Source organism: Oncorhynchus mykiss, chromosome 21, assembly GCF_057628025.1.
Source record: "Oncorhynchus mykiss isolate SJ-2025 chromosome 21, ASM5762802v1, whole genome shotgun sequence".
NCBI lineage: Eukaryota > Metazoa > Chordata > Actinopteri > Salmoniformes > Salmonidae > Oncorhynchus > Oncorhynchus mykiss.
This window is the reverse complement of record NC_143042.1, coordinates 39,767,759-40,051,952: the sequence shown is the minus strand read 5'-3', so window position 1 is coordinate 40,051,952 and position 284,194 is coordinate 39,767,759. Positions and strand designations below refer to the sequence as shown.

The following is a 284,194-nucleotide window of genomic DNA, read 5'->3' as shown; positions in this document are numbered from 1 at the left end:
AAAACAACAGAGGCCACTTGTTATTCCTATAAGTAAACATTTCAATGGGCCTGCCTCTGATATAGGCACGTACAGTAGGCCTATAATGCAGTGCAACACAGGCAGGGTGCATATAGCATAGCGACATCCTGAGGAAGTAGTTTCCCATAACAGTTTCCCATAACTTACACTAACGACCCGTCAAAGGCGGCCATCTTGGACGCAGTGTTGTGTTGTTGAGTTTATGGGGGTGCATTTGAATGTCTCCGATCAACTTTGACCAATTGGCCTAAAGTAAAAATATCACAATAAGCAGTGGTGGAAAAAGTACCCAATTGTCATACTTGAGTAAAAGTTAAGATACCCCAATAGAAAATGACAAAAGAAAAAGTGAAAGTCACCCAGTAAAATACTACTTGAGTAAAAGTCTAGTACTTAAGTATCAAAAGTAAAAGTATAAATCATTTCAAATTCCTTACATAAAAAAACACCACTTTTAAAATGTTTTATTATGGATAGCCAGGGGCACACTCCAACACAAACTAAGCATGTGTGTTTAGTGAGTCTGCCAGATCAGCGGCAGTAGGGGTGACCATGGGTGTTCTCTAGATAAGTGCGTAAATTGGACAATTTCCCTGTCCTGCTAAGCATTCAAAATATACCAAGTACTTTTGGGTGTCAGGGAAAATATATGGTTTCAAAATTACATTATTTTCTTTAGAAATGTAGCGAAGTAAAAGTAAAATATGTGGTGAAGTAAAAATATAAATAGTGAAGTAAGGATGCCACAAAAAAACTACTTAAGTTGTACTTTAAAGTATTTTTACTTAAGTACTTTACACCACTGACAATAAGTGATGTGAAACAACGATTTAAATATACGCTTTTACGCTCATTCCTCAGAATGCAAAAACAACATTTCCTTTTGGGAAGGGACAAGGATGTTTAGGGATTGGCTAGCGGCCAAGCGCAGGCCTGTTGTGCTTAGTATTCTACTGAATGGAGTGTTTGGTGGGGCGAGCGGGAACCTTAGGTTTAATTTTTTGAAGACATCACAGGGGTATACTACAAAGCAGCATCAATGGAGTTAGCCAGCTAACTTTGACAAACAGCCAGAAATAACTATTGATTTTCGGATTCATTAAGAAAGCTTAGATATGTGTTTTTGGTTGTCAAGTCAATTAGACCATACCCATTTCAAGCTTATCCTTCTAAAAAATAAAAAGTTATTTCAGAATATTTAGATATTTGGCTAACTCATTGATTCTGATTTGAAGTACACTCTCTGGACTGGGACTGGGCATTGTTATCACTAAATTCAATAGAAACCGATTGAGGGTTTGAGGGGCGGGGGGAGATTAAGTGGTCACACACACTCAAGCGCATGCACAAGCACACATACACACACACTCTCTCAATACTGGCAAAGTGTTCTAATTACTAGGTTATCCTGCATGGCTAACTGGTAACCTGGCATACATGGTTGTCCTCAACAGACCTTGGTGGTCAGATTCAGTGGAAGCCTGGGTCTAACTAGCTCTCACAGTCTCATGTCAGAATTAGACATTCATCCGTGTTTTTCAAATGTAAAATTTCTAAGTTGTTCCAACGTCAAATTCCTATGTGTTTAAGGTTACTTAACTACACATTTTTAAGGTTAGGGTTAAGTTTAGGCATTAACTCCGAGATTTTAAGGTTGGGTATTAACTCCGAATGGTTAAGGTAAGGGTTAAAGTTTGAGATAGGCTGAGAACAAAACTCTCAAAAACAAGTTTATATTGCTGGATTCGAACATGCAACCTTTGGAACCAGAGGTTCAAGGTCTACTTGAAGGTAACAGCGCTCAATGTTGCCCCTAGTGGCCGGTTTCCACGTCATGTCCAGACGTCCTCAGACATGGAGAGACATCGAATACTGACTTGTATCAAGGGTGACCTGGCTGCACTCAATACCAATATCCTGTATTACTATATTTTAAACAACAGGTGGGTCTAATCATGGATGCTGATTGGTTAAAACCGCATTCCAGTCGGTGTCTTTTCCACAAGTTATCACCGCCTAAAATCTATGACGTTGAAATGCCTATTTACTCTGTTTCATCTGATTGCGAAATCCGCTATCTCATCAGCTCAGCAATTTATATGCTAGAACTACACTGTAAAAAGCATCTAGACATGATCTCCCATTTATTTTAGACTAGCATTTGGTTTGCAACAGCAAAGATTTGTTGGCTGATCAATATGAGCTTGTGACAACTGTACAACTCTAACCCTCAAAGTGTTCTCTAACCTCTCTCCAAAAAAGTAGTGTTTGTTAGTCTTAACAGGCTGTTGATGGGTAGGGAAGTACAATTAATCATTTGAGATCATTTGAATGTCATTGATTATCTCATGAGTGTGTGTATCTTCACACTTCACACATTAATCTAAGTCATTCTTAATCACCTGAACTAGTGCCATTATGCTCTGGTCAAATGTACATTCCGTTTTGTTCTGCAAAGTTGCAATATATTGAGGTTTTTCCTATTATTTCCCAAAAGCCAAGATGTCAGATCAAACTTCTACTTGTTGAGAACTGTAAGTAGAATTAATAAAAGCGTGGCGGATGCTCTGATTGGATAGAAAAATGGAAAATGGATTGGGATAAAATCTCCCATTCACAATGTTTTTTTTTACAGCTCATTTGTTCCCTTCTGTCAACAATCTCAGCGTGTTCTTTTAGCACTGATGTCCAAAAATGTATTGATGGAAACATGAGATAACAGAATACTGGATTGTTGTTGCTACCGTGGGTGTCAACTCAACTCATTTTATCTACACAACGTCTTGTTAACATATTGTTCCACTAAAAAGAGCCCCTGTGTGGTTCTCAAAAAAGCTTCAATCTCATTATCTTTTGCTTCAGAGATGCAGGAAGTGGCTGCTTGGAGCTGGAAACAAAAACAGAGGTTACTGACCTCCTTGATATGACTGTAGACACGGTGTCATGACGGATTTAGCCACCCGTCGCAACCCGTTTCAACCAGCAAATACTCTGGTGTGAGTTTCCTGAAAGCTTCGTACCACTAAGTTCATCTTTCGCCCATTGCCTTAACCCCTGTTTTTGGATTGTCAATTCACAGCCTTCCTCTTCTTCTTCTTTGGGATTGGGTTGGCGGATCGCATGAAACATTTGTGATACAAAAATAAAAAGGAAATGGTGAAAAGGAAAAAAAATTGCACCACCAACTAACGCTACACCTGTATACCACTATTTCATAGAAATAAAATCACCACCCCATTCCACTACTTTGACCGTAACTGATCCTACACCAAGCCAACGGCCTGGGAGGATGGGACAACACCCCTCAACACACCGTGTAACTCTTCTGAAGTCAAATCTCGTATACCCAAATACTTCTCTGCAGCTGCCACCACAATATCTATCTTCTGTGATTCACGTTCCATTTCCGCGGTACAGTTGATAACCATTGCTATAAAACACTAAAAAGCCGACCTTACTGAAGCATAAAGGAATTGTTGCCCTATTCCTCTGTGCTGGCACAAATCTACTACTCCCTGGGATCCTTTCAGGCTCCCTCACCCTTGACCCATCCTCCTCTACTTTCTCCACTGCCTCAGCATATGATACCTTCTGCACTACTCTGACTCTGGCAACCTCAACCTGCCTCTCTCACGCCTGACACTTCCGATCCCCAGCAACATGAGCACCCCTACTGTTGACACACACAACTTTATACACGGAAACTGCACAATCCTCTGTCCCATGTCCTCCTGCACACTTCCCACATCTTGGAATCTCCCTCCTACATACTGCTGTGACATGACCATAAAAGTAGCACCTGAAACACTGCAGTAGATTCGGCACAAAAGCTCTAACATGATAACTGATATCCCAGCATGGCTTTGTTTGGCTAGAGACTCTGACTCAAAACACAAAAGGACTGACAGTGACTCCTCTGTTCCACCATGCTCCCCACCAGGCCTGCATCGCGCCAAATGGCAGGCGTCACAAACACCATGAATTTTCAACTTCAATTCCTCCACCTCCACACTTAACGCTACCCCAGAAATCACTACTTTCAATGGTGCCCTGTTCCTAAGAGCAAATCAAGAAACAGATCTTGACCCAAGTTGCGTGACAATTCACATCCTAGCCAGTTCTGCTCTGTTTCATTGGTAGAGCTGAAATCATGTTAGTTTAGTGGGTGGGTGGGTATGGTAGATGGTTCATAGCGTCATCGGTGCCTAATAATAGTTCCACTGTGTACTGTAAGGTACTTTGGTGGGTGTGACTTCCAAAACTTAACAGTTCCTGCTGGGCCAAACCCAGAATAAACAGGGGCGCACTGTTCCTCTCTGAAACACACACGCACATACACACGGAACCATATAGCGTTTTCCATCACCTCAGCTCGAATGCCCCCCAACATAAAAAGATGAAAAAGAACATAGAAACTAGGGTAAATAACCCTGATTAGCAAGAGGCTATAGATGATGCAATGTACTGATGGGCAGTAGTGGTTTTCAGATGTTGCTATGGCTATTGACCTAGGCTACTGCAGTTTGTTGTCTGAGTCACTGTATTGTAAAAAAAAAAACAATTGTGTATTTGTTTTAATTGAAAGAGCTAGGCTAATGGCCTAATTGGGGAGGCAGGGTATCCTAGTGGTTAGAGCGTTGGACGCAAGTTCAAACCCCCGAGCTGACAAGGTACAAATCTGTCGTTCTGCCCCTGAACAGGCAGTTAACCCACTGTTCCTAGGCCGTCATTGAAAATAAGAATTTGTTCTTAACTGACTTGCCTAGTTAAATAAAGGTCAAATATAATGTTACAGTGAATGTGTCCATAATTATGTTATCAGTCATTTACTTTCTATTTGTTTATGACACACAGTGACTGAGGTGTTATCCGTCCTTGTCCTCTTTATCAAGTCAATGCATCTTTGGTTATGTGTGCATTTATGTATATAGTCTATACCAGCATTCCCCTATAGTAAGCCCTAACATTGCCTCCAGGTACTATTTGTCTTGGCTTTGTATTTTCTCCTCTTTCTCTGCTCAAAGCCCTATAGTTTTCCCCTTATCCCCTTGTGCGCCTTTCACTCAGTCACAAACACACACACACATTTCTCCCACCTTTCACTCACACACTCAAAACCCCCTCAAAGACGCAAATGCTCGTCCACTTGCATAGTAGGCCGGAGGCGCGCCCACGCTGTTCATAAGCGCAGCTCGAAGGCGTCACCACATTAAAGTTGAGCGGATGAGTATCACACACGCCGACGAGGAAAGCACGAGTTTTTAGTTCCGAACAGTCATAAATATCCTAAATTGTGCCACGTTCTTTTTTTGTTTTAGTCCATAAAATACATTACTGGAATGTATCGTAAATCTTGAGCAGGCAATGTCAAACGAAGCTTTGGGTCAGAATTGTTATGTTTTTAAACGAGACGCGCATTTTGGTTGATCTTATATATAAGTATTCCAATAATTGAGAAAACAACCGTGCTGAAGCAGAGACCGTTAATTTGCATCCAGTCAGTTGTGAAGACGGGCACTCTTCTTTGAAGCGCCACAGGACATCATTTGCATGAAACTGAAGCCAGGTAAAATGCGTAATTGTTTTTCACTCTATTGAACTCAAGGGATTTTTCAGCCCGTTTTGGGATTTCAGTTGATGGTACGGACCACAGCTGGCTCCATGTGATCTACAATCCCGACACCCTGTTTAAACGTTTAGAAAGGTAAATAGTCGTGTATATCTTGCTCATATGAAAGCCAAAGTCAAATTTTTCCAAAACCATATAGCGAGGCATATTTGCGTTTAGACTCACTCAAGGCAAAATGATGGGACGTGGTCTCTGTTTGAGTATGATATGTTGGATAAAATAATAAAGACAAGACACCAATGTCAATTTCAATAGCCTTGTTTAAGCATTGTACAAATCCCTACACACGGAGCTGGGGAACAGCCCAGCTCGTCGATTACCTATCAACCAGATTCAGTAACAGTCTCCACTGTCATGTAATGTAATTGGAGTCATGAGAAGGGAAACTGACAAACCAATTTCATGTGACTATTACTATTTTTCAGAATGAAAATTATTCGACGACGATGGCAATTTTTGTGGCATTTCCAAAGTACATGCATTTACCAATAAATCAAGTTGCCTTATCCTTTGGCGCATATTGAATGTGTTAGAATTTGTGGAGTCATTGGAACGTCAATGTGCTGCTGACTTTTCCATGGTTCATAATCGGGGCCATCTAGTAAAGACGCTCTTACTGAAGGGAAAACCGCGTATGTCCTCGGTGCATAATGGCATTTCAACAACTGTCCATATTTCCCAGTCTGCACAGACACACAGACCTTACTGTCTGCCACTAGGGCAGTACAGTACATTAGATAATATCCTCTGGGATTTGTCACATTGCTCTATTTACTCATGGGCATTCTCGATCCTATTAAAAAGCACTGTGCAGAAAAATGCAGCCTGACCACATTCTGAACATAGTTACCATCGGCGTTACTGTATGTGTACATGTTCACCTGTATCTGCTATCTACCAGTTTGTAGACATGCCAAAAGAACTGAACATATTTACTGTGGAAAATTACTCAACTTGTAGCCTGGGGTGGGGTGAGAAGAGGTCTGTTTTTGTGTGTGATAACACTTTCTGATGTCTAGGTCTCTTGACATCTCACCAAAGCATGCAATTTTTTTTTTAGGAGGATAAATATTATGTGTGGCGGGGTAGAAAGCGAAGCTGTTTCCTGAGAAGTGGGCTTGCCTAACAATGGCCATCATCTTGGCACAGTCGGCGGTTCGCAGTCAAAGCAACATCTGAGGGAGGCTGTAGGATATGGAGAGAATGGCAGAGAGAAGGGGGGGGGGGGGGGGGAAGAAAGTGCCTAACAATGGCTGGGGCCGTACAGCTCACAATGTGCCAAGAGGAGAGTGGTGTTTTTGGGACATTCTTAAGACAATGTGAGAGCTATGTCCAGCTGGTGACGCTTAACCTCCGTTAGACAGTCCATTGTTTGGGTCTCATTGGCTCTTATGTAGTGTCTAGTTGTAACACAAGTCTGGTCAAGTCAATGCTATCAATTCTAGAACTTGCAGTAAGTACACATCAAATCACTTAAGATATGTATTGTAAAAAAAAAAACTTTTTGTCTTCTAAGCCTACAGATCATGTGCTCGGGGTGGGGGGGGGGGGATACACCTCCACTGGATTGTCATTTGATTTACTGTTTTTCCAGCTCAGCAGCTCGGTTGAGCTGGGTTTATTAAGATGAGGCACAGTAACTGTTAAATATTTGATGGTTCTGTACTGAATCTAGTGAGTGAATATTGATTGACTGTTTTATTGCTGCACCTGATCCTGGGCTGGCTCTTAGTTCATTGTGTCCTAACAGTCCCCTTTAACTACTGACACGTGTCCACTCTGCATAATACGCTTAAAAGTATAGTTCGCCTCTCAACAACAACAACAAAAAATATATATTTATTTTTAGTAAAATCTCTCGAGCCGTGTGTCCATATTCCACATTATAACTTATGTTATTGTGTTGGCAATTCATGTGTCTGATTTGTGGTAATGTATTTAACTAGGCTGCAATTTGTCTTTCTCTGTATTCCAGATCAAAACGTTGACTCCAACTGTACTCGATTCAAAGAGAAAGTGGGAAATACAACTAGGAAAAGGACTGAAGACCACGACACCTGTGCCACATCTACCACTAACCCCCCCTTGACCCCTTCAAAACCCACCCTCCTATCCACTATGTCTCTCAATACCTTCCACCTGATGGAGACCCTCAAGAAATCCCCGGCTGCTTTACACCGCCGTTTCCGCCGCGACCGCACAGAGTCCCTCTCCCACGGCGATCCGCTATTCAAGGTCCACTACCTGGGCACTGAGAAAATCTTCTCCCTGGATCGAGAGCAGGCCCAGGATGCCATAGCCCGTCTGCTCGATGGGGCCGCAAATGGAAAGAAGCTGAGCAAAGACCACGCGTTAGTTGTTCGTCCACGCTATATCGAAGTCAAAGAGCTCAGCACAGGACGCCAGCTCACTAAGACGTACCTCCAGGACATCGCCTACTGCGCGGCCGACGCCACCAGACCCAACGTGTTTCTGTACATCTGTAAGCAGCGTGGGCAACAGCTGCAGTGCCGGGTGTTCTGGTGCAGCCGGGCAGAGCGGGCACGGGACATGACGGCCTGTCTGGCACACTCCTTCCAGAGGGCACTGAGTGACTGGCAGGGGGATGGCGGAAGTACCGGCACACTGACCCCAGAAAAGGTTGGGGCGAAGGAGGGAGAGGATATGCCCACCACCCCTAATAGCTCCAAAAACTCCATGCTAACAGCTAGCTTAAGACGAGGTGAACATGGCCTGAGCACCTGACACACTGAAATATTCAACTGAAATCAATAGAAACAAACATTTTTAGGCAGGCAATCCCCTTACCGCCTATCAGTAGGGGAAACTTTCAAAGGGATCAATTGATAGTCTTCAGTTAACGCATGAATATGTATGTACCTGTATTTGCACATTTCACTGTCTTTTTCTTGAGAGTTGTATGTGATTAAAATCAAGCCCAGTCAGCACATTTAACACCCTCTCTCACTCCTGTGTCGGTTTGCAGTCCGTTGGAAGAAGAGGAGGTCCCTGTCTCGCAGTCCACTGAGTGCCATGATCAGGAAGAGATCCACCTCAGACATCTGGCACTGAGACAACCGATCCCCAGCGTGACACTAAACTGATGACACCCACAGAGACTAGTTACAGCACGTAGGGAGGGAGGGAAGAGACGAGGGATTGAAAGAACCCACCACTACTGGACTCAACAGGACTGAAGGGTGAGAGAAGGAGATTAGTGCTGGACTTTCTTTTAAATGGGACATTGCCTTAGTAAGTCTACAGTACAGTTCATGACTGAAATGAACATTTAGCCTACAAACCGGGACAGTTAATGACTAGCTGCCTTGGAAGACCTGGGAACAAGGCATTGGGTTGATGGTGTGGTACTGTAAGCTGTTTCCAGCATTCACCTCCGTTGCCTTGTGACTTGTTTTCACTGTTGGAAAGCTTCAATGCTAAACTGCTAATATCCATTGCCATTCCAAGGCACTTGTTTTCTAGTGGCCTTGCTACTCTAAACTGCCAGTTATGCTTTCGAAGAAAGGAGCACATGGTCTTGTGTGCCTTTTTTAACTAGGTAAGGATATGACCAAATATATCCCCCAAACCACAGTCTTCTCTCAATGCAATGCTGGGTATGGGCTGGAATGGTTGAAACTGGTTACAGTCATAGCAATGATGGTTGTTTTTTTTATAGTTTTAAAAAAATGTATTTCAATTAAGTTTTTGTTAGCTTATGGATCATCAGCCTGTACTTTTTTTTTTTTTTTAAGGGGTGAGGAACTTTGTTTGAGCTGACCCTGCAATGTGAGCTCCGTGTTGGTCTTGGGAGAGGTGTTACAAAGTGTGTGTGAGGATTCATGGGGCATAAAGGGTTCATTTGAGCCGACCATAGAAGAACATCTGCTGAGTTGTCGTAGGTACACAGTAGGCTGTGTTTATAGGCAGAACTGTAATTAAGGCTATAATACATGAGAACCCAGGGTTTATCGTGTGAATAACTCACGACTAAGACCCAACTTGGAGGATCAGGGAAACGGCCGTTAGGAGGATGTTATTCACGATAATTCCTGGGGCCTGATTGCTTTTATAAAACGGTTACCAATTTTTTTTTTTTTTTAAAGATGTGTTTTCATTCAATGCTATTTTAATGAGTACATTTGTTTTATTTCATCCTTCCACCATGACGATCTAGCCTGAGCAAAAGCCAGTTGTTAGTTCTGAAATAATTAAGTAGCTAGCCAAATGAGCTGGTCATCCAAAAAAGGTTGCCATGCAGGCTAGCTACTTTTCCTTTGCTAGTTAGCTAACTAAAGCTGACACTATCACATCAAGCAGCTGAAATGATGGCAAACTGTGCCTTTTAGTTTGTTTTACCTTTGTTTCTATTGCCATTTCTTTTGACATATCCATTGTTATGACCCTTTATAAATAAATTTTCCTGACTAAGAAAAGCTGTCAGTCTTGTCACTCGCAAGTATAACCTGCAACATCGTTGCACAGGTCGGGGGCAAGCAGCAAGATTTAGACAAACCCAAACTGTTGCAAACCAAATGCTAGCCTAGAAGTGTGGGGGAAATAATGTTTTAACACTATTTTACAGGAGAGACTAAGTTTATATATTGCCTGGCTGGGCTGTGGAATTCAAATGGAACTGTTAAATGGAAAATCAAATGATGATGATGTGGCCAGTCATTGACAGTGCATTTTAGTCCAAGACTATGCTAACTCTGTCTTCACAAATCTTCTGAATTTGAATGAGCCTCACGGCTTATATATATACTATAGATGCGATATCAACCTACTTATTCACACTAAATCCTCCCTTACAGGCGTTAGTGTTTGCTAGAAGTTTTTTTTCTTCTCATAATGATGAACCAGTTAGATGTATATTATTAGCAGTTTATCTGGAAAAATCACTAATCTGTGATCCTCCTCATTCCTCACTATTCCGGTGTGTGCAAAGTAGTAGTAATGTTTTTGTCACATATACCGGATATGTGTAGTGAAATGTGTTCCCCGGGTCAGATATAGTAGTTCAGCAGCCCTGGAGAAAATTAGGTGTAAGTGTCTAGTTCAAGGGCACATTGACAGATTTTTCACCTTGGCGGCTCAGGTATTCAAACCAGCGACCTTTCACTTACCTGCCCAACGCTCTAACCGCTAGGCTACCTCTGTTCCTCTGTGGGGCAGGAACGTTGGTTTGAACTGTTCGGGAACTTCTGTCGTGCTCCTGCATTCCGATGGGGACATTAGAGTTCACAAATCCTCATTGGCCCCGCCCCCAAACTCTCCTCTCTGTCTGGCCTAACCTACTGTAACCTCATGACTTTGCATGTTTCATAGCATTAGTGTTAGTGTGGCCCCAAGCTCATACCTGTTTCTCTTACACACGCTCTCTTGCGCCTCACACACTTCCCCATGCCACATCTACTCATTCCATACATTAAAGACATCTATACTCAGGCAACCATTATGAAAAGGTCACATTACATCCCAGCTTAATTTCTCGACGTGATACTACAGTATGCAGTATTGTATAATTTAGTTTCATGACAGCTGACTGGTGTTTTGTATAGATTTTACACAGGAGACTGCTTGTCTACGAATGGGGTGGTAATGGGGGCTATTCTACATTTTGAGTCCCTACCTATCCTCGGGCCAACCCCCCCACACATTACACCTTACCATTTAAGTGACAAATAAACAAGAAAAGGTTAGCGATGGCTATCTGCATGTTTTACAGTAAAAGGTGCCTCTGTTTTACATTTTTATTTGACTTGACAAGTTATGCCATTGATGTCAATGGATGTTTGTTTAACCATTTATTTTAAATGACTGTATTCTGATGTATCTCAAACTACACTCCAAAGATGAGGTTGTGCCATTTGTAAGTGCATGCTTTAAGGTCTGGTTTTATGTTGCATATTTAAATATGTACTCTATGGAATAATAAACATTTATACAATGATAGTATGTGCTTGTATATTTGAACAATTATTTTCTACCTTAACTGAAGACACAGAGCATCAAAACAGCCAACCTCAGGCCAAAACAAGAGTCCTGTCCCACACTACAGTGTGTACTGTGTCTTTAGTCCTGGAGCCAAGCGTTTGATGAATGAGACAAAACAATCTGAGGCGTATCTATTTAAAAAGGCGATTTGCCCTTTTTTTTTTCTTAAAAAAAAAAAGGGGGGCGTTATATCTCTGACTCGAAAGAACACATTCCATCAAGGAGCTGGAAAGCAGAAGTTCACCATGGGTCATGGGATAAGCTGAAAGTCATGAGGCTTATTTCTTAGGATACTTTACTTTATTCTGACCCATTTCATAATTGCTTAAACTGACATTTACCTCTACATCACTGTGACAGAGGTGAAATTACAGTACATTAACACATTGAAATGGAGTACCATACATTCAAATGTGCCCTATTTATGGGCCTAGCACATTTGAATGAGAGCATTTTTCAGGGGGGACAAATAATAGTTCCCTTTTGTATTGTCTTATTGGCACATTGATCACACCTCTGTTGGGGAAATAATCATTCAATATGGCTATATGTTTACCTATATTAAAAATGCACAAACATAGGGATATGCTAGTACCCCCTTCCATCTTACAATGTCGACTCTGACCACCACATCAGGGTTGTGTTCAGGGGCACCAAAAGGAAGAAAACATCCTGAAGTTGATACATTACCAATCGGAGCAAACGTACCTCAAAGTCTTGTTTAAGAACGTTGAACGTTTTGGGGAAACGTGTCGTTCAGTACAAACCATTACGCAACATAGCAAATGTTATATTGAACTGAAAGCACCCCTGGACTTGCCCTATAAGAAACTGTAGTTTTTTAAAGTTTTTCGTTGCAAAGCGTTTTGTTTCGGTGTGCTGTGCACTAAAGAATATGACCTTTGTCACTCTTCCTCTGAGGACTCTCCTGAAACGGGAGAGGCTGGCCTGGTGCTTCTGCCCGGTCTTCTTTGGACCTCAGACAGAGTCTGGACATGGAGACGCCTCAGAGACTTCATCTCTTCTACGACTGAGAGAGAGAAAGAAAGAGTGAGGAGATTAAGAAAGGAACGCCATTTGCCATACATATACAGCCCAACAGTGCCACCTAGCAACTATGGACTAGAGCAACACTCATCATAATAATTATGTTCATGAATATTATTGGTTGGATAATAAATACAAATGTAGCCCAGGCATCTTAAGCCATTTATAAACACTTGGCATTGCAGGTCAACACATTCATAATTGGATGTTTTGATTCTGTGTTGAAAATGTTCACTAAACCCCAGCACCATAGGCCTATTCTAGTCTTGACGATTTGATACTGGGTACAGAAATAGATACGTTTCCAGGAAGTTTTATTTAATTATGACTTACCTTTGTCGTAGTGCAGCTCATCCCGGTTGCCATAGACAGCGTAGGTTTCCAGAAAGTTAAGCAGAGCCCCAGAGACCAGGAAGCGCTCTGGGAGAGGAAGGCTTTTCAGGTAGCGCATGTCCAGGGCAAAGGGGTTGGAGGGAGATGGAACGGTGCACAGACACACCAGCTCACTCACTACATCCCATACCCGTATTCCTATAGGAAGAGCAACAGGGAAAAGGAGGATAGCTGATCAGCCAAGTATGTGATGCAGTGTTTCAGATGCATTATTGTTATGGTGGGGTGCAAACTAGAAAAACATAAATATAAACGTTCTAAACCTTGTGATCCCCAGTCCGTGATGGCCTTGAGTTTCATGGGCGTGTCCTTGACCATCGAATCAGTGCCTCCAATGTTGACCAGGCGCTCGTGATTGGACCTTATCCAGGCGTACGGGCGACCATACTTGGCGTAGCCAGCCAATAGGAAAAGAGTGCAATTCACTTCCTGAAAAGATGAGCGAGGGTCAGAATAAAACTGATTTATTTACAACTCAACGTGAATGGAACGCAATGATGACTATACTCACAGGCACTGCTATCTCCCTCTCACTGGGGGAGGCTGGTAGGAGATGGGCCTCACTGCTGCCCCTGTGGAAAAAGATAGATAAATGATTCTGTGTGTGTGCATGTGGGCATGAATCTATGCATGTTGTGTGTGTTTCATAATTGCATGTGTGTATTTGTGTGTGTACTTTAATACTCGCAAAACATAACCCCTCACTTGTGGGCATGGTGGTTGGGCCCATGTGATGAGTGCTGCTGCTTCCTTGGCATGCTTTGTGGCCCCTGATGGCCTTGATGAGGCCCCTGGTGGTCCCCGGGCAGGGGGGAGCTGGCGTCACTAGCCAGGCTGTAAGTGCTACTGGTGCTGCTGGATGAGGAACTGCTACTGAAGGAGGACGCTGCCGACACCATGAACCCAGGGGAACGCCAACCCTGAGGGGCAGACCAGGGTCTTGTTCAGTAGAGCACACAGTAGCAAAAGTTTTTGGAACAGGGAATGGAAATCAGTGTTCTAATTGGTCAAGTTAAAGTAGAATTTCACTCTCTTTTAAAACGTTTTCTCCCTACTGTCCTAGAATAAAATATTAACAGTAATTATAGACCAGGTATTCCCAAACTGGGGGTACGCCAAATAAAAATTTGATTCACATAAAAAAATAAAAATATTGTTAATAATAATAATTCTTCATAGTACATTTATATTTTCCAACTCAGCTATACATTTGGGTGCGTTTTTTTTTCTCGCCTGAGTAGCCTCATTTCACTGCCAAAAATAAATAAATTAAACCATCTAGTGTTCAGTCGAAATAACAACACAATGTCAAATAATTAACATCCAATCACATTAACCATTACTCTCTTGCAGAAAACCTTCACTCTTGCGCAGACATTTAGAAACGAAACATGACCATTTGAAAAATAAGCCACAGGAGTTTTTTGAGCAAGAATTAAGACAACTTTCGAGTAGTAAGACATGTATAAAAGCAACAGATACCATTAATAAGAAGGGGCTAGAAGCATCTTATATGGTGAGCTACTGAGTGGCGAGGACAGGCAATCCCCATACTATTGTGGAGGACTTAATTATTCGTGCTGCCGGGGATGTGGCTGAGACAATGCTGGGGGAAAAGGCCCAAAAAACGATACAGACAATGCCTCCATCAAACAACACTGTTCACAATGCATCAGTGACATGGCAGGAGATGTTTTGAAACAATTACTGCTTCGCATACAAGTCAATTAATTATATGCGTTACAGCTGGATGAGTCAACAGACGTGGTGGGCCTGGAACAGCCCCTGCTATATGTCCGTTACGTTTATGGGGGGGGGGGGCTGGGGGGTCAATTAAGGAAGACATCCTCTTCTGCAAACCACTGGAAATCAGGACAACATGATAGGATATTTTTAAAGCAATGGACAGCTTTGTGACATCAAATGGACTGCAGCATCCACCGAGAGGCTCTTGCTGCCAAGGGAATGCCTGACAGCTTGAAAGACATTTTGGACACTACAGTGAAAATGGTTAACTTTGTTAAAGCAAGGCCCCTGAACTCTCGTGTATTTTCTGAGCGACCATGTAACGCGTTTACAACATACAGAAATGCGCTGGGGCAAAGTATTGATACGTTTTTTAAAATTGAGAGATGAGCTTAACATTTTCTTTACTGACCATAATTTTCACATGTCTGATCGCTTACATGATGACACGACTGGCCTATCTGGGTGATGTTTTTTCTTCACCTGAATGATTTGAATCTAGGATTACAGGGACTCTTTGCAATTATATTCAATGTGCGGGACAAAATTGAGGCTATGATTAAGAAGTTGGAGCTCTTTTCTGTCTGTATTAGGACAACACACAGGACAACACACAGGCCTTTCCATCATTGTATGATCTTTTGTGTGCAAATGAACTCAAGCTTACGGACAATGTAATGTGATATAGCGAAGCACCTGAGTGAACTGGGTGCGCAATTACGCTGGTACTTTCCTGAAACGGACGACACAATCAACTGGATTCGTTATCCTTTTCATACCCTGCCTCTAGTCTACTTACCAATATGTGAACATGAGAGGCTCATCGAAATTGCAAGAAAGCGGTTTTGTGAACATTTGATTTAATCAGAATTCACAACCATTTCTGGATAGGGCTGCGCTCAGAGTTTCCTGCCTTGGCAAATCGCGCTGTTAAGACACTGATGCCCTTTGCAACCACGTACGTATGTGAGAGTGGTGGACACTCGGCCCTCACTAGCATGAAAACTAAATACAGGCAAAGACTGTGTGTGGAAAATAATTTAAGACTCTCCAATAAAGAATTATGTGCATCCTTTCAAGCACACCCTTCTTATTAACCTGTTGTGAGTTATTCACATTTTTTGATGAACAAATAAGGTTCTATATGTAAGATGGCTAAATAAAAAGCAAATGTATTGATTATTATTATATTATTATTTGTGCCCTGGTCCTATAAGAGCTCTTTGTCACTTGCCACGAGCCGGTTTGTGATAAAAACTCACACTCATTCTTATGTTTAATAAATGCATCGTATAGTGTGTGTGTGTGGCAGGCTTACAATGATGGCAAAAAAAACAACATTTGAGAGTGCGCTGACCCTGGTGCAAGAGGGGGTACGCAGCTGGAGGTTGAATGTCTGAAGGGGTACGGGGCTATATAAAGTTTGGGAACCACTCATATAGACTTAAAGGAATGGCTCATCATCGATTTCTGAATGTTTGAGAAAACAAGATAGGTGCAGTTAATTAGTGGAGTTAATTCAACACTAACCAGGTCTTCATTGACTACTGTCAGGAGTAGCTCCTCTCTCCCCCTCAGCCAAGGTTGAAAGTACCGGAAACCCTACATGGAGAGACACAAGATTATCCTGATGATAATATATATTTTCTGACCTTTAAAATGATTATTATTTAGGTGTTCTGTAACTATCATGTATCTGGTTCTAGAACTATAAGAACTAACCTGCAATGATCCCAATAAGGCCAGGTCTGTCAGAAAGTGCTGCAGTTTTTTCCTCTGTTCTCTCTCTCGCTTCTGCCACACACACACACTTTGTGAATTTCATATTTTAGCAAATGTGGTTTATCTGAAAGCAAGGACCTCAGTATGGTGCATGGGAAATAAGATACCCCTTATCTCCTAGCAACACCTCAGCATCCTTGACAAGTATCCCACTATATGGTGCACAAACAATACATCCACTGCCATTTAGAGGCATGGTTATGAATGCAAAGGAAATATAAATCAAATAATATCAACAACTGCATTTTAAAACTACATCATTGATTATATTTCATCTATGGGTGATTGAATACATAGGCTACAATAAACATTTAATTGTCAAATGATTCATTTCCGAAACAGAAATAGATTCCTTAGGCTGGTTACTTACACTGCCGCTGCTCATCTTGTTGTCTGTAAAAATCTAAACCCAGAACTGTGTATTTTAGCACGTTTGCACTGCGTTAATGTGCGCTGTCACACCTATACATAAAACGATTAAACTGCAAACGCATCATTCCTTCCCTCTTTTTCATTAATCTTAATTTAATGTATTCTGCATCAGAATCTTATGCGTCTTTCTGTGATACAATTATCTGCCAAATGCATTTTCTTTTAAAACAGAAATCTACATTATAGATATTATTTCGGAAGATCCCTTGTTCTTCGATCTCATCTCTCGGGTGTTGTCTCACACGCAAGGGATCATCTGTATCTTCCCGTGTTACAGAGAAACGTAGGATAAATGCGTGATTAGGCATAATATGTGGTGGACCTGTTGGGTAGGCGTACATACATTTAAGCCTAAAGTGATTTCAGAAAAATGAGGGCCAATTAATGCATGGGGTTTGAATATTTCCTTGTAAATCCGTGTAAATTCTTCAATGTGCCTTGTTAATTGGTAGATCCTATGACAGCAAACAGCTTTCTACCAATTAGGTGCGAACAGGTGTCAACAAAATAGTCAAAATGGCGCCAGTTATGAACAGCAAAACAATTGTAAGTTTGACTAATTGCACAAGAAAATAGAAAAAGATAAAGAAATAGAAATTAAATTATTTTTCACTTCATCTTCACACTATACCAGACATGACCATACATTGTTAAGTAAAAGTTTGGTCTCCCAAATACATGCTGGGGTGAGTTTTAAGAGTGGATGGTAGTGACTGTGAAGCTACTAGTATTTGGTCACAGTAATAGAATAGTTATACCATATAAATATATACATTTTAATTCCTCACTTTTTCCCAGCATACTATTACTCTGTGCTACACTCAACAGTACACATACTCATGTACCAGTTGCTAAATTTGATTACATTTACAGTGCTGCTCTCACCCACCGGATTTAACGAGCTTATTCATGAACGACCGGACTGCTTCTCTTACTGAAAATGTCATATGATAGTGTCGACCCCTGTTGGCCATCTACAGCATAACCTTTCTTAGTATCAGTAGAGGAGAATTCAGTCAAGTGCTTTGTCTCTAGATTTGTCGGAGAGATGGAGACCTGCACACTGTCGAAAGTGTGGACAAATCCAAAACTGACGCTCTAATGCCAAAACAAATATATTTTATTAGGACAACATCCAATAGAAGATTCACAATAAAAGTGAATCTTAGATGCACTTAAATTATGCATGTATAGTACCAGTCAAAAGTTTGGACACCTACTCATTCAAGGGTTTTTCTTTATTTTTATTTTCTTACTATTCTACATTGTAGAATAATAGTGAAGATATCAAAACTATGAAATAACATGGAATCATGTAGTAACCAATAAAGTGTTCTACAAATCTAAATATATTTTTGATTCTTCAAAGAAGCCACCCTTGACTTGATGACATCTTTGCACACTCTTGGCATTCTCTCAACCAGCTTCACCTGGAATGCTTTTCCAACAGCCTTGAAGGAGTTCCCACATATGATGAGCACTTGTTGGCTGCTTTTCCTTCCCTCTTCGGTCCAACTCATCCCAAACCTTCTCAATTGGGTTGAGGTCGGGTGATTGTGGAGGCCAGATCATCTGATGCATCTGATGCAGCACTCCATCACTCTCCTATGTCAAATAGCACTTACACAGTCTGGAGGTGTGTTTTGGGTCATTGTCCTGTTGAAAAACAAATGATAGTCCCACTAACCGCAAACCAGATGTGATGCCGTATCGCTGCAGAATGCTGTGGTAGCCATGCTGGTTAAGTGTGGTTTGAATTCTAAATAGTTCATAGACGGTGTCACGAACAAAGCACCCACACACATCACACCTTCTCTTCCATGTTTCACGGTGGGAACCACACATGCGGAGATCATCCGTTCAGCTACTCTGCGTCTCACAAAGACTCATCAGACCAAAGGACAGATTTCCACCGGTCTAATGTCCATTGCTCGTGTTTCTTGGGTCAAGAAAGTCTCTTATTATTATTTGTGTCCTTTAGTTGTGGTTTTGCAGCAATTTGACTATGAGGGCCTGATACACACAGCCTCCTCTGAACAGTTGATGTTGAGATGTGTCTGTTACTTGAACTCTGTGAAGCATTTATTTGGGCTGCAATTTCTGAGTCTGGTAACTCTAATGAACGTATCCTCTGCAACAGAGGTAGCTCTGGGTCTTCCTTTCCTGTGGCGGTCCTCATGAGAGCCAGTTTCATCATAGCGCTCGATGGTTTTTCCGACTACACTTGAAAAAACGTTCAAAGTTCTTGACATTTTCCGCATTGACTGACCTTCATGTCTTAAAGTAATGATGGAATGTCTTCTCTTTGCTTATTTGAGCTGTTCTTGCCATAATATGGTCTTTTACCAAATAGGGCTATCTTCTTTATACCAACCCTACCTTGTCACAACATAGCTGATTGGTTCAAATGCATTAAGAAGGAAAGAAATTCCACAAATTAACTTTTAACAAGGCACACCTGTTAATTGAAATATATTCCAGGTGACTACCTCATGAAGCTGGTTGAGAGAATGCCAAGAGTGTGCAAAGCTGTCATCAAGGCAAAGGGTGGCTACTTTGAAGAATCTAAAATATATTTTGATTTGTTTAACGCTTTTTTGGTTAGTACATGATTCCATATATGTTATTTCATAGTTTTGATGACTTCACCATTATTCTTCAATGTAGAAAATAGTGCAAATAAATAGAACCCTTTGAATGAGTAGCTGTGTCCAAACATTTGACTGGTACTGTATATCTGACAGGATTGGGAAATAACCCTGTCAGACAGGAAACACATGATGAAACTGTACAGAATCTCATATTGTTATTCATTCACCATGTTGTTCTTATTGTGGTTGCATATGGTTAGACGGATGGAAACACCATAAACAAACAATCTGTGAAACACATGCCACTGTTGATCAGCCTCCTTGCTTTTATTACTGACTCATACCAAATACAACATGTTCTGTGTCAATGAGTTTATGGTAATGATTCCATCTGTCCTGTGTTAAAGGAACATTCCTTTAACACAATAATGTGTCTGTGTCTGGCTCCCTCTGCCTAATGATCAGATTTGACGTTGAAGGTGAAAGTGTAATGTTATTGGTTGAAAATAGTGATGGGTTCAGACATCATTCAATTAAATAACACGATTTTGTGTCCCCCTTAAAGTAAGCTAGGTGCACTGTGAATATTGACGTTCACTTCCTGTAAACCTCTGATGTCATCACACCACCATGGAGTCCACTTCCTGTCTGGTCAGCCTGCCACGTCGGCGACTAGGTTGACTTGATTGACCCATATTGGAATTTCCTTATTTTTTATTTTTTATTTATTTATTTTTGAATTTTTAGCCCTTTTTCTACCCAATTTCGTGGTGTCCAATTGTTGTAGTAGCTACTATCTTGTCTCATCGCTACAACTCCCGTACGGGCTCGGGAGAGACGAAGCTTGAAAGTCATGCGTCCTCCGATACACAACCCAACCAAGCCGCACTGCTTCTTAACACACACGCGCATCCAACCCGGAAGCCAGCCGCACCAATGTGTTGGAGGAAACACCGGGCACCTGGCAACCTTGGTTAGCGCGCACTGCGCCTTGCCCGCCACAGGAGTCGCTGGTGTGCGACGAGACAAGGACATCCCTACCGACCAAGCCCTCCCTAACCCGGACGACGCTAGGCCAATTGTGCGTCGCCCCATGGACCTCCCGGTCGCGGCCGGTTACGACAGAGCCTGGGCGCGAACCCAGAGTCTCTGATGGCACAGCTGGCGCTGCAGTACAGCGCCCTTAACCACTGCGCCACCCGGGAGGCCGGAATTTCCTTATTTGTGGTAATAAAATCGCGTTGGATTGATAAAGTCCTTTTCCAATTGTTTTACACTAGGTTGGGGTGGAAAACTCACCTCATCCACTGATGTTGCACTCAACAATGAATCCCACTAAATGTATTTATTTTGATACTTTTTTGTGTGTGTAATCGACTGTATTCGGCAGTCAATTACAGAAATTCGGCTTGGCCCTAAGACCCTCACAAGCTTCTACAGATGCACCATGCACCAATTGCCTGGTACGGCAATTGCAACTTCCGCAATTGCAGGGCTCTCCAGAGGGTGGTTTAGTCAGCGTAACGCATCACCAGGGGCACACTGCCTACCCTCCAAGACATCTACAGCACCCGATGTCACAGGAAGATCATCAAGGACCTCACCATCCGAGCCATGGCCTGTTCCCCCTGCAACCATCTAGAAGGCAGAGACAGTACACTTGCATCAAAGCTGGGATCAAGAGACTGAAAAACAGCTATCTCCAGGCTATTAGACTGTTAAATAGTCACTACTAGCCCGGCCTCCGCCCAGTACCCTGCCCTGAAACTTAGTCGCTGTTACTAGCCGGCTACCACCCGATACTCAACCATGCACCTTAGAGACTGCTGCCTTATGTACATATTCATTGAACACTGGTCGCTTGAATAATGTTTACATACTGATTTATCCACTTCATATGTATATACTGTATTCTAGTCAAGGCTCATCCTGTATAACTACTGCTGTACACACCTTTTCTATTCATATACATCATGTCTATACATACCATCATATACATATATATTTATATTCCGAACTCTGACATTGCTCGTTCTGATATTTCTTAATTTCTTTCTTTTTATTCTTTGGGTTTGAGTTTTTTGTATTGTTAGGTATTACTGCACTGTTGGAGCGCGGAACAAAAGCATTTCGCTGCACCTGCGATAACGTCTGCCAAATATATATATTTGACCAATTTTTTATTTTATTTTTATTTCACCTTTATTTAACCAGGTAGGCAAGTTGAGAACAAGTTCTCATTTACAATCGCGACCTGGCCAAGATAAAGCAAAGCAGTTCGACACATACAACAACACAGAGTTACACATGGAGTAAAACAAACATACAGTCAATAATACAGTAGAAAAATAAGTCTATATACAATGTGAGCAAATGAGGTGAGATAAGGGAGGTAAAGGCAAAATAGGCCATGGTGGCGAAGTAAATACAATATAGCAAGTAAAACACTGGAATGGTAGATTTGCAGTGGAAGACCTTAGAAAGACAGGGTAGGATAGATATAGGTCTTTGAAGAGGGGGATGGCCGCAGCTGCTTTCCAATCTATGGGTTAGGGGTCCAGATTTTGCAGCTCTTTCAGAACATCAGCTGACTGGATTTGGGAGAATGAGAAATGGGGAAGGCTTGGGCGAATTGCTGTGGGGGGTGCAGTGCTGTAGACCGGGGTAGGGGTAGCCAGGTGGAAAGCATGGCCAGCCGTAGAAAAATGCTTATTGAAATTCTCAATTATAGTGGATTTATCAGTGGTGACAGAGTTTCCTATCCTCAGTGCAGTGGGCAGCTGAGGATAGGTGTGTTGTGTTGCAGGAAGCAAATTTCTGCTTGAAAAAGCTAGCCTCGGCTTTTCTAACTGCCTGTGTATATTGGTTTCTAACTTCCCTGAAAAGTAGATTGCAACACCACCCCCTTTGGTCGTTCTATCTTGTCTGAAAATGTTGTAGTTAGGGATGGAGATTTCAGAGTTTTTGGTGGTCTTCCTAAGCCAGGATTCAGACACGACTAGGACATCTGGGTTGGCAGAGTGTGCTAAAGCAGTGAATAGAACAAACTTAGGGAGGAGGCTTCTAATGTTAACATGCATGAAACCAAGGCTATTACGGTTACAGAAGTTATCAAAAGAAAGCGCCTGGGGAATAGGAGTGGAGCTAGGCACTGCAGGGCCTGGATTCACCTCTACATCACCAGAGGAACAGAGGAGGAGTAGGATAAGGGTACAGCTAAAAGCTATGAGAATTGGTCGTCTAGGACGTCTGGAACAGAGAGTAAAAAGAGCAGGTTTCTGGGGCCGATAAAATAGCTTCAAGGTATAATGTACAGACAAAGGTTTGGTAGGATGTGAATACAGTGGGGGTAAACCTAGGTATTGAGTGATGATGAGAGAGATATTGTCTCCACAAACATTGAAACCAGGTGATGTCATCGCATGTGTGGGTGGTGGAACTGAAAGGTTGGATAAGGTATAATGAGCAGGGCTAGAGGCTCTACAGTGAAATAAGCCAATAAACACTAACCAGAACAGCAATGGACAGGGCATATTGACATTAAGGAGAGGCATGCTTAGCCGAGTGATCATAAGGGTCCAGTGAGTAGTGAGGTTGGTTGGGGTCACGGCGATTCAGACAGCTAGCTGGGCCATGGGTAGCAAGCTGGCAGAGGATGGAGGTCTATTTTTAGCCACCTCGTGCGTTTCCGTCGGTAGATTAGTGGGGTTCCGTGTGGTAGAGGGGACCATTCCAATTGGAAAATAGATGTAGTTATAGTGACCCAAGAAAATTGTCCGATAGATAGCAGCCAACAATAAGCGGGCCGCAGATGGGCGTTCAGGTTACGGCACAACGTTGGATAACTCCCTCGGGCAGATAACGTCGGTAGTCCAGTCGTGAAGAAATCAATAACACCTGATTTATTTAATAATATCTCTTTGTGTGTCTGGGGGACTCAGATTTCAGTCCAAGGTGGTGGCTGATGACCCGGCAGGTAGATGGGAGGGACGTAGCGGTACCCCAATGTTCTCCCCAGTGTCCCTAGGGTAGCCAGGAGCTCATCTGTGAGGATAACTACACCGAGGTGATTTACAGGACCATCAGACCACAATATCATATTTACCTTTATCTAACTAGGCAAGTCAGTTAAGAACATATTCTTATTTTCAATGACAGCCTAGGAACAGTGTGTTAACTGCCTTGTTCATGGGCAGACAACATATACCTTATCAGATCGGGGATTTGATCTCCGCTCTAACCACTAACTCCGCTCTAACCCAACTCCTCATCCCTCTCCTACACCATCAAGGTCAGAGGTTACTTCTATGTAGGCAGGGGGTTTATGGTGCTCAGTTTGTGTGTGCTTTAATGTATATGGTTAGAGTAACTCTGTTTTTTGCCTCTTGGCAGGATCAATGCACAAACAGGACAAATGGGTGGAGCTGGAAGTGGTTTTAATGCCACATTCCTGTACCCACATCAAGGGAAGGTCCTTGCCATTGATGCCACAACGGTCTGCTCTATTAGCCAGTCCATGTTTTCTGTCTAAGTGCTAGTTTTGACTGGGGTCCTATCTGCCATGCCTTCTTTTGAAAATCTCCTTTATCCCTACCTCTCTTTCCTCCTCTCCTCCATCTATCCCGCCCTCTCTCAACTCCACCAGATGAGGCGATAGTGGTTGGGCCACACCTGCTCTGGCCTGTCCCCCATGTCCTCTACCCCCTGGGCGGTTCAGGGACATGGGCATGAGGATAGGGGTGGAGACGCTTGCCCTGAGTGAGTGTGTGATCAATGAGAGGGGGCATGATGATGGAGGTCAGCGTTCCCTTTGGAGCCGAGGCAACACACGTTAAGGTGCACGCGTGCGGGCGCGCACACACACACACTTTGTGAGTTTCATATTTTGTCAAATGTTGTTAATATGAAAGCAAGGAAAATGGTGATGTGGCGCCACCTATTGACTGTAGCTATGAAACTCACCTACAATACCCTCACTACACGTTTGAGGGGGCATCCAACTGTTGGATTGCATGTGATATGTAGGCTTTGGAAACTTGTCTTAACCAGCCGTAATGTGGATCTTTTAATCTGTAATTAATTCAAGTGATTCCTAATCTCAATCTCATTAAAGCCCCACAGATCTTGGTACACCCTTTGTTGGATTAATTAAGAATTAATTTGTGAATAAGAGAGTATATAAGCATTTGCATTTGAGTATTTTGAGAGCTTAAACATACCATTAGGGAAAAGTTATTTGATAAATATATTTAAAACGTAAATAATATTTCTTTACATCTAAGTCAATGCAGGGGATGCTTTCATTATGAAAACCTCCCCTTTCTCGCTCGCTGCATCCCCTTGTAGGAACTGAGTATGCAGGGTGAAGGTGAGTGTGGTGAACATACACACAGAGTGGAGGACAGCCTTATCCAGCTCTGCACCTTTCCTGTCAAGGGGCTGCTGCGTAACACACACACACGTGTGGTATACTATTGAAAATTATGATCGAAGTGACTTCATTCAAACACTGTTGAAACCGATCCTTGAACTCTTGACTTCCAGTGTGCTTACCAGGATGATGATAATGACTGACAGGTACGATCCTGCCCACCCAACCAAACTGCACCACCATATTTGACTACAGCTGTGTCCCTAAAGAGATGAACAGCCCTATTCAACTTCTCCCTGGATTACTGTGTTACCACAGCAACCTGAGTGTGTGCTAGAAGGTTATTATAGTTGTGTGTTTTTATATTCGTTCTTATTTCTAGTCGTTTTAAGATTTTTTAAAAAAAAATATTTCGTTCAGTTAGTTTTCAGATCCGCTTTACTCGTTTTTATTTAGTTTAAGTATTTTAAAAACATATTTCGTTTTAAGATTTTTATTTGAAATTCAGTTTAGTTCAGTTAGTTTTCAAATCCACTTTGCTAGTTTTTATGTAGTTCACGTTTTATAAAACATTTATCATTCGTTTTTATATTATTCAGTTTCAATTTAAGTGTTAGTGTTAGATAAATCAAATCAAATGTATTTATATAGCCCTTCTTACATCAGCTGATATCTCAAAGTGCTGTACAGAAACCCAGCCTAAAACCCCAAACAGCAAGCAATGCAGGTGTAGAAGCACGGTGGCTAGGAAAAACTCCCTAGAAAGGACTAAACCTAGGACAAAACCTTGAGAGGAACCAGGCTATGAGGGGTGGTCAGTCCTCTTATGGCTGTGCCGAGTGGAGATTATAACAGAACATGGCCAAGATGTTCAAATGTTCATAAATGACCAGCATGGTCAAATAATAATAATCACAGTAGTTGTCGAGGGTGCAGCAAGTCAGCACCTCAGGAGTAAATGTCAGTTGGCTTTTCATAGGAGATCATTAAGAGTATCTCTACCGCTCCTGCTGTCTCTAGAGAGCTGAAAACAGCAGGTCTGGGACAGGTAGCACGTCTGGTGAACAGGTCAGGGTTCCAAAGCCGCAGGCAGAACAGTTGAAACTGGAGCAGCAGCACGGCCAGGTGGATTGGGGACAGCAAGGAGTCATCATGCCAGGTAGTCCTGAGGCATGGTCCTATGGCTCAGGTCCTCCAAGAGAGAGAAAGAAATAGAAAGAGAGAATTAGAGAGAGCATACTTAAATTCACACAGGACACCAGATAAGACAGGAGAAGTACTCCAGATATAACAAACTGACCCTAGCCCCCCGACACATAAACTACTGCAGCATAAATACTGGAGGCTGAGACAGGAGGGGTCAGGAGACACTGTGGCCCCATCCGATGATACCCCCGGACAGGGCCAAACAGGAAGGATATAACCCTACCCACTTTGCCAAAGCACAGCCCCCACACCACTAGAGGGATATCTTCAACCACCAACTTACCATCCTGAGACAAGGCCAAGTATAGCCCCACAAAGATCGCCACGGCACAACCCAAGGGGGGGGGCGCCAACCCAGACAGGAAGATCACGTCAGTGACTCAACCCACTCAAGTGACGCACCCCTCCTAGGGACGGCATGAAAGAGCACCAGTAAGCCAGTGACTCAGCCCCTGTAATAGGGTTAGAGGCAGAGAATCCCAGTGGAGAGAGGGGAACCGGCCAGGCAGAGACTGCAAGGGCGGTTCGTTGCTCCAGAGTCTTTCCATTCACCTTCACACTCCTGGGCCAGACTACACTCAATTATATGACCCACTAAAGAAATTAGTCTTCAGTAAAGACTTAAAGGTTGAGACCGAGTCTGCGTCTCTCACATGGGTAGGCAGACCATTCCATAAAAATGGAGCTCTGTAGGAGAAAAACCTGCCTCCAGCTGTTTGCTTAGAAATTCTAAGGACAATTAGGAGGCCTGCGTCTTGTGACCGTAGCGTACGTGTAGGAATGTACGGCAGGACCAAATTGGAAAGATAGGTAGGAGCAAGCCCATGTACAGAAAGAAGCCTATGTGTAGGAGGCTAGGAGACAGGTTGTGTTTTTTGGGATGTCACTTCTTTCCACTGTGGGGCGCCAATGCATAAGGTGATGGGACAGGTCAAAGGTTAGGTTTAAAGGTAGACTCAGTGAGATGAGTCAATTATAGATGGGTCAATTTCAGCAACAACCAGGAGCATTGAAGTGCGAGGTTAAACATGATACTCAAATTTTCCCTATACGCATCACGAGGTTGCTACAACCTAGCCTATGAATTAATGTTTACAACGTAAGTGCACGCAGGTTGAGAGACAAATTTGAGGCGACAGACAGTGACACTTGGACAGACAGTGACATTCAATACCAGCTGTCACGGTTTTCTGTATGTGAAGGAGAGTCGGACCAAAATGCGGCGTGTAGATTACGATCCATGTTTATTGACTATAGCAACATGAATCTAAATACAAACAGTGCAAAATAATAAACGTAATGAAAACCGAAACAGCCTACACTGGTGCAAACTAACACTAAGGACAGGAACAATCACCCACAAACACACAGTGAAACCCAGGCTACCTAAATATGGTTCCCAATCAGAGACAATGACGAACACCTGCCTCTGACTGAGAACCATATCAGGCTGAACATAGAAATAGACAAACAAGACATGAAACATAGAATACCCACTCAGATCACACCCTGACCAATCAAAACATAGAAAATACAAAGTAAACTATGGTCAGGGCGTGACAGTACCCCCCCCCCAAGGTGCGGACTCCGGCCGCAAAACCTGAACCTATAGGGGAGGGTCTGGGTGGGCATCTGTCCGCGGTGGCGGCTCTGGCACTGGACGTGGACCACACTCCATGACAGTTTTAATCCCCCTCCTAAACATCCCTAAATAGGTTACCCACCACAATGATAACATGGGACAGAGGGACAGCTCGGGACAGAGGTAACTCGGGACAGATGGGTAGCTCAGCACTGAGAAGAAGCCCAGCACTGAGAAGAAGCCCAGGCAGGTAGTAGAAACTACCAGAACCTGGCTGGCTGGCGGTTTCAGCAGATCCTGGTCGACTAGCAGATCTGGAAGAATCTGGTCGACTGGCGGATCTGGGAGAATCTGGTCGACTGGCGGATCTGGGAGAATCTGGTCGACTGGCGGATCTGGGAGAATCTGGTCGACTGGCGGATCTGGGAGAATCTGGTCGACTGGCGGATCTGGGAGAATCTGGTCGACTGGCGGATCTGGGAGAATCTGGTCGACTGGCGGATCTGGAAGAGTCTGGACGACTGGCAGATCTGGAAGAGTCTGGACGACTGGCAGATCTGGAAGAGTCTGGTCGACTGGCAGATCTGGAAGAGTCTGGTCGACTGGCAGATCTGGAAGAGTCTGGTCGACTGGCAGATCTGGAAGAGTCTGGTCGACTGGCAGATCTGGAAGAGTCTGGTCGACTGGCAGATCTGGAAGAGTCTGGACGACTGGCAGATCTGGAAGAGTCTGGACGACGGGCAGATCTGGAAGAGTCTGGTCGACTGGCAGATCTGGAAGAGTCTGGACGACTGGCAGATCTGGAAGAGTCTGGACGACTGGCAGATCTGGAAGAGTCTGGACGACGGGCAGATCTGGAAGAGTCTGGTCGAATGGCAGATCTGGAAGAGTCTGGTCGACCGGCAGCTCTGGGAGAGTCTGGTCGACCGGCAGATCTGGGAGAGTCTGGTCGACCGGCAGATCTGGGAGAGTCTGGTCGACCGGCAGATCTGGGAGAGTCTGGTCGACCGGCAGATCTGGGAGAGTCTGGTCGACCGGCAGATCTGGGAGAGTCTGGTCGACCGGCAGATCTGGGAGAGTCTGGTCGACCGGCAGATCTGGGAGAGTCTGGTCGACCGGCAGATCTGGGAGAGTCTGGTCGACCGGCAGATCTGGCTGCTCCATGCCGACTGGCAGCTCCATGCCGACTGGCAGCTCCATGCCGACTGGCAGCTCCATGCCGACTGGCAGCTCCATGCCGACTGGCAGCTCCATGCCGACTGGCAGCTCTGGCTGCTCCATGCTGACTGGCTGCTCCATGCTGACTGGCGGCTCTGGCTGCTCCATGCTGACTGGCTGCTCCATGCCGACTGGCAGCTCCAGCTGCTCCATGCTGACTGGCTGCTCAATGCTGACTGGCGGCCCTGGCTGCTCCATGCTAACTGGCAGCTCTGGCGGCTCCTTGCAGACTGGCAGCTCTGCCGGCTCCTTGCAGACTGGCAGCTTTTGCGGCATCCTGCAGACAGGCAGCTCTGGCGGCTCCTTGCAGGCTGGCAGCTCCTTGCAGACTGGCAGCTCCTTGCAGACTGGCAGCTCCTTGCAGACTGGCAGCTCCTTGCAGACTGGCAGCTCTGGCTGCTTCATGTAGACTGACAGCTCTGGCTGCTCCTTGCAAACTGACAGCTCGGGCTGCTTCATGCAGACGGACAGCTCAGGCTGCTCCATGCAGACTGACAGCTCAGGCTGCTCCATGCAGACTGACAGCTCCTTGCAGGCTGGCAGCTCCTTGCAGACTGGCAGCTCCTTGCAGACTGGCAGCTCCTTGCAGGCTGGCAGCTCCTTGCAGGCTGGCAGCTCCTTGCAGGCTGGCAGCTCCTTGCAGGCTGGCAGCTTTAGCGGCATCCTGCAGACAGGCAGCTCTGGCAGCTCCTTGCAGGCTGGCAGCTCCTTGCAGACTGGCAGCTCCTTGCAGACTGGCAGCTCCTTGCAGACTGGCAGCTCCTTGCAGACTGGCAGCTCCTTGCAGACTGGCAGCTCCTTGCAGACTGGCAGCTCCTTGCAGACTGGCAGCTCGGGCTGCTTCATGCAGACTGGCAGTTCTGGCTGCGCTGAACAGGCGGGAGACTCCGACAGCGCAGGAGAGGAGAGAGGCTCCGGCTGCGCTGAACAGGCGGGAGATTCCGGCAGCGCAGGAGAGCAGAAAGGCTCTGGCTGCGCTGAACAGGCGGGAGACTCCGGCAGCGCATGAGATGAGAGAGGCTCTGGCTGCGCTGAACAGGCGAGGCGCACTGTAGGCCTGATGCATAGTGCTGGCACAGGACGTGCAAGGCTAGGGATGGGCACAGGAGGCCTGATGCGTGAGACTGGAACCAACTTCACCAGCCGACTAAAACGGACCTCAGGACGAGTATGGAGCGCTAACCCAGGTGCCATCAAATCCCTGACACGTTCCGTCAGGCGAATTCTATGCAAAATGCACCAACACAGCAACTCCCTCATTTCTCTCTCCTCCAATTTCCCCATTAACTCCTTCACAGTCTCTGTTTCACTCACCTCCAACACCGGCTCTGGTTCTGCTCTCCTCCTTGGCTCCTCACGATAAACAGGGAGAGTTGGCTCAGGTCTGGCTCCTGACTCTGCCACACTCTCCCTGAGCCCCCCCCCCCAAGAAATTTTTGGGGCTGACTATGGGGCCTCCGTCCGCGCCGCCTTGCTTGCTTCGCAAACTCCATTCTCCTATATCCTTCCGCGCACTGCTCCATCGAATCCCAGGCGGGCTCCGGCACTCTCCCTGGGTCGGCCGCCCACCTGTCGATCTCCTCCCAAGTCGTATACTCCATACTGCACTCCTCTTTGGGCTGCTCCTGTTGTTTCTTCTCCCGCTGCACCTTTGGGCGGCTACACTCCCCTGGTTTAGCCCAGGGTCCTCTCCCGTCGAGGATTTCCTCCCATGTCCAGAAATCCTTATTGCGCATCTCCTCGCGCTGCTCCTGCCTGTTGACACGCTGCTTGGTCCTTTTGTGGTGGGTGATTCTGTCACGGTTTTCTGTATGTGAAGGAGAGTCGGACCAAAATGCGGCGTGTAGATTACGATCCATGTTTATTGACTATAGCAACATGAATCTAAATACAAACAGTGCAAAATAATAAACGTAATGAAAACCGAAACAGCCTACACTGGTGCAAACTAACACTAAGGACAGGAACAATCACCCACAAACACACAGTGAAACCCAGGCTACCTAAATATGGTTCCCAATCAGAGACAATGACGAACACCTGCCTCTGACTGAGAACCATATCAGGCTGAACATAGAAATAGACAAACAAGACATGAAACATAGAATACCCACTCAGATCACACCCTGACCAATCAAAACATAGAAAATACAAAGTAAACTATGGTCAGGGCGTGACACCAGCTTGCACACTCTTGTCTGCATCTAGCTGATCTAGGGTGTAATCATTAGTCCAACAGTTGCAAACAAGAGTTTCTATTGGACAAATTTAGGTATGTTTATCCCTGTTTTGTTCCGTTTGCTTCCGGCTTTCGTTTAAGAAACGTTTTCAACAGAATCAGTGGAATGAATACACACCTGATCATATGTAAACACATTTCACTTTCATAGCAACCACGTTGAATTCCTTCTATTCGCTCTCCTTTCAATTTGTCCTTTCCCTTGTGGACTTCAATGCACAACACATCAGCTGTATGTGACCAGGCAAAAAAGCCTTTCCAAACCAAACCGCTACACACAGCCTACATCATTGTCATCATATTAGCTAAAGTAACGTCATAGTCAGCATAGCTAATAGAACTAATGAGTTAGTAAACCCGCTACAATCATGGAGTAACGTTAATGTACAGTCAGTAAGCAGTTACACCGGTGGGGCCTGATGGCAATAAATTAGTAATACCAAAAGCTTACCTTGACTTGGAAAAGTTCCAGTGTTGTGTTGGATAGTCATAGGCAGCTAGCTAACATAGCATCCCTCTGTTTGAGCAGGGTGTTTCAGTAGGATAAACTAGCTAGCTGCATTTTCTAGCTAAGTAAGTGAAACTGAAAGTGAAAAAAATGAAAAAGCCTTCTCTATTTCTCTCTCTTGCTTCTCCTTAATTTAGGAAGAAATGTATTTGTTCAAAACTGTTCAACTATTGTCTTTCTCTCTCTTTGAGTCAACTACTCACCACATTGTATACACTGCAATGCTCGCTAGCTGTAGCTTATGCTTTTAGTACTAGATTCATTCTCTGATTCTTTGATTGGGTGGACAACATGTCAGTTCATGCTGCAAGAGCTCTGATAGGCTGGGGGATATCCTCTGGAAGTTGTCATAGTTACTCTGTAAGTCTATGGAAGGGGGTGAGAACAATGAGCCTCCTAGGTTTTGTAATGAAGTCAATGTACCCAGAGGAGGACGGAAGCTAGCTGTCCTCCTGCTACTCCATGGCGGTACCCTACAGAGTGCTGTTGAGGCTACTGTAGACATTCTTTTCAAAATAGTGTGTTGTAGTCAATTGTTTGGTGATGTGATTATATTTAGTATAGTTTTATCTAAAAGTGATAACTTTTTTCATTTTTATGAAATTCACAGAGGAGGATGGTCCTCCCCTTTCTCCTTTGAGGAGCCTTCACTGCTGCCTAGCTAGTTTTATAGTTTGGTCATTTATTCCAATAAATGTCAGAATTCCAAATAATATGTTTTAAGAATCTAGCTATGTTTTATAGGTTCCTCACAACGAGACAGACAATTTTCCAACGTTAAAATCAATGTCTATTTTTTAGCAAGCTAGCTTCACACTTTTTTCTGACGTGCCGAAATTGCAGTTTTGTTCATTAAATTCGACACTTCGTGGCCACCAGAGTTTGATGTGGCTACAGTTCGCATTGAATTGTGGGTCATATCAACCCCGCAAGTGACCAAAGTTGTTCACTCGCTAAATCGAAGGCCGAGGCAGGCAACGTAAGTGAATTGGACCTCCACTTAAGATGACAATCAAACTGCATCCGGTTTCGACAGAGATTCCCCCGAGGGAAAGTGGCTAGCGCAAGAGCTGAGGGGGTAAAAATGATGTGTTTGTACTGGAGCCTCTGTGTGACTGTGAGAGCAAAGTCTTGCGCATGTCAATGGGTGCGTTCGAGAGGATCCCTTTTGTCAAGTCTGTGACCATCGTTGGTCACTGCCTTTCAAAGTGTGTTGCATTCTGGAAATAACAATGGTGTGATCAAAGGTCATGAAGTTTTGACTGCAGTTGACTACAAGTTCCTGTAGTTGCTCTTCACCAACTTCATTCTGCAGCCATCGCCTGCATTGTTGGAGGCTTTATTGTCAACCAATCATTACGGTGTTTTTGATGGACCCACGTGAACGTGACCAAAGACATGACTGAAACAGGAACCAATTTGTTGTGATTTATGTGTACAGTAGATATATACAAATACATGTGATATTTGAGGCTCTCTCACTAATTGATTGTAAAATGTGTACACAATTTTATATTATGATTTCAGTTTGTGAGTGTGTGATATGGGGGTTGGATACATGTTTGTTTCAAACTTTCTAAAGAAAACATTTTATAAACCGTGGCAACACTGCCATGTTGATCTGAGCCTTGCTGTTGGAAAACCACATTAGTGTCTAACTGTTGTCAGTCGCAAATGCACCTCCCCCGAATTCACTCCTTGACTTTCGTCTACAGTTGGTTGCTTTACCACTCGAACGCACCCAATATCTGTGGTGCTGCTCATGGCAACTTCATCTCACTTAGTCTACCTTTCCATTATAAAGTAAATCTTCATTTGGAGCTTGAAAACCCCATTGAAAAAGCTGTTCGACTTTACCCCCCCCCCCCAGTCATTTTTTCACAGGTCAACAAAGTGATTCCTATAAATAAATGGCATATATAAATGGCAGACTATGGAGATGGAAAACATGTCCTAAGAAGGGGGGAATGAGAGGAGATGAGGAGAGGAATCCACATTAGACTATTGAGATGCACCCTTAGGCTCTGGTAAACTGCCCAACCATGTGACCCAATTATCAAATGAATTACCTGCACATTAACTCCAGAAAGCTTGTAATTGGTCAAGCAAAGCACCACTCCTATATACAAGTGCCAGGTAGAGAATGTGCCACTCATCAACTGCCAGGATACTGTCAGCACATGGTTTATGTTAGTGTGCAGGTGTAGTTTACTAGCTTTTCCTGGCTAGGGTTAGACACTTCTACTGATTACTGGCAATGGCTTTTGGAATTTGGTTGGGGTAAGTTTGGTGGTGGGCATAAATGTTTTGATATTAGTGTTTTGACACTGGCACACTTTGTTGACCTGTGCAAATGTTTTTCTTACAGAGTATTTGTACTCCTGTCTGTATGGCCTAGTGTAAGATGTTCTGACCTTCCAAGAGGTAAGGAACTTAAGTTGGGTCAATGAGCCTTTTTTATACAAGCTATATGACACTTGTAATTGTTGGTCAGAATCATTTAGCTTCCACCCTTCAGATTCTCACCGTGTGTGTGTATATAGGGGCCATTGAGACTGTGTGTCGGGATCGATACCTGTTGGTAACAACCCAACTCTCATTCGCTGGGAACGAACCTCGCTTTGAAGCGGTTGGTAAGTAGGCTTTTAACCTTAATCGTGATGTAAAATGGGCCTGAAATCAGGTTTGGTCCGCTCATGAACCTGGCATCTTAACATGTCTTGGCCAGGGTTTGGTAGCTGGTGCTGACCGCACGACTGCAGTATATTGCAGTCTCTCACTGTGCTGTTGGCCCACTTAGGAAGAAATACAATTTCAACTTAATGACATTCAAATTATTTGGCCCGATCCTTTTCCCCATCTAGATGCTGACGGTGTTCACCCCATCACTAAGCAGTATGGGTCAGAGTGTGGCTACATGTTCAGTATCCTCCCTCTGCCTGGCCATGCTGAACTCAGAGCCTCCTACTTCTCCTGCCACACTGACAACCAGGTTCATATCACCGCACATGATGATCTTTTCAAAGCTAGAAGGGTTTTTAAACACTTTTTTGCAAATCTTAAAGTTGAAGGTCTTGTTTTTGTATCTTAGGACGATGAGGTGTTCACTTTTAGCTTTAACTTGATCACAATTGATGCGAATGGAGGAGACGCCACTTACTCTGTGAATGCAACCTGCTCCCTCCCTCTACCCTGGTCCCCCAGAGAAGTCAGCTGTGAGGAGAACTATATGGAGGTACTAATATGTGGCTCTAGACTGTGCATCCAGGGTTATATTTGTGCTGATGCTGGCTTAGACTATCCTTAACCTTTTTATAGGAGTATGGTCTGTTATATTCCCTTGTAGGTGTCGGTGAGGGGTGAAGTGTCTGGTCTACCTGGTACAACAGCAGATGACTGGACTGCTGCCCTTGCTGAAGTAAGCTAAAGGCTATTTGGCAAATTCTCAATTTAGATGAACTCCACCAGTTTGTCCCCAATACCACCATGCATGCCTTGTCTCTTGTTCCCCATCAGGCCCACAGCTCTGCCACGTCTACCTGGCAGGTGATGTTCCAGCAGGAAGGGCAGCAGCTGACTCCCATGTCCCCTTCAGAGGCTCGGGAGCTGGGCTACGTGTTCTACCTCACCCAGGGGAGGCTAGTGTTCCGTTCACCCTACACGCCAGGTTCTGTCATGGGGTCTGTCACCATGGTGAGATTTAAATGGATGCAGTTATCTTGGGTATGTGTCAACGCTGGCACGAGGCTTTCCCATCTCAAATTACATTAAATGCCTTGATGGGTAGGGTCTTGCTTTCCTGTAGGATCTCTTAAAATATAACTTGTTTAGGCTGGATTTATTTACATAGCTCTTTCAGTTGTCTTCATACTGTATTGTTGGCAGGTACCAAATCATTATCTAATTCCAGGTGAATGGTACGTTGGTTGAGGTGGTCTATCCGATACTGATCTCCAGGCAAAGATGGGTGGTCATCATGGTGAACTTGGTGGTTGCTTGCAGCACTGGTAAGTTTCAGTGACTTATCAGCCCTGACCATTCAAGGTTCAAAGGGCTGGATGGGCCAAGCATTAGTGATGGTGTAATCTAGTGACTATTTTCACCTGCACCTGATCACTAAACCAGGAAGTGTTCATCAGTCTTAACCTTTCTATGTATAACCTCTTTCCAGATGAAGGAATGTATGATGGGGCGGGGCTGGTCTGGCAGACCCCCACTCTGCTCTCCCCGCTGGTCTCTGGGTTAGAGAGCAGCAATATCTCAATGGGGGTGGATGGTCAGCTTCTGGATGAGGCCAACACAGCAGCACGAGGCTATAGCTTGGACATCAGTGACACCACTGTCCAGATCAGCATCCCCTTCAACGCTGCCGGAGGATACAGAAAAGTCAGTAGCTTACTAGGCCGGCATCTTTTCACATGCAGATGTTTACCTTGTATTCTGATGCAGAGAATCTGCAAATGGCTTCAGTCACTCATGTCCTCTGTACACCTTGAATATTCTATTCTACTTTGTACCATATAACCTAATGGCAGATGCTTCATAACGGTTTCAACTCTTCCAGAGCTTTGCGATGGCCAACATGTACCATGAGTTCTATGTGGTCCGTCTCTACTATGAACAAATCTTCATGGATGACAGTGGTGTGGAGACCAGACTCCGCCTCCACAGGCCCATGAACACACCCCTTCTGATCCAGCACCTCTCCATCATTAACCGTAAGGAGTTCTACTTGCCAATCCGAAGTGCATCTTCAGCTCCATGGTCATGATTGATAATGACCCTGTTGTCCTTCTCCCACCACAGAAACAGTCCTTGAGGATCGTGTGTTTACTGTTTACCTGGGGAACCTCTCCTACGATGTTGACCTGGTGGCTGTGAAGCTCAATGGTCACAACTTCACCATACTAGAGGCGACTAAAAGTGGCCTTGTCATAACCATGGTCCCCCAGCCCAATAGTACCCTACATGCCTACATTCTCAGGGTGCCATTTGATGCCGTTATTCACAAGCTGGTAATGATGCAATGATATTAGCTACTGTGGTCTCGGCATTTCCTCAACATTGGAGAAGAGGGGGTTCCTGACCTCAACTTTCTCCAATGGTTTTAAGAGGTGACTTGAAGGCTTTTGTACTGTTTCTTAATTGGTGTTGTGTTCCTGTCCATAGTACCCTACAGAGGGGCTTCTCGAATACTTTTTGGACATCAACTACACGTTGGTCATCCTGCCTCAGGCGGAGCCGTACTTCTACCTGGCCTCAGTCGTGGCTCAGTTCAATGATGTCTGTAAGTTGACTTCAACCTTCAACTATAAGACCTGGGCTGCACGATGGTATGATGACGCAGCCCAGTAACCAACTACTCTACACTTCCCCATGTTTACCCCTAACGTCATGTCACTACTGACTAAACTATTTGTTTCTTCTCAGTTCCTCCAGTCTTCAAAGGCGTCTGCAAAGAGAAAAGCATCCGTTTCCAGATGGACCATAAGCCGTTTGACTACCTGTGGGAGGTGGGTGTTGGCCCCTACATTCTGACCACAAATCTGGCAGCCAAGCGGGGCTACATTATGCGGAATGACAGCAAGAGTCTGACCCTGGAAGTGCCCCTCTTCTCTGTTGGCTACACTTATAAGGTGAGATGCTCATTGGTCAAGTGCTTAAACTGACTCGTCGTTGGATCAAGTAGGAGTTATAATTATTTAAAATGTACCTGCTCTTTTCTTCCTAGGACATCAATTTGAAGCAGTTCCGTGGCACTTTTGAAATTCTCTCAAGAGCTCCGAAGACCTTGGAGGTCAAGAGCTCCTTGGCCAAAGCGTGTCTCTTCCAGACTACTGAGATCATAGGTAACTACTAGTTGGTCAGATATTAACCTGCAGCGTTGCTTGCTTTTGCCTGGTGACTCTTTTTATAGGGTTGATCAGCACTAACAGGCCTTCCTCTCTCCAGTGTGTTCCACTGAAGGTGTGATGACAGTGGTGTCTGTGATTTTGGCCATCCCTGGATCTGAACCCAGCGGATCCTCCCTCCTGGACTCCACCTGCAGGCCTCAAGAGATGGATGACACCAGGGTTCTCTTTAGCTTTAGACTTGACACCTGTGGAACCAGGGTCCAGGTATAGCACTGTCCAACCCATAGAATTAGAGTCATAAATGCAACCAGGCTCTACGAGTGATCGTTATTTGAAATGGAAGTTCCAGCATTCTTCCATCTTAACTAACAACTCAAATCTAGCTCAATTTTGGTCAGCTGTGGGTTTTAGTTCTGGGTCCAGTTCTGGGGTTTCGGTTTGAGTCCTTACCAAAGGACTTGGCTGAAACCCCTTAATTTAACCTGTTAACTTAAATTATTTAAGCACCACCTTTGCCCCATATCCTAATCTGGCAAAATAATTTGAACACCAGAATATCCTGAATGTACAGAGATGGTCCAAGTGATTAGTGTGCCTTAACTCGGTGTTCACAACTTTATTCTAGGGCCCCTGGTACTTAAAAAAAATATTTTTTAAAACTCAAGTGCTACACAGTTGATTCAAAGCTTGCGTAGTTGGTATTTGAATCTGTAATGCCAGGGCAAAGTATGTGCCCCAGGACTGAGTTTTGGGGAAACCCTGGTTTAACTTAGGAACTTTCACCATACAGGCCAACTACTTAGTTTAAGTATTAATTTGTCTTGATTTCTCATGAGGGCTAACAAAAGAACTAAGTGTTTAGACATGGCTTTCAACAGGTTAATGGTTGAATTCATAAATTCAGGTTTGTTTTTACCTCTTGTGTTGCAGTTTGATTACCAGCACCTTACCTATGAAAATGAGATCACCGTTGAGCATACAAGCCGATCAGTGGAAGCACCAGTCTCAACCAGGTATACTACCTTTGTGTACATGACTTCACTAATAATATACTGTCTCATTGGTTGAAACAACAAAGTACAATAAATATTCATCAGTCATTAACTCTCACTAAAGGCACTCGTAGCTTTAATGTATACTTATGTTCAATTGTTCTCTCGTTAGGGTGACTGTGCGGTGTGTCTATCCACTGAGTGGCCTTTACAAGCTGTTTGCGTATCGGCGGTTTGAAGCAGACTCGCCAGGATTTGGCACCATCTTGGCTAGAGTCCCTGTAAAGTAAGTGTTCAATACTTGGTGTCGTGCATCTGAAAAGTGGTGAAATTTACTCCTTACTGTCCACACATTATTTCAGCCTACCCATTATACCGTCAACCTCAAACAGGAGTGACCCCTGGGAGAAATGCCTGCCAGCTTAAGGCTAAACTGGCAAATTAACCTTTAGGCCCACACCAGTCACGCAACACCATTTTATGACGACTAGTATGGTGTTACATTTCAAACTGAGCTAACTTTTTCTTCCTCTCTCTGTAGGAACTAATGAAGTGACAATGCTGCTAAGAGTATTGAGTGTAAATGTCTTAATAAATATATCTTGCAAATCTCTGTAGCTTGTCCTGATGTGGCTTCATTCAGTTTGGGGGTTATACCCCAAGTGAATTCTAATTGGGTAACACTTTAAAGCCCTGTTAACATTGGCAATTCTGAAGTCAACCCAGGGTGGGATTAACTCAAATGTTATTTCCATTGCCTCCAGAAATTAGATTGCCATGATGCTACTGTAGGTAGACAATGTGATGAGCTGGAGTCACTAATGTAGCTAGCAAGATGTTGACTTGAGTAATTTACCATGTTCTCACTTTACCCCAAATTCCTGCTATGCGGCATGACTGATCCATCTATTTAGCTTGCTAATGTTCACTAACTAAATAGTTAGTGTTGCTAGCTTAATTCCTTGCTTGCCATGGCATTCGCCACCTAGCAAACCAGACAGATTTGATATGCTCTGGCTAGTTTTCAATATGACCTAGCAGGAATTCACTTGCCATCTTCTAACTGACTTGCTAGCATTCAAGGGCTGAAGGGTCTGTTTTGTATAGTGAAAACATTTGTATGAAGGATGGATTTGTGGTGGTAATTCCCCATGTATGACTACTGCTTGTCCATGCACTAGCTAAACTTTGTCAGTGTCTAGCAGTGATCAGCTTGGTTGTTGTGAAGTCACAGCCCTAAGTCTAATCAAGCTGGCACCAGTTAACCTGGGCCAGTGCAGCCCAGTTTTCTTTAACCTTTAACCTAGGCAAGTCAGTTAAGAACATCATTTTCAAAGAACGGCAGAGTTGTATCTTGTCAGCTCGGGGATTTGAACTTGCAACCTTTCGTTACTAGTCCAACACTCTAACCATTAGGCTACCCTGCCGCCCCTTGACCCAGCGTGAAGTTGAGCATTTTTTGAGCCAGCTATTTGGCCCTTTAAGTGCCAGTGCAAACTGGGCTTAAGTGGACTGGTAAAATGCCTTGTCATTTAATGAATTGGAAGACTACGACTGATGTAGGATCTTTGAGACACTTTACATTACAGAAATGGTAATGAAATTAATTGATCACTGCCCCTGTAAAAAAAACAGTTCCTTTTTAAAAGGGGCAATTAAACAGGTGGGTACCCCACCATTCAACTTCTAACAGGACTCTTATGGTACCACAGCACCCAACCTGGATTGGGGTAGATGTAAATCTGATTAGGGGGGGGAGGCACCCCAAGTTATCACCAGGCTTTTCCTTTTATCTCTAGTCCCAACAGTTCTGTTTCTTTAGGGTGTTGTGGGCTACAGCCATACAGTAGCCTGAACACCAAGGTTATTATATTGGTGTCAAGTAAACTGAAATTACGATAGTGGCTGGCAATGTGGGTAAGCCTAGCAGTGGAAAGGGCCAATACTTTAAGGTGGCCTGAGTGTAGGATCACTGGAATGCTTGTGGATGGACATCGGATCTGGCTGAGGCAAGGGCATCAGGTCATAAGTCTGCTGGGTGGATGAAGTGGGCATGGTTGTGGATTCCAGTGGGCAGACAGACGGCGTTGTCTGATTCTTGGTGTTTCTCACCTCCCTCCCACAGAGCAATCTGGAACATCAACATTTTATTTTTTTACGTTGGTTAAGAACACATTCTTATTTTCAATGACTGCCTAGGAACAGTGGGTTAACTGCCTTGTTCAGGGGCGGAACGACTTAAATGTTTGACCTTGTCAGCTCGGATTCAATCTTGCAACCTTTCGGTTACTGGTCCAACGCTCTAACGACTAGGCTACCTGCAGCAGAACAAAGACGTTCTCTCCTGCGGTGCTTCGCAGACCCAGCTGGATCATCCCGAGTCATTACGCATAAGGTCCTTCCTTCAGCAAATCTAAACGTGATTCTGTTTTACAAACAAAAGCTCAAACAGGAAGTACCAGTGATGCGCTCAATACGGAAGTGGTAGGACGACACAAACGCGAGGCTACAAGACTTTCGCTAGCACAGCTTGGGATATATTTCGGTTCATCCAATATAAAATAATTATTAAACCAAATATGAGCAACACAATCATGACCTTAGGACAGTATCCATGACTCACAGGAGGTTTGTTTTACCTTTTTATTTGGAGAGGACTGGCTTGTTAATGGCTGGAGCAGAATGGTATCAAATACATGGTTTCCAGCTGTTTCATTTGCTCTATTCCAGACATTAAGTCTTCTTGCACTCAGCAGCCTCCTGTGATGACAATACGCAGACATTGAGTTTACCACCAACAGTCGCAGGCTTTAAGTGCATAGACCGTCATCCCTACAGTGACTACGAATGTATCCAAAATGAACCATGAATTACAGACAATATCAGTGTTGGGTTAAAGGCTAACAAGGATTTTTTATTTAACTTAACCAGGAAGGGCTCATTGAGATTTAATCTATTTTTCCTGGCCAAGATAGGTAGCACCAAGTCATGACAAAAATTAGACAAACATGAAAAACTACAAGTAATCTAGTAAAAACCATAGAATTCACAAGAGTAAATTAACATTGACAGGTCAGGGAATCAGTCTCAAGATCATTCATCAGTAATTTAAAAATACCAACCAGGACAAGTTCTTCCAGTTTAAAAGTATTTTGTAAGGCGTTCCAAGACGATGGCGCAGAGTACATAAGCCCTTTTACCAAATTCAGTTTGGACATTTGGAACAGTTCGCAGGATAAAGTCCAGCGAATGAAGAGTACCCACCACATTTCTGAACAATAAAAATGTACAAATAAAATGGTAGTAAACCCAAAATGGCTTTATAAATAAAAGTATACCAGCGACTGAGCCTACGAGTGACTAGAGAAGGCCAGCCAACCCTGGTATACAAAGTGCAGTGGTGCGTAAGGGTTTTGCAGTTTAAAATAAATCTCAAAATGCCATGGTAAAGGGTGTCATTTGTTCTCAAACACTGAGCAGAAGCATTCATATATAAAGTATCCCCAATAGTCTAGTAAAGGCATAAATGTAGCTGATACTAGCCGCCTCCTGGCTTCAAAAGAAAAACAGGCCTTATTCCTCAAATAAAATCACAATTTGTTTAAATTTTTTTGTAAGTTGTTGAATATGCAATTTAAAAGAGGCCGTCAACAATTAAAATTCCAAGATATATGAGGTTACAACCTCAATCTCCTTGCCCTGACAGGTAGTAATAGGTGAAAGGTTCAGAGGTCTATTTCTTGCTTTAAATAACACCATTAGGTTAGTTTTGTCAGTATTGACAGTATACTGTTGAACAATATAAAAAGCAGTTTGCATGTTCTGGAAAGGTTTTGTAAGAGACTAGGTAGAACAGTAAATAACAGTATCATCAGCATAAAAATGCATTTTGGACATTTTTGTCAAAATAATTTAAATAGTGAATAAGAGGACCAAGTACAGTGCCTTGGGGCACACCATTAAAGACAGACAATTTAACAGACATAAGACCATCAAATTGAGTGCAGTTCTGAGTTCTATCAGACGGCTAGTTAGCAAACCATGCAACTGCATGTTCTGAAAGACCTACACTTGACAATCTCTGCCTTAGTATAGCATGAACAACTGTATCAAAAGCCTTAGAGAGATCAATAAAAAGTGAGACACAGTGCTGTTTTTTTTGTCAAGGGCTTCAGTGATATAATTTAAAACCTTCATGGCTGCTGTAATTGTGCTATGCTTCTTCCTGAAGCCCGATTGGTACATTGATAAAATAGTTAGTAAATAAAAACTATTTTAGCTGTTCACTCACAAGGGTTTCAAGTATTTTCACCAGGGGTGACAGCTTTGAGATTGACCTATAATTATTTAAAATAGTTGGATCTCCCCCTTTTAAAAGTGGTAGGACAAATGCTGATTTCCAGATTTTTGGAATTTCATTACATTCCAGGGTTAGATTGAACAGATATGTAAGTGGTTCAGCTATGAAATCAGCTGCCAGATTTAAAAAGCAGGGATCCAAAAGATCAGGACCTGCAGGCTTTCTCTGATCTAAGTATTTCAGGGCTTTATGTACCACCTGCACTGAGAATGGCTAAAAGTTTGACCAGCTCTCACTGGTTCATCCACACAGGGTTGTACAGAGACAGAGGACACTGGTTCATCCACACAGGGTTGTACAGAGACAGAGGACACTGAATCAAACAGCCTACCAGATGATACAAAGTGTTCTTTGAAACAATTCAGCATTTCAGTTTTGTCATATACATTCATTAACATTACTGTTACCAGACATAGACTTAATAGCCTTCCAAAACTTTCTAGGGTCATTCAGGTTATCAGTGGTAAAAGACATAAAACATTCAGACTTGGCCTTCCTGAGAAGAAAATAACACTTGTTTCGTAACTGCCTAAAAATAAGCCAGTCAGCATCAGAACATGATTTCCTTGCTTTAGCCCAGGCTAGATTACAGTTGTGAATAATACAAGACAGCTCAGAAGAAAACCATGGATTATCCCGCCCTTTAACCCTGAACCTGCGGAATGGGGCATGTTTCTTTAATATTTGGAAAAAACATAATGAAAGAATATCCAGGTAGTTTCCACATCAAGGATAAGCTCAATCTTGCTCCAGTCAAAATAAAACAAATCATGAAAGAAAGCCTGCTCATTAAAACACTTCAAATTTCTCTTACATATAAAACGTGGGTTTGTTTTAGGAACCTTCATATTTCTAACAGCAACAACAACACAATGGTCACTTAAATCATTACAAAAATCACCAACCGCAGAATATTTATGTGGAACATTTGTTAATATCAAATCAATCAGGGTAGATTTATCTGGGCATTTAAGATTTGGGCGAGTGGGTGAGTTAATCAACTGGGTAAGATTCATAGAATTACAAAACATTTTTAAACCATCAGACACCGGCTTTAACCAACCAGTTGATATCACCAATCAAGATCATTTCACTGTAAAGAAGTTTAGACATAAGGTGCGTCAAAGAAGAAAATGCATCACCGAGAGCAGAGGGAATAGGACATGGATGCATACAAGAGAGCCCGCTAAAAGGGCCTCCTGCATCACAGTGCTGGAGGAGCTACTACAGACCCGGGTTCGATCATGATCGGGGGTCCCATAGGGTCGCACACAATTGGCCCAGCATTGTCCAGGGGAGGGTTTGGCCGGGCGGGCTTGATTTGGCTCATCGCGCTCTAGCGACTCCTTGTGGCAGGCCGGGCGCCTGCAGGCTGACCTCGGTCATCAGGTGTTGGACCTAACGTGTGCCAGGAAAACATCCACCACAGCATTACACCACTGTTGTCAACAGACAGGATGGGGACATTGACTCATGCTGCTTAAACCAAATCGGGACTCTGCCATCATGATGGAACCGGGATTTGTCGGACCAGGCAATGTTTTTCCACTCCTCAATTGTTCAGTGTTGGTGGTTGCGTGCCCACAGTTCTTCTTGATGTTAGCTGATATGAGTGGAACCCGGTGTGGTTGTCTGCTGCATTAGCCCGTCTGTGACAAGCACCGATGAGTTGTGCGTTCCGAGATGCCGTTTTGCACACCACTTTTGTGCTGCACAGTTATTTGCTTGTTTGTGGCCCGTATATTAGCTTGCACTAATCTTTTTTTGTAATTATTTTTCTTTATGTTGTACTATTCAATAAAAAAGTATATCTACTTGCAGTGAAGCTGCACAACATCTACATCACATTAGCCATCTTCCAGAGTGACCCAGAGAAGCAACCAGGGTCACCGCCCTAATCAAGGGCACGTTGACAGATCTCCCACAAGGCCAAAAAACAGATCGCTGGTTCGGGTCTCCATCAGCCATCGGCCCAAGCGCCCAACTGCCAGGCGACCAGCCCCCCAGGATCCCCCTCCCATAGTTCCCCGAGAGCTGCCCCTCAACCAACTGAGAGACCCCCCTGAAAATGTTTTAATTCCATTCCCCATTTGTTGGGGGGTCGCACCATTCTCGGTAAACCCAAGACGCTGTCGTGTTTGATTCATTACAGAAAGCCTTGGAGATTGTGTGGACTGGAGCTTCCGTGGGGGCATGCCGATACAGTACACCCACTGTGTGGGCTGTGGTGCAGTGCAGCCCAGAGCCGGAAAAACCTGCGTGAAAATAACTAAACTCAATCGTTCTATTGCACTACAGACAGCATGCAGCACACGCTCTGGCCACTTGGTCTGCTGGGGGTGTGGCCAGCCAGGCCATCTGCGCAGGGATTACCCAAAGTCCCACAGAGCTCAGGAGCAGACTGCTGCATGAGAATGGAGCCTGTTGTTGTGGTGGGCCGGAACGGTGTTGGGGACTTTTGTCTCTTCGCTGTCACTGTGGAGGGGGTGCCCTGCCCTGGTGGACACTGAGCCAACAGTAACCCTGGCGAGGCAGGACATTGTACTAGGTTGGACTCGGTTCAAGCCCACAACTGTGGGTTGGACTCGGTTCAAGCCCACAACCCCCATCTGTGTGTTACTTTCCCCAGCTACCTCCATGAAACGTCCATCTGTGAGCCTGGGCCAGCCCAGCCACCCCAAATGGTAGAGAAGAGGACACTGTCCGCAGTGAGATAGATATGGGAGAGGAGCTGTGATGGTCTTGACCCCGAGCAGCAGGAACGGCTGTTGCTGTTAGAATTCAGAGACAGCTTTGCTCTGAGTGAAGAGGAGGTGGGTCAGATTCTGGTGCAGCACGAGGGGACGCTCGGCCCATCAAGATGCATTCCAGCAATATCCCACTGGCACACCAGGAGGCAGCAGACAAGGCCGTTGGAGATGCAGTGGGCAGACTTCATTGAGCCCTCAGGCAGCCCCTGGGCAGCACCAATAGTCATGATTCCTAAGAAGGGGGATAAGCTGAGGTTATGTGCGGACTACAGAATGCGGTAACCAGGAAGGAGTCATACCCTATATCATGTATCGAAGAGTCACTGAACCTGGTTAGGACGTCCTCCTAGCTCCCTCACTGGACCTCCGCAGTGGTCACTGGCAGGTTCTCCTCTCCCCAGAGCCAAGACTGCTTTCGCCCACCAACAGAGGGCACTGGCAGTTCAAGGTCCTGTGCTTCGGGCTTGCGCAACGCTCCAGCTACTTTTGGGCGGTTGATTGATAGGGTGCTGGCTGGCATTCGTCGACAGGAGTGTCTGGTCTACCTCAACAACATCCTGGCCCATGGCAGCTCCTTCCAGTCTGTCCTGGGGGCGCTATGGAGTGCTGGAAAGGGTGGCTGCCGCAGGCCTGAAGCTCCACCCTGAGCAATCCCACTTCATGAGGAGAGTGGTGTCCTTGGGGCACCAAGTGGGGGAAGAGGAAATCAGCACTATGGAGGACAAAGTGTGGGCTGTCCAAGACTGGCCCATTCCCACTAACCAGCAGCAGCTGAAGAGCTTCCTGGTCTCGTACTACAGGAGGTTTGTACGGGGCTTATCCAGTGTCGCCATTCCCTTGAACCGCCTGCTGCCGAAGGACAGCAGAGTGTCAGGAGGTCTCCAACACCCTCTAGCGTACACTGATCGAGGCCCATGTGCTCACCTCCCCCACCTTGCCCTTTTTCCTGAACACAGATGCGAGCAATGTGGGCATGGGTGGGGTGCTGGCCCAGGTGGGGCCAGAAGGGGAGAGAGTAGTGGCGTACTTCAGCAAGACATTCAACAAACACACACTGCTACTGTGTCATATGGCAAGAGCTCCTCGCTGTAGTGGAGTCCATCAAACACTTCAAGTACTACCTGTGTGGCTTGCCCTTCACTGTAAGGAGTTATCACTCCACTCTCCAGTGGCTCATGTTTTTTAAAGAGCCAGAGGAGCAGGTCGCATGCTGGTTGGAGGAGCTCCAGCTGTACGACTTCACAGTTGTACATCGGGCCACTCTAACGCCAGCCCTGTACTGCACACGGGAGCTGAGAGAGGCCCATGAGAGAGAGCTGTGTGCGGAGGAGGGGGTTGGTGCCCCAGTATGCCAGGTGAGTGTGCCTGTCTGCTGTGAGCTGCAGGCTGTCAAATTGGCTAAATGGAGGCAGCAGCAGGACACAGACTGCAGCCAGTGCTAGAGTGGGTGGAGGTGCGGCTGGCTGATGGCATGCTACAGTGAGCATGGAAGGAGCCAGCTACAGGAGAGGATAGGTGGCAGGTGGTGGTCCCCAAAGCACTGTGGGAGGCTGTGCTCCAGGGCATGCATGGAGGAGTAGGGATTGGACAGTTTGGGAGTGGATGTAGTCGGGCCGTACCCCACCACAGACCGTGGAAACCGCTGGGTGTTTCTCGACTATGAACTATTTCACAAAATGTCCTGAAACCTACACTCCAGGAAGCAGAGACAATCGTCGACGCCCTCACAGCCATATGTTCAGCAGGTTTGTCGCTGAGTCCATTCACAGCGACAGTCCCGTGTGTTCGTCACCATGTGTGAGTGGCTGGATAGGCACAAAAGCCGCACCACTCCGCCTCACCCATAGAGCGATGGCCTCGTGGAGCACTTCAACAAAACGCTAGCACAGCAGCTGGCCATCATCTCTGATGAGAAAGAAAGAAAGAAACGTAGTTGCCCCAAGCTGGAGAGTCACTGGATGGGACGGTGCATGGTCCTGGATAGGATGGGAGAAGATGGTGTACTGGGTCCAGCTGCCTCCCAGAGGGACAAATGTGGCAGGTAATCCTCATACAGAGGGGCCTCTTCGCCCCAAACCCCTCCCTCTGGAAATTACATTCTGCCCACAGTTAGAGCTCCAGAAGTCGCGCTCCTCCTATACCCCCTATGTCACTGAGTGGTTCCCCAGAGCCACAGGCTGTGTCCCCGGTGCCCCAGAGGGATAGCCCCCTACCACAGACTGAACCCCCTATGCCTGTGAGCCCCATCACGCCCGCGCAGGAAAAAAAGGAGACCTCCGGGACGCTTCCGGGACTTTTTGTTCCCTCTGGAACAAGGGACTTTGTGGTGAGGGGCTGTGTAGCGACCCTCCTGGTCAGTTATGTGGGGGGCAGGGGATCTGGGCAGGGGGTCGGGGCACCGCAGGTTGTAATCTGGCTTTTTCTTTCTGCATGGTACTTTTGCACTAGCCTGTGAGTTTTCATTGAAGGACTCAAGAACTGTTGTGTACATTCGCTCATTTATGATTTATGGAGGCCATTACAATATCATACTAATTAGTGTCCCAGATGTACTATGTTACATCTAGTCTGAGTCAGGCTGTATCTACCGTGAGAGTGTGTGTGTGTGTGTTGAGCCACAGTTGGAAATCAGACTTCTCTTACTTCTCGTTAGAATACAGTTGTTGGTTCGAGTTTATTCAATTGTTACCAACATAATGGTCAATACAAACATCTGTGGGCATATCACCAGTTCCAGTTGGAGTTATGAAATAAACATACGTGTTGAGTAAACAGTATATTATAACTCATCTAGGTTGAGGGGAATTTGCTAGTGTACTGTATGAGAATCAGAGCCCGATACTACGAATCAGATTTCAGGAGTTCTAGATAACTTTGGTCAACTCTGAGTTCTACTCGGGATAACCAGTACCATGAAATTGGCTCACCGTTTTAGAGTGTTGCTAAATGACTAAAATATAAAAAACATGTATTATACTTGTCACATGCGCTGAATACTTGTGAGTGTGCGTAGAGTCAGTGCAAGATCGGGTCAATGCATATAGTCTGTGTAACCATTTCATTAAGTATGCAGCAGTCTTATGGCTTGGTGGTAGAAGCGGTCTCTGAGCCTGTCGGTCTAAGAGCAGATGCTCCGGTATCGATTGCCGGACGGTAGCAGAGTGAACGGTCTATGGCTTGGGTGGCTGAAGTCTTTGGACATTTTTAGTCCTTCCTCTGACACCGCCAGATACAGAGGTCCTGGATGGCAGGGGGCTTGGCCCCAGTGTTGTAATGGGCTGTCCACCCAGTTATTTCTCCTGTTGTCCAGGTTGGAGAGGGCATTGTGAAGTGCATTTGAGATTGCATAATCTGTGGAACTGTTGGGGCGATATGAAAATTGAAATGGGCTCAGGGTGTCTAGGATGATGGTGTTGATGTGTTATGACCAGCCTTTTCAATGAACTTCATAATTACAGTTGAGTGCTACAGGGCGATTATTCATTTAGGCTGGTTACCTTGGAGTTCTTGGGAACAGGAACAATGGTGGTAACTTGAAACGTGTTGGGAATAACGGCTGGGACAAAGAGAGAGTGGAAATGTCAGTGAAGACACTTGCTGGTCTCTGCACATTCTCCAAGAACGCTCACTGGTATTCCGTCTGGCCCGGTGGCCTTGTGAGTTGAAACTTTTTAAAAGCTTTACTTTCATCAGCCACGGAGATTGAGATCCGGTCTAATAGGATTCCACCTTCCTCCCATATTTTCCTTTTGAATGTTTGATGTCTCATCGGAGATGGTAGCGGGCTTTCTTGTAAGCAGTAGCTTTAGCCTATAGCAGAGCACCGATATTGCCTGTAATCCATGGTTTTGGTTTGGGTTTGGGTTTGCTCACCCTCCAAAGGGAGGGTGAGGGAGGGCCTCATCCGCAAGACTCTCCCTACAGGTAACAACACACATGGATGCACGCACACACACTATTTACACACTAACATTCAAATGTTCAGTTCTCTTAACAATTGTGTTTTGTTTCAGGCTGACCGTTCAGTGTCCCTACCCTGCCAATGACACCGTCACTGTCTCTATTGAACACCCTGTCAACTCAACCTTTGCCCTCTAACCTCTGCTGCCTATTTAATACACTAGTCTCCAACAGAGGTCAGGGCAGTGGGCAGTATGTGGGTGTGGCGATAGTTGGGATGGGAGCTTTGATTGCTGTTACAGGGAAGATGCTCGGTTGAATGCCCAATAAAACATGAAAACATGTTTGCAAATTTGTGAAGTTGGTTAAAATCACAGCTAAATGTATTTCATATAATGAGCCCATTGCCAAGTGAAAATATAACTCTTGACTTGGGTCACTAAACTCACCAAAAAGGCTGCATTTACACAGGAAGCCCAATTTTTTTTAAATTTCTTTTTACAAATCAGATCAGCTCTGAGAAATATCTGATGTGAAAAGATCTAATGTGATCGGTCAAAAGACCAATTAGTAGAAAAAAAGATCAGAATTGGGCTGCCTGTGTAAACTCAGACATAGTGAAGGATTATTCTGTACCATGAATATGAAATTACATGTATAAATATCAATCATAGACTATGTATACTGAACAAAAATATAAATGCAACAAAGATTTTACTTTTTCAGTCAATTAAAATAAATAAATTAGGACCTAATCTATGGGTTTCACATGACTGGGAATACAGATATGGATCAGTTGGTCACAGATACCTTAGGGGGGTGGATCAGAAAACCAGTCAGTATCTTGTGTGAGCACTATTTGCCTCATGCAGCGCAACACATTTCCTTCACATAGAGTTGATCAGGCTGTTGTCCCACCCCTCTTCAATGGCTGTGCGAAGCTATTGGATATTGGCGAGAACTGGAACACACTGTCATACACATCGATTCAGATCATCCCACACATGCTCAATGGGTGACATGTCTGGTGAGTATGCAGGCCATGGAAGAACTGGGACATTTTCAGCTTCCAGGAATTGTGCACAGATCCTTGCAACATGGGGCTGTGCATTATTATGCTAAAACAGGAGGTGATGGCGGTGGATAAATGGCACTACAACGGGCCTCAGGATCTCATCACGGTATCTCTATGCATTCAAATTGCCATCGATAAAATGCAATTGTGTTCGTTGTCCGTAGCTTATGCCGCCAATACCATAACCCCACCGCCGCCATGGGCACTCTGTTCACAACGTTAACATCAGCAAACCACTTGCCCACAAGACGCCGTACACAAGGTCTGTGGTTGTGAGGCCGGGTGGATGCGGCTTATGGTAGAGAAATGAACATTCAATTCTCTGGCAACAGCTCTGGTGGACATTCTTGCAGTCAGCATGCCAATTGCACTCTCCTTCAAAACTTGAGATATCTGTGGCATTGTGTTGTGTGACAAATTTTAGAGTGGCCTTTTATTGTCCCCAGCACAAGGTGTACCTGTGTAATGATCATGCTGTTTAATCAGCTTCTTGATATGCCACAGCTGTCAAGTGGATGGATTATCTTGGCAAAGGAGAAATGCTCACTAACAGGGATGTAAACAAATTTGTGCACAAAGTTTGATAGAAATAAGCTTTTCGTTCGTATGGAAAATGTCTGTGATATTTTATTACTGCTCATGAAACATGGAACCAACACTTTACATGATCCGTTTATATTGTTATTCAGTGGAGATGGAAACACATCCTAAGAAAGGGGGAAGGAGAAGAGATGAGGAGACGAATCCACTTCAGACTATTTAGCTGCGCCCCTAGGCTCTGGCAAGATGACCAACCATGTGACCCAATTAGCTAATTAATTACCTCAATCACAGCACCACCCCCATATAAAAGTGCCAGAGAACATGCTACTCATCAACTGTTGTTTTGACTAGGATACTGTCAGTACGTGATAGTTGATGTTGTGTTAACTAGCAGGTGTAGTTTACTAGCTGTTCCTGGCTAGGGTTAGACACTTCTACGGAGCAATGGATTTCGGGTGTTGGGTGGGGTAAGTTTGGTGGTGGGCTTAAATGTTTTGAATAAGTGATTTGAATAAGTGTTTTGACGCTGGCAACCTTTATTGACATGTGCTATTGTTTTTCTTACAGAGTAGTTGTACTCCTGTCTGTATGGCCTAGTGTAAGATGTTCTGACCTTCCAAGAGGTAAGAAACTTAAATTGGGTCAGATTAGCCTTTATACAAGCTATAGAACACTGGTATGACTTGTTGGTCAGAATCATATAGCTTCCACCCTTCAGATTCTCACCTTGTGTCTTTTTTATAGGGGCCGTTGAGACTGCATGCCGGGATCGATACCTGTTGGTAACAACCCAACTCTCATTTGCTGGGAACAAACCTCGCTTTGAAGCGGTTGGTAAGTAGGCTTTTAACCTTAATTCTGATGTAAAATGGGCCTGAAACCAGGCTTGGTCAGCTTATGAACCTGGCATCTTAACATGTCTTGGCCAGGGTTTGGTAGCTGGTGCTGACAGGAAGTCTCTCCCTGCAGTATATTTCAGTCTCTCACTGTGCCTGTTGGAACACTTAAGAATAAACTGATTTTTATTTAGTATTGGACTTGAGCATATTGTAATCATTTGATTTGACCCAGTGCTTTACCCTTATCTAGATGCTGACGGCGTTCACCCCATCACTAAGCAGTATGGGTCAGAGTGTGGCTACATGTTCAGTATCCTCCCTCTGCCTGGCCATGCTGAACTCAGAGCCTCCTACTTCTCCTGCCACACTGACAACCAGGTTCATATATTTTCTGTGCATTGTGGTCTTTTCAAAGCCACAACCCATGGGCACACTGGTTAAATCAACATTTCAATTACATTGAACCAATGTGGAGTAGCCATTGAGTTGATATCTGTGCCCATGGGAAGGGCTTTTAAGCTATATTTTCTAGTTAAATTACTACCAGGTATCTCAGTTGAAGGTCTTTTTGTATCTTAGGACGATGAGGTGTTCACTTTTAGCTTTAACTTGATCACAATTGATGCGAATGGCGTGGAAGCCACCTACTCTGTGACTGCAACCTGCTCCCTCCCTCTACCCTGGTCCCCCAGAGAAGTCAGCTGCGAGGAGAACTATATGGAGGTACTGATGCATGGATCTAGACTGTGTATCAGGGCTCGTGGAGGTGGGCTTGTGTTTATATAGGAGAGTGTTATGTTACCCTGTAGGTGTCAATGAGGAGTGACGTTTCGTGTCTGTCTGGTACAACGGATGCCTGGACTGCTGCCCTTGCTAAAGTAAGCTAAAGGCTATTTGGCAAATTCTCAATTAGATGAGCTCCACCAGTTTGTCCCCAATACCACCATGCATGCCCTGTCTCTTGTTCCCCATCAGGCCCACAGCTCTGCCACATCTACCTGGCAGGTGATGTTCCAGCAGGAGGGGCAGCAGCTGATTCCCATGTCATTCTCAGAGGCTCGTGAGCTGGGCTACGTGTTCCACCTCACCAAGGGGAGACTGGTGTTCCGCTCACCCTACACACCACGGTCTGTCATGGGGTCTGTCTCCATGGTGAGGATTTAAATGTCCTGTTCAATGGCTTCCTTTATCTTGGTTGTCTTCAGGCTTACTTAATTTGACATTAACGACCTAGACTGGTGGCTGTATTCCAAGAGGGTTTTACATTGAGTAATGTTTAAAACCAGGGTTATGCAGGGTGGGAAGGAAGCCACTTATTTAGACTACTGAAATGCCCCTTTTGTACTGTTGGCAAGTACACTAAATCCATTCACTTCCAGATCAATGGTTCAGTTGTGGAGGTGGTCCATCCCATACTGTTCTCCAGGCAGAGATGGGTGGTTATGATGGTGGACTGGATTGTTGCGTGCAGCACTAGTAAGTTCCAGTGCAATATCGGGTTCCACATAATCAAGGATCAGACCTGATTGTCCTAAGCAATAGTGATGGCTCAGTTAAGCAAATAATACTTTCACCTATGAAGTCATTTCAGATCTGTGACATGTTTTGATCACTCAGTTGCAGAGGAAGAATTGCTCACAGGGTCTTAACACTTGTAATCTCTTTCCAGATGAAGGGATGTATGATGGGGTGGGGCTAGTCTGGCAGACCCCCACTCTGCTGTCCCCGCTGGTCTCTGGCCTCTCTGGGTTGGAGAGCATCAAGATCTCAATGGGGGTGGATGGGCAGCTCCTGGATGAGCCCATCCCATCAGAGCGAGGCTACAGCCTGGACATCAGTGACACCACTGTCCAGATCAGCATCCCCTTCAATGCTACCGGAGGATACAGAAAAGTCAGTAGCTTACTAGGCCGGCATCTGACCTTTCACATGCAGACGCTTACCTTGTATTCTGATGCAGAGAAGCTGCAAATGGCTTCAGTCACTCATGTCCTCTGTACACCTTGAATATTCTACTTTGTACCATATAACCTAATGGCAGATGCTTCATAACGGTTTCAACTCTTCCAGAGCTTTGTGATGGGCAACATGTACCGTGAGTTCTATGTGGTCCATCTCTACTATGAACAAATCTTTCTTGATGACTGTGGTGTGGAGACCAGACTCCGCCTCCACAGGCCCATGAACACACCCCTTCTGATCCAGCACCTCTCCATCATTAACCGTAAGTTCTGCTAGCCTATCCGAAGTGGCTCTTCAGCTCCATGGTCATAATTGCTAATGACACTTGTCACCCCCCCAACCACAGAAACGGTCCTTGAGGATCGTGTGTTTACCGTTTACCTGGGGAACCTCTCCTACGATGTTGACCTGGTGGCTGTGACGCTCAATGGTCACAACTTCACCATACTAGAGGCGAATAAAAGTGGCCTCGTCATAACCATGGTCCCCCAGCCCAATAGTACCCTACATGCCTACATTCTCAGGGTGCCATTTGAGGATGCCGTTGTTCACAAGCTGGTAAAGAAATACTTATTTTTATTCTCTAATGAACTACTGTGGTTTTTCTCAGTATTTCCTCATGACTTCTTGATAAGGGAATTTACGTTTAAAGTAGTAAGAGAATCTGAATGACATTAAGAGTTATGACTAAGTATTTCACCCTAATAAATACAGAAGCTTAGACGATGTGTTTAGACACAATACTAGAATATTGTGAGACAGTGGGAACATTGTGTTTTGTGTGATAAAGAGGAACTGAAAACGCATGTGTTAGTACTGTGAGACCAAGGACAGGAGAAAGTTCCCTCCCATGGAGGAACAGATGCACTTGTAGGAGTTATATAGAAGGCTGTGCGCATTATAGGTTTCTTAGCACCTTCTCGTGAATAAAGGAGTACCTTTTGCATAAGCTGAGTCTTTTCCTATTTATTAAACCCAGGGTCTTACAAACCTCGGGAATTGGTCAAAGCATGCTTGTAGTTATAATCATTGGGATAGAAAATTCTCATGACACTTCTCATTGGAGGAGATCCAAGGTTCCTCAACATTTTCCAATGGGTTTTGGGGACCTCAGATTCACCCCTAATATGTGGCTGTAAGATTTTGTTTCTCAATGAGTGTTCATATCCATAGTACTCTCCAGAGGGGCTTCTTCAGTTCTCGTTGGACATCAACTACACGTTGGTAATCCTGCCTCAAGAGGAGCCCTTCTACTACCTGGCCTCAGTCGTGGCTCAGTTCAATGATGTCTGTAAGTTGACTTGAACTTTAGTAAGAGACCTGGGCTGGAAGTGATATTTCTCAGTCTTCCGAGCCTTCTGGTTCTGACCACTGCCTAACGTGGACGCAGCCCAGCGATCTACCACTGTTTACCCCTGATGTCATTTTGGCACTATTGACTAAACTATTGGGCCGATCTTCTCTTCGTCAGTTCCTCCGGTATTCAAAGGCGTCTGCAATGAGAAAAGCATCAGTTTCCAGATGGACCATAAGCCATTTGACTACCTGTGGGAGGTGGGTGTTGGCCCTTACATTCTGACCACAAATCTGGCAGCCAAGCGGGGCTACATCATGCAGAATGACAGCAAGAGTCTGAACCTGGAAGTGCCCCTCTTCTCTGTTGGCTACACTTATAAGGTGAGATGGTCAAGCGCTTAAATTGACTTGTCGTTGGCTCAAGTAGGAGTTATAATTATTTAAAATGTACCTTCTCTTTTTTTTTTCCCAGGACATCAATTTGAAGCATTTCTACGGCACATTTGAAATTCACTCACGACTTCCTAAGACCTTGGAGGTCAAGAGTTCCTTGGCCAAAGCTTGTCTCTTCCAGACTACTGAGATCATAGGTAACTACTAGTGCCTCATCTTTGCCTGCAACTTAATTTATTGCCTGACTGTTTAGTGTTGATCATTCACTTTGTTCTAGCCCAGCTCTAACACAACTTTCTCTAGTGTGTTCCACTGAAGGGGTGGTGACAGTGGTTACTGATGTGACTCTGGCCATCCCTGGAGCTGAACCCAACGGAACCTTTCTCCTGGACTCCACCTGCAGGCCTCAAGAGACGGATGACACCAGGGTGCTCTTTAGCTTTGGACTCCACACCTGTGGTACCAGGGTCCAGGTATAACTGTCCAACCCATACAATTTGAATCATTCAAGTGACTGGCCCTACCAGTGACTACTTCAAATAAGGTTGTCAGCATCTAATCTGGTAACCCAGAACTCAGCTTGCTTAGTTTGTTCAGCTGCATGACTTAGTTCTGGTTACATATGTCTTAGAAATTGCCCAATCCTGATGCGTCCAAATAACCTGCAAAATAAACGCCGGAACTACTGCTGTTATCAAGGCATCCCGTCATTGGTTCAGGCGCAGAATCGGTCCACGAGATCAGCAATCCATCTCAAACCGTCAGCATACAGGCTGAATATTTAAAATAATATTCAGACTTTGACTGACAGGTGTCTATATTTCTCATGAGGCCTGACAAGGGAACAACCATTTCGTTTTTAGACATGGCTTGCAACAGTTTGATATTCAATGAATCATGTTCAGGCTTGTGATGTCGCTTGTCATCTAGGTTGACCATCAGCATGTTACCTACGAAAATGATATCGACGTTGAGTACAAGAGCCAATCTGTGAACGCTCCAGTCAAAACCAGGGATACTGCCTCTGTGTACGTGACTTCACTGATAATCTACTACCTCATTGGTTGAATTAAAAATATTTACGTCAGTCATTAACTCCCTCTACAGGCACTTGTGGCTTTAATGTTCAGTTCTCTTTTTAGGGTGACAGTTCGGTGTGTCTATCCACTGAGTGACCTATACAAGCTGTTTGCATATTGGCGGTTTGAGGCAGACTCTCCAGGTGTTGGCACCATCTTGACTAGAGTTCCTGTAAAAAGTAAGTGTGCGGTAGTTGTGCAGCTAAAGAGGGTGGTAAAACTGCTACAGCTTTTACACCTGACTCTCTGTCCAATCATAGCATTTCAGCCCACCTTACCACCCACTACCAGAAGACCGTTGACCTCCACAACTACTTCCAACACAGGCCTTAGTCCTGGGAGGCAAATGCCTGGCATCAACCCTAGGGCTAAATACGTCAAAGTCTTCAGCTGGCAAATGAACCAACCTAAAGGAACCACTTAGGCCCAGACCCCAGTCACTCTCCATACAATGGTATGAGATGGAGAAATCTGTTCTACACGTCATATTCCTAGATGAGATCTAACTTAATTTTATTCTCTCCACAGGAACTAATGCAACCACTGACTGAATCGGGAGTGATTGCGGTGTTTGTGAATATAATTCAGTCTGGTTCTTAATAAATATTTTCTTACAATCTGTACCTTGTCCTGATTGTTATGAGATGTGGCTGCATCCAGTTTGGGGATTATATCACAAGTGAGGACTTTATTTGGTAACTAAGTTGGCTAGGTAAATGCTTTGTGCGACGTATTTGAATATCTTTCATTCCAGTCACTTACGACGCATGTTGGCCTTTAAGGGGTGATCAGCAATTCTAACTGTGACCACCCTGCCACTTTTGCTCAACTGCTGCAGGATGGGGCCTGAATAATCTAAACACACGGCTCCATAAACTGCATTTTGGCAGCAAGGTGTGACCATGTTGAGGCTAGTGTTACTAGAAATGGAGTAAAGCAAGCTCGTGGCATTAAGCTATATTAGTCCAAATCAATGGGTAACTACAGATGACTCCTACTCATCCTATAACTTAAAGCCTCTGTAGACAGAACAATATAAGGCTATTGCTGCTGTTTATTTACCATGCTGTTTCAATGTCTGAATTCAAAGGGTGTTTGAGTGTCTGACCACTTGGTTATGCCTAGAATTTAAGGCTCATACACTGTCAAGTTACACATTTTAACCTGGATGCTTTAAGGCTTAAGGTACCCCAATTCTGACCTTACACAGCACACTGCATCAGCCAGTGTCAAGTTGTGACTGAAATGCTAAATTGTAATTGGTCCCATCAGAACGTGGCATAGGTCTAGATTGTACTACGACAGTTGGCACAAGTCCTATCCTGGTAGAAGTGATTCAGCCAATTAGAATCTTTAAAGTTGGTTACTTGAGTGTCGGCGTAGGTGATTTGATAATCAAACACATTTGACTGGTCAAATTGCTCCAGACAACTAGCCTTCAGCTAGACACCAATGCTCATCCAACAATGGTAGGCCTGTAGTTTGGTTGGAAGCATTTGATTATGCAATGGCATAGGCCTATTTTTGGATTTGTTTACACAACTGTTCTGAGACAAATGTGACTGTAGGCATTTTCAGAGATTTTCTAATTCAAAAACTTAGTTACAAAACAATGTAATGAAAGGTGTTTTGTAGCATGATCGGTGAAAACGCCAAGCATTCAACTCATAACTTATGGGCAGCTCATGAGCTAGGGTGTCGTCGTTTTGATTGAACTCGTATATTTAATGTAGGCTACCTGTTTTGCATGTGTTTGTGTAAAATTACCTCTGAGAGGGTAGGCAGTTTACCCACTTTTTTTAGACAAATACATTGTGGGTATATGGACTGAAAATGAACAGAAATATAAATAACGGAAAGTGTTGGTTTCATGAGCTGAAATAAAAGATCCCTGAAATGTTCCATACACACAAAGCTTATTTCATGTTATGTGCACAAATTATTTACATACCAGTGAGCATTTCAACTTTGCAGAGATAATCCCTCCACCTGACAGGTGTGGCATGTCGAGAAGCTGATTAAACCACTGGGGATAAAAGGCTACTAAATGGTGATTGTTGTCACAACACAATGCCACATGTCTCAAGTTATGAGGGAGTGTGCAATTTGCATGATTGCAGGAACGTCCACCAGAGCTGTTGCCAGAACATTACATTTTCATTTCTCTGCCATAAGCCGCGTTCAATGTCGTTTTACAGAATTTGGCAGTTTGTTCAACCCGCTTCACCCTGCCGACCACGTGTAACCACGCCAGCCCATGACCTCCGGCTTCTTCATCTGCGGGATCATCTGAGACCAGATACCCGGACAGCTGATGACACTGTCGGTTTAGACAATTGATGAATTTCTGCACAAACTGTCAGATACAATCTCAGGGAAGATCATCTGTATGCTTGTAGTCCTCACCAGGGTCTTGACCTGGCTGCAGTTTGGCATTGTAACCAACTTCAGTGGGCAAATGCTCACATTCAATGGCCACTGGCATGCTGGAGATGTGTGCTTTACAAGGATTAATCCAGGTTTCAAATGAACCGGGCAGATGGTAGACATCTTGTGGGTGAGCGGTTTGCTGATGTCAACAGAGTGGCCGTGGGGTTATGGTATGGGCAGGCATAAGCTACGGACAATGAAAACAATTGTATCATATCAATGGTAATTTGAATGTGCAGAGATACTGTGACGAGCTCCTGAGGCCCATTGTCGTGCCATTCATCAGCCGCCATCACCCCATGTTTCAGCATGGTCATGCACGGCCCAATGTCGCAAGGATCTGTAGACAATTCATGGAAGCTGAAAATGTCCTATTTCTTCATTGGCCTGCATACTCACCAGACGTCACCCATTGAGCATGTTTGGGATGCTCTGGATCGACGTGTACGACAGCGTGTTTCAGTTCCCTCCGATATCCAACAACTTCGCACAGCCATTGTAGAGGAGTGGGACAACATTCCACAGGCCACAATCAACAGCCAGATCAACTCTATGAGATGTGTCGCACGAGGCATATGGTGGTCACAGCAGAAACTGATGGGTTTGCTGATTCACGCTCCTACTTTTTTTAAAAAGCATCTCTGAACAACAGATGCATATCTGAATTCATGTGAAATCCATAGATTAGGGCCTAATTTATTTATTTCAATGGACTGGATTCGGCAGGGTAGCCTAGTGGTTCCAGCGTTGGACTAGTAACTGAAAGGTTGCAAATTCAAATCCCCGAGCTGACAAGGTACAAATCTGTCCTTCTGCCCCTGAACAGGCAGTTATAACCCACTGTTCCCTGGTAGGCCGTCATTGAAAATAAGAATTTGTCTTAACTGACTTGCCTAGTTAAAGAAAGGTTAAAATAAAATGTTTAAAAAAACACTAACACAGTACAATCTTTGAAATCGTTGCATGTTGCGTTTATATTTTGGTTCAGTATAGAACCATAGATCAGTACCTCTGTGATGTGCTCACAGCTAACTTCTCTGGAGACTAGGACAGAGGAGACCAGGTGTCAGATATGGTGTAGCTTGTCTCCACTGTTGTTAGTCATGAACAAGTTGAAGTTAAAGGTGAACACCGTGTCCTCCTAAGAGGGTAGAAAAGCATTGAGCAACTTGCACCAAAGAAAATAAACAACAATGAAGATTAAAATATAAATAAAAAAATAAAAAATAAAACATTTAAATGGTGTGGTTGGAAGCCCATGGGCTTAGAGAAAACCACACCACAAAAAAACTATACACAATATATACACTACCGTTCAAAGATTTGGGGTCACATAGAAATGTCCTTGTTTTTGAAAGAAAAGCACATTTTTTGTCCATTAAAATAACATAAAATTTATCAGAAATACAGTGTAGACGTTGTAAATGACTACTGTGTCTGGAAACAGCTGATTTTTAAAGGAATATCTACATAGGCGTACAGAGGCCCATTATCAGCAACCATCACTCCTGTGTTCCAATGGCACGTTGTGTTAGCTAATCCAAGTTTATTATTTTAAAATGCTAATTGATCATTTGAAAACCCTTTTGCAATTATGTTAGCACAGCTGAAAACTGTTTAAAAAATGCTGATTAAAGAAGCAATAAAACTGCTCTTCTTTGGACTAGTTGAGTATCTGGAGCATCAGCATTTGTGGGTTCGACTACAGGCTCAAAATGGCCAGAAACAAAGAACTTTCTTCTGAAACTCATCAGTCTTTTCTTGTTCTGAGACATGAAGGCTATGCCATGTGAGAAATTGCCAAGAAACTGAAGATCTGGTGCAACGCTGTGCACTACTCCCTTCACAATACAGCGCAAACTGGCTCTAACCAGAATAGAAACAGGAGTGGGAGGCCCCGGTGCACAACTGAGCAAAAGGACAAGTACAGTACATTAGTGTATAGTGTGAGAAACAGACACCTCACAAGTCCTCAACTGGCAGCTTCATTAAATAGTACCCGCAAAACACCAGTCTCAACAGTGAAGAGGCGACTCCAGGATGCTGGCCTTCTAGGCAGAGTTCTAATGTCCAGTGTCTGTGTTCTTTTGCCCATGTTAATCTTTTCTTTTTATTGGCCAGTATGAGATATGGCTTTTCCTTTGAAACTCTGCCTAGAAGGTCAGCATCCCAGAGTGGGGTCAAATTGCCATAGATAAAATGCAATTGTGTTCATTGTCCGTAGCTTATGCCGCCCCTACCATAACCCCACCGCCACCATGGGCACTCGGTTCACAACGTTGACATCAGTAAACCACTCGCCCACTACAACGCCTTACTCATGATCTGTGGTTGTAATGCCGGATGGATACGGCTTATGGTAGAGAAATGAACATTCAATTCTCTGGCAACAGCTCTGGTGGACATTCTTGCAGTCAGCATGCCAATTGCACTCTCCTCCAAAACTTGAGATATCTGTGGCATTGTGTTGTGTGACAAATTTCAGAGTGGCCTTTTATTGTCCCCAGCACAAGGTGTACCTGTGTAATGATCATGCTGTTTAATCAGCTTTGTGATATGCCACAGCTGTCAAGTGGATGGATTATCTTGGCAAAGGAGAAATGGTCACTAACAGGGATGTAAACAAATTTGTGCACAAAGTTTGATAGAAATAAGCTTTTTGTTTGTATGGAAAATGTCTGTGATATTTTATTTCTGTTCATGAAACATGGAACCAACACTTTACATGATCCGTTTATATTGTTGTTCAGTGGAGATGGAAAACACATCCTAAGAAAGGGGGAAGGAGAGAAGATGAGTAGAGGAATCCACTTCAGACTATTTAGCTGCGCCCCTAGGCTCTGGCAAGCTGGCCAACCATGTGACCCAATTAGCTAATTAATTACCTCAATCACAGCATCACCCGCATATAAAAGTGACAGAAAGAGAACATGCTACTCATCAACTGTTGTTTTGTCTAGTATATTGTCAGTACGTGATAGTTGATGTTGTGTTAACTAGCAGGTGTAGTTTACTAGCTGTTCCTGGTTAGACACTTCTACTGCTCAGTGGCAATGGCTTTTGGGTGTTGGTTGGGGTAAGTTTGGTGGTGGGCTTAAATGTTTTGAATAAGTGTTTTGATGCTGGCAACCTTTATTGACATGTGCTATTGTTTTTCTTACAGAGTAGTTGTACTCCTGTCTGTATGGCCTAGTGTAAGATGTTCTGACCTTCCAAGAGGTAAGAAACTTAAATTGGGTCAGATTAGCCTTTATACAAGCTATAGAACACTGGTATGACTTGTTGGTGAGAATCATATAGCTTCCACCCTTCAGATTCTCACCTTGTGTCTATATAGGGGCCATTGAGACTGCGTGTCGGGATCGATACATGTTGGTAACAACCCAACTCCAATTTGCTGGGAACGAACCTCGCTTTGAAGCGGTTGGTAAGTAGGTTTTAACCTTAATTCTGATGTAAAATGGGCCTGAAACCAGGCTTGGTCAGCTTATGAACCTGGCATCTTAACATGTCTTGGCCAGGGTTTGGTAGCTGGTGCTGACAGGAAGTCTCTCCCTGCAGTATATTTCAGTCTCTCTCACTGTGCCTGTTGGAACACTTAAGAATAAACAGATTTTTATTTAGTATTGGCCTTGAGCATATTGAAATTTGATTTGACCCAGTTCTTTACCCCTATCTAGATGCTGACGGCGTTCACCCCATCACTAAGCAGTATGGGTCAGAGTGTGGCTACATGTTCAGTATCCTCCCTCTGCCTGGCCATGCTGTACTCAGAGCCTCTTACTTCTCCTGCCACACTGACAACCAGGTTCATATATTTTCTGTGCATTGTGGTCTTTTCAAAGCCACAACCCATGGGCACACTGGTTAAATCAACATTTCAATTACATTGAACCAATGTGAAGTTGACATTGAATTGACATTTGTGCCCATTAGAGGGTTTTTCAAAGATATTTTATAGTGAAATTGCTACCAGGTATCTCAGTTGAAGGTGTTTTTGTATCTTAGGACGATGAGGTGTTCACTTTTAGCTTTAACTTGATCACCACTGCTGCAAGTGGAGCGGAAACCACCTACACTGTGAATGCAACCTGCTTCCTCCCTCTACCCTGGTCCCCCAGAGAAGTCAGCTGCGAGGAGAACTATATGGAGGTACTGATGCATGGATCAGGGCTCGTGGAGGTGGGCTTGTGTTTATATAGGAGAGTGTTATGTTACCCTGTAGGTGTCAATGAGGAGTGACGTTTCCTGTCTGTCTGGTACAACGGATGCCTGGACTGCTGCCCTTGCTAAAGTAAGCTAAAGGCTATTTGGCAAATTCTCAATTAGATGAGCTCCACCAGTTTGTCCCCAATACCACCATGCTTGCCTTGTCTCTTGTTCCCCATCAGGCCCACAGCTCTGCCACGTCTACCTGGCAGGTGATGTTCCAGCAGGAGGGGCAGCAGCTGATTCCCATGTCATTCTCAGAGGCTCGTGAGCTGGGCTACGTTTTCCACCTCACCAAGGGGAGACTGGTGTTCCGCTCACCCTACACACCACGGTCTGTCATGGGGTCTGTCTCCATGGTGAGGATTTAAATGTCCTGTTCAATGGCTTCCTTTATCTTGGTTGTCTTCAGGCTTACTTAATTTGACATTAACGACGTAGACTGGTGGCTGTATTCCAACAGGGTTTTACATTGCGTAATGTTTAAAACCAGGGTTATGCAGGGTGGGAAGGAAGCCACTTATTTAGACTACTGAAATGCCCCTTTTGTACTGTTGGCAAGTACACTAAATCATTCTTCAATTCCAGATCAATGGTTCAGTGGTGGAGGTGGTCCATCCCATACTGTTCTCCAGGCAGAGATGGGTGGTTATGATGGTGGACTGGATTGTTGCGTGCAGCACTAGTAAGTTCCAGTGCAATATCAGGTTTCACATAATCAAGGATCCGACCTGAAGGGACTGGATTGTCTTAAGCAATAGTGATGGCTCAGTTAAGCAAATAATACTTTCACCTATGAAGTCATTTCAGATCTGTGACATGTTTTGATCACTCGGTTGCAGAGGAAGAATTGCTCACTGGTTCTTAACACTTGTAATCTCTTTCCAGATGAAGGGATGTATGATGGGGTGGGGCTGGTCTGGCAGACCCCCACTCTGCTGTCCCCACTGGTCTCTGGCCTCTCTGGGTTGGAGAGCATCAAGATCTCAATGGGGGTGGATGGTCAGCTCCTGGATGAGCCCATCACAGCAGAGCGAGGCTACAGCCTGGACATCAGTGACACCACTGTCCAGATCAGCATCCCTTTCAACGCTGCCGGAGGATACAGAAAAGTCAGTAGCATACTAGGCTGGCATCTGACAATTGCCATGGAGACGCTTACCTTGTATTCTGATGTAGAGAAGCTGCAAATGGCTTCAGTCATGTCCTCTGTACACCTTGCATATTCTACTTTGTACCATATAACCCAATGGCAGATGCTTCATAATGGTTTCAACTCTTCCAGAGCTTTGTGATGGGCAACATGTACCATGAGGTCTATGTGGTCCATCTCTACTATGAACAAATCTTTCTTGACGACTGTGGTGTGGAGACCAGACTCCGCCTCCACAGGCCCATGAACACACCTCTTCTGATCCAGCACCTCTCCATCATTAACCGTAAGGAGTTCTACTAGCCAATCCGAAGTGGATCTTCAGCTCCATGGTCATGATTGCTAATGACCCTGTTGTCTTTCTCCCATCACAGAAACAGTCCTTGAGGATCGTGTGTTTACTGTTTACCTGGGGAACCTCTACTACGATGTTGACCTGGTGGCTGTGACACTCAATGGTCACAACTTCACCATACTAGAGGCAACTAAAAGTGGCCTCGTCATAACCATGGTCCCCCAGCCCAATAGTAACCTTCATGCCTACATTCTCAGGCTGCCATTTGAGGATGCTGCTGTTCACAAGCTGGTAAAGAGAATATTTGTGTTTACTCTCTAATGAACTACTGGTCTTTCTCAGTATTTCCTTGTGACTTCTCATTGGAGGAGATCCAAGGTTCCTCAACATTTTCCAATGGGTTTTGGGGACTTCAGATTCACCCCTAATATGTGGCTGTAAGATTTTGTTTCTCAATGAGTGTTCATATCCATAGTACTCTCCAGAGGGGCTTCTTCAGTTCTCGATGGACATCAACTACACATTGGTCATCCTGCCTCAAGAGGAGCCCTTCTACTACCTGGCCTCAGTTGTGGCTCAGTTCAATGATGTCTGTAAGTTGACTTGAACTTTAGTAAGAGACCTGGGATGGAATGCTATTTCTCAAGATGGTCTTCCCGAGCCTTCTGGTTCTGACCACTGCCTAACGTGGACGCAGTCCAGCGATCTACCACTGTTTACCCCTGATGTCATTTTGGCACTATTGACTAAACTATTGGGCCGACCTTCTCTTCGTCAGTTCCTCCGGTCTTCAAAGGCGTCTGCAATGAGAAAAGCATCAGTTTCCAGATGGACCATAAGCCATTTGACTACCTGTGGGAGGTGGGTGTTGGCCCCTACATTCTGACCACAAATCTGGCAGCCAAGCGGGGCTACATCATGCAGAATGACAGCAATAGTCTGACCCTGGAAGTGCCACTCTTCTCTGTTGGCTACACTTATAAGGTGAGATGCTCATTGGTCAAGCGCTCAAATTGACTTGTCGTTGGCTCAAGTAGGAGTTATAATTATTTAAAATGTACCTGCTCTTTTTTTTTTTTTTTCCCAGGACATCAATTTGAAGCATTTCTACGGCTCATTTGAAATTCACTCACGACTTCCTAAGACCTTGGAGGTCAAGAGTTCCTTGGCCAAAGCTTGTCTCTTCCAGACTACTGAGGTCATAGGTAACTACTAGTGCCTCATCTTTGCCTGCAACTTAATTTATTGCCTGACTGTTTAGTGTTGATCATTCACTTTGTTCTAGCCCAGCTCTAACACAACTTTCTCTAGTGTGTTCCACTGAAGGGGTGGTGACAGTGGTTACTGATGTGACTCTGGCCATCCCTGGAGCTGAACCCAACGGAACCTTTCTCCTGGACTCCACCTGCAGGCCTCAAGAGACGGATGACGCCAGGGCTCTCTTTAGCTTTGGACTCCACACCTGTGGTACCAGGGTCCAGGTATAACTGTCCAACCCATACAATTTGAATCATTCAAATGACTGGCCCTACCAGTGACTACTTCAAATAAGGTTGTCAGCGTCTAATCTGGTAACCCAGAACTCAGCTTGCTTAGTTTGTTCAGCTGCATGACTTAGTTCTGGTTACATATGTCTTAGAAATTGCCCAATCCTGATGCTTCCAAATAACCTGCGAACTAATGCTGTTATCAATGCATCCCGTCATTGGTTCAGGCGCAGAATCGGTCCACGAGATCAGCAAGCCTCCATCTCAAACTGTCAGCATACAGGCTGAATATTTAAATATTCACTGACTGTCAGGCGTCTATATTTCTCATGAGGCCTGACAAGGGAACCACCTGTTTTTAGACATGGCTTGCAACAGTTTGATATTCATTGAATTATGTTCAGGCTTGTGATGTCCTCTTGTCATCTAGGTTGACCATCAGCATGTTACCTATGAAAATGAGATCAACGTTGAGCACAAGAGCCAATCTGTGAACGCACCAGTCAAAACCAGGGATACTGCCTCTGTGTACGTGACTTCACTGATAATCTACTGCCTCATTGGTTAAAATAAATATTCACGTCAGTCATTAATTCTCACTACAGGCACTTGTGGCTTTAATGTTCAGTTCTCTTTTTAGGATTATAGTTCGTTGTGTCTATCCATTGAGTGACCTATACAAGCTGTTTGCTTATTGGCGGTTTGATGCAGACTCTCCAGGAGTTGGCACCATCTTGACTAGAGTTCCTGTAAAAAGTAAGTGTGGGGTAGTTGTGCAGCTAAAGAGGGTGGTAAAACTGCTACAGCTTTTTACACTTGACTCTCTGTCCAATCATAGCATTTCAGCCCACCTTTCCACCCACTACCCCCACTACCAGAAGACCGTTGACCTCCACAACTACTTCCAACACAGGCCTTAGTCCTGGGAGGGAAATGCCTGGCATCAACCCTAGGGCTAAATACGTCAAAGTCTTCAGCTGGCAAATGAACCAACCTAAAGGAACCACTTAGGCCCAGACCCCAGTCACTCTCCATACAATGGTATGAGATGGAGAAATCTGTTCTACACGTCATATTCCTAGATGAGATCTAACTTAATTGTATTCTCTCCACAGGAACTAATGCAACCACTGACTGAATCGGGAGTGATTGTGGTGTTTGTGAATATATAATTAAGTCTGGTTCTTAATAAATATTTTCTTACAATCTGTACCTTGTCCTGATTGTTATGGGATGTGGCTGCATCCAGTTTGGGGATTACATCACAAGTGAGGACTTTATTTGGTAATTAAGTTGGCTAGGTAAATGCTTTGTGACGCTTTCATGTTACTTAAGACTCATGTTGGCCTTTTTAAGGGGTGCTCAGCAGTTCTAACCGTGGCCACTTTCAGTTAACTGCTGCTTGACTAATTTAAGCACTCGGCTTCATAGACTGCTTTTTGGTAGCAAGGCATGACCATGAGATCAAAAATAATTAACCATGTTGAGGCTAGTGTTACTAGATATTGAGTCATGCAAGCTCGAGGCAAGTTGTATTCCCAAATTAATGGCTTAATTACAGCTTTCCCCTTTATCATTCTATAACTTATAAAGCCTCTGTAGACATGCTTTTATAGTACTTCACTTGAAATGGCACACGCCGGCATAGCTGAGCATATATGCTATAGAGAACAATGACATGCTATAGAAACAATGTCTTCTGTGACTGCAAAGGGTGTTAGATTTTAAGTTGACTTGTCATGAGTATGTCTGACCACTTAGTTATGCCTAGAATTTAAGGCTCATACACTGTCGAGTTATACACATTTTACCTAGATGCTTTTAAGGCTGTTAACGGGTACCCCAATTCTGACCTTACACAACACACTGCCAGTGTCAAGTTGCATGTTACTGAAATGCTGAATTGTAACTGGTCCCATCAGAACGTGGCATAGGTCTAGATTGCACTACGACAGTTGGCACAAGTCATCCTGGTAGAAGTGATTGAGCCAATTAAAATCTTTAAAGTTGGCGGTGGTCCAGCTTGTTCATTGCTGGAAGTGTCATTAACAGGCTACTTGAGTGTCGGCGTAGGTGATTTGCTAATCAGAATCACATTTGACTGGTCAAATTGCCCCAGACAACAAGCCTTCAGCTAGACACCAATGCTCATCAACAACGGTAGGCCTATAGTTGGCTTCTGGTTAGAAGCATTTGATTATATAATGGCATAGGCTTCTTTCTTGATTTCTCTGCACAACTATTCTCAACGCGAGACCAATGTGAACGTAGGCATTTAGGTGCATTTTCAGAGTTCCAGGAATCGTAAGTTTTATATTTTCTAATTCAAACGCTTTAATACAAATGTAAGTAAAGTGTTCTGTCGCATGATTGAAGTCCAAGCATTCAACTTATGGACAGCTCATGAACTAGGGTGTCAATGTTTTAATTGAACGATCATATTTAATGTAGGCGACCTGTTTTGCATGTGTTTGTGTGGAATTGCCTCTGCTGAGAGGGTAGGCAGTTTACCCACTTTTTCAAATACATTGTGGGTTATAGAAACTGAACTAAAATATAACATGTAAAGTGTTGGTCCCAAGTTTCATGAGCTGAAATAAAAGATCCCTGAAATGTTCCATACACAACTTTATTTCTCACATTTTGTGCACAAATGTATTATACCTGTTAGTGAGCATTTTAACTTACTGAGATAATCCATCCACCTGACAGGTGTGGCATGTCGAGAAGCTGATTAAACCGCTGGGGATAAAAGGCCACTAAATGGTGATGTTTTGTCACAACACAATGCCACAGATGTCTCAAGTTCTGAGGGAGTGTGCAATTTGCATGATTGCAGGAACGTCCACCAGAGCTGTTGCCAGAACATTACATTTTCATTTCTCTACCATAAGCCGCGTTCAATGTCGTTTTACAGAATTTGGCAGTTTGTTCAACCGGCTTCACAACTGCAGACCACGTGTAACCACGCCAGCCCATGACCTCCGGCTTCTTCATCTGCGGGATCATCTGAGACCAGCTACCCGGACAGCTGATGAAACTGTGGGTTTAGACAATTGAATTTCTGCACAAACTGTCAGATACAATCTCAGGGAAGATCATCTGTATGCTTGTAGTCCTCACCAGGGTCTTGACCTGGCTGCAGTTTGGCATTGTAACCAACTTCAGTGGGCAAATGCTCACCTTCAATGGCCACTGGCATGCTGGAGATGTGTGCTTTACAAGGATTAATCCAGGTTTCAAATGAACCGGGCAGATGGTAGACATCTTGTGGGTGAGCGGTTTGCTGATGTCAACGTTGTGAACAGAGTGGCCGTGGGGTTATGGTATGGGCAGGCATAAACTACGGACAATGAACACAATTGTATTATATCAATGGTAATTTGAATGTGCAGAGATACTGTGACGAGCTCCTGAGGCCCATTGTCGTGCAATTCATCAGCCGCCATCTCCCCATGCTTCAGCATGGTAATGCACAGCCCAATGTCGCAAGGATCTGTAGACAATTCATGGAAGCTGAAAATGTCCCATTTCTTCCTTGGCCTGCATACTCACTAGACATGTCACCCATTGAGCATGTTTGGGATGCTCTGGATCGACGTGTACGACAGCGTGTTTCAGTTCCCTCCAATATCCAGCAACTTCGCACAGCCATTGTAGAGGAGTGGGACAACATTCCACAGGCCACAATCAACATCCTGATCAACTCTATGAGATATGTCGCACCGCATGAGGCATATGGTGGTCACAGCAGAAACTGATGGGTTTGCTGATTCACGCTCCTACTGTAAAAAAAAAAGGTATCTGTGAACAACAGATGCGTATCTGCATTCCCATTCATGTGAAATCCATAGATTAGGGCCTAATGAATTTATTTCAATGGACTGATTTCCTTATATGAACTGTAACTCAGTAAAGTCTTTAAAATCGTTGCATGTTGCGTTTATATTTTGGTTCAGTATAGAACCATAGATCAGTACCTCTGTGATGTGCTCACAGTTAACTTCTCTGGAGACTAGGGCAGAGGAGACCAGGTGTTAGATATGGTGTAGCTTGTCTCCACTGTCGTTTAGTTTTATTTATTTATCCATTATTTTACCAGGTAAGTTGACCGAGACCACGTTCTCATTTGCAGCAACGACCTGGGGAATAGTTACAGGGGAGAGGAGGGGGATTAATGAGCCAATTGTAAACTGGGGATTATTAGGTGACCGTGATGGTTTGAGGGCCTGATTGGGAATTTAGCCAGGACACCGGGGTTAACACCCCTACTCTTACGATAAGTGCCATTGGATCGTTAATGACCTCAGAGAGTCAGGACACCCGTTTAATGTCCCATCCGAAAGACGGCACCCGACACAGGGCAGTGTCCCCAATCACTGCCCTGGGGCATTGGGATATTTTTTTAGACCAGAGGAAAGAGTGCCTCCTACTGGCCCTCCAACACCCCTTCCAGCAGCATCTGGTCTCCCATCCAGGAACTGACCAGGACCAGTCATGAACAAGTTGAAGTTAAAGGTGAACACCTTGTCCTCCTAAGAGGGTAGAAAAGCAGTGAGCAACTTGCACCAAAGAAAATAAACAGCAATGAAGATTAAAATATATATATATATATTTAAAAGGTATGCCACACCACACCACAAAAAAACTATACACAATATATAGACTAACGTTCAAAAATGTGTGGTCACATAGAAATGTCCTTGTTTTTGAAAGAAAAGCAAATTTTTTGTCCATTAAATTAACATTGAATTGATCAGAAATACAGTGTAGACATTGTAAATGACTACTGTGTCTGGAAACGGCTGATTTTTAAAGGAATATGTACATAGGTGTACAGAGGCCCATTATCAGCAACCATCACTCCTGTGTTCCAATGGCACATTGTGTTAGCTAATCCAAGTTTATAATTTTAAAAGACTAATTGATCATTTGAAAACCATTTTGCAATTATGTTAGCACAGCTGAAAACTGTTGTTTTTTTCCATATCTGTGGTGAAGTTTTTATGAAAACCATATTGGTGCTCATATAGAATAAAATGTTGATTTAAATGTGTCAACATTCTCTTATACACCGATTTTTCTAAGATTTTTTGAAAAACATGGTAGTATAGATATTGGGTGATAATTTGGAAAAGATCTTGGATCCCCAGATTTATAGAGGGGGATAACTGACCATTTTCCTCATCTTTAGGAACAATACCAGTTTGCATAGATTTGGTGAAGACATATGTCAGCAGCTCAGTGATCGAGGAAGACCAATCTCATCATGACCTGCTGCTGATATCTTTAAATGACCAATACCGCATCACCTACATTACTTCAGGGGGGTCAAACTAAAGCAGAGAAGGGAAATGTCCCTTAAATGTAATCCAAGGGATTTCCATCAGTTTTCTTTGACATAGAAGAACCCACATTCACCCAAAAAATATTAAATTCACATGAAATAACATCAGGGTCACTATAAGTCTTATTTCCAACAATACATTGAAATGGGTTTGTTGTCGATGCCTTTTTAGAACTCAACAGTTGATAAACGATTTTCCAAGTTGACTTAATACTTAAGGATTCTTGGAATTTGTTAGTCAAATATATTTGGGGGGATATCCAAAGTAGGTGAGTAAATTTGCAGAGTTTAGGGGAGAGGGATTTGTGAGAATTGTTTTATTGTTTTAAACTGGATTATTTGAGATCGGTTGTAAACCAAGGTTAAAGTCTGGTAAGCAGACTCCACATCGGCCTGATTATAATTATTTTTTCCAATAAATATCATCAATCAACATCTTAAAGCGCTCACAATTACTGTAGTTAAATATTCTACATTTAATGCTACTAAATATTCCCACCTGTTCATTTCCAGCTGCCAAAGAGAAGTGGAAAATTGGAAAGTAATCAGAAATGTTAATGTAAAATATACCTGTATTAACCACATCATTCAAAATATTATCAATAAGGGCGGCAGGTGAACTAACTGGTCACTCGCGTGAGTTTATAGATGAGGGAATACAGATCGCTAGAGTATAAATTATTCAAAAAGTCTGATGTCAGTGAGTGGTTATCACTTTTAAATAAATGTATGTTGTAATCACCCATTAGAAAACACATTGTATCTTAATTATTAATCAAATCCAAGGTTGATGCAAGGATATCAATGAAACTACGAATGTCAGAATCAGGGTGGCCGATAGATGCATTCAATTAGCACTTCTTTACCACCAAAAAATGAACAGGTCATTTTTATGAAAAGAGATTCAACATCAATGTTATCAGATGTTGAGGTTCTACATTGGTGAACAAACGGCATTATAATGAGCCATGTCATAAACGTGGTTGTCTCTTCAGTCAACCATGTTTCTGAAAGGGCAACAATGGAACATTCATGACTAAGAAAAGACAGGTAAATGACCAAGGTGATCATGTTTTTTTAGGAAGCCTGCGAACGTTCAAACGAAAGGTCGAAAATAAACTTGTCTTGGGATTAGGTACACTGCTATACAGGTTGTTAAATTACTTAACATTGCAGTAATCACAAGTGACACTTATTTCTGGTAAATCTCAGGAAATTTGAATCTGGATCAACACAATCGTTATATCTATTGTTGGCTTCATTAATATCGAAATGGGTTAAAGATCATGTTATCAGGGTTGATATCCTGCCCAACAAGGAAGAGATACAGTCGGAATCCTCCAGAGAGTGGAACGGAAACATAGCAGTGCTTGGGTCATACTCTGGAGTCAATGTAACTAGACGGGTAGTATAGCATGTCCCTTTTCCTTTATACTGCTTGCAGTGTTTGTGGGTTTACAGTGGTTAGGACTTCTTCTAGCCTATGATACGTTTTATAATAACGTTTTTAAAACAATGGAAGCCTGATTGGTATTACCTTTAATTCGTCTTTCAGGAACTGTTCAGGTTGAATGTCGGGATAGATGTCTTGTGGTGTCTGCGCTCTTGGCATTTTCTGATATTGAACCTCGATTCGAAGCTATTGGTAAGGTAATGATGCATTTATTGACATGGTTTTGTTTCAATACATTTTAAGTGTAAACCTTTGACCTAAAATTTTTTAAAATCAGACTTGACCGTACGTGTTCATCCCATCACTAAGCAGTATGGGTAAATGTGGCTACATGTTCAGTATCCTCCCTCTGCCTGGCCATGTTGAGCTCAGAGCCTCCAACTTCTCCTGTCACACTGACAGAAGGAAACTCAAGAGGGGTGAGAATGAATCAATTGGTAACCAATCACTGCCCTGCAATATAATTTAAGACAAATTGAATCACTATTATAGCAGTTAGCAATATTTTATAAAACTATTTAAATGAATGAGCTTTATTTGAAGTAAAATCCAGTTGCCATTTATTTAATAAAGCTGCATATCTTTGATCAACGTCTTCACAGTGTTCTTCCCATTATTGAAAGTCAGACAGCATGGGTCCCTTGTTTTTTTATACTCGCCTATCCTAAAAACATAATTGACCACGGATTTAAAACAGTTGCAATATGCAATTTCACTGATCAACAATGCATCTCGATAGTCGTATACGTCATTGAACGTAGGTTTAATGGATTCAGATGTAGCCAATACATATATTATTCAATCAGAGACGAATCATTACTCCCTGATATGGCCAGCAGGTAGCGCCATGCTCATTTACCAAATGTCAATGCGCATCAATTGTCTACGACGCCTGTGGTTCAATCAACAACAAAACTTGTGCTAACATGTTTTCGTACCTTAAGAGCTTGTTGCTAATTCATTAGAAATAGTTGAAGCTTCCAAAACAGTTTTAGTAGCTTATTTTCTTTGTGCATTGATCGTTGCTGGTCTTTTCAGATTATATTTGTTGTAGTGAAATAGAAAAGTTGTTGCAGCGATATGAGCGACAGACATGGAAGTTCTGCAAAATTCAATGTGAGTTTTCCAGAATTATAGCCTACTGATACAGAAGTAACAATTTAGTAGATTTGGAACAACACACTACAATTTAATTGCGAGGTAGTAGCCTACAATAATAAGCATGAACTGAGTAAATGGAGACGACACAAAAACATGACCATCTTCTAGACTGGTGTTTGACAACTGTTTGACAATTATACTTGAAATTAGATCATCAGCAGCCAATACCTTTGCCTTATTCCAATATCTGTGTTGTCTTTCCTCTAACAACAGAGCCCAAGGCAGGTGGTCCTTCCTCCATTCTCCAACAGGACCCTTCACCATCCCTCCTTCTTGCCCCTGTACATGGCAGCCATGGGGTCGGCCCAGTACCCCTGGAGACCCCACCAACAGCCAGGTGAGGACAGGACAGGTGGACCACCACCCCTCTCGGGTGCCTATGTAGCTCTTGGACCCTCTGCTACCTTTTGAGATTTGGTACATATTAGCCAGGTTTCAAATTACACATTTACTTTTGGGGTTGACTTGGTAATAGTAGGGCTGTATGTTTTTTAAACTCTCATCATTTGTTTAATGTTCATAAACACTTTTGACCCCCGAATCCTGATTTTTAAGACCCGCCTCCCAAATGAATCAAGGCCAATATTTGTTTATTGGACAATTCCCCCCCCATCAGTACCAGTTATGACTCCCTCGGAGTTCTTCTACACGGACCCCACCATGCGCCGGGGACAACGGGTACCGAACATCGTGACCGAGTTGCAGGTGAGAGCATCATTGGTCATAATCCATCTCATCAATTATGCAGTCATCAGCCCTTTTGCAATGCCTTAATTGCAGATAACTGTAATGTGCTAGATGCCAACAGAAAGAGAGGGAAAGAGAGAGTACACCCCCAAAACCATCCCCCGTGTATTGATTAAAATCATAAAGCACAACCTATTAAATGCCCCCTTTCAGTGGGGTTATCCAGCTTACTAGAGATTAGTGGAGAATACTAGGGGTCATGATGGGGTGGGAGTGGGCTGTCTCTATGGCCTTGGGAGGCGACTGGGATCCTGTTGGGGGGTTGTTCAGAGATTAAAGGGGGATCAGACAGACTGGGGGAGTGGAATTAGATTGCCTCCCTCTAGTCAGACAGGGCGAGTGGGGGTGGAAAGAAATTGTGACGGAACAACACAGTGGGACGGTAGAACACAGTGTAGAGAGGTCATTTAGTTTGTTTTGGTGTGGAAGTGAGATGGGGTTAGAGCCGTAGGAAGATCCTGTTTTCACTGCTGCTGGTGGTGTAGAAACGCTTACATTTGTTGAGCAGAATGATGTTATGAGTTATGAGCAGAACTTTTCACTAATGAAACTTGAAATGAAGCAGTTTCCCATTTTACATTTGAGTAATTTAGCATACGCTCTTATCCAGACATACAGTAGTGAGTACATACATTTAGACTTTTTTTGTACTGGTCCCCAGTGGGAATCGAACCCACAACCCTGGCGCTACCAACTGAGCTACATAGGACTCCACTATTTACATTATGCACTGGATATACAACAGACCGCTTGTGTATTTTGCACACAAAAGCAGTAACTGCAAATGAACCATAATCCTCCCTTCTTACCCTCCACGGCAGGTTTTTGAGTGCTTCCAACTCAACACCCCTCGCCCCATCATGTCCTTTTGCCCCGCACCCCCCGTCAGACCTGACCCCTTCAGAACACAAGCTCACCCTACCAGAGACCTGGGTGGCCACACCTGGAGGAGGGAACCTCCCCATCTGCCCATCACCCCCAGGCTGAGGCCCCTTGCACCCAGGCCCAGAGAGAGGGGACGGAGTCAGGCTGTGATCCAGCTAAGCCTGGAGGAGGATCAGGCTATAACCAACCTACTGAAGCTCCATCACCAAAAGCCTGCCCATCCAGAGGTCACCACTGCCGTCATCTCCACCCAGGTAAATAAGGAAGTAGGTTGAAATGTACCTCTAGTAGCTGATCTAAGGTCAGTGTTAGGTTTCCCTCCTGAAGGACTGGGGTAGTAATCAGATCCTAGATCTGTGTTTATGGGCAACTTTTTGTGAGTCTGTAAAGATACAAAATAAATTCCTAATAATATATAATCTTACTAACAGGTGGCTTGTCCTGAAGGGACATCGCCAATTGATCACACCTCAACCCTTAGCCAGCCATCAGTGGGTCAGTCCACCAAACCATCTCCAGCTGAAGAGATGGGGCTCTGTCATAGAGAGGACCAGCTCTTTGTGTTGGACATCTTGGAGCCCCAACATCAGAACCAGCCCAGACTGAGGTCTGTTGTGGAGCTGGAGGCAGCGAACGCATTGCTCACTATGGACGAGGAGTCGGTCAGTCTGATGGATGATGAAGGGCCCTGGAACCAGACTCAGACCCTGGACAGGCCCTCTAACAGAAGCCCTGAGAATCTACATCTCCAGTACTTCTCACCCAAAGAGTGTGATGGTGATACATTGCCATTAGAAGACGATGAAAGCTGCCTATCCCCAGAAGCTTTGCCTCCAATGACCAGTATTTGTGATGCGGTGGCTCTGAGAAATGGGACTGTCACAGAGTCTGAGGGGATGGCTGTGGATGCCCTGTTAATACTGGGTGACCTCGTAACCCCATGTTGTCCTCATTTCAGTTAATCGCCTACAAATGTGCACAACATATGACTGTTAATCTCAGGTTCAATTCGAGAAAACAAAACTGTAATTGAAGACTTTTTTACAAGTGTGCACCACACAGTTTAATTAACCACTTCATTTTCCTTTGTGCCTTTTTGTATTTTGTTACTTGCCAAATAGTTCAAATATTATAGTCATATTTCAGACTAAAGTCAATCTTAGTTGATCTGTTGAAAAAAACACTCCCATTGAAAAACATGATCGAGTTTTAATAAGAACACTGGTCTTGAACCAGAGTAAACCCACTCACTCAAACAAACGGAATGGAATATGGTTTTAACCAATCGGCATTCAGTATTAGACCCGCCCGTTGTATAAAGAAGTAATAGAGACCTGTTGATATCATAACAGTATGGCTTCACTAGAGCTCCATGTTACCAATATTACTACTGTACATCACAAACAACCAGGTTTTGTGGTCTTGACATTATGTTTGCGACTTGGCTATGACTTTTTTGTGTCCAGAAATGGCAGTCAAATATATTCAACCCTGTAGTGACGACGATACAACAGCTGTAGGACTTGTGCTTCGAGTACAATCCATTGGAAGGCACTTCAGAGTTTGATCTATACTTGATATACCACCTGATACGTGCAAACTGGTATGGTATAGCTGACTGACATTGATGCAGGGGAACTTTTCAACTGGAGCTTTCCTATGGCAGTGTGTGGGGTTAGGTGCAGGTTCGCACGCACACTCTCACTCATACTATACACTCTCACTCAAATACATACTCAACATTAAAGAGAGGAGTCCATTTTTGTTTGCCTGTAATAAATTAGTACATCATCCTCCTCCCATATTTTTCATTTCCTGGTTCTTTAAAGTTCCCTAAAAAAAAAACATTCCCCCACAACTTCCAACAAATGAGTAATTTGTACAAAATGAAAACATGCTAATTGCATGATATGATAGCGTAGGGTTTTCACAAACAATGAATTCCGCAAGTTCTGCCCCATTCATTTTCAACGAGGGCACGCAGAGAAATGTGTGGGGAACTGTGGGAAGGTGAACGGCGAGAACCCGGCTAGCGGGCAGGTAGAGAAAAAAAACAATCTCTGCTCTACTTTATGCAAATGTCAAGCCGCCTCTAGTCAAAACCCACAGTGAGATAGCGCTTCTCAGAAATCTCAAATCTACAGCTAAGAGTTATTCAGGGGAGCATGCAGAGCAGGCACTGGTTCACTCTCCCCTATCCAGTTAAATGTTCTGTAACATTTTGTCAACGTTCGAATGACGTTCTCCTGATGTTCTGTCACCATTAAGGTGACCTCAAGGCATGGTCTTTACTATTCTGGAATGTTCCCTTGACGTTCCGTCAACATTATGGAAGGGTCTTGACCTTGTTGGTGACGATGCTGGCGGCCTGAATGACCCGGTAGCGCTCCCGAAGGTTCCGTCGCCGCACATGCTCGTTGGTGATCTCTAAAACGTTCTCCACGGGGAACCAACCCTTCTGTCCGTCGGAGAGACGGATCCCCTCGTACAAACCTGGAGAGATGGAGGGAACGAGGGAGGGAAAGGAGGTGGAGAATGAAGGCGAAGAAGAGGGATGGGTGAATGCAGGGGGGGTTAGGATGTTTACATATAAATCATGCAAAATAACATTCACAAATCAAACTGCTACAGTATAGAGGATAAGGCAGGTTAAAGGGTTGAATTAGAATTTTCGAGATAACAGAGAGTTCGGGAAAAGAAGTGGGTTAATTGGATTGGTTATTACTGTGTTATTAGTAATGACCGGATCATTTCTGGATTTGTAAAATAAAGTGCTACCCAGTTTCCTAACTAACCACATGACAGGTCATTAGTGTCCTGCCAGGTCTTACCCTCGTTGGTCTTGCGCACCACGTTGATGATCTCCGTGGGTTCCAGGGTGAGCTCATCAGCCTGCTGAGCAATGTACTGCTCCACACACTGCACCTGAGGACAGTCTGAGGACACAACAGTAAATATCAAGAAACCACACAAATACAAACCACAAAGTGTGTCCATGTACTTACAATAAGGCAAACAGAGACTAAATGGGTGTGTGGATGGTTGAATTTGGCAACTAGCTGAGTCACTAATGGCTTCCTAACTGCGGCTAGCTAACCCAGTCACTCACCCCAGTCATCATAGATGACTTCCTCCTGATCTCCATCATGGTTACCAGGGTTAGGGAACACTGCTATCCACCTGTGCAGGTCAGACCTGTGCAGGTCAGGTAGAAAGAAAAGCAAAAAGGAGAAGGAGAGAATGGACTTGTGAAACAGACCATAGAGTGTGAATAAACTTGTGTATTTGTAAAGGATGTCACGCTGCTCGTTTAGCGAGTACCACTTCCTCCTGTTTCGGCTCACACAGAGGCTCAAACCTAGTACTTCTGCTTTGTTAGCACACGTGACCACCCTCCCGAAGCGTTTTACCAGTAGGCGTCACCGAAAAGTGAACTATTCGGTGGTGCAAGTGGGGACACTTCAGGCTGAGGAGTAAGTTTCACACATCCCCATGTGCTCCATATCACACATCCCCATGTGCTCCATATCACACATCCCCATGGGCTCCATATCACACATCCCCATGTGCTCCATATCACACATCCCCATGTGCTCCATATCACACAGTGTTCTACTCACTGTGAGGAGGCCTTCATCAGCCTCTCTATCATGCGTCCCTGGTGGTTCTCCAGTAGAGTCAGACAGAAACAGTGTTCATAGCTAGGGCTCAGGGCCTGGTCCTCTCTTATTGGCTGAACCTGGACCAGGGAACGGTGGGCGTGGTCCATCACCACGAAACGCTCCGAACTAATGGAGATAAGAGGAGGAACCAATCACATTGATGGGCTGGGACAGTAAGATGAGTCATAGACTGTATGAGTGTAGAACATGTGAATGTAGAGCCACCCTCTATATTCTAGCATGACGTGTTATACATTACTTGTGAAGCATTAATAAAGGCCTTATGAAGGTTGTGTGAAGGCTTCATAAAGCCTTATGAACACCATAAGGGGGACTCACCCCTTCTTGGTGGCGATGATGAGCAGGTCGTTGAAGAGGAAGAGGTAGACAGGGGTGAACTTGGGACGCAGGTTGAAGAGGTTGCCCCCTTTAGCCATCTCCTGTACCTCCCCACGCTTCTCCAGGAAACGGGTTTGGGAGATGATGGGGATGGCCTGATAGAGAGGCGGGGAAGGTTAGAGGGAGAGGAACATAGGGAGAGGAAGAGAGAGAGAGGAGAGATGTATAAGAATCAATTAGAAAGGGCTAGGCTCATTTTGTATTTGGGTGGTGTAATAACTGAATGACTGACTGACTGATTAATTAATTGATTACCTTGAGCTTGTCAAACTCCAGCGTCTTGGAGAGGTGGATCAGCTCCTCCACCTGTTTCATCTTCCCCACTTGGGTGTTGCACTCCTCTATGATCTGAGGAAAAGTAAAAGAAAAAGAGAAATTGTATGAGACAAAGAACAAGAGACTGAATGAAAACAGTAGATCAGAGACACCTTGGCTGCCCCTTCACTTTTCCTCTCAGACAGACAAGAGAAATAATCCTCATAGCCCTTCTCTAATTTCACGAAAATCCCCATTCCTCGCTATCACAAGTATATCAAGTTCTTCTCTTTTTCAAGATGATCACTTCCCTTCTTGAATAACACTAGCTAGCACAGCAGCAACCGGCAGCCCAGGTAACACATACTGTAATGTCCCCTTGAACCATATGTTTCTTGGAGCTTGGTAAGAGCATGGTTATTTTGCAAACAACATTCACACCATGTTCTGGGAATGGTGCAGGATACCCAGCTAGCACATAACGTTCTGAGAACCATTTGTTTCATAGGTGGGAATTTCAGTACTTCAGCATAACATTTTCCACAAGTCTCATGGTTCTAAATAAAGTAATGTCCTCAGAACATTCCCGAGAACGTTAAAAAACAAAGTTATTCTGTGGGAATTTCAGTACTTCAGCATAACGTTTTTCTCATGGTTCTATTTAACGACATGTTCTCAGAACATTAAGAACATTTTCCATAAAAACTATAAGAAAATATTAGCATCGTTCAAAGAACATGTACATTCTGTTCTCAGCATCAACAAAACTCTCTCTATCCTTGATCTTGTTAACTGTGTTAATGAGTGCTTGTTCCCTTTTAAATGGGGTTTGTTTGAATAGACTTAAATGAACAGCTTTGTATGAATTTAAAAAAAGGCATGCTTCCTCCATCCTGGTGGCACAGCGTACCAATTCCATGGATTGTGGACAGGAGATCATAGGTTTGAATCTCACTGACGCCGTGCCAGAGTAAAGCAAAAAATAAACATGTTAGCATGATTAATTCCAAAGCAAATTCATTTCCATGTGTCCTATCTGTGCTTGGATTTCAAAACAGTTAACCCAAACTAAGCAAGCAATGTAATTAAAAGTCTTATTCTCAGAACAGTATTAAAACCTTCCAGGAAAACTTTCAGGGAACCGTAAAATGTTCTCAGAACCTCCCTGCAAACAAAAAATGCACATTCCCAGAACAGTCTAAATTTTCACTTCCGTTCTCAGAACGTTTAAAAAACATTCTGTTTTACCAGTCAGGAAATGTATGACTTTGTTCCCAGAACCAATGGGAAAGCAAAAATGTATGTTCACACAGCTTCCAAGGAACCAAATATGCTAGCTGGGAGTCCTCATCTCTTATCTCTATACTTTGTCAGATTGTCATTGTCTTCAGTGAGTCACTCTCTCTGTCCTCTCGCAATAGGATATCCTCTATCCCACACAATAGACCAGGGGACTGACGCCGTTGTTCCATATTCCAGAACGGTGTGGAACAGTGCTTTAGAATGGAACAATCGGTATGTCTGTGGGCAGGCAGACGGCTGGATGGAAACAGGAGAGGTGTGTTACCTTGGAAACAGAGTCCAGGGCCTTGGAGGCGGTCTGTTCCTCTGTAGTCCCCTCCTTTGTTCTTTTCAGGATGTTCTGATGAACAAAGCAACAATAAGCCATGTTACACAATACAAACAAATGATGATCTGGATTCAAGGCAAAAAAATCTAATAGTCATAAGGTTTCATGCTTTTCATTGTGATAAAAAACACTTTGTAGTCCACTTCACAGTGACCCAAAAAAAACAGTTCCCATGATACCGCTAACCTCGATGAGCATCTTAATGCGTGTGATTCGTTGGAAGGGCAGCAGCAGGAAGGACATGAATGGCAGCCGCTGGCACTGAGGAGACTCCTGCAGACGGGTGATGACCGTGGCAAACGCCACATTGGTTTTCCTGTGGGGACACACATTATTCAGTGTCCCATCTTTTTCTAGTTTGCTGGGTAAATGATCAGACCAAGATGCCTCCGTCAACATTCTCAAAATCAGGAAATCTGGGAATTTTCCGATCTGGATTTCTGGAAAATCTGGGAATTTGGGGGAAATGACCAGGATTTTGCAACCCTACCTCTGAGATCTAGTAATAGACCCATACTTACATGAGGGATGTGTAGGTCTTCTCCTGGTAGATCTGGTTGCGGACGTAGTCGATGTAGGCCGGGAAGTTGTGCTGTGCGTGGTAGTGGATGATGTCACAGATGTCGGAGAACACCAGACCTTCGTCCATTCGGTCCTCCAGGTCCTTCAGAAACCTAATGGGGGGGGGGGGGGGGCAAAGGTCAAAGGTTATGGTTTATTCTATTGATGAGGGGTTTATTAAAGAGGTCCAATGCAGCTGTTTCTTTTCATATCAATATTACATCATTCCTGGGTAACAACTATGTACCTTACTGTATTGGATTTCCATTAAAATTGGCAAAATTAGCTTTTTAGCCAAAAACTATTTATCAACAAAGAATTTTGCTAGGGAGTTGTCTTAGTGGTGAGGGGAAAACTAAAAACTAGCTGTTATTGGCAGAGAGGTTTGGAACTATGTTGTTATTGGTCTATTAACCAATTTACCATGTGGTGATATCACTATGGAAAGCCAAAACTCACGGCCATTCAAACTTGCCGATTAGAAGGTCTTGTGTAGATTGCATTTTTAACCAGCAACTATCAGGAAATAACTCGAGCACGGTTTCCATCCAATTGGCGACATATTTCCATGTGAATATTCTGAAATCCGCATAAAAACTATATGCCACCAGAGATGCATTTCCATCAAATTCACTTGTTGCGTGATGACTTACTGCACATAAAAATTACTTTTGCGGTTAGATTCCCATGTACCGGATTAAAAAAAATTAAAAAGTTAATTGGGCCTTCATTGCATATTCAACTCTAATGATGGTTCTGTCACAAAAAAAATTGCGTTATATAGCTAATGTGCCCACGCTGGTATTGGCACGTGGGTCTTAGCCAAAAGCTTGCAGATGCAGTGCTGGTATAGCCTAGATGATGAGGTTATTATGGATAAAAGAGAGAGATTATTTGTATTTGTCAAACGGCAGCCAAGCATCGATCATCATGTCACCAGAATACGCACGTGTTGTAGACATAGCAGCCATTTATTTGTAGGCTGGTTTTCTAAAATGTATATTTGCCAAAAGGATGTAAAAATGTATTCTAAAGATAAGGGCCACCTGTTAGTGAGTGGCTGCAATTGCCAAATGTAGTTTTCAATCAATAAAATTGACGCAGTGAAAGTCAGGATAAAAGAGGTTGAGTAATATATTCACAAAATGTCTCCATAGACAAAATGTTTTAATGTGATTAGAATGGCAATTTGTCTTTCAAGGTCATGCAAGATCACACAACAAAATGGAACACACAAACATTTTATTCCCCCCCCTTCCTTCTCTTTGACACCAACTAAGCTACATAGGAATAGATTTCTACAAAAGCAACGCCCAGGGCTGGCAACGCCCATGGTTCCTACTGAACACCAAACTGCTTGTATTCAGTATGAACATTGTGCATGGACTGCATAGGAACCACTTTGCTACTATGCAAAAGACCAAAAAGGGGGCGTTACACTCTCTACAGGTGTAAACGTGGGGCAAAACACAGCCTCCTTGTTTCATGTCACGTCAAGGATAAAGCAGTGGCCTGTGGCTGTGGTGGTCACTGTTGTGCTGGGTCTCCACTCTGCACACATTATAGCTTTCCTACAACCAGGATTGTTCTGATCTAACATGATACATTTTCCTGATCTAATGGGATCAACTCGATCATTGGATTCATTCTGACATGATTGATTTCTTGTTTCTGATTATTTGTGTACTTGTTTGACATTCTACTGCACTGTTAGGAGCTTAGTGCGGCACCGGCTATAACATCTGCTAAACTGTGTATGATAAACCTTTTATTTGATTTGTCATGATCTAACGGTATAAATTGTCCTGATCGAACGGTGTAAATCTAACAATCTGCGTCAGATGCTATTCCTTATTTCCTTCCTTCCTCTAACTCCCAACTGTTAGCTGAGAATCCCTTTACTCCTCTCTCTCCCTCTTACCTCTCGCTGACCTCCCGGACTCGCAGGACATTGGAGAAGAGGGTCTTCCTGTCCCGGATGATCAGCGCTTCGTCCAGATCCCGGGAATCCAGGAAGTGTTCTGTGAGAACTCTTAGGGAACGCAGGTACGACGCTTCCGATGTCAACACCTCAAACATACTCTGAGGGAAGAGAGAATGGTACGGTGAATTCATACATTTCAAATCAAATCAAATTTTATTTGTCACATACACATGGTTAGCAGATGTTAATGCGAGTGTAGCGAAATGCTTGTGCTAGTTCCGACAATGCAGTAATAACCAACGAGTAATCTAACCTAACAATTCCACAACTACTACCTTATACACACAGGTGTAAGGGGATAAAGAATATGTACATAAATATATATGAATGAGTGATGGTACAGAACGGCATAGGCAAGATGCAGTAGATGGTATCGAGTACAGTATATACATATGAGATTCAAACCGTAATTGAATATCACCATCAAATTTGAGTTTTTCCTACTGACGATTCTATAAAAAAACGGAATCTTCGAAAACCTGGACACTTGCTCTTCACTCACTGGGGGATTCCATCTTAATACATGACAACGTCCATTCAACTCTTCCTTTCTCTTTTATTGCTGAATTGCCTCTCCCTACCCCCTTCTCCTCTTTCCCCTTCTTCCTCACCTCCTGGTACTTGCACTGTTCAGGGCTGAGAGTCTCCAGCACCCCACTGTCCCGTACTCCTGGTATGTCCTGCCACAGGGTGCTCTGGCCCGGGGTGGGCAATGGAATAGTACCACTGCCCACCGCCCCCACGCCACCCGACCCCATGCCCACACCACCACGGCGGGCAGTCCAGTCCATGTGGTAGTCGGCACTAGTCTTGCTGATGTTGCGGCACACCGTCTGGCGCCGGATCTCCTTGGTGATGACAGTGGCGCGGTACGTCTGGTACAGAGGCTCTAAGGAGGTCACAGAGGGGTCAAAGGGCAAACAATCTCTTAATACAAATAGATTAGGTATTAATATGTGGGGTATTAATCTTTGGGTGACCCTCAAACAATGATGACATACCAAACATTTTCTGTTTCTTTTACACCTACATTTGCATGTCATTTGTCACCTGATTCAGCAGTGTCTGATATTTTGGGTGTGTTATGCTTGTGTCAGGTAACCTTACCATCCTGCAGCCTGGACTCCCAGTCAATATAGGATCCTCTCCTGGTAACCTTACCGTCCTGCAGTCTGGACTCCCAGTCAATATAGGATCCTCTCCTGGTAACCTTACCGTCCTACAGTCTGGACTCCCAGTCAATATAGGGCCCTCTCCTGGTAACCTTACCATCCTACAGTCTGGACTCCCAGTCAATATAGGACCCTCTCCTGGTAACCTTACCATCCTACAGTCTGGACTCCCAGTCAATATAGGACCCTCTCCTGGTAACCTTACCATCCTGCAGTCTGGACTCCCAGTCAATATAGGATCCTCTCCTGGGTGGGGCTACAGGCGTACTGGGACAAGAAAGAAGGGCAGGGTGTTAGATAACTGACTAAGCTGGGAAAGTGTTAATTAGTGAAACATAGGCCCGGTTCTAACCCTTTGGAGGCGAAAGAAACGCACACCTTTTTAGGCGAGGTGCTGGCTATCGGAGTAGAGCACGTGAAAAAGAATAGGAGAGCCGCACACTCTAGGAGGTCAGATGCAATAATTTAATAACAACATTTCTCATCAGCGTATAATGACAAATACTGCGGGTCACCCGTTTATATCGTTTGAAAAGACACACAGGTGTCTGTAATCATGGCCGGCTGTGGCTTGATTTAATTGGTTGATTTACAGATATCAATAGAACATCTAAAAAAGCATGAATGGAGAATATATGATCATAGATACAACTTGGCTAAATGCATCCTTCTTCCTTTCCTTCCATGAGGTAATCACTGGTATGTGATTGGATAAGTGATACACTATCACCTTCATTGATCCAACCCACACTGATCTGTGGTAACTTACAGGAAGGGAGGAAGTAAGATTTTAACAGGGCCAAAACAAAGACATATGAGATGAGAGTAGAAGAGGAAAAATTGACGTCAACAGAAGAGAGACAAGAACTTACCAGTCTTCCTCTGTGTCCTCCTTCTCTCCTTTAGTGCGTCCATCCTCCTCTTGTTCTAGAGGGAAACACAAAAGAATGAACAATATACCCTTCCTTTTATATTGTATATATCTGACCATCTGACGAGAAAAGATGCTAGAAAACAGGTTTATTGCATGTTTACTTTTATACCAACCTTTTATAGCTTGGTTGATGGAATGGCCGGAGATGTTACTGAGTCTCCTGTCGTCCCTGCCCGTTTTGGGGGGCTGAGGTGGGGGGACTCGGTGGGGCAGCAGGGGGCTGGTGGGGGGTGGGGGGGCCACCCGGTGGGGTACTATGGGACTAGAGGAATGGTTGGGGGATGAGGGGTGCAGGGAGCGCCACTCCTCCGCGGTGGGCTGAGGTAAGGCGATACCCCCCCTGTGAACGGGCGTTAGGTTGTGGCCAGGTGTTTTGGACTTGTCCTGGGCAAGGGGTACCCGAGGTGGGATGGCCGGAGGGGCGTCCTCGGTAGTCTGGGTTTGGGATGGGTCCGAATCGGACTGGATTGAAGTGTTTTCCTCCGAGTTGCTGGAGGACAGTTTTGACCAACGGACCGGTTTCTTAATGTCCAGTTCTTGACAGATCTTTCTGGGTGTTGGCTCCACCATTAGTAGAGTAGCTTCATATATAGAGTCCTCCTCCTCTATGAAGGCATTCAAATGGCTTGGGGGAGATTGGGTTCTTTTAGGGGGGATTGGGGGTGACTGGGAGCGTTTTAAGGCCAAGGAGGCCAGAATGACCTGGGATCCTGGGTCTGACCTTCTCCGGTTCCCTTTAGCTATCATCACATCCAGAACCTGGTTAAACTTTGCCTTCTTGAGTCTCTGCCCTGCCCGTTCCTCACTCAACAAACTGCTCCCTCCCTCCTCCTCCTCCTCATCCCCTGCCTCGCTCTCCCCCTCCATTCCTCTCTCCTCCTCCTCTGTTTCCTCTTCCAGAACAATCTCCTCCTCCTCCTCCTCCTCTTCTTCCTTGTTGATGGGAACCCATATCAGCTTCATGCCGGGCCGGTGGAGGTGGCACACACAACTGCAGTCCTGGTCGCAGCATGGGCTAAGGGGCGTGCCTGAACCGTGCTCTGGCTCAACTTCCACTCCTCCAATCAGCTGAAGCTCTACCTCTTTTCCGTCGGGTGCTGGGGGAGAGGGAGGGACACAGAGTTAGATGGTTTGGGAGGCCATAACATGTCACTAACATAACCCATCCCTTTTAACATCCACTGCCCCATTTTTGCAGTAACAGGAAATTAATAAAGCATCAGAAAGACAAGTTTTTTGTTCTGTTTTGTTTGGCTTTTATGTTACCAAGAACTCCAAGACTTTGGGATTACTTACTCCAGGCCTGTATTGACCCTTGAACCTTGGCAGATGGAGTTCACTGATCATTGTGGTTGCTTCCTGTCTAGTCTGGTCCTGTGGTAACAGGACATATCACTTTCACTGTGTGTGTGTGTGTGTGTGTGTGTGTGTGTGTTTCTGTGTCCTGATTGACCTCAGTTTTAGGAAAGGTCAACATTAAGCCTTAGGCATTAAACACAAACTGGACTGGCCAGTCAGCACAAGTGCAATGCAAATAGAGGAAGTCTCCAGTGCCTTGACAGTAAAGACTTGACAAGGTAAAAGCTGTCTGATGAGCATGCCATAAAATATTTATGGAAATGGAATGCACATCCGTCAAATCGTGTGTGTGTGTGTATGAGAGAGAGAGAGAGAGAGAAACTTCACTGTTTTAGCCAAATTAACATGCAACCTTCCTATTTTTATAATACTTTCAATTGTTGCTCCTACTTTCATGATTTGTTTTTTGCTTTGTCACATAAACTTGGGGAAGAATTATTAAGTTGTTTAGCCTGATGAGTGTTTAATACTATTTTGATATTTGTTTGTTCTTTTCTGCAGTCAGAAATGCTACTAGTTCCTGTTCCTTATTTTTCTTGCAGTTTTGGACAGGAACCCTCTCGCTTTCTCTCAGTCAGCTCTCCCCCTCTTTCTTTCTCTACCACTCTTCTAGATTTCTACTCAGCCTCTTCCTCTCTTTGCCATTCACTCACACACATACATGCACGCACAACCACACGAACGGACGGACAGACGCCCGCGTGGGATATGTTTATTTTTTTTTTTCCTTTACTTAACCAGGTTTGTATCATTGATGAGGTAGAAGCTGTCTGATGAGCATGCCATAAAATGCTCCTCAATCGTGATCTGGCAGAGTTACTCCACCTCAAGAATTCCATTTGGTAAATCACTCGGCACATGCATACTCAGGCTGACTGGCTCTCGTTCAGGCAAGTAGTATTGATGTCTCTGAGGGGTCTTTGGCCTGGTTTACTAACTACCTCCCTCAAAGAGTGCAGGGTATAACGTCAGAACATCTGCTATCTCAGCCACTGCCTGTCACCAAGGGAGTACCCCAAGGCTCGATCGTAGGTCCCACATTCTTTTCAATTTACATCAACAACATAGCTCAAGCAGTAGGAAGTTCTCTCATTCATTTATATTTGTTGTTGTTTTTTTGTTTAAAAAAAAACTTTTTACCCATTTTTCCTCCCCAATTTCGTGGTATCCAATCGGTAGTTACAGTCTTGTCTCATCGTTGCAACTCCCAAACGGACTTGGGAGAGGCGAAGGTCGAGAGCCATGTATCCTCCAAAATAGGACCCAACCAAGCCGAACTGCTTCTTGACACAATGCCCGCTTAACCCGGAAGCCATCCACACCAATGTGTTGGAAGAAACACCGTACACCTGGCGACCGTGTCAGCATGTATGTGCCTGGCACTCCACAGGAGTCACTAGAGCGCGATGGGACAACGACATATGTGCCGGCCAAACCCTCCCTTAACCTGGACGACGGTAGGCCAATTGGGAGCCACCCCATGAGTCTCCCAGTTGCGGCCAGCTACGACAGAGCCTGGACTCAAACCAGGATCTCTAATGGTACAGCTGGACCAATGCGCCACTCGGGAGGCCCCTATCATCCATTCATATGCAGATGATACAGTCTTATACTCAGCTGGCCCCTCCCCGGATTTAATGTTAAACGCTCTACAACAAAGCTTTCTTAGTGTCCAACAAACTTTCTCTGCCTTTAACGTTGTTCTGAACGCCTCCAAAACAAAAGTCATGTGGCTTGGTAAGAAGAATGTGTGATTACTACCTCTGAGGGTTTACAGCATGAGGTAGTCACCTCATACAAGTACTTGGGAGTATGGCTAGATGGTGCACTGTCCTTCTCTCAGCACATATCAAAGCTGCGGGCTAAGGTTAAATCTAGACTTGGTTTCATCTATCGTAATCGCTCCTCTTTCACCCCAACTGCCAAACTAACCCTGATTCAGATGACTATCCTACCCATGCTAGACTACGGAGACATAGTTTATAGATCGGCAGGCAAGGGTGCTCTCGAGCGGCTAGATGTTCTTTACCATTCGGCCATCAGATTTGCCACCAATGAGGCTTCCCGGGTGGCGCAGTGGGCTGTGCCACCAGAGACTCTGGGTTCGCGCCCAGGCTCTTTCGCAGCTGGCCGCGACCAGGAGGTCCATGGGGCGATGCACAATTGGCCTTGCATCGTCCGGGTTAGGGAGGGTTTGGCCGGTAGGGATATCCTTGTCTCATCACACACTAGCAACTCCTGTGGCGGGCCGGGCGCAGTGCACACTAACCAGGTCGCCAGGTGCACGGTGTTTCCTCCGACACATTGGTGCGGCTGGCTTCTGAGTTGGATGCGCACTGTGTTAAGAAGCAGTGCGGCTTGGTTGGGTTGTGTTTCGGAGGACACATGGCTTTCGACCTTCGTCTCTCCCGAGCCTGTACGGGAGTTGTAGCGGTGAGACAAGATAATAACTACCACGAAATTGGGGAGATAAGGGGGTGAAAACATTTTTTTAAACAACAACAAAAAAAAGATTTTCCAACAATGCTTCTTATAGGGCACAACTGCACTCTATACTACTGTACAAAACTGGTCATCTCTGTACACTACACCCGTCGCAATTTTGAAAATGGCGCAGACAGAGAAGATTGCCGTACTTCTAGCTCTCAGGCTTCGGCATACTCAGAGAAGACCAGATGGCTGGAGTGTTTACGGACATATTCAATCCCTCCCTATCCCAGTCTACTGTCCCCACATGCTTCAAGATATCCACCATTGTTCCTGGACCCAAGAAAGCAAAGGTAACTGAACTAAATGACTATCACCCCGTAGCACTCACTTCTGTCATCATGAAGTGCTTTGAGAGACTAGTCAAGGATCATATCACCTCTACCTTATCTGACACCCTAGACCCACTTCAATTTGCTTTCCGCCTCAATATATCCACAGACAATGCAATCGCCATCGCACTGCCCCATAGCATCTGGACAAGAGGAATACCTATGTAAGAATGCTGTTCATTGACAATAGCTCAGCATTCAACACCATAGTACCCTCCAAGCTCATCATTAAGCTTGTGTTCTTGGGTCTAAACCCTGCCCTGTGCAACTTGGTCCTGGACATCCTGACGGGCCGCCCCCCAGGTGGTGTAGGTAGGAAAAATCACCTACACTCCGTTGATACTCAACACTGGGGCCCCACAAGGATGTGTGCTCAACCCCCTCCTGTACTTGCAGATGACAACAGTAGTAGGCCTGATTACCAAAAATGACAAGACAGCCTACAGGGAGGAGGTGAGAGCCCTGGAAGTGTGGTGCCAGGAAAATAACCTCTCACCCAATGTCAACAATACAAAGGAGTTGATCATGGACTTCAGGAAATAGCAGAGGGAGCACCACCCTATCCACATCGACGGGACCGCAGTGGAGAAGGTAGAAAGCTTCAAGTTCCTCGACGTACACATCACTGACAAACTGAAATGGTCCACACACACATACAGTGTGGTGAAGAAGGAGCAACAGCACCTCTTTAACCTCAGGAGGCTGAAGAAATTTGGCTTGGCACCTAAAACCCTCCAACTTTTACAGATGCAAAATTGAGAGCATCCTGTCTCGCTGTATCACCGTCTGGTACGGCAACTCCAGAGGGTGGTGCAGTCTGATGCAGTCTGCCCAACGCATTGCCGGGGGCAAAGTACCTGCCCTCCAGGACACCTACAGAACCCAATGTCACAGGAAGGCCAAAAAGATAATTGAGGACAACAACCACCCAAGCCACCGCCTGTTCACCCCGATATCATCCAGAAAGCGAGGTCAGTACAGGTGCATCAAAGCTGGGACAGAGAGACTGATATGCATCTACTGTATTCTATCCTATTCAACTGTAACTAAGTCTATGTCGCTCTGACATTGCTCACCCAATATTTATATATTCTTCTTATATATTAAAGTTGTGTGTATTGTTGTGAAATTGTTAGATATCACTGCACTGTTGGAGCAAGAAACACAAGCATTTCGCTGCACCCACAATAACATCTGCTAAACACGTGTATGTGACAAATCAAATTTGATTTGAAGACCCACTGGATGATGCTTATTTATAAAACCTTCTTAGGCCTCACTCCCCCCTATCTGAGATACCTACTGCAGCCCTCATTCTGCCAATCACATTCTGTTAAAGGTCCCCAAAGCACACACACATCCCTGGGTCGCGGCTCTTTTTAGTTTGCTGTAGCTAGCGACTGGAACGAGCTGCAAAAAACACTTAAACTGGACCGTTTTATCTCCATCTCTTCATTCAAAGACTCAATCATGGACACTCTTACGGACAGTGGTGGCTGCTTCAAATTATGTATTGTTGTCTCTACCTTCTTGCCCTTTGTGCTGTTGTCTGTGCCCATTAATGTCTGTACCATGTTTTGTGCTGCTACCATGTTGTGTTGCTGCCATGCTATGTTGTCATCTTAGGTCTCTCTTTATGTAGTGTAGTGTTGTGGTGTCTCTCTTGTCGTGATGTGTGTTTTGTCCTATATTTTTATTTTATTTTTAATCCCAGCCCCCGACCCCGCAGGAGGCCTTATGCCTCTTGGTAGGCCGTCATTGTAAATAATAATGTGTTCTTAACTGACTTTCCTAGTTCAATAAATATAAAAAATAAAATAAATTGAGATAAAACACCATTCAAGAGAAACCGGTTTATCTATACAGGTGCACTGACAGAACCGGTTTCCGGCTGTTTAGGGTAGTCGTTTTGTCTCTGGGTAAAGGGAAAACAGGAATGAGGCAACACACCTGAGCACAGATTCCGCTCTCAAAGGAACATACCGCACATACTGCACTCGCATGTGGCATGCTTCATATGGTATCAAACTGGCAAAGAAACGTGTCAATGTTTGTAACACTCAAATACCGGACCGATTTTTTTCTTAACTTGCCACCCTAGGGCTAGCTTGTTGGGTTGGGTTGGGACTACTGTTAGCGCTTCCTGATGATTAGGTCATGTGTTACCGTTGGCAACACTTGATTTACGGGCATCCGTGGGAAAGCTAACCTGTAGAAATACAATTCATTTTGTTGCTCTGTCTGCATTGCTTGCCTTATAGATAGTTAGTCTACATTGCTAATCATAACAAATGATCAGTCCCTATCGTAACATAGTTTTTCGAGAGGATATTAATACTGATTCATGAATTGATCAATCGATATACTGACTGGCTGGGTCCAAAATCTGTCTTGCCTACTACTTACTAAAACTACATACTGTGTACTAATCGTACTACATACTATTTAGAATGTACTGTTTAGTAAAAACTAATACAGTAAGCAACAAATATCAGCCTGCTAGTCTCATCCTACTGAGAATGTGTCATCTAATACACAGTTGTGTTGATTCCCTCCATTGCTTCATTTGGTACAGAGCATCCCCTCAGCTGATTATCAGCTGTTGTCATGACGACTTCCTCAATATTGTGCAGTGAATTATACTAGATAAAAAGCAGAAATTAGTATGACATCCTGGCATTTAAAGTATACTACATTTTTTAAATGTCATATACTATAAAACATATTTTTTGCACACCTAAAATGCCTACTATTTAGAACGCAAGTACAGATATTTCAGACACGGCCACTATCTGATCGCATTAAAAACAAACTACCTGATCGACTGGCTGGGATGCCCTCCTCTCCTCCAGGGGTGTCCCTCTTGGCCTGGTCGCTCTGCTGCCGCAGGATCCGGCTCCTCTTCATGGGCAGTGGAGGGGCCTGGTCTGGACTCGCAGACTGCTGGATGGAGGCACGGGACGGTTTGGGCTTGACCGTGGGGGCCCTCCTGGGCCCTCGGGTCCGGAGAGGAGGATTGACGGTGGTGCCATTGGCAGTTGGTGTAGCATATCCTCTGGTGGTAGGTGTAGTCTCTGGGTGACTGAACTTGCTCACTATGCTCTTGACTTTACCTCTGGAATTGCTGCCTGTGCTGCCCCTCTCCCCGAGTTGGGAGGGGGTGGAGGGGGATCCGTTGGAAGGAGGGGGTTTCCTGGAGATGGGGGGCCGGGGTTTGGCCTCCGGTCTGGAGGGTAAGGGGGACGTGGGGCGTATGGAAGGTTCCGGGAGGGACATATTGGAGGGTGGTCTGTATTTCCGGGAGTATTCCAATCTGAGCTCTGACCTGTCAGGAGGTCAGGCTTTCAGGTCAAAGGTCAGTTTGGATGTGTCATTTTCACCTGGAGAGGACAAAGGGAGAGAGAGAGAGACTGAATACAGCAAGTCTGAATGAGGACAGTCTGACAGAGACTAGTTTCACACTACTAGTGTCATTATACTGTTTTATGTTCTCAGCTCTAATATGCGGTAATACAACCATTATAAGTATTTAATATGACAGTAATCAAACTTCACACACATCATAAAACACAGAGCATCCATTAGCAATCAAATCCAAATAATTGAATAGAGTTCTCTTAGCTATGTCGCTGCATTAAAGATCCCTAAGACAGGAATGGTAACTTTGTCCTGGTGAGAGAGAGGACTGGAACTTTGGACTGGAAGGAGGAGACACACCTTCGAAGACATACAGCTAACCACAGATGAGGAACCATGAATCCAGTCAATTCAGTGAGTGCCATGTCCCCCAGGCATGGCGTAATTTTGAACGTATTGCAAGCATGCCACCTAGAATAATAAATATACGGTTTCCATCTAGGGAAAACAGGTTACGTAATGCGTTTCCCAACAGGAAGCTCAACAACAACAGAGCAAATCTCCTTAATGCTTCATGCCAGAGTCCATTCAGACATTTCAAGTTTGTTAATGAACGACAGCAAAGTAACGGAGAGAGAGAGAGAGACAGAGAGAGAGGCAGAAAGAGAATTATATTTGGAGGGGAATGGGGAGGGAGATGAGGAAAACGATTGGAAACAGGGAAATTACTGTACCGTTTTGGAATGGCTCATGTGGTCAAATCAAAATGCATTCATCACATGCTTTGTAAACAACAGGTGTAGACTAACAATGAAATGTTGACTTACTTACGGTCCCTTCCCAACAATACAGAGAGAAAGAAAATAGAGAAATAATAGAAAAGTAAAACACGTAATAATAAATACACAACGAATAACGATACATTTGCTATATAAACGAGGTACCCGTACTGAGTCGATGTGCAGGGGTACAAGGCAATGGAGGTAGATATGTACATACTGTATAACTAGGAATAAAGTCACATATCGTAAACAACAAACAAAAAAACAGCATATGTGATAAGTCAAAAAAGTTTGTGCAAAAAGGGTTGATGCAGATAGTTAAATAGTCCAGGTAGCAATTTGGTTAACTATTTCGTAGTCTTATGCCTTGGGAGTAGAAACTGTTCAGGGTCTTGTTGGTTCCAGACTTGGTGCATCGGTACCGCTTGCTGTGCGGTAGCAGGGAGAACAGTCTATGACTTAGGTGGCTGGAGTCTATGATTCCGCCTAGTATAGAGGTCCTGGGTGGCAGGTTTTCAGCCTCCTGAGGGAGAAAAGGCGTTGTCGTGCCCTCTTCATGACTGTGTTGGTGTGTTTGGACCATGATAGATCCTTAATGATGTGGACACCGAGGAACTTGAAACTCTCGACCCGCTCCACTACAGCCCTGTGAATGGGGGCGTGCTCGGCCCAAAATTTCCTGTAGTCCACGATAAGCTCATTTGTCTTGCTGACAGGGAGAGGTTGTTGTCCTGGCGCCACACTGCCAGGTCTCTTGCCCATAGACTGTTTCATTGTCGTCGTGATCAGGCCTACCACCGTTGTGTCGTTGGCAAACTTGTTGATGTTGGAGTTGTGAGCGCCCACGCAGTACTGGGTGAACAGGGAGTACATGAGGGAACGAAGTACGCACCCCTGAGGGGCCACCCGTGTTGAGGGTCAGCGTGGCAGATGTGTTGTTGACTACCCTCGCCCCCTGGGGGCGTCCCATCAGTAAGTACAGGATCTGCAGCGGGAGGTGTTCATTCCCAGGGTCCTTGGCTAAGTGATGAGCTTGGAGGGCACTGTGGTGTTGAACGCTGAGCTGTCGCCAATGAAAAGCATTCTCACATAGGTGTTCCTTTTGAACAAGTGGGAAAGGGCGGGTGTGGAGTGCAATAGAGATTGTATCACCTGTGGATCTGCTGGAGCGGTATGTGAATTGGGAGTCATGCGCTTTGGCCAATAAGAAGCTAACACACTGAAGACATTACAGTTCCATGCAGTCAATGCACTCTGAAGCGATCTTTACCAGCACGTGGTAAGTTACAGTAAGAGCCCTTTTATCTCGGCGAGACATGATCAAATGTAACGCTGTAAGAATGTAAGTCACATGTGCACAATGTGAATGCTTGCTAAGGGTGTGTGCAGCGCAGACATTCTGAACAGATGATCTGGCATCCCATCTGATACTCTGTACGAGCTCGGAACATGACATTCAATACCCTTCATTCGTTGCATTCACTCCATTCATTCAAAACAGCCGAGGGAAGTGTACCTCCTTTTCTAGTTCCCTTCCTCCTATAAAAAAGGGGAAAGAGTTGATGTCATGAACAAACTATTCATTTCATTGCGAGGTCATTCAAAAATAGACACTAAAACGGCAGGTCGATAGCCACAGCTCTTGCTGTATTAAACCAAAAGAGAGATTGGGTTAGTCACCGTACCAATACTCATCCCCCTATACAGCAAGGCTTCTCTATAGGGAGGTTATTGCATCGCTCTCTGTAACTGCAGAAGTGAGATCATACATCTGTACAGATTCCAATGGCACACCTGTATCCATATTTCTGCATGAACGATTGACTATGGCACACTTTCCCACTTGACTCAAAAAACCCAGAGACTCCTTCACCACATAACACCAACTTAGACTTGTTAACGACTTTCAGCTTGATGTGTCAGTGTGGGTCAATTCTGGTTCCAGTTTTAGCCTCATGTTTTGATTAACAATGTAAGTAGGGGTGGCTGCTTGTTGGTTGTGAACATACACAAAGAACTCATAGACAATGCAGTATGCATTATGTCTCCTTAAGTGTACAACCCCCTCTGCCTGTCTATGACCAACCATCAGTATGGATAACTATTGTCCACCCTTGCTTTCTGACCTGTTTCAGTCAATAGCAGCGTTCTTCTGTGTTTCAGGCAGGCAGGCAGACAGGCTACATGCTATCATGTCTAGGTCACTAGGCCAGTCTTTCACTCTGTCAAAACGTTCTGCCATTGTATCTCTCAATCAACCCTGGAGAGCCCCAGTGTGCACCGACCCACTCAGTTTTTTAAGATTGATTTTCATTGTGTTATCCATCCAGTTTGGCAGTCCAGCTGACGATCCTAAGTGCTTTAGTGGACCTTCATCCATTAACTACAGGCATGTGTGTGTGTGTGTGTGTGTGTGTCTATTTGGCCATCTGCTCTTAAGTGTCACAGGACGGGGGCTTTAGGAAGAGAAATCTAGAGCACTGGACACAGCGTCTAGGGAAGAACGGACAATAGCCATTATAAACAATATCGTCTCTCTACGTCTGTTTGTCGAGAAGAGCGGAAAAAGGTGTGTTTTGACAGGAAACACACACAAACACTGCCTCGTAGTTGCATTTTTACACCCCCCAAAAATATTCATATTCATGTTTCAAACCTTTAAGTTTATGAAAATTGTTAATTAATGACAAACTGTCAAATAAAAACATATCTATACTGTGTTGGACCATGTATACAATAAAATCTTGCAATCTGAACTGAAGTTCCACAAATGTAACTAAAACATTTGATATGTCAATTGATTTTGTGAAACTACTGTCAAAATCGTAGGCAGCCAGACAGTGAATCAAGTGCATGCTACTCACCAGTAGATTCGCATCCACGTCCGTAAACAATCATCCAACGACAATCCAGTTCATGTAAAATTGTTGCCTTGACAAAACCCCTGTCAACGATTATAAATCGTCCTCCTCCGATTAAAAAAACAAGTATATTTAATCAGTCGCGGCTACACTAGTCAGGTTATGCATCAACTTCACTAGTTCAACAAAAATGGGAAATCCATAAAATACAATGTAGTCTAAACATAGACGATAATAATAACACAACGAACGATAGTGTTCTCTGAGTATTCTTTATTGTTTCGCTGTAGATCCTAGTATGCAGTTCGGGAGCGATTTCATCATTGCCAGTTCTTTGTTTCCTGCTTGCGTTCGCGTGCGTGGGCCTGCCGGTGTGGGGTTGTGCCCCCCCGAGATTTCTCCACCCTCTCTTTCCTCTGTCTCCCTCTCATCTCACACAACACAAACTGAACACAACTCGCTGTTTCAATAGAGTAAACGTCCTTTCAAAACCACACACTGACACACTGGTGGAGAGATATTATAATATAAGTGCTTGAGAAGCATTTTCAGGAATTACTAAATAGCCTAACTCCTTTTAAATAGCCCTACTTTTTATAATATTGATCTTCTCTTTCTTTTTGTATGACTATAGGTCTCTTTTTGCCATAATTCAGAATTGCATAGACGCAGATGATTTACTGTGTAATGCTTATTCATTTCCTCCCATACAGGTGCACAAATTGACAGGTGCTCAAGAGGGAGTTCCTAGTGACAGTGTCTGTCTCTTGTCCCGCCCCTCGACATTGCCTTTAGCCACGATTCATTTTTTGTTTTGTTTACTACTCTCTTCTAGCGACAATTTTTTGAAACAATTCAATAATCTGGAGTCTGTAGAAACGTTTACACTGTACACTGTTTACACCTTTGACTGTCAAATCATACTCATAATAATCTATTGGGTTATAGTCCAGTCTTGGTTATTCTATGATTTTTTTTAATTGAATAGCCATTACATTTGTTATTGTCACCATTTAAACATTGAAACCATGTTTTCCAAATATTACAGTGCTATTCATTAATGCATTTTGTGTTTAAAATAAAAGACCGTTTGCCATGAATAAGAAGTAGATCCAGTCACTTACAAAGCAATCTGAAAAATGGCCTAATTTTCAGAATGTGGAGGCAAAGCATCTCTTCATAAAGTGGTGTGGGATTTGTGCCTTTTCCTAATCATAAATAATTTGATCACATACATTGTATATCCAATGGATAATTTATGAATGGAGAGTGAAAATGCAATGCGTAGCCTAGTAAGTATGTAATGCATTTTTTCCATTGCATAGAATAAAATACGTAGTTAGGCAGAGAAGGGTCTATTTAACTAGCGTAGCTACTCCTGCCGCGAGAAGATACTGCGGCTTTTCAGTGGTGAGGGAGTGGTGTTTACTTTGGATTGACGTTGTGTGCGTGAAAGGAAAAGTCTAAAAGGCATTCTTGGGACGTCCCAACTCTGACGTCACTCCTCTGAAGTTGACGTTTAAAACGGTTACGTTAGGGTTATGGTTCAAGGTGTTATTTAAGCAATAAAGCCCAAGGAGGTGTGGTATATGGCCAATATACCACGGCTAAAAGCTGTTCTTATGCACGATGCAATACAGAGCGCATGGATACAGACCTTAGACGTGGAATATTGGCCATATACCACCTTATTGCTGTTATGAACTGGTTACCAACGTAATTAGAGCAGTACAAATAAAAGCTGTGTCATACCCGTGGTATACGGTCTAATATACCACGTCTGTCAGCCAATCGGCATTCTGGGCTCGAACCACCCTGCTTATAATGTTAGGATAAGGTTTAGGGCAAGGGTCACGATAAGGGTTAGGGCAAGGGTACGGTTAGGGTTAGGGTTAGGGTAAGGACGTCCCAATGATTCCATATAGCACTAACCGTACGTGGAAACCCCTCCGCCGCTAGGGAAACGCTTTCAGACCAATCAGTGGTTGAATGTGTGAGGGAGCGTGTGTTTACATCACCCGTCAAATTGAAGAGCATTTAAATTTCGTCTTACAAGGTACGATTACTTACACGTTAGAATATGTGTGTTGTTATACAATATGTAATTTCAATGTAAGATATTGCAAGTACTGTGTAGAACATGATCACAACAGTACAGTACAGTACAGTAGCTATAAAATGTGTAACAACACCAGCTATAGTTAGCTAGCCAGCTAAAGTAACAGTACAGCTAGCGATGCAAAATACTGTTACCGTTATCTGTCTGGCTAGCTAGCTAGCTAATGGTAGCTAGCTAATCCATATACATTATAGCAGGCTTGTTAGCCGATTATCAGTCAACGTTAGCCAGTCAGCCTGACTGTTAGTTCGCTGAATGCCTAACGTTAGTTACTGTAGCTAGCTTATGTTCATTATGTGGCTAGCTATCATGGATGAAACAAATGCTTAGTTATGCGCATTTTTCAGCAATGTACTAGTTCACTATCCACTGGCGCGCGCGCGCGCGCGTGTGTGTGTGTGTGTGTGTGTGTGTGTGTGTGTGTGTGTTACACGTACTGAACAATGTGTTTTGTGTTGTTGGTTGGGTTTATCATGACCCCAATCCTGTTTGTTAACTCTGTTTGCATGTCAACAATTCTGTGGATCAGGTTTAAGTTTAAAGCTCAGAGCTGTGTGTGTGTGTGTGTGTGTGTGTGTGTGTGTGTGTGTGTGTGTGCGTGTGCGTGTGTGTGTGTGTGCACTGTGAGTCTCATCCCAGCGGAAGGTAGTTGGTGCTCCTTTCTGCTCCCAGGCAGAGGGGCCAATTAGGCTGTCAGGTCTTCAGGGCACACACACACACACACACACACACACACACACACACACACACACACACACACACACACACGTCCAGGGAAGGAACCAGAACAGGGGGAGAAGAGAGCAGGAGTCTATCCATAGTACCATCTATTTACTGCTGCTCCTGCCGGCCCCTGGACATGAACCACCACAGCAGGGGCCTGGTTCCTACTCTTGAGGGTTAACAAAGTCACTGGGGTTGCGGGGTGAGGGAGCTTGTTGTTTTGGTGTGTGTGTGTGTGAGAGAGAGAGAGAGAGAGAGAGAGAGAGAGAGAGAGAGAGAGAGAGAGAGAGAGAGAGAGAGAGAGAGAGAGAGAGAGAGAGAGAGAGAGAGAGAGAGAGAGAGAGAGAGAGAGAGAGAGAGAGAGAGAGAGAGAGAGAGAGAGAGAGAGAGAGAGAGAGAGAGAGAGAGAGAGAGAGAGAGAGAGAGAGAGAGAGAGAGAGAGAGAGAGAGAGAGAGAGAGAGAGAGAGAGAGAGAGAGAGAGAGAGAGAGAGAGAGAGAGAGAGAGAGAGAGAGTGTATTTGATAAATCTTTGCTTGTCAGTGTTTTCCCCGTCTGTGTTTGTTAGTACTGTTTTGACCAGCCCCCACACTGTGCTTTTGATTGTTCTTTCCTCTGTATGTCTCTGTCTTTCCCTCCAGGACCAAACCCACAGACTCGCACTGAAACGATTACGGTAGCCACCAACAGGACGGACTCTCTGGTAACTGACCTTTTGCAGGTGAGTGCCGGTCTTTCTGGCCAGGAAAGGTGGATAGCTATTGGCACAGAGTTTAAACGCATGTCTTCCCATTATACGTTATCTCTGTTTTTCCTTCACAAGATCGAAATCGTAAATCTGTTGTAACTCAAGGTTTAGCCTATAGATGTGTTTTAGTCGATGTATTTTCCATCAAGGTGTGTGTGGTTTTAATTGGTGCTGAATCTCAGGTGCTAAACCACTACCCTAGTGGGAGTCGCTCTCTCTTCTGGGACTAGAAACCCACTGAGGACACAATACTGGAGAAGGAACCGTAGGCCTAAATTATAAAGAGAGTGCAGTATATGAGGAGAGGGGTGGTCTAGAGAGAACTCTTATCAGGCTATTAATGATCAAGTAATTGTCTCCAGTCGGTATTTATGGTGGGCTGTCACACTTGAGGAAGCAGTTTGGGACCACAAACGTATGGCTCAGCGTTTAATACTATCCTCTTTCTGTGTCTCCTTCACCTTCTCTTCCAGTGGAATAACTCTTGAACCATGAGCTCTGTGGCTGTGTTGACCCCGGAGAGCTTTGCCGAGCACCGCAGCGGAATCAAAGACCAGGAGATGACAGGTATTATACTGATCTGGGACCAGTGGATAGAGTTCTAAAACGCTTTAAGGCTATAGCTAAGTCTGTATGGATTGTGTTTTGAGTGTCGGTTTGGTATTTTCTGCCTTTGAGGTTGCATTAATCTCTCTTTCTGCCTTTGTTTCTACCCCTCTATTTCCATGTCTCTGTCGCTCTCTCCGTCCATCCATCCCTCCCCTCCTTCAAGGCGGTGTACCCGAGGATGAGGCCTATATCCCCACCTACCTGGAGGCCTTCCCTCCGCTCCCGGAGAATAAGGGAGCTCCGGGGGACAAGTCTGGAGAGCCTGCCGGGGCGTGGGGCTCCAAGATCAGACCCATCAAAGCCTCTGTCATCACCCAGGTAACGGGCACATATGTCGAAGCACACGTACAGCACAGTCTGTTGTGGTCTCAGCATCACACCACCTTCTCCCCCCTCCTCCTCCTCCTCCCTCTCCTTCTCCCAGGTGTTCAACGTGCCCCTGGAGGAGCGGCGCTACAAGGACAACAGCCAGTTTGGTGACGGGGGCGAGGAGGCCAAGGTGTGCCTGGACATCATGCAGAGGACGGGGGCTCACATCGAGCTGTCGCTGGCCAAGGACCAGGGCCTCTCCATCATGGTCACTGGGAAACTGGACTCTGTCATGAAGGCCCGTAAGGAGATCGTGTCTCGGCTGCAGACACAGGTTCAGATTTTAGTTTTTCAATTTTAGTTTTCAAATCCAATCTCCATTCCTAGGTGCATAACGTTATAAAGGCTCTCCATGTTCAGCGTAGGGTTGGACGATATATCAAATGTCATACCGATCATATTTATTGTTATTGCGATATACATTTGTGTTTCTCCCTCCCTCCCTCCCTCCCTCCACCCATCCTCCCCTCCCTTGTTCACAGGCTTCGGCCACGGTGGCCGTCCCCAAGGAGCACCACCGGTTTGTGATCGGTAAGAACGGTGAGAAACTCCAGGAGCTGGAGCTGAAAACGGCCACGAAGATCGCCATCCCCCGACCTGACGACCCCAGCCTCAACATCAGAATCACAGGCACCAAGGAGGGCATCGAGAAGGCTCGTCACGAGATACTGCTGATATCAGCCGAACAGGTCAGAGGGGGCCAGGGGTCAAAGGGAAAAATGATGATGATGATGATGACAGAGATGCTTCAGCTTTGAGCGATATGTTAATTCTTTTTTTACATACTAATTATTAGGGCCGGGACGATGCCAGTATCGCAATACTTGTTAGTATCGTGGAAAGGAAACAGAACACGAAGCGGCTTTAACTTTTTTATGAAAACAGCCCTAATGTTGGAAACAAACATCATTATGTTGACATCATAAAGAGAATGGTCCACGTTGTGTTTTCATTTTTTGCCATGAAATAAAATTGCATTATCGTCACAGCCCTACTAATGATATGGTACGAAACCCAGACAAAAAGACCCATGTTGATATGGTTACGTATGGTGTAGATATGTGTGTGTGTGTGTGTGTGTGTGTGTCATACAATACTTGATCGTTTTACATTTTTCTCCATCTCCTCTCCTCCAGGACAAGCGAGCAGTGGAGCGTCTCTCCCTGGAGAAGGTGTTCCACCCGTTCATCGCTGGGGCCTACAACCGTCTGGTCCAGGAACTGTGTCAAGAGACGGGGGCCCGTGTCAGCATCCCCCCGCCCAGCCTGCACAAGGACGAGATCGTCATCACCGGGGAGAAGGAGGCTGTCGCCCTCGCCATCAGCCGCATACGGGCCATCTACGACGAAAAGGTGTGTGTGTGTGTGAGAGCGAGAGCTGACCCGAACCCGACATCTTCACATAATATCCAAGCAAATGTATCGCTGAATGACATTGACTTACCTTTTGTCAGTGTTTGATGTCAAGGTTGGGTTTGCGAGGGAGCGGGTTGCTTAGGAACCACTATACAATAAACTACACAGGGGTGCTAGCTAAACACTGTAGGAACCTACAAAACAGCAGTCAATCACAGAACATCCACACTAACGGATTCCCCCCCTCTGTGTGTGCCTGTATGCGCACAGCCTGGGGGCGTTGTGGTTGACGCTGGACTGTATGGATTTGTGCGTCTTAGACACAATTTCACAGAAGCAGACGGTGTTAGACAATAGAGGTTCATGGTGAGGGAAAGTGAGTGTGTAAAGGATGGATGGAGGACCGTGCAGAGAACCATAGAGAGGACGAAGAGAAGGAGACATTGTGCTACAGTGGAGCCGTGGTGGGTTGGTGATACAGAGCAGGCAGAGATAATGGGTATGGATTCTAGTGGAAGGGAAAGACAATAGGATGGGAATGCTAATGGTACTTTACTGCATAATACTGTACTGTACCTGAGACTCTCTACTCTCCACTCTCTCTCTCCGCTCTCTCTCACTCTCTCTTTCTCTCATGCACACTTTGTCTTTTTTTGTCTGCCTCTTTCCTTTCCCCTCTGTCACCCCTCCCCTTTCCTCTTCCTCCCCCTTCCTCACCTTCCCCACGTCCTCCAGAAGAGAAAGACCACCACCATCTCAGTGGAGGTGAAGAAGTCGCAGCACAAGTACATTGTGGGGCCTAAAGGCAACAGCCTGCATGAGATCATGGAGACCACCGGGGTTTCTGTGGAGATGCCCCCGCTGGACTCCTGCTCGGAGACCATCATCCTGAGGGGCGAGCCGGACAAGCTGGGCCCTGCACTCACACAGGTCTACGCCAAGGTGATTGGAGGAGGAGGAGGAAGTGGGGAGAGGAGCGATTGTCTTGTTTGCTGATTTGTTGTCTGCTTTTAATCAACAAGTCAAGTAGTTTATTAATCACGTTGTGTGTGTGTGAGAGAGATATACAGCGTGTGTGTCTGATCCTGATTGCCTCTCTGTCTGCAGGCCAAGAGTGTGATGGTGGTGGAGGTGACGGCCCCGGCCTGGCTCCATCGCTTCATCATCGGAAAGAAGGGACAGAACATCGGACGCATCACACAGCAGCTACCCAAGGTGTGTGAGAGTGAGGGGTCGACATGAGAGAGTGAGAGACGGGATAGGGTGGGAGAGGGGAGAGAGAGCAAATTGGGGAGAGAGGCGGGAGAGGGGGAGAGATGGAGCGAGGGATATGGCAAAATATTTGGTTGCAGACAGAAACATGAGTTTATATGTTTAGGTGGTTAACAACAACACTCACCCGCCTGGGAAGTGCTTGGCTCAGACACATGTCTGTCAGTAGCGCCAACCAATCCCTGTATAGTGCACTACTTATGGATTACTCTTAAAAAGCCTGACATACCTGCTGCACTCCAGGGATTCAAGCTCTTTACCTCCCTAGCTACATTGAGACACACTTAGCTCACTGAGCTGACATGTGGAGGGAGCCAGAACCAGGTGACCCCTTTAAGTGGCTTGACCCCTGACCTTTAACCCCTGTGTGTTTAGGTTCACATTGAGTTCACAGACGGCGAGGAGCGGATATCCCTGGAGGGCCCCACGGAGGAGGTGGAGCAGGCCCAGGTTCAGATACAAGACATCATCAGAGACCTGGTGAGTTCGGGCCCCCACCGCGGAGCTGCGTGACGGCACCTCGTTCCCACCGCCGAGCTGCCTGTCGCCCTCACACACACACACAACTGATCAATATCGATGTATCGCTCAATACGTTTTGTTCAAATGACACCTTTTCCAAATGCATTAACAGCAGCCCAGTCCTAACCCACCAACGTACAGAAACTCCCTAGATATGAGGACATCTTGCAAGGAACCAGGCCGTCTACTCTAACATGTAAACCCTGTTTCCTGGTGTTAAGCTGGTGAGGATGGACTACACTGACGTCAACATAGACCAGCGCTTTCACAGACACCTCATCGGCAAGAACGGAGCCAACAGTGAGTACACACACACACGCACAAACGCACACACACACACACTCTTTCTAATATATAGCCATGTAAATCCCATGCTGTGTTTTTCAGTTAACCGGATTAAAGAGCAGTACAAGGTGTCGGTGTGGATCCCACAGGAGCCGGATCGAAGCGGCCTGGTCCGGATCGAGGGTGACCCCAAGGGGGTGCAGCTGGCACGCAGGGAGCTGATGGAAATGGCACAGAGGATGGTGAGGACGGCGGGGGGGGTGCCATCCTCTCCCATTCATTTGGTATAATGGCCCGGCAACTTGGACGGAGTCCATATTCAATGGTGACAACTGTTTTTTCCCCCCCTGGGCAGGAGAACGAGCGTACCAAAGACTTGATTGTCGAACAGAAGTTCCACCGCGCCATCATCGGCCAGAAAGGGGAGAAGATCAAAGAGGTCCGGGATAAGTTCCCAGAGGTAACAAGGTTCAACTTTTTTTTTAATCCCTTTATGATATTAGGAGTATAACTTCCCATTCTAGTTAGAAATCGGACTTATTTTGGACGCTCTCTTTCAGGTCATGATCAATTTCCCCGACCCGGCTCAGAAGAGTGACATTGTGCAGCTGAGAGGGCCCAAGAACGAGGTGGAGAAGTGTGCCAAGTTTCTGGCAAAACTCATCGCAGACCTGGTACGACCTCACTGATTCATGCATTACTTCCTGTTTACAATGGACCACTTCCTGGTTACTCACCGCTCCTTTTTGTTTTTCTCTCAGATGGAGAACAGCTTCTCCCTCTCCATCCCCATCTTCAAACAGTTCCACAAAAACATCATCGGCAAAGGAGGCGCCAACATCAAAAAGGTGAGAGATGAAATGTGTGAAGAGTAGGACAAAATATTGGTCTAACTTTAAAGTGTTGACACATGCTTGTAACTAATAACCTCCATTTAAAATGTATGCCATTCTTATGATGTGTGTTTGTGCGTGTGTCCCACAGATCCGTGAGGAGACCACCACTAAGATTGACCTGCCCACAGAGAACAGTAACAGTGAGATGATAGTGATCACTGGGAGGAAGAACCACTGTGAAGCAGCCAGAGACAGGATCCTAGCCATCCAGAGAGAACTGGTGAGAGAACACTGTGTGTGTGTGTGTCTCTCTCTCTCTCAAGTGTCTCTCTCTCTCTCTCTCTGTCGCTCTCTCTCTCTGTCGCTCTCTTTCTCTGTCGCTCTCTTTCTCTCTGTCGCTCTCTTTCTCTCTGTCGCTCTCTTTCTCTCTGTCGCTCTCTCTGTCGCTCTCTCTCTCTCTCGATGATTCAACCATTCCCCCTCCCTCCCTTCCTTCCTTCCTTTCTCTCTCTCTCCAGGCCAACATCAAGGAGTCAGATGTGACCATCCCGGCCAAGCTCCACAACTCTCTGATAGGCTCTAAGGGCTGCCTGGTGCGGGCTGTCATGGAGGACTGTGGCGGGGTGCACATCCACTTCCCCTCCGAGGGCTCCGGGTCAGACAGGGTGACCGTCAGAGGGCCCGCCGGGGAGGTGGAGAGGGCCAAGAGACAGCTACTACAACTGGCTGAAGAGAAGGTGAGGGAGGAGGAGGTAGAGGAGATATGGCAAGGAGGTCTGCCCCCCCCCCCCCCACGCCTTCATGAATTAGGCAGAATGTGGAAGAATTGGTTTCACATTTTTGGGTTTAATTGAATAGCACCAGTCTCTTACACCTCCTTTTTTTCTCTCGTCTCTTTCTCTCGTCTTTCTCCTCGTTTTACAGCAAGTGAACAACTTCACGGCGGAGCTGCAGGCCAAGCCGGAGTACCACAAGTTCCTGATTGGAAAGGGCGGGGTGAACATCCGTGGTGTGCGGGACAGGACGGGGGCTCGCATTATCTTCCCGTCTCCCGACGAGCCGGAGCAGGAGCTCATCACCATCATAGGCAGGGAGGAGGCTGTCAGACTGGCCCAGAAAGAACTGGAGACACTTGTCAAAAACCTGGTACTAGTCCGGATGATTTCTGTTGGAACAGATTCCTGTTCAGTAGGTAGAAAGAGAAGCAAACGCTTTTAAACAGAGGCGCTCGTCCAGTAACTTAACATGTTCAAGATTTGAAACTGTGGATATTAACAGCATAGAGAAAAGCATATATTTTTCATTTTTTTGTTGGTCTAATTTACGAAGCTCAGAGGGGTCACATTTTTTTCTACCTCTGTTTTACTGATCCCCCATCTTCCTACTCCCCCACCCCCTCCTCTCCTCCACCCCCTCCTCTCCTCCTCCCTGCCCCTTCTCCCCCCTCTCTCTCAGGACGACGTGGTGGAGGACAGCATGGTTGTGGAGACGCGGCACCACCGGTACTTTGTCTGCCGGCGAGGCCAGGTGTTGAGGGAGCTGGCGGAGGAATACGGCGGCGTGGCGGTCAGCTTCCCCCGCACCGGGACTCACAGCGACCGCATCACACTGAAGGGGGCCAAGGACTGTGTGGAGGCAGCCAAACGAAGAATCCAGGAGATCATAGAGGATCTGGTAGGTTGGTGTGAGTGGGGAGTGTGTGTGGGGGTCTGGGGTGGTGTGTTCCATTCTGTTTATGTGTTCTGAAGTGTGTAGTCTTATATTGACTCAAGCCAATGCGTGATATGTAAAATAGTTTGCAATAACTTATGAATAACAACTCAACTCTGTGCAGTAATGACCACAACTCTATAGAGTAATGACGACAACTCTATAGAGTAATGACGACAACTCTATAGAGTAATGACGACAACTCTATAGAGTAATGACCACAACTCTATAGAGTAATGACCACAACTCTATAGAGTAATGACCACAACTCTATAGAGTAATGACCACAACTCTATAGAGTAATGACCACAACTCTATAGAGTAATGACGACAACTCTATAGAGTAATGACCACAACTCTATAGAGTAATGACGACAACTCTATAGAGTAATGACCACAACTCTATAGAGTAATGACCACAACTCTATAGAGTAATGACCACAACTCTATAGAGTAATGACGACAACTCTATAGAGTAATGACGACAACTCTATAGAGTAATGACCACAACTCTATAGAGTAATGACCACAACTCTATAGAGTAATGACCACAACTCTATAGAGTAATGACCACAACTCTATAGAGTAATGACTAGAGTAATGACCACAACTCTATAGAGTAATGACGACTACTCTATGCAGTAATGACGACTACTCTATACAGTAATGACAACAACTCTATAGAGTAATGACAACAACTCTATGCTGTCACGAACCGGCTCAAAGCCCGTAACAAAAGGGAGACAACGTGGAGATAAGGCGTAACAAAATATATATTTATTAACTAAAGCAACTAAGGAAAATACACAATGGCGTTTGTAATCAGTAATCAGTAGTGTAAGTGAGTGTTTTGCATGCATGAATGTGATAATGCAGGGTGTTGAAAGGTGCCAAAACAAACAAAAGGCCACCAAGAACCACAAAACAATCTACAAAGGTGTCTGCATGGAGAGAGTCTCCTCCATGAATGTGGAAGAGGTCTATTTATCCTGGGAGACACCTGGCCCAGGTGTTTCCCATGTAGCTGACGACCCTCCCAACTCCGCCCACCGGCATCCTAATAAGGAAACAAGAACAAAGACAGAATACGGCAGACAGAGTGGGAGGGTCGTCACAATGCAGTAATGACAACTACTCTATACAGTAATGACAACAACTCTATACAGTAATGACAACTCTATGCAGTAATGACAACTACTCTATGCAGTAATGACAACAACTCTATGCAGTAATGACAACAACTCTATGCAGTAATGACAACTCTATGCAGTAATGACAACAACTCTATGCAGTAATGACAACAACTCTATGCAGTAATGACAACAACTCTATACAGTAATGACAACTACTCTATACAGTAATGACAACAACTCTATACAGTAATGACAACAACTCTATGCAGTAATGACAACAACTCTATACAGTAATGACAACTACTCTATGCAGTAATGACAACAACTCTATACAGTAATGACAACAACTCTATACAGTAATGACAACTCTATGCAGTAATGACAACAACTCTATACAGTAATGACAACAACTCTATACAGTAATGACAACAACTCTATGCAGTAATGACAACTACTCTATACAGTAATGACAACAACTCTATACAGTAATGACAACTACTCTATGCAGTAATGACAACTACTCTATACAGTAATGACAACTACTCTATACAGTAATGACAACTCTATGCAGTAATGACAACTACTCTATACAGTAATGACAACAACTCTATGCAGTAATGACAACTACTCTATACAGTAATGACAACTACTCTATACAGTAATGACAACAACTCTATACAGTAATGACAACTACTCTATACAGTAATGACAACAACTCTATGCAGTAATGACAACAACTCTATACAGTAATGACAACTACTCTATACAGTAATGACAACTACTCTATACAGTAATGACAACAACTCTATACAGTAATGACAACAACTCTATACAGTAATGACAACAACTCTATACAGTAATGACAACAACTCTATACAGTAATGACAACTACTCTATACAGTAATGAACACAACTCTATACAGTAATGACAACTACTCTATACAGTAATGACAACAACTCTATACAGTAATGACAACAACTCTATGCAGTAATGACAACAACTCTATACAGTAATGACAACTACTCTATACAGTAATGACAACTACTCTATACAGTAATGACAACTACTCTATACAGTAATGACAACTACTCTATACAGTAATGACAACAACTCTATGCAGTAATGACAACTACTCTATACAGTAATGACAACTACTCTATACAGTAATGACAACAACTCTATGCAGTAATGACAACAACTCTATGCAGTAATGACAACTACTCTATAGAGTAATGACAACAACTCTATACAGTAATGACAACAACTCTATACAGTAATGACAACTACTCTATACAGTAATGACAACTACTCTATACAGTAATGACAACAACTCTATGCAGTAATGACAACAACTCTATGCTGCAGACATTTTTTTGGTACCCTTCCCCAGATCTGTGCCTCAACATAATCCTGTCTCAGAGCTATACGGACAATTCCTTCAACCTCGTGGTTTGGTTTTTGCTCTGACATGCACTGTCAACTGTGGGCCTTATATTGAAATCCTGTTTTTGCTTTGTCATTATTAGAGGTCGACCGATTATGATTTTTCAACGCCCGATACCGATTATTGGAGGACCAAAAAAGCCGATACCGATTAATCGGACAATTTTTTTATTTTTTATGTTTTTGTAATAATGACAATTACAACAGTACTGAATGAACACTTATTTTAACTTAATATAATACATCAATAAAATCAATTTAGCCTCAAGTAAATAATGAAACATGTTCAATTTGGTTTAAATAATGCAAAAACAAAGTGTTTGAGAAGAAAGTAAAAGTGCAATATGTGCTATGTAAGAAAGCTAACATTTAAGTTCCTTGCTCAGAACATGAGAACATATGAAAGCTGGTGGTTCCTTTTAACATGAGTCTTCAATATTCCCAGGTAAGAAGTTTTAGGTTGTAGTTATTATAGGAATTATAGGACTATTTCCCTCTATACCATTCGTATTTAATTAACCGTTGACTATTGGATGTTCTTATAGTCACTTTTAGTATTGGCAGTGTAACAGTTTCCGTCCCTCTCCTCGCTCCTCCCTGGGCTCGAACCAGCAACACAACAACAACAGCCACCACATCGAAGCAGCGTTACCCATGCAGAGCAAGGGAAACAACCACCCCAAGGCTCAGAGCGAGTAGCGCGTGCTAACTAGCTAGCCATTTCACTTTGGTTACACCAGCCTCATCTCGGGAGTTGATAGGCTTGAAGTAATAAACAGCGCAATGCTTGACGCACAACGAAGAGCTGCTGGCAAAACGCCCGAAAGTGCTGTTTGAATTAATGTTTACGCACCTGCTTCTGCCTACCACTGCTCAGTCAGATACTTAGATACGTGTATGCTCAGTCAGATTATATGCAACGCAGGACACGCTAGATAATATCTAGTAATATCATCAACCATGTGTAGTTAACTAGTGATTATGATTGATTGTTTTTTACAAGATAAGTTTAATTATAGCTAGCAACTTACCTTGGTTTACTGCATTCGCGTAACAGGCAGTCTCCTTGTGGAGTGCAACGAGAGAGAAGCAGGTCATTATTGCGTTGGACTAGTTAACTGTAAGGTTGCAAGATTGGATCCCCCGAGCTGACAAGGTGAAAATCTGTCGTTCTGCCCCTGAACGAGGCGGTTAACCCACCGTTTCTAGGCCGTCATTGAAAATAAGAATGTGTTCATAACTGACTTGCCAAGTTAAATAAAGGTGTAAAAATAAAAAAAAATTATCAAAGCAAATCGGTGCCCAAAAATACCGATTTCCGATTGATATCGGCCCTAATTAATCGTCCATTCCGATTAATCGGTCGACCTCTAGTCATTATTGTGTAGGTTGATGACAAAATGGGGGAAAATTTAAAGGGCCTGAATACTTCCCGAATTCACTGTAAATATACTGTGTGTACAAAACATTAAGGACACCTCCCTAATATTGAGTTGTACCCCCTTTTGCCCTCAAAACATCCCCAATTCATCGGGGCATGGACTCTACCAGGTGTCGAAAGCGTTCCACAGCGATGCTGGCCCATATTGACTCCAATTCTTCCCACAGTAGTGTCAAGTTAGCTGGATGTCCTTTTTGGCGGTGGACCATTCTTGATACACACGGGAAACTGTTGAGCGTGAAAAACCCAGCAGCGTTGCAGTTCTTGACACAAACCGGTGCGCCTGGCACCTACTACCATACCCCCGTTCAAAGGCACTTACATTTTGCTGTCTTGCCCACTCACAATCCACGTCTCAAGACTTAACCTGTCTCCTCCCCTTCATCTACACGGATCGAAGTGGATCTAACAAGTGACATCAATAAGGGGTCACAGCTTTAACTACAACTCAAGACACTCATTGACACATTTGAAATGATATAGCAGTGTGATGCCTGACTGCACCGTTGGTGACGTGGCACGCATCCCTTGGTTGACGTAATGCAACGCCTGCGCTTCTAGTCGGGCAGGAAGTCGACCATTGTGTAGTCTGTTTTGATGACCGTCTCCCTCCCTCCAGGAGGCCCAGGTGAGTGTTGAGGTGGCGGTCCCCCAGCGGTACCACAGGGCTGTGATGGGGCCTAAAGGCGTCAGGATCCAGCAGATCACCAGAGATTACGAGGTGCAGGTCAAGTTCCCGGAGAGAGACGACAACAACACAGCAGGTCAGCCAAGGCGGTCTGGAAATGAATGGAAGTACTGTGTATATGGAGGCCGGGGGGGGGGAGTGTGTGTGTCTGTTGTTCCATGTAGTGACTCTGTTATTCAATGTGTTTGCATGGGCTAATAGCAGTAAGGTCAACAACAAACAATGTAATCCAATATGTATAGATTTTTTTGATACATCCAGGGGCCTTAAAATTCCAAATCAAATAGCTAAATGGTCCTTGGTATGACCTTAAAACAACATCCATATAGTTTAGTAGAACCCCCCCCCCCCCTCTCCCCTGGTTTAGACAGGGCTTAGACTGTAATGGGTTAACCTACACCTATCCGGCACCTTCATTTCTACCTAAAAAAAAAACATGACCCCATTTTTGTTGTTTGGTTCAAAACACGTCATCTTGAAATTGAACATCCGGAGTTTCACCAGAAACTCCCAAAAAGCAGTGTTCTTGTTGCCATGGTGACGCTGCAGGACAGGAGCCCCCTCAGGAGAACGGTGACGCCAGCCCGGAGGCGGAGTTTGTCCTTCGCAAGTGTGACGTCATCACCATCTCAGGGCGGACGGAGAAGTGTGAGCTGGCAAAGATCGCCCTACTGGTATAAACTGTTAAGATGTTAACTTTTCACACTCTGTTGGGAGAGTGTTGTGTCCTTTATTTTTTTCCTCACACTCTCTCTCTCCTCTCTTTCCCACTCACTCACTCACACACACACACACACACACACACACACACACCCTCCAGGCTCTGGTCCCCGTCACGGAGGATGTTGAGGTGTCATTTGAGCTACACCGTTACATCATTGGTCAGAAGGGCAGTGGCATCAGGAAGATGATGGAGGAGTATGAGGTATGGAGCTCCATCGCCCTCCTCTGGTGGACATGTAGAACTGCAGCTCTGACGTTCAAATCTTGATGGACTGCACACTGCGTTTGCTCATCATAGCCTTTTTGACACGCAAACTACTGTCGTCCCTGATATTCAATTCTGCAAATAATTTATATTTTAGTGCGTTACCTCATGTTAAGTTGGTCTTAATCAGATTGCCGTCAAACTGATAGTTGTTCTACTGTGCCTTCTCTAAGAAACCGTGGGAAAATCTGACTCAATTTGACTCTGTACTGTAACTCCCTGTGTGTGTCTCGGTGTGTTTGTGTGTGTGTTTGTGTGTAGGTGAACATCTGGGTACCCCAGCCGGAGCAGCAGTCGGATGTGATCAAGGTGACAGGTCAGGTGGCCAACGTAGAGCGAGCCAAGTCAGGCCTGCTGGAGAGAGTCAAAGAACTACAGGCTGAACAGGAGGACAGGGTAGGAACACACACTAAATAGGGAGACACACACACACACAGTACTGACTAGTTTATCTCCCTGTCTCTCCAGGCCTTGAGGAGCTTCAAGGTCTCCATCTCAGTAGATCCTAAGTTCCACCCCAAGATCATTGGCCGGAAGGGAGCGGTCATCTCTCAGATCCGCAAAGACCACGACGTCAACGTCCAGTTCCCAGATAAAGGGGACGAACTGCAGGTCAGGAGAGTGTGTGTCTTGCTCTTTTCTGTTGTTCTCTCTCTCTCTCTCTCTCTCTTCCACCACTCCCTCTCATCTTTCCTTTCTCATGTTTGTGTGTTTACAGTTTCTTCTCTCTCTTCTCGCCCTGCCATGTCCTCTTCTCCTCTGTTCTTTCTTGTGTTCTCATCCCTGCCTGTCTCATCCTCTCCCCTCTTGTTTCTAAACTCCACACCTCCCTCCTGCACCTAATTCTCCTCTCCATCTCCCGTGCTGTCTTTCTCATTTACACATCCACTCTCTTATTCTCTTTTCCCCCTCCTCTCCTAGGTGATCTCTCTCTGTTATCCCTCTGTTCTCTCTCTGTTATCCCTCTGTTCTCTCTCTCTCCCAGGATGTGATAGTGATCTCTCGCTGTTCTCCCTCTGTTCTCTCTCTCCCAGGTGATCTCTCTCTGTTCTCTCTCTCTCTTTCTCCCAGGATGTGATAGTGATCTTTCTCTGTTCTCTCTCTCTCCCAGGATGTGATAGTGACCTTTCTCTGTTCTCTCTCTCTCTCTCTCTCCCAGGATGTGATAGTGACCTTTCTCTGTTCTCTCTCTCTCTCTCTCCCATGATGTGATAGTGATCTCTCTCTGTTCTCCCTCTGTTCTCTCTCTCTCCCAGGTGATCTCTCTCTGTTCTCTCTCTCTCTCTCCCAGGATGTGATAGTGTTCTCTCTCTGTTCTCTCTCTCTCTCCCAGGATGTGATAGTGTTCTCTCTCTGTTCTCTCTCTCTCTCTCTCTCTCCCCCAGGTGATCTCTCTCTGTTATCCCTCTGTTCTCTCTCTCTCTCCCAGGATGTGATAGTGTTCTCTCTCTGTTCTCTCTCTCTCTCTCTCTCTCTCTCTCCCAGGTGATCTCTCTCTGTTATCTCTCTGTTCTCTCTCTTTCTCTGCCAGGATGTGATAGTGATCTCTCTCTGTTCTCTCTCTCTCTCCCAGGATGTGATAGTGTTCTCTCTCTGTTCTCTCTCTCTCTCTCTCTCTCCCAGGTGATCTCTCTCTGTTATCCCTCTGTTCTCTCTCTCTCTCCCAGGATGTGATAGTGTTCTCTCTCTGTTCTCTCTCTCTCTCTCTCTCCCAGGTGATCTCTCTCTGTTATCCCTCTGTTCTCTCTCTCTGCCAGGATGTGATAGTGATATCTCTCTGTTCTCTCTCTCTCTCTGCCAGGATGTGATAGTGATCTCTCTCTGTTCTCTCTCTCTCTCCCAGGATGTGATAGTGTTCTCTCTCTGTTCTCTCTCTCTCTCTCCCAGGTGATCTCTCTCTGTTATCCCTCTGTTCTCTCTCTCTGCCAGGATGTGATAGTGATCTCTCTCTGTTCTCTCGCTCTCTCTGCCAGGATGTGATAGTGATCTATCTCTGTTCTCTCTCTCTCTGCCAGGATGTGATAGTGATCTCTCTCTGTTCTCTCTCTCTCTCTCTCCCAGGATGTGATAGTGATCTCTCTCTGTTCTCTCTCTCTCTCTCCCAGGATGTGATAGTGATATCTCTCTGTTCTCTCTCTCTCTCTGCCAGGATGTGATAGTGTTCTCTCTCTCTCTGCCAGGATGTGATAGTGATTTCTCTCTGTTCTCTCTCTCTGCCAGGATGTGATAGTGATCTCTCCGTTCCCTCTCTCTCTGCCAGGATGTGATAGTGTTCTCTCTATTTTCTCTCTCTCTCTACCAGGATGTGATAGTGATCTATCTCTGTTCTCTCTCTCTCTCTGCCAGGATGTGATAGTGATCTCTCTCTGTTCTCTCTCTCTGCCAGGATGTGATAGTGATCTCTCTCTGTTCTCTCTCTCTGCCAGGATGTGATAGTGATCTCTCTCTGTTCTCTCTCTTTGCCAGGATGTGATAGTGATCTCTCTCTGTTCTCTCTCTCTCTCTCTCTCCCAGGATGTGATAGTGATATCTCTCTGTTCTCTCTCTCTCTGCCAGGATGTGATAGTGTTCTCTCTCTCTCTGCCAGGATGTGATAGTGATCTCTCCGTTCCCTCTCTCTCTGCCAGGATGTGATAGTGTTCTCTCTCTTTTCTCTCTCTCTCTACCAGGATGTGATAGTGATCTCTCTCTGTTCTCTCTCTCTCTCTGCCAGGATGTGATAGTGATCTCTCTCTGTTCTCTCTCTCTCTCTGCCAGGATGTGATAGTGATCTCTCTCTGTTCTCTCTCTCTGCCAGGATGTGATAGTGATCTCTCTCTGTTCCCTTTCTCTCTGCCAGGATGTGATAGTGATCTCTCTCTGTTCCCTCTCTCTCTGCCAGGATGTGATAGTGTTCTCTCTCTCTCTGCCAGGATGTGATAGTGATCTATCTTTGTTCTCTCTCTCTGCCAGGATGTGATAGTGATCTATCTCTGTTCTCTCTCTCTCTCTCTCCCAGGATGTGATAGTGATCTCTCTCTGTTCTCTCTCTCTCTCTCTGCCAGGATGTGATAGTGATTTCTCTCTGTTCTCTCTCTCTGCCAGGATGTGATAGTGATCTCTCCGTTCCCTCTCTCTCTGCCAGGATGTGATAGTGTTCTCTCTCTTTTCTCTCTCTCTCTACCAGGATGTGATAGTGATCTATCTCTGTTCTCACTCTCTCTCTGCCAGGATGTGATAGTGATCTCTCTGTTCCCTCTCTCTCTGCCAGGATGTGATAGTGATCTATCTCTGTTCTCTCTCTCTCTCTGCCAGGATGTGATAGTGATCTCTCTCTGTTCTCTCTCTCTGCCAGGATGTGATAGTGATCTCTCTCTGTTCTCTCTCTCTGCCAGGATGTGATAGTGATCTCTCTCTGTTCTCTCTCTTTGCCAGGATGTGATAGTGATCTCTCTCTGTTCTCTCTCTCTCTCTCTCTCCCAGGATGTGATAGTGATATCTCTCTGTTCTCTCTCTCTCTGCCAGGATGTGATAGTGTTCTCTCTCTCTCTGCCAGGATGTGATAGTGATCTCTCCGTTCCCTCTCTCTCTGCCAGGATGTGATAGTGATCTCTCTCTGTTCTCTCTCTCTCTCTCTCTCCCAGGATGTGATAGTGATCTCTCTCTGTTATCTCTCTCTCTCCCAGGATGTGATAGTGATATCTCTCTGTTCTCTCTCTCTCTCTGCCAGGATGTGATAGTGTTCTCTCTCTCTGCCAGGATGTGATAGTGATTTCTCTCTGTTCTCTCTCTCTGCCAGGATGTGATAGTGATCTCTCCGTTCCCTCTCTCTCTGCCAGGATGTGATAGTGTTCTCTCTCTTTTCTCTCTCTCTACCAGGATGTGATAGTGATCTCTCTCTGTTCTCTCTCTCTCTCTGCCAGGATGTGATAGTGATCTCTCTCTGTTCTCTCTCTCTGCCAGGATGTGATAGTGATCTCTCTCTGTTCCCTCTCTCTCTGCCATGATGTGATAGTGTTCTCTCTCTCTCTGCCAGGATGTGATAGATCACTATCTCTGTTCTCTCTCTCTGCCAGGATGTGATAGTGATCTCTGGGTATGAGCGTAACACAGAAGAGGCACGGTCAGCCATCGAGCAGCTGGTGTCAACGCTGCAGGAGATGGTCAGCCACGACGTGCACCTGGACCCCCGCACACACGCACGCATCATCGGGGCCCGCGGCAAGGCCGTCCGCAAGACCATGGAAGAGTTCAAGGTACGGGCGTGGGGGGGGGGGTGATTGAACCCCAGGGTTCACAGCGACACACGACATCTCAGCACCAGTTTGTTTTGTTGTTAGAGGGAGACTTTTTTCTTTTTCTGTGGCAGTACCTCCGGGAGTCCGTTTGTCAGGCCCTTTATTTTGAAGTGTTAGCAACTACAGTATGTTGTGGATGCAAATGAAGCCGTGTTTGTGCCACACTCTGACGTGGCACGGTTTCTCTCCTCTGTCCTGTGTGTTTAGGTGGACATCCGGTTTCCCCAGCCGGGTTCAGAGGACCCAGGCAGGGTGACAGTGACTGGACTACCAGAGAGTGTGGACAACGCCGTCGACCACCTCCTCAATCTGGAGGAGGAATATGTGAGTGATGGACGAGAGACAATTATCAGCATATGGAGTAAACGTGACAAACTGTGCCTCGGCCTATGCCGTCATGCAACCTTGTCTCTGTCTGTCTGTCTGTCTGTCTGTCTGTCTGTCTGTCTGTCTGTCTGTCTGTCTGTCTGTCTGTCTCTGTCTCTGTCTCTGTCTCTGTCTCTGTCTCTGTCTCTCTCTCTCTCTTTGTCTCTCTCTCTTTGTCTCTCTCTCTTTGTCTCTCTCTGTCTCTCTCTTCTGCTACTATCTTACTTTCTCCCTTTTTATTTGACTACTGTCTCTCCAACATTCCATGCTAGATGTTGAGTGTGACAGAGACCGAGACGATGGCTGCCTACATGAAGCCCCCGTCCCGCTATGGAGGGGGGGGAGTTGGGGGTGGCGACATCAGCGGGGGGGCGGCCAAGGGCTTTGTGGTGCGGGACGCCCCCTGGAACGACAAGGTGTGTGTCTTGATTCTCGTCCTAATTCTTTGTGTCATCTTTATCAGTATCCTCCTCGTCATCAATAGTCATTATCATGTAGGCCTATATCTTCGTCATCGTGAGGTTGTTCTGACGTTGTGTGTTGTTGTGTGTCTCAGGCTCCTGATATGAGTAATGCTGAGGACTTCCCCACCTTCGGCGCAGGCCTGGCCCCAAAACAGACCTCTGCCTGGGGCCCCAAGAAGTTTTGAGACATCTGGGAAAACAAGAGAGAGGAGAGGGAGAGAACAAACACTGGACAAATCGCTACTCACCTTCGCCTCCTCCCCCCTTTTCATTTTTTTGCTCTTTCGCAGCTGTTACCCTCAACCAGCAACCCAGGAAGGCCAGAGGAAAAAAGAGCACGTCCTCATCTCCCTCTCCCCATCTCTTCTCCATCTCTCCTCCATCCCCTTCTCTCCATCTCTCCTCTATCCCCTTCTCTCCATCTCCCTCTCCCCATCTCTTCTCCATCTCTCCTCCATCCCCTTCTCTCCATCTCTCCTCTATCCCCTTCTCTCCATCTTTCTTCCATCCCCTTCTCTCCATCTCTCCTCTATCCCCTTCTCTCCATCTCTCCTCTATCCCCTTCTCTCCATCTCTCTTCTATCCCCTTCTCTCCATCTCTCCTCTATCCCCTTCTCTCCATTTCTCCTCTATCCCCTTCTCTCCATCTCTCCTCTATCCCCTTCTCTCCATCTCCCTCTCCCCATCTCTTCTCCATCTCTCCTCTATCCCCTTCTCTCCATCTCTCCTCTATCCCCTTCTCTCCATCTCTCCTCTATCCCCTTCTCTCCATTTCTCCTCTATCCCCTTCTCTCCATCTCTCCTCTATCCCCTTCTCTCCATCTCTCCTCTATCCCCTTCTCTCCATCTTTCTTCCATCCCCTTATCTCCATCTATCCTCCATCCCCTTCTCTCCATCTCTCCTCTATCCCCTTCTCTCCATCTCTCCCCATCTCTTCTCCATCTCTCCTCTCCCCATCTCTTCTCCATCTCTCCTCTATCCCCTTCTCTCCATCTCTCCTCTATCCCCTTCTCTCCATCTCTTCTCCATCTCTCCTCTCCCCATCTCTTCTCCTCTCCCCATCTCTTCTCCATCTCTCATCTATCCCCTTCTCTCCATCTCTCCTCTATCCCCTTCTCTCCTCTATCCCCTTCTCTCCATCTCTCCTCTATCCCCTTCTCTCCATCTCTCTTCCATCCCCCTCTCCATCTCTCTTCCATCTCTTCTCCTCTCCCCATCTCTTCTCCATCTCTCATCTATCCCCTTCTCTTCATCTCTCCTCTATCTCCTTCTCTCCTCTATCCCCTTCTCTCCATCTCTCCTCTATCCCCTTCTCTCCATCTCTCCTCTATCCCCTTCTCTCCATCTCTCTTCCATCCCCCTCTCTCCATCTCTCTTCCATCCCCTTCTCTCCATCTCTCCTCTATCCCCTTCTCTCCATCTCTCTTCCATCCCCCTCTCTCCATCTCTCTTCCATCCCCCTCTCTCCATCTCTCTTCCATCTCTTCTCCATCTCTCCTCTATCCCCTTCTCTCCATCTCTCCTCTATCCCCTTCTCTCCATCTCTCCTCTATCCCCTTCTCTCCATCTCTCCTCCATCCATCCCTCCATCTCTTGTTTTCTTGCTTTGTCTTGCCTCTCCACGTCACTTCAACATCGCTGGAGTTGTCGTTGCATTTTAAAGGACTTGTTTTAGTCAGTGGACCCCACTGCCAAACCCCAAACCGACAGCCCAGGCATCTTGTAACGGTCCTTTGAACCAACTTAACCCAGCAAGTAGTGAAACTGGAGAGCACCAGCCAATCAACAGCCCTCTTTACAAGACAAGAGGGATGTGGAGGATTTTAGGTTCACAGGGTGGCAGAACTCAACCACGAGTTGTAAAGCGAACACTGCTTAATTTTTGCGGTTTTGGTGATGAAAGGAGATTTTAATGTTCTACTGTGTGAGCGGAGTTTTTAAACGACGAACTCCTACGATGTTTTACAGTGTTTTTTAAAAACCTGAGTCTGTTACTAGCTGATCCAAGTCCGTTATTACTGAAACTCATCAGGGGGGCTAAAATAGCTTCCATAGTTTTTTTCATGGTGAGTCATCTTTTGAGTCTTAACCATGTGAGTCCTGTGAGGTCTGTGTACCGCAGGTTGTTTATTTAAGCAACAAGGCACAAGGGGGTGTGGTATATGGCCAGTATACCACGGCTAAGTGCTGTTCTTATGCACGACGCAACGTGGAGTGCCTGGATACAGCCCTTAGCCGTGGTAAATTGGCCATATACCACAAACTCCTGAGTTGCCTTACTGCTATTATAAACTGGTTACCAACATACTTAGAGCAGTAACAATAAATGTTTTGTCATACCCATGGTATACGGTCAGATATACCACGGCTGTCAGCCAATCAGAATTCAGGGCTCGAACCACCCAGTTTCTAATTCTTGTTATTTATGTTTTTGTTTATTTATAACCCGTTTTATTTATTGACATTTCTGTGATCTGGCGTTTTCATAAAGCACATAGCAGAAGTGGAATGTGTGTATGGGGGAGGGAGGGGGACCATTTGGTTATGTACTAGTATGTTGTTGTACTAGTATGTTGTTATGAAGTTGTCTTCATTTGAAAGACTGTATGTGTGTACGTTCCAACGAAGCTTGACCAATCTTTTACTCCCTCTTATCAGTAACTTTCTTTGTGTTTGTCTTAATTCCAGCTCTGTCGCTCTCCTTTCCCTTTCTACGCCCGACCCCTCCGTTCAGCCACCTTGTGTAGTTTGACTCCATCCATTTGAAAAATAATATTATATTTCAACTCCCCCAAATACTTGTGCACTCGCAAGTAGTAGCTCAACTTTGTGTATCAGTGGAGGCTGCTGAGGGGAGGACGACGACTCATCATAACGGCTGGAACGGCGCACATGGGAATGTGTTTGATGTATTTGATACCATTCCGCTTCAGCCATCACCACGAGCCCGTCCTCCCCAATTCAGGTGCCACCAACCTCCTGTGTTGTGTATTGCTGGGAGAATAGGACTCCAAAGCTCTGCTGAATCAAAACGTTGCACTTATTTATATCATTTGTAGCACAAACTGTTTTTACTTGTCTATTTATTTGACCACCCACTGGCCCTTCCCTCATTCCGCGACCGAGTCGGGGTGGTGTTATTGATCAGGATGACTTTCGTTCCATTGAAGCCCCTTTTGCTCTACTGTAGTTAGAAACTGATCGAGGATCAGATATCCATGCATAACAAACTCGCCCATTGTACCTACTTGGAATCAGAACTTGTAGTTCCAGAAGTGAGCCGGTTTTAACTTCCATGTGCCTGTTGTCGCCGTACAAATAGATTGACTAGGATGGGGGGGAAGCCCCTCAGACCATGTTGGCTTGAATGGGAATTACCGTTCTAGTTATTGTATTTCTGTGGTCGTCTCCTGTATGCTGATGTGAAGGACAGGAGGACTGGTGCAGAACAGCCTGTAGATTTGTTTTATTTCCCTCCGAGGATGGACTAGTTAACAAACGACAGACAATTCAACCCAACTGGAAGAATAGATTGTTTTTACGTGTACACGGTGGTGTACAAAACCATTAGGAACACCTCCCTAATATTGAGTTGCACCCACTTTTGCCCTCAGAACAGCCTCAATTCGTCGGGGCGTGGACTCTACAAGGTGCCGAAAGCATTCCACAGGGATGCTGGTACATGTTGACTCCAATGCTTCCCACAGTTCTGTCAAGTTGGCTGGATGTCCTTTGGGTGGTGGGCCATTTCTTGATACACACAGGAAACTGTTGAGTGTAAAAACCCAGCAGTGTTGCAGTTCTTGACACACTCAAACTGGTGCGCCTGTCACCTACTACCATACCCCGTTCAAAGGCACTTAAATATTTTGTCTTGCCCATTCACCCTCTGAATGGCACACACACAATGTCTATCTCAAAGCTTACAAATCATTTTTTGGCCTGTCTCCTCCCCTTCATCTACACTGATTTGAAGTGGATTTAACAAGTGACATCAATAAGGGATCATAGCTTTCACCTGGTCAGTCTGTCATGGGAAGAGGTGTTCCTCATGTTTTGTACACTAAGTATGTACTGTAAATGTGTCACCAGTTTAAGCTTTGTGGGAAAGCAACTCATTTCTGTTGCACTACTTATTTGTTAAACACTCCTTTGTGTTTAACCTTTGAACTTTCACCACACTTTGTCACTGGATCGCTGAGGTCAGACATTTTCTATTGACATTACAGATGTGGGTAGGTGTGTCACTACCCATCGGCAAGGCAATGGAGCCGGAGTCTGCCTGCGTTTTTTTTTTTTGGGGGGGGGGGGGGCTGAATTTATTGGCCTTAAGAAATAATTCTTAGGAATAATTTAGAAAGAAAGTGTGAGTAAATATGCAACACTGCAGTATGTCAGTGACTGGATTTTTTTTCCTACTCTGAATAAAATTTTAAAACTAAAAACAGCCTCTCTTGTCTTTTTGATTGGTATAAATTAAGTATATTGTACTTACGGCTTTTCTCTTCTTGGATGAAGGGGCTACTCAGCAGTTGCTACATCGATTTTGACTTAAATTATATGTACCCAATCAATGATTCTTGAATATAATTTAAATGACTCGTGAGCTTAGTTCAACGGTCATCAGAATCTTAGATGTAAGCTTGTTTTCCTCAATGTTTGAACAAACACTATATAGCCTCAAAACATGGATAAAACTATAATATCATGGATGGTCAGTCCTTGCATCCATAGCTGTCTATGAATGTGTTTACACTCCTCCAGCCCAATTCCTTAGCCTTTTACCAAAAACAGGAGGGGGAAAATGCTTTGCTTCTCCTGCTGATTGCCACTTTAAAAAGGAAGAAACACACAAAGCCAGTCCAGAGTCATCATGTACATACTCTGTCCATTTATTTTTACAAATCAGGAAGATATGATTTCATGTTATGTAACAGCCTGTACAAATGCAACATACAGAAAAAAAAGTATCATAAAAAGCAGCACTGGGCCTTTAAATAACCCCATATCATTTTTCACATTTTGATTGGACGTTGCAAGCAAGTTCTTTTTTTTTTTTCCTTCTTCAAAGCCCACTTTTTTTGTTGCAATGAAATTAGGTTATACACAGTTGTGTGTGAGGAAAGTCAACTGAACCTTGGATCTTGACTCAACCTGTTTTTCTCCTCTGTCAAAACAATGACTTGGCAAGATGGCGTGGCTATGTATGAATGTAAGTCATACGTAAGTATATATCAGATTGGCAACAAAATACATGGTTAAAAGAAGATATGCTTTAGAGTCGTCCACATACAATCAAATATTTGGGGAAGGAATGAATGAACCAGTGTTAATCTTTTTTTCATGTAATATGTCAAATGAAGGGTGTTAGTTTCAACGTAAACAGACCACAAAAAACTAAATGACAAAAACCCTAATGAATTACATTCACAATGTAAACACCAGCATCAGGGCCTGCATTTCGTTAAATACTGCATTTCCCAAGAGTATTTGCACGGACACACCAATGTGAGGGCACACCCCAATAAGGATTGGCTCTGAACATTTCTCCCTGTTAAAACAATGACCATAGAGTTCTATAGAGGTGTCCAGAAGCAAGTTTGAGCATGGGCAGTGCCATTGGGGACTTCACAATTATTAAGTAGTCAACTGGGTGGGCCTTCCTATGGGTTAAGGAAGCGTCATAAAATTCCATCCAGGGATCAGCCAATGAATTATACTCGTAAGCAAACATTCCATGACTGCATGAATCCATGAATAGCCAACCTTGGCTTTATATCTGTTCAAACAACACACTCTAGGTGGCAGTGCACACCCTTTCAGTTTGTTTACCAACTCAGAAGTAGAAGAAAATGTACTAGTTTAAAAATGGAGATGGCCTCACTGACACTGCCCGTACGCTCACCGACGCCATAATGGGACCGATACGTTACAGTCTTTAAAGACTTGAACGCAACTCTAGTGTAAACGACGACGTGTGAAAACAGGCACGTTCAGCAGGCCACAACATTGTGTAAAGTTCAGATAGTACTATGTTATGAAGAACAAACATGCCTATCTGGTACAGAATCATGTCAGCTCTATTCATTACATGTCTATCTGCTCCTTTCCTTCAGATCAGTGAAGGAAAGGAGAAGAGGACTAAGGAGAGGAAGCCACTTCACACTATTCAAGATGCAGATAGCTTTGTCGGTGAAACAGACAGAAATTGAATAGACCCCCCCCCCCCCCCACAAGAAACAGTGTATATATCTATACCTCTGCAACATGGGAACGAGAAAGTACCCTTGTCTTAGGGAAGCGCTTTCCACTAACGAAGAATTTAAAAAAAAACTAGGACAGGTGTGAGTAGAGGGGAGGGAGATGGAGAGGACGAGTCCGACTCATACATGTAGACAGACAGTGGTTAGCGTTACACCTGTAAACATTTTCTTCCACGTTTGTTTTTGTTCCTCCCTCTAAAAAAAGGTGCTCTCAGGTCCTTTTCCTGTTCAGGGATATTTCCAGTCTTTCTCCTCCTCCATTGACACGCGGGTAAGTCTTTAGTTTATAAAGTCCAAGAGTCAGTGACCGTTCTGAGCAGCAGGCGATGAGGGGGGGGGGGGGGTCAACATTGCGAGGAGGTTTAAGGAACGGTCCAAGTCTTGGAACGTGACCGGTTCCGGTTGTGCACTCAGCCTTGAGAACTGAGGAGCACCATCGCCCCCATGTACTTGAGAACCATAAAGAGAGTGAGGAGAGTGATCAGGCTAGGATAAAAGGTGATAAAAACAAGAGCTAGAGAGGACAACAGTGCTAAAAGAAAAACTGTGGTGACCAAAAACGAGTGTTGTATTGTGAATGATAAGTAGATTGTTTTTTATATATATGTTTTAAATAGCCCACAAAGTGTTCAAAACATAAAGTGCAGGCAGCGTCAGTCTTGTTGTTCTTCTCTGAATCCACCAAAGCCCCACCCTGTTAAAATTATTCCAAAACAAACAAAAATGTACTTTGTCCAAAATAAACTAAAATAATGCTGAACTGTCAATGTCAACAATCCCCCCCCCCCAGGAACAGGAGGGAAATTACCCAAATTCCAAAGAGTCTCAAAGTCTGGAATTTGGTTGATGGAGTAGAGGTTTTGGAGGCACCGCTGGGATAGAGAAGCTCCCTTATCTCCACTCTATCCATCCTGCTGTTCATCCCTCCCTCACTCCACCCGTATGAGTAGGCCGTAGAGGAGGGTGCCCCCCTGCTCCTTGGTGATCCACTCGATTTCTGTGTTGCTAAAGCGGGGGTCAAGGGGCTCGCAGGCTCCAAGGTTCTGGGGACCCACCTTATAAGAGCCCGGCCGCACGCACACCTGGAAACCCACCTGGGCCTGGTGACAACAGTGAGAACGAGGGTCCCGGAATCTGGAGGGAGAGAGGTGAGCAGAAGTCATGGGAATAAGAATGAAAGAACAAAAGCAGCGTAAGGCAGAGGAGACCAAGACAGCATAACAATTTCATGGTATACAGTATACTCAGTGGCCAGTTTATCAGGTACACCCATCTAGTACCGAGTCAGACCCTTTGCCTCCAGGACGGCCGGAATTCTTCAGGGCATGGAAACATTGCTCAATTGGTATCAAGGGACCTAACGTGTGCCACAAAAAAACATTACCCACACCATTACATCACCAGCCTGCACCGTTGACACCAGGCATGATGGGGCCATGGACTCCTGACTCTGCCATCACCGTGACGCAACAGGAACCAGGATTCGTCGGACCAGGCGCTGTTTTTCCACTCCGCAATTGTCCAGTGTTGGTGATCACACCCACTTCTTGTCATTACTTCTTGTTTTTAGCTGATAGGAGTGGAACCCGGTGTGGTCGTCTGCTGCAATATCCCATCTGTGACAAGGAGCGACGAGTTGTGCGTTCCGAGACGCCGTTATGCACACCACTGTTGTACTGCGCCGTTTGTGGCCCGCCTGTTAGCTTGCACGATTCTTGCCATTCTCCTTCGACCTCTCATCAATGAGCTGTTTTCGCACCATTCTCGGGAATCATCAGATTGCCGTGAGTTAAAATCCCAGGAGGCCGGCTGTTTCTGAAATACTGGAACCAGTAACTGAATGCCTCGATGTCTGTCTGCCTGCTTTATATAACAAGCCACGGCCACGTGACTCACGGTCTGTAGGAGTGAACCATTTTTGTGAACGGGGTGGTGTACCTAATAAACTGAGTATAAACTTCAATAGGCAGATAAAAAGCAAGGGCATGAGAGAGACAACGATAGAGATTTGACACGTACTGCACTTTAGGGGCGAACATCTCCAGGCCGGAATAGCGCATGGTGGGGGACAGCTGTACCCGGGGGACCTCCTTGTCCCTTTCCCTGTCGGGGAGGCTGTTGCTGTTCTCCTCTGGCTCACTGTAGCCGTTAGGACCCTCCATCTTTGCCGGAGACACAGAGAAGATGGACGAAGTCCCTGAAACACCAAGACGACATGGGTTTGTTCATTTAAATCGCCGTCATGATTCTTTAATCATTAGGGAAAATGTTTGTGATGGAAATGGTTCTGGAAATCAACCATACGTTTCAAAAGGATAGATTAGTGCTTTGGGAGAGAAACAACACCTTGAGGTGATATGCACATCAAAATAAAGGTGACCTGTGGTCAATTCACTATTTTTAGGGGTCCAAAAAAGTGGGCCCCTAAACAATTGGCCTAGCGTCGTCCGGGTTAGGGAGGGTTTGCCCGGGAGGGATATCCTTGTCTCATCGCGCACTAGCGACTCCTGTGGCAGGCCGGGCGCAGTGCACACTAACCAGGTCGCTAGGGGCACGGTGTTTCCTCCGACACATTGGTGCGGCTGGCTTCCGGGTTGGATGCGCGCTGTGTTAAGAAGCAGTGCGGCTTGGTTGGGTTGTGTATCGGAGGGCGCATGACTCTCGACCTTAGTCTCTCCCGAGCCCGTATGGGAGTTGTAGCGATGAGACAAGACAGTAACTACTAACAATTGGATACCACGAAATTGGGGAGAAAAAGGGTACAATTTATTTAAAAAAAACAAAAGTGGATAAGGAAACAAATGGTGCGTCGTACCAGAGAGCAGCTGAGCATGGTCCAGAGTGCGTCTCAGAGCCCCTACACTGGTGCCGTGGTAGGCTATGTGCCACTTCTTAAATGCACTAGACACCTCACAGTGGGCCTTGATCCTATTAGGGGAGGTAGTACACGCACACAATCACACACAAAATTGTTAGATAACCCCTCTCCATCTCCACCTGTATCTTGTGTCCTAGGACATTGATACTCAAAGTTTAAACTGTATACTATTTTTATTCACATTCTCCCCTTATCTTTCGCCAAGGTGGGAATAGGTCAGATCTAGTAATCCATTTGTTAATTGAACTAGATTATACTCATTCAGTGGACATGAATAGCACTGGGACTGATCTAAAGTAATTGGTTAAATACAGTTTTCGCAGTCCACTTGACTGGCTGTTTGCGACCTCTGACCTCAGCGCGAAGCGGCACCAGCCGAAGGGCAGGGCGTAGTCCCGGGGGGGCTCCCCTCTCTTGTAGTAGGACTCGTCTCCGCGCAGCTTGTGGCAAGACTCACAGTAACACAGGTTATACTTGGCATCCTCGTTGAAGTAACCATCTGAGAGAGATGGATAGGCGGAGAGAGAGAGAGTTATGACTGAGCCAAGGATACTCAACTGGATAGCATAACCCCCCACACCAACAGAAAAGCACCCCCCTCCACCATTGAGACCAACAAGACAGCTGGAGTACGCAGAAGAGGCACGAAGAACAGAGCAACCCCGGCTGCAGCCGAGCTAAACCAGACGAGGCATCTGCTGAAAACAATCTGCTCAAAAACCCTTTCCTTATTTGTTATTATCAGAAATAGAATTATCCAATGATTAAATGGATAACAAGATGATAGTTGGAGCTGTATTGTTAGATTTTAGTGCAGCCTTTGAAGTTATAGATCATCATTTGTTACTGGGAAAAAAAAACAACGAACTTATGGCTTTACATCACCTGCCATCACACGATTGGAGAGTTACGTATCCAATAGAACCCAGAGAGTGCGCTCTAGTTATGCTAAAGTGGACAAACAGAAGGGAAATGACAACATTGAACCATCATATTTGTGTATTGAAGACCTAATAATTTAAGAGGATTGCCGTTTTGAATTTGGTCAAGTTTGTGCCAAGAAGGATAAGCCACCTGGTATAGAGTACCACAGCATGAGTCATAAGACTCAGTCAAACAAGGAAATGGTTCCAATCGTTTTTCCATCATACATTTTTCTCCATAGGGGATTTTAGAAACACTTAAAATAAGGGCCGTGTTTAGTGTAGGCTTACCCTGGCGTGACATTTTGATAAGTGTAAATCGCTCTAGGACAAGGAGACATATATATATATATATATATATATATATAGATATATTCGCATGTATTTATCGCCCAAAAATTAAAATGCTAATTAGCTGCTAATGTGGCTATCATAAAGAACTACAAAATGCCATGATCTGGACGAGACCGCCGAATCAAAAGTTAGTTACTCCAGAGATTCTATCTAATGTTAGCTAAATTTAGTAAATAATAAATTGGCTAGATGGCTTTAAAATGGTCAATTCTGTGAACTGTCTTGTGCAAGTTTTAAATTGAAACAATACCTGTTAGCAAAGGTGTCAGCTAGAGATGTCGTGCAGGTGCTTGCAGGGATTTGTAGTCTTGTATGACGTCTACTTTGATGCTAACCATCATTTTCGAATAGAGCCGAATACATTGATGAAAAGTCACCTTGTCCGACAGACATGGTTTTCAAAACGTCACACTAGGGTAAGACTACAAGAAACACTGCCCATATTTTAAGCTCTTCTAAAATTCAAGCAACATTAGGTGGTCAGTTATTATGGTCAAGTCATATTGACATAGTTGTTGTGAAGATGGGGAGAGGTAGGCAGTGGTCTAAGGCACTGCATCTCAGTGCAAGAGGAGTCACAACAGTCCCTGGTTCGATTCCAGGCTGTATCACAGTCGGCAGTGATTGGGAGTTCCATAAGGCGGTACACAATTGGTCCAGGGTCGTCAGGGTTTGGTCAGGGTAGGCCGTCATTGTAAATAAGAATTTGTTCTTAACTGACTTGCCTCGTTAAATTATATTTTGGGGGATTTTTTTTTTATATACACACACAAAAGTAGTGGATTCGGCTACGTCAGCCACACCCGTTGCTGACAGGTGTATAAAATCAAGTATACAGCCATGAAATCTCCATAGACAAACATTGGCAGTAGAATGGCCTTACTGAAGAGCTCAGTGACTTTCAGCGTGGCACCGTCATAGGATGCCACCTTTCCAACAAGTCAGTTCGTTACATTTGGTCAACTGTAAGGGCTGTTATTGTGAAGTTGAAACGTCTAGGAGCAACAACGGCTCGGCCGCAAAGTAGTAGGCCACACAAGCTCACAAAACAGAACGTCTGTCCTCGGTTGCAACAGAGTTCCAAACTGCCTCTGTAAGCAACGTCAGCACAAGAACTGTTCATGGGAGATTCACGAAATGGGTTTCCATGGCCGAGCAGCCACACAAGTCCAAGATCACCATGCGCAATGCCAAGTGTCGGCTGCAGTGGTGTAAAGCTTGCATCTGGAGCAGTGGAAACATGTTCTCTGGAGTGATGAACCACGCTTCACAATCTGATAGTACGACGGCCTATCCGGGTTTGGTGGATGCCAGGAGAACGCTGCCTGCTCAAATGCATAGTGCCAACTGTAAAGTTTGGTGGAGGAGGAATAATGGTCTGGGCTTGCTTTCATGGTTCGGGCTAGGCCCCTTTTTTCCCAGTGCAGGGAAATCTTAATGCTACAGCATTCATTGACATTCTAGACAATTCTGTGCTTCCAACTTTGTGGCAAAATGATTTGGGGAAGGCCCTTCCCTGTTTTAGAATAACAATGCCCATGTGCACAAAGCGAGGTCCATACAGAAATGGTTTGTTGAGATCGGCGTGGAAGAACTTGACTGGCCTGCACAGAGCCCTGACCTGAATTGGAACGCTGACTGCTAGCCAGGCCTAAATCGCCCAACATCAGTGCCCGACCTCACTAATGCTCTTGTGGCTGAATGGAAGCAAGTCCCCGCAGCAACATTCCAACATCTAGTGAAAAGCCTTCCCAGAAGATTGGAGGCTGTTATAGCAGCAAAGGGAGGACCAACTCCATATTAATGCCCATGATTTCAGAATTACATGTTCTGTGTTTTCGGCAACAAAGATCAACTGTACAAGTTGTTAAGGCTCCGGTCTTGTCCCATGTTGATTACTGTCCACTAATATGGTCAGGCACAGCAAAGAAATAACTAGCAAAGCTGTAGCTGGCTCACAACCAAGCAGAATGCCTTGCCCTTAACTGCGCACACAGAACTAACAACCACATGCATCATAGTCTTTCACGGTTGAGGAGAAATTGACTACTCCTCTTCCAGTCTGTTTTAAATAAACATTTGTGTGTTGAAAATGGCTAACCACTTGTCTAATCTATTGCATACACTTCAAAACAGACATACATACTCCACCAGACAGGCCACTATGGGTTCTTCACTGTACCCAAAACAAAAAAACAGATGTAATGCGTCGTTCAGTTATGTATGGAGCCACGTCATCATGGAATGCTCTGCCACCAGAGGTTAATCAGGCAAAAAGAAAGTTTAGCTTTAAAAAAAATAAAGTGTGTGGGGTACTCACCTGGCAGCGTGAGCAGGTCCTTGAAGCGCGAGCACAGGGCCTGGTATTCACAGGTCTTGTTGGGGTTGACCTCTGGAGGGGGCGTCCAGCACACACTCTCTTTGATCCCTGGAGGTCAGATAGCAAAGGTCAAAGGGTAGCACCGGTTGAGGCCAATAAGAGATATACAGTGCCTTGCGAAAGTATTCGGCCCCCTTGAACTTTGCGACCTTTTGCCACATTTCAGGCTTCAAACAAAGATATAAAACTGTATTTTTTTGTGAAGAATCAACAACAAGTGGGACACAATCATGAAGTGGAACGACATTTATTGGATATTTCAAACTTTTTTAACAAATCAAAAACTGAAAAATTGGCAGTGCAAAATTATTCAGCCCCTTTACTTTCAGTGCAGCAAACTCTCTCCAGAAGTTCAGTGAGGATCTCTGAATGATCCAATGTTGACCTAAATGACTAATGATGATAAATACAATCCACCTGTGTGTAATCAAGTCTCCGTATAAATGCACCTGCACTGTGATAGTCTCAGAGGTCCGTTAAAAGCGCAGAGAGCATCATGAAGAACAAGGAACACACCAGGCAGGTCCGAGATACTGTTGTGAAGAAGTTTAAAGCCGGATTTGGATACAAAAAGATTTCCCAAGCTTTAAAACATCCCAAGGAGCACTGTGCAAGCGATAATATTGAAATGGAAGGAGTATCAGACCACTGCAAATCTACCAAGACCTGGCCGTCCCTCTAAACTTTCAGCTCATACAAGGAGAAGACTGATCAGAGATGCAGCCAAGAGGCCCATGATCACTCTGGATGAACTGCAGAGATCTACAGCTGAGGTGGGAGACTCTGTCCATAGGACAACAATCAGTCGTATATTGCACAAATCTGGCCTTTATGGAAGAGTGGCAAGAAGAAAGACATTTCTTAAAGATATCCATAAAAAGTGTCGTTTAAAGTTTGCCACAAGCCACCTGGGAGACACACCAAACATGTGGAAGAAGGTGCTCTGGTCAGATGAAACCAAAATTGAACTTTTTGGCAACAATGCAAAACGTTATGTTTGGCGTAAAAGCAACACAGCTCATCACACTGAACACACCATCCCCACTGTCAAACATGGTGGTGGCAGCATCATGGTTTGGGCCTGCTTTTTTTCAGCAGGGACAGGGAAGATGGTTAAAATTGATGGGAAGATGGATGGAGCCAAATACAGGACCATTCTGGAAGAAAACCTGATGGAGTCTGCAAAAGACCTGAGACTGGGACGGAGATTTGTCTTCCAACAAGACAATGATCCAAAACATAAAGCAAAATCTACAATGGAATGGTTCAAAAATAAACATATCCAGGTGTTAGAATGGCCAAGTCAAAGTACAGACCTGAATCCAATCGAGAATCTGTGGAAAGAACTGAAAACTGCTGTTCACAAATGCTCTCCATCCAACCTCACTGAGCTCGAGCTGTTTTGCAAGGAGGAATGGGAAAAAATGTCAGTTTCTCGATGTGCAAAACTGATAGAGACATACCCCAAGCGACTTACAGCTGTAATCGCAGCAAAAGGTGGCGCTACAAAGTATTAACTTAAGGGGGCTGAATAATTTTGCACGCCCAATTTTTCAGTTTTTGATTTGTTAAAAAATTTTGAAATATCCAATAAATGTCGTTCCACTTCATGATTGTGTCCCACTTGTTGTTGATTCTTCACAAAAAAATACAGTTTTATATCTTTATGTTTGAAGCCTGAAATGTGGCAAAAGGTCACAAAGTTCAAGGGGGCCGAATACTTTCGCAAGGCACTGTATACAGAGCTTGATATTACTTAGAAGTCTAAACGTTTTACTGTCGAAGAATGTGATGCCAACAAGGACAATAACTTGGTCAACTTTGCATCTACAGAATACATGAAAATAACTTTTAATATGAAAGACATTTTGAACATCAACTGTAAAAGGCCTGCAATGAGTTGACATCATCGTCTTCTCACCGTCAACCATGTCCGCCTTCTCCATGTCGCCTTGGCAACGCGCCTCGCCGCTCTCCCCTCCCACGGTTGGCACGTTGTCAGTCACGATTGTAACCTGCCAACGACATCAGAGCGTGTCACTGACTTGACTTCCGGTCGGCCCTCAGGAAGTGTGACAACAGATAACGTTGTACAGGGCCAGGCCGGGCGACAGATTATTAAACCCAGCCTGGCGGGAGGGCTGGGATTAGAGTTACAGACCTACTGAGGGATGGAGTGTCTAAATGAGATTGGGATTATGATTTCGGCCAGGTGTAAGTATTTCAGGATTAGAGAACATAGAGCAACATACTAGCAGATTAGTTCCTAGCTATTGATCTAAAAGTGGATCTGAGTAGGACTCGTCTAAAATGGTAGAAATTACCTTCCTCATCCTCTTCAGTTTCAGACGGTTTTGGGTGGGAGGGTGACAGACGTACCTGTTCACACTGCCCGTAGAGGTCTATGAGGGGGTAGCAGGGGGTGGGGATGTCCTGGGCTGCTACCCCCTGGTCCATCCCGTTCACATGGAGGTGCAGACAGCTGTTCCCATCCACTAGTAGACCCAATACTGTACCCTCTGGACATGTGTCCAGGTTAGGACCATAGTTCTCACAGATCTGGGATGGAGGAAGGGGGGGGTGAAATGATGGAGAGAAGGGAAAGAGAAAGAGGACTAATCAAACAATCAATCAGGTTGTTCATTTGAAATTACAAAATGTTCTCAAAAGTAGAAAGTGAGTTGTGAAGGGAGCTGAGTGAGAGAGAGCGACTCCAGTACCTTCAGTGAGTTGTGGAAGACAGAGTCTCTCTGCAGCAGCCAGGCAGAGCGTTTCAGACAGCACGCCGTGGAGGGAAAGTTGAGGCGGTCGGGGGAGTGACCTATCACCCCTAGCGACAAGGACGACGTCCACGACGGGTTCAGGCGGTCAATCTGAAACTATGGCAACAGAGACATTCGGACTGTCAGTCACAAACAATAGCGACAGAAAGCACTATATTATATAATGTGTCCCTAAACAACGACGCTGCCCCAATCAAAAAATCCAGAAAAACACACACACACACAACAGTGTAGCTACCTGGAACAGTTGTTGTCTGGGCAGGGGTTGTGCTGTGACCAGAAGGCCCTGGTTGTAGCTGGAGACACGGGCGGCCGTCAGGTTCTGATTGGACAGCTGGATGTTCTTCCCATGGTTCTCCAGGAAGGCCATGACAGTGTTGGGCACCAGGGCTAGCTTACTGCTCCCAACCTGATGGATAGATGGGAGGGGGGAGGTAAATCAACAAGCTATTGTTTACTTCAGTTGCTCAATTCGTGCTAATCTTAAACCACCTGTGGAGCAAATGCTGGCTTCCTACTGTACTTTGAGATATTTGCTTGAAAAAAGCTACAAAATAAATATGACATTTTCTTACTTTAGAAGACACATTAGTCTAACTTTATATAGCTGTCAAGATTGTTTCACTCTGAAGGTCCAGGCAAAACTACATCCCTCAGTCTCCCATCCCACTACATCCCTCAGTCTCCCATCCCGCTACATCCCTCAGTCTCCCATCCCACAGTCTCCCATCCCGGTACATCCCTCAGTCTCCCATCCCGCTACATCCCTCAGTCTCCCATCCCGCTACATCCCTCAGTCTCCCATCCCACTACATCCCTCAGTCTCCCATCCCACTACATCCCTCAGTCTCCCATCCCACTACATCCCTCAGTCTCCCATCCCACTACATCCCTCAGTCTCCCATCCCACTACATCCCTCGGTGTCTCTCACCGGCGTGCTGTCCTCCTCGCCGTCGCTGCAGCTGTCTGAGGAGAGGGAGGGGGCCTTGATGCTTTCTGCATCCTCCAGCACTGAAGAACTGACAATGGACACAGCCGTCACACGACCATACAGGTCCAGCACCGCATAGACATTCTACAGGGAGGGGAGAAAGATGTGGGGGTTAGTGGGGTGGGGTGGTGTGTGTGTGAGAATTGAACACATGTGACGTGTGTGGATGAGAGAACAGTTTGTATGTTCATGAAGTGTTTGTGTGCGTGTTAATTGAACATACTCACACGTGTGTGTATGTGGGTGTGTGTGTGTGTACCTTGGCTACAGCGGTAGCAGCTGTTCCCATGTCCTCTCCGTCAATGAGGACGTGCATTGTGTCATCACTGCATCTCTTCACACCCACGCGGTTCCCCACCTAGACACAGAGGATTCATCTCAGTACCCATCCTATTACCAGTACACACTTGCCCATTTCTGTACTCATCGCGATCCTTCTATCCGTTCCAAATGCATACATTTTTCTAGAGACTATTGGAGTATAATAATGAACCTTTAAATCAAGTAGCTGCAGGGGAGTTCTTTCTCTGACTATGCTCAGAGATGGATCTCCCCTGAAGCTGCTTGATTATAGGTTAATTATTATACTCCAATAGTCTCTGCCTACTTTTTGGATAGTTTTTCACAACACTCTAGTCACCATCTTTACATCTAAGTTCTCTATGACACGTTGTTCATTCTCCACTCCCTCCCCTCTCCTTCTCTCACCGTCAATCTGTCCAGGGATGCCCCGTAGTTCTGTCTTTGGAGGACCCCATTGCGTCGGACCTCTGACCCTGCCAGCAGCCAGGTGACCTTGGCGCGGAGCTGCGTGAGGGAGGGGGACAGGCCCGACATGGGGCAGGAGGGCAGCTCTGGGGGGGCCAGGCTAGTCAGACCCATGTGGAGGGAACCAGACCACTGGTTATCTACCTCGTCTATCTTCACCTGGGGGTTGGGATGGTAGGAAAGGAAGAAGAGAGAGGAAGAAGATGAGTACTAGTGATGGCAAAAATTGAGTGATAAAGAACTAACTTGTTTTTCTGGATGGAAAAAAATGTAATTTACAATTCCTCAATTACAATCACCTACAGTGCATTCGGAAAGTATTCAGACCCCTTGACTTTTTCCACATTTTGTTACAGCTGTATTCTAAAATTGATGAAATTGTTTTTTATTCATTATTCTACACACAATACCCCATAATGACAAAGTAAAAACAGGTTTTTAGAAATTTTTGCAAATGTATTAAAAAATAGATATGAAATATTACATTTACATAAGTATTCAGATCCTTTATTTAGAACTTTGTTAAAGCACCTTTGGCAGCGATAACAGCCTCAAGTCTTCTTGGGTATGACGCTACAAGCTTGGCACACCTGTATTTGTGGAGTTTCTCCCATTCTTCTCTACAGATCCTCTCAAGCTCTGTCAGGTTGGATGGGGAGTGTCACTGCACAGCTATTTTCAGTTCTCTCCAGAGATGTTCGATTGGGTTCAAGTCCGGGCTCTGGCTGGGCTACTCAATGACATTCAGAGACTTTCCCGAAGCCACACCTGTGCGGTCTTGGCTGTTTGCTTAGGGTCGTTCTCCTGTTGGAAGGTGAACCTTCGCCCCACCGGAGGTCTGGAGTGCTCTGAAGCAGGTTTTCATCAATGATCTCTTTGTACTTTGCTCCGTTCATCTTTCCCTTGACCCTGACGAGTCTCCCAGTCCCTGCCACTGAAAAACATCCCCACAGCATGATGCTGCCACAATAAAGATGGTGCCAGATGTCAAGACGTGATGCTTGGCATTCAGGCCAAAGAGTTCAACCTTGGTTTCATCAGATCAGAGAATCTTGTTTCTCATGGTCTGAGAGTCTTTAGGTGCCTTTTGGCAAACTCCAAGCGGGCTGTCATGTGACTTTTACTGAGTGGCGGCTTCCATCTGGCCTGATTGGTAGAATGTTGTAGAGATCGTTGTCCTTCTGGAAGATTCTCCCATCTCCACAGAGGAACTCTGGAGCTCTGTCAGAGTGACCATCGGGTTCTTGGTCACCGCGCAGACCAAGGCCCTTCTCCCCCCCGATTTCTCAGTTTGTTCCAGACCTCTTCCATGTAAGAATGATGGAGGCCATTGTGTTCTTGGGGACCTTCAATGCTGCATAAATTGTGCATAAATCTGTGCCTCGACACAATCCTGTCTGAGCTCTACGTACAATTCCTTCGAACTCATGGCTTGGTTTTTGCTCTGACATACACTGTCAACTATGGGACATTATATAGACAGGTGTGTGCCTTTCCAAATAATGTCCAATCAATTGAATGTACCACAGGTAGACTCCAATCAAGTTGTAGAAACATCAAGGATAATCAATGGAAACAGAATTCACCAGAGCTCAAGTCTCATGGCAAAGGTATCGGTTCTTGTTTTTTAAATAAATTTGCAAAAATGTCAAAAGAAACTTGTTTTCCCTTTGTCATTATGGGATATTGTGTAGAATGATGAGGAAAACATTTAATGAATACATTTTAGAATATGGCTGTAACTTAACAAAATGTGGAAAAAGTCAAGGGGTCTGAATACTTTCCGAAGGCCCTGTATGTATAAGACCTTCACAAAAAATAAAAAAATAAAAGCGTTGCTAAACTCCACCCCAGCAACTCTACTTTCACACCTTGAATACCTCTCCATGGTATTCCCCCTGCCTTGGCTCACCTCGAACAATTCGTCTGTTTTGAGTTCCTTGGCACTGAAGACGATGCCATGAGCGTATCCTCCTACCCGGACGGCCTGGCAGCCCTCTCCCAGCAGAACCACGTTCTTACCATGTTTACTGTGAAGCCGGTGGGCCACGCCTGCCACTACACACACACACACACACACAAAGAGACACACGCACAGGGGAAAAGGAGATGTGAGCCAGTTCATTTGCAGTCTGTTGTTTAACAATTTATTTCAATCCGGAACCTGAGAGAAAACACACACGTCCGTGGTGCGTACCTGGTGAGTGTATGGGGAAGCTCTTCTCTGTTATGTTGCTGGTACACAGACTGTTGTCCAGAGGGCCAGAGGAACTGGTGATGGACACCTGGACACACTGACCGTACAGGTCTATCACCGCATACACCTCTAATGGAGGGAGGGAGGGAAGGAGAATGTTTTGGAAAGTCTCCCTTGACAAAGACAATTAATCTTAATGAGACGAATATTGATAAATAAAAAGTAAAATAACTAAATAGCAGTGATATTTTAGCATAAAAGAGCTGCTAAGTGTATTTATTCAGAGACGCTTATGGCAGATAACTAAAAAGACCCTTAGCAAACAGCCAAGACAGCGCAGGAATGGCTTCAGGACGCTATCAATTCCATTTTAATCAATTCATGAGACCCCTAGCACATACAGTGCCGTCGGAAAGGTATTGAGACCCCTTGACTTTTTCCACATTTTGTTACGTTACAGCCTTATTCTAAAATGGATTAAAATAAATATAATCCTCAGCAATCGACACACAATACCCTATAATGACAAAGCAAAAGCAGGTTTAGACATTTTCGCAAAATAAAAAAATTGTGTCGAGGCACAGATCTGGGGAAGGGTACCAAAAAATGTCTCCAGCATTGAAAGTCCAAGAACACAGTGGCCTCCATCATTCTTACATGGAAGAAGTTTGGAACCACCAAGACTCTTCCTAAAACTGGCCGCCCAGCCAAACGGATTCAAATCAGAGAGAAGGGCCTTGGTCAGGGAAGTGACCAAGAACCCGATGGTCACTCTGACAGAGCTCTAGAGCTCCTCTGTGGAGATGGTTGTCCTTCTGGAAGGTTCTCCCATCTCTGAAGCACTCCACCAGCCACTCCTCAGTAAAAGACACGACAGCCCGCCTGGAGTTTGCCAAAAGGCACCTAAAGACTCTCAGACCAGAGAAACAAGATTCTCTGGTCTGATGAAACCAAGACTGAACTCTTAGGCCTGAATGCCACGCATCAAGTCTGGAGGACACCTGGCACCATCTGTACGGAGAAGCATGGTGGTGGCAGTGTCGGGATGTTGTTCAGCGGCAGAGACTGGGGGACTAGTCAGGATTGAGGCAAAGACGAACAGAGCAAAGTACAGGGAGATCATTGATGAAAACCTGCTCAGGACCTCAGACTGGGGTGAAGGTTCAGCTTCCAACAGGATAACAACCCTAAGCACACAGCCAAGACAATGCAGGAGTGGCTTCGGGACAAGTCTCTGAATGTCCTTGAGTAGCCCAGACAGAGCCCGGTCATAAACCCGATCAAACATCTCTGGAGAGACCGAAAAATAGCTGTCCAGCAACGCTCCACATCCAACATGACAGAGCTTGAGAGGATCTACAGAGAAGAATGGGAGAAACTCACCAAATACAGGTCTGCCAAGCTTGTAGCGTCATACCCAAGAAGACTGTAATCGCTGCCAAAGGTGCTTCAACAAAGTACTGAGTAAAAGGTCTGAATACGTATGTAAATGCTATCATTTTTTTTTTTGTAACAAATTAGCAAACATTTCTCAACCCGTTTTTGCTTGGTCATTATGGAATATTGTGTGTAGATTGATGAGGGGGGAAAAAACGATTTAATCCCTTCTAGAATAAGGCTGTAACGTAACAAAATGTGGGAAAAGTCAAGGGGTCTGAATACTTTCGAGGGCACTGTACATGGGGTTGTGATAAGATGTACATGACAACTGGTTCCACTCACCTTTATCCGGCGGCAGTCCGGTGCAGGCCACACCCTGGTCCACCCCATTGATGTAGTAGTGGAGGTCGCCGGTGGCCGAGCGCATCATGCCGATCCTACTGCCCGTGGTCAGGGAGTCCAGGTCACAGCCGTAGTTATTACGCATGGTGTTGCCGTCCTGCATGATGGCCGTGCCACTGGAGTTTTGAGGGGGGAGATAAAACGTTTGAAGACAGCTAGGTGAACCACGCATGTCCAAAGAGACCTGAAAACGTTTCATTAGCTCCCTGAGCTAATGGGCTTTAGCTGAGTGGGCTAAAAACAGGCGCGCAGCAGGACACCTGGGTTTGAACACAAACAAACATAAACCCTTACCTAAGCATCCAGGTGTCGTAGTCTATATCCGTCATGGTGTTAGGAAACTCCAGCTCTTCTGGCCTGATGGAAGTCACACCTGGACAGAACACACACAAACACATCACCCCTCTGCTGTGGGTGTGGATAGGGCTGTGTGAAGTTTGAGAGGGGTAAAATAGAAACGCCTTACCTGCCATTATCTTACCTGCTTCTATTGACCCCGACCAACGGTCCACCATCTTCTGAATGACTATCTCAAAGAGCTCTCCGTCTCGAAGGCACCTAGCAATGGACAACACACAGTCTTGACACACACAAGTGGTGTGTGTGTGTGTGTGTGTGTGTGTGTACCTTTTGACCTGTTGGAAATGACGATTGTGTGTGTGTGTCACACTGACCTGTTGGAGATGACGATGGCGTCGTTGAACTCGGAGCGACAGTTCTGTCTGAGGGCAGTGCGCCCCCCGTTGGTGATCACGGCGTTGGTGCCGTGCAGCTGGTGGAAGCGCAGGTCGTTGGCACTGTTTCCCCCGGCAACCGAGCATGGGCTGCCGGGCGACATGACGGTGGGGCCCTCCGAGCTGTCCTCTGGGAGAGGGGGGAGGTCCGCTGGAGAGGGAGGAGAGAGAGAGAGATGGGTTTAGTCATGAGACAAAAAGTTAGTTGACACACTAGCAGCCTTTAGAATGTTCTTGTGAACCTCTCTACCTTCCTCCCGCCCGTCTCTCTACCCCCCCCCCCCCCATCCCTCTCACCCATGTCGTCCATGATGGTGGCCTGTGCGGCCTGGCCGTAGAGGTCCACCACGGCGTAGACGCTGGGCGGGACGTTCCACGCCGCCGGGCCCTGCGCCACCCCGTTCACAAAGAAGTGGAGGCTCCCGTCCTCCTTACGCACCACGCCCACCGTGTCCCCCGCCTGGGGGGGGGAGAGAGAGAGAGCTCGGAGTGTTAAATTGACAACTACGAAACACAAGAGGCAGTAAGTAGTAAAATGATAATGTCATATGTTGATAGTGAGGGAAAGAGTGAGAGCAACAGGGGTAAAAAAGAGAGAAGGGAGGGGGGGTAGAGTTTGATAATATAAGGCTGACTGTAAAGTAGAATTTCCCACTCACTTTGAGTCGGTCCAGGTTGTGTCCATACTCGTCCAGTATGGTGGTTCCGTTGTGCATCACTCCATTCCCGGTCATCATCCACGTCCCTGAGAAACATCATCAGTCAATCTATACCGCTTTCCAAACATACTGTACATTGGAGTATGAAAAAGTAGATGAATAAAGCCCCTATCCATAGACACTGCTCAGAGGGTATAAGGTGGGAACTCAACCTAGCCAAAAAGAAGAGGTCGGTAATATCTGGGGTGTCTAGGGGTAAGAGGTCGGTATTATCTGGGGTGTCTAGGGGTAAGAGGTCGGTATTATCTGGGGTGTCTAGGTGTAAGAGGTCGGTATTATCTGGGGTGTCTAGGGGTAAGAGGATGGTATTTTCTGGGTTAAGAGGTCAGTATTATCTGGGGTGTCTAATGGTAAGAGGTCGGTATTATTTGGGGTGTCTAGGGGTAAGAGGATGGTATTATCTGGGGTGTCTAGGGGTAAGAGGATGGTATTATCTGGGGTGTCTAGGGGTAAGAGGATGGTATTATCTGGGGTGTCTAGGGGTAAGAGGATGGTATTATCTGGGGTAAGAGGTCGGTATTATCTGGGGTAAGACGTCGGTATTATCTGGGATGTCTAGGGGTAAGAGGTTGGTAATATCTGGGGTGTCTAGGGGTAAGAGGTCGGTATTATCTGGGGTGTCTAGGGGTAAGAGGTCGGTATTATCTGGGGTAAGAGGTTGGTATTAGCTGGGGTGTCTAGGGGTAAGAGGATGGTATTATCTGGGGTAAGAGGTTGGTATTAGCTGGGGTAAGAGGTTGGTATTAGCTGGGGTAAGAGGTTGGTATTAGCTGGGGTGTCTAGGGGTAAGAGGATGGTATTACCTGATTGGTTGGTATTACCTGAGCGCAGGTTGGTCATGGTGGAGGGCAGCTGCAGGTAGGCGGGGTTGTGCGTGGTCACGCCAATCTCAATGGAGCCCGCCCACTTGTCCACCATCTTGTCGATGCGCACCTGGAACACCTCGTTGGAGCGCAGCGGGCGGCCACTCAGGACCACGCCGTGGTTGAAGTCGTCCGTCGCACTGCCCAAGGAAAAATTCACATCTAGTTAGCAATATATTGTATACGGCATGTCACCTACATACAGTGCCTTGCGAAAGTATTCGGCCCCCTTGAACTTTGCGACCTTTTGCCACATTTCAGGCTTCAAACATAAAGATATAAAACTGTATTTTTTTGTGAAGAATCAACAACAAGTGGGACACAATCATGAAGTGAAACGACATTTATTGGATATTTCAAACTTTTTTAACAAATCAAAAACTGAAAAATTGGGCGTGCAAAATTATTCAGCCCCTTACTTTCAGTGCAGCAAACTCTCTCCAGAAGTTCAGTGAGGATCTCTGAATGATCCAATGTTGACCTAAATGACTAATGATGATAAATACAATCCACCTGTGTGTAATCAAGTCTCCGTATAAATGCACCTGCACTGTGATAGTCTCAGAGGTCCGTTAAAAGCGCAGAGAGCATCATGAAGAACAAGGAACACACCAGGCAGGTCCGAGATACTGTTGTGAAGAAGTTTAAAGCCGGATTTGGATACAAAAAGATTTCCCAAGCTTTAAACATCCCAAGGAGCACTGTGCAAGCGATAATTTTGTATCAGACCACTGCAAATCTACCAAGACCTGGCCGTCCCTCTAAACTTTCAGCTCATACAAGGAGAAGACTGATCAGAGATGCAGCCAAGAGGCCCATGATCACTCTGGATGAACTGCAGAGATCTACAGCTGAGGTGGGAGACTCTGTCCATTGGACAACAATCAGTCTTATATTGCACAAATCTGGCCTTTATGGAAGAGTGGCAAGAAGAAAGACATTTCTTAAAGATATCCATAAAAAGTGTTGTTTAAAGTTTGCCACAAGCCACCTGGGAGACACACCAAACATGTGGAAGACGGTGCTCTGGTCAGATGAAACCAAAATTGAACTTTTTGGCAACAATGCAAAACGTTATGTTTGGCGTAAAAGCAACACAGCTCATCACCCTGAACACACCATCCCCACTGTCAAACATGGTGGTGGCAGCATCATGGTTTGGGCCTGCTTTTCTTCAGCAGGGACAGGGAAGATGGTTAAAATTGATGGGAAGATGGATGGAGCCAAATACAGGACCATTCTGGAAGAAAACCTGATGGAGTCTGCAAAAGACCTGAGACTGGGACAGAGATTTGTCTTCCAACAAGACAATGATCCAAAACATAAAGCAAAATCTACAATGGAATGGTTCAAAAATAAACATATCCAGGTGTTAGAATGGCCAATTCAAAGTCCAGACCTGAATCCAATCGAGAATCTGTGGAAAGAAAGTTTTGCAAGGAGGAATGGGAAAAATGTCAGTTTCTCAATGTGCAAAACTGATAGAGACATACCCCAAGCGACTTACAGCTGTAATCGCAGCAAAAGGTGGCGCTACAAAGTATTAACTTAAGGGGGCTGAATAATTTTGCACGCCCAATTTTTCAGTTTTTGATTTGTTAAAAAAGTTTGAAATATCCAATAAATGTCGTTTGACTTCATGATTGTGTCCCACTTGTTGTTGATTCTTCACAAAAAAATACAGTTTTATATCTTTATGTTTGAAGCCTGAAATGTGGCAAAAGGTCGCAAAGTTCAAGGGGGCCGAATACTTTCGCAAGGCACTGTACATACATACACATCATTATTGATAAAGGCCCTTTAACATCAGCTAGAGTCAAAAAGTACTTTTACAGTAGCCTGGCCTAGACCCCAAAGAGCAAGCACAATGTCGTCATTGAGTTGGTAATGGACTGCAACGATGTTGCCACGCCTAGGAGGCAGGGTCAGAGGTCATCACATAAGAATAGCTCCTATTTTTGACCTGTGAGAGTAATAGGAGAGCACCATCATCAATAATTATTTATAGAGAAACCAAATATCTGTATTTCTGATGTTGAAAATTATATCCTTATCCTAAACTGTCTACGGAGTCAAACTGGTCCTTTTCTACAAATACAGAAAGGGCCGTAAACTGACCATTTGAATCTTACAGACAGTTGATAATAATATTGTTTGGAACAAAGCCATGGTTACGTACTGAGGGCGAAGAGCAGTCCTGCCTTCACTGATGATGGCCGCCTTTTGCCCACAGTTGGTGTGGAAGAGGAGGCGGTCAGTGGCGTCAGGGTCGGAGGTGAGGGAGAGGGCGGGCCGGGGGCGGCCCACGTCGGGGGACAGCGCCCGCATTATGGCGTTGTTGCGACGCAGCCGGTCGCTGTGGTTGTGATTGTGGACGATGGTCACCTTGACCGCCATGCCGTAGAGGTCAACCACTCCGTAGACCATGGGAGGTGTCTGGGCCGCCGCCACGCCTAGGGGCAGGGTCAGAGGTCAAATTGAGGTCATTGATGAAATATGATAATGATTTGTATACATTTCGACCATGATTTTTACATTGTACAGGGCAAAAATCAGCACTGCATGACAATTATGTAAGCAATACATCACATAACAACGAGTATGAAAAACATTAAAATTGTTGAAATGGTTATGAAATAAAATATTTAATGCATTTTCGCTTCATGGTTTGTCTCTCCTTAGGTCGCCGCAAGGTTACTCCTATACCAATGGACGAGCACTAAGTGACTATCCCTCCAACGCCACGCTACAGCCCTTCAATCCCTCGTTACATTGACGGATGCTCCTGGCGTGTCACTCTCACCTTGGTCGATGCCATTGATGTAGAAGTGAAGAGCTCCGCTGGCCTTGTGCATCAGGCCTATGTGATCCCCTTCCTGGAAGACAGTGACACATTAGGCATTAGGCTGTGTGTCTCTGTTAGGTTGTGTGTGTGTGTGTGTGTGTGTGTGTGTGTGTGTGTGTGTGTGTGTGTGTGTGGTACTGACCTGCAGTTCGTCTAGGCTGAATTCACAGTACTCCCGACGGGTCCCCTTGCCGTTAGTCAGGATCCCACAGCCACTCATCATGATTGTACCTGGGAAGGCAAGAAACAGACACACACACACACACACACACACACACACACACACACACGTTGCATGAACTTAATACGTACTGTAACATGATTTATTCCACAAAAAAACTGCACACAGAATAATACATCTTGCCGTTCTGTGTGTGTGTTACATACCTGAGCGCAGATTTGTCATTGTGGCAGGGTAGTCCAGGTTGTTGGGGTTGTGTGTTGTCACGCCGATCTCAATCGACCCCGACCACTTGTCCACCAGCTTATCTATACGGATCTGTGGCAACACAAACCAGGGGCGTATTCACTCAAAGCGTTTTGCGACAACAGAAAACGTAAGTAAGCGTTTGTTATTGGACAAGTTTAGGCAGTCCCTCCCAGCTTCAGTCCTTTTGGTGTCTAGTGAATTCTCTCACCCTGTATCCTCCAGAATATAGAAACATTCACCAATTTTCCAATTTACAATATGTTATTCATATCAAGCTGCAATCCAGCAGATTCAAATGTAATTATCTATTCACAGCCTGTGGCAGTAACATCATTAATATTAATTGGCTAATCTGAAGCCTCCAGCTTTATCATATGAAGAGGAGCAGCCTTAAATTGTGATGTAATAGCAAAATGGCGACACTTCACCCCGCCGTCCGAACAGATAAACATTTTGTAAACAGGTATGACAGCGGGTGTCAGCTATACATGCGTTTTATCATTAATATGACAGCACGTGTATTCTTTATTCTTTTCTCTAAACCCCGCGCTTTGTCATTCAAAGCATTCACATCTCAGTATTGGAGCCAGTCATTGGCCGCACCTCAAACATCTCGTTGTGTCGGAGCGGCCGGTTGGTCATGACCACGCCGTTGTTGAACTCATCCAGCGGCCTCCGCCTCTCCGCCGTCTTGTTGTTGTTGCTCAGCTTGATCAGCGTACCGCACTTCTCATGGAACAGCAGCGCGTCATTGGTCATCATCCCGCCCGTCACTGCCCCAAGTCCCGCCACTCCTGCGGGGCTGTTATTGGTGCTTCCGGTATTGCCGGTCCCGGCCCCGCTGTCACTGTTACTACTGTTACTGTTGACAGCTCCCCCGCCGCTGCTGCTCCCCCTGTCCCCTCTACCTCCTGTCCCAGAGTCTGTCCCTGTTCCTCCCCCCAGGTCTCGTCCTCCTCCGCCCTCGTCCTCTGAGCGGTAGAGGGACACGATGGCATTGTTGAACACGTCAAAGAGCTGGTGCTCCGTCAGAGCTACAGGGGGAGAGAAAGAAAGACAGACAGAAAAGAGAGAAATGGAAAGAAAGGGAGACAGTCAATAATGTGGCATCATTGACCAAATGTAATAGATATTCAGGTAGAGACTTGGGGAGTTTTATTTTCGTACCCGTTTCAGGCTCTATGTTGTTGGGGAACTTGTCAGGTCGGTTGTGAATAGGAGGGAGCTCCGGCACTGAGATAAAGGAACAAGAGTGAGAAAGACAGGAGTCAGTCTTTCCCTTATTTACACTTCTACAACCTTTCACACAATGAACCCTATCTTTTAACACATAAACATTGCAAACAAAAACAACTCCTACCTTCCTCTGTCGTCCCGTTTGTCGCTGCTGCCAGATTCACCACTGACGTCAGATCCTCGGTGTCTCCCTCCCGGACCCCGCACACCACCACCTCCTCATGCCCCTCCACCGTCTCCCTCTCCGTATCTCTCTCCATCGAGGAGGGCGGCTCGCAGCTCACCACCGTCACTTGCGTACACTTGCCGTAGAGGTCCACCACCGCCCAGAGGCGCGTCGGGAGACCGCTGGCAGCTGCACCACAGTCATGCCCGTTCACCCACAGGTGGAGCTCGCCACGGGCGCTCCGCTGAATAGGAGGACAGAAATAAGAATAGCAATATTCAATTTTTAGAGAAAGACATCTCAATCTTCCCAAATACACACACAGAGCTGAGTGGCACAGGGTCAGCCATAGAGCAGCCCCCCTGGATGGAGAGCAATTGTAGAGATCGAGTGCCTTCCTCAAGGACACAACGGCAAGGCTCAGTGACCAGTACCCCTCCTGTTACCAATTCAGTGCCCGGCGCAGGGCTTGAACCGGTAGTGACCTTCCGGCCACTGGTTCGCTTCTCTTAACCACTAGCCTACTTACCTGTATGCCCACGCGGTCGCCCTCGGCCAGCTGGTCCAGGTCACGGCCGTACTCCTCGAGAACGGAGCGGCCGTCGCGTAGGACTGAGCAGCCAGAGACGATCCAGGAGCCTCCCTTCAGACCCGTAGCGCTGCTGGGGAAATCGAGACAAGCCGGGTCCAGAGCAGTCACCCCAATCTCTACGGAGCCGCTCCATGAGTTCACCTACAGAAGAAAGTGACATTTATTTAGGCTTCTAGTTCATCTATTTATTTTCATGTCCCTTTTTCTTTTAGATCTAGTCAGTAATGTACAATACATTTTATAAACTGGGTGGTACAAGCCCTGAATGATGATTGGCTGACAGTTGTAGTATATCAGACCGTATACCACGGGTATGACAAAAGTTATTTTTACTGTTCTAATAACGTTGGTAAACATTGCTATTATAAACTAAGGCACCTCGGGGGTTTGTGATATAGCAAATATACCTCAGCTAAGGGCTGTTTCCAGGAACTCCGCGCTGTGTCGTGCATAAGAATTGCCCTTAGCCGTGGTATATTAGCCATATATCACACCTCCTTGGGCCATATTGCTTAAGTATAGCCTTCCAATGTTATTCCAAATAAAATATTGCAATTCTTATTTCCTTATTCCTTTGTTATTAGCATATATACAGTACCATAAAAGTTTGGACACACCTAGTCATTCAAGGGTTTTTCTTTATTTTTACTATTGTCTACATTGTAGAATAAGTCAAGACATCAAAACTATGAAATAACACATATGGAATTATGTAGTAACCAAAAGTGTTTAACAAATCAAAATATTTAATATTTGAGATTCTTCAAAGTAGCCACCCTTTGTCTTGACAGCTTTGCACACTGTTGGCATTCTCTCAACCAGCTTCATGAGGCAGTCACCTGGAACGCATTTCAATTAACAGGTGTGCGTTGTTCATTTGTGGAATTTCTTTCCTTCTTAATGCGTTTTGAGCCAATCAGTTGTGTTGGCATACAGAAGATAGCCCTATTTGGTAAAAGACCAAGTCCATATTATGGCAAGAACAGCTCAAATAAGCAATGAGAAGTGAGATCTCTGCATGTGTCGTTCCCACCGTGAAGCATGGAGGAGGTGGTGTAACGGTGCTTTGCTGGTGACACCGTCTGATTATTTAGAATTCAAGGCACACATAACAAGCATGGCTACCGCAGCATTCTGCAGCGATACGCCATCCCATCTGTTTGCGCATAGTGGGACTGTCATTTGTTTTTCCAACAGGACAATGACCCAAAACACCTCCAGGCTGTGTAAGGGCTAATTGACCAAGGAGAGTGATGGTGCTGCATCAGAAGACCTGGACTCCCCAATCACCCGACCTCAACCCAATTGAGATGGTTTGGAGATGGGTTGCACCGCAAAGTGAAGGAAAAGCAGCCAACAAGTGCTCATCATATGTGGGAACTTCTTCAAGACTGTTGGAAAAGCGTTCCAAGTGAAGTTGGTTGAGAGAATGCCAAGAGTGAGCAAAGCTGTCATCAAGGTAAAGGGTGGCAACTTTGACGAATATAAAATATATTTTGTTTAACACTTTTTTGGATTACTACATGATTCCATATGTGCTATTCCATAGTTTCGATGTCTTCACTACTATTCTACAAAGTTGAAAACAGTAAAAATAAAGGAAAACCCTTGAATGAGTAGTTGTGTCCAAACTTTTGAAAGTTACTGTGTATGTATGTATGTATGTATGTACAGTTGAAATCGGAAGTTTACATGCACCTTAGCCAAATGCATTTAAACTCAGTATTTCACAATTCCTGACATTTAATCCTAGTAATAAATTCCCTGTCTTAGGTCAGTTAGGATCACCACTTTATTATAAGAATGTGAAATGTCAGAATAATAGTAGAGAGAATGATTTATTTCAGCTTTTAGTTCTTTCATCACATTCCCAGTGGGTCAGAAGTTTACATACACTAAAATTAGTATTTGGAAGCATTGCCTTTAAATTGTTAAACTTGGGTCAAACTTTTTGGGTAGCATTCCACAAGCTTCCCACAATAAATTGGGTGAATTTTGGCCCATTCCTCTTGACAGAGCTGGTGTAACTGTCATGTTTGTAGGCCTCCTTGTTCACACACGCCTTCTCAGTTCTGCCCGCAAATGTTCTATAGGATTGAGGTCAGGGCTTTGTGATGGCCACTCCAATACCTTGACTTTGTTGTCCTTAAGCCATTTTGCCACAACTTTGACAGTATGCTTGAGGTCATTGTCCATTTGGAAGACCCATTTGTGACAAAGCTAACTTCCTGACTGATGTCTTGAGATGTTGCTTCAATATATCCACATCATTTGTTTCCCTCCCTCATGATGCCATCTATTGTGTGAGGTGCACCAGTCCCTCCTGCAGCAAAGCACCCCCCACAACATGATGCTTCGGCTTGCACTCCTCCCCCTTTTTACTCCAAACATAACGATGGTCATTATGGCCAAACTGTTCTATTTTCGTTTCATCAGACCAAAGGACATTTCTCTGAAAAGTCCGATCCTTGTCCCCATGTGCAGTTGCAAACCGTAGTATGTTTTTTTTATGGCGGTTTTGGAGCAATGGCTTCTTCCTTTCTTCCTCAGGATGTCATTATAGGACTTGTTTTACTGTAGATATAGATACTTTTGTACCAGTTTCCTCCAGCATCTTAACGAGGTCCTTTGCTGCTGTTCTAGGATTGTTTTGCACTTTTCACACCAAAGTACATTAATCTCTAGGAGACAGAAGGCGTCTCCCTCCTGAGCGGTATGACGGCTGCGTGGTCCCATGGTGTTTATACTTGCATACTATTGTTTGTACAGATGAATGTAGTACCTTCAGGCATTTCAAAATTGCCCCCAAGGATGAACCAGACTTGTGGAGGTCTACAAACAAAATTTCTGAGGTCTTGGCTGATTTCTTTTGATTTTCCCATGATGTCAAACAAAGAGGCACTGAGTTTGAAGGTAGGCCTTGAAATACATCCACAGCTACACCTCCAATTGACTCAAATTATGTCAATTAGCCTATCAGAAGCTTCTAAAGCCATGACATCATTTTCTGGAATTTTCCAAGCTGTTTAACCTCTCTAGGGTATGTGGGATGCTGGCGTCCCACCTGGCCAACATCCAGTGAGATTGCAGAGCGCCAAATTCAAATACAGAAATACTCATTATAAAAATTCAGAAAAGATACACCTATTTTACATAGGTTTAAAGATGAACTTCTTGTGAATCCAACCACTGTGTCAGATTTTAAAAATGCTTTACGGCAAAAGCATACCTTACAATTATTTGAGAACATAGCCCAGCAGACAAATCATTACAAACAGTAACCAGCCAAGTAGAAGAGTTACACAAGTCAGAAATATAGATAAAATGAATCACTTACTTTTGATGATCTTTATAAGTTTGCACTCAGAAGATGTTCCTTTTGTTCGATAAAGTCTATTTCCAAAAACCTCTGTTTTGTTTGCACGTTTTCTTCAGTAATCCACAGGCTCAAACGCAGTCACAACGGGCAGAAAAAAATCCAAATTGTATCCGTAAAGTTCATAGAAAATGTCAAACAATGTTTATATTCAATCTTCAGGTTGTTTTTAGCCTAAATAATCGATAATATTTCAACCAGACAATAACGCTGTCAATATAAAAGGTAAACAAGAAAGGCGCTCTCTCGGTCGCGCGCATGAAAAAGCTCTGTGACACGGCAGAGTCCACTCATTCAGACTGCTCTTACTCCTTCAATTTTCAGAATACAAGCCTGAAACCATTTCTAAAGACTGTTGACATCTAGTGGAAGGCATAGGAACTGAAATGTGAGTCCTAAATCAATGGATACTATCATGGCATTGAATAGAAAACTACATCAACAACAAAAAAAATCCTACAGTTTTGGAAACTTTAGAGTGTTTTCTATCCAAATCTACCAATTATATGCATATCCTATCTTCTGGGCCCGAGTAGAAGGCAGTTTAATTTGGGCACGGTTTTCATCCAAAATCCCAAATGCTGCCCCCTACCCGAGAGAAGTTAAAGGCACAGTCAACTTAGTGTATGTAAACTTCTGACCCACTGGAATTGTGATACAGTGAAATAATCTGTAAACAATTATCGGAAAAGTTTTAATGACGCCAACATTTAGGTTGGCGTCATTAAAACTTTTCCAATAATTGTTTACAGATTATTTCTGTCAGAAGTTGTTTACATACACAAAACTGACTATGCCTTTAAACAGCTTGGAAAATTCCAGAAAATTATGGCACCAGCTCTGTCAGGAGGAATGGGCCAAAATTCACCCAATTTATTGCGGGAAGCTTGTGGAAGGCTACCCGAAACATTTCACGCAAGTTAAACAATTTAAAGGCAATGCTACCAAACACTAATAGAGTGCACAATCTGTGAACAACAAACTCACATTTGAGTTAAAGACAGACCAAGAGTAAATAATATACTGTAAATTGAGGCAGACGAATTCAATTTAGAGCAGGGCTCTACAGTGCAAACATTCTACTCACATATGTGCCTAAATATTTTGCTCTGGGACCTGGAATCTTAATTTAGGAGCATCACTGCTCCTAAATGTATTTTTGTGCGCCTACATTTTTCAACTTAGGCGCACACGTCTCCTTGTAAAAAAGGTCAGCTGAATGCCGTAACGCCAGATGTTGTAATTTTCAGTATCACAAAATGTGGTGACTTTGGCATACACATTTGGTGATACTGAAAAACACATCTGTTATTGCGGTATTCATCCTTGCAAGCACATTCTAAATCTGATGTAGACCCTCTCTCACACACTAAAAAGCTGCATCCATCTCTCGGTCTCTCTCCCCAGCACACATTCACACAAATCTGCAAACGAATGCATACACAAACACATCTGTGAATACAAGCTGCTGCTGCTCCTTATCTCTCTCTGACACACACACACACACACTACAAAGACTAGCAGCCAGGGGGAGAGGCAGGCACATACTACACTAGTGCTTACCAAACGACCATCCCACATAATATGCTACTGTCATTATTACCAACAAACACCATCATGTTCCACCCCGAACAAGCTGTCGTATATCAATCTAGCAGCTTGGTTTTGGTGCATTTGCCTGTTGTCCGATTGCAGGACAAGACACAAGCTCTATCAATGTCTATAAATAGCATTACTGTAGCAACAATGCCAAGTTTGTTGCACTGACTGTACAGCACAGATATTGATTTCCGTCATGCAATTACGGATAGTGGTCCATTATAGCTTTGATACATGAGATGATACTGGCCATGAAACTATCGCCAGTGAGAAAATGGGTAACTCACTGCCGGGAGGGATATAGGCCTATCTGTTGTTAATGTTATCCATCTAGTTAGCCATGCTCTTCATGTGAAAGCTTGTTGTGCGAGTTTATTATTCATGTGACAAGCTAGTGATTTCTAGAGTGGCATTACAAGTGGTTGAAGGATACACCCTCTATACATGTTCACTGAGCTGTGTGCTACCCCAGTTGGGCTAAAATGGCATTGGAGGAGACAGTACTAGTGCCCTCTGCCAAAAACCCACAGGTGTCAGGGTCACCAACGGGCCTGGCAGACCGACAATCATGGCTATCTTCGCTAAAATTAGATAACAGGCAAACTAGGTGCATAGAGATAAGAAGTCTAAATGTTGCATAGGCAGACAGACCTTTTAACAGAAACAGTAACTAACGGTTGGCTCAAAACATTGGCCGTGTTGGAGAGCATCAAATCATTATACATTGTGGGTAAATGGTGACTGATTGATCTACAAATAATAATAAGTAGTTATTTATGATGCAAGGTGATTTGTAGATCAGTCACTTTGAACAAGCCCAATGGCTATGTTTACACAGGCAGGCAGCACTATTGAGTTTTTGCCAAATTATTGGCAAAAGATCTAATCTGATTGGTCAAAACATCAGTTAGAGAAAAAAGATCAGAATTAGGCTGCCTGTGTAAACGCAGTGATACCAATGTGTATCACAAAGAGGCCCAATAATCCAGATAAACTACAGCTATGCTTTTTAGGAATGAGCCTATTCAGATTAGGGTGAGGTTTCCTCCTAACCACTGACACAGGGTCAGTTGTTTTGTCAACTTTGGTCTTGAGTTGACCATACACCATACTAGTGGCTAGTGGTTAGAGCGTTGGACTAGTAACCGGAAGGTTGCGAGTTCAAACCCCCGAGCTGATGAGGTACAAATCTGTCGTTCTGCCCCTGAACAAGCAGTTAACCCACTGTTCCCAGGCCGTCATTGAAAATAAGAATTTGTTCTTAACTGACTTGCCTGGTTAAATAAAGGTAAAAAAAAAAAAAAAAAAAAGGACAACTGATATCTGCTTTGCCTTTATTTTGCTTATCAAGACCAGACCATATGGGGTTCTATATCTTTGGTCAAGACCACAGTATTGGCATATGGCCTACCTAGTCACAGAGGTCTACCTACAGCTAGACGAGAGAAGCCAACTGGTTGAGTCAAGTTGAGTCAGGTTAACTTGACTCAACCAGTTGGCTTCTCTCGTCTAGCTGTAGGTAGACCTCTGTGACTAGCTAGACGTCAACAACTGAAAAATGCTGCTGCCTGTGTGCAGTCAACCAAATGACTGTTGCTAGTTAGCTAACTTAGAGATATAGCTAACGTTACCTAGCGACAGTAGCTCGCTACCTTACATTTCAAACATGCAAACTCATGGCTAACTAAACGAGCTAACGTTGCTATACAGTAGTCAATCTATCAGGCTAAATGTTGGTCGTGGTAATAATATGTCATTCATTTGGCTAGCAATCGCTAGTTAGTTAGCCGTTGAAAGCTAACGTTACCGTGTTTTGACAGAGCGAGGCACTTACTGGTTCGATCCACACACGAAAAGATCTCTAGTATGGTTAACATTAGCTATAGCTTAGCTAACGTTACTGTAAAGTTAGCCTTGCAATTGGTAGCGAAGATGTCGCTAGTTGACCTTCGTAAAAAAAAAGTATACACTGTATATGGACTGGACCACACAGAGCTAGCTAGCTAGCTAATTGTGTTGAACAAGTGTTGTTGTCAATGTGCCAATGCAAATGTGTTGCAGTACATTTTGGATAGGATATGGCTAAAACGATCGCTAGTAAACCTAAACTGTACTGCTTGATTGTCAAACTGCGCACGCCCAAACGAGGACTGAATAAGACACGAGCACCACTGCGGACAACAGAGAGACTCCGTCCCACTGGCACGGGATGCACTCTCTCCTCGCATTCCCATCTCTCTCCCCCACCGAGCTGAAAGTGACAGCTATGTTTACCTTCTTGTCAATACGGACGGTGAATACATCCCGTTCCCTCAGTGGCTCTCTGCTTAGAACTAACCCGTGGTTAAATTCTTGGACTGGTTGGTTCCGCTGAGCGGTTCTGTTCGAATTCGACAGTCCGATCAGTTTTCCGCTGCGCGGGTGCAGCTCAGCCGCCATCTTCACTGGGGCGGCGTGCTTCGCGACACATGGGTTTGCGACAATATGAAAGCTCTGGTTTTAAATCCAAATCGAAATACGCGCCCACATTTTTTAAGATTAACGGCAGAAGGTCAAGTAAGCAAAATTGCTTTATGGCAGTGTGGTCCGCTTTCTGTCCAGGCAGAATCAATCAATAGAACATTTATCACAGATTTACAAGAATGAGCAGTGTTTTATATGCATACATCTGCCATATACCTCAACTCTTTGAAACCAAGCATTAAAAGCTCATATAACTACATTGTTCATTCAGCAGCACACTATATAAAGCATGCATTATGCTTCAATTTTACTATTCATTAATAATACATAGATATTAAAATATAGATAAATACATTGTTGCAGTGCGCGAGTCAGCTGGTTATTGCAAATCCAAGTTGTTATGTTAGCCTTGCTCACCGAATGGGAACTTTTTAATTGCTGTGCATTAAGATATGAATTATGTTATGGCAATAATTGCACCAAAATTGTGCTATGAAGAAAATATTTTTACACCGAAAAAATATTTCCTTCGCTATTTCGATGGCCCTTTCAGAGATCATGCACACTACAAGACGGAACACTAGAGGGCGCATGAGGCTAATGGAGGGATGGAGTTTTGACATCCAATACAGCAGGTGGCAGTAATGATAATGCACAGCAATAGAGCTCGCCAGCTCGCCTTACTATATGTCAATATTGTAGTCCTAAAACCCGGAAATTAGTTACCTCAGGTTCTTTCAGTGATCCCTATTGGAAAAAAGAATGGGCAAAGAATAGGGTTTTGGAATAAACACAGAAAATAAGGTCTGACGTTCACACAGGTTTAGGAGATCTTCTACGTGTTGTTCTAGGAGATAATAACAGTAGGTCAACATAACCTTTATGAATTACGAAACCTTTGTGCTTTAAAAAAAATTGTAACAACATAAATTATTCACAATTCACAAAGAGTGACGTTAGCTGATGAAGATTATCTCAGAACAAAACGTATAAGATTTGCTAAGCCTGTGTTACCACACACTATATTTTGACGTTTATCCAAAAACGGCATTCATTTTCCCCATGAGCTTTGTCTAATGAATCAGGATGGACTTAGTGCCTACAAAAATACACCATTACTATTTATCTCTATGTCAAGCGGGTAGAAGAGCTTTGACTGCAGTCAACTGCAAGTTTTTGCAGTGGGAGCATGGCGGACGGTGGTCAAGAGACATAAATGAAAAGTAGTAGTGGAAAAGAATGGAGACACGTGGAACATGGAGTCCCACAGTGAAAGTGATAAGGATTCTAATGGAAGTATATTTCCAGGCTTGGGGTCAATGAGATGGAAGGAAGTAGGTTACGAGTTTGAATCCAATGAAACTAGCAACATCGAGGGAGACAGTGTGTAGAGGAAGATTGGCGGCCAGTACAAACCGAATGAGCTGTACTCTAGTAGCTCTGGAGGTGAATTGGAAGATAATGGAAATAAATTACCTGAGGTGGCAAGTGTGGTTAAGAGCCTTGCACCGATAGTCATGATAAATATGAATCTGGTAGAGTAGGTGTGACACTTTTGGAGAAAGTGGACCACTGTCTTTTGGCTGACCTAAATTTGGTATCAGATTGGGTGAAAAAGGAGTTGGGTACTGTTGAATCGGTGAAGATAACCCGAAGTAGACTTGTGATTATTAGCTTTTCCCACCCAGAGAGAGCAGGCACTCCACGCCAAGAGAATGGGGACAATACCTGTTACTTGCTTTGTTCTCAGGAACAGGGTGCCATTGAAAGGAGTGATTACTGGAATTGCGGTAAGGGTGGAGGTAGATCAACTGAAGTTGAAGATTCCCGGGGTCTGCTGCGAGCGTAGTGAAACAGAAGAGTCACTGGTCTTGTAAGACATTGCAGCCAACAGTGCAAGCGACTGCCGACTGACTGATCTACAAATCATCTTCCATCGTAAATAACTACTCATAATTATTTGTAGTTCAGTCAGTCACAATTTACCCATGACACATTACGGTTTTGATCCTTTTCAAACATGGCCACTGTATGTGTTATGAATTTTATGAATGACTAAATGATGTATACATTTTAACGTAGAACAAACTAACAGAATACTACCCTGTCACTGTATGATTGTATGAAACTTATTAGAATCATAAACCTAAATCTGATGTGTGTAGTTTTAGTCAAGAATTAGAACAAGGACTTTCTGTTCCTTTTTAGTATGTAAGCAGGGTGTAAGTGAGAAACAAATGGAGCTATTGTCAGACAAGCTGGAATACTGTGTTCCTTACAGGACATTCTGTCCCCACCCAGGGAGGGGAGAGGCTTGTAGATTGTTTAACAGGTGGCAGACAATGTATGAGTAGGAGAAGACTTGTGAACTATATTGCCATTGTATCTGAGAGGAGGAGGGACATTTATGACGAAATGTGAGGTATATAGACCAATGTACAGGAAATGATAAGCAGAGCTCTCGAGAATAAACGTTGCGGACTAAGTAGACTAGTCTGTCTGTTTCATTTTAATAAGAACCTTACTTATTCTTAGTAACAGGCAGAGTATTTTAATTGAATTGGTTAATGAACATGAGAACAAAATTCTCACAACACTGTCCTTTTTGAATTTTGATGCTGAGTCGTTACCCGACAAATTAATGTTAGGATATATCAGTTATCCTGTAAAAGCTATTGTGCCGAATCCACTACAGTGTTTCAGATGCCAAATGTATGGTCATGTTGCAGCAGTGTGTAGGAGGGATCTCCCTAGATGTAAGAAGTGTGCAGGAGGGCATGGGACAAAGGAATGTGTAGTATTGGTGAAGGAGGCAGTATGTGTCAACTGTAGTGGTACCCATGTTATATATATATATATATATGATCATGTAAAACACTATACAACCACACGTGGATAATGCATTTAAAATCATCGAGAATGACACAAAAAAGTTTGAAAATGTATTTCCATTGTGGTCCTCTTAATAAATAAATGGCTCAAAAGATTAACAAACATAACATAGTAGGTCTGGCCTAAACAGTAGACCTAGCGTACTAGGCATACTTGGATTTACAGATCTAATAATAATGAATACATTTTTTAACCCGTATTTACACCCTAAATGTAAATGATGAAGATTGAAAGTCTCTGTCGGCTTGGGATGAAGTTGAGGACAATTTGGGTTGGAAAGGCAGTGTCGGTTCAGTGGGAGAGGTCATCGATGAGACAGACCAGGAGAAACAAAGACAGTATAAAAAACAGCCCCGGAGCTCTTCAACAGCCCACCACACCTGCTTCTCTGAATGGTCAGTCACTGTTCGTTCCCTGAACAGTCGTTGTACTTCCTCTGCTACACAGTGTGCAGTCCTTGGTGTAATACTTCCAAACAGATGAAACAGAAAGCCACATTTTTGGAATCCAAAAGCCACTTTATTAGAATCCTAGCTATCAAGCCAAAATATAGACTTTTCATCATGATCCTGCAACTCTGAGTCCACAGGATATAGTGATCAAACCTTAGAGCAACCCCCCCCCCCCCCCCCCCCCAAAAAAATACCTTAAACAAAAGCTACAAAAACACTTCCATTTTATGAAAAAAATAGGTAGAATATTTATAGAGCTCTCTGCCTAGGCTACCTTACGGCGCCATGACAACCACTATCTTGTTGCTGGGGATCAGAAGTGTCTGGTGCGAGAGAGGCAGGTTGGGGCTGCCAGGGTCAGAGTTGTACAGAAGGTGTTCTATGCTGAGCCAGTGAAGAAAGTAGATGAAGATGGTTCAAGGGTGAGGGACCCTAACAGGCTCACCGTGAGTAGTATACTTTTTCCAGTACAGAGTGATAGGCCTACAAATTAAATGTGGTTATCACCTGTACCACCGGAATGGAATGCAAGTCACAGAAAATAGGTGTTGTGGTGGCAACTGCAGAGAAGTACTTAGTAATATGAGATTTTACTTCAGAAGAGTTACAGGGTGTGTTGAATGGTAGTTCCTGCCAGGCCGTTGTCCTGGTGTAGGATAAGATGGGGTCAAAATAGTGGAATGGGGTGGTGGGTTTTTAATGTGTTGGGTAGGTTGTGTTCCCACTAGTTGCCAGAGCCACAAAGTCAAAATTGGCTATATCGTAAAAATGTATATAGAAACATTAGCCTTTTGGTCTTAATAATGTTAGCAGTGCGATTAAGGTTAGGTTTCACATCACATTTTAAGAAGATAATTGTAGAAATAGGTGGGGTTTATGACTTTGTGGCTGTGGTAACTAGTGACTACTGGTTAGTTGGCCGGATCATTTTTCTCTTTTCGTATCACAAAGTACACTGAGTGTACAAAACATTAAGAGCACCTTCCTAATGTTGAGTTATACCCCCTTTTGCCCTCAGAACAGCCTCAATTCATCAGTGGGCATGGACTCTACAAGGTGTCAAAAGTGTTCCACAGCGATGCTGGCTCATGTTGACTCCAATGCTTCCCACAGTTGTGTCAAGTTGGCTGGATGAGTTTTGGGTGGTGGACCATTCTTGATACACACGGGAAACTGTTTGTGAAAAACCCAGCAGCTTTGCAGTTCTTGACACACTCAACACTGCGCCTGGCACCTACTACCATACCGTGTTCAAAGACTCTTAAATATTTAGTCTTGCTCATTCACCCTCTGAATAGCACACATTCCCGATCCATGTCTCAAGGCTTAAAAATCCTTATTTAACCTGTCTTCTCACCTTCATCTACACTGATTGAAGTGGATTTAACAAGTGACATCAATAAGGGGTCATAACTTTCTTTCCGGATTCACCTGGTCAGTGTCATGGAAGAGCAGGTGTTCCTAATGTTTTGTGCACTCAGTGAACAATGGATTTATACTTCAGTCCAGTTGGTGGGGGTATTGCCCCATTATTGGATGCTAACCGCCGTTAAACCCCATCGAAGAAGAAGGTGTATCGTCATACGGTCTATGAATGTTGTTGTACTTTGTTAAAAATGTAACAATCGCTGTTGATAATTAACTACCAAATACAAGATGTGGCAGCCAGATCCTTTCCATAATGAGTTGGTATCTATTATGGATGAATTAATGATGTCGTTTGAGGATGAAATTGACAAATGTATGGCGGTCTCAGTCTTTTCTACACAACACAGCACAGGCATTGTCGATGCAGGAAAGACAGGGGAGTCCAAGTTGGAGGTAAAAGTAAGTGGCTAACTTTACTTTTACAAATAAAATGTTTAATAATCCATCCAACATCACTACTTCCTATGATTTGCAGTGTTAAATGACACTAATACAATCAACGTGCAAATCGTTGTGGAAATCTGTTGCAGTCCAAGTCGACTACAAAGCCCACAATGCAATGCTCTCTCTGGGCTGGCTAGTTAGGTAGCCAAACACAATTACCAGCATGTGAAGTAGTTAGCTAGTAGTAAAATCGTCTAAACACACTGCACTATCAATTTAGGGGTCTACAATCAGACCATGTTCAATTTGCAGTTAATCTCTGAGGCAGACAATGCAAAGTACAGACGTTGCTATGGCACCAACGGACCTTTCCCACAGACACAAAGGGCGCATTGCATGATGGTAGTTACTAATTTGGTACGCTGTTTAGATAGAACACATCAAATGGTCCGTTCGTAAATTCGCTCTGGCTATCTACTCTGATTTCAGAGCACTCATCGGAGTGTGACAGAGTGCAGAATAACGGATGAATTTACGAATGATCAACACCGCTTGAATATGGCCAGTGTTAGTAAACCACGGCGGAAAAGCGTAATTAAATTGTTGCTAGCTGTACAGTTAGTCACCAATGCTCTGGATAACATGAAAATAGCCTAACCAGCTCTGCTAGGGCGAGTAAAATTACGAAGGCCCAGAGCCCACTCCAGATTGAATTTACGAACACACCCTAAGCAAAATATATATAATTTGTTTTAACGATATAAATAGATGGGTGTGTTCTAGACACTACCCTTACCATACATTGGCTGGTTTGGCGATCTGGAGTGCATGTAATTATTTAAGAGTTATAAAATGTGATTGTTTGTTATCCTTTATCTCCAGTGGTGAGAACGGACCACTTAGAAGTTAAATTATGGAGAAAATAGTTATTTTACTCACTCATAGAAAATATACTAACGTAAACTCGTACATCGCCTTGGTCCGTACAATTGCCCTTATTTTAGCTCCCCCAAAAAGTAATACTTCCAGATCAACTGTAATGTCAATACCATTGTAAAGCACAATTTCTACCCCTTCCAACAGAAGCAATTACATGACCTAACACTGTCCGTTTCTGCATAATTCAAGCAGGCAATGAGCCCGTAGGGTCTTTTTAAAAATGGCGGGTGGGGAAGCGAAACTAATGCGTGATAGTGAGAAGGAGAGATGTCGTGTGGGGAAAATTGCTTTTTTTCACTCGATCTGTCCAACTTATCACCTTATCGCCTCTAAAATGTAAATAAAACACTATAAAGAGTTTATATAATGTGTCATTACATACCTATTTGAAGGTTTGTGTCGAATTTGAATCGTTTTTTTTGGGCGGTACTAAAGTGATCTTACAAGTAAACAGCGGCTTTGAGAATGATGATCGCATGCAATGATGACGCAAAAAACAACTAGGTATCCCCTTACCCCGTCACTGTCCATTTCTTGTTTTTAAAGGATGAGAGAAGTGCTACACCTGGTGGAGAGAGATTTTAAGACAGAAATATATGCTTTATGCGTGCTGTACGTTACGACATGACACGTCTAGATGTAACGGAGGGTCCATTTTTTTCAACATTTCTCCAATACTATAGCGCCATTACCATGTCGATCAACGCTTGAAGAGAAACTTAGTTCACACCCCCGATTTTGAAGTCAACACAGTCGCTACAGTCCCATTAGTTTTCTTTGTAGCCTCGTTTGAATGTTGCGGTTGCGCACATTTGCACGGAATGGGGTGAGTTTACGTTACTATCCTCAAATTGACAGGACTTTCATTTCTGGGGGTGGATTATCCCTTTAACGTATGAGCTAATTCGTTTTCTATCCATAGTTAAACAGCTTGAAAACAGGTTGTTGTGGAATGAAAAATATATCTATATATGTTTTCTTGTTCTAGGTCCAGTTGAAATGTGTGATGAAACAGTTCGTGACAAAGACTATTATCAAAATCAACCACTTGATCTCCAAAGGTACTGCAGCTCTGTGTTCAAAGATATGCCAGAGTCAAAGTGAGGTTAAATCTCTGAAAGTTAAGCTATTGGAGATGACTGACGGTAAGGAGATACCTGAAAAGACAGTGGGAAGAACCCCACAGACATTGGAAGAGCAGGAATGGACGGGATTACCATATTCACCGGAGTTTGCAGAGGATTTGGAGGTATGTTATATTTAACACGTTTGTGTAGATTCCTTGTCAATCTTTGGCTTATTGGCGAAATCAGTAAATCAATCAAACCTTTTAATGCAATTGCAGACAGAAGTTGACAACGGAAACACGGCACGTATGTTTCAGAGTAAGTTCTGCAAAATAAAACAGGTCAAAGTTGCTTTAATATACGTGCAGTCAACCCCTAGTGATGTAACTGCCTATGTCAACACCTTCTACTCATGAGACCAAGCCCATGCATATACAGTTATACAAACTTGCAGGAGAAAACAATAGTCCAGTGTTTTCTAAGGGCTCAGCAGTAATTTTCCATTCCCGTGTGGCTTACAGTGGTATGTCTAACTTGTCTCTTATCTATTTACTCCCCTGCAGGGGTCTGTGTCTATGTATCTCTTTTAGCCTTGAGGCGCTTTATCACAGACACCCTGTTTTGACCGCAATGGCTCTCACATCTGCTCATAACGTTTCTTATAAGAGGCAGAGACTAGAAAATAATCTTATAATGCATATATTGCTAATCTGTGGTCCAGAAACCTATACATGTAGTGGGGAGGGTCTTATAGCCCTTTCCCTTCTATGAATACAACATAAGCATAATCAATTATTATAATACATCAATCATTTGGTGCAGCCCCTATCATGACCCCAAGGTGACCCCCATCATTTGCATGAATTATGCAGTCCAGGGGGCTGACGTTATCAGTGGGCATGAGCCCTTTACTGTTATTATCCTTGAATACCTGGACTGACATGTACTGCCATTGTACCATTGAGCAAGGCACTTAACTCCATAACCTGAACCAGGGGTGCTGCTCTGTGACTGTGTGTGTGTATGTTGGAGATCCAATCAATTTTTTTTCTCCCAGGTTGAAGTGCCAACTCCCATTGATGAGGCTGACAAGACTACAAATTGCAAGGAGACCACGATCAGAGTTAAAACCATAGAGATGAAACAATGCTTTATATCTCTGGCAAAATTACCTTCCTCACTCACTAAGTCTAACAAACAGGGGCCAAATACAGCCAAACAAGAAGCAAGTAGGCCAACAGACAGAGAGGCAGAAAGCAGGCCTACAGACATTCAGGCCCTAAGTACAGATGCACAAAGTCTCAGTGGGGATTCTGTGCTATCCACTATACCCAGGAGGGAAAAGAAAAGAACAGAAGCACCCATGGTGGCACAATCAGACGGAAGTAAGGAGAACGCAGATGATGACCAATGGGAGGAGGAGAATGCTAATGCCGGACAAACCTCGAGTGACGAATCTCTTCACAACAGAAAGCCAAGGCCAAACAGGAAACAACATAAGACTACCAACACCCGGAAAGAGTACCTCTGTCCGGACTGCGGTAAGGTTTTTAAGAAATTATGTAATTTTAAACAGCATCAACGGACTCACACAGGAGAGAGACCTTATTGTTGTGAATTATGTGGGAAATGTTTCCCGACTGCTTGGAAGCTCAGAAATCACCAATTGGTGGTCCACAGGAGAGAGAAGCCGCTTGAATGCCCAACATGTGGGAAGTGCTTTGCAACAAAGAGTTATTTGGACAAACATGCAAGCGTTCATTCAACAGAGAAACCGTTCCGATGCCTCGTGTGTCAGAAGTATTTTAAAAGTAAAAATGGCCTCAAGGAACATACAATATTGCACAATTCAAATTCAAACTCATATGCTTGTGACAAATGTCCAAAAACCTTCGTAAAGCTGAAATACCTCAAGAATCACCAGCTAACTCACAGCGGAGGAGGAGCTCACCGTTGCGAATTGTGTGGAAAAGGTTTCAAGTCTCCTTCCGAACTCAAACAGCACCAAGCATCAGTCCATAGGGGAGAGAAACCGTTCCAATGTCCAACATGTGGGAAGTGCTTCGGAAAAAAAGAAAATTTGAAAATTCACGCAAGTGTTCATTCAGAAGAGAGAGCATTCCAGTGCTCTCAGTGTCGGATGTGTTTCAAAACCAAGTATACGCTTAGCGACCATAAGAAGACTCACACGGACTCCAAGCCGTATGCTTGCGGCAAATGCCCAATGACCTTCATTCGGTCAAGGTACCTAAAGATGCATCAAGCCTCGCACCTGACCAGCAAGCCGTTAGCGTGCAGCTACTGTGGGAAAGGCTTCAAAGGTGAACGTGAGCGCAAGAGACATGAACGCACACACACCGAAGAACCCCCTTATACCTGTGACGAATGTGGCAAGGGTTTCTATAAACACGAATCGTTAAAAGTCCATTTGGCCTTGCACACCGGTAGGCATATGGCCTACCTAGTCACAGAGGTCTACCTACAGCTAGACGAGAGAAGCCAACTGGTTGAGTCAAGTTGAGTCAGGTTAACTTGACTCAACCAGTTGGCTTCTCTCGTCTAGCTGTAGGTAGACCTCTGTGACTAGCTAGACGTCAACAACTGAAAAATGCTGCTGCCTGTGTGCAGTCAACCAAATGACTGTTGCTAGTTAGCTAACTTAGAGATATAGCTAACGTTACCTAGCGACAGTAGCTCGCTACCTTACATTTCAAACATGCAAACTCATGGCTAACTAAACGAGCTAACGTTGCTATACAGTAGTCAATCTATCAGGCTAAATGTTGGTCGTGGTAATAATATGTCATTCATTTGGCTAGCAATCGCTAGTTAGTTAGCCGTTGAAAGCTAACGTTACCGTGTTTTGACAGAGCGAGGCACTTACTGGTTCGATCCACACACGAAAAGATCTCTAGTATGGTTAACATTAGCTATAGCTTAGCTAACGTTACTGTAAAGTTAGCCTTGCAATTGGTAGCGAAGATGTCGCTAGTTGACCTTCGTAAAAAAAAAGTATACACTGTATATGGACTGGACCACACAGAGCTAGCTAGCTAGCTAATTGTGTTGAACAAGTGTTGTTGTCAATGTGCCAATGCAAATGTGTTGCAGTACATTTTGGATAGGATATGGCTAAAACGATCGCTAGTAAACCTAAACTGTACTGCTTGATTGTCAAACTGCGCACGCCCAAACGAGGACTGAATAAGACACGAGCACCACTGCGGACAACAGAGAGACTCCGTCCCACTGGCACGGGATGCACTCTCTCCTCGCATTCCCATCTCTCTCCCCCACCGAGCTGAAAGTGACAGCTATGTTTACCTTCTTGTCAATACGGACGGTGAATACATCCCGTTCCCTCAGTGGCTCTCTGCTTAGAACTAACCCGTGGTTAAATTCTTGGACTGGTTGGTTCCGCTGAGCGGTTCTGTTCGAATTCGACAGTCCGATCAGTTTTCCGCTGCGCGGGTGCAGCTCAGCCGCCATCTTCACTGGGGCGGCGTGCTTCGCGACACATGGGTTTGCGACAATATGAAAGCTCTGGTTTTAAATCCAAATCGAAATACGCGCCCACATTTTTTAAGATTAACGGCAGAAGGTCAAGTAAGCAAAATTGCTTTATGGCAGTGTGGTCCGCTTTCTGTCCAGGCAGAATCAATCAATAGAACATTTATCACAGATTTACAAGAATGAGCAGTGTTTTATATGCATACATCTGCCATATACCTCAACTCTTTGAAACCAAGCATTAAAAGCTCATATAACTACATTGTTCATTCAGCAGCACACTATATAAAGCATGCATTATGCTTCAATTTTACTATTCATTAATAATACATAGATATTAAAATATAGATAAATACATTGTTGCAGTGCGCGAGTCAGCTGGTTATTGCAAATCCAAGTTGTTATGTTAGCCTTGCTCACCGAATGGGAACTTTTTAATTGCTGTGCATTAAGATATGAATTATGTTATGGCAATAATTGCACCAAAATTGTGCTATGAAGAAAATATTTTTACACCGAAAAAATATTTCCTTCGCTATTTCGATGGCCCTTTCAGAGATCATGCACACTACAAGACGGAACACTAGAGGGCGCATGAGGCTAATGGAGGGATGGAGTTTTGACATCCAATACAGCAGGTGGCAGTAATGATAATGCACAGCAATAGAGCTCGCCAGCTCGCCTTACTATATGTCAATATTGTAGTCCTAAAACCCGGAAATTAGTTACCTCAGGTTCTTTCAGTGATCCCTATTGGAAAAAAGAATGGGCAAAGAATAGGGTTTTGGAATAAACACAGAAAATAAGGTCTGACGTTCACACAGGTTTAGGAGATCTTCTACGTGTTGTTCTAGGAGATAATAACAGTAGGTCAACATAACCTTTATGAATTACGAAACCTTTGTGCTTTAAAAAAAATTGTAACAACATAAATTATTCACAATTCACAAAGAGTGACGTTAGCTGATGAAGATTATCTCAGAACAAAACGTATAAGATTTGCTAAGCCTGTGTTACCACACACTATATTTTGACGTTTATCCAAAAACGGCATTCATTTTCCCCATGAGCTTTGTCTAATGAATCAGGATGGACTTAGTGCCTACAAAAATACACCATTACTATTTATCTCTATGTCAAGCGGGTAGAAGAGCTTTGACTGCAGTCAACTGCAAGTTTTTGCAGTGGGAGCATGGCGGACGGTGGTCAAGAGACATAAATGAAAAGTAGTAGTGGAAAAGAATGGAGACACGTGGAACATGGAGTCCCACAGTGAAAGTGATAAGGATTCTAATGGAAGTATATTTCCAGGCTTGGGGTCAATGAGATGGAAGGAAGTAGGTTACGAGTTTGAATCCAATGAAACTAGCAACATCGAGGGAGACAGTGTGTAGAGGAAGATTGGCGGCCAGTACAAACCGAATGAGCTGTACTCTAGTAGCTCTGGAGGTGAATTGGAAGATAATGGAAATAAATTACCTGAGGTGGCAAGTGTGGTTAAGAGCCTTGCACCGATAGTCATGATAAATATGAATCTGGTAGAGTAGGTGTGACACTTTTGGAGAAAGTGGACCACTGTCTTTTGGCTGACCTAAATTTGGTATCAGATTGGGTGAAAAAGGAGTTGGGTACTGTTGAATCGGTGAAGATAACCCGAAGTAGACTTGTGATTATTAGCTTTTCCCACCCAGAGAGAGCAGGCACTCCACGCCAAGAGAATGGGGACAATACCTGTTACTTGCTTTGTTCTCAGGAACAGGGTGCCATTGAAAGGAGTGATTACTGGAATTGCGGTAAGGGTGGAGGTAGATCAACTGAAGTTGAAGATTCCCGGGGTCTGCTGCGAGCGTAGTGAAACAGAAGAGTCACTGGTCTTGTAAGACATTGCAGCCAACAGTGCAAGCGACTGCCGACTGACTGATCTACAAATCATCTTCCATCGTAAATAACTACTCATAATTATTTGTAGTTCAGTCAGTCACAATTTACCCATGACACATTACGGTTTTGATCCTTTTCAAACATGGCCACTGTATGTGTTATGAATTTTATGAATGACTAAATGATGTATACATTTTAACGTAGAACAAACTAACAGAATACTACCCTGTCACTGTATGATTGTATGAAACTTATTAGAATCATAAACCTAAATCTGATGTGTGTAGTTTTAGTCAAGAATTAGAACAAGGACTTTCTGTTCCTTTTTAGTATGTAAGCAGGGTGTAAGTGAGAAACAAATGGAGCTATTGTCAGACAAGCTGGAATACTGTGTTCCTTACAGGACATTCTGTCCCCACCCAGGGAGGGGAGAGGCTTGTAGATTGTTTAACAGGTGGCAGACAATGTATGAGTAGGAGAAGACTTGTGAACTATATTGCCATTGTATCTGAGAGGAGGAGGGACATTTATGACGAAATGTGAGGTATATAGACCAATGTACAGGAAATGATAAGCAGAGCTCTCGAGAATAAACGTTGCGGACTAAGTAGACTAGTCTGTCTGTTTCATTTTAATAAGAACCTTACTTATTCTTAGTAACAGGCAGAGTATTTTAATTGAATTGGTTAATGAACATGAGAACAAAATTCTCACAACACTGTCCTTTTTGAATTTTGATGCTGAGTCGTTACCCGACAAATTAATGTTAGGATATATCAGTTATCCTGTAAAAGCTATTGTGCCGAATCCACTACAGTGTTTCAGATGCCAAATGTATGGTCATGTTGCAGCAGTGTGTAGGAGGGATCTCCCTAGATGTAAGAAGTGTGCAGGAGGGCATGGGACAAAGGAATGTGTAGTATTGGTGAAGGAGGCAGTATGTGTCAACTGTAGTGGTACCCATGTTATATATATATATATATATGATCATGTAAAACACTATACAACCACACGTGGATAATGCATTTAAAATCATCGAGAATGACACAAAAAAGTTTGAAAATGTATTTCCATTGTGGTCCTCTTAATAAATAAATGGCTCAAAAGATTAACAAACATAACATAGTAGGTCTGGCCTAAACAGTAGACCTAGCGTACTAGGCATACTTGGATTTACAGATCTAATAATAATGAATACATTTTTTAACCCGTATTTACACCCTAAATGTAAATGATGAAGATTGAAAGTCTCTGTCGGCTTGGGATGAAGTTGAGGACAATTTGGGTTGGAAAGGCAGTGTCGGTTCAGTGGGAGAGGTCATCGATGAGACAGACCAGGAGAAACAAAGACAGTATAAAAAACAGCCCCGGAGCTCTTCAACAGCCCACCACACCTGCTTCTCTGAATGGTCAGTCACTGTTCGTTCCCTGAACAGTCGTTGTACTTCCTCTGCTACACAGTGTGCAGTCCTTGGTGTAATACTTCCAAACAGATGAAACAGAAAGCCACATTTTTGGAATCCAAAAGCCACTTTATTAGAATCCTAGCTATCAAGCCAAAATATAGACTTTTCATCATGATCCTGCAACTCTGAGTCCACAGGATATAGTGATCAAACCTTAGAGCAACCCCCCCCCCCCCCCCCCCCCAAAAAAATACCTTAAACAAAAGCTACAAAAACACTTCCATTTTATGAAAAAAATAGGTAGAATATTTATAGAGCTCTCTGCCTAGGCTACCTTACGGCGCCATGACAACCACTATCTTGTTGCTGGGGATCAGAAGTGTCTGGTGCGAGAGAGGCAGGTTGGGGCTGCCAGGGTCAGAGTTGTACAGAAGGTGTTCTATGCTGAGCCAGTGAAGAAAGTAGATGAAGATGGTTCAAGGGTGAGGGACCCTAACAGGCTCACCGTGAGTAGTATACTTTTTCCAGTACAGAGTGATAGGCCTACAAATTAAATGTGGTTATCACCTGTACCACCGGAATGGAATGCAAGTCACAGAAAATAGGTGTTGTGGTGGCAACTGCAGAGAAGTACTTAGTAATATGAGATTTTACTTCAGAAGAGTTACAGGGTGTGTTGAATGGTAGTTCCTGCCAGGCCGTTGTCCTGGTGTAGGATAAGATGGGGTCAAAATAGTGGAATGGGGTGGTGGGTTTTTAATGTGTTGGGTAGGTTGTGTTCCCACTAGTTGCCAGAGCCACAAAGTCAAAATTGGCTATATCGTAAAAATGTATATAGAAACATTAGCCTTTTGGTCTTAATAATGTTAGCAGTGCGATTAAGGTTAGGTTTCACATCACATTTTAAGAAGATAATTGTAGAAATAGGTGGGGTTTATGACTTTGTGGCTGTGGTAACTAGTGACTACTGGTTAGTTGGCCGGATCATTTTTCTCTTTTCGTATCACAAAGTACACTGAGTGTACAAAACATTAAGAGCACCTTCCTAATGTTGAGTTATACCCCCTTTTGCCCTCAGAACAGCCTCAATTCATCAGTGGGCATGGACTCTACAAGGTGTCAAAAGTGTTCCACAGCGATGCTGGCTCATGTTGACTCCAATGCTTCCCACAGTTGTGTCAAGTTGGCTGGATGAGTTTTGGGTGGTGGACCATTCTTGATACACACGGGAAACTGTTTGTGAAAAACCCAGCAGCTTTGCAGTTCTTGACACACTCAACACTGCGCCTGGCACCTACTACCATACCGTGTTCAAAGACTCTTAAATATTTAGTCTTGCTCATTCACCCTCTGAATAGCACACATTCCCGATCCATGTCTCAAGGCTTAAAAATCCTTATTTAACCTGTCTTCTCACCTTCATCTACACTGATTGAAGTGGATTTAACAAGTGACATCAATAAGGGGTCATAACTTTCTTTCCGGATTCACCTGGTCAGTGTCATGGAAGAGCAGGTGTTCCTAATGTTTTGTGCACTCAGTGAACAATGGATTTATACTTCAGTCCAGTTGGTGGGGGTATTGCCCCATTATTGGATGCTAACCGCCGTTAAACCCCATCGAAGAAGAAGGTGTATCGTCATACGGTCTATGAATGTTGTTGTACTTTGTTAAAAATGTAACAATCGCTGTTGATAATTAACTACCAAATACAAGATGTGGCAGCCAGATCCTTTCCATAATGAGTTGGTATCTATTATGGATGAATTAATGATGTCGTTTGAGGATGAAATTGACAAATGTATGGCGGTCTCAGTCTTTTCTACACAACACAGCACAGGCATTGTCGATGCAGGAAAGACAGGGGAGTCCAAGTTGGAGGTAAAAGTAAGTGGCTAACTTTACTTTTACAAATAAAATGTTTAATAATCCATCCAACATCACTACTTCCTATGATTTGCAGTGTTAAATGACACTAATACAATCAACGTGCAAATCGTTGTGGAAATCTGTTGCAGTCCAAGTCGACTACAAAGCCCACAATGCAATGCTCTCTCTGGGCTGGCTAGTTAGGTAGCCAAACACAATTACCAGCATGTGAAGTAGTTAGCTAGTAGTAAAATCGTCTAAACACACTGCACTATCAATTTAGGGGTCTACAATCAGACCATGTTCAATTTGCAGTTAATCTCTGAGGCAGACAATGCAAAGTACAGACGTTGCTATGGCACCAACGGACCTTTCCCACAGACACAAAGGGCGCATTGCATGATGGTAGTTACTAATTTGGTACGCTGTTTAGATAGAACACATCAAATGGTCCGTTCGTAAATTCGCTCTGGCTATCTACTCTGATTTCAGAGCACTCATCGGAGTGTGACAGAGTGCAGAATAACGGATGAATTTACGAATGATCAACACCGCTTGAATATGGCCAGTGTTAGTAAACCACGGCGGAAAAGCGTAATTAAATTGTTGCTAGCTGTACAGTTAGTCACCAATGCTCTGGATAACATGAAAATAGCCTAACCAGCTCTGCTAGGGCGAGTAAAATTACGAAGGCCCAGAGCCCACTCCAGATTGAATTTACGAACACACCCTAAGCAAAATATATATAATTTGTTTTAACGATATAAATAGATGGGTGTGTTCTAGACACTACCCTTACCATACATTGGCTGGTTTGGCGATCTGGAGTGCATGTAATTATTTAAGAGTTATAAAATGTGATTGTTTGTTATCCTTTATCTCCAGTGGTGAGAACGGACCACTTAGAAGTTAAATTATGGAGAAAATAGTTATTTTACTCACTCATAGAAAATATACTAACGTAAACTCGTACATCGCCTTGGTCCGTACAATTGCCCTTATTTTAGCTCCCCCAAAAAGTAATACTTCCAGATCAACTGTAATGTCAATACCATTGTAAAGCACAATTTCTACCCCTTCCAACAGAAGCAATTACATGACCTAACACTGTCCGTTTCTGCATAATTCAAGCAGGCAATGAGCCCGTAGGGTCTTTTTAAAAATGGCGGGTGGGGAAGCGAAACTAATGCGTGATAGTGAGAAGGAGAGATGTCGTGTGGGGAAAATTGCTTTTTTTCACTCGATCTGTCCAACTTATCACCTTATCGCCTCTAAAATGTAAATAAAACACTATAAAGAGTTTATATAATGTGTCATTACATACCTATTTGAAGGTTTGTGTCGAATTTGAATCGTTTTTTTTGGGCGGTACTAAAGTGATCTTACAAGTAAACAGCGGCTTTGAGAATGATGATCGCATGCAATGATGACGCAAAAAACAACTAGGTATCCCCTTACCCCGTCACTGTCCATTTCTTGTTTTTAAAGGATGAGAGAAGTGCTACACCTGGTGGAGAGAGATTTTAAGACAGAAATATATGCTTTATGCGTGCTGTACGTTACGACATGACACGTCTAGATGTAACGGAGGGTCCATTTTTTTCAACATTTCTCCAATACTATAGCGCCATTACCATGTCGATCAACGCTTGAAGAGAAACTTAGTTCACACCCCCGATTTTGAAGTCAACACAGTCGCTACAGTCCCATTAGTTTTCTTTGTAGCCTCGTTTGAATGTTGCGGTTGCGCACATTTGCACGGAATGGGGTGAGTTTACGTTACTATCCTCAAATTGACAGGACTTTCATTTCTGGGGGTGGATTATCCCTTTAACGTATGAGCTAATTCGTTTTCTATCCATAGTTAAACAGCTTGAAAACAGGTTGTTGTGGAATGAAAAATATATCTATATATGTTTTCTTGTTCTAGGTCCAGTTGAAATGTGTGATGAAACAGTTCGTGACAAAGACTATTATCAAAATCAACCACTTGATCTCCAAAGGTACTGCAGCTCTGTGTTCAAAGATATGCCAGAGTCAAAGTGAGGTTAAATCTCTGAAAGTTAAGCTATTGGAGATGACTGACGGTAAGGAGATACCTGAAAAGACAGTGGGAAGAACCCCACAGACATTGGAAGAGCAGGAATGGACGGGATTACCATATTCACCGGAGTTTGCAGAGGATTTGGAGGTATGTTATATTTAACACGTTTGTGTAGATTCCTTGTCAATCTTTGGCTTATTGGCGAAATCAGTAAATCAATCAAACCTTTTAATGCAATTGCAGACAGAAGTTGACAACGGAAACACGGCACGTATGTTTCAGAGTAAGTTCTGCAAAATAAAACAGGTCAAAGTTGCTTTAATATACGTGCAGTCAACCCCTAGTGATGTAACTGCCTATGTCAACACCTTCTACTCATGAGACCAAGCCCATGCATATACAGTTATACAAACTTGCAGGAGAAAACAATAGTCCAGTGTTTTCTAAGGGCTCAGCAGTAATTTTCCATTCCCGTGTGGCTTACAGTGGTATGTCTAACTTGTCTCTTATCTATTTACTCCCCTGCAGGGGTCTGTGTCTATGTATCTCTTTTAGCCTTGAGGCGCTTTATCACAGACACCCTGTTTTGACCGCAATGGCTCTCACATCTGCTCATAACGTTTCTTATAAGAGGCAGAGACTAGAAAATAATCTTATAATGCATATATTGCTAATCTGTGGTCCAGAAACCTATACATGTAGTGGGGAGGGTCTTATAGCCCTTTCCCTTCTATGAATACAACATAAGCATAATCAATTATTATAATACATCAATCATTTGGTGCAGCCCCTATCATGACCCCAAGGTGACCCCCATCATTTGCATGAATTATGCAGTCCAGGGGGCTGACGTTATCAGTGGGCATGAGCCCTTTACTGTTATTATCCTTGAATACCTGGACTGACATGTACTGCCATTGTACCATTGAGCAAGGCACTTAACTCCATAACCTGAACCAGGGGTGCTGCTCTGTGACTGTGTGTGTGTATGTTGGAGATCCAATCAATTTTTTTTCTCCCAGGTTGAAGTGCCAACTCCCATTGATGAGGCTGACAAGACTACAAATTGCAAGGAGACCACGATCAGAGTTAAAACCATAGAGATGAAACAATGCTTTATATCTCTGGCAAAATTACCTTCCTCACTCACTAAGTCTAACAAACAGGGGCCAAATACAGCCAAACAAGAAGCAAGTAGGCCAACAGACAGAGAGGCAGAAAGCAGGCCTACAGACATTCAGGCCCTAAGTACAGATGCACAAAGTCTCAGTGGGGATTCTGTGCTATCCACTATACCCAGGAGGGAAAAGAAAAGAACAGAAGCACCCATGGTGGCACAATCAGACGGAAGTAAGGAGAACGCAGATGATGACCAATGGGAGGAGGAGAATGCTAATGCCGGACAAACCTCGAGTGACGAATCTCTTCACAACAGAAAGCCAAGGCCAAACAGGAAACAACATAAGACTACCAACACCCGGAAAGAGTACCTCTGTCCGGACTGCGGTAAGGTTTTTAAGAAATTATGTAATTTTAAACAGCATCAACGGACTCACACAGGAGAGAGACCTTATTGTTGTGAATTATGTGGGAAATGTTTCCCGACTGCTTGGAAGCTCAGAAATCACCAATTGGTGGTCCACAGGAGAGAGAAGCCGCTTGAATGCCCAACATGTGGGAAGTGCTTTGCAACAAAGAGTTATTTGGACAAACATGCAAGCGTTCATTCAACAGAGAAACCGTTCCGATGCCTCGTGTGTCAGAAGTATTTTAAAAGTAAAAATGGCCTCAAGGAACATACAATATTGCACAATTCAAATTCAAACTCATATGCTTGTGACAAATGTCCAAAAACCTTCGTAAAGCTGAAATACCTCAAGAATCACCAGCTAACTCACAGCGGAGGAGGAGCTCACCGTTGCGAATTGTGTGGAAAAGGTTTCAAGTCTCCTTCCGAACTCAAACAGCACCAAGCATCAGTCCATAGGGGAGAGAAACCGTTCCAATGTCCAACATGTGGGAAGTGCTTCGGAAAAAAAGAAAATTTGAAAATTCACGCAAGTGTTCATTCAGAAGAGAGAGCATTCCAGTGCTCTCAGTGTCGGATGTGTTTCAAAACCAAGTATACGCTTAGCGACCATAAGAAGACTCACACGGACTCCAAGCCGTATGCTTGCGGCAAATGCCCAATGACCTTCATTCGGTCAAGGTACCTAAAGATGCATCAAGCCTCGCACCTGACCAGCAAGCCGTTAGCGTGCAGCTACTGTGGGAAAGGCTTCAAAGGTGAACGTGAGCGCAAGAGACATGAACGCACACACACCGAAGAACCCCCTTATACCTGTGACGAATGTGGCAAGGGTTTCTATAAACACGAATCGTTAAAAGTCCATTTGGCCTTGCACACCGGAGAGAAGCCGTTCACCTGTGATTACTGCAGTAAAACCTTTGCTCTGGCGTCCTACCTTAAAACCCATGTAGCAAAATTTCACTCTGTGACCGAACTCCACGCCTGTGGGAAATGTGGCAAAAAATATAAGGATATCATACATTTCAGAAGCCATATGGTTCAGGGTTGTTGAGAGGAGGCTGCTGTATTGGTTTGTTTGACTTGAAACAATTTATCTTTCTAATATTGGAGGGAATCTAATACCCCTTCCTAAACGAAGCCCCTGGGAGGACGCAGGTTAAAGGCACAACTTGTAACTTTCGTTCTGACAATGCTTTGACATTCATTGTTATTTTGGAATTGTGATTAAAGTTGTAATATGTTCCTGTCATACTACATTCATGCATGTTTACTTTTTAAATCGGTATACTACCATTAAACCTTTCTATATGATAGAGAACAGAAGCAGCTAACATGACCCCCATTTTCTCCAAAACACATTACAATAGATGCAGGATACTTGTCCACGTCATTAAGCATGTATTTAATGTAGCAAAAATGACTAACTAATTTTCGACCAAATGAGCAGTTACTGTCTTTTTGCTTGGTAGGGCAGTGTACCACACAGGTTTTGAAATTATGTTGATAAATGTCAGATAAGGCTTAATGATAGTCACTCCAAACCAATAATAATAATAATAATAGGGCCTATCACCCAGTCACTACTCAACCACGACTCAAACCCTCAAGAAGTTTATTTCACAATAATACATTGAGCAGACATACACCCTCCCTGAATGAACACATCTCCATGTTTAGAAGATATGCAGGGATGGTTTTAGTGATGTGAAACAGTTGTTGCAGATAGAAATAGAATGAATAGAGCTGACACAATTCCTTATTCTACCAATCATGTCTGTCCGACATGATACATTTCTGAATCTGAACGTTCTATATCAACATCCTTCTGAACAGGCCCCAGTTGTGGCTAATGGAGCACGTGGTTGGGTCAGGGGTTTTCACATGACCACGTGACCTCGCCAGGTAAAACTCAGTCTGCAGACCTTACAACAAGATCCCTGAACTTTCTTCCTCTCTTGCACTATCCACTGGTGCACACCAGGGGGCGGTGTATATACTTCCAACCTCTTACATTCTATGTAGGTATTACGTTCACTCAGAAAGATCAGTGTTACAGTATTATACAACGGAACAATTGATATAGAAAACAGAACGATATTGCTACTCTCCTAAAGAAGTACATGTGCATTAAAACAACAAAGTTCCACACATGAATCCCATACATACAGTACATACCAGGGAACTACAATAAGCCATTTACTGGAATACGGCGTGAAAGAAACCCACTTATAGAGATGTAGGTCGATAGCATGTCTGCGGCTGAAATGGCATCCTATGCCGATATGGTGCACTTATTTTGACCAGGGGCTATGTAGGGGATAGGGTGCCATTTCGGATGCACTCAATGAATTATAATACAGTAGAATCAGACATAATAATACTTCATATTGGCCTACAAAGCAAAGGCTCTTTTAACTGTATGTATACAAACATAGGCATATAACAGTTTGATTGTCTGGTGTAAGAAAATAGAACAATGCTTTTACATCCTCAGTTTTAGTAGACTTTCACATAGGATCTCTCTGTTGTGTAAAACATTTCATATCAAAGCTGTTTTAACCTCTTGTCTAAAAAGCAGTGGTGTAAACTACTTAAGTAAAAAATACTTTAAAGTACTACTTAAGTAGTTTTTTGGGTATCTGTAGTTTACTATTTATATTTGACTACTTTTAGTTCACTACATTCCGTAAGAAAATAATGTACTTTTTACTCCATACAATTTCCCTGACACCCAAAAGTACTCTTCACATTTTGAACATTTAGCCAGACAGGAAAATGGTCCAATTCACACACTTATCAAGGGAACATCCCTGGTATCGCTACTGCCTTTGATCTGGCAAACTCACAAAAAAATATTTGTTTGTAAATTATGTCTGAGTGTTGGAGTGTGCCCCTGTCTATCAGTACATAAAAATAAAAAAACAAGCAAATCGTGTCATGTTTGCTTAATATAAGACATTTGAAATGAGTAATACTTTTAATTTTGATACTTAAGTATAAAAAAATAAATGGAATTGCTAAAATGTACTTAAGTATATTTAAAACCAAATACTGTTACTCAAATAGTATTTTACTGGGTGAATTTCACTTGAGTAATCTTTACTTTACTTAAGTTTGACAATTGGGTACTTTTTCCACAGCTAAAATGCAGTCTCATTGGCTTTTGGCATCAAAGACTATAGCGATTTCAAAGTGTTGTTGTTTGTGCACATCGAGGTTCATGGCAAGGAGGAGTATATCTAAATAAACCCCTGCCACACTTAAAGTTAGAAAGATGGACTAAATTTTAGGGTGAACAGATCCGTCGTATGTGTTGTATCCCCTCATCCAGAGGAAAGGAGGGTGAAAGTTCACCTACACATGGATTCTTTCAAACGGGCAAGCGCTATTGGTGCTTCTGCTGAATGCCTCTTCGCTGAGTTCAGTTAGGAGTCACTGCATTTGATGATATTCAAATCTTGTTTCTCGGTTACAGTGTCCTGTCATCAAGTCTTAATACAAATAAATGTAAAAAAATAAGTCTTTTTAGGGTACAAAATCATGTAAAAGTCCTCTTGATGCTTCCTGTAGTGATCGTTATTGCTGTGATATTATATACAGTAAAATATTATGACTACTTCGGTCTATGTGCAACCTGACATTCATAAGCTTTTCATTTGTCCAGCTCCTCTCCTGTGAAACGTATGTGTTACTTATTTGTATCTCTACACCAATCAGAAGCGTTATCTGTTCACCAATAAGAACCTTTACCTGTTGATCAAAAATGTCTGAGAGCTCGAGGCGAAGGCAAGGGATGTTCTAGAAGTGAAAAGGAGGTAAACTGGCTGCCACCGGGGTATGCCACCACACCGGCAAGCGCCTATCCCAAAGTCACGACCAAACCTTGTCGTATAGTGCGTCACCAGCTCTTGCCCGGACCCATCTATACAATCTGGGCCTTATGGATGAGGGAGGCGTGTGGGGATGTGATGCCGTTGGGCCGGGGTTTGGGTCTCAGCGTTCCGTTGTTCTGCTGGAAGTGATGGTTGTGTCCACGTTCCGCGTCTGAGATCTGAGAACTGTTGTCCTGGTCCTCTGACCTCCCCTGATCTAAACGACTCATCCTGGAGCTTGTCCCCCGCTCTCCTTCCACACTTTCACCCTCCTCCTGTTCGTCGTCTGTGACAGGAGGGTAGCTGCAGCTGAGAGGGGAGTTCCGTGCATGTAAACCCCCCTCTGTTGGGATGATGACGCTGCCGTTCAGGGACCTCAGCAGCTTGGTGGACTGTTCCATTGGGAAGGGAGAGGGTTGGATTGGCAGGTGGAGACGGGTTCCCTGTGAGTCAAACAGAGACAAGGGGTAACCATGTGGTTAGAGAGAGGAAATAAATAACTAGGGCTAATTTGAGTATCACTATTAGCAACCTATACTAAACCTATGCGTTTAAAAGGTTCTAATTTTCATAGCAATTTACAAGAAAGTGAGTATGCAATTCTTGATTCCTCATGCCTCTCACACACACTTACCAAAGACATAGTGCTATTCCGTACGTATGACTCCACCCTAAGTCTGTTTTCCTCCTCTCTGTCCATGGCTCTGTTCTCCCTCCCTCGTCGTGAAGAGTTGTTCAGAACAGGTCGACCCAGGTAGTCTAGTCCACCTCCCCCTACCAGAGTAGAGCGACTGTCCCTGATGCGCCCTGGATCCTGGGTGTGAAGGAAAGAGAGATGGAGAGAGAAAAAGTGAGCTTTAAACACATCACACATTTTGCACTGAAAAGAAAAGAAATGTATGGCGGTCTCAGTCTTTTCTACACAACACAGCACAGGCATTGTCGATGCAGGAAAGACAGGGGAGTCCAAGTTGGAGGTAAAAGTAAGTGGCTAACTTTACTTTTACAAATAAAATGTTTAATAATCCATCCAACATCACTACTTCCTATGATTTGCAGTGTTAAATGACACTAATACAATCAACGTGCAAATCGTTGTGGAAATCTGTTGCAGTCCAAGTCGACTACAAAGCCCACAATGCAATGCTCTCTCTGGGCTGGCTAGTTAGGTAGCCAAACACAATTACCAGCATGTGAAGTAGTTAGCTAGTAGTAAAATCGTCTAAACACACTGCACTATCAATTTAGGGGTCTACAATCAGACCATGTTCAATTTGCAGTTAATCTCTGAGGCAGACAATGCAAAGTACAGACGTTGCTATGGCACCAACGGACCTTTCCCACAGACACAAAGGGCGCATTGCATGATGGTAGTTACTAATTTGGTACGCTGTTTAGATAGAACACATCAAATGGTCCGTTCGTAAATTCGCTCTGGCTATCTACTCTGATTTCAGAGCACTCATCGGAGTGTGACAGAGTGCAGAATAACGGATGAATTTACGAATGATCAACACCGCTTGAATATGGCCAGTGTTAGTAAACCACGGCGGAAAAGCGTAATTAAATTGTTGCTAGCTGTACAGTTAGTCACCAATGCTCTGGATAACATGAAAATAGCCTAACCAGCTCTGCTAGGGCGAGTAAAATTACGAAGGCCCAGAGCCCACTCCAGATTGAATTTACGAACACACCCTAAGCAAAATATATATAATTTGTTTTAACGATATAAATAGATGGGTGTGTTCTAGACACTACCCTTACCATACATTGGCTGGTTTGGCGATCTGGAGTGCATGTAATTATTTAAGAGTTATAAAATGTGATTGTTTGTTATCCTTTATCTCCAGTGGTGAGAACGGACCACTTAGAAGTTAAATTATGGAGAAAATAGTTATTTTACTCACTCATAGAAAATATACTAACGTAAACTCGTACATCGCCTTGGTCCGTACAATTGCCCTTATTTTAGCTCCCCCAAAAAGTAATACTTCCAGATCAACTGTAATGTCAATACCATTGTAAAGCACAATTTCTACCCCTTCCAACAGAAGCAATTACATGACCTAACACTGTCCGTTTCTGCATAATTCAAGCAGGCAATGAGCCCGTAGGGTCTTTTTAAAAATGGCGGGTGGGGAAGCGAAACTAATGCGTGATAGTGAGAAGGAGAGATGTCGTGTGGGGAAAATTGCTTTTTTTCACTCGATCTGTCCAACTTATCACCTTATCGCCTCTAAAATGTAAATAAAACACTATAAAGAGTTTATATAATGTGTCATTACATACCTATTTGAAGGTTTGTGTCGAATTTGAATCGTTTTTTTTGGGCGGTACTAAAGTGATCTTACAAGTAAACAGCGGCTTTGAGAATGATGATCGCATGCAATGATGACGCAAAAAACAACTAGGTATCCCCTTACCCCGTCACTGTCCATTTCTTGTTTTTAAAGGATGAGAGAAGTGCTACACCTGGTGGAGAGAGATTTTAAGACAGAAATATATGCTTTATGCGTGCTGTACGTTACGACATGACACGTCTAGATGTAACGGAGGGTCCATTTTTTTCAACATTTCTCCAATACTATAGCGCCATTACCATGTCGATCAACGCTTGAAGAGAAACTTAGTTCACACCCCCGATTTTGAAGTCAACACAGTCGCTACAGTCCCATTAGTTTTCTTTGTAGCCTCGTTTGAATGTTGCGGTTGCGCACATTTGCACGGAATGGGGTGAGTTTACGTTACTATCCTCAAATTGACAGGACTTTCATTTCTGGGGGTGGATTATCCCTTTAACGTATGAGCTAATTCGTTTTCTATCCATAGTTAAACAGCTTGAAAACAGGTTGTTGTGGAATGAAAAATATATCTATATATGTTTTCTTGTTCTAGGTCCAGTTGAAATGTGTGATGAAACAGTTCGTGACAAAGACTATTATCAAAATCAACCACTTGATCTCCAAAGGTACTGCAGCTCTGTGTTCAAAGATATGCCAGAGTCAAAGTGAGGTTAAATCTCTGAAAGTTAAGCTATTGGAGATGACTGACGGTAAGGAGATACCTGAAAAGACAGTGGGAAGAACCCCACAGACATTGGAAGAGCAGGAATGGACGGGATTACCATATTCACCGGAGTTTGCAGAGGATTTGGAGGTATGTTATATTTAACACGTTTGTGTAGGTTCCTTGTCAATCTTTGGCTTATTGGCGAAATCAGTAAATCAATCAAACCTTTTAATGCAATTGCAGACAGAAGTTGACAACGGAAACACGGCACGTATGTTTCAGAGTAAGTTCTGCAAAATAAAACAGGTCAAAGTTGCTTTAATATACGTGCAGTCAACCCCTAGTGATGTAACTGCCTATGTCAACACCTTCTACTCATGAGACCAAGCCCATGCATATACAGTTATACAAACTTGCAGGAGAAAACAATAGTCCAGTGTTTTCTAAGGGCTCAGCAGTAATTTTCCATTCCCGTGTGGCTTACAGTGGTATGTCTAACTTGTCTCTTATCTATTTACTCCCCTGCAGGGGTCTGTGTCTATGTATCTCTTTTAGCCTTGAGGCGCTTTATCACAGACACCCTGTTTTGACCGCAATGGCTCTCACATCTGCTCATAACGTTTCTTATAAGAGGCAGAGACTAGAAAATAATCTTATAATGCATATATTGCTAATCTGTGGTCCAGAAACCTATACATGTAGTGGGGAGGGTCTTATAGCCCTTTCCCTTCTATGAATACAACATAAGCATAATCAATTATTATAATACATCAATCATTTGGTGCAGCCCCTATCATGACCCCAAGGTGACCCCCATCATTTGCATGAATTATGCAGTCCAGGGGGCTGACGTTATCAGTGGGCATGAGCCCTTTACTGTTATTATCCTTGAATACCTGGACTGACATGTACTGCCATTGTACCATTGAGCAAGGCACTTAACTCCATAACCTGAACCAGGGGTGCTGCTCTGTGACTGTGTGTGTGTATGTTGGAGATCCAATCAATTTTTTTTCTCCCAGGTTGAAGTGCCAACTCCCATTGATGAGGCTGACAAGACTACAAATTGCAAGGAGACCACGATCAGAGTTAAAACCATAGAGATGAAACAATGCTTTATATCTCTGGCAAAATTACCTTCCTCACTCACTAAGTCTAACAAACAGGGGCCAAATACAGCCAAACAAGAAGCAAGTAGGCCAACAGACAGAGAGGCAGAAAGCAGGCCTACAGACATTCAGGCCCTAAGTACAGATGCACAAAGTCTCAGTGGGGATTCTGTGCTATCCACTATACCCAGGAGGGAAAAGAAAAGAACAGAAGCACCCATGGTGGCACAATCAGACGGAAGTAAGGAGAACGCAGATGATGACCAATGGGAGGAGGAGAATGCTAATGCCGGACAAACCTCGAGTGACGAATCTCTTCACAACAGAAAGCCAAGGCCAAACAGGAAACAACATAAGACTACCAACACCCGGAAAGAGTACCTCTGTCCGGACTGCGGTAAGGTTTTTAAGAAATTATGTAATTTTAAACAGCATCAACGGACTCACACAGGAGAGAGACCTTATTGTTGTGAATTATGTGGGAAATGTTTCCCGACTGCTTGGAAGCTCAGAAATCACCAATTGGTGGTCCACAGGAGAGAGAAGCCGCTTGAATGCCCAACATGTGGGAAGTGCTTTGCAACAAAGAGTTATTTGGACAAACATGCAAGCGTTCATTCAACAGAGAAACCGTTCCGATGCCTCGTGTGTCAGAAGTATTTTAAAAGTAAAAATGGCCTCAAGGAACATACAATATTGCACAATTCAAATTCAAACTCATATGCTTGTGACAAATGTCCAAAAACCTTCGTAAAGCTGAAATACCTCAAGAATCACCAGCTAACTCACAGCGGAGGAGGAGCTCACCGTTGCGAATTGTGTGGAAAAGGTTTCAAGTCTCCTTCCGAACTCAAACAGCACCAAGCATCAGTCCATAGGGGAGAGAAACCGTTCCAATGTCCAACATGTGGGAAGTGCTTCGGAAAAAAAGAAAATTTGAAAATTCACGCAAGTGTTCATTCAGAAGAGAGAGCATTCCAGTGCTCTCAGTGTCGGATGTGTTTCAAAACCAAGTATACGCTTAGCGACCATAAGAAGACTCACACGGACTCCAAGCCGTATGCTTGCGGCAAATGCCCAATGACCTTCATTCGGTCAAGGTACCTAAAGATGCATCAAGCCTCGCACCTGACCAGCAAGCCGTTAGCGTGCAGCTACTGTGGGAAAGGCTTCAAAGGTGAACGTGAGCGCAAGAGACATGAACGCACACACACCGAAGAACCCCCTTATACCTGTGACGAATGTGGCAAGGGTTTCTATAAACACGAATCGTTAAAAGTCCATTTGGCCTTGCACACCGGAGAGAAGCCGTTCACCTGTGATTACTGCAGTAAAACCTTTGCTCTGGCGTCCTACCTTAAAACCCATGTAGCAAAATTTCACTCTGTGACCGAACTCCACGCCTGTGGGAAATGTGGCAAAAAATATAAGGATATCATACATTTCAGAAGCCATATGGTTCAGGGTTGTTGAGAGGAGGCTGCTGTATTGGTTTGTTTGACTTGAAACAATTTATCTTTCTAATATTGGAGGGAATCTAATACCCCTTCCTAAACGAAGCCCCTGGGAGGACGCAGGTTAAAGGCACAACTTGTAACTTTCGTTCTGACAATGCTTTGACATTCATTGTTATTTTGGAATTGTGATTAAAGTTGTAATATGTTCCTGTCATACTACATTCATGCATGTTTACTTTTTAAATCGGTATACTACCATTAAACCTTTCTATATGATAGAGAACAGAAGCAGCTAACATGACCCCCATTTTCTCCAAAACACATTACAATAGATGCAGGATACTTGTCCACGTCATTAAGCATGTATTTAATGTAGCAAAAATGACTAACTAATTTTCGACCAAATGAGCAGTTACTGTCTTTTTGCTTGGTAGGGCAGTGTACCACACAGGTTTTGAAATTATGTTGATAAATGTCAGATAAGGCTTAATGATAGTCACTCCAAACCAATAATAATAATAATAATAGGGCCTATCACCCAGTCACTACTCAACCACGACTCAAACCCTCAAGAAGTTTATTTCACAATAATACATTGAGCAGACATACACCCTCCCTGAATGAACACATCTCCATGTTTAGAAGATATGCAGGGATGGTTTTAGTGATGTGAAACAGTTGTTGCAGATAGAAATAGAATGAATAGAGCTGACACAATTCCTTATTCTACCAATCATGTCTGTCCGACATGATACATTTCTGAATCTGAACGTTCTATATCAACATCCTTCTGAACAGGCCCCAGTTGTGGCTAATGGAGCACGTGGTTGGGTCAGGGGTTTTCACATGACCACGTGACCTCGCCAGGTAAAACTCAGTCTGCAGACCTTACAACAAGATCCCTGAACTTTCTTCCTCTCTTGCACTATCCACTGGTGCACACCAGGGGGCGGTGTATATACTTCCAACCTCTTACATTCTATGTAGGTATTACGTTCACTCAGAAAGATCAGTGTTACAGTATTATACAACGGAACAATTGATATAGAAAACAGAACGATATTGCTACTCTCCTAAAGAAGTACATGTGCATTAAAACAACAAAGTTCCACACATGAATCCCATACATACAGTACATACCAGGGAACTACAATAAGCCATTTACTGGAATACGGCGTGAAAGAAACCCACTTATAGAGATGTAGGTCGATAGCATGTCTGCGGCTGAAATGGCATCCTATGCCGATATGGTGCACTTATTTTGACCAGGGGCTATGTAGGGGATAGGGTGCCATTTCGGATGCACTCAATGAATTATAATACAGTAGAATCAGACATAATAATACTTCATATTGGCCTACAAAGCAAAGGCTCTTTTAACTGTATGTATACAAACATAGGCATATAACAGTTTGATTGTCTGGTGTAAGAAAATAGAACAATGCTTTTACATCCTCAGTTTTAGTAGACTTTCACATAGGATCTCTCTGTTGTGTAAAACATTTCATATCAAAGCTGTTTTAACCTCTTGTCTAAAAAGCAGTGGTGTAAACTACTTAAGTAAAAAATACTTTAAAGTACTACTTAAGTAGTTTTTTGGGTATCTGTAGTTTACTATTTATATTTGACTACTTTTAGTTCACTACATTCCGTAAGAAAATAATGTACTTTTTACTCCATACAATTTCCCTGACACCCAAAAGTACTCTTCACATTTTGAACATTTAGCCAGACAGGAAAATGGTCCAATTCACACACTTATCAAGGGAACATCCCTGGTATCGCTACTGCCTTTGATCTGGCAAACTCACAAAAAAATATTTGTTTGTAAATTATGTCTGAGTGTTGGAGTGTGCCCCTGTCTATCAGTACATAAAAATAAAAAAACAAGCAAATCGTGTCATGTTTGCTTAATATAAGACATTTGAAATGAGTAATACTTTTAATTTTGATACTTAAGTATAAAAAAATAAATGGAATTGCTAAAATGTACTTAAGTATATTTAAAACCAAATACTGTTACTCAAATAGTATTTTACTGGGTGAATTTCACTTGAGTAATCTTTACTTTACTCAAGTTTGACAATTGGGTACTTTTTCCACAGCTAAAATGCAGTCTCATTGGCTTTTGGCATCAAAGACTATAGCGATTTCAAAGTGTTGTTGTTTGTGCACATCGAGGTTCATGGCAAGGAGGAGTATATCTAAATAAACCCCTGCCACACTTAAAGTTAGAAAGATGGACTAAATTTTAGGGTGAACAGATCCGTCGTATGTGTTGTATCCCCTCATCCAGAGGAAAGGAGGGTGAAAGTTCACCTACACATGGATTCTTTCAAACGGGCAAGCGCTATTGGTGCTTCTGCTGAATGCCTCTTCGCTGAGTTCAGTTAGGAGTCACTGCATTTGATGATATTCAAATCTTGTTTCTCGGTTACAGTGTCCTGTCATCAAGTCTTAATACAAATAAATGTAAAAAAATAAGTATTTTTAGGGTACAAAATCATGTAAAAGTCCTCTTGATGCTTCCTGTAGTGATCGTTATTGCTGTGATATTATATACAGTAAAATATTATGACTACTTCGGTCTATGTGCAACCTGACATTCATAAGCTTTTCATTTGTCCAGCTCCTCTCCTGTGAAACGTATGTGTTACTTATTTGTATCTCTACACCAATCAGAAGCGTTATCTGTTCACCAATAAGAACCTTTACCTGTTGATCAAAAATGTCTGAGAGCTCGAGGCGAAGGCAAGGGATGTTCTAGAAGTGAAAAGGAGGTAAACTGGCTGCCACCGGGGTATGCCACCACACCGGCAAGCGCCTATCCCAAAGTCACGACCAAACCTTGTCGTATAGTGCGTCACCAGCTCTTGCCCGGACCCATCTATACAATCTGGGCCTTATGGATGAGGGAGGCGTGTGGGGATGTGATGCCGTTGGGCCGGGGTTTGGGTCTCAGCGTTCCGTTGTTCTGCTGGAAGTGATGGTTGTGTCCACGTTCCGCGTCTGAGATCTGAGAACTGTTGTCCTGGTCCTCTGACCTCCCCTGATCTAAACGACTCATCCTGGAGCTTGTCCCCCGCTCTCCTTCCACACTTTCACCCTCCTCCTGTTCGTCGTCTGTGACAGGAGGGTAGCTGCAGCTGAGAGGGGAGTTCCGTGCATGTAAACCCCCCTCTGTTGGGATGATGACGCTGCCGTTCAGGGACCTCAGCAGCTTGGTGGACTGTTCCATTGGGAAGGGAGAGGGTTGGATTGGCAGGTGGAGACGGGTTCCCTGTGAGTCAAACAGAGACAAGGGGTAACCATGTGGTTAGAGAGAGGAAATAAATAACTAGGGCTAATTTGAGTATCACTATTAGCAACCTATACTAAACCTATGCGTTTAAAAGGTTCTAATTTTCATAGCAATTTACAAGAAAGTGAGTATGCAATTCTTGATTCCTCATGCCTCTCACACACACTTACCAAAGACATAGTGCTATTCCGTACGTATGACTCCACCCTAAGTCTGTTTTCCTCCTCTCTGTCCATGGCTCTGTTCTCCCTCCCTCGTCGTGAAGAGTTGTTCAGAACAGGTCGACCCAGGTAGTCTAGTCCACCTCCCCCTACCAGAGTAGAGCGACTGTCCCTGATGCGCCCTGGATCCTGGGTGTGAAGGAAAGAGAGATGGAGAGAGAAAAAGTGAGCTTTAAACACATCACACATTTTGCACTGAAAAGTCTGATTTAAAATGGCTTCCCGAAGCGGGAGTTCCAGAACAGAAGATGGAGAGAAAGCACAAAGTCTTAATAACGTAACAGTTAATTAGTATGAAGTATAATTCATATAGGGTATGTGAGATGCACTACTTTTATTTTCAAATATAAATGTTACTTTTAGGAAATAAGCTCCTTACATTTCATTTAACTACATAAATGTTCATTAAACACTAAAATAAGATGTGCATATGCCACCCAGAACTCAGAAGCCATGAATATGAAGGTTAAATCTAAAGGCTCCCCCGCATGCAGAGAAAGAGTGAAATTAAGACTGACCCCTAAAGAGGACAGACTGGTCCGCAGTGTCCCCTCCACTCTGAGAGGGATATTCTCCTCCATCTGAAAGAACAAGGGATGAGAGAGGGAGGGGAGGAGAAAGGGAGGGAGAGATGACCATATTAGCTCGAGGCAAATAGATAATGCTCATGGAATTGTAAGTATTTATTTACAAAATGACTGCATGCCTAGACTGTTGAGAAGAGACCGCAGATTGTAAGACATGGTAATATTATATACCTGTCCTCTTGCATCCGTACTGACTGAGTTGACTCTCCTGAAAGAGGCCTGCCTGGAGAGTGTACTGATCTCCTCCCTGAGAGAGAGAGAATGAGAGAAAGAGAGAGAAAAACATTGTTAAAATATTCTTAATTCAAAAAGCATTTACTGTTTTCAGCGTAACATGTGTCATTTAGATTCTAGAACAATTTCAAGGGAGTTACTGTGAGGTTTGAAAACATACTTCTTCATAGTCAATTCTCTCTCCAGTTTCTTGTTTTTGCGTTTGTGGTGACAGGTCACTGAGATTACTATGATGACCATGATGAGTAGCAGTCCTCCAGCCACCCCGCCAACTATGATCATCAGGAGACTGTTGAAAAACACCGGCTTCTGAGGAAACTCTGTGGGAAAGGGACAACAGGAAGTGATGTCATATTCACAAACATAATCAACATACACATCATATTGAAAACAGGAGTGAACATGTAATCCAAATGCTTAACTGGCACCATTAATATAATAGAGTTATTTTTTTAGGAAAGAAACATGGAGGCCTACAGCAACAACAAAAAAACATACATCCTGGACTACTGTTAAAAAAATAAAAAAATAAGTGATTTGTTTTATATGACTCAGAGTGACAACACAACATACCTGTCACAGTGATCTCCACCTCTGCTTTCCCGGTCCCCACAACGTTATAGGCCACACATTGGTAGATACCAGCGTCTGTCAAACCAAGGGGCCTATTGAACATCAGGGATCCATTCCCTGCCGTAACGCCCTCTGGTAAGTCTCCACCCTTCCTGCGCATAACAGAAATACTATAGCACTTAACGTAGGGCTTAACAGAAGAATACAGTATATCCTACAATAATGGGCTGAATTTCATGACTATTAACGCCCCAACACCACTCACTGAACCTGAACGCACCCTTTCAACACACCCAACAGTGTTGTAAAAAACACCACATTCAAAACAACAACACTAACCCGAACATCACAGCAACACATCCCAAAATACAATTGACTACTGACCACCAAACAACACTAACCGTAAAGGTCAAATGAGCACCACAAAGACATGAAGCAGGCCACAACAAACCAGGACCCGTATTCACAAAGCATCACAGAGTAGGAGTTCTGATCTAGGATCAGTCTGGGTTTTTAAATCGTGAATAAGAGGGGGGGGACCTGATCCTAGATCAGCACTCCTACTCTGAGACAGTGTAAATACGGGCCCAGAACTCCCATTTGAAATGTCTTATATTTGAACAATAGGCTACTATATACTTTTGAGTCCTGTTTTGGGCCTTTTGAACAGACTCTTTATGAGCCCCAATGTGCAGAAGAAAACAGAAACAAGAACCGTAAAATTTTACATAGACACAGATCACACTGCCTGATAATGTTCTGAACAAATCCACAGTGTATCCTTCCTCCCCCGTCCCATGCCCACTTTGGCTCGATACCACCCACTTCCCCCATTCCTTGTCTTTCGACCCCTCCTGTTCGGAGCCCACACTCATTCCTTTCTCTTCCCTCTCTAACCTCTCTCACCCGGCCCCCCCCTTCCTCCCTCGTGTGAAACTGCGTCCTCTGTTTGCATTCCGCACAAGCTGCAACACGACAATATGACAGCACGGTTATTACTTCTCCCGCTGCTTTGCATTGAGGAGTACAAAGAGGCAAACTGGTTTACCTGCTGCGTGCGTGCGGGTGGGCGTCGTGTGAGTTTTAAGGGGGAGTGAAAGTATACTACGCTACATATTTATTTGGACAGTGACGCTAAAACGTTTAATTTGGCTCTATACTCCAGCATTTTGGATTTGATATCAAATGTTTCTTAGGAGGTGACAGTACAGAATGTCACTTTTTATTTGAGAGTATTTTCATACACATCTGTTTTACCGTTAAGAAATTAAAGCACTTTATGTATCTAGTCCCACCATTTAAAGGTGCCATAAGTATTTGGACAAATTCACTTATAGTCTATTAAAGTAGCCAAAAGTTGGTCCCGTATTCCTAGCACGCAATGAATATATCAAGCTTGTGTCTCCACATACTTGTTGGATGCATTTTCAGTTTGTTTTGGTTGTTTTTCGGATCATGTTGTGCCCAATTTAAATTATTTTACCTTTAATTTACCAGGTTAGTCTCATTGAGATTAAATCAAATCAAAGTTTATTTGTCACGTGCGCTGAATATAACAGGTGTAGTAGACCTTACAGTGAAATGCTTACTTACAGGCTCTAACCAATAGTGCAAAAAAAGGTATTAGGTGAACAATAGGTAGGTACAGGAATAAAACAACAGTAAAAAGACAGGCTATATACAGTAGCGAGGTTATAACAGTAGCGAGGCTACAATCAGACACCGGTTAGTCAGGCTGATTGAGGTAGTATGTACATTGAGATATGGTTAAAGTGACTATGCATATACATTGCCTTGCGAAAGTATTCGGCCCCCTTGAACTTTGCGACCTTTTGCCACATTTCAGGCTTCAAACATAAAGATATACAACTGTATTTTTTTGTGAAGAATCAACAACAAGTGGGACACAATCATGAAGTGGAACGACATTTATTGGATATTTCAAACTTTTTTAACAAATCAAAAACTGAAAAATTGGGCGTGCAAAATTATTCAGCCCCCTTAAGTTAATACTTTGTAGCGCCACCTTTTGCTGCGATTACAGCTGTAAGTCGCTTGGGGTATGTCTCTATCAGTTTTGCACATCGAGAGACTGACATTTTTTCCCATTCCTCCTTGCAAAACAGCTCGAGCTCAGTGAGGTTGGATGGAAAGCATTTGTGAACAGCAGTTTTCAGTTCTTTCCACAGATTCTCGATTGGATTCAGGTCTGGACTTTGACTTGGCCATTCTAACACCTGGATATGTTTATTTTTGAACCATTCCATTGTAGATTTTGCTTTATGTTTTGGATCATTGTCTTGTTGGAAGACAAATCTCCGTCCCAGTCTCAGGTCTTTTGCAGACTCCATCAGGTTTTCTTACAGAATGGTCCTGTATTTGGCTCCATCCATCTTCCCATCAATTTTAACCATCTTCCCTGTCCCTGCTGAAGAAAAGCAGGCCCAAACCATGATGCTGCCACCACCATGTTTGACAGTGGGGATGGTGTGTTCAGCTGTGTTGCTTTTACGCCAAACATAACGTTTTGCATTGTTGCCAAAAAGTTCAATTTTGGTTTCATCTGACCAGAGCACCTTCTTCCACATGTTTGGTGTGTCTCCCGGGTGGCTTGTGGCAAACTTTAAACAACACTTTTTATGGATATCTTTAAGAAATGGCTTTCTTCTTGCCACTCTTCCATAAAGGCCAGATTTGTGCAATATACGACTGATTGTTGTCCTATGGACAGAGTCTCCCACCTCAGCTGTAATATTGCACACATCTGGCCTTTATGGAAGAGTGGCAAGAAGAAAGCCATTTCTTAAAGATATCCATAAAAAGTGTCGTTTAAAGTTTGCCACAAGCCACCTGGGAGACACACCAAACATGTGGAAGAAGGTGCTCTGGTCAGATGAAACCAAAATTGAACTTTTTGGCAACAATGCAAAACGTTATGTTTGGCGTAAAAGCAACACAGCTCATCACACTGAACACACCATCCCCACTGTCAAACATGGTGGTGGCAGCATCATGGTTTGGGCCTGCTTTTCTTCAGCAGGGACAGGGAAGATGGTTAAAATTGATGGGAAGATGGATGGAGCCAAATACAGGACCATTCTGTAAGAAAACCTGATGGAGTCTGCAAAAGACCTGAGACTGGGACGGAGATTTGTCTTCCAACAAGACAATGATCCAAAACATAAAGCAAAATCTACAATGGAATGGTTCAAAAATAAACATATCCAGGTGTTAGAATGGCCAAGTCAAAGTCCAGACCTGAATCCAATCGAGAATCTGTGGAAAGAACTGAAAACTGCTGTTCACAAATGCTCTCCATCCAACCTCACTGCGCTCGAGCTGTTTTGCAAGGAGGAATGGGAAAAAATTTCAATCTTTCGATGTGCAAAACTGATAGAGACATACCCCAAGCGACTTACAGCTGTAATCGCAGCAAAAGGTGGCGCTACAAAGTATTAACTTAAGGGGGCTGAATAATTTTGCACTGCCAATTTTTCAGTTTTTGATTTGTTAAAAAAGTTTGAAATATCCAATAAATGTCGTTCCACTTCATGATTGTGTCCCACTTGTTGTTGATTCTTCACAAAAAAATACAGTTTTATATCTTTATGTTTGAAGCCTGAAATGTGGCAAAAGGTCGCAAAGTTCAAGGGGGCCGAATACTTTCGCAAGGCACTGTAAATGCTAGCCTCCCCTGTTATTGGTAATGGTGAGAGGTTAGCGTGTTTTGGGGGTATGATCTTTGGGCCTCTTTAACTTTCTTACTCATCATTAAATCAGGAGCGTGAGGGCATCGTGTGTGTTTTAAGGAGGAGTGTGTTTTAAGGAGGGGTGTGTTTTAAGGAGGAGTGTAAAGTAAAGCAAGGAGCGATGGAGTGTAACAAGAGATCTAAGTCTCAAGTATATAAGGGTGAGAGAGGGAATCAGTGTGGGTGTGTGAGCGTGCTGTCTGTGTGTCTAGTGTGTGTGTGTGTGTGTGTGTGTGTGTGTGTGTGTGTGTGTGTGTGTGCGCGCGTGTTACTAACACACAAACACGCCTTGCAGGTGTGTTCATGTGACTAACAGCTTAAGACTTGGTGACACATGTCTCACCCCACTAGTTTCCTTGAAATGACGTGGAAACAACGTTGATTCAACCAGTGTGTGCCCAGTGGGCCATGATCCAGTTAAACACACACACAGTACCAGTCAAAAGTTTGCACGTCGTTTTGATGTCTACAATGTAGAAAATAGTACAAATAAAGAAAACTCTTGAATGAGTAGCTGTGTCCAAACTTTCGACTGGTACTGTACATCGTCCGCACTAGCAGACATAGGCCTAACTGTCATCTTTTTATTAATGAGACATTTTATTTTCTTCGTAATTTCCAATAGATGGTTTGTTCCACCTCCACCCTCTACCACACCCGGAGAATGGTTTACTCCACCATGCGGTATGTCTTCCAAAGGTTACCAGAAACATTTGCCAGGTAGAGAAACCACAAGAACTTCAGTCAGCTCCGCCATTATGGGATTGCTTCAGCACAGCTATCATCACCGTGTAAGACAACATATCTGATACCCATGTCCCATTTGAACTGTCCCTGAACCAAAACGGTATTACCATGTATCTAACCTTTGTTTAACGATGTAACTCAATCAAATGATTATTGACAATGAAAACCTGGCAAGTGGAACTCATAGCACAACTAGAAACAATTCCTGACCTCCCCCCGGTTTGGCTTAGTAACACCATTAAAACTGACTAATAGAATTACCAGTAAATCAAAACAAAAACAGATTATGCCAGACAGACAGAGCGTGAGTCAGTTGAGTCTGTCAGACAGACGGAGGCCGACAGGCAGGGAGGGCATGTGTTACCTGGTCCAGGTGAAACTCTGTGGTTTGGGGTTTCCTCCACTGACACAGCTGAGGGCAGCTCCCTCCAGACCAGCATACCAGTTATGATTAAACCCAGAGATCTCTGCATTGGGAGGATCTTCAATCGAGAAACAAGATCAGAGAGAAATTGATTTTTAACACACATGGACAATGCTACTACATGATAATATCCCATGTGTAGGCTTCACCAGGTCATTTGTCTGTGCATATTATTTACTAGCATGGTATAGCTATTTGCCTTGTAACTGCAGGTACACATTTCTGTAGCCTAATACAAGCTTGGTTTAATTCATAGTAGATATGGCAGCCAATGAGAGGGGCCCTCAAGAACGTTTTTCATTTCATTGAACAAAATTGGTGGGGATTAGCTTCAGATCTAGCTGGCTAGCTAGCAAAAAATCTGAACTCTGGCTAAAATGGAATGTAGGTATAAATCTGGGGCTGAAAAGGAAGAACAGGATGAAGAGACTTGGTCATATGTGCCCATAACACATTTATTTAGTAAAGTTGAGCAACATGAGAAGATTGAGACTAACAACAACGTCCCTGACACTGAATCTGGTGACCGTGACAATGACTGGAGCAGCAGCTGCATGGCAGCGTCAAGTGAGGAAGGGAGGAAAGACAGTGTCATAATGAATTGAATTATTATTCTAATAAATATGCCATTTATAGGCTACACCACATCACCACATCATGCCAAAGGGGGAGGAGTTGCAGTCTACTGCAGAGATAGCCTGCAAAGTAATGTCATACTTTCCAGGTCCATACCCAAACAGTTTGAACTACTAATTTTAAAAATTACTCTCTCCAGAAATAAGTCTCTCACTGTTGCCGCCTGCTACCGACCCCCCTCAGCTCCCAGCTGTGCCCTGGACACCATTTGTGAATTGATCGCCCCCCATCTAGCTTCCGAGTTTGTTCTGTTGGGTGACCTAAACTGGGATATGCTTAACACCCCGGCAGTCCTACAATCTAAGCTAGATGCCCTCAATCTCACACAAATCATCAAGGAACCCACCAGGTACAACCCTAAATCTGTAAACAAGGGCACCCTCATAGACGTCATCCTGACCAACTGGCCCTCCAAATACACCTCCGCTGTCTTCAACCAGGATCTCAGCGATCACTGCCTCATTGCCTGTATCCGCTACGGATCCACAGTCAAACGACCACCCCTCATCACTGTCAAACGCTCCCTAAAACACTTCTGCGAGCAGGCCTTTCTAATCGACCTGGCCCGGGTATCCTGGAAGGATATTGACCTCATCCCGTCAGTTGAGGATGCCTGGTCATTCTTTAAAAGTAACTTCCTCACCATTTTAGATAAGCATGCTCCGTTCAAAAAATGCAGAACTAAGAACAGATATAGCCCTTGGTTCACTCCAGACCTGACTGCCCTCGACCAGCACAAAAACATCCTGTGGCGGACTGCAATAGCATCGAATAGTCCCCGCGATATGCAACTGTTCAGGGAAGTCAGGAACCAATACACGCAGTCAGTCAGGAAAGCCAAGGCCAGCTTCTTCAGGCAGAAATTTGCATCCTGTAGCTCTAACTCCAAAAAGTTCTGGGACACTGTAAAGTCCATGGAGAACAAGAGCACCTCCTCCCAGCTGCCCACTGCACTGAGGCTAGGTAACACGGTCACCACCGATAAATCCATGATTATGAAAACTTCAACAAGCATTTCTCAACGGCTGGCCATGCCTTCCTCCTGGTTACTCCAACCTCGGCCAACAGCTCCACCCCCCCCCACAGCTACTCGCCCAAGCCTCTCCAGGTTCTCCTTTGTCGCCGCCAGGTTCTCCTTTGCCACCGCCATTGTCGCAACCCCTATTACCAGCCTGTTCAACCTCTCTTTCATATCATCTGAGATCCCCAAGGATTGGAAAGCTGCCGCAGTCATCCCCCTCTTCAAAGGGGGAGACACCCTGGACCCAAACTGTTACAGACCTATATCCATCCTGCCCTGCCTATCTAAGGTCTTCGAAAGCCAAGTCAACAAACAGGTCACTGACCATCTCGAATCCCACCGTACCTTCTCCGCTGTGCAATCTGGTTTCCGAGCCGGTCACGGGTGCACCTCAGCCACTCTCAAGGTACTAAACAATATCATAACCGCCATGGATAAAAGACAGTACTGTGCAGCCGTCTTCATCGACCTGGCCAAGGCTTTCGACTCTGTCAATCACCATATTCTTATCGGCAGACTCAGTAGCCTCGGTTTTTCTAATGACTGCCTTGCCTGGTTCACCAACTACTTTGCAGACAGAGTTCAGTGTGTCAAATCGGAGGCCATGTTGTCCGGTCCTCTGGCAGTCTCTATGGGGGTGCCATAGGGATCAATTCTCAGGCCGACTCTTTTCTCTGTATATATCAATGATGTTGCTCTTGCTGCGGGCGATTCCCTGATCCACCTCTACGCAGACGACACCATTCTGTATACTTCCGGCTCTTCCTTGGACACTGTGCTATCTAACCTCCAAACGAGCTTCAATGCCATACAACACTCCTTGCGTGGCCTCCAACTGCTCTTAAACGCTAGTAAGACCAAATGCATGCTTTTCAACCGTTCACTGCCTGCACCCGCACGCCCGACTAGCATCACCACCCTGGATGGTTCCGACCTAGAATATGTGGACATCTATAAGTACCTAGGTGTCTGGCTAGACTGTAAACTCTCCTTCCAGACTCATATCAAACATCTCCAATCTAAAATCAAATCTAGAGTCGGCTTTCTATTCCGCAACAAAGCCTCCTTCACTCACGCCGCCAAACTTACCCTAGTAAAACTGACTATCCTACCGATCCTCGACTTCGGCGATGTCATCTACAAAATAGCTTCCAATACTCTACTCAGCAAACTGGATGCAGTTTATCACAGTGCCATCCGTTTTGTTACTAAAGCACCTTATACCACCCACCACTGCGACCTGTATGCTCTAGTCGGCTGGCCCTCGCTACATATTCGTCGCCAGACCCACTGGCTCCAGGTCATCTACAAGTCCATGCTAGGTAAAGCGCCGCCTTATCTCAGTTCACTGGTCACGATGGCAACACCCACCCGTAGCACGCGCTCCAGCAGGTGTATCTCACTGATCATCCCTAAAGCCAACACCTCATTTGGCCGCCTTTCGTTCCAGTTCTCTGCTGCCTGTGACTGGAACGAATTGCAAAAATCGCTGAAGTTGGAGACTTTTATCTCCCTCACCAACTTCAAACATCTGCTATCTGAGCAGCTAACCGATCGCTGCAGCTGTACATAGTCTATTGGTAAATAGCCCACCCAATTTACCTACCTCATCCCCATACTGTTTATATTTATTTACTTTTCTGCTCTTTTGCACACCAATATCTCTACCTGTACATGACCATCTGATCATTTATCACTCCAGTGTTAATCTGCAAAATTGTAATTATTCGCCTACCTCCGAATGCCTTTTGCACACATTGTATATAGACGCTCTTTTTTTTCTTTTTTTCCTACTGTGTTATTTACTTGTTAATTGTTTACTCCATGTGTAACTCTGTGTTGTCTGTTCACACTGCTATGCTTTATCTTGGCCAGGTCGCAGTTGTAAATGAGAACTTGTTCTCAACTAGCCTACCTGGTTAAATAAAGGTGAAATAAAAATAAAATAAAAAATGTGTACATGCATAATATTTACGGCATGGTTATGCTATATACAGTGCATTCAAAGTACTCAGACCCCTTGTTACGTTATAGCCTTATTCAAAAATTTATTAAATCGTTATTTTCCCTCAACAATCTACACACAATACACCATAATGACAAAGCAAAAAGAGGTTTGAGAAATGTTTGCTAATTTATAACATTTTTTAAACTGAAATATCACATTTACATACGTAATTAGACCCTTTACTCAGTACTTTGTTGATGCACCTTTGGCAGTGATTACAGTCTTGAGTCTTCTTGGGTATGACGCTACAAGTTTGTCACACCTGTATTTGGGGAGTTTCTCCCATTCTTCTCTGCATATCCTCTCAAGATCTTTCAGGTTGGATGGGGAGTGTTGCTGCACAGCTATTTTCAGGTCTTTCCAGATGTTCAAGTCCGGGCTCTGGCTGGGCCACTCAAGTACATTCAGAGACTTGTCCCAAGGCCGCTCCTGTATTGTCTGTGTGCTTAGGGTCATTGTCCTGTTGGAAGGGTCTGAGCGCTCTGGAGCAGGTTTTCATCAAGGATCTCTCTATACTTTGCGCCGTTAATTTTTCCCCTCGATCCTGACTAGTCTCCCAGTCCCTGCCGCTGAAAAACATCCCCACAGTATGATGCTGCCACCACCAAGCTTCACGGTAGGGATGGTGCAAGGTTTCCTCCAGATGTAAAGCTTGGCAAAGAGTTCAATCTTGGTTTCATAAGACCAGAGAATCTTGTTTCTCATGGTCTGAGAGTCTTTAGGTGCCTTTTGGCAAACTCCAAGTGGGCTGTCATGTGCCTTTTAAAGGCTTGATTGGTTGAGTGCTGCAGAGATGGTTGTCCTTCTGGAAGGTTCTCCCATCTCCACAGAGGAAATCTGGAGCTCTGTCAGTGCTGGTCACCTGAGGCCACTGCGTTCTTGGGGACCTTTAATACTGCAGACATTGAACGTTACCGTTCCCCAGATATGTGCCTCGACACAATCCTGTCTTGGAGCTATACGGACAATTCCTTTGACCTCATGGCTTGGTTTTTGCTCGGACATTCACTGTCAACTGTGGGACCTTATATAGACAGGTGTGTGCCTTTCCAAATCATGTCCAATCAATTGAAATTTACCACAGGTGGACTACAATCAAGTTATAGAAACATCTCAAGGATGATCAATGGAAACATTTGGCACCTGAGCTCAATTTTAAGTCTCATAGCAAGGGGTCTGAATACTTATGTAAATAAGTAAAAACATGTTTTTGCTTGGTCATTATAGAGTATTGTGTGTAGATTGATGAGGGGAAAATGCAGTTTAATCCATGTAAGAATGAGGCTGTGACGTAACAAAATGTGGAAAAGGTCAAGGGTCTGAATACTTTGAATGCACTGTACACTATATATACACTAAAGTATGTGGACACCCCTTCAAATTAGTGGATTCGGGTATTTCAGCCACACCCGTTGCTGACAGGTGTATAAAACCGAGCACACAGCCATGCAATCTACATAGACCAACATTGGCAGTAGAATGGCCTTACTGAAGAGCTCAGTGACTTTCAACGTGGCACTGTCATAGGATGCCACCTTTTCAACAAGTCAGTTTGTCTCATTTCTGCCCTGCTAGAGCTGCTCCGGTCAACTGTAAGTACTGTTATTGTGAAGTGGACATTTCTTGGAGCAACAACGGCTCAGCCGCGAAGTGGTAGGCCCGACAAGCTCACAGAACGGGACCGCCGAGTGCTGAAGCACGTAGCGTGTAAAAATCGTCTGTCCTCGGTTGCAATACTCACTACCGAGCTCCAAACTGCCTCTGGACGCAACATCAACACAATAACTGACTATCGAGAGCGTCACGTAATGGGTTTCCATGGCCGAGCAGCCGCACACAAACCCAAGATCACCATGCCCAATGCCAAGCGTCGGCTGGAGTGGTGTAAAGCTTGCTGCCATTGGACTCTGGAGCAGTGGAAACGTGTTGTCTGGAGTGATGAATCACGCTTCACCATCTGGCAGTCATATGGACAAATCTGGGTTTGGCAGATGCCAGGAGAACGCTACCTGCCCCAATGCATAGTGCCAACTGTTACGTTTGGTGGAGGTGGAATAATGGTCTGGGGCTGTTTTTCATGGTTCGGGCTAGGCCCCTTAGTTCCAGTGAAGGGAGATCTTAACACTACAGCATACAATGACTTTCTAGACGAGTCTATGCTTCTAACTTTGTGGCAACAGCTTGGTGAAGGCCCTTTCCTGTTTCAGTATGACAATTCCCCAGTGCACAAAGCGAGGTCCATTCAGAAATGGTTTGTCTAGATCGGTGTGGAAGACCTTGATTGGCCTGCACAGAGCCTTGGCCTCAACCCCATCGATCACCTTTGGGATGAATTGGAACGCCGACTGTGAGCCAGGCCTAATCGCCCAACATCAGTGCCTGACCGCACTAATGCTCTTGTGGCTGAATGGAAGCAAGTCCCCGCAGCAATGTTCCAACATCTAGTGGAAAGCCTTCCCAGAAGAGTGGAGGCTGTCATAGCAGCAAAGGGGGGGACGAACTCCATATTAATGCCCTTGATTTTGGAATGAGTTGTTTGACAAGCAGGTGTCCACATACTTTTGGTCATGTTGTGTAGCTATTTGTCTTGTAACTGCTGGTACGAGTTTCTTTAGCCTTATCCAAGTTTGTGTTCATCATGGTAGATACAACTTCCTTAATCATTGGTTAATTATAGTAAAAAGCAATATACTCTGACTTGGGAAATCAGGTAGTGATTGCCCATACTGAGTAAGATTTTACACACAGGAGGGGTCCCTGGCTATGCCTCACAAGCTCTGACCCTGGTAAACACCCTTTTTATGGACTCAAAGTCCACATGTTCTGGTGGTCTAGGTACACCAAGACCCGGGTTTGATCCCTGTCTCCACCTTTCCCACTTTGTGTCCTCCTAATCTAGCCCCCCCTTTTTTCTAATCTGTCTAAATAAAAAAGCAAAAAGCACTTTGGAATGAAGCATAAGAGGTCAGAGGTCAAGCATAAAACATATATGACTTGTTAGCTGGTTTAATAAATAATTGGCGACCAAACTCAATGTGCATAAAGTATCTAGAATCGTAGCTATCGTGGAGTCTGAACTCACAGTGCACCACCAGGTTGTTGGTGATCCTGCGGGGTTCCTTCAGAGCACGGTGCCTCACCAGACAGTCCAGCCTCATCCCGTTCATACTCCTCAGGGGGTGCAGGGAGAAGTGGGTGGAGACTGACCCGCCCACCGAACTCCTATTCTGTGACAGGCCCGTCAGGTCTGTGTCCCAGTTAAGGATGGGTGGGGGGCGGGCCACGGAGCGGCAGGAGGCAGCCAATCGAAAGGACTGGCCCTCGACAAGAATCACAGGGTCCAGGGAGGAGATGGGCGTGGCTGTGGGGGTCAAGGGTTAAATGTCAAGAACGGTCACTTGTCAGACTTTCTTTAGGGACAGGAAGCAACTAATCACTGGTCTTAGTGTTTGTGGAGGTGACTTTAGGACTAATCTTAGAACTGGTCTTAGTTGTTAGTTGGAGGTTAAGCTGTTCCTAGATCAGTGACATGATGTTTCAGGGGGTGGTAATCACCAAGCACTGCAATAGGATCAGCTTTGACATGATCCAAGCTGAGATCTAATCTTCTCCATTAGATAGGTGTTTTAAAAAACCTAGATCAGCTCTTTGAGGAAACTTGATCCTAAAAACCTTAGACAGCTAGATACACTGACTGTCACAAGAACAGTTCTTAATCGTTTACTGATCTTGTGGCTTATATGAATATTATTACCATAACTGAAGCTAATGTTTTAGCTAGTAATACTACAACTGACACCTATTCCCATCATCATCAACAACATCATCCTCATCATCATCCTAATTATCATCATCATCCCACCAATCAGCAATTACTCTTTCCATTAAAAGATATTGGCCATAAAAGGACATTATATTCTGTAAATCAAAAAGTGACACAATGAGTAAGGGGAAGGAAGGGGAGGAACTTACCCCACACGGTGAGTGACAGCTGTTGTTCAAAGTTCCCCGAGGGGAAGGTGCTGATGTGACAGTTGTACCTGCCCTCATCTGACTCCACAGTGTTCATGATGATCAGAGACGAGTCCACTGTGGGCTCACTGCTGCCGAACCGCACACGCCCCGAGTACTGACCAAACTCTGAGAGAGGGGGGAGGAGGAGAGAGATAGAGAGGGGGGAGGAGGAGAGAGATGGAGAGGGGAAGTGAGATATGGGGGAGGCAAAAAGAGAGAGATGGAGAAGTAGCCAGGTTAAAAGTGCAGGTGTAATTTTGTCATCTACTTTCAATTCAACTTCTGGGGCTTTGAGTGTTAGCAAAGAGGGTGAACTACCAATGTATTGTAGTGTCCTCGCTATGTGAGCCAGGTTACCATTCCCACCAAATGGGTTAACCCTATTGGCCCAATGCGTACAGGTGTTTCCCTTTCAACCAGCGACCCGGGTTCGCTTTCCGGCCACGGCGTTCGCTACAATAATATAAAGAGAAGGATGGTTGTGACTACTGTAACACCTACTGTATACGTGTCCTACCTGTTTGTCCGGCAGTGTGGTGTACAGTGATGATCTGGTCCTTGGTACCATCTGCTCTCTCCTTGGTCCATGTGACCTGTGACAAGGAGAGGCGAGACAACATCATGTTAGGGACAACTTTTCTAAGATAATGCTCTGTACAACATATCTGGTTTTATGGGTACTGTCGTGAATTATGCTTCAGACCTGAACCACCACCTGGCCCACTTCCACCTTGAACCGGCAGGGCAGCCGGGTCTCAATCTCGGTCAAGGACTGCACGGGAGATTGTTCCTCAAAGTCCCCTTGCACCACAGCAACTGGGGAAGAAAGAGGAAGGGTGGGAAGGAGGAGAAAGGGAGGAAGAAGGGGGGGAGAGAGAGAAACTTAATTGATGACTTTATTGTCCACTTGGGGTAAATGTGTGTGGCATCTTAAACATCATTATAGAAAACACTAAATAAAGACAACTACAATATAGCGAAATACAATGTCACAGTGTAGAGTATAGAGAGAGAGCAGAAAGATAGAGGTTAAGAGAAAGAGAGGGTGTGAGAGAGGTGGGAGAAAGAACAGAGAGAGATTGAGAGAGGGGGGGGAGAAAGAGCAGAGATAGACGTTGAGAGAGGGGGGGAGAAAGAGCAGAGAGATAGAGGTTGAGAGAGAGAGAGGGGGGAGAGCAGAGATAGAGGTTGAGAGAGAGGGGGGGGGGGAGCAGAAGGATTGAGGTTGAGAGAGAGAGGGGGGGAGAGCAGAGATAGAGATTGAGAGGGATTGAGGTTGAGAGAGAGAGAATGAGAGGTTGAAAGACATTAGGGAGACTGTGCACTGAACCATGACTGAGGATTAGTACCCTGACCCTCTTCTCAGTATCCTTCCGTATACTTTAGGGGATGAACGACATAAAGTATGAGAAGAGAAGAGGTGTAGAGAACAGAGAGATGTGGAAAGTTTGTTTGCAAAGAAGATAGAGATGGGGGGGGGGGGAGGAATTTAAGAGAGCACCACAAAGAAAAGGAGGCAGTCAGAGGGAGGACGGAGAGAAACAGGTGTATGAAAGCAAGTGATTAGATGAGAAGACATGTTGCTTGACTTGTTGCACTAGTTAACTGTCCATACCAATTCATAGTGAACCCTTTAGTGTCCAGAGAAACACACACACACGTATGCGTGTACACACACACGTATGCGTGTACACACACACGTATGCGTGTACACACACACACATGCATATACACGCATATAAACTCAGAAAAAAAAGAATCGTCCTCTCACTGTCAACTGCGTTTATTTTCAGCAAACTTAACATGTGTAAATATTTGTATGAACATAACAAGTGATGAGACATAAACTGAACAAGTTCCACAGACATGTGACTAACAGAAATGGAATAATGTGTCCCTGAACAAAGGGGGGGTCAAAATCAAAAGTAACAGTCTAGTATCTGGTGTGGCCACCAGCTGCAATAAGTACTGCAGTGCATCTTCTCATGGACTGCACCAGATTTGCCAGTTCTTGCTGTGTGATGTAACTTCACTCTTCAACCTAGGCACCTGCAAGTTCCCGGACATTTCTGGGGGGGGCCTAGTCCTCACCCTCCGATCCAACGGGTCCCAGGCATGCTCAATGGGATTGAGATCCAGGCTCTTCGCTGGCCATGGTAGAACACTGAAAGAGCTGTATGGCTGGTGGCATTGTCATGCTGGAGGGTCATGTCAGGATGACCCTGCAGGAAGGGTACTTCCCTGTAACGCACAGCGTTGAGATTGCCTGCAATGACAACAAGCTCAGTCCGATGATGCTGTGACACACCCTCCACCTCCAAATGGATCCCACTCCAGAGTACAGGCCTCGGTGTAACGCTTATTCCTTCGACGATAAATGCGAATCCGACCATCACCCCTGGTGAGACAAAACCACGACTCGTCAGTGAAGAGCACTTTTTGCCAGTCCTGTCTGGTCCAGCGACGGTGGGTTTGTGCCCATAGGCGATGTTGTTGCCGGAGATGTCTGGTGAGGACCTGCCTTACAACAGGTCTACAAGCCCTCAGTCCAGCCTCGCTCAGCCTATTGCGGACAGTCTGAGCACTGATGGAGGGATTGTGTGTTCTTGCTGTCTTAGACGTCTCACAGTATGAGCATTGCAATTTATTGCCCTAGCCACATCTGCAGTCCTCATGCCTTCTTGCAGCATGCCTAAGGCACGTGCATGCAGATGAGCAGGGACCCTGGGCATCTTTCTTTTGGTGTTTTTCAGAGTCAGTAGAAAGGCCTCTTTAGTGTCCTAAGTTTTCATAACTGTGACCTTAATTGCCTACCGTCTGTAAGCTGTTAGTGTTTTAACGACCGTTCCATAGGTGCGTGTTCATTAATTGTTTATGGTTCATTGAACAAGCACGAGAAACAGTTTTTAAACCCTTTACAGTTTAGATCTGTGAAGTTAGTTTGATTTTCACAAATTATCTTTGAAAGACAGGGTCCTGAAATATGGACGTTTATTTTTTTGCTGAGTGTACATATATATATACACACACACACGTGCGTACGCATGCACGCACAACCTGTGGGTTTTCAGGTAGAACTGTAAACTCACTAACCTATTTGATGTAGACATAACCAGTAATGCTACATCATCTATAATGTCACACTGTTCTGCCAAGTCACAACATTGTTGATCCTCAAGGAATGAAGTCCTGATTGCCATCTGACTGCCTCTCATCCTCTCTGTGCATGAATAGATACACATTGTCACATTGGACACACACACACACACACACAGTCGGCCTCTCTCTATGTCTCAGCCTCTGCCTCACACAAACAATGTCTCTGTATTCTTAATGCATAACAGTCATTATACATCCGCATCTATAAATACAGTAGAGAACGATAGACGCCGGCCGCAATCCTTCTCTGATCCCCATACAGACATACTTGTGTGTGCGTGTGTGTGTGTGTGTGTGATGGGGGGAGGGGGGGGGGGAGAGAGAGAGAAAAGGAAAGGAGTCAGACTGAATAGTAAACATGAGGGAGGGAAATTGATTAACCGCAACCTGTTTTTCCAGAAATATCAGACAACTCCTCAAGTGTTGTTCATCTAATCCAGAAAAGACGAACCCAAGAAGCTGGACAAGAACCAAAGTTGGCAGTAGCCTACTTTTATAATTATATTTAAAAAACTACTTGGTAGGTAAATTACTAAAATAAATAGGGCAACAGGTAAACCAAAATAAAAACGCAGAGCTTAAGTTAACTTTCAATATATTTGTCATTATTATGTGAAACTTTCTTAGCAAATTATATTGCCTTACTTAGTCATATTAGAGTGTTACTATTGCTCATGGTCTAAACATTAAACCATTAATAAATGACTTACTGAAACTCCCAAGGATCCACAGCAGCGGTGTCAGTCGGCCCAGGAGTGATGTCATTCTCCCCGGTTCGGTGGAGTGGTCCGCCCGACTGCTCCTTGATAGTCCTGAATACGGCTAAAGGTCTGTGGTCTATTACAATGCTGGAATCAGTCAGGACATTGGTCCAAGAAGTCCCGCTCCACCTCAGACAGTCAACTTTCTTTCATCCAATTCCAAATTGAAGACAAGTGTAAAGAAGTGTAAAAACAGTATAGATCTTAGGTATAGCCAAAGTTTATATTTCAATAATATGTCGTATGCTGCGGTTGGTCCATCTTACTCCAATAAATCCTTTGGAAAGTTGCTCTCTGTGCGAAACTTGTTGCCTTTTCCTTTTTGCGTTTTGGCAAAATAATAATCGAAGGCTAATGAAATAAACAGCGTATGTTGTTTCTTTCACACCATATTCTGACTTCACAAAAGTAGGAGTGGTTCAGCCTACCTGTTTTCTCGGATACACCTGTTGCAAGCGCTCTCTCTCTCTCTCTGACACACACACACACACCTGGGAAGTCACCTTTCCAGTTTAGTTAAAGCAACAAACTGTTCTTTTCATACCTGTACATGGAAGAAAAAAAAACCTTCCAAGATAGCTGTATCCTATCTACAATGTACCATGATCTAGGTGTATCCTATCTACAATGTACCATGATCTAGCTGTATCCTTTCTACAATATACCATGATCTAGGCGTATCCTATCTACAATGTACCATGATCTAGCTGTATCCTATCTACAATGTACCATGATCTAGCTGTATCCTATCTACAATGTACCATGATCTAGCTGTATCCTATCTACAATGTACCATGATCTAGCTGTATCCTATCTACAATATACCATGATCTAGGTGTATCCTATCTACAATATACCATGATCTAGGTGTATCCTATCTACAATGTACCATGATCTAGCTGTATCCTATCTACAATGTACCATGATCTAGCTGTATCCTATCTACAATGTACCATGATCTAGCTGTATCCTATCTACAATAGACCATGATCTAGGCGTATCCTATCTACAATGTACCATGATCTAGCTGTATCCTATCTACAATGTACCATGATCTAGGTGTATCCTATCTACAATGTACCATGATCTAGGTGTATCCTATCTACAATGTACCATGATCTAGGTGTATCCTATATACAATGTACCATGATCTAGGTGTATCCTATCTACAATATACCATGATCTAGGTGTATCCTATCTACAATATACCATGATCTAGGTGTATCCTATCTACAATATACCATGATCTAGGTGTATCCTATCTACAATGTACCATGATCTAGCTGTATCCTATCTACAATGTACCATGATCTAGCTGTATCCTATCTACAATATACCATGATCTAGGCGTATCCTATCTACAATGTACCATGATCTAGGCGTATCCTATCTACAATGTACCATGATCTAGCTGTATCCTATCTACAATGTACCATGATCTAGGTGTATCCTAGCTACAATGTACCATGATCTAGGTGTATCCTATCTACAATGTACCATGATCTAGCTGTATCCTATCTACAATGTACCACGATCTAGCTGTATCCTATCTACAATGTACCACGATCTAGCTGTATCCTATCTACAATGTACCACAATCTAGCTGTATCCTATCTACAATGTACCATGATCTAGGTGTATCCTATCTACAATGTACCATGATCTAGGTGTATCCTATCTACAATGTACCATGATCTAGCTGTATCCTATCTACAATATACCATGATCTAGCTGTATCCTATCTACAATGTACCATGATCTAGCTGTATCCTATCTACAATGTACCATGATCTAGGTGTACCATGATCTAGGTGTATCCTATCTACAATGTACCATGATCTAGCTGTATCCTATCTACAATGTACCATGATCTAGCTGTATCCTATCTACAATGTACCATGATCTAGGTGTATCCTATCTACAATGTACCATGATCTAGCTGTATCCTATCTACAATGTACCATGATCTAGGTGTATCCTATCTACAATGTACCATGATCTAGGTGTATCCTATCCACAATGTACCATGATCTAGGTGTATCCTATCTACAATGTACCATGATCTAGGTGTATCCTATCTACAATGTACCATGATCTAGCTGTATCCTATCTACAATGTACCATGATCTAGGTGTATCCTATCTACAATGTACCATGATCTAGGTGTATCCTATCTACAATGTACCATGATCTAGGTGTATCCTATCTACAATATACCATGATCTAGGTGTATCCTATCTACAATATACCATGATCTAGATGTATCCTATCTACAATATACCATGATCTCCATCTATCCCTTTAGGCACCAGAAAAATGTTTATAGTTTTATTTGCTTGACATCTACATAAGTGGGGTCATTTCAGGAGCTGTGGATGAAAAATAGTTGAAAGGTAAGGGAAATGTTTCCCATTTTAGCTCCGGCAGAATGACATCTCTACTGAAGGGGTTCAAGAAGGATGTCAACCTCTAAAACAGTTAGGAGCCCTCAGGCATTTTCAGTAGGGAAAATGGACTACCCTTTACATACTCCCTCTTCACCGTTTCCTCCTTTCCATTGACAGTGGCCATGTAGCTGTTACAGCATCGTCGCCATCCTGTGGTATACACTCAGCATTACATGTCAACTATATCAGACATTGCGTTAGGCTTAGCCCAGCGTTTCTCAAACCGGGTCCTGGGGACCACGCACTTTTTGGTTTTTGCCATAGCACTACACAGATGATTCAAATAATGAACTAATCATCAAGCTTTGATTATTTGAATTAGCTGTGTAGTGCTTGGGCATAAAAACTAAATGTGCACCCTTTGGGGTCCCCAGGAACGAGTTTAGGAAATGCTGGCTTAGCCCTTAGCCTCTGCCGAATCCTCAGGCCAACAACCGGATGTTCCGGTTTTCAGGGCAAACGGAAAGAGAGCCTGTGACACGACTACCGCTTTTGTATTTTAATAAGGTAACACTCCATCTTAACTCCTCCAACAGGTGTAGACTTTACCGGGAAATGCTTACTTTACGAGCCCATTCCCAACAATGTCAAAAAGTACAAAACATTTGCAAAAACATTTTTTTAAAGGAAAAGGTAACCATAAAATTACAATAACGAGGAGGAGGAGTACCGGTACAGAGTCAATGTGAAGGAGTACAAGGTAGTTGAGATAATACGTACATGTAGGTAGGGGTAAAAGTAACTAGGCAATCAGGATAGATAATAAACAAAGTAGCAGCATATGTGAAGATTGTGAAAATGTGTCTATGTGTGAGTGTGAGTGTGTATGTGTGTGTGAGTGTGAGTGAGCGTGTGTGAGCGTGTATGTGTGTGTGTGAGCGTGTATGTGTGTGTGTGAGTGTGTGTGTGTGAGCGTGTTGTGTGTGAGCGTGTATGTGTGTGTGTGAGCGTGTGTGTGTGCGTGTGTGTGAGCGTTTGTGTGTGTGAGTGTGTGTGTGTGTGAGTGTGTATGTGTGTGAGCGTGTATGTGTGTGTGTGAGCGTGTGTGTAGGTGAGCGTGTATGTGTGAGCGTATGTGTGTGAGCGTGTGTTGTGTGTGTGTGTGAGCGTGTGTGTGAGTGAGGATGTGTGTGTGAGAGCGTGTGTGTGTGTGAGCGTGTATGTGTGAGTGTGTGTGTGTGAGCGTGTATGTGTGAGTGTGTGTGTGTGAGCGTGAGTGTGTGTGTGTGTGTGTGTGAGCGTGTGTGTGTTTTGTGTGTGCTGTGTGTTGTGTGTGTGTGTGTTTTGTGTGTGTGTGTGTTGTGTGTGTGTGTTGTGTGTGAGCGTGTGTGTGTGTGTTGTGTGTGAGCGTGTGTGTGTGTTGTGTGTGAGCGTGTGTGTGTTGTGTGTGAGCGTGTGTGTGTTGTGTGTGAGCGTGTGTGTGTTGTGTGTGAGTGTGTGTGTGTGTGTGAGCGTGTGTGTGTTGTGTGCATAGAGCTGCTGCAAGAGGGTCTGTGCATAAAAAAGGGGGTCAATGCAAATAGTCCAGGTAGCCATGTAACTATTCAACAGCCTTATGGCTTGGGGGTTGAAGCTGTCCAGGAGCCTTTTGGTCCCAGACTTGGCGCTCCTGTACTGCTTGGGGTGCACAGTGATGTAGTAAAGTACTTAAGTAAAAAATATTTAAAGCACAACTTAAGTAGTTTTTTGGAGTATCTGTACTTTAGTATTTTTGCCAACTTTTACTTCACTACATTCCTAAAGAAAATAATGTACTTTTTACTCCATACATTTTCCCTGACACCCAAAGTACTAGTTACCTGCAGGGACCTACTAGTTACCTACTAGTTACCTACAGGGACAATTATCCAATTTACACACTTATCAGGAGAACATCCCTGGTCTTCCTTACTGCCCCTGATCTGGCAGACTCACTAAACACAAATGCTTTGTTCGTAAATTATGTCTGAGTGTTGTAGTGTGCCCCTGGCTATCCTCAATAAAACATTGATGGTGCTTTTCATTTTAGCAATTCCATTAACTTTTGATACTTAAGTATATTTAAAACAAGAGGTCCTGGGTTGCATGGAGCTGGTCTATATGCACTACCCTCTGTAGCACCTTATGGTCAGATTCCAAGCAGTTTCCTTACCAAGCACGGACGCAGGCAGTCAAGGTGCTCTCAATTAAGGTAAGCAGCGAGAACCCTGCTAACTGAGCTGGAGAAAACGTTGAGCTCTGCAAATTTCCAACGAAGCTAAGCATTGGAGCGAAACGTTGTCTAGAGGCTCTGGTCAAGCGACCGCATACAACTGCAGATTGACGATGGCGGCATTTTCCGAGCTAAACTGACCAAGGCGTACCTCCAACAACAGATAATGCCTTGCATAATTCTGCCCCCAAATCATTTTAATGTATCTTACACAGTGGCATGTGAGCTATTTAGGTGAGCGCTGATGCCGCCCGTGATAAGCAGTGCCCACTTATAAATATTTTGCTTGTCCAAGCCGAGCGCGCCTCTCCAGGTTGCTGTTGGAGGTGACCAGCTGTGGCGCTCAACCAACTTTCGGTTAAAAATAATGGTCTAACATAAACCATGTACCATATAGCCTACGTTAGAAAGAGTATATGGCATTTTCTGTAGCCTACAGACTGGAGTGGATGTGAAAATTAGACAATGTCACGAGACACGTTTGACATAATGCACGTTTCTTTGATCAAACAGCCTAACCTAAATGGCTCCGAGTCAAATAAAAAAATGCGCTTTGATGTGAATATGGCAAGTTAAAAAACGTGATATCCTTAAAAAAAGACAGGTAAAAAAAAAATGACAGTATGGAATGGAAAACCAGGCTCCTCACAACTGCTGTCTATGAGTTTCACCCAGTAGGCTAAATTGTTATGATAATCAGTAGTTTCAAGTTTTGTATCCTTCAATTCCAGACCGGCCTCGATTTCAACATCCATGAACCGGGACAAATCTGAACCAATCATCGACATCTGTTTCACAAGTTTGGACAGCACAGTAGATGAAAGCAGAGTACAGTAAAGACAAGTATAGTTCAGTACAGTATAATGTACTGCATTGTACCCTACTTTACTCTTCATTAAGATGTCTTTTCATGTTTTTTTCAGTACCGAAAATGAACCTGATTTCAACATCCAGAAAATACGTATTTTAAACGTCCGGAAAATACATATGTTCAACTTTCGTTAGGAACCTAAAATTAACCTAACTTCAAAGTCTGGAAAAATAAATATTTTAGACTTATTTTCAATGTTATTTTGCTTGTGACTGTTCTAGTTTCGCAGGGGTATTGGCAAAGACATTTGTCTCACCTAGGGCGGTAGAACGCACAAGACCGCGCGCACACAGACACACACACACATGACAGAAACTTTGCAGTGGCCACAAAGAGGATGTGAGTCGGACAGTGTGTGGCCGGGGCCAGGATCAGTTGCCATGGCTTCGGTGTAACGGAAATCAGCATCTGAAATAGCGTGAGCTAGATGCATCAACTGTGTGAAAGAAAATATCAAAATAACCTACCACAGACCAGTTTGATATTTTATCAGAATGTATTATAAAAGCACCATAGAAACTTTGAAAATTCCAACAATAGACCCAGAACACCAATATCAAGTTAAAAACTGTACATGATTTGATAAAACGGTGAATGAAGCTATATGGGGCGGCAGGGTAGCCTAGTGGTTAGAGCGTTGGACTAGTAACCGAAAGGTTGCAAATTCATAATCCCCGAGCTGACAAGATACAAATCTGTAATTGAAAATAAGAATCTGTCCTTAACTGACTTGCCTAGTTAAATAAAGGTTAAATATATATATGAGACGTTCGTTTTGAAAATACCAAAAACATCATTCTCGAGCTGGATCTAAAAAAACTCAGTATAAGTATCATACAAAGAAGACATAGGCTGAACAAACAAGTTAAACATCCAACCATTTCATGCAGATGAATTACCTGACGCATGAAAAAAGTCACGACCTAGCTATGGAAACACGAAATGCCGGTGTTGTGCCGGAATCGCGTTCGTCATTGCTGCGACTTGCTTGCTAGTTGAGATTTCAACTCTTCACTCAGTTTTCGGTTTGGCTATTTGTTTCAAGTGTATATGGCGGTTTTAGCTTGTATGGCGCCCTGGGAGAACCCCCCCTTCAGCGCCCGCGCCCCCTGCAAGATGCCGCCCGTTCCTAAATCCGCTACTGATTTGTATTAGTTTATAAATACATCTCTTTGCCAAAATTCGTCATCTCTCCCATGTCTCATTCGAATAGTATTTTTGAAAGTGCAAGGATAATAATTCAGCCATAGTTGTTCTGAAATGTTTATTCCTTGCCAACATTTTACTCCCTCCTCTGTTTAATTATAACACACATACATTGATTATTAATTTCAGTTGCCTGACGTGAAGTTTGTTCTATAGAAAGTATTTGACTCTGATATGTGTGTATGTGTGTGTGTGTGTGGGGGGGGGGGGGGGGGGGTGTTCTGTACAATCTTATACTGACTGACAAGACAGTTTGTTCGTTCGACATGGTGGGATACTTTTATGGCGGTGAGAAATGGCGGTGGAAACGTTTTCTGCGCAAATATTGATATAATAACCATCATATCGAAGTAAATTTGTGGGTCATGAAATTATATGTTGTGTGGTTCTCCCACTACGTCTCCCACTACGTCTCGGGAAAGCATGCAGTTTATTTGGCTACAGATTAAATAAATTATGAACTTCACAGGGTGGTGAATGTACAAGGTGTTGGCTTGCTTGCTCCTATACAATTACCATCGAGGGTCTTATTGAGATAACGAACGATGATTAGGTTTGACCAATACAAATAATATCGCTCTTATTCATAATAATCTCATAATAGGTAGCCTACCCGCACTGTATCTGCTAGGTGTTGGCTAGAGCGCATGTGCCAAGACCAACTCGGGTACGTTTGCTATTCAATGCAACAGTTTTTGTGACTAATTATCAGCAGAGTTGAAAATGCGATAGAAATTGTATTTTTCATTCGGTACATGGGAATTTAACCGTAAAATATATTTTTACGTGCACTACGTCGTCACGCACAGGATTGTATCCTCATAAAGTCAGTCAAACATATCTGGTGGGAAAATGCGCATATTATTTTATGCAGATTTTATCATATTTACATGAAAATCTGTCGAAAATTTGATGCAAACCTAGCTACTGTCAAACCAATCGTAAATACATTTTTACCCACTGCTCAACTTCTTCCCTCTTTTGCACTTCTCACGTTTCTCTCTCTTTCGAGACACATGCCACAACATACAAAGGAGGCTTTCACATATGAATGGCAAATAAATGTTTTTAAAAACCGTTACATTTTCGCTCAAAAGCTGTTAAATAAAATACATAAGATGCAATGGAAATGCCTGGAAAGACAAAAGTGATTTAACACATGGAAAGAGTCAAACGTTCTCTTTCTTCAACTCATCCTCGACTAGTGCAATCCTTTCTTCTGACCGATGGTCTGGTAGGTGTCTGCAGAATGAGGAGTCAATCCCTGAGATATTTGAGAGAGAGATAGAGAGAGCGAGAAAAAATATAATTAAGCAAGGACCTACAATTGAAATTTCACACATCAACTAAGATCACCATCACCAACTCACCGTATAGATGCTCTCCTCTGCATTCTGTGTCAAGAGTGAAAGAGAAACACCATTACAAAACACAAACACTGAGGAAAATGACTAAATCACTATTCATGCAACATCTTGAAACAGGATGCGCTTGTGTGTGAGTACAGGTGGTGGCATTTTTTGTTGTTGTAGAAAGTGTGTGAAAAATAAACTATTAGGTTTAATGTTTGTCAGGAAATCCCTCCCTGCCCCCAACCGACTGTAAAGCTGTAGTTGTGTTTGTCTGCGTTGTACAGGACTAGAAAATGGTTTGGAGCATATCTCACATTACATTGATTTGATCCCCGGCCAACTGCAGGGGCTCGTTTTCATGTATCTGGGTGCCATAAGGGCTTGTTTAATGGGGTTTAACAGTGTAGATCATGTTACTGTGGCTTTCTCACCACTGGCTTTGCTGTCCCAGTCACCGGAGCCATCTGTGGGAAATACTGAGTGTTGAAAGATAGAGGTAAGACAGACAGATGAAACTGAATCAACCCCAAGCTGTTCTAGGCATTTGTGCAGATCTGAAACGATTGGATGGGTTGGATAAGTATAAGCAATATGGTGAAAATTTCACCTAACCTTCCAGAGGACAAGGTGGAGCTACTACCATAGTTTATATACCCATAGTCATACTGCAGAGAACATTGTTTTTTAGATCAGTGTTTATACCTATCCATGTCTTTCAGATCTACAGTGCCTTCAGAAGGTATTCATACCGTTGGACTTATTCCATTTTGTTGTTACAGCCTGAATTCAAAATGGAATCAATAGTTTTGTTTCTCTCACCCATCTACTGTACACACAATACCTCGTAATGACAGTGAAACCTTGTTTAGAATTGTTTAGCTAATTTATTGAAAATTAAATACAGAAATCTCATTTACATAAGTATTCACAGTCCTTTGCTATGACACTCCAAATGGAGTTCAGGTGTATCAAATTTCCTTTGATCATCCTTGAGGTGTCACTACAACTTGATTGGAGTCCACTTTTGGCCAATTCAACTGTTTGTACATGATTCAGAAAGAAACACCTGTCTACATAAGGTCCCACAGTTGACAGTGCATGTCAGATCAGAAACTATACAATGAAGTCCAATGAACTGTCTGTAGATCTCCACAATATAATTGTGATGAGGCATATACAGTATCTGGGGAAAGGGTATAAAACAATTTCTAGAGTGTAGAAGGCAGCTGTACCTTGATCCTGCAGTATAGCACGGTAAGGATGATACCGTACAGAAACAAGATGGCGTCTAGGATGTAGCAGATCTGAGGCTCAACCAGGGCCGCTGAGGACAGAGGAGAAGAACTGCTATTTACAGGATGGTCCTCTGAGGTTTGACCACCAATTTAGTCATTTAGCAGATGCTCTTATTCAGAGCGACTTACAGTGCATGTAACTAAGGTTGGTAAAAACAACCAGACTATCAGTTATCGCAAGTGACCACCAGTAATCGGTCTGTCGCGCAGATCTCAGTCATCTTTCCTTACCTGTTTGGCTGGTACAGTACCTACCTACTCCTATCCACAACATGTCAAAAATGATCTTGGTTAATATCATTCTGTTCTGACAAATAGGCATATCTTCAAATTGAGTGTTTAAATTGAAAATGTGATTATTTTATCTTTATCAGTTTGGTGTGTGTGTGTGTGTGCAAGTGTGAGGTGGGACTAGGGTGATGTGGTTGATTTATCTATCTATGATCTCTTTTGGTTTCCCTACCTCATATCTGTGAACCTCAGAAAATATGTTGATTTAAATAGAGAACGCTATGTGCAAGAAAACACTATGGAGAACACTGAAATGTGTACTGTATATGCATGCATATAGGTGCAGTACAACTACACTGATGCTTAGACATAGTGTACGCTTCTGTGTACGTGTGTGTGTGGACCATGCAGATGGTGCTGACGTTTCGTCAGTGCATACAGTGCCGTGAAAAAGTAATGCCATCACTTTCTTCAGTATCTAATGTTAGAGGACCAATGTGGCCACTGCTTTGCTTCTGCGGTCCCAGAAAGGGCTCCAAAACAATAAGAATTGAGCCCTATCCCCCTTTTTTTAGTTGTTACACACGGTCCATCACACCAATAGTTCATCATACCAATTACCACTGACATCGTTTTGCCCTCTATATTGAGAATATCAGAATCACCTACACTACACCAATATACAATATTTTTTTTGCGCCAAATGAAGTTTGGTTATAATGAAAAATCTATTTCTAAAACCAGGTTAAAACAGTCATGAGCAAAACCATTTACAGACAGGAAAAGCTGATTTACTTTGTTCTTTCAGGAAGGAGAAATTATGATGCCCACTTCAACAATTATTGTAAACGTGTCGCTACAGGGTTTCTATCAACAAAATAGTTGATTATTCATAATATGACAAATAATATTCGACGAGTTCCAAATACCAGTACATCACATTCAAATATTTTCACTGACGGACTTATGTCAGTCTTCAGTAAAAAGATTTGAACGTGATGTATCGGCATTTGTAACTCAAACTACGTTAATTGCTGGACTCCCTGAGATCTGGGCCCGTTTCAACAAAGCATCTCAGTGTAGGAGTGCTGATCTAAGATCCGTTTTGCCTTGTAGATCATAATAAGATTATATGGTCAGATCCTAGATCAGCACTACTTTGAAATGCTTTGTGGACATGAGCCCTGATCTCAACCATGGGACTCACCATGATACTTTATAATTGACTTGACTTTAAAATATTTCCTCCAGTGGAAGACCAAATTTAGTTGGGAGTTATACTAATCAAAAAGTTAAACTCATGTTAATCCCACAAAAAAATAACACTTTCATTAGCACAGGTCAACAACCAAACATCAAGAGGTTTGTACTTATCAAACTCCAGACTCACCAGCGCTGCCAAAGCTCAACCACAGAGGAAGAGCTGAAAGAACCTGGAATCTGCCTCCCATTGTCACTGCAACAAGGATACAACAGGACACACCACAACAGTAGGCAGCGGCAACAAGCTCTTTTTACCAGACGTCAGACTGCTCAGTCAGTAACCAGCACATCGGTTTAGCAGGGCTGACGAGTCGGTTGGTTAAGTGTGGTGATGACGCAGTGTTACAAAGAAAGCCAGGGTAGAGCAGCAGGGGGAAGTTGTGGTCGAGCTCAGTCCATTTTCTATGATCAGACCACTCCCCTGTCTGTGGGCCTGCACACAGCGTTGGAGGAAGGACAGACTGAAAGACCTAGAATGCTTCGGGTTCTGTCGACTTACTCTATCTTTACCACATGTTGGTTGTGCAACATGGTGTTTTGAAAACGGAAATAACATTGAGCTATGACTTCCCTGAAGTTCTTACTGTATGTTTCTTAACTACAAAAGATACTGAGTGAAATGACACTATTTGACCGATCAGAGATAAAATATTTATTAGGTTTACAGCATTATACGTCAATGATTACGAGTTGGCCCATCTGTCAAAATCCCAGTACAGTGAATGAGAGACAAACAAGGTAGTAAAGACAGCGCTGAGAAATCCTCTTCAGAGTGGAACCATGGGTGTCATCTTTCAACAGTCAGGTGTTAACTTAACGGTCAACTTCGCCAAACACAATGTCCTGGGTGCCTGTCACAAGAAGATTCAATAAAATAAAAAAATCAACCATACATTGAACAGGAACTACACTGAACAAAAATATAAATGCAACATGTAAAGTGTTGGTCCCATGTTTCATGAGCTGAAATAAAATATCCCAGAAATGTTCCATATGTACAAACCACATCTAACCACGCAAGCCCAGGACAACGTGTTCCAGTTCCCGCCAATATTCTGCAACTTCGCACAACCATTGAAGAGTGAGCCAACATTCCACAGGCCACAATCAACAGCCTGATCAACTCTACGTTAAGGAGATGAGGCAAATTGTGGTCAAACCAGATACTGACTGGTTTTCTGATCCACGCTAATAGCTTTTTCTTTTTAAGGTATCTGTGATCAACATGTCTAGCTGTATTCCCAGTCATGTGAAATCCAAAGATTAGCACCTAACAAATGTATTTAAAATTAACTGACTTCCTTATGAACTGTAACTCCTTTGTAAAACCTTTGAAAATGTTGCGTTTATATTTTTGTTCAGTGTACATGAATTGCATTGCTAAGGATTCTGATATCAATGGTTGACTCATAACATAAGGGTCGTGTTCAGCAGGGAGAATCTTTTGTGAAACAGAGGTACTAATACAATTAGAACACAGATTTTTGTTAACCGTCACAAAACATTTTGCTACAGTGTGTCCTACTGAATATGACCCAGTAGAAACATTTCTTACCAATAATGGCCACTACGTCAGCCAGCATGTGTCCTTTAGCCATCATATCCAGGGCAGCCTGGGGGAAAAAAAACATCAAAACCATCAATCAACTCCAAACCAACCAACTCCAAACCAACTATAAACCGAAAGAAGCATCATACATAGATATTTTTCTTATAAAATCTGTGTTGCGACACGTTTGTGCAATGCACTTGATTTAAAGTGATTTGATACAGAAACCAAAACAGTGTGGGACGGTCTGGTGTGTTAATGTCCCAAGAACAAACATGTCACAACACAGACAGAGAGGGGAAGGCAGGGTTGGGTTTGTTTTCTTTTACAAATGCTATTATACTGGTTTATAAATGTCCTTAATGAATTATAAGTAGCCTTGAGGAAAAAGCTGTTTTACACATTGAATAATTTATAACTGCATTTAATAATTCAGGGTGTGAATTCTGTCTGTGTTGTGGTTGTATGAGCTCCCCGTACCAAGTGAGCGAATCCTGGAGCTTTGATTTTGCAGCGGTAGGGCCTGCTGGAGCCGTCAGATACCAGATACACACCAAACTCTCCCTGCAAAATAACACAATATTACACATTAATATTCCTACCCAACACATTCACACCAGACTCTCCCTGGAAGAGACAGGAGAGGAGATCACATTACACAACAGCAGCACCTTTAATCTACCTATATAAATCACATTTTATTTTTCACATACACATGGTTAGCAGATGTTAATGAGAGTGTAGCGAAATGCTTGTGCTTCTAGTTCCGACAATGCAGTAGTAACCAACAAGTAATCTAACAATTCCACAATTGCTACCTTATACACACAAGTGTAAAGGGATGAATATGTACATAAAGATAAATGAATGAGTGATGGTACAGAACGGCATAGGCAAGATGCAGTAGATGGTATCGAGTACAGTATGTAAACATAAAAGTGGCATAGTTTAAAGTGGCTAGTGATACATGTATTACATAAAGATGGCAAGATGCAGTAGATGGTATAGAGTACAGTATATACATATGAGATGAGTAATGTAGGGTATGTAAACATTATATTAAGTGGCATTGTTTAAAGTGGCTAGTGATACATTTTTTACATCAATTTCCATTATTAAAGTGGCTGGAGTTGAGTCAGATGTTGGCAGCAGCCACTCAATGTTAGTGGTGGCTGTTTAACAGTCTGATGGCCTTGAGATAGAAGCTGTTTTTCAGTCTCCCGGTCCCTGCTTGGATGCACCTGTACTGACCTCGCCTTCTGGATGATAGCGGAGTGAACAGGCAGTGGCTCGGGTGGTTGTTGTCCTTGATGATCTTTATGGCCTTCCTGTGACATCGGGTGGTGTAGGTGTCCTGGAAGGCAGGTAGTTTGCCCCCGGTGATGCGTTGTGCAGACCTCACTACCCTCTGGAGAGCCTTACGGTTGTGGGCGGAGCAGTTGCTGTACCAGGCGGTGATACAGCCCGACAGGATGCTCTCGATTGTGCATCTGTAGAAGTTTGTGAGTGCTTTTGGTGACAAGCCAAATTTCTTGAGCCTCCTGAGGTTGAAGAGGCGCTGCTGCGCCTTCTTCACAACGCTGTCTGTGTGGGTGGACCAATTCAGTTTGTCCGTGACGTGTACGCCGAGGAACTTAAAACTTACTACCCTCTCCACTTCTGTCCCGTCGATGTGGATAGGGGGGTGCTCCCTCTGCTGTTTCCTGAAGTCCACGATCATCTCCTTTGTTTTGTTGACGTTGAGTGCAAGGTTATTTTCCTGACACCACACTCCGAGGGCCCTCACCTCCTCCCTGTAGGCCGTCTCGTCGTTGTTGGTAATCAAGCCTACCACTGTAGTGTCGTCCGCAAACTTGATGATTGAGTTGGAGGTGTGCATGGCCACGCAGTCGTGGGTGAACAGGGAGTACAGGAGAGGGCTCAGAACGCACCCTTGTGGGGCCCCAGTGTTGAGGATCAGCGGGGTGGAGATGTTTTTACCTACCCTCACCACCTGGGGGCTGCCCGTCAGGAAGTCCAGTACCGAGTTGCACAGGGCGTGCTCGAGACCCAGGGTCTCGAGCTTGATGATGAGTTTGGAGGGTACTATGGTGTTAAATGCTGAGCTGTAGTCGATGAACAGCATTCTCACGTAGGTATTCCTCTTGTCCAGATGGGTTAGGGCAGCGTGCAGTGTGGTTGCGATTGCGTAGTCTGTGGACCTATTGGGGCGGTAAGCAAATTGGAGTGGGTCTAGGCTGCCAGGTAGGGTGGAGGTGATATGGTCCTTGACTAGTCTTTCAAGGCACTTCATGATGACGGAAGCGAGTGCTACGGGGGGGGGGGTAGTCGTTTAGCTCAGTTACCTTAGCTTTCTTGGGAACAGGAACAATGGTGGCCCTCTTGAAGCATGAGGGGACAGCAGACTGGGATAAGGATTGATTGAATATGTCCGTCAACACACCAGCCAGCTGGTCTGCGCATGCTCTGAGGATGCGGCTGGGGATGCCGTCTGGGCCTGCAGCCTTGCGAGGGTTAACACGTTTAAATGTTTTACTCATGTCGGCTGCAGTGAAGTAGACTCCGCAGATTTTGGTAGTGGGCCATGTCAGTGGCACTGTATTGTCCTCAAAGCGAGCAAAGAAGTTATTTAGTCTGTCTGGGAGCAAGGCATCCTGGTCCGCAACGGGCCTGGTTTTCTTTTTGTAATCCGTGATTGACTGTAGACCTTGCCACATACCTCGTGTCTGAGCCGTTGAATTGCGACTCTACTTTGTCTCTATACTGACGCTTAGCTTGTTTGACTTGCGGAGGTGAAAGCTACACTGTTTGTATTCAGTCATGTTTCCGGTCACCTTGCCCTCGTTAAAAGCAGTGGTTTGCGCTTTCAGTTTTGTGCGAATGCTGCCATCAATCCACGGTTTCTGGTTTGGGAATGTTTTAATAGTTGCTATGGGTATGACATCGCCAATGCACTTTCTAATGAACTCGCTCACAGAATCAGCGTATTCGTCAATGTTGTTGGACGCAATGCGAAACATATCCCAATCCACGTGATCGAAGCAGTCTTGAAGCGTGGAATCAGATTGGTCGGACCAGCGTTGAACAGACCTGAGCGCGGGCGCTTCCTGTTTTAGTTTCTGTCTGTAGGCTGGAAGCAACAAAATTGAGTCGTGGTCAGCTTTTCCGAAAGGAGGGCGGGGGAGGGCCTTATATGCGTCGTGGAAGTTAGAATAACAATGATCCAGGGTTTTACCAGCCCTGGTAGCACAATCGATATGCTGATAGAATTTAGAGTCTTGTTTTCAGATTAGCCTTGTTAAAATCCCCAGCTACAATGAATGCAGCCTCAGGATATGTGGTTTCCAGTTTGCATAGAGTCAAATAAAGTTTGTTCAGGGCCATCGATGTGACTACAGATTCAAATTAACTAGCTAGCTAAATCTGGCACATTTACAGAATATCTCTGTCTGTCAAATCAATGTAATACATGTTTTGGAATTGTGTTGTATCTAAAGGCCTCTTATGACCTACAAAATAGATCAGTTGGAGGAGAATCTCACCATTACAAGCAGTAAATTGCACATATAGAATATCCTCAAAGTATTTGAGGTTCAATTTAAAAAAAACAGAGGCTCAAAGCCCTTCTATCCATGTAGGTCTGAGGAAAGGGGAGGGCTTACCTTGGGTGCTTCTACAGCTGTGTATGTGGATCCGGGGGGCACCTGGTAACCCTCTGTGTACAGCTTAAAGTGATGGATCAGAGACTCCATGGACATCTAACATGGGAACATTAACCACCATTACAACTGATGTTTATGCTTATTTAGACTCAATGTGAAACACTCCACCGTAACAAGGGCTTGTGTTTAACTACAGGGTAAGGCAGAAAAAATTGAGGATGATCTAAATGCCCTGAATCAGTGTTTCTCCATCCTGGTCCCGAGCACCTAAAAAAGGTGCACTCGGACACCTGATTCAACTAATTAACTCATCAAGCCGTTTGATTAGTTGAATCCGGTGTGTTTAGCGCTAGGGCTAAAAAACGTGCACCCCGTTGTCCTCAATGATCTCAAATAAAAACATTCAGTCATTCTCTCACCTTCATCTCAGATCTCTTGGGCGGGGCCACCTTGGCGTCGTCCACTTTGATCTCTCCCGCTGGCATCTTGTTGAGGGCCTCGATCATGATCCTGAGACTCTGCCTCATCTCCTCCACCCTGCACAGGTACCTGACCAACACCAAGGACAAAGAGGAGAGGAAGGAAGGAGGGGAAACAAGATGTAAACATGGGGGGGGGGGTTTAACCACTGCCCTCCAGGGTCATGTGGTCCGTGTGTGGCAGCACTACCACTAGACCAGCCGCCAACAACTCCAAAACAGAACAACTCCAAAACAGGATTCAATCAAAAACAATCAATAACAAATATGAAGGTAAAACTCATCTACACAAACGCAATACTAAGTAAAAAAGAGAGAGAGAGGCAGACAGAGAGGACAGAAGGCGTCCTTCTCACCTGTCGTAGCAGTCTCCCTTGCTGCCGATGGGGACGTCAAACTCCACCTCGTCATACTTGTCGTAGGGCTGAGACTTCCTCAGGTCCCACTTGATGCCTGAACCCCTCAGCATCACACCACTGACAGACAAGCAGAGGGGGTGATTTACATATTTCATTAGCTTCACAACAGTTTGAGAGAGAGAGTGTGTGAGTGAGTGCGTCTCACCTGAAGCCATAGTTGAGTGCGTCCTCTGCAGACACAACCCCGATGTCCACGGTGCGGTTCTTCCAGATACGGTTGTTGGTCAACATCTCCTCCACCTCGTCTATTCTGATGGAGAAGTTCTTGCACCACTCATAGATATCATCCATTAGTCCCAGTGGCATGTCCTGGGACAAGCAGATAACAATCTTTATAGCGACCATTCCATCGCATACATAGCTGTAGGGTGAAGTTGCCCCTAGACACTGATCTTGGGTCAGTTTAGCGATCCCCCCCTTCTAATGGTGAAGGTTAGGATTGGGGAGAGGATGCTGATCCTAGATCTGAACCTAGGGGAAACGCTACCCAGGAGAAACCCCATAAGACTTAGTTCCCAGGCAGCCCTCACCTGGTGTACTCCACCAGGTCTGACGTAGGCTGCATGCATCCTGGCCCCTGAGACACGCTCATAGAACTCAAACATCTAGGAGAAGGATAGAGACACGACAACACACCATGAAATGGTCCAGTGCTATCAACAACAAAAAAAACATGGTTTTCCAGTGTTTTACATATATTTACACACCGAGGTTGGAATAATACTGGGAAATTGTGAAAATTATGATAATACACTTTTAGTATAAGAGACGATTGAAAAGACTGCCTGAAATTTCGTCCTGTTTGGGCGAGATGGAGTTTTGGCCTGCCTGGTGACATTAAATTAGTTAATATACCAATAAGAAAAAGGACTTCCAAAAATTGCTACTTCAGCAAAAGGAAGGAAGATCAGGACCCTGATTCTAGATCATCACTCCTACTCTGTTAAGCTTGATACGGCCCCAGATCCTAAATTCTGTTTCCATTCTCACCTTCTCTCTCTCCTCGAACATCCAGAAGAAGGGGGTCATGGCTCCGATGTCCAGGGCGTGGGTGGTGATGGCCATGATGTGGTTCAGGATGCGAGTCAGCTCTCCGAAAAGAACTGCAAAACAACAGAAGTAGACCCTGAAAAGTCATACTTACTTACTTAACCACTGTTGCCCATCTTCTGCCTGTGTGGAGACTGTGTAACAGGCCCCAGTTCCTCTGTACAGTTGAAGTCAGAAGTTTATATATACCTTGGCCAAATACATTTATACTCAGTATTTCACAATTCCTGAAATTTAATCAGAGTAAAAATGTCCCGTCTTAGGTCAGTTAGGATCACCACTTCAATTTAAGAATGTGAAATGCCAGAATAATAGAGAGAATGATTTCAGCTTTTATTTCTTTCATCACATTCCCAGTGGGTCAGAAGTATACATACACTCAATTAGTATTTGGTAGCATTGTCTTTAAATTGTTGAACTTGGGTCAAATGTTTCAGGTATCCTTCCACAATAAGTTGGGTGAATTTTGGCCCATTCCTCCTGACAGAGCTGATGTAATTGAGTCAGGTTTGTAGGCCTCCTCGCTTGCACATGCCTTTTCAGTTCTGAATTGAGGTCAGGGCTTTGTGATGGCGACTCCAATACCTTGACTTTGTTGTCCTTAAGCCATTTTGCCACAACTTTGGAAGTATGCTTTGGGTCATTGTCCCCATATGGAAGACCCATTTGCGACCAAGCTTTAACTTCCTGACTGATATATTGAAGTAACATCAAGACATCCACAACTTTCCTTCCTCATGGTGCCATCTATTTTGTGAAGTGCACCATTCTCTGATGCAGCAAAGCACCCCCACAACATGATGCTGCCACCCCCGTGCTTCACGGTTGGGATGGTGTTCTTCAGCTTGCAAACCTCCCCCGTTTTCTTCCAAACATAATGATGGTCATTATGTTCAAACGCTTCTATTTTTGTTTCATCAGACCAGAGGACATTTCTCCAAAAAGTACAATCTTTGTCCCCATGTGCAGCTGCAAACCGCAGTCTGGCTTTTTTTTACAGCGGTTTTGGTGCAGTGGCTTCTTCCTTGCTGAGCAGCCTTTCAGAGTATGTCAATATAGGACTCGTTTTACTGTGGCTATAGATACTTTTGTACCTGTTTCCTCCAGTATCTTCACAAGGTCCTTTGCTGTTGTTCTGGGATTGATTTGCACTTTTCGCACCAAAGTAAGTTAATCTCTAGGAGACAGAATGCGTCTCCTTCCTGGGCGGTATGACGGCTGCGTGGCCCCATGGTGTTTATACTTGCGTACTATTGTTTGTACAGATTGACGTGGTACCTTCAGGTGTTTGGAAATTGCTCTCAAGGATGAACCAGACTTGTGGAGGTCTACAACTTTTTTTTTTTCTGAGGTCTTGGCTGATTTCTTTTGATTTTCCCATGTCAAGCAAAGAGGCACTGAGTTTGAAGGTAGGCCTTGAAATACATCCCTAGGTACACCTCCAATTGACTCAAATAATGTCAATTAGCCTATCAGAAGCTTCCAAAGCCATGACATCATTTTCTGGGATTTTCCAAGCTGTTTAAAGGCACAGTCAACTTAGTGTATGTAAACTTCTGACCCACTGGAATTGTGATAGTGAATTATAAGTGAAATAATCTGTCTGTAAACAATTGTTGGAAAATGTCTTGTGTCATGCACAAAGTAGATGTCCTAACAGACTTGCCAAAACTATAGTTTGTTAACAAGAAATTTGTAGAGTGGCTGAAAAACAAGTTTTAATGACCCAACTTCCAACTGTATATCCATGTTGACTGTTGAACTCCATGTAGCTAACTACTGCCCCCTAGTGACCTTGTATGAAAGGGTAAATGGGGCCAGATGACCTAAGAAGGTTATGATTCTCATGCTTGTTACTGTTGTGCTGGTAAAGGAGAGAGGTGCACCACCTTAATCTCAAATTTCACTTGTTAACCCAAACTGTACCTTTATCTCTGAACCGACAATTCGGGGGGAAAAAAGCTCATGCAAGTTGGTTTGCTCATCAGTTTGAGGTATTGGTTAGTTCGTCCTTTCTGGCAAGGTCGTCTAGTAGCACCTAGTCTTACCTCTGATCCACTGTGCGCGGGGTGGGGCCTGGATGTTGAGCAGCTTCTCCACGGCCAGAGAGTAGGCCTGCTCGTTACACATCATGGACACGTAGTCCAACCTGTCAAAGTAAGGCAGCGCCTATAGCAAAACATGGGAAGACTGGTCAATGCATTTCATCAAACAAAAACATGCCCGTTGTAGAAGAGCCTAAACACCAGCTTGTACATTAGCATCTTAGTCAGGACACTTATGCTAGTAACTTTCAGGCAATTTGCTATCCTAGCTGACGGCTGAACTATTCTGCCAGGATTTTTGTCTTCTTACTACACACCTTACTGTCTCTAGGTGTGCTACGTACCTGTAGGTAGGTCTTGTACTCAATGAGTTTTTCTGTGCCGCGGTGCAGCAGGCCCACGTGGGGATCACACTTCTTCACTGACTCCCCGCTGAGCTCCAGCACCAGACGCAGCACGCCATGGGCTGCGGGGTGCTGGGGCCCAAAGTTAATGGTCAGGTTAGACACCTCCTTCTCCATAGGAGCATCCTTATCTGAGAGAGGGATTGAGAGGAGATTTGGCAGTTTAAGTTTATAAGAAAAGCTACTTTCTTGTTTAAAGTAAAACCAACGCATTTCGTCTCTCAGGGTTCAACATAGAAAAAAGAAAGAGGTTGGACAGGCTAGTTGGTTCGGAATTCATGCATAAGTGTTTAGATAAAGCTGAATGTAGAATGGCTATGATAAAGTCACAGAGTATGATGTGGAATGAATCTAAATCTATAATAAAGTCAAAGTCACAGAATGAGTTTAGAAACCACTGACAACCACGTTGTGGCCAATCAGGTTCGATGGAGTAGCATGCAATAAAATGCAACTCCCACATATGGAACTAACAGATTTCAATCATTATACACAACTTTGGACTTGGGCCTAAATAACAACTAGGGATTTGACCCTTGAGTACTCAAATTAAAAAAAGCTATTTTTAGAACAAGGGCGGCAGTGGGAAAAAAATGTGCGCATTCATCTACATGCCAACAGTGAGAAAAAGTGCCTAATTTATCATAACCATTACAGATAACACATCCTAATTGCTAAGTTGCCTCATATATTCAGTCAATAAAAAAAACAAGTGCCATTTAAGATACATTTGTTGAAACTGTAAAATCAACTGGTTATATTTTATCGTGGAACACAATCAAAAAGGAAGTAAGCTGACTGTGGCGCTTGCTTGTAGAAGCCTATGGCTGTGCAATGGCATAGCCTTGTTTGTTCATTTTGCAGAAAAGACACCCTTATTTCCAGAGCCCTTATCACAGTCAAGACTCCTATTTTATAGTAAAAAAACATGATGTAATATAACAGAATAACATTTGAGTACTCAATTACTCATGCACATCATTAATAACTAGTAGGCCTATAGATGAAGACAGTACACAACAGTGGGGCGTACCATTCCATGGTGGGGGGACCCATTTCTCAGTGATGGCGCTGGGGTACATCACCGCCCCAGCATAGTGCTCCGTCCACTCCACATCTGGCTGCCACTGTTTCTGCCTGGAAAGAGAGAATAACAAGCAACCATGATGCATCAATGGTACTATGGCAGTGTGTGTATGTTGTTGACCAAGTGTTTAAACCAGGTGGTTTCAAACCGCTCCTCTGGGACCCCAGCTGTTCCATGTCTTTGAACTAATCCTCAAGCGCCCTGGACTACCTGAATCAGGTGAGCTAGTTCAGGACTACAACAACATTGTGAAACGGAGGTTTGAAAACCACTGGTTTGACCTACACAGTTTTGTGAGGTAAACTAATGCTTTCTCAGAGCAATAACAAAAAATGCATGATCCCTGGCCATGACCCCACTCTGAGGGTGTCTCAGGGGGAGTGGGATATGCAAAAACAAACAAAATAACATTTCACACCACACACACTTATACATGTGTGAAACAGGACAAACATAAGCACCCCTTATTTGACATGTGCCAAGTAAACTCCTAATATAAGTAGACTAGAGTCCAGGGTAGGGCATTAATCTGCTCTAGGTCATCCAAGACAGACTGACGATTTGGTCACTAATCCCATTTCACACAAGTAAAACGGTAGGATTAAACAGAGATTCACCAAATGAAATGTTTTTGTGTATAAAGCAGGCCTCAATATCAAGCATTATCGAACTGTTGGTAATGGTCCATAGCGACTTGTCAAGGCACAAATGGATCGGGTAGGCTGAACTGTTCCAAGTTACTGTCTAACACGTTATGTTTGACCCTGAAGTGGTTCATATGAATGTGAGAGAGGTGTACAACCGGTGTTGTTGACCTGAATACAGTAAATGGCATCAGGTTGTGTAAACACTCATAACACGTTATGTAAAACGTGTTATTGAGCCTAGTTAACTACAATAAGGTGGCTAGCTAGCCTGGATTCCAGACCTATTTTGTGCTAACATTCCACTCATTGTACACGTTTTTTCAGACAAAAGTAAGAAACATGCATTTGAATTGCAAGAAATTGCTAGGTAAAGTTAACGTCACTCTGCTTTTTCGCAAGATGACACGCTGGCCATGAATCGGATGTGCTGCAGTGCTGTCAAAATCCACCTGATTCGATTCAAGTAACCTAGTTACTAACGTTAGCAAGGTTGCCAACTAACAGCTGTTTAATGTTACAGCAATTATACAACAGTTCCTTCTGACATAACATAAGCGTGATGTGTGTCGTGTCAGGTATGTGAACGACAAGCCTGTGTTGTAAATGAGCAGTGTTGTAGATGAGCAGTGCCTTTTGTTAGCTAGCTAATGCTAGCTGTTATGTGACCGTTTTTGATCCCTAAACGACCTACTTGGACATTATTGATCGGTTAAACTATAATTGCGCCTATCGAACCATGATAATCTCACCTGTTTTGTAGGACAGTGCAAGCAGGGCTGACCAAATTACTATTTATAATCAATTTTGTTGAAGGACGTCCAAGTTTGCTAAGCGACCTCAACATTGTCCCCGCCATCTTGGCAGTCAAAGTTACTCTGCACCCGGTGACGTAATGTCTTCTTCTTTGGGGTTTAGGGCGAACTACATGCTAAAAAGTGTATTATCGCCACCAACTGGACGGGGGTGAAAAAAATCATAAAAGAAAAGCAAATTCCACTGGGAAGAGAACATTTACATTAATCCACAAAAACTACAAAATAATGTAAAATAAATAAATAATATATATATATTCCAGCTCCTTCAGTCATTCGAAATCTAAAAAACCCGCTCAGGTTGAGGCCTGAAAGGGTGGGACCGCACGAACAAGTACTCCATGTAGCTCCTCAGACGTTAGCTGTCTTTTAATCCCAGAAATAGTTCAACTGCAGAAACAATGATATCAACCTTTCAATGTGCACAGTGTCATTTACCACCATTGCTATGAAAGCAACAGTCCACTTTCTTCACCTGAAGAATTTCTGGGTCCTGTTGATACGCAGGCTGCTGTGTATGTTGCAGTGTAATTCTACCAGTATTTACTACCATCTGACGTTCAGACCATTTTAACTGCCTCCGCATAGGAGACAGACTGAGCTGCTGGTGACCTCCATTTTTATCACCCTGCTCAGGCATTCCAAGGCCTCGTGTTCTCCACCGCAGTGACAACACTTTGCTCCTTGACCTTGGCCACTCTTCTGTTAAAATGTTTTATTTTTTGGGGTTTGGCAAGCAAAGTTGACAGAATAATGGTACTGCCACCTATCACACGGAAGTATAATGGAAGTTGAGTTGGTGCTATACGGAAAAATTTTGTGACTTGCTGTTCAAAAGTATTTGTACGGTAGTGGAAGAAGTAACAATTGTTAGTGTTAAATGTAGGCTAGTGCATTGTAGAAGTAGTGATTGTCTTTATAGTAGTGGGATAGTAGCCTATATAGTAACAGTAAAAATGCTACTGAAATGCTAGTAGAAGTGGTAGTGGAAATACCCGTGACTGTTGCCCAGTAATAGTGTGCTTTTGCACACTTAAACTGTATAATATAGTTATTTGGCTTGCTCCTCCAGCATTGCTGCAGTCTATGACCGAAGCCTAACGGGATTTGACTTGGGAGTGTGGTTTGATGTGTGTGTGTGTCCTTGCCACCACCAAGACACACCCATCTGTCAGAACCTTGCCCACAGCCATTTCCCCCCAGGCAATCATAACAATTCCTGCAGATTGAGTTCAATAACTACAGGCAGATTTATGGTGAGATGCCAGTGGAAGCTTCAAATAGGTCAGTAGCCTACAGAGTAATATGAGAATCCAAGTGCTGAATTTATGTAGATATTTTAAATGTAGGTCCATGTAAAATAAAACAACTCTTCACATAAAAGCATAGAATCAGTGTTCTGCTAATATAACAATGTGCACCTTTCACTGTCGTTCCCGGCCGATACAGATACTGTGCCTATCGGCATTTTGTCTGGTGGTAATGGACCTACATTGGCAAACATGTCAGAGGGGTCATACCTTCCTGTGTGGTGTCCTGTATACAATAGGAGTTAATTGATCTTGGTGCAGAACAAACAGGGCTTCTCCCTCCCCATATTGTCTGATACCATTCAATAATAAAAAGACAATGTAAGTAAAAGTTGTGTCTAGTAAAATGTTAATGCCAGGTCTCTCTCCATTCAGAGACATCAGCAACAAGGATGTCTGTCAGTCTGGACTTCATCACATCATCTTGCAAGTCTCCATCTGCTGTCTCCATACATGTTTCCACGTCACCAAGTTTAATAACAAAAGAGACACTAGTAGCACAAATAGAATACTTAGGGGAAGTTTTTTAGGGATTTTTGTACACAGGGAAAGAAGGGGGAATTAACCAATCACCACAGCCCACAATTTGTTCTCTTTGTCCTTTCCTTTTCCCAGGGGTAGTCCTCACACTCGGGTTCTCAGCCAATCCGGTACACAAGGGGGTTAGTCCAACAGTCCAGGTCACAACATGTAACCTCATAGATAGTGTGCTCTCTTCTCCCACTCTTCATATCACACTTGGTTCTCTCCTACTCTGCCCTGTTGTGCAGGCTGCTTCCCCCTTTTATCCTCAAACCCTCCCTGGCTTAACGAGTTCCAGTCTTGCCTCGTTGGGGCATGAAGTCAGGAAGCCTAGTGGTTAGAGCGTTGGACTAGTAACCAGAAGGTTGCAAGTTCAAATCCCCATGCTGACAAGGTACAAATCTGTCATTCTGCCCCTGAACAGGCAGTTAACCCACTGCTCCTAGGCTGTCATTGAAAATAAGAATTTGTTCTTAACTGACTTGCCTAGTAAAATAAAGGTACAAAAAATAAAAATGTAAGGGCTGGGGGTGGAGCCAACAGACTGACAGATATCTCCCCTCAATCACCACTTCCCCTCACCTCTCCCTGCCAGCTGCCACAACACATGGTCACTGTTATTAGCAATGGCAGTTAGAATAGGTGATATCTGATACATAAACTGATATTATGTTGAAATTTGAACAGGTCAGACTAAATCTACCTAATTCTGTTCTCCCCGTCAATGACCGTTGGTGAGAAGGCAAGAGGTCAGGCTGGAGGTAAGGTCTTTGCCAGAGCCCCATTGATGGGCATAGCAGTGTTAATCAGCTCCTGGCCCCTCATCAAAGACACTGGTCAGTCGGTCACACACACGTTATGCCCTGGACATTATCTGCATCTAAGAAGTAGAAAATAAGCAACAAATAATGTCAGGTTACATCAATTATTTCTCACAATTGGGTTATCAAATATATCAAAGTAATGAAGTGGGCTACCTTCTGTATAGTGGGCTACCTTCTTTATACAACTGATGAGCCTGTGAAAGCTGTTGCCGCTGACAGGCTAAGGTTGCTGGTCGGATATTTGCCCACATGTGACTGACAGTTCCATTCATATGAATGCTCACAGTGAGGGCATGTCTGCATGATGCTGATGAGGGCCCCCTTGCTGGTCTTCTCGAGCTGCATGTTCGGCTGCAAACTGGGCATCTCTCAAACAACTGCAGCAGGCAATCTTATGAGGTGGTGTTTACAGTGTCCTTTTCATAGGAGTCGAGGTAACTCTGGCAACAACGGAAGAGATGTCACAAGGGTAGTTCCCACTGGGCAAAAACTGGTTGAATCAACATGGTTTCAACATAATTTGTCAATGTATTTTGACGTAGAATCTATTTTTAAAATACATTGGATTTGCAAAATCGTGAGAGAGAACTGTTGGTTTGAGGGTGACATTTCAACCACAGGATTATGTCATCACGGTAACCAATTTTCTACATAAACTAACCTTGTATAAATATGTTGAATTTGTATCTTTGAAACAATGTTAGATCTTCAATGTTATAGCCACTATCAGAAAAAAACAGTAGGTTGAGAATGTATCTATCTACAGCTTTCCTTTGGTCTCCGATCCAGGGTTATAACTGAACCAGGCCTGCTTCTCTTAGATATTTGTCAATGTGCTATCGTGAGAATTATTAGAGAATCCTCCTCTTAAAAATGAAATAGATTCACTGTTGCTATCGAAGTCATATCAAAGAGCAAGTTCAACAGAGCAAATGAAATGTAACCATACTTTATGAATCTTATATAAATCAATGAGACTATTTAGGCCTATATAGCATTTGCAGAGTCATCAACAGCTATTGTTTCTATTCAACCCAGGATTCACCTAACACTAGACAAGGTCCTAGGTCCTAGGGTTTCAAGGATTCACGTCTCCATCTCAACCAAAAAACGAAGTTAAATAATAGGACTAAATCAAATCAAACTTTATTTAAAGGGCATTTAAAGTTTGATTTGATTTAGTCCTTTTCATTAACCTCGAGTTTTGGTTGAGATGGAGACATGAATCCAATATATCAATTATTAATTTGTAGAAAACTGTAATTGCCTTCTGTAAGTTTAAGAAACATTGCCTTGTGCCTTGAAATTCCGTTACCAAAACTCCACATACCGTATCTTTAAGATATTTTCACATTTTTCTCCCTGATTAGGAGGCAGGATAAAAAAAATGTCACATAAGTAACAAGTAAAGGTAGACCTATCAATTAGTACTAATGTTTTTACTGATATAAATGTTGTTTAAATTATTAAGTGACTAAAACTACCAAATTGGTGACGGAATTTCCCAAAAATTAGTAACGGAATTTCTGCAATTGAATTGGCTACAATGGGAAATCATAGTACTCACCAACCACAGTTGGGTTCACCAGTTTGGACAGCTCAGTGCAATACAGTACAGCACAGCACAGTCAGTCAACTGTGGGATCTTATATAGGCAGGTGTGTGCCTTTCCAAATCATGTCGACTCAATTACATTTAACACAGGTGGACTCCCATCAAGTTGTAGAAACATCTCAAGGATGATCAGTGGGATCAGGATGCATCTGAGCTCAATTTGATAACAAAGGTTCTGAATACTTATGTAAATAAGGTATTTATTAAAAATGTATTATTTTTAAGAAATTTGCAAACATTTCTAGAAACCTGTTTTCGCCTTGTCATTATTATGTAGATTGATTAGAACATTTTCTTCTTAAATACATTTTAAAATAAGGCTGTAACATAACAAATTGTGGAAAAAGTCAAGAGGTCTGAATACTTTTCAAATGCACTGTACATAACAAGATAAATAATAAGCAGTATATGGTCTAGCTACTGTTATACACACCACCATTGGGAATCAATAAACTCCAAACCACCTATTCCGCACAGGTGGGTCCTTCAGCAGGGCACGCAAATCATAGCTGGCTGTGCATCTTGCTGGAAGCATTCATTGTCGAACCAGTGCCGGAGGCATGGTCAATCCATATAGGGATTTTCGGTCTCAATTGGCCGTGATCCTTTGAGCACATTGGGGATGATGAAACAACGGAGGCCCATTCAATAAAGGGAAGCGAAGTGCCGGAGAGGCGATTTGCAGGTTGAGGTCGGAAAAAGGGGTCATGAATTGTTGACATAATTGTAATCCAAACTCACGCACTCAGGTTCCAAACTCCGGTATAGGACCAAAATTATCCTATTTACACTGTGTAGTCAATTTTGAAAAGTGTTTCAAATCAAAATCAAATCTTATTTGTCACATACGCCGAATACATGCTGAATACAACAAGTGTAGACCTTACTGTAAAATGCTTACTAACAAGCCCTTAACCAACTATGCATTTCAAGAAATAGAGTTAAGAAAACTTCTTTGGGATATGTGGGACGCTAGCCAGTGAAATTGCACGGCGCCAAATTGAAAACAACAGAAATCTCATAATTAAAATTCCTCAAACATACAAGTATCATACACCATTTTAAAGATAAACTTCTCTTCAATCTAGCCACATTGTCTGATTTCAAAAATGCTTTACCGCAAAAGCACACCTTGCGATTATGTTAGGTCAGCACCTAGCCACAGAAAAACATACAGACATTTTCCAAAGAAGGAGAGGTGTCACAAAAGACAGAAATAGTGTTAAAATGAATCACTAACCTTTGATGATATTCACCAGATGGCACTCCCAGGACTCCATGTTAGACAATAAATGTGTGTTTTGTTCGATAAAGTTAATCTTTATGTCCAAAAACCTCATTTGAAATTGGTGTGTTGTGTTCAGAAATGCATTGTCTCAAACAAACATCCGGTGAAAGTGCAGAGATGCACATCAAATTACAGAATTACTCATGATAAACATTGATAAAAGATACAAGTGTTATGCATGGAATTATAGATAAACTTCCCCTTAATGCAACCGGTGTGTCAGATTTCAAAAAGGCTTTACGGCGAAAGCACACCTTGCGATTATGTTAGGTCAGCGCCTAGCCACAGAAAAACATACAGCCATTTTCCAAAGAAGGAGAGGTGTCACAAAAGTCAGAAATAGCGTAAATATTCACTTACCTTTGATGATCTTCATCGGAATGCACTCCCAGGAATCCCAGTTCCACAATAAATGTTTGTTTTGTTCGATAAAGTCCTTCATTTATGTCCAAACACCTCCTTTTTGTTTGCGCGTTTAGCTCAGTAATCCATAAGCATAATGCGCGAGGGCTTAGTTCAGACGAAAAGTCAAAACGTTATATTACAGTTCGTAGAAACATGTCAAACGATGTATAGAATCAATCTTTAGGATGTTTTTATCATACATCTTCAATAATGTTTCAACCGGACAATTCCTTTGTCTTTAGAAATGAAAAGGAATGCAGCTAGCTCTCACATGATTTAGCTCATGGCATTCTGCCAGACCCCTTAGTCAAACAGCTCTTATTCGCTCCCCCTTCACAGTAGAAGCCTGAAACAAGCTTCTAAATACTGTTGACATCTAGTGGAAGCCTTAGGAAGTGCAATATGACCCCATAGACACTGTATATTGGATAGGCAAAGACTTGAAAACCTACAAACCTCAGATTTCCCACTTCCTGGTTGGATTATTTTCTCAGGTTTTTGCCTGCCATATGAGTTCTGTTATACTCACAGACATCATTCAAACAGTTTTAGAAACTTCCGAGTGTTTTCTATTAAAATCTACTAATTATATGCATATTCTAGCTTTGGGCCTGAGTAGCAGGCAGTTTACTCTGGGCACCGTATTCATTCAAGCTAAATACTGCCCCCCCAGTCCCAAAGAAAATATTTACTAAATAAACTAAAGTAAAAAATGTAATAAAAAGACACAATAAAATAACAATAACGACCTGTTCCAAGTCAATGTGCGGTGGCACAGGTTAGTTGAGGTAATTTGTATATGCAGGTATGGGTAAAGTGACTATGCATAGATAATAAACAGTGAGTAGCAGCAGCAGGGGGGGGGGGGGGGGGGGTCAATGTAAATAGTCCGGGTGGCAATTAGATTAATTGTTCAGCAGGCTTGGGGGTAGAAGTTGTTAAGGAGCCTTTTGGACCTAGACTTGGCGCTCGAGTACCGATCGAGTAACACACCAAAGCGTCATAGCATTTTGGTACACCAGAAATGCATTAATTTCCAATGAAACTCTGCGTTTGCCTTGCAGCATTGCGTTGCAGAGTTAGTTGCAGTGCGTTCGGTGCGGTGCATATGTTGGATTTATCAAACATGCTTCAAACTGTATGCGTAGACGGCTTGACAGAAATGGTAGCAGAAGGTGAACGTTGAACTTTTGTGCATATATATCCAGATGATGCTGCGTACTATTTTGTACGTGTTCGAAGCGTATGACTTGGGTGACTGGAGTCGTTGACAATTATTTGGGCCTTCCTCTGACACAGCCTAGTATATAGGTCCTGGATGGCAGAAATCTTGGACCCATGCCAAATCTTTACAGTCTCCTGAGGGGGAAAAGGTGTTGTGGTGCTCTCTTTATCTTGGTGTGTTTGGACCATGATAGTTTGTTGGTGATGTGGACACCAAGGTACTTGAAACTCTCCATTCTCCACTACAGCCCTGTCGATGTTAATGGGGGCCTGTTCGGCCCTCCTTTTCTCGTAGTCCACGATCAGCTCCTTTGTGTTGCTCACATTGAGGGAGGGGTTGTTGTCCTGGCACCACATTGACAGGTCGCTGACCTCCTCCCTATAGGTTGTCTCATCGTTGTTGGTGATCAGGCCTACCACTTGTGTCGTCAGTAAACTTCATGATGGTGTTTGAGTCGTGCTTGGTCTCGCCGTTGTGGGTGAACAGGGAATACAGAAGGGGACTAAGCGCGCACCCCTGAGGGGCCCCAGTGTTGAGGATCAGCATGTCAGATGTGTTGTTGCCTACCGTTACCCCCTAGGGGCGGTCCGTCAGGAAGTCCAGGATCCAGTTGCAGAGGGAGGTGTTTAGTCAAAGGGTCCTTAGCTTAGTGATGAGCTTCGTGGGCGCTATGGTGTTGAACACTGAGCTGTAGTCAATGAACAGTATTCTGACTGCTATCGATGCCACATAGGCCGTTTTCAAAGGGATTTGTTGGTTTTGAGGGGCAGTCACTCTTTAATCGTTAGCCGTAATTAAATATGTTTCAATGTGTTTATTTATTTTACATTACGTTGGGTTGTAGGTAATAATATGTGTTGATTGTGTAACCGACGCTGGAGTAGAGAAGCAGGTACAGAGAGTGAACATTTAAATTTGCACAGACATGGAACAGGACAGGAACAACATCAGAACCGGATAACACAATGACAAACGACAATTAATGCTGAAGCGGGGAACACTGCGGGGGAACAGACAGATATAGGGGAGGTACTAACACAGGTGATTGAGTCTAGGTGAGTCCAATGAAGCTCTGATGCGCGTGACGAGGGAAGCAGGTGTGCCTAATGCCGGGCAGCCTGGAGACCTCGAGCGCCAGGGAGGGAGAGCGAGCTCTGGACCCGCCGGCTGGGGCGTAGAAGCCAGACGAACGGGCAGAGGCGTGGGAGCCTGGCGAACCGACTGAGGCGTCAGAGCCTGATGATCCCTGTGGAACGTGGGAGCCTGGCGAGCCGGCTGAGACGTGGGAACCTGATGATCCGGCTGAGGTGTAAAAACCTGACGATCCGGTTGAGGCCTGACGTGGATGGGCGCCTGCCGAGCCAACCGGGGCAAGAAAAACGCTTGAGCCAGCTAGGGTGTAGAAGCTCGACAAGCAAGCTGAGGCAACCCTGTTCCGTCGGTGGTGGTCCCAGGACCCGACGTCACCACCAACAGAAAAGCCTGCACTTTCCGATGCTTCGCATTCTGTAAGAGTCAACGCTGGAGTAGAGAAAAAGGTACGGAGAGTGAACATTTAATTTTGCACAGACAGGGAACAGCGGCAGAACCGGGTAATACAAAGACAAATTACAATTAATGCTGAAGTGGAGAACAGAGCGGAGGAACAGACAGATATAGGGGAGGTACTAACACAGGGGATTGAGTCTAGGTGAGTCCAACGAATCGCTGATGTGCGTGACGAGGGAAGCAGGTGTGCGTAATGATGGTGGCAGAAGTGCGTAATGCTCGGCAGGCTGGCGCCCTGGGGCAGACGTGACAGATTGTGGGGGAAAACACAAAATAAACTGAATTCTCCGAATTGGTATTTATCCCATTCCCCCGAAAGCATCACATGACATGATTTATTTTATAAAAAACAGTGCTTTTTATTTCTGTTATACTGTGGAAAAATAATTACATACCATTTTTTAAAAATATTGGAGATAATGAAATTAAAAAATGAAAATTTGATCACTTTCTGTTGTACATCTTTTGAACAGTTTTTTTTCTGCTACGTAGAACAGTACAATAAGATAAACATTGTATTTCTAAATTCAAAGACACAATAATACAGGATACAGTCCTACCAGAGGTATAAAAGTATTGGAACAGGATCGTGAAGAGAAATGATATGGACATATTACTGAAACGCACTCACACACATGAACACATACAGACATGCACACACACATACTGTACACACTGACATGCATACAATAGTCACATTCACACGCAGGTAGAGAACTGTATGTCTATGCATTACACACACACACACACACACACACACACACACACACACACACACACACACACACACACACACACCTATACAAACACTGTACAAATAGATGTGCATACACACACTCTCTCTTTCACGCACAAACATTCGCACAATAGCACTCCACTATCCGTATATCAATAGTGTAGACAAACCTTCATTGAACCTCTCCACACACATTCTCCTCTGGCCCTCGTGGCTGATTGTGTGTGAGGAGGAATGAATGATGAAAGCATTACCGCATGTTCCCTAAGGCCACTCTTATACACAGCATCTCACTAGCCTGGTCCCAGGTGCTGTTTGTTCGCAAGCGTGACAATGACCGTAGGAGTGGGCAAGACAGCATAACCAGATCTGCAACCAGGCTACCACGTCACCTCTCTCTATTTCAGCAGGGGGCACCAAACTAAGGTTTATAGCCTGGATCCAAGCGGAATCCGCTATGTTTCACCATATAAAATATGTAGTTCATATAAATGGTGAAACGTAGAAAATTCAGTTTGAATGCCAGGCTAGCAGGCTTATACTGTAGTTCCATACGCCCGGACTGCCTCAAGGCCTGAACACCTTCCCATATAAGGACTTCCTGCATGGTATCTACTGCATTTAAATGCTTGTAACCCCAGATTTACATCAAATAAAGAGCAAACATGGACACTTGGAAAAAAGGTTCTTGTATACCCTCCCCTTCCTGAATCTTGCCAGTCATCATGGCTGACAAAAACAGGTACTCAAATACTTCTTCGTGTTTCTCTTTGTTTGTTGAGGTGAATATCACCCAAACAAAGACTAAACACTCTCAAGTTTGAACATCTTGGTCCACAGACACTTCCTTCACAGAAATATGACCAAAATAAATCTGTAAAATGTTAAAAAATAGAATAGAAAGCTCTAGTTTGTTGGTGTGCAAATAAAAACAGACTCATATAATACAGATATATGTAGATGATGGATTTCTAAGCAATGAATACTGTTTGTAATGCAGTGCAAAACGTACGATGACCCCACTAACCAGCACCAATGGCGCCAATGAAGTGGAGCAATGTGGGATATATATGTGCTCTAAAATCACTGTATAAAACAACAACCAGCTAAAACAAAATGGCGGCCAGTCATGACCCTCCACTGGTTGAGGTTTCTCCCGCCCTTCGAATGAGTACCATACTTGACGGTCAATTTCTCCATGATATGCCTTACTGTAATATTTGGCAATCGAATATGGAATAAATTGCCTGTAGCGCTCCCTCTCGTCATTCACAACAATCTAAATTCATAGCACACATGCTATTTATTTCGATAATTAACATCTAAAGATCTTTTGTTCTCTCTAGTCCCGTCTTCTCTGGTCTTGATTGGACTTTTGCTTTCCGCTCTTTCAGAGTGAAGATCTGAACACTGGGATTGTGGGAATTCTAGATTACCAGGAATTCACTCGTTATCCACTGATCTGGACTCTCTCTTTCTCACACGTATGTTTGAGAATGTGAATGCGTGTGTGCGGCCTCTGTGTGCGTCTGAGTGACAGTGTGTAGTATGAGAATGCACCCTCACCTCCCTGTCTCGTGGGGAAATTCTAACTCCTCTGTGTGTGTGTGTGTCTGCGTGTGTCTGTGTGTATATCTGCGTGTGTGTGCTCACATGTACAGTATATGTGCGTATGTTTGAGAATGTGAATGCGTGTGTGCGGCCTCTGTGTGCGTCTGAGTGACAGTGTGTAGTATGAGAATGCACCCTCACCGTCTATGTGACTGTGCACTGTATGTCAGCTATCCATCTCACACATGTGTCTGCATCCTCTGTGTGTGTCCTCTGTGGCCGTAGTCAGAGTGCTGCGAGGTATAGGAGAAGCGGGTGGAGCTTCCATACTTCCCCAGTCCAGTCTCTGACCCTGACGGAGTCGCCCCCGGCCCCACCCCCACACCAGGCCCCACCCCTGGCACAGGCCCCACCCCCGACCCCACTCCGTACATCTCATAGGAAGGCCCGGTTTCCAATGGAGCCAGACTGGGCGGGGCAAAGCCCATGCGGTAGGGGGTATAGGGGTGAGAGGGATAGCCGTAGTTGTCATAGGCCAGCTGAGGGGAGTCCAACAGGCTGCAGTCCCCAGGGAAGTCGCTGGTCTGCGGCGGGGGGTTGGGAGGGGGCTGCTGGCTCTGCCCAGCCCGGGTGAAGGTGTTGAACTGGGCGTAGCTGTTGTGGGAGAGTCTGGAGGGGGGCCGGGGGTCGTAGCAACTGGGGCGACCGGGGGTGGAGATTGTCCCTGGGCCTGGAGGGCCTCCTCCGCTGGCTGTGGCCCCTGTTCCTCCAGCACTGCTGCTGACAGAGGCAGCTCCCCCTGGGGTGTTGGAGGGCCGGTAGTCGGAGTAGTGCATGGAGCGGGAGGCAGGGCGACCCTCGTCAAGGGTGGAGGCTCGCACGTTGTAGTAGCCGTTGGTGGGGTCCTGGAGAGAGCAAGATTAGAAAACATATTGTCACTAAGGTGTACATGTGTGTACATGTGTGTCTGTGTATGTACAGTGCCTTCAGAAAGTATTCCTATCCCTTGACTTTTTCCACATTTTGTTGTGTTACAGTCTACACACAATACCCCATAATGACACACAATACCCCATAATGACAAAGTGAAAACATATTTTTAGAAATGTTTGCAAATGTATTGAAAATTAAATACAGAAATATCTAATTTACATAATTATTCACACCCCTTTTCTATGATAAGGTACTCCAAATTGAGCTCAGGTGCATCCAATTTCCTTTGATCATCATTGAGATGTCACTACAACTTGATTGGAGTCCACCTGTTGCCAATTCAATTGTAAGGCACCACAATTGCATGTCAGAGCAGAAACTATACTGTCTGTAAATCTTCGCGATAGAACTGCGATGAGGCATATATCTGGGGAAGGGTAGAAAACAATTTAATTTATTTGTCATTTTTAAAGTTTTTTTTTTTTACCCCTTTTTCTCCCCAATTTCGTGGTATCCAATTGGCATTAACAGTCTTGCATCTTAGCTGCAACTCCCACAAGGACTCGTGAGAGAAGAAGGTCGAGAGCCGTGCGTCCTCCGAAACACGACCCAACCAAGTCGCACTGCTTCATGACACAATGCCCACTTAACCTGGAAGCCAACCACACCAATGTGTCGGAGGAAACACCGTACACCTGGCGACCTTGTCAGCGTGCATGCGCCCGGCACGCCACAGGAGTCGCTAGAGCGGGATTGGACAAGGACATCCCTGCCGGCCAAACCCTCCCCTAACCCGGACGACGCTGGGACAATTGTGCGCTGCCCCATGGGCCTCCCGGTCACGGCCGGCTGCGACAAAGCCTGGAGTCAAACCAGGATCTCTAGTAGTACAGCTAGCAACTGCAATGATATTTCTAGAGTGTTTAAAGTTTCCAAGAGCATGTCATCTCCATCATTAAGAAATTGAAAAAATGTATAAATATGGAGGTGACCAAGAACCCAATGACCACTCTGACACAACTACAGAGTTCCTTGGATGAAATGGGAGAACCTGCCAGAAGGACAGCCGTCTCTACAGCATTTCACCAATCTGGGCTTTATGGGAGAGTGGCCAGACGGAAGCCACTCCTGAAAAGAAAGCACATGACAGCACGCCTGGAGTTTGCAAAAAGGCACGTGAGACTCTTGAGAGCTTAAGGAATGAGATTCTGTGGTCTGATGAGACAAAAATGTAACTATTTGACCTGAATGCAAAGTGCTATGTCTGGAGAAAACAGCTCATCACCCTTCTTACACCATCCCTGCTGTGAAGCATGGTGGTGGCAGCATCATGCTATGGGGATGCTTTTCAGCAGCAGGGACTGAGAGACTGGTAAGGATAGAGGGAACAATGAATGGAGCCAAATACAGGCAAATCCTTAATGAGAACCTTCTTCAGAGTGCAAACGACCTTAGACTGGGATGAAGATTTATGTTCCAACAGGACAATAACCCAAGCATACAGCCAAAGCAACGCTTGAATGGCTTCAGAACAAGAATTTAAAAGTCATTGAGTGGCCTAGCCTAAAGCCCAGACTTGAATCCTATTGAAAATCCGTGGGAAAAACTTGAAGATTGCTGTTCACTGCTGCTCCCCATCTACTTTAACAGAGCTTGATAAAATCTGCACAGAAGAATGGGAGATATCCCCAAATCCAGATGTGCAAAGCTGATACAGACATACCCAAGATGACTCAAAGCTGTAACCGTCACCAAATGTGCTTCTACAAAGTATTCACTCAGGGATGTTGCATTTCATTTTCAAGAAACTTGCAAAAATGTTTTTTTTTTTTTAAAGCAAACTTTTTTATTTAATTCATTTTGAATTCAGGCTGTAACACAACAAAATGTGGATTACGTCAAGGTGTATGAATACTTTCTGAAGGCACTGTATGTGTGTCAAATAATCTCACCTTCAGGTCGTACTCCTGGCGAGTGTCTAGCGTATCGCTACGCAGGTCCTGCTTGAGTTCTATATCGTCTTTAAAGGGCTGAGAGGAGGGAGAGAAGGACACAGAAGAGGGCAGAATCTAAACCATCAAACAATGAAAAAACAACAAAGGAGGGGAGGAATCCAACATAAGGAGGGACCGAATAATTAAAAAAAGAAGAGGGAAGGAAGAGAAAGTGACAGATCGTATTTTAAGTTGAAAAGGGTCATCTTTAAGTGTTAAAAAATTATTATATAGTATTGTGATTGAAAAGATAGAACAGCATAAGTTGATATGACAGAAATGTGTTTTTTTGTTGCATTTCTGTTAGTGGTAAAGTAATAGCTTCAGAGTTGAGGCGTCGTTGGAATTATTGAAAAAACACTTTAGTGATCGCCTGATGGGAAACTGGGGTAACATAAACCAAAGGAGGCAAAGTTCAAGGCAACCTGCTGTAGCGTTGTGATGGCGACTCACCGAGTACATGGCCTTGACCATGCGTGATGCTGTGGAAACGCTGCCGGAGTCCTCCTCCAGACTGTGGGTCTCCTTGTTTATTGTCTCTACCTTGATGTCTGGTTTACCCAGCGTGACCCCACGACGGCCTGGAAGCACAACACGACAGCACAGCACACAGTTGAATACTGCTGGATATATGTCAGGGTATATTGATTTGGATACAGTATGTGTATGTACTTTATATGTTTGAATATATGTATGTAAGTGTAAACATGTGAATAATATATTGCATTCTGAGGAAGTTCAGGTGTATACTGTATGATGTTTTCAATGCATCGGTATCTGAAATATGTATTTGTATGTGTTTTCTACTGTATTTTACAGGTGTATGTGTTTGCTACTGTATTTTACAGGTGTATGCTTTTGCTACTGTATTTTACAGGTGTTGTATGTGTTTGCTACTGTATTTTACAGGTGTTGTATGTGCTTTCTACTGTATTTTACAGGTGTATGTGTTTGCTACTGTATTTTACAGGTGTTGTATGCTTTTGCTACTGTATTTTACAGGTGTTGTATGTGTTTGCTACTGTATTCTACAGGTGTTGTATGTGCTTTCTACCTTATTTACAGGTGTATGTGTTTGCTACTGTATTTTACAGATGTATGTGATTGCTACTGTATTTTACAGATGTATGTGTTTGCTACTGTATTTTACAGATGTATGTGATTGCTACTGTATTTTACAGGTGTATGTGATTGCTACTGTATTCTACAGGTGTTGTATGTGCTTTCTACCTTATTTACAGATGTATGTGATTGCTTTTGTATTTTACAGATGTATGTGATTGCTACTGTATTTTACAGATGTATGTGATTGCTTTTGTATTTTACAGATGTATGTGATTGCTACTGTATTTCACAGGTGTATACGTTTGCTATTTCCTAGATGGAGTTCTCACTTACTGCCTTTGCGCTGTCGGTAGAAGATGAGCACCAGGACTAGTAAACACAGGAACAGCAGGATGGTGCAGCCAACAGTCCCTCCTGCTATTATACCCACTGGTACCTCCTCTGAGAGGGGGAATAGAGAGAGAGAGAGGGAAGAGAGATAGAGAAGGAGAGAGAAAGCAAGAGAGAGGGAGGAGAGAGAGAGAGAGGGCGAGAGAGAGAGAAATAGAGAGAGAGAGAGAAATAAGAGAGAGCGAAGAAGGATAGAGGGAGAGAGGTCAATGCAATAGGGTTCAGTTAGCTGTTTATACAACATGCCAATTCAGCTAAAACACTATAATAGAGCACGCATGAATACATGCTGATTATTGTTGTTGTTGTTTTTGAGGAGGGATGTCTGGTCGAGTATGAATATAATGCTACTGAATATAACGATGTTGTTCGTCTCTGGGCATACCGGTCTCTTCCAGGGTGATGATCATGGTCCCAGGTCCGAAGGAGTTCCAGGCGGTACAGTTGTAGGTGGACAGGAAGTCAGCCTCCATGACGTTGTTGATGGTGAGGGTGGAGAGGACAGCCCCTCCCTCAGACAGAGGTTTACTCTGCTCCACCGTGTACCTCTCCAACAGAGTCCCCTTCTCCTTCTCCCACACGTTCTCCTTCCACGCCCACACCTGAAACACAGGCAGGCAAACAGGCGCACATTAACACACACCCATATACCATACTGCATGTGCTCTGACACACACATGCATTATGTACAAACACATATAAGCATAGATGTGCATATGCACATATGGAGGAATATACACACAGGGGTGGACTTAGTGATTTGGAGGCCTCAGGTAGTATAAATAAATATAGGCCATAGGTCCATTATAATTTCTATATACTTTATATCTGGTTTTAGGTAGTTAGGGATTCACTGATGTGGCAATTCTGGGACAATATCTATATCTGACATTGTCTTCGGGAATATCGACCAATACATTTTGTTATTGTATGGCCTTCTTAACCAATCAAGCACAGATACAAACTGCAATCAAGTTTCTATGCTCATGAAGCTAATAAGAAAAGATGTCAAATCACTCAAACATGGGAAAGGTGTAACCATTTTCATTGGCATCACAAAGTGAGTGAAATGGATCAGAAAGATATTGGAAAGTTCCTCAAGTAATAAATTGTGTGTGTAGAAAAAAAAAGACACGCGTTGTTTTGCAATTGCGGTTCTGTCACAGTCCCTTCCGACATGTCCTGCGCAGCTTGGGAGTGTCGTAGAGGGAAACAGAACGAGTCGAAGATTTCAGGAATGGGATCATAATAGCTTATAGACCTAACAGTTTAAAAGCTGGGGCAAAATTCAGAGGGAGAAAAAAGGAATCCGCTCCGTTTGTCACAACCAGAGATGGTCACAGCCTCTAAAATAGCGCACATCGGATGAGGACCTCAAGCCAAAGAAGAAGAAGGCAAGATAACAGAGATATTATGTATTATTAAGCAAAAGGAAGGCAAGTTCTGCCACTGTGTACACATATGTACAGTGTACACAAAGACACACACACACTAAAGTAAACAAACAAGCGCATACATTCCAAAACATTCACACACACTTACAACGCCCACATTATGAGATTCACACACTACCAGCGGCAACTGTTCCAAGCAGCTATATTGCTCTAATCCTGGACTTTAGAGTTACATGCGGTGGTTTTAGAGTTGGTAAGAATCTTACACACTTCCTCCACTTCCAAGCCACTAAAAGCTATTATTCACACTGAAGCATGAGAGACTATTTGAAATTGCACAAGGCCACGTGTTCCCGTAATCTACCATTCATTCTGAAAAACGAGAACCTCTGGCATAGGAATTTGCAGGGACAACTGTGCCTGTCCTTCATATTTTATAACTATTTTTCTGTCCCTGCATTAGAGACGCGCCCTGGTGCGTCAGAGAGAATTAAACTCACAAGGTTTAGAGAGGAGAGGGGGGCGAGACCAACTACACGCTGACTGCATCCAAAATGGCATCCTATTCCCTATACAGTGGTACACTATGTACACCATATGGTACACTATGTAGGGACTAGGGTACCATTTCAGACACAGACATCTGTCTGAGTGCATCCGGACCAGAGAGACAAGTGGAGTGAAGGCGATAGAAGTGTCCCCAACTAGACACATTGGGTTTGTTGACATGGTGGGTCTCAGGACAATTCCGAAGGATTTTGACGGCCGTCACAAGACATAAAAGCTGCGAGAGTGTTGACTACGCCAGTCTCACGATGACGATAATGTACAGGTGGTAATGTGTTCATGTAGAAGCTTGCAGTAGAGTTTGTACAGTATCCACTGTCCACTTACAATCTTGTCCGGTGGAGGTGTGCTGGCGATGTAGCACTTGACCTCTCCTCTCTCCCCCCTCACTGCATACTGAACAGGCTCACTGGAGATGATGGGGGGACCTGGATAGAAAGAGAGAGAGAAAGAGAGAGAAAGTGTGAGGGAGTGGATATTCCATATTATAAACTGGGTGGTTCGAGCCCTGAATGCTGATTGGCTGTCGGCTGTGATACTGTATATCAGACCACGGGTATGACAAAACACTTATTTTTACTGGTCTAATTACATTGGTAACCAGTATATAATAGCAATAAGGCACCTCGGGGTTTGTGGTATATGGCCAAATATACCACAGCTAAGGGCTGTGTCCAGGTGCTCTGTGCATAAGAACAGCCCTTAGCCATGGTATATTGGCCGTATACCACACCCCTCTCTGGCCTTACTGCTTAATAGTACTTATGGAACCCTTTTTTTCTGAAAGGGTACTGTTGTGTGTGACCTTTGGTGTTACGTACCGTTGACAGTGAGAGTGACCTCTGTCTCTCCCACTCCGATCCTGGGGACGATGGCCTTACACACATACTGCCCAGCGTCCGCCTGGCTCACTGACTTCAGGAACAGCTGGTTGTTATTACTAAGGACCTGTAAGGGATGGAGAGATAGAGGGAATCAGGGACAAGCAGAGAGAGAGAGATGAACAAAAGAAAAGGGGAGTGAGATGATGTGGCCTGACATCATTCTACTTTCCTTCAGGGGCAAAACATGATAAAAGAGGAAGACTTGAGAAAGAAGAAATGAGAGATAAAAACGCAGATTGGCATTTATTGGGATGACTCACGTACTGGAGGCAGCTCTGCAGAGTGGTTACTAGCTGGCACAGCCACAAAGTCAAACCTAACCCTAACCTTAACTACACTGCTAACCGTAATACCTAACCCTAGTCTTGTGTTGCCATACCTACAAAATCACATTGTTGTCACACCCCCCTTGGAGGTCTGGAGAATTTTGTATTGCAAACACTTTTTGATTGGATGTTGCTTTTCAAGAATCCCCCCACACGCCCGTAGAAGGGGTGCTGTGTGTTATGTGCGTCCCTGTGTTCCGTCCGGGTAGTGGTTGCCCATGTTGGCTTTAAGTGCTAGTTTTCAAGTTATCAAGTGCGGCTGACAGTGTGTGATTTATAGGTATTGAAATTGGACTATGCTGGTAAAGTTAAACGTCACTCACAGGACGTTCTAAACCGCTCTGGTGACAGATTTTTTTCCATTCATCCACATGGCTGCTGGCTGCGCTTTGCTACCACTGAAAATATAACTATTTTTGTTTTTGTAAGGACCCCAGAAACGGAGGCAGTGCCAGAACCTTTTCAAGTAAGTAAATACATTTTTTTTTAAATGTAAAAGAAAAACAACATAATATTAGCTAGCTAGCTACACTAGGCCAACTCAACTGAGCTGCTTGCTAGCTAACGTTACACACTGTTGAGTTTTGTCAATTAAATGTCATCAGCTACCTAACTTCCTATAACTAGCAATCTTTATGTAATTATTCTAAATTAAAAATCCAAATGCATTTGTAGATAACAGCCACGGAAGAGGGTGAAATTGCAGCTCCAGCTGTCAGTAAAGGGAGAGTGTAGGCTACTTACTGGATAGTGCAGGTAACTTTGAGAGGACATTGTGAAAAGATTCTCTGGTTCCAGTCCCCAGAAGGTTAAACTTTGAGGACAGGGAGATAATAGCAACATCATATTTAGTGCTGTCAAATTTGAGTATAATGAAGCCTGTTTCTTTGTGATGTTTTCTATCCTCAGGAAGCTTTGAAAGCCTGTTTGTAGATGAAGAGAAAGATCCCAATGAAACTCCTACGAGACTTAAGGGTATATCCTATATGCCATGGATTATACAGTGCCTTTGGATAGTATTCAGACCCCTTGACTTGTTCAACATTTTGTTACAGCCTTATTCTAAAATTCAAATATAATTTTTTTACCTCATCAATCTACACACAATACCCTGTAATGACAAAGGAAAAACTGGTTGGGATTTTTGCTAATCATTTTTTTTTAACAAAATGAAATATCACATTAACATAAGTAGTCCTTGCTGCTGAAAAACATCCCCACAGCATGATGCTGCCACCACCATGCTTCACCGTAGGGATGGTGCCAGGTTTCCTCCAGACGTGACGCTTGGCATTCAGGCCAAAGAGTTCAGTCTAGGTTTCATCAGACCAGAGAACCTTGTTTCTCATGGTCTGGTGTCCTTCAGGTGCCTTTTGGCAAACTCCAAGCAGGTTGTCATGTGCATTTTACTAATGAGTGGCTTCTGTCTGGCCACTCTACCATAAAGTGCTGCAGAGATAGTTGTCCTTCTGGAAGGTACACCCATCTCCACAGAGGAACTCTAGAGCTGTGTCAGAGTGACCATCGGGTTCATGTTTGGCTCTGCGGCCAGCTCTAGGAAGAGTCTTTGTGGTTTCAAACTTCTTCCATTTAAGAATGATGGAGGCCACTGTATTCTTGGGGACCTTCAATGTGTAGACATTTTTTGGTACCCTTTCTCAGATCTGTGACTCAACACAATCCTTTCTACGGACAATTCCTTCGACCTCATTGCTTGGTCTTTGCTCTGACGTGCACTGTCAACTGTGGGACATTATATAGATGGGTGTGTGCTTTTCCAAATCATGTCCAATCAATTGAATTTACCACAGGTGGACTAAAGTCAAGTTGTAGAAACATCTCAAGGATGATCAATGGAAACAGGATGTACCCGAGTTAAATGTCAATCTCACAGCAAAGGGTCTGAATAATTATGTAAATAAGGTATTTCTGTTTATGAAATTTTGCAAAAATGTCTAAAAACCTGTTTTTGCTTTGTCATGGGGTATTGTATGTAGATTGCTGAGTTATTTTTTATTTTTTTTTACAATAAGGCTGTAATGTAACAACATGTGGAAAAAGTCAAGGGGTCTGAATACTTTCCAAAGGCACTGTATGCGTAGGCCTACCTATGTTGGAAAATGTTGTATCCAAAAATACAGTTAAACATCACACACAATGTATAAACCTATTACAATTGGAGCAGGACAACCCTGCTGGAGGTCTGCTGGGTGAGCAGGGTTCTGTTACAGCCCAGCAATAACCCACCTGATTCTGGGCTGGAATAGAAGTCCGCTCACCCAGTAGATCAAGGATCAGTGGAGCAAGGTATCCATAGCTGGTATGGTGTTTTTTGTGTTCACCTGAAATGATGCTTTAGTAATTATAAAATACTTGTTACTACTCAATTATCTATTGTTGTTTAGACTAAGGTGCCTAATCTTTACATACGAGTTATCTTATTTGTACATGTTGAAGTGTTGATTCTTTGAAGTGAAGTGTTTAAACTTGTTTAACAATTTAAACAACATTTTCTAAATGAACTAGTGTCAATGTTAAGTTGCCCTTTCCTGCAGTCAATTACCAAAAGTGTCCTCTTTGACCTCATGAGTGGAATGATATTAATATTTTAAATAATTTCACAATTATTGTCAAACAGTTTTGTTACATTTCAGTCGTCTGTGATGTACAGTATCTCAAGAGGAATATTGGTATGCAAACTCAAAATTGAATATACTTCAACTCTATATCTGACATGATACAGGTGTCTCCTTTTTTAAAAGCCCATAACCATCTGTGTGAGGTGTATACTTTTGTTTCAACGTAGATTTGTTTAAGACTACCAAGAATCATCCCTCTGTGTGACCCTGATTTAGACCACTGCAATAAAAGGTTCCTCATATTATCAAAATCCTGCTATAAAGAGGGGTTCTTTCTCTAATGTGTCTCTGTTTCTGTGTTGTATACTCAAATGAACATTTCCTTTTTGTCTAGTCGAAAGCTCTCCAATCTGTTTTATTTGATTGTCACTCTCTCAGTATATCAGCTATGTGAATCCACTTGGCAGCTTATCACATGGCAGGCATCACCAACATAGACCTACAGTAGGATGTTCTTTTATTTCTTTCATTTTAGCAATGTTGCTTGCAAATTGATTGCAGTGTTCCCCCATGGATAGACAGTACATGGTGGCTCTATGTATCACTGACCCTGCATAAGCTAGCGACTGGGCTAACCTTTTAGGTCAACAATATGCTGTTTTTATGAACATTTTGCTGGCTTTATAATCGCCAGAGAAGTTAGTTATATCTAGGTAGCTTACAAGGTTAGCTGACTTTTAGAAAAAATGAACCTCATTGTGGCTAGCTACATCTTGTCCCTTATGCTAGCCTTTACAGACACATATCACTTCAGAAACTTCAAAATTAAAAACATGGATATGGTCAGTGTTGTAGACAATTTCTCCCCTTTTGCTGCAGCTTTAGCTCATCTCCAAATAACATTGAAATGCTGTGAAAACCAGAGTGCTGCAAACATTCTAAAATGTTTTGTTAGTTTAAATGTTTTGTCCTCACGCAGTGTTGCCCCTACAGCACTAATCTGGGGGGCACCTTTGGAGCTCCGCCCAAACAAGGCATTTGATTGGTATGGCGTGTTGCGCGGCGTCACTGATTTACACCGGGTTCCGACACCGCGTTAGCTGATTTCCTCCATGGAACTTCCCCAGACTTCCCGCCCAGGCTCCCTATTTAAGGGAAGCCTGTTTCGGGACGAGGCTAGCCTAACCTTAACTTTAAAGCAAAACCAAAAAGCGCATTTCCCCCCCATGAATTTTACGATATAGACATTTTTTACTTTGCAGCTGGCCCATCTTGCGGAAATTGCTCAGTTCTGCCTCCAAGGCAAGATTCATGACAATAAACGTCAACCTGCGCGAAAAACAGGCAGAGGTGAAGAAGGACGGGATAAAATAGAGAGGGGGACTATAAAAAGATAGAAAGAGATTAGGATGGGAGAGAGAAATGGACACTGAAGGAATGAAAAATAGAATAAAATAGAGAGAGAAAAGTGAAGAAGTGAGAGAGAGACAGATGGAGGAGAGAAGCGGGGGAATCAGGAAAAAGCCATGAGAAAGAGAGAGATGAACAGAACAGAACATAAATAATAGAGAGACAAAGGATAGAAGAGAGGGAGACGATAAAGATACAGACAGCAAAAGAAAGGTGGAAAGTGGGGCCTCCTGAGTGGCGCAGCGGCCCAAGGCACTGCATGACCGCGAGTCCCATTGTGTGGCAGGGGGCGGGTTTTACTTGGCTCATCGTGCTCTATCGACTCCTTGTGGGGGGCCGGGCACCTGCAGGTTGACCTCAATCAGCAGTTGAACAGTGTTTTCTCCGACACATTATTACGGCTGGCTTCTGGGTTAAGCGGGCAGGTGTCAGGAGCACGGTTTGGAGGGTCATGTTTCGGAGGACGCGTGACTCGACCTTTGCCTCTCCCAAGCCCGTTGGAGAGTTGCAACGATGAGACAAAATCGCAATTTAATATCACAAAATTGGGGAGAAAAAGGAGGAGAGAGAGCGAGCTGGTTCTCACCATGTTGGAGCCCTTCTTCGTCCAGGTGAGGGTGAGAGGAGGGTTGCCAGCCCATTTGCAGTTCAGAGTGACATCAGAGTCTATGTCCACGGTCACTGGCCTAGGCTCCACTACCAGGATAGGACCAACTGGAAAGAGAGAGAGAGAACATTCGCCTTTACTTAACCAAGTCGGCTAAGATAACAAATTCAAATACAATACAAAACCGACTTGCTACAGGGAGAAAGCGAGATATCAAGAGAGAGGGTATAGATGATTAGGTTTAGGAGAGGTACAGTATGAGGGGAGATTGAGATCGAGTCAGGGGTGAAAGTAGATGTAATTTCTTAACGATAAGGACATCCTGTGTGTGCACGCGCTTAATCATGGAATTACATATAGAATCCCTATTAATTCAACAGGATCTCTGTGTGCCTAGTCGTAAAGGTTTGTCATGTACAGTGCCTTGCGAAAGTATTCGGCCCCCTTGAACTTTGCGACCTTTTGCCACATTTCAGGCTTCAAACATAAAGATATAAAACTGTATTTTTTGTGAAGAATCAACAACAAGTGGGACACAATCATGAAGTGGAACGACATTTATTGGATATTTCAAACTTTTTTAACAAATCAAAAACTGAAAAATTGGGCGTGCAAAATTATTCAGCCCCTTTACTTTCAGTGCAGCAAACTCTCTCCAGAAGTTCAGTGAGGATCTCTGAATGATCCAATGTTGACCTAAATGACTAATGATGATAAATACAATCCACCTGTGTGTAATCAAGTCTCCGTATAAATGCACCTGCACTGTGATAGTCTCAGAGGTCCGTTAAAAGCGCAGAGAGCATCAAGAAGAACAAGGAACACACCAGGCAGGTCCGAGATACTGTTGTGAAGAAGTTTAAAGCCGTATTTGGATACAAAAAGATTTCCCAAGCTTTAAACATCCCAAGGAGCACTGTGCAAGCGATAATATTGAAATTGAAAGAGTATCAGACCACTGCAAATCTACCAAGACCTGGCCGTCCCTCTAAACTTTCAGCTCATACAAGGAGAAGACTGATCAGAGATGCAGCCAAGAGGCCCATGATCACTCTGGATGAACTGCAGAGATCTACAGCTGAGGTGGGAGACTCTGTCCATAGGACAACAATCAGTCGTATATTGCACAAATCTGGCCTTTATGGAAGAGTGGCAAGAAGAAAGCCATTTCTTAAAGATATCCATAAAAAAGTGTTGTTTAAAGTTTGCCACAAGCCACCTGGGAGACACACCAAACATGTGGAAGAAGGTGCTCTGGTCAGATGAAACCAAAATTGAACTTTTTGGCAACAATGCAAAACGTTATGTTTGGCGTAAAAGCAACACAGCTCATCACCCTGAACATATCATCCCCACTGTCAAACATGGTGGTGGCAGCATCATGGTTTGGGCATGCTTTTCTTCAGCAGGGACATGGAAGATGGTTACAATTGATGGGAAGATGGATGGAGCCAAATACAGGACCATTCTGGAAGAAAACCTGATGGAGTCTGCAAAAGACCTGAGACTAGGACGGAGATTTGTCTTCCAACAAGACAATGATCCAAAACATAAAGCAAAATCTACAATGGAATGGTTCAAAAATAAACATATCCAGGTGTTAGAATGGCCAAGTCAAAGTCCAGACCTGAATCCAATCGAGAATCTGTGGAAAGAACTGAGAACTGCTGTTCACAAATGCTCTCCATCCAACCTCACTGAGCTCGAGCTGTTTTGCAAGGAGGAATGGGAAAAAATTTCAGTCTCTCGATGTGCAAAACTGATAGAGACATACCCCAAGCGACTTACAGCTGTAATCGCAGCAAAAGGTGGCGCTACAAAGTATTAACTTAAGGGGGCTGAATAATTTTGCACGCCCAATTTTTCAGTTTTTGATTTGTTAAAAAAGTTTGAAATATTCAATAAATGTCGTTCCACTTCATGATTGTGTCCCACTTGTTGTTGATTCTTCACAAAAAAATACAGTTTTATATCTTTATGTTTGAAGCCTGAAATGTGGCAAAAGGTCGCAAAGTTCAAGGGGGTCGAATACTTTCGCAAGGCACTGTAACTTTCAAAATGTATTACCTTTTGTTGTGGCATAAACACAACCAGTCATTATGTTTTCATCTGATTGTCAAACGATCACTTCAAAGGGCTCCTTTAGTGGGCTCCTTTAGTGGGCTCCTTTAGTGGGCTCCTTTAGTAGGCTCCTTTAGTGGGCTCCTTTAGTAGGCTCCTTTAGTGGGCTCCTTTACTAGTCTACCTGCGCAAGTTCACACACTCGCAACATATTTCCAGTCTTCAAACAGTGGTGAATGGAAAGAGACATCTTTTTTTACGTAAAACACCACAAAGAGTAAAGACATTTTGGCAATTGTCATTAATCCAGAATTGATGCATCCACTGCTGTCCGCCCGCAAGCTCGGTGTCGGCCATTCATCTCTGCCTTGGCAAAACGTCAGTGTTCTCGTCCAACCATATCGCATTTAGGAGCGTAGGCTATACCACTCGTTTTCAAGTCCATTCGCTCATTTTTCATGCCTCTGACATGCGGTAGCCTAATGATAAACAATGGTGTAATAGCCTACAGTTTCCTTGAAATGTTACCGATACGGCGTACCCCCACTATTTATTTTACCGGGACGCCGTACCGGACCGCACCACATCACTTTCACCCCTGACAGAGTATTTGCCAGCCATGGCGGTTCAGAGACTCACAGTGTACATCGACCAGGATGCTGACGTTGGTTTTACCCACAGCATTGAACACTGAGCAGGACACAGGCTCCGTGAAGAAGGAGTGGTCCGCCTTGGTGGTGAACACACTCTCTCTGGCCCCCTGCAAGATCACTCCACCCTTAGCCCACCTGAGAAAGAACACACATGAATGTATGAATAAACATGCACTGCCAGAGCTGTGGGTTTGATTCCCGCATTGGCCAAACACTTGCTCACAAGGAAAAACACATGAAACCCAGATAAACACAACGATCCAGGTAGATTAATGCACGGCTAGAGAGACAGGTGGACATATAGATAGACAGAAAGATCAACAGATCTATAGAAGTTGACGGAGGTATACAGTACATACATGTATCCCATGATAGGAGGGTTGGCGGAGGCGGCGCAGGTGAAGGTGACTCTGTCCCCCTCTAAGACGGAGCGGGGCTCGATGGACAGGGTCACCATGGGGGGGTCTGGGGGAGAGGGCAGGGAATCTCTAAGTCACTCCGATACAAGCAAATTATAAAGAGAAGGAGGGAGTGGTGGGAGAGCAGAGAGAGCCGACGGAAAAAGAGAGAACCCCCTCAAGGTTCCTGGACAGTGATCTAAGTGTACTTCCTGGTTGTCACTAGACACTGTTGTCCTTAAATAAGCTCAGATATTCAGTCGTACAGTAAATAGTGAATATGTGTCAAGCTAAAGGGATGGTTGTGAACAAGTCGCTGCGGTGTACGTTGAGGGTGACTTACGGTGTACGTTGAGGGTGACGGTGGTGTGTTTGCCAGTGGGGATAGCCAGGTTGCTGGCCACACAGCTGTAGTTCCTCCCTGTGTCTGTGTCCACTGGGTGGATGGGCAGGAAGCTGTGGGTCGTCACCCTCTTCCTGTCTGGGAGCACCTCCTGATGGAGAGACAAGAGAGAAGAGAGAAGAAGAAGGAAGACAAGACAGCCAATAGAAGGATGAGAAAGAGTATAGGTGAAACATGATTGAGTGTGTGTCTGTGTTTGTGTTGTAATACAAGGTGCATGTATGTGTAGATGCATTTTTAATTGACTCACGGTGGTGCTGACTGCTCCGTCTACGGGGAGCCCGTCTTTTTGCCACTCTATCATGGCAGGGGGCTTGGCCCCACGGGACACACAACTCAGGTTATAGTGGTCGCCTGCATTCAACAGCACCTCAGGGGCCCCGTCGATCACTGGGTCATCTGGAGGGACTGGACACCGGGCAGGGGGGTTACGCGCGCACGCACACGCACGCACGCACGCACGCACGCACGCACGCACACACACACACACACACACACACGCACACACACACATACGCATACGGGAGGTACATACACACACACACATTTGCTGTATCTTACTGAGGACAGTGAGTTTGGCTCTTCTAGAACGTAGCGCAGCGTCTGGGGCCTGACACTCGTACAGGGAGTCATCAGACAGCTCAGCTGAGATGATCTCCAGGTTATACTGGCCCAGCTCCTGCACCCTCATCACACGGTACCTCGGCCAAGCTGGGGGGGGGGGGGAGGGAGAGAGAGTCAGACATGTAGGGACAACCAGTGGAGGCTGGTTGAATGATAAATGGGAGGGAAAGGCTTGTTTGGAATGTATTGGATGTAATAATAGCTAACCAAAAACACCTGTGCATAATCCCTAATGCAAATGCACACAACCATGCACATGTTTACATCTCTCCCTGTCTGTCGCTCTCTCTTTCTCACTCGCTCTCTCTCGCTGTCTTTCACAGTTCCAGTGGTGCCATACATTCTCCCCAGTAGATGGCAGCCATGCTCTCTTTCTCCAGACAGGGAAGAAATGCATGCCTTTATGACAATGACATTTTAGAGGACTCCAAACGGACAGAAATGCTGGTGCAGATTTCATGTCCTCTCTCCTATACATAAATTCCATCTGAATCTCTCTGTCACTGTAGCATGTACTGTAGGCCTCAAATTAGCTTGCCCTCCCTAACCTTGTGTGTCCTTGTACGTGGCATTGCATGTGTGTCTGTGCGTTGTCTATGGGTGTATTAGCATGTGAAATGTCAAACGAGCGAAAGCGTATGAAAGGGAGAAATAAAGGGAGAGGGAGAGAGAGCGAGGGTAAGAGGGTCTGCTAAATGACTAAAATGGAGAAGGAGCGAGGGAGCGAAGCAGGGAGAGAGCGAGAGAGGGAGCGAGGGAGAGAGGCAGGGTGAGGGCAAGAGAGCGAGGGAGAGAGGCAGGGAGAGGGCGAGAGAGCGAGGGAGAGAGGCAGGGAGAGGGAGCGTGTGTATAAGGGAACCAGTGTTCATTCACATGTTTCTATTTAAAAGCTTTGGCTTGAAGCACTGAACCATTACAGTAACAATGTGATTAAAAGAGACGGAGAGAGGGAGAGAGAGCGAGAGAGAGAGAGGGGAAGGGTGAGGGGACAGACGAACAGGACGAGGGGAGAAAGCAGCAGAGGAAAGGAGGGAGGGAGAGAAAGAATGAGAGAGGGTTTGAGAGAGAGCAGAGGCAAAGAGAGAGGAGAGTGTGAAGGAGAGGAAGAGAGTGGCAGAGGGGGGAGAGAGGGAGGGAGAATGATAGAGGGGTTGAGCATGAACAGAAGAGAGAGGGAGAGAGAGGGAGGAACAGGCAATCAAGCAGGGAGAGAAGGCTGCAAATAAAGAGAGAGGAAAGAGGGCAGAAGTGTGGCATGAAAGACAGAATAACAAGCCTTTATTGTACAAGTAGGAGAGAGAGAATATGAAATAAAATTAAATGTTATTGGTCGCATACACATATTTAGCAGATGTGCTTGTGAAATACTCGTGTTCCTAGCTCCAACAGTGCAGTAGTATCACATTCACAACAATGCACACAAATCTAAAAGTAAAATCTAAATGGAATGACGAAATATAGAAATATTAAGACAAGCAATGTCGGGGTCCATATTATAAATATACAGTATATTTATACTGAACAAAGTATAAATGCAACATGCAACAATTTCAACAATTTTACTGAGTTACAGTTCATTTAAGAAAATCAGTCAATTAAAATAAATTCATTAGATTTCACATGACTGGGCAGGGGTGCAGCCATGGGTGGGCCTGGGAGGGCATAGGCCCACCCGCTTGGGAGCCGGGTCCACCCACTGGGGAGCCAGGAGGGTATTATGGTGTTGAAGGCTGAGCTGTAGTCAATGAACAGCGTTGTTACATAGGTATTCATCTTGTCCAGATGGGATAGGGCAGTGTGCAGTGTGATGCCGATTGCATCATCCGTGGATCTATTGGGGAGGTATGCATATCGAAGTGGGTCTAGGATGTCGAGTAAGGTGGAGGTGATATGATCCTTAACTAGTCTCTCAAAGTTCTTCATGACAGAAGTGTCATTTATAGTCATTTATAGTCATTTAATTCAGTTACCTTTGCTTTCTTGGGTACAGGGACAGGTGGACATCTTGAAGCAAGATAGGGACAGAGGACTGGGATAGGGAGAGATTGAATACGTCCGTAAGCCAGCTGGTCTGCGCATGCTCTGAGTACGCGGCTAGAGATGCAGTCCTGGCCGGCAGCATTGCGAGGGTTAACACGCTTAAATGTCTGACTCACGTCGGAGAATGAGAGCTCACAGTCCTTGGGAGAGGCCCTTGTTGGCGGCACTGTAATATCCTCAAAGCGGGTGAAGAAGATGTTAAGCTTGTCCGGAAGCCAGACTTCTGTGTCCGGGACGTGGCTGGCTTTCCCTTTATAATCCGTGATTGTCTGGAGTCCCTGCCACATACTGTACGTCTCATGACTGAGCCTTTGAATGACTTTGTCTCTGTACTGATGTTTTGCCTGTTTGATTGCCTTTCAGAGGGCATAACTAGACTGTTTGTATTCGATCACATTCCCAGTCACCTTGCCGTGGTTAAATGTGGTGGTTTGCGCTTTCAGTTTGGAACGAATGCTGCCATCTATCCACATTTTGGGGTTTGGATAGGTTTAAACCGTCACAGTGGGAACAAAATCCCCTATACACTTCCTGATGAACTCAGTCACTGTGTCAGCGCATACGTCAATGTTATTCTCAGAGGCAACCCGAAACATATCCTAGTCCGCGTGATCAAAACACGTCTTGAAGCATGGATTCCGATTGGTCAGACCAGCACTGAATAGACCTTAGCATGGATACTTCCTGTTTGAGTTTCTGCTTATAGGAAGGGAGAAGCAAAAATGGAGTCGTGCTCTGATTTGCAGAAGGAAGGGTGGGGGAGGGCCTTGTAGCTATCTCGGAAGGGAGAGTAACAATGGTTGAGAGTTTTTGAAGTGTGAGTACTGCAGGCGATGTGTTGATAGAACTTCGGTAGTGTTTTCCTTAGATTTGCTTTAGTCCCAAGCTATAATAAATACAGCCTCATATTGGCCATTTCCAATTTGCACAAGGTCCAGTGTAGTTCCCTGAGAGCCATCGGGGTATCGTCTTGAGGTGGAATATAAACGGCTGTGACGCTAACCAAAGAAAATTCTCTAGGGAGGTAATGGGGTCGACATTTGATTGTGAGGTAGTTCTAGGTTATGTGAACAAAAGGACTTGAGTTTCTGTACGTTACCAAAATCCCACCATGAGTAGTTAATGTGTATAACACAGAGATATAGGTATAGAGAGATGGATAGATAGAGAGAGCGCCAGGACCACAAATACAAATTCCATCTAGACACTGTTGCCCGAGAGCACACAAAAAACGATACATAACTCGGCCTAAACATCAGCACCACAGGTAACTTCCACAAAGCTGTGAACGACCTCAGAGACAAGGCAAGAAGGGCCTTCTTTGCCATCAAAAGGAACATAAAATTCGACATCCCAATTAGGATCTGGCAAGAAATACTTGAATCAGTTATAGAACCCATTGCCCTTTATGGTTGTGAGGTCTGGGGTCCGCTCACCAGCCAAGAATCCACAAAATGGGACAAACACAACATTTTAAATCAGCATGCAGAATTCTGCAAAAACATCCACTGTGCACATCAAAGAATGCATGCAGAGCAGAATTAGGTCGACACCCGCTAATTATCAAAATCCAGAAAAGAGTCATTGACTTCTACAACCACCAAAAAGGAAGAGATTCCAAAACCTTCCATAACAAAGTCATCACATACATAGAGATAAACCTAAGAGATGAACCCTAAGCAAGCTGGTCCTGTGGCTCTGTTCACAAACACAAACAGACCCCACAGAGCCCCAGGACAGCAACACGATTAGACCCAACCAAATCACCAGAAAACAAAAAGATGATTACATGACACATTGGAAAGAATTAACCAAAAAACTGAGCAAACTGGAATGCTATTTGGCCCTAAACAGAGAGTACACAGTGTCAGAATACCTGACCACTGTGACTGTCCCAAAATTAAGGAAAGCTTTGACTATGTACAGACTCAGTGAGCATAGCCTTGCTATTGAGAAAGGCCACCATAGGCAGACCTGGCTCTCAAGAGAAGACAGGCTATGTGCACACTGCCCACAAAATGAGGTGGAAACTGAGCTGCACTTCCTAACCTCCTGCCAAATGTATGACCATATTAGAGACACATATTTCCCTCAGATTACACAGACCCACAAAGAATTCAAAAACAAATCCACTTTTGATAAACTCCCATATATATTGGGTGAAATACCACAGTGTGCCATCACAGCAGCAATATTTGTGACCTGTTGCCACAAGAAAAGGGCAACCAGTGAAGAACAAACACCATTGTAAATACAACCCATATTTATATTTATTTGTTTTCCCTTTTGTACTTGAACTATTTGCACATCGTTACAACACTGTACATATGTTTCTGATGCCAATAAAGCCCTTGGAATTGAATTGAGAGCCTGAGATTGAAAGACATAGAGCGACCGAAAGACACAGACACAGAGAGACAGACACAGAGAGAAAAACACAGAGAGACAGACACAAAGAGACAGACAGAGAAACAGACACAGAGAGACAGACACAGTGAAACAGACACAAAGAGACAGACACAGGGAAACAGACACAGAGAGACAGACACAGAGAGACAAAAATAGAGGCTTTTTCAGGAAGGCAACTAGACTGGGTTTCGGGTGTTGGGTTTCGGGTGTTGTTTTGACTTGGGAGGTGTTAGAGTTGTACTAGTCTCACCCCTGAGGTCCTCTCCGATGCCCAGGGCCAGTCCATCCTTGGTCCACTGCACAATGCCTGAGTAGTTAAACACAACACAGGACAGAATCACCCTCTGGCCCCGCACAACCGACTGGTCCGCTGGCTCCTGGGAGAAACGCGCTGTCCACACTGGGGTAGGAGAAGGAGGGAGGGGGAGAGAGAGGGAGAGAGATGGGGAGAGAGAGAGAGAGAGAGAGAGAGAGAGAGATAGAGAGAGAGAGAGAGAGAGAGAGAGAGAGAGGAAGAGAGAGAAAAAAGAGAAGAGTGCATAAACATGGTTACAAACATCATGTGTTTATGTTACATACACAGCTGTGTTGTTGTTACAGTATATACATACAGCGTCATTATACACAAACTGAGAATTAATAAATAAACTGTAGAAGCCAAAGAGGAGCATTTCACTCATTGGAGTTTTTGTGGTAATATGAGACAGCCTACAAGCTAAATTCTTCTTAATCTACAATGATCTACAATTTCAGATGGTGTGTTTGATATCGTCTCTCTTTTTCCTTCAACAGAAGACAGAGATAACAAGTTGGAGATGTAGAGGGAGTGCATTAAGATAAAGAAAGATGGAAAGGGATTGAGGGAAAGTGAAAAAATAATTGAACAATGGAGGGAGAGGTGAAAGAGAGGGGAAAGAGAGGGGAAGGGAGGAGAGGGGAAAGAGAGGAGAAGAGAGGGGAAAGAGAGGAGAAGAGAGGAGAGGGGAAAGAGAGGAGACGAGAGGGGAAAGAGAGGAGAGGGGAAAGAGAGGGGAAGGGAAGAGAGGGGAAAGAGATGAGAAGAGAGAGGAAAGAGAAGAGAAGAGAGGGGAAAGAGAGGGGAAAGAGAGGGGAAAGAGAGGAGAAGAGAGGGGAAAGAGAAGAGAAGAGAGGGGAAAGAGAGGGGAAAGAGAGGAGAAGAGAGGCAAAAAAGAGGGGAAAGAGAGGAGAAAGGAGGAGAAGAGAGGGGAAAGAGATGAGAAGGGAGGAGAAGAGAGGGGAAAGAGAGGGGAAAGAGAGGAGAAGGGAGGAGAAGAGAGGGAAAGAGAGGGGGAAAGAGAGGAGAAAGAGAGGAGAAGAGAGGAGAGGGGAAAGAGAGGAGAAGAGAGGGGGAAAGAGAGGAGAGGGGAAAGAGAGGGGAAGGGAGGAGAGGGGAAAGAGAGGAGAAGAGAGGGGAAAGAGATGAGAAGAGAGGGGGAAAGAGAGGAGAAAGAGAGGAGAAAGAGAGGAGAGGGGAAAGAGAGGGGAAAGAGAGGAGAAGAGAGGGGGAAGAGAGGGGGAAGAGAGAAGGGAGGAGAAGAGAGCTTCCCTTTTCTTAAACCTCTTTCTATCTTTGTCTCTCTCTCTCTCTCTCTTTCTCTTCTCTTCCATCTCTCTCTCTATCTCGCGTCTAACTACAGTACATGTCATTGTCTCTACTCTACAGGGCTGTTCCAGCTCTCGGTTGAGAGCCACCACAGTTCTTTCTGCAGTATAAAACCGTGCCGTAGTCATCTGAGGAAGTGTTGTGACTGCTTGTCCAATATGAAAAAGGTTTTATTCCACAGTACACAACACACAGTAAATACGGCGCTCATCAAGACGAAGGCCGTTAAACGATGAGAGAATCCAAGTTGGATTGCGGTTGTGTTGTTTTCTTTCTCTTGTCTGCACTATAATGTTGTTGCTACATGTCCTCGTAAACAATGAAAGAATGGCAATCAAAGTCGCATTTCTCCCATTTATTTGTGTTGTTTCTCTCTCTCTCTCTCTCTGAATGTGGATAGCTGTTATAAATGTATACATATGTTGTACATGTCATTTCTTCATACCGCTTTCCTCATAAACAATGAAATAATGAAGGTCCCACTTCTGTCTCACTTTTTGGTGTTGTTTCTCTCCCCTTCTCACCCTCTCACTCTCTCTCTCTCTCTTTCTCTGAATATGTTCTTTTCCCATACTGCTTTCAATTTAATTACATTTTTTTGTATTTGACCACCTTTTTCTCCCCAATTTTGTGATATCCAAATGCAATCCAATTACGATCTTGTCTCATCACTGCAACTCCCCAAAGGGCTCGGGAGAGGCGAAGGTCGAGTCATGCGTCACCCGAAACATGACCCGCTAAACCGCGCTCTTAAACACCTGCCCACTTAACCCAATGTGTCGGAGGAAACTGTTCAACTGACAACCGAAGTCAGCCTGAAGGTGCCCGGCCCGCCACAAGGAGTCGCGATGAGCCAAGTAAAGCCCCTCCCGGCCAAACCCTCACCTAACGCTGGGCGCCTAACAAATGTGCGCCGCCCTATGGGACTCGTGGTCATGGCCGGTTGTGACACAGCCTAGGATCGAACCTGGGTCTGTAGTGAACCTGGGTCTGCGATGCAGTGCTTATTAGGATGCTGCGCCACTCGGTAGGCCAGGCCATATTGTTTTCTATTTCCGTGGTCGTCCTCCTTCTCTAGTGGTTGGAGGGGGTTTAGAGCCACGCTGTCACAACCCATTTATCATATTAAATATCAGCCCTCTAGCTTGGCTATTTCTCTCGCTCGCTCGCTCTCTCTCTCCCCCCGTTCCCTCTCTCTCTTACTTCTCCTCCCTCTCTCTCTCTCTGAACCCTCCAGCGTTCCTCTGTAGGTCCCCATCTCTCTCACTTTCTTAACAACTGGCATATGCCTGCTCACCCCCCCCATGACCCAAAGTCTCTCTCTCTAACTCCCTCCATATCGCTCTTTTTTACCATAACCCCCCCAACCTGATTGAATTTGTGTGATTTAAGGAGGTAGCCTACAATATGCCTGATATCATGAAAAACACAGCCATGTATAAATAATGTCAGAATAAAAATAAAAAAAGCCTTCAGACAGAAACAGAACGTACATTTTTCCAAAGAGAGAGTAAAACATCATGTAGATAGATATTATCTGCATTTGTAGATCTAACATAGGCCTACTACAAGTCAATCACAGAAAATAAAAAAGATCAGTGGTCCTAGAATTGAGCCTTGTGGCACACCACGTTAAAGAAAAGACCGCTCCCAAAGTGACAATATCAACGTGATCCACCATTAGTCCAAATATAAACTGTGCGATAACCATGAAAACTTCTAAATTAGGACTCCTACCCAGTCAGATTAAATCAACGTAGCTCGCTAGATACGCTATCTAATCTGTTAGCCTCCTCTGACCACTGAGATGAGGCCGTAATGCTATGCTCCAACAACAACTAAGGACTAAACAGCATCAGAGCAGGCAAGGCATCACTCCCGCTACCTAAAACACCACTGGACAAGGTATTCTCTTCACGGTCATTTAAAACCACAAACAAGATCCACAGTGGGAATGCAGACTACACACTGAGACAACAGGGATGTCAGGCTATTTCAATAGCTTGACAAGGAGAGCACTCAGAAGCTTCCCAGGTAATGCTTACATTAGGGGTACACAAAAAAATACAGATCCTCGCCCAAATCTGTATGGTATTTTTGTTGGCCTCTTCTCTGTGTATTTCCATACTACTTGCTCATATCATTCTTCAATATGTGAGTGTCTGAGCAGGAGAGAACACGTGAAAAAGCTATACAAAGAGAGTAGAGAGAGAGGCAGAAGGGAAGAAAGAAAAGACAGAAGAGAGAGAGAGAGAGAGAGAGAGAGAGAGAGAGGAGAGAGATAGAGAGAGAGAGAGAGAGAGAGGGGAGAGAGAGAGAGAGGAGAGAGAGGGAGAGAGATAGAGAGAGAGAGGAAGGTATTCTTTTATTATGTGGGTTATGCTGCAGTGACAAATTTAGAGTGTCCTGATTTCCTTGAGTCAGTGATCCCCAGATGCCATCGAGAGACTCCGAGTACCCTGACCGCACAAAGACATGGTCACAAAGTACCCTGACCGTGTGCGCGCGCGAGCACACACACACACATACACACACACACAGAGCCCTAATGAAACACACACACAAAGATGCACGCATGAACACACACACGCACAAACGCACACACGCGCACATACATACATGACTAAACCTTTGCCACACAGACATATGACAACATCATACACCATGTCTTCCCAGACACACACACACACAGTCAAACCCTGACCGGTGACCACATAGAAATAGGACACACCCATCAACACACACACGGTCAAACCAAACATTGACCACATTGGCTGGTGACGATGTGGCCGGATAGAGACATCGCGGTCACCAAACTCTATCCACACAGACACTGAGGTAAAGCAAGCCCTGTTGTCAACATAGCCACACTTGACATACCGAAGCCTGACCACACAGTCACAGAGACCTACAATCAACACCTTTTGTGTCTCACAATCCCATAATCTTAACAACAACATAACATGTTACAGATTTGCTTTCGCTCTGTGTGAAATGTGGTGCTTTGTCTTCTATCACAATAGGCCTAATCCCAGCCCCCGTGCTAATAAGAACGCCATCAAGACAGAATACATGCGCCTTTAATTCCTAGACAGGATGTTCTGCCCCTACCTATCTCCCCACGCGTACGCGATCAACCTAAAAATCCATTTTTGATTTCAACGTTTTCCTGTCTCCCAAGCAAACAAAAGGCTACAACATGATGCCATGACGTCAGGGCTTTGTCTGATGTGCCTGAATGAATTAAGTGCATGCTATTAATCCTGTTCAAGCAATAACGTTTGATAAAATCACATTTGTATGGATCTGTCAATCAATCTAATGATCTCTATCTGCCTATCTATCCCTGTATTCCTCCCTCTCTCCCTCTCAGTCCCGCTCTCCCTCTCAGTCCCGCTCTCCCTCTCAGTCCCTCTCAGTCCCTCTCTCCCTCTCAGTCCCTCTCTCCCTCCCAGTCCCTCTCTCCCTCTCAGTCCCGCTCTCCCTCTCTCCCTCTCAGTCCCGCTCTCCCTCTCAGTCCCGCTCTCCCTCTCAGTCCCTCTCTCCCTCTCAGTCCCGCTCTCCCTCTCAGTCCCGCTCTCCCTCTCAATCCCTCTCTCACTCTCAGTCCCGCTCTCCCTCCCAGTCCCTCTCTCCCTCTCAGTCCCTCTGCCCCTCTTCCTCTCTCCAGTTTAGCCAATCCTGCTCTGTCGTTGGATCACAGACTTGCGTCACCATGGCAACAGCTGACGTCTAAAGTAACTGCCCCCCAAAAAAGTGTTTTTGTGTATGTGTGTGTGCATGCATGAGGGTGTGTGTGTGTGTGTGTCTGTCGAAAACCTCCCTTGTTTCTGATACAACCATTTTCTGCAAAACGTTAATCATGACCTCATCCTCCCTCCACCTATCCAATTAATTGTCCAGCGCACCGCTGTCTCTATTCCCTTTCAGGCCATATCATCCATATTCACCTTTACTATCTTATCCATTCAATATGGTATATCGTCTCTGTTTCCTATGTGTGGATGGCGGTTGGTGATACCTAAATATCTGAAATACCAAAATGGCAAAACAAGGAGATGGACGGATGACAAAACTGTGATGACGATGAGGATGATGATGAGGATCGGTTTACGGGTAAGGGCCCAATGACAAAGTCAGGAGTGCCACTGTTGCTGCCCGACACCACCTGAGTCTAACTGACAATAACCGCATGGCGGCATGGTAGACTAGACTGGGTATAACCTAACTCACCATGGCAATACTGTTACATGGCATAAAGGTAGAGGGAGAGAAAAAGGGACCATGTTGCCATCATGTCAGTCAACAAATGAAGGTGACTGGCTAGAGGTGGAGAAGGAACAGGGGGAAGAAAAGGTGGAAGAAAAAGAGGGGAGACTCCTTTCTTTGTCTGGTGCATTGTGCCCATTTTTCCCCTGCTCTGTCATCTTCCCTCTCTATCCTCCCTTTGACAATACTCCTAGACCCCTCTCTTTCCCTGTCCCTTTGTCACCATGTACCCCCGGTTCCTTCCCTCTTTCTCTTTCTCTTTGTCACCATGTACCCCCGGTTCCTTCCCTCTCTTTCTCTTTGTCACCATGTACCCCCGGTTCCTTCCCTCGCTTTCTCTTTCTCTTTCTCTTTGTCACCATGTACCCCCGGTTCCTTCCCTCTCTTTCTCTTTCTCTTTGTCACCATGTACCCCCGGTTCCTTCCCTCTCTTTCTCTTTGTCACCATGTACCCCCGGTTCCTTCCCTCTCTTTCTCTTTCTCTTTCTCTTTGTCACCATGTACACCCGGTTCCTTCCCTCTCTTTCTCTTTGTCACCATGTACCCCCGGTTCCTTCCCTCTCTTTCCCTGTCCCTTTGTCACCATGTACCCCCGGTTCCTTCCCTCTCTTTCTCTTTCTCTTTGTCACCATGTACACCCGGTTCCTTCCCTCTCTTTCTCTTTGTCACCATGTACCCCCGGTTCCTTCCCTCTCTTTCTCTTTGTCACCATGTACCCCCGGTTCCTTCCCTCTCTTTCTCTTTGTCACCATGTACCCCCGGTTCCTTCCCTCTCTTTCTCTTTCTCTTTGTCACCATGTACCCCCGGTTCCTTCCCTCTCTTTCTCTTTGTCACCATGTACCCCCGGTTCCTTCCCTCTCTTTCACTTTGTCACCATGTACCCCCGGTTCCTTCCCTCTCTTTCTCTTTCTCTTTGTCACCATGTACCCCCGGTTCCTTCCCTCTCTTTCTCTTTGTCACCATGTACCCCCGGTTCCTTCCCTCTCTTTCTCTTTGTCACCATGTACCCCCGGTTCCTTCCCTCTCTTTCTCTTTGTCACCATGTACCCCAGGTTCCTTCCCTCTCTTTCTCTTTCTCTTTGTCACCATGTACCCCCGGTTCCTTCCCTCTCTTTCTCTTTGTCACCATGTACCCCCGGTTCCTTCCCTCTCTTTCTCTTTCTCTTTCTCTTTGTCACCATGTACACCCGGTTCCTTCCCTCTCTTTCTCTTTGTCACCATGTACCCCCGGTTCCTTCCCTCTCTTTCCCTGTCCCTTTGTCACCATGTACCCCCGGTTCCTTCCCTCTCTTTCTCTTTCTCTTTGTCACCATGTACACCCGGTTCCTTCCCTCTCTTTCTCTTTGTCACCATGTACCCCCGGTTCCTTCCCTCTCTTTCACTTTGTCACCATGTACCCCCGGTTCCTTCCCTCTCTTTCTCTTTCTCTTTGTCACCATGTACCCCCGGTTCCTTCCCTCTCTTTCTCTTTGTCACCATGTACCCCCGGTTCCTTCCCTCTCTTTCTCTTTGTCACCATGTACCCCCGGTTCCTTCCCTCTCTCTTTCTCTTTGTCACCATGTACCCCCGGTTCCTTCCCTCTCTCTTTCTCTTTGTCACCATGTACCCCGGTTCCTTCCCTCTCTCTTTCTCTTTGTCACCATGTACCCCCGGTTCCTTCTCTTTCTCTTTGTCACCATGTACCCCGGTTCCTTCCCTCTCTTTCTCTTTGTCACCATGTACCCCCGGTTCCTTCCCTCTCTTTCCCTGTCCCTTTGTCACTATGTACCCCCGGTTCCTTCCCTCTCTTTCCCTGTCCCTTTGTCACCATGTACCCCCGGTTCCTTCCCTCTCTTTCCCTGTCCCTTTGTCACCATGTACCCCCGGTTCCTTCCCTCTCTTTCTCTTTGTCACCATGTACCCCCGGTTCCTTCCCTCTCTTTCTTTTTGTCACCATGTACCCCCGGTTCCTTCCCTCTCTTTCCCTGTCCCTTTGTCACCATGTACCCCCGGTTCCTTCCCTCTCTTTCTCTTTGTCACCATGTACCCCCGGTTCCTTCCCTCTCTTTCTCTTTGTCACCATGTACCCCCGGTTCCTTCCCTCTCTTTCCCTGTCCCTTTGTCACCATGTACCCCCGGTTCCTTCCCTCTCTTTCTCTTTGTCACCATGTATCCCCGGTTCCTTCCCTCTCTTTCCCTGTCCCTTTGTCACCATGTACCCCCGGTTCCTTCCCTCTCTTTCCCTGTCCCTTTGTCACCATGTACCCCCGGATCCTTCCCTCTCTTTCTCTTTCGCTTTGTCACCATGTACCCCCGGTTCCTTCCCTCTCTTTCTCTTTCTCTTTGTCACCATGTACCCCCGGTTCCTTCCCTCTCTTTCTCTTTGTCACCATGTACCCCCGGTTCCTTCCCTCTCTTTCTCTTTGTCACCATGTACCCCCGGTTCCTTCCCTCTCTTTCCCTGTCCCTTTGTCACCATGTACCCCCGGTTCCTTCCCTCTCTTTCTCTTTGTCACCATGTACCCCCGGTTCCTTCCCTCGCTTTCTCTTTGTCAACCTGTACCCCCGGTTCCTTCCCTCTCTTTCCCTGTCCCTTTGTCACCATGTACCCCCGGTTCCTTCCCTCTCTTTCCCTGTCCCTTTGTCACCATGTACCCCCGGTTCCTTCCCTCTCTTTCTCTTTGTCACCATGTACCCCCGGTTCCTTCCCTCTCTTTCTCTTTGTCACCATGTACCCCCGGTTCCTTCCCTCTCTTTCCCTGTCCCTTTGTCACCATGTACCCCCGGTTCCTTCCCTCCCTGTCTCTTTGTCACCATGTACCCCCGGTTCCTTCCCTCCCTGTCTCTTTGTCACCATGTACCCCCCCCCCGGTTCCATTCCTTTCTTTCCTTTGTCTGTCCGTGGCACATACTCAGAAATAATCATGCCCTCCCTCCCATTGCTCCACCCCTATCTCTTTACATGTTCCGTCTCCACCTCTCCACCTCTCCTCTCTTATTTATTTTCCTTGTTCCCGCTCTTTATTTCTCACTCCCTCTGTCATTAAAGCCCCTGGTAAAAGGGTTGCTATAGAAACATATTTATTTGGAAATGAAGGGAAGAGAATAATTTCTACGCTCTCTCTCTCTCTCTCTGTCTCTGTCTCTCTCTCTCTCTCTCTGTCTGTCTGTCCGTTTGTCGCTCTGTGTGTATGTGTCGTTTTCTCTTTGTCCCTCTTCTCCCGGGCTAATCTCCCATATTTCACATCTCAAGTGCTTTATTTGTATTGAACCACCTTTACAGACGTCGTTACCATGGCTACAGCCAGTGAGGACCACTGACACAATGATAGACACACAGTGGCCATGACAACCCCTTGGAGCAGTGCAGGGTGATATGATAATTCCTGGTCAAAGTGTCTGACACGTTATGAGATGACATGAATACGCTGGGCTTTTCACAACTCCTCTCTTCAAGATAACCCAGCCCGTCCTTTCTGAAACGAGCATGCAAATGAACGACAAAGAATACTTGAAGGGTAACCAAGGGTGACCACCAAGGACTAACAATGTCAGGCCGCTTCGAACCCTGATCAAGGGCTACGCTATACAGAATTATCAAAGTGGAGTTTTGTGGTAACATAGGTCCTCGGTCAAGGGATATTTTGTTTCGTACTCTGAATTAGCTAGCAAAATCAATATCGTTATGAATCGATAATTCACCAGAGTGATTTCCAAATAAGCGACTGTGACTGTGTTGAACTGTGTTTGGGAAGTAAAGATAAACATGGTTTTAAAAAGGTGGTGGTAATATTTCATTCATTACAGGAAAACAAATCGTTGGCCGGTTAATTTACCGGCGGCTCAGCGTACCAAGAGACCAATGTTCACGTGAATACGGATTATTTACAGGGACACACAACATCCTGAAATATATGTAGATGTCTTTGTTAGAAAGAATACTGTGTTTCCCTTGACGGAGTAATGCTGAATGTAAAATAAAAAGGGCTCAACTTACACAACTCTCTCCTATGGAATTGATGTGAATGAGCTGCATGTAGCCATATCCTTCCAACCAACATTTTTTTTAAAAAACGATTAGGGTAATAAAAACAACAACAGTTGAACCGTTAACTAAATATGTTCCCATTTTTACTGCAGGCTAAATGGCTGTATGGCTAGCAGTGTAGACCAGGCCCATAACTGTAGGTTTATTAGTTAGATGGCTAGCTGTAATGTTGTTATCGTAGAGAGAGAGAGAGACGGATGGAGCGACACAAATCTCCCTACCCTTCTCGAGGAGAAACTCCGAGAACGAGAAATCAAATGACATCATCACCCGGCGGCCACATTCCTACAGGGGGAGGAGGGTGGAATAGAGGGATAGGGGATGGAGGGAAGGATGGTGGAGGAGAAGGGGACAGTGGGCGAAGAGGGGGAGGGGGAATGTCCCAAAACTTTTGAGGGAGAAAAACACAGCCCAACGACAGCAGTGAATCCCATCTCGTGTGTGTGTGTGTGTGTGTGTGTGTGTGTGTATGTATGTGGTTGCAGGTCTGTGTGTGTGTGTACAGGGTGGCTGTACTCTTCCTTCATCATGTGCTCTTTTAATTCATGTGCTTCTTCTTCTGACCCCTCCCCCTCTCCTTTTTTCTCCTCTCCTTTCCACTGACTAAAGGAATGCAATAACCACATCTGGAACTTATTAGAGAGAGAGAGGGGGGAGAATTGAGCTTAGCTAGCAGAAAAAAAGGAGGATAAATGGAAGGACAGAGAGAAGGGAAAGAGAAAAACTGAGGGAGGGTAAAAAATAAAACTGAAAAAAGAGGGAGAAGAAGAGAAGTTTCAACAGTGATTAATGCCAATTAATTCTAGTCTAAGCCAAGGCATGTGCAGAGGCATCTTCTAAGGCCCAGAGCTCAGGGAAGGAGAGAGAGGCCTCAGATGTGGGTTAAAGAATTCTGATTTGAGAGTAGCACTTTGAACTCTCTCTTCCATATTCTATGTCAATGAGGTGTGTGTGTGTGTGTGTGTGTGTGTGTGTGTGTGTGTGTGTGTGTGTGTGTGTGTGTGTGTGTGTGTGTGTGTGTGTGTGTGTGTGTGTGTGTGTGTGTGTGTGTGTGTGTGTGGCCAACTGTCCCTACAGAGCAGCCAGTCAGGCTTGAGTAATTGTCCCTTTCTCTCCCCCTGGCCCCCAACCCCTCCCTCTCCCTCCCTATTCCTGCCTTTCTCTCTCTCTCTCTCTCTCTCTCTCTTTCTCTCTCTCTCTCTCTCTCTCTCTCTCTCCCCCCCGCTTTCTTTCTTTTCATCCCCCACTACAACCACCCTCCGAATAAAAACTCTAATCGGTCTTGACCACCCTCCCCACTATCGCCACACCAGAACACAACTTTTTACCACCCCTCCCCCGACCCCCAAATTGTCTCTCTGCAAAACGTAGACACACACAGTTAGAAAACATGGCAAAGAGGCTCAGTCAGATGTGTCTCTTTCTCTCTTCTATTCCTCTCTCTCTTTCTCTCTCTCTCTCGCTTTCTCTCGACCCTCTTTCTCTCCCTCTCTCTGTCCCTTTCTCTCTCGCTTTGTGGTTTTAAAAACTCCATTGGTTAGGCCAGTCAAACAGCTTTAGTAGGGTCTTTAACATCTACTGCTATTGGCCCGGACGGCTTGCTACATAATGCTATAATTTAATATGTTTCATTTATTACACACATAAATTTAGATTATTTTATAGATGAGTATACTATACATGATAAACAATGAGCCTCAATAGGCGTAATCTAATTTGTAGTTTTCTAGCAAGTTTCATTGTCTGTTTTTGTACCTTTACAATAAACAATAGGACAGCCCTACTACTATGTAGTAGTATGTCTGCTTCCAACTCACACCCTCAAACACCCTCAAACACATAAATCCCCTGAACGCAGCTCACTCTCCAGATCCTAATCACCTGAATTCTAAACACCTGTTCACACACCTGGAGGTCATTATCACACACTATTTAGTTCAGTTCTTTGCATCCCATCACTAATGATGCCTTTTGCCTATTCCCTGCCTGTACTTTAGCCTATCGGATTTCCCGTTACCTACCTATTGCCTGATCTCCCGGACTACGTTACTAGCCTTTGCCCTGCCTGTACTGTTGCCCTTTTTGACCCCCTGTGTATGACCTTCTGCCTGCCCCTGGACCCAGCTACCTGCCTCCTCCTGTGGTCCTTTGCAATAAGCACCTGCTGCGCCCTGCGCTTGAATCCAGCTCTCTGTCTCCCCTCGTGTTCATTACATTATGTGTCAAAATTAGTTTTAAAGCGTCAATTCACATTGTGTTGACATTGAACGTCACACTGTAGCATAGCCATAACTAATGTGAAGAAAATGCAAACTATTGCTTGATTACATTATGGAATTGTGAGTATATCTCATTGTTACATCCACATTATGAATAGACCCACACGTGACTTAAACTACACAGTCTCATGAGCTACATGTTCCATTTCAATGTTTCTTTTAGCAATATTTACACAAAAAAACATTGAAACAGAATATGTAGCTCATGAGACTGGGTTGGGTTGTTTGGTCGGTAGTGTGTGTGTGTGTGTGTGTGTGTGTGTGTGTGTGTGTGTGTGTGTGTGTGTGTGTGTGTGTGTGTGTGTGAATATATGGATGTGTGTGTGTGTGTCTGACAAAACCCTCCCTTGTTTCTGATACACCCATTTTCTGCAAAACGTTAATCATGACCTCATCCTCCCTCCACCTATCCAATGAATTGGGGTACATAACCTCATCATTCCCTTTCAGGCCGTATCATCCATATTCACCTTTACTATCTTATCCATTCAATATGGTATATCGTCTCTGTTTCCTATGTGTGGACGGCGGTTGGTGATACTTAAATTCAGAAACGACAAAACAATGCCAGTCTAGTGTATACATGAAGTAGATGTGACATTGTTCATTAAGGACAGAGGCTGACAAATGTTGCACCTGCACTGAGGCCTTTGTTATAGCAGTCTAGGTAGGTACATTAGCAACACCAAGTTGCAGTGTCACAAAATGACCAGGTGTAGGCTACTAACAACAATTGCAATTTCATGGATTATAAAGAGTCTTTGCAGGACATACATTTACATTTCATACCATATGAAATGCCTGTTAAGAAAACTAGAATTGTAGAATAGTTTTGATCTTCAAGTGTTTTGAGAGCAGTGTTTTGGACAGGCAGTTGGAAGAGTATAGCCTACACATGAATGATAAAATTGTGACATTGTACCGTTGCCATAATGAGCCCAGTGTGTGACACATAGTTTACAGCCACGTAACTAACACGTGTGTGTGTGTGTGTGTGTGTGTGTGTGTGTGTATGTGTGTGTGTGTGGCTTGTAGCAGAACCACTCATGTGCACTGATGGATTTATGAGAGAGAAAACTGCTGTCAGGGAGCCGAGGAGGGCTCCCTGCAGAAAAACATCAAGAATTTGCATGTTGATTTGGGTTGAAGGGGTTACATTGTATTTAGTGTGTGTGTGTGTGTGTGTGTGTGTGTGTGTGTGTGTGTGTGTGAGTGAGTGAGTGAGTGAGTGAGTGAGTGAGTGAGTGAGTGAGTGAGTGAGTGAGTGCATGCATGCATGCTTCAGCTTCGATCCATGTGAATAAGATGTATTAGTATGTTTTGTAGTGTGTAATGACCATTCATAACGATTACTGTTTATAGCTGCCACACTATAGGCCACCTGTCAGTTGTTTTACAGGATTAGGCAGTGAAAAGGTGATACAATACTAACATTTAGCATTCCGTGTATAGTTATACTAGTATACTAATATTGTGTATGGATGTTGAGTGAAGGACAAAAGAGTTGCGCTAGCCTATAGTGATCTAAAAAGAGACACAGGCTACATGGATGACATCATCCTATATAGACCTTTCAAACACGCCCCTTACCTACGATAAAGTGCTAGGCTGGTCAGTACCTGCGCGTGCCCGCACATTCACAGTACACGCACTCTCTGACTGTCACGCACAACAAGGTAGACAATGAAAAGGGAGGGTTGCCTTGTGCCGTGCGCGAGCACAAGGAAGATGCTGTAATCGAACAGGTAGTCTAAGAAATCACGTCCACCTTGAGCACATGTCTCCTAGCAACTACGTTATAACAATAGCTGTTATACCTGTCAATGCACATATATTAAAGATATGTCATCTAGATGACATTAGGGGTATTATACGTGAAGCTATGGTGGCCATACCTCGATTCGAAATGAAATACATGGCGAAAAAAAGTATCCATTCCAATCTTTGTGTCGCGCGCACGAGCAGAGCAGGATACAGCGGCAGCTACGCATGGCAAGCTGGAGACCGTCTACAATGGCCTTAGTGTGTGTGTATGTGTGCGTGTGTGTTATTAGGCTACAATTATATCTCAGGCACCAATAAAAAAATGGCAAGCAACGTTTGAATGATTGACACAAGCCGTTCCCAAATTACAATATCAAGCACCTTTGGTCAATAATCTTAGACGCGCACTGTCATTCGAATCACGTCATTTCTGCCTAACATCATTTTTGAAAAAGGCAATAGGCTACTGTATGCACAGGACTAAGGTCATATGGTAGATACTAGATTTTCGCACCAATCAGGCCATGATCATGTTAGACACACACACACTGTGGAATAGCCTACCATTCACACTGCCCCGCATATGACAAACTCGAGGCCATATACGCAGAAAAGAGGAGCATCTACTTCTATCGCTCTCTCACATACACACACACGCGCGCGCACACACACAAGCACATAACTGAAACGAATCTAGAGCAACTTTCCCTCTCATCAAGTTTAACAAGCCTCGGTATTGTTCGACAACATGAAACAGTGTCTCGTTTATTAGGGAAGGTAACCCTTATCTTACCACGGTGAAAACTCAACGCCAAACTCAGGAGCAGAAGCCTATGCATCGTTCAGAAGACCAGCAAGCCCGTTAGCTCAATTCTCCGTGAGGACAGCATCAAAAAACCCCGTTGGATTTTATTCACCACTATCGGGCAATTGTAATCCTTCCAGTGAATATATGTGACGATTTTCGTCGTTATCCACCTCCCCTTTCTACTCTCTTTTTTACGGTTTAGATCATTTCTCCGTTTTTTCCTCCTCTCTCCTTTTTGCTGTCTGCTCTTGCGTGCTCGGCGACGGTCCGTTTTCTCATTAGCGGCGCAGTCCTTTCTCTCTCGCTCTCTCCTCTCACGTACGTCAGCACCACAGCACACACCCCTCCTCTTTCTAGTCTGAATCTCGCAGTAGATGGTAGTGATACCTCTATTATATGTTCATGTCTTTGTCACCAGAGAAAAACTACACGAATTCGTCCATAATGTTTGTTGGATTTTTGCCATTATCTCTGTGTTTGTCTATTTAAGAGAGATTGAGTAATAGGTCACAGATCTAATGACATGTCATGGTAATGGAGTGCTGGTTAAGTTGAATCATTCTGCAAGCAAATCCTTCTGCAAACATTCTGCATGGCAAAACCAAGTTCTGCCCCAGAAGAGGCAGCGTCTGTCTCCTCCTTTCTCTCAAAGTAATGATGAAGTAGAGGCTATATAGCCTATTATAGCCAGCTACATAGGCTATACATACATGTAGTTTTCAATGTCCCCATTGCGCCTGTATAGTGGGCTGTAGGCTGCTCTCACATCCATCTCTCTCGGCTTTGCATCAGCCTAGGCTACAACGCGGTGTTGGAGCGCCCTCAAGTGCACTGACTCAATAATTACTCCCAAACAACTGGAAACACTATTAAAATGCCTACACACGGATGCACCTCGTAGAAACAACACATTAAGTTACACAAATGTATTCACTGAAACATATAGCCACTATAATTAGGGTTCCAGGTATTGTCATCATTAAATTGTTCTGCTGTTGGACCGTTATTGCATGTCCAGCTTATTCACTGGACTGGCATTGATGTATTTTTACTAAATAAGTGATTCATTCTCTACCATTACTCAGAGGATCTACTTGAGAAAAACTATATTGGAATGGATTGTTTGTGCGGTGAAATAAATCTGGCTATAGTAGCCTAGCCTGAATTGTTGTTATAATTAAGGTCTAGCAAGAATTTCTGTTTTATAATTACCTTGATATTGTAATGCTCAATAAGTGGTCGAATATGCTATTCTATCAGGTAAATATATATATATTTAAACGTATCATTGTTTATTTGATATCAATTATTATTATGGTTAGGCTATGTGATAAATACAAGTATAGCCTACATATCATGTGGTGTAGAGATGTAGTGAAGTGCAGTATTATATTTAGAACATTTAGAAGGATGCATTGAATGAAAAGGTGGCTGCAGTTTATTATCGGACACTATTAATTACATCATACATTTTCTGTAATAAAAAAAACCGCAGGTCTGCCATGTGGCACCCAGAGGTGACCCATCTCTGCCGGGACTCGAACCCGGAGCCTCTGGATTAGAAGTCCAGCGCGCTATTCCATTGCGCCACAGAGACTGCGCCAATAAACATGATTCCGGCACGGTTTAGATACTCACATCCTTCTATGTCGACGCTTTCAGCATCCCTGCAGCATCAGGACCACTCTTCTTGGACATTTTGGCTCTAAGAAAAAGGCCGGTAGAGGGCGCTGTACGCGGTCTCTTCAATGCAATTGGCACGCTCGAGCTTCTCTCCAGAGCCAAAATGGCGATGTGGTGAACATGTATTTAATTTAGGCTTTAATAAAAGGCGTTGTGCAATAAGGAGCTTGAAAGACAATAGCCAAATAATTGTGTGGAATAGTAGATATAGCTTGCGTCGTTACATCATCCTCCTTTTCTGTATACTAACTGAGGGATTTTATTATTTTGGTGAATCCGCACAGAATAAAACACGCTCAATCAAGTAAACGGTCTGTAAACTACTGTTACTTTCTCATTATTTTAGCGTAATTTGTTCAAATTTTTATCAACCATCACACCATGCACGGATGGGTGGAAAGTGGACAGACAGCATCGACAGCACTCAGCGTCTGTACCAGAATCTTAAGTAGCCCCAGCTACATTGCACCGCGGTTGCATCATAACATCCCCATTGGACATTCCTTTTTCATAAGGTTCCATACGGGATAGATTATGATGATTGAAAACATTTGAATTTAGCTTTACTGCTGTCAGCCAATAGAAATGCATTGAAAAAAATATTCACTACATGGAACAACAGATAGTAAACAACAGATAGTAAAACCAAAAAAATTCAAGGAAGTTTGTTCTGAAGATTATTATCATAATTTTGTTTTACATGTAGTTATTTTATTTTATTTTAATTAATCAAATTGATTTACAAAGCCCTTTTCAGCTGATGTCACAAAGTTCTATACAGAAACCCAGCCTAAAACCCAAAACACCAAGCAATGCAGATGTAGAGCATGGTGGCTAGGAAAAACTCCCTAGAAAGCCAGGAACCTAGGAAGAAACCTAGAGAGGAACCAGGCTCTGAGGGGTGGCCAGTCCTCTTCTGGCTGTACCAGGTGGAGATTATAACAGTACATGGCCAAGATGTTCAAACGTTCATAGATGACCAGCAGGGTCAAATAACAATAATCACAGTGGTTGTAGAGGGTGCAACAGGTCAGCACCTTAGGAGTAAATGTCAGTTGGTTTTTCATAGACAATCATTCAGAGTTAGAGACTGCAGGTACGGTAGAGAGAGAGAGTCGAAAACAGCAGGTCCGGGACAAGGTAGCACGTCCGGTGAACAGGTCAGGGTTCCATAGTCGCAGGCAGAACAGTTGAAACTGGAGCAGCTGCACAACCAGGTGGACTGGGGACAGCAAGGAGTCATCAGGCCAGGTAGTCCTGAGGCATGGTCCTAGAGATCAAGTCCTCCAAGAGAAGAGAAAGAAAAAGAGAGAATTAGAGGGAGCATACTTAAATTCACACAGGACACCAGATAAGACGGGAAAAATACTCCAGATATTACAGACTGACCCTAGGGCTCAGGTCCTCCGAGAGAAGAGAATTAAAAAGAGAACGAGAGAAAGAGAGAGAGAGAATTAGAGGCATACTTAAATTCACACAGGACACCGGATAAGACAGGAGAAATACTCCAGATATAACAGACTGACCCTAGCCCACCGACACAAACTATTGCAGCATAATTACTGGAGGCTGAGAAAGGAGGGGTCGGGAGACACTGTGGCCCTGTCCGACTATACCCCCGGACTGGGCCAACCAGGCAGGATATAACCCCACCCACTTTGCCAAAGTACAGCCCCCACACCACTAGAGGGATATCTTCAACCACCGACTTACTACCCTGAGACAAGGCAGAGTATAGCCCACAAAGATCTCCCCCACGGCACAAACCCGAAGGGGGCGCCATCCCAGACAGGAAGATCACGTCAGAGACTCAACCCACTCAAGTGACGCACCCCTTTCAGGCACTAAACTATCTCTATATATACTTCCATCATTTTTAAAAACTGGTACTGGGGACCTTTAGAAGAGTCTTGTGAGGCTTGTGTTCGTGAGAGTCTCATTGTTTATGTGAGAGTCTCAGCTTTCAATAATTTTATTTAACCAGGTAGGCCAGTTGAGAACAAGTTCTCATTTACAACTGCGACCTGGCCAAGATAAAGCAAAGCAGTGCGACACAAACAACAACACAGAGCATGGTGGGATAACACATGGGATAAACACATGGGATAAACAAACGTACAGTCAATAATACAATTGAAAAATCTATATACAGTGTGTGCAAATGTAGTAAGATAGAGTGGTAATAGTTGCTAGGCCAAACTGTTTGGACTCTATGTACATTTTTGTGAGAAGACCGGATTTCGGGATGTCTCATTGTCTGACAAACACCGCTCTAGATCTGCCACCTTTCACTGCAGATGTGGAAGGGCGAGCTCTAGATCTGCCACCATTCACTGCAGATGTGGAAGGGCGAGATCGGTGTATGCGGTGAATTGAGAAGCAGCCCATGAAACGTTTGTATTATGTTAATTAGATTTCCTCAGGGCGCGACCATTGTAGGCCAAGGGTTCAAACATAACTGTCCTCCTGGTCAGAGTTCTATTCCTACTATGGTCTTTAGGACCAACTACTAAGGTGGTTTTCAGAAGTCTTTTTTTCAGGTGGCATCCTGTCCTTTGACTGGACGCTATACAGGTGCTCACTGCATATTGATACCTTACTCACAGTACTCAAATGATTCATCATTGTACCTGAAACATCAGAAATGAGAGGACTGACATTGTATAGCTGTTGTCACAGTTATAGTCCTTAATATTTCACACACGACTTAATCCGGAAAAACTCTGGGCCATAGTTATAGCCTTTAAATAGGCCAAAGTTTTTCTTGGTCAGGCCACAAAGTCAGATAAAACTAAGGGTCACATAACAACAGAAAAATCTGCCAACAGAAGAATCTCTTCACAATTTCTATCTTGTTTAATATGAACACTCATCCACAAATAGCCTTGTATTGGCCTTTGAGTGGTGGAGGAGCAGGAAGTAGAATAGTATTCACCCGTAGTAGAGCTGGTGGTCTTCTGTGGCCTGATTGGCTGGGAGCCAGCTGCAGTTCATGGCCTTAGAGGAGTAGATGGAACACAGGAAGTTCATCATCATCTCTGTTATAGGAGAGAGAGATTTACACCCAAGTCAATTACATTAACTTAACTCTATAATATATAGGGCGATTTGGAACAGACCCTTAGTCTGGGTGATGGGTTTGTTGGTTGGTTTGGTCTTTTATGTAAATGTACTGTATATGCCCGTGGAAAATAATTTGACCTTAAATTTGCCCAGCAAATTGCCCACCAAATAAATATTATTCAGTGCCAGACTACAAGTGCTGCTGCTAGGGGTGGGAGGAATAAGGTATTTGTATAACTGCAGCACACCTGTAGAAGCATCAGAAAACAAGTGGGCAGACAGCCATACATGTTCAACAGACATCTCTATTCGGTTCCATGAACGCTTCATGCAGAACTCGTTCATCCAAGATAAAGTCGCATTTCTTGGTGATAGGAGCTCTAAATAAAGAAACAATAGCAACACTTTTTATGGTCATGCTCAAGGGGTTTTAATTAAGCAACAAGGCCCGAGGAGGTGTGGTATATGGCCAATACACCACGGCTAAGGGTTGATCATAAGCGCGACGCAACGCAGAGAATTTGTATGAGAATTTCACATACAACCTTTTGGGAGATTTCATAGCAGGACAAGAGGGAGAAGAAAATACTTTCATTCCATTTATACCAGATCTGGCTTGTTTATATTCAAAATCAATTGTTGACCAATCCACAGACCAAACCAAAGGTTATAAAACAAAGATATCCAATCAGGTTGAACCAGCCAACATCCTCTAGGAAGGGGGTCACATCTAGGTGTGGTAATTTAAGGGAGTGGGCTCGGTTACAATAGAGATAATTCCTTTGAGTACAAAAGAGATTGTACCATACAGCGTCGTCAGAGTTCACTCTGAACAACTACACTTTACAACAAAGATCATACATCCATATAGATGGCATCAAAGTTTTAGATAGATACCAAACATAGCTGCAGTAGTTTTATCCTATAAGCCCATAGAAGTCTTTGGCCATTTGCCATGAGGCCAGAGGTGGCAGAGTGCACAGTTTAGGGCCGAGCCTACAAGACCAATCCTCCATACAGAATCTTTCCAGATTCTTGATATCTTTCATCTGCGCTTATGGACTGCTCTCTTCAACTCAAACCAATAGAGTTCAAGTCCAGAGACTGATATGGCCATAGCAAAATGTTGATTTTTTTGTTGTTGGTCAATTAACAATTTCTTTGTGGATTTTGATATGTGCTCGGGGTTACTGTCTTGCTGGAAGACTCACTTGTGACATGGCATGTGTATTTGGAAAAAGTACTCATTTGTCATATTTGAGTAAAAGTGAAGATGCCTTAACAGAAAATGACTCAAGTAAAAGTAAAAGTCATCCAGTAAAATGATGAAATAAATAAAAGCTGAAATAAGTCATTCTCTCTACTATTATTCTGACACTTCACATTCTTAAAATAAAGTGGTGATCCTGACTGACATTAGACAGTTTTTTTTTACTAGGATTACATGTTAGGAATTGTGAAAAACTGAGTTTAAATGTATCTGGCTAAGGTGTATGTAAACTTCTGACTTCAACTGTATATAAAATAAATATTAACCCATCTACCACCCCCCCTCTTCGGAGAACACATATCTTGTTTGTTTTTTTACAAGTTTTCTGCTACATATACTGTACATACATTTTACATACAGTATACATTATACATACACATTTAGCATACATGGTACTTTTATATAAAGCAATCACATAATAATAATACATTACCAAACATAAACTCTTTAATCCCGCCCCTCAGCCACTCTCAGCCCATCCTCCCTATCGCCATAGACCACCCTTGTTTGGTTTCCAAGTGCCATATATTTTTCAATTGTGCTGTGATGTTTTAGACATTTTGAACCTTTCTAATCGTATTGTATCTAACAATGAAAACCTATCCTACAAATATTATTATATTATTTATTGACTTGTAAGTGAATGTTGTGTTGTTTTTACGATCCCTTTTTTTTACAGTGACGAGAAACAAGCTATATCCGGGTCACGGCACCAATGTAACAGTTTAACTTTCGTCCGTCCCCTCGCCCCGACCCGGGCTTAAACCAGGAACCCTCTGTGCACACACAGACAACAGTCACCCACGAAGCATCGTTACCCATCGCGCCACAAAAGCCGCGGCCCTTGCCGAGCAAGGGGAACACCTACTTCAGGTCTCAGAGCAAGTGACGTCCCCGATTGAAACGCTATTAGCGCGCACCACCGCTAACTAGCTAGCCATTTCACATCGGTTACAGGGCAATACCAGAATAAATGATCTAGTTATTCTGTCTTTTCACAGAAAAATCTACAGAGCTGAGATTGTTGTTTGCCCCATATAGCATTCTGTTGGTGGCAAGAATTTTGTGTAATAATTTCAAATGAAAAACTCAAAGTGTTGCATCAAGTGTTGTTTTTTGTACCAGTACATAAACCATGTGCCAGGGAATCGGTACATTGAAAATCTATTCCCCCAAAAAACTACTTATGTAGTACTTTAAAGTATTTTTACTTAATACTTACACCACTGTTCAGAGGGTGAATTGGCAAGACAAAATATTTAAGTGCCTTTGAACGGGGTATGGTAGTAGTTGCCAGGCGCACCGGTTTGAGTGTCTCAAGAACTGCAACGCTGCTGGGTTTTCACGCTCAACAGTTTCCCTTGTGAATCAAGAATGGTCCACCACCCACAGGACATCCAGCTAACTTGACACAACTGTGGGAAGCATTGGCATCAACATGGGCCAGCATCCCTGTGGAACGCTTTCAATACCTTGTAGAGTCCATGCCTCGACGAATTGAGGCTGTTCTGAGGGAAAAAGGGGGTGCAACTCAACATTAGGAAGGTGTTCCTAATGTTTTGTACAGTCAGTGTACCTTTGGGGTACTGTTGTTTTGGCTGTCGTTAAGAGTTTCCCTCAGTATGTGAGTCACGTAGAGCAGTGGTTCCCAAACGTTATATAGTCCCGTACCCCTTCAAACATTCAACCTCCAGCTGCGTACCCCCTCTAGCACCAGGGTCAGCGCACTCGCAAATGTTTTTTGCCATCATTGTAAGCCTGTCACACACACATTATATGATACATTTATTAAACATAAGAATGAGTGTGAGTTTTTGTCACAACGTGGTTTGTGGGAAGTGACAAAGAGCTCCTATAGGACCAGGACACAAATAATAATAATCAATAATTTTGCTCTTTATTTAACCATCTTACATATAAAACATTATTTGTTCATCTAAAATTGTGAAACTCATCACAGGTTAATGAGAAGGGTGTGCTTGAAAGGATGCACATAACTCTGCAATGTTGGGTTGAATTGGAGAGAATCTCAGTCTTAAATCATTTTCCACACACAGTCTGTGCCTGTATTTAGTTTTCATGCTAGTGAGGGCCGAGAATCCACTCTCACATAGGTACACCCAGATAGACCAGTCATGTGAGAAAATCGTTATCATGCAAGGGGACAGACAAGTGAAAACTATGGTCAGTAAAGAAAACGCTAAGCGCGTCTCTCAATTTAAAGAAAACGTGCCAATATTTTGCCCCTTGATAACCAGCGCACTTCTGTATGTTGTAAAAGCGTTACATGGTCGCTGCCCATATCATAGCATAGTGCAGAAAATACACAAGAGTTCAGGGGCCTTGCTTTAATAAAGTTAACCATTTTCACTGTAGTGTCCAAAACGTATTTCAAGCTGTCAGGCATTCCTTTGGCAGCAAGAGCCTCTCGTGGATGCTGCAGTGTACCCAAGTGGTGTCGGGAGCAACTGCTTACACGTATGTTAACACTCCACTGTCTCCCTGTCATGGCTTTTGCACCATCAGTACAGATACCAACACATCTTGACCACCAAAGTCCATTTGATGTCACAAAGCTGTCCAGTACTTTAAAAATATCCTTTCCTGTTGTCCTGGTTTCCAGTGGTTTGCAGAAGAGGATGTCTGCCTTAATTGACACCCCATAAACGTAAAACATACATATACCAGGAGCTGTGCCAGGCCTGCCACGTCTGTTGACTCATACAGCTGTAACACATAGAATTCACTGGCTTGTATGTGAAGCAGTAATTGTTTCAAAACATATCCTGCCATGTCAACGATGCGCCGTGATGCAGCGTTGTTTGATGAAGGCATTGTCTGTATAGTTTTTTTGGCCTTTTCCCCCAGCATTGTCCCAGCCATATATGTGGCAGCAGGAAGAATTAAGTCC

The 284,194-nt window shown here is 44.1% G+C and overlaps 16 protein-coding genes, 1 long non-coding RNA gene, 1 other non-coding gene and 1 pseudogene across 33 annotated transcripts; 10 read left to right on the top strand and 9 right to left on the bottom strand.

Moving 5' to 3' along the window:
* Positions 1-5,161: 5,161 nt before the first annotated feature.
* On the top strand, positions 5,162-10,086 carry LOC110500571 (low density lipoprotein receptor adapter protein 1). 2 transcript variants are annotated; one of them, XM_021577983.3, is made up of 3 exons: positions 5,162-5,587; positions 7,626-8,372; positions 8,637-10,086. In XM_021577983.3, exons 1-3 carry the CDS (start codon positions 5,572-5,574, stop codon positions 8,720-8,722), a joined length of 849 nt encoding a protein of 282 aa, XP_021433658.2. In that variant the 5' UTR covers positions 5,162-5,571; the 3' UTR covers positions 8,723-10,086. The 2 variants fall into 2 exon arrangements, with proteins under 2 accessions (XP_021433658.2, XP_021433659.2); XM_021577984.3 differs by having other exon boundaries at positions 5,162-5,725.
* A 1,839-nt stretch (positions 10,087-11,925) lies between these two features.
* Positions 11,926-17,992, bottom strand: si:dkey-19b23.7 (uncharacterized). The gene is made up of 8 exons (XM_021577982.3): positions 16,986-17,992; positions 16,556-16,627; positions 16,364-16,435; positions 13,793-14,007; positions 13,599-13,659; positions 13,351-13,516; positions 13,028-13,225; positions 11,926-12,677 (listed from the first exon to the last, which is right to left on the bottom strand). The coding sequence occupies exons 1-8, from the start codon at positions 16,998-17,000 to the stop codon at positions 12,553-12,555; spliced, it is 924 nt and encodes a 307-aa protein (XP_021433657.2). The 5' UTR covers positions 17,001-17,992; the 3' UTR covers positions 11,926-12,552.
* A 14,681-nt stretch (positions 17,993-32,673) lies between these two features.
* Positions 32,674-39,222, top strand: LOC110500569 (uncharacterized). The gene is made up of 18 exons (XM_021577980.3): positions 32,674-34,042; positions 34,131-34,186; positions 34,306-34,395; positions 34,627-34,754; positions 34,854-34,997; positions 35,109-35,180; positions 35,279-35,455; positions 35,673-35,769; positions 35,934-36,148; positions 36,327-36,480; positions 36,569-36,777; positions 36,932-37,049; positions 37,193-37,398; positions 37,494-37,611; positions 37,715-37,881; positions 38,548-38,630; positions 38,782-38,895; positions 39,151-39,222. Exons 1-18 carry the CDS (start codon positions 34,020-34,022, stop codon positions 39,155-39,157), a joined length of 2,178 nt encoding a protein of 725 aa, XP_021433655.3. The 5' UTR covers positions 32,674-34,019; the 3' UTR covers positions 39,158-39,222.
* Positions 39,223-51,586: 12,364 nt separating this feature from the next.
* LOC110500566 (uncharacterized) lies at positions 51,587-57,425 on the top strand. Of its 2 annotated transcripts, XM_036957973.2 has the most exons (19): positions 51,587-51,704; positions 51,805-51,860; positions 51,982-52,071; positions 52,327-52,454; positions 52,656-52,799; positions 52,886-52,954; positions 53,052-53,228; positions 53,456-53,552; positions 53,746-53,969; positions 54,147-54,300; positions 54,385-54,596; positions 55,212-55,329; positions 55,510-55,715; positions 55,807-55,924; positions 56,031-56,200; positions 56,658-56,755; positions 56,870-56,985; positions 57,067-57,260; positions 57,335-57,425. In XM_036957973.2, the coding sequence occupies exons 1-18, from the start codon at positions 51,682-51,684 to the stop codon at positions 57,228-57,230; spliced, it is 2,364 nt and encodes a 787-aa protein (XP_036813868.2). In that variant the 5' UTR covers positions 51,587-51,681; the 3' UTR covers positions 57,231-57,260; positions 57,335-57,425. The 2 variants fall into 2 exon arrangements, with proteins under 2 accessions (XP_036813868.2, XP_090070773.1); XM_090214647.1 differs by lacking the exon at positions 57,335-57,425 and having other exon boundaries at positions 57,067-57,261.
* Positions 57,426-62,196: 4,771 nt separating this feature from the next.
* LOC110500568 (uncharacterized) lies at positions 62,197-67,588 on the top strand. 2 transcript variants are annotated; one of them, XM_021577978.3, is made up of 19 exons: positions 62,197-62,312; positions 62,400-62,455; positions 62,574-62,663; positions 62,917-63,044; positions 63,245-63,388; positions 63,462-63,530; positions 63,628-63,804; positions 64,034-64,130; positions 64,334-64,557; positions 64,731-64,884; positions 64,973-65,184; positions 65,369-65,486; positions 65,672-65,877; positions 65,981-66,098; positions 66,205-66,374; positions 66,811-66,908; positions 67,021-67,136; positions 67,219-67,421; positions 67,496-67,588. In XM_021577978.3, exons 1-18 carry the CDS (start codon positions 62,290-62,292, stop codon positions 67,389-67,391), a joined length of 2,373 nt encoding a protein of 790 aa, XP_021433653.3. In that variant the 5' UTR covers positions 62,197-62,289; the 3' UTR covers positions 67,392-67,421; positions 67,496-67,588. The 2 variants fall into 2 exon arrangements, with proteins under 2 accessions (XP_021433653.3, XP_090070772.1); XM_090214646.1 differs by lacking the exon at positions 67,496-67,588 and having other exon boundaries at positions 67,219-67,422.
* Positions 67,589-74,260: 6,672 nt separating this feature from the next.
* Positions 74,261-77,505, top strand: LOC110500565 (uncharacterized). Its single transcript, XM_036957972.2, has 5 exons — positions 74,261-74,296; positions 74,555-74,678; positions 74,958-75,046; positions 75,910-76,227; positions 76,405-77,505. Exons 1-5 carry the CDS (start codon positions 74,261-74,263, stop codon positions 76,933-76,935), a joined length of 1,098 nt encoding a protein of 365 aa, XP_036813867.2. The 3' UTR covers positions 76,936-77,505.
* arhgef15b (Rho guanine nucleotide exchange factor 15b) lies at positions 77,163-99,146 on the bottom strand. Its single transcript, XM_036957971.2, has 16 exons — positions 97,752-99,146; positions 93,565-94,128; positions 86,684-87,667; positions 86,509-86,563; positions 85,842-85,903; positions 85,076-85,353; positions 84,402-84,562; positions 82,441-82,593; positions 82,106-82,235; positions 81,857-81,931; positions 80,290-80,382; positions 79,975-80,129; positions 79,594-79,761; positions 79,083-79,168; positions 78,805-78,909; positions 77,163-78,466 (listed from the first exon to the last, which is right to left on the bottom strand). The coding sequence occupies exons 2-16, from the start codon at positions 94,022-94,024 to the stop codon at positions 78,300-78,302; spliced, it is 3,132 nt and encodes a 1,043-aa protein (XP_036813866.2). The 5' UTR covers positions 94,025-94,128; positions 97,752-99,146; the 3' UTR covers positions 77,163-78,299.
* A 373-nt stretch (positions 99,147-99,519) lies between these two features.
* On the top strand, positions 99,520-123,541 carry hdlbpb (high density lipoprotein binding protein b). 3 transcript variants are annotated; one of them, XM_090214644.1, is made up of 28 exons: positions 99,520-99,804; positions 101,230-101,309; positions 101,810-101,903; positions 102,109-102,263; positions 102,370-102,588; positions 102,797-103,003; positions 103,451-103,666; positions 104,405-104,611; positions 104,777-104,884; positions 105,317-105,421; positions 105,685-105,763; positions 105,851-105,990; positions 106,104-106,208; positions 106,309-106,422; positions 106,510-106,596; positions 106,733-106,864; positions 107,103-107,321; positions 107,509-107,730; positions 108,040-108,258; positions 112,932-113,076; positions 113,550-113,674; positions 113,821-113,925; positions 114,250-114,384; positions 114,457-114,600; positions 118,044-118,223; positions 118,473-118,589; positions 118,904-119,047; positions 119,188-123,541. In XM_090214644.1, exons 3-28 carry the CDS (start codon positions 101,828-101,830, stop codon positions 119,278-119,280), a joined length of 3,798 nt encoding a protein of 1,265 aa, XP_090070770.1. In that variant the 5' UTR covers positions 99,520-99,804; positions 101,230-101,309; positions 101,810-101,827; the 3' UTR covers positions 119,281-123,541. The 3 variants fall into 3 exon arrangements, with proteins under 3 accessions (XP_090070770.1, XP_036813865.2, XP_090070771.1); XM_036957970.2 differs by having other exon boundaries at positions 113,505-113,674; XM_090214645.1 differs by lacking the exons at positions 118,044-118,223; positions 118,473-118,589; positions 118,904-119,047; positions 119,188-123,541 and adding an exon at positions 114,974-115,110 and having other exon boundaries at positions 113,505-113,674.
* Positions 123,542-123,967: 426 nt separating this feature from the next.
* Positions 123,968-155,459, bottom strand: LOC110500870 (neuralized-like protein 4). 8 transcript variants are annotated; one of them, XM_036957965.2, is made up of 30 exons: positions 155,251-155,458; positions 147,939-148,142; positions 147,368-147,653; positions 147,175-147,240; positions 146,611-147,041; positions 145,965-146,076; positions 145,720-145,808; positions 145,536-145,608; positions 144,912-145,185; positions 142,673-142,872; positions 141,810-141,895; positions 141,448-141,610; positions 141,091-141,301; positions 140,883-140,974; positions 140,711-140,789; positions 140,357-140,532; positions 138,635-138,763; positions 138,350-138,495; positions 136,378-136,596; positions 135,929-136,027; positions 135,610-135,753; positions 134,916-135,086; positions 134,615-134,773; positions 134,274-134,453; positions 133,816-133,909; positions 131,835-131,942; positions 128,592-128,736; positions 128,175-128,287; positions 127,379-127,556; positions 123,968-126,493 (listed from the first exon to the last, which is right to left on the bottom strand). In XM_036957965.2, exons 1-30 carry the CDS (start codon positions 155,413-155,415, stop codon positions 126,289-126,291), a joined length of 4,797 nt encoding a protein of 1,598 aa, XP_036813860.2. In that variant the 5' UTR covers positions 155,416-155,458; the 3' UTR covers positions 123,968-126,288. The 8 variants fall into 8 exon arrangements, 6 of the variants coding, with proteins under 6 accessions (XP_036813860.2, XP_036813861.2, XP_036813862.2 ...); XM_036957966.2 differs by having other exon boundaries at positions 140,898-140,974; XM_036957967.2 differs by having other exon boundaries at positions 142,691-142,872.
* A 4,858-nt stretch (positions 155,460-160,317) lies between these two features.
* LOC149973246 (uncharacterized) lies at positions 160,318-165,122 on the top strand. The gene is made up of 3 exons (XM_090213376.1): positions 160,318-160,610; positions 162,523-162,783; positions 163,659-165,122. Exons 1-3 carry the CDS (start codon positions 160,440-160,442, stop codon positions 165,120-165,122), a joined length of 1,896 nt encoding a protein of 631 aa, XP_090069502.1. The 5' UTR covers positions 160,318-160,439.
* A 5,878-nt stretch (positions 165,123-171,000) lies between these two features.
* Positions 171,001-176,096, top strand: LOC110500561 (uncharacterized). Its single transcript, XM_021577972.3, has 3 exons — positions 171,001-171,285; positions 173,198-173,458; positions 174,334-176,096. The coding sequence occupies exons 1-3, from the start codon at positions 171,115-171,117 to the stop codon at positions 175,891-175,893; spliced, it is 1,992 nt and encodes a 663-aa protein (XP_021433647.2). The 5' UTR covers positions 171,001-171,114; the 3' UTR covers positions 175,894-176,096.
* A 344-nt stretch (positions 176,097-176,440) lies between these two features.
* LOC149973245 (uncharacterized) lies at positions 176,441-179,543 on the bottom strand. Its single transcript, XM_090214641.1, has 2 exons — positions 179,349-179,543; positions 176,441-179,157 (listed from the first exon to the last, which is right to left on the bottom strand). Exons 1-2 carry the CDS (start codon positions 179,412-179,414, stop codon positions 178,765-178,767), a joined length of 459 nt encoding a protein of 152 aa, XP_090070767.1. The 5' UTR covers positions 179,415-179,543; the 3' UTR covers positions 176,441-178,764.
* Positions 179,544-179,549: 6 nt separating this feature from the next.
* LOC149973244 (uncharacterized) lies at positions 179,550-184,508 on the top strand (annotated as a pseudogene).
* Positions 184,509-184,849: 341 nt separating this feature from the next.
* nectin4a (nectin cell adhesion molecule 4a) lies at positions 184,850-206,191 on the bottom strand. The gene is made up of 12 exons (XM_036957964.2): positions 205,674-206,191; positions 202,508-202,620; positions 202,322-202,397; positions 201,763-201,930; positions 200,873-201,151; positions 194,066-194,183; positions 189,206-189,357; positions 188,793-188,952; positions 188,570-188,645; positions 188,330-188,392; positions 187,761-187,940; positions 184,850-187,569 (listed from the first exon to the last, which is right to left on the bottom strand). The coding sequence occupies exons 1-12, from the start codon at positions 205,726-205,728 to the stop codon at positions 187,177-187,179; spliced, it is 1,833 nt and encodes a 610-aa protein (XP_036813859.2). The 5' UTR covers positions 205,729-206,191; the 3' UTR covers positions 184,850-187,176.
* Positions 205,363-206,012, top strand: LOC149973243 (uncharacterized). Its single transcript, XR_016490333.1, has 2 exons — positions 205,363-205,483; positions 205,687-206,012. It is a non-coding gene; the product is annotated as an uncharacterized LOC149973243 (long non-coding RNA).
* Positions 206,192-211,710: 5,519 nt separating the features above from the next.
* fcer1g (Fc fragment of IgE, high affinity I, receptor for; gamma polypeptide) lies at positions 211,711-217,106 on the bottom strand. Of its 2 annotated transcripts, none has more exons than XM_021577970.3 (5): positions 216,708-217,106; positions 215,024-215,115; positions 214,223-214,267; positions 213,810-213,833; positions 211,711-213,703 (listed from the first exon to the last, which is right to left on the bottom strand). In XM_021577970.3, exons 1-5 carry the CDS (start codon positions 216,766-216,768, stop codon positions 213,641-213,643), a joined length of 285 nt encoding a protein of 94 aa, XP_021433645.1. In that variant the 5' UTR covers positions 216,769-217,106; the 3' UTR covers positions 211,711-213,640. The 2 variants fall into 2 exon arrangements, with proteins under 2 accessions (XP_021433645.1, XP_021433646.1); XM_021577971.3 differs by having other exon boundaries at positions 214,223-214,255; positions 216,708-217,072.
* Positions 217,107-217,208: 102 nt separating this feature from the next.
* On the bottom strand, positions 217,209-228,792 carry ndufs2 (NADH:ubiquinone oxidoreductase core subunit S2). The gene is made up of 13 exons (XM_021577968.3): positions 228,672-228,792; positions 227,222-227,325; positions 226,129-226,319; positions 225,788-225,908; positions 223,680-223,792; positions 223,220-223,294; positions 222,835-222,998; positions 222,627-222,746; positions 222,211-222,340; positions 221,792-221,887; positions 218,610-218,693; positions 218,136-218,193; positions 217,209-217,431 (listed from the first exon to the last, which is right to left on the bottom strand). Exons 1-13 carry the CDS (start codon positions 228,776-228,778, stop codon positions 217,394-217,396), a joined length of 1,401 nt encoding a protein of 466 aa, XP_021433643.1. The 5' UTR covers positions 228,779-228,792; the 3' UTR covers positions 217,209-217,393.
* Positions 228,793-237,804: 9,012 nt separating this feature from the next.
* kirrel1a (kirre like nephrin family adhesion molecule 1a) lies at positions 237,805-275,749 on the bottom strand. 3 transcript variants are annotated; one of them, XM_021577967.3, is made up of 15 exons: positions 275,253-275,749; positions 260,745-260,894; positions 255,983-256,132; positions 255,672-255,829; positions 255,362-255,512; positions 254,980-255,085; positions 254,607-254,755; positions 251,886-252,013; positions 246,922-247,048; positions 246,428-246,528; positions 244,525-244,741; positions 244,083-244,190; positions 243,138-243,265; positions 242,643-242,720; positions 237,805-240,662 (listed from the first exon to the last, which is right to left on the bottom strand). In XM_021577967.3, exons 1-15 carry the CDS (start codon positions 275,296-275,298, stop codon positions 239,997-239,999), a joined length of 2,463 nt encoding a protein of 820 aa, XP_021433642.3. In that variant the 5' UTR covers positions 275,299-275,749; the 3' UTR covers positions 237,805-239,996. The 3 variants fall into 3 exon arrangements, with proteins under 3 accessions (XP_021433642.3, XP_021433641.3, XP_090070765.1); XM_021577966.3 differs by having other exon boundaries at positions 242,643-242,759; positions 275,253-275,583; XM_090214639.1 differs by lacking the exons at positions 255,362-255,512; positions 255,672-255,829; positions 255,983-256,132; positions 260,745-260,894; positions 275,253-275,749 and adding an exon at positions 255,339-255,351 and having other exon boundaries at positions 242,643-242,759.
* A 1,041-nt stretch (positions 275,750-276,790) lies between these two features.
* Positions 276,791-276,864, bottom strand: trnar-ucu (transfer RNA arginine (anticodon UCU)). The gene has a single exon. It is a non-coding gene; the product is annotated as a tRNA-Arg (tRNA).
* Between the last annotated feature and the right edge of the window lie 7,330 nt (positions 276,865-284,194).

Excerpts from the sequence above, each read along its gene's own strand:
- LOC149973246 (XM_090213376.1), top strand. The coding sequence starts at position 160,440 with ATGTGGCAGCCAGATCCTTTCCATAATGAGTTGGTATCTATTATGGAT. Across the intron at positions 160,611-162,522 it reads AGTCCAAGTTGGAGGTAAAA|GTCCAGTTGAAATGTGTGAT; the intron begins GTAAGTGGCTAA and ends TTCTTGTTCTAG. Across the intron at positions 162,784-163,658 it reads AGTTTGCAGAGGATTTGGAG|GTTGAAGTGCCAACTCCCAT; the intron begins GTATGTTATATT and ends TTTTTCTCCCAG.
- arhgef15b (XM_036957971.2), bottom strand. The coding sequence starts at position 94,024 with ATGTCCCTCCCGGAACCTTCCATACGCCCCACGTCCCCCTTACCCTCC. Across the intron at positions 80,383-81,856 it reads CCCTGGACTCTGTTTCCAAG|ATCATAGAGGAGTGCAACAC; the intron begins GTAACACACCTC and ends ACTTTTCCTCAG. Across the intron at positions 79,762-79,974 it reads ATCATCGCCACCAAGAAGGG|TTCGGAGCGTTTCGTGGTGA; the intron begins GTGAGTCCCCCT and ends TATCTCCATTAG.
- si:dkey-19b23.7 (XM_021577982.3), bottom strand. Across the intron at positions 13,660-13,792 it reads CCCAACCACCATGCCCACAA|GGGCAGCAGTGAGGCCCATC; the intron begins GTGAGGGGTTAT and ends CTTTTTCCACAG. Across the intron at positions 13,517-13,598 it reads AGAGGGAGATAGCAGTGCCT|GAAGTGAATTGCACTCTTTT; the intron begins GTGAGTATAGTC and ends TCATCTTTTCAG.
- LOC110500566 (XM_036957973.2), top strand. The coding sequence starts at position 51,682 with ATGGATTTCGGGTGTTGGGTGGG. Across the intron at positions 54,301-54,384 it reads GCACCTCTCCATCATTAACC|AAACGGTCCTTGAGGATCGT; the intron begins GTAAGTTCTGCT and ends CCCCAACCACAG. Across the intron at positions 55,330-55,509 it reads GGCTCAGTTCAATGATGTCT|TTCCTCCGGTATTCAAAGGC; the intron begins GTAAGTTGACTT and ends TCTCTTCGTCAG.
- LOC110500870 (XM_036957965.2), bottom strand. The coding sequence starts at position 155,415 with ATGGCGGCTGAGCTGCACCCGCGCAGCGGAAAACTGATCGGACTGTCG. Across the intron at positions 142,873-144,911 it reads AGGACTGCTCTTCGCCCTCA|TGCGACGGACGACTTCAACC; the intron begins GTACGTAACCAT and ends TTCCTTGGGCAG. Across the intron at positions 128,737-131,834 it reads GGACCTGCTCACGCTGCCAG|ATGGTTACTTCAACGAGGAT; the intron begins GTGAGTACCCCA and ends CATCTCTCTCAG.
- LOC110500561 (XM_021577972.3), top strand. The coding sequence starts at position 171,115 with ATGTGGCAGCCAGATCCTTTCCATAATGAGTTGGTATCTATTATGGAT. Across the intron at positions 171,286-173,197 it reads AGTCCAAGTTGGAGGTAAAA|GTCCAGTTGAAATGTGTGAT; the intron begins GTAAGTGGCTAA and ends TTCTTGTTCTAG. Across the intron at positions 173,459-174,333 it reads AGTTTGCAGAGGATTTGGAG|GTTGAAGTGCCAACTCCCAT; the intron begins GTATGTTATATT and ends TTTTTCTCCCAG.
- LOC110500565 (XM_036957972.2), top strand. The coding sequence starts at position 74,261 with ATGAGCGACAGACATGGAAGTTCTGCAAAATTCAAT. Across the intron at positions 74,297-74,554 it reads GAAGTTCTGCAAAATTCAAT|AGCCCAAGGCAGGTGGTCCT; the intron begins GTGAGTTTTCCA and ends CTCTAACAACAG. Across the intron at positions 76,228-76,404 it reads CTGCCGTCATCTCCACCCAG|GTGGCTTGTCCTGAAGGGAC; the intron begins GTAAATAAGGAA and ends TCTTACTAACAG.
- fcer1g (XM_021577970.3), bottom strand. The coding sequence starts at position 216,768 with ATGGGAGGCAGATTCCAGGTTCTTTCAGCTCTTCCTCTGTGGTTGAGC. Across the intron at positions 215,116-216,707 it reads GTTGAGCTTTGGCAGCGCTG|CGGCCCTGGTTGAGCCTCAG; the intron begins GTGAGTCTGGAG and ends CTCTGTCCTCAG. Across the intron at positions 214,268-215,023 it reads TGCTATACTGCAGGATCAAG|TATTTCCCACAGATGGCTCC; the intron begins GTACAGCTGCCT and ends TTCAACACTCAG.
- LOC149973245 (XM_090214641.1), bottom strand. The coding sequence starts at position 179,414 with ATGGACAGAGAGGAGGAAAACAGACTTAGGGTGGAGTCATACGTACGG. Across the intron at positions 179,158-179,348 it reads GGAATAGCACTATGTCTTTG|GGAACCCGTCTCCACCTGCC; the intron begins GTAAGTGTGTGT and ends TTTGACTCACAG.
- LOC110500568 (XM_021577978.3), top strand. The coding sequence starts at position 62,290 with ATGGCTTTTGGGTGTTGGTTGGG. Across the intron at positions 63,389-63,461 it reads GCGAGGAGAACTATATGGAG|GTGTCAATGAGGAGTGACGT; the intron begins GTACTGATGCAT and ends GTTACCCTGTAG. Across the intron at positions 65,878-65,980 it reads CTGTTGGCTACACTTATAAG|GACATCAATTTGAAGCATTT; the intron begins GTGAGATGCTCA and ends TTTTTTTCCCAG.
- ndufs2 (XM_021577968.3), bottom strand. The coding sequence starts at position 228,778 with ATGGCGGGGACAATGTTGAGGTCGCTTAGCAAACTTGGACGTCCTTCA. Across the intron at positions 225,909-226,128 it reads AGTACAAGACCTACCTACAG|GCGCTGCCTTACTTTGACAG; the intron begins GTACGTAGCACA and ends GTTTTGCTATAG. Across the intron at positions 222,747-222,834 it reads GCACTCAACTATGGCTTCAG|TGGTGTGATGCTGAGGGGTT; the intron begins GTGAGACGCACT and ends CTTGTCTGTCAG.
- LOC110500569 (XM_021577980.3), top strand. The coding sequence starts at position 34,020 with ATGGCTTTTGGAATTTGGTTGGG. Across the intron at positions 34,396-34,626 it reads ACCTCGCTTTGAAGCGGTTG|ATGCTGACGGTGTTCACCCC; the intron begins GTAAGTAGGCTT and ends TTCCCCATCTAG. Across the intron at positions 35,770-35,933 it reads GGTGGTTGCTTGCAGCACTG|ATGAAGGAATGTATGATGGG; the intron begins GTAAGTTTCAGT and ends ACCTCTTTCCAG.
- hdlbpb (XM_036957970.2), top strand. The coding sequence starts at position 101,828 with ATGAGCTCTGTGGCTGTGTTGACCCCGGAGAGCTTTGCCGAGCACCGC. Across the intron at positions 106,865-107,102 it reads TAGCCATCCAGAGAGAACTG|GCCAACATCAAGGAGTCAGA; the intron begins GTGAGAGAACAC and ends CTCTCTCTCCAG. Across the intron at positions 107,322-107,508 it reads TACAACTGGCTGAAGAGAAG|CAAGTGAACAACTTCACGGC; the intron begins GTGAGGGAGGAG and ends CTCGTTTTACAG.
- kirrel1a (XM_021577966.3), bottom strand. The coding sequence starts at position 275,298 with ATGCATAGGCTTCTGCTCCTGAGTTTGGCGTTGAGTTTTCACCGTG. Across the intron at positions 247,049-251,885 it reads CGAAGAAGGGCTCCAACATG|GTCCTTAGTAATAACAACCA; the intron begins GTGAGAACCAGC and ends CATCCCTTACAG. Across the intron at positions 242,760-243,137 it reads TGGTCAAGGCCATGTACTCG|ATTCTGCCCTCTTCTGTGTC; the intron begins GTGAGTCGCCAT and ends TTGATGGTTTAG.
- LOC110500571 (XM_021577983.3), top strand. Across the intron at positions 8,373-8,636 it reads AACAGCTAGCTTAAGACGAG|TCCGTTGGAAGAAGAGGAGG; the intron begins GTGAACATGGCC and ends GTCGGTTTGCAG.
- nectin4a (XM_036957964.2), bottom strand. The coding sequence starts at position 205,728 with ATGACATCACTCCTGGGCCGACTGACACCGCTGCTGTGGATCCTTGGG. Across the intron at positions 201,152-201,762 it reads GCTGTCACTCACCGTGTGGG|CCACGCCCATCTCCTCCCTG; the intron begins GTAAGTTCCTCC and ends TGACCCCCACAG. Across the intron at positions 188,953-189,205 it reads GGTGGAGATCACTGTGACAG|AGTTTCCTCAGAAGCCGGTG; the intron begins GTATGTTGTGTT and ends CCTTTCCCACAG.